Below are 267,491 nucleotides of genomic sequence, written 5' to 3'. Positions count from 1 at the left end.
TAAGAACCCCACTGATGTTCAATGCAAGGGTACCCCAAACCCAGAAGAGAACTTGGAGCACCAGTTCTTAGTGGTGTATATTTTCAATTTGATTTGGTATACTGTGAGAGAAGATATTCAAACCAGGGAGCACTAGGCCAGTTTTTTTCTGATCAATTCATAAAGAATAATTATTAACTTGAAAGAAAAACATGAAAGGGACTATAATACAGTACATTGGCTATGCACACAGTATTATATGAAGTTACCCCTTTGTTCTCAACTACTTATGTTTCCTGAACTCTGAGACGACCCTTGATCCCAAACAACGTCCAATATTATATAAATCGATGAGCTAAATCCAGCAGATAATTAAAAGTGAACAAACCTCCAGATCCGAATCAATTGTGTCCCAGGCAAGGGAAGAGATTGCAGGGACACTGACCCAATTTTTATATTCTTCTCTGGAGGTGCCGGAGGACTGGAGCACAGCTGATGTGGTTCGCTATTTAAGAAGGGTTGTAGCGATAAACCAGGGAACTATACACCAGTGAGTCTCACATCAGTGGCAGGGAAACTGTTGGAGAGAATTCTGAAGGAGAGCATCTATCTTCACTTGGGAGAGGTGAAGCTTTATCAGGTGTAGTCAGTATGTCTTCATCAGAGAGAGGTCATGCCTAACAAATTTGATTGAATGTTTTGAGCAGGTGACCAGCTGTGTAGATGAAGGTAGTGCAGTTGATGTAGTGTATATGGTTTTCTTCAAAGCCTTTAACAAAGACCCACATGGGAAGAAGGCAAAAGCACATGGGGTAATTTGATAAAGTAGATTCAAAATTGGCTCAGTTGTAGGAGACAGAGGGTGGTGACAGAAAGCTGCTTTAGTGATTGGAAGTCAGTGTCCATTGGCATACCACAAGGATCTGTGCTGGGTCCCTTCTTATTCATCATTTATATAAATGACTTAGAAGACTATGTGGAGGGGTAGGATTAGTAAGTTTATGGATATCACAAAGATTGGCCGGGTGGTTAACAGTGAGGCTGAGAGTCTTGGGCTACAAGAAGATATAGATGGGATGATCAAATAGGCAGATAAGTTATAGATGGAATTTAATCCTGAAAAGTGTGAGGTGATACACTTTGGAAGGAGTAATCTGACAAGTATTAAATGAAAGGCATGACACGAGGAAGTTCTGTGGAACAAAGGGACCTGGGCGTGTTTGTCCATCGATCTCTGAAGGTGGAAGGGCATGTTAATAGGGTGGTGAAAAAGGCATAGGGGGCACTTGCCTTTATCAATTGAGGCATGGATTACAAAAGCAGGGAAGTCATATTGGAGTTGCATAGAACTTTGGTGAGACCACAGCTAGAGTACTGTGTGCAGTTCTGGTGGCCACATTATAAAAGAATGTGATTGCATTGGAGAGGGTGCAGAGAAGATTCACTAGTGTGCTGCCTAGGACGGAACACTTTAAGTTATGAAGAAAGGTTGGATAGGCTTAGGTTGTTTTTGTTGGAACCGAGAAGGCTGGGGAGGGATGGGGAGCACCTGATAGAGGCGTACAAGATTATGAGGGGCATGGACAAAGTGGATAAGGAGCAGCTGCTCCCCTTAGTTGAAGGCTCAGTGACCAGGGGACATAGGTTCAAGTTGAGGGCGGAACGTGAGGAAAAACGTTTTTAACCCAGAGGGTGATGACAGTCTGGAGTATGCTGCCGAGGAGCATGTTGTTCAGGCTCCTTGATGCCTCATTCAGGCAAAAGTTGATTTGACTTTTTTTTACCTTGAAAAATTAAATGCTGGCTTTTCTCAACTAAATCCACATTTGCTGAAGAGACTCTTGTCCTGGATTATTGGGTCTTGAAGCTTTCCCATCACTGAAGTTAAACTCATCAACCTCTATTGACTGATTATCCCTACATTTTTTTTCAACAAAGCTGTTGTAATTCTCTAGTGCCCTCTGGCACCTTTGTATCTAAGGAAGATTGGAAGTTTATCGCTAGTACCTCTGAGATTTCCACTCCATACTTCCCTCAGTGGCAAGGGTACACATCCAATTTGATCCTGCGGATTTACTGAATTTAAGTACACCAGCTTTTCTAATACATCCTCTTTATCAATCTTAACACACCCAGTGTTTCAATTACCTTCTCCGTCAATATGATTTCAACAGCATCTTCTCCTTGGGTAAGGACCAGGTTCTTTCAATATCACCGCTCCACACTCTGTCTCTGAGTCTTCACCTTTCTGGTCCCCAATTCACCCACCCAAAAACTTAGTAATTTTTAACTAGTTATTTGTCCATCAAACATTCCCATTCTTTAGCTGCCAGTCTCTGTTCATCCTCTCTGTTTACATCCTGATTATCATTTGAATTACTAAGCTGACATCCAGCTGCATCCTACATTTTACCTGTTTTATCATCCAGGCAGTTCTGCCTTTTCCAGTCCTTCCTTTTTCCACTCGTTCAGATTTTCCGTTACAATCCAGTCTCCTCTGGAAGGGTTGCGGTTTCTGCTGGTGTTTCCCACTCTTCCACCCTGTGCAAGTGCGGATGAGACGGCCTCAAACTTGCCTAGAACTATATTACCTATGCTGCCTGTATCCTCGGGGCATGTGCAGTGAGGAGCGGCAGTATGGAATGGGGAGGGGGAGAGGAGAGCCAGCCCGCGGTGCCTGATGGGAGTTGTCGTTCTGCCGCGCGCAGCGGCAGTTGGCTCCCAGCGTTCGGGAGTTGGAATGTGAGGAAGCGCGAGCCCCGAGCGGCTGAATCGAATTGAAAAGCAGAGATTGACCCTTGGTCGGAACCAGAGCGATGGCGGTGGGAACATTCACCATTGCAGGTGATGTAGGGGAGCTAAATTAGGCTAACAGAAAACACATAATCATGGTTTGAGAACACTAACACAATACTGACTTAAGAGTGAATAATCTTAGACTATAGAAAACGCTGACAGGTTGTCACTTAAAGGCAGCTCTAATTGAATAACAAGTATTTTTCATTTAAAACATGAATTTTGAATTACTAAAATGGATGCAGTTTGCTTTTAGAATACATTTTGTGAAACTTCAGCCAACAACAAGATGCAGCAAGGTTTGATGGGATGAGGTAGTAGACAGAGCCTGCATTCTGTAGGACAGTGGTTTTACTGAATGTGGCCACTTTATCAGCAGTTGTCGGGAACAAAATGGCTACCAATGCCAGTTTGATGACCAGAACTATACAGCTAAAAACTGACAACACAGGTGCAAGGCAGACAAGGATTTTCTCAGCTTCGGACAAGTGTCACGTGGGTTTGAGTCTGTGGGAATCATTCGCTCATTTCACTGTCCAGCATCCTGTGTTGCTGGGCAACTGAGGGAGGTAACATCCAAAATTAAGGGCAAATAAGATTCCATGAAGTCAGGATGTAAATTGTTATTGGCTGGAGTTGGTGACCGGGATGATTATTGACTGATTTGCACTAATGTTTACTAGATAATGCCGACCAGAAAGATAGGAAATATGTTTTGAAAATGTATAATTGGCCCTGTGGAAGCATTGTTTTTCAGAGTGATATTGGGCTGCCCACATTCTCTACCTGGAGTGCTGGGCTTCTTTATATCATTCTCTCATTCGATCGTTTGTTAATAAAGTCACGTCTTAAAATTAGTACACTGTGTCATGAGTCTCTGTATTTAGATTAAGTTTAGCAATACATCGTGTGGACGGAGAAAGAACACTACAACAATGATTTAACAACAATAATGGCTTTAAACTGGCTATTCTGGCTGACAACTAAGCATGCTGGGAATTTTGGTCAATTTATAGATTAAAACCAGATGCAGGTTGTAAAAAGACTCTGGTCTGGGAGCTGTGATCTGAAGCTTCCTGTGTTGGTCGGATCAGGGAAATTGTTCACATTAACCGAGACAACGTGGCTCCAATTTTTATGGCTGCTATGTATGGTAAAATGAGCTAAGCATCATGGCATTGTTCAAAAGTAATTTCACTGGATGTTCAAGCCATGTGATGGGTTTCTGGTGACACAGTTGGCTGGATGACACAGAATCCTCCGGAAACAAGTGGAGAATTGTGGATAAAAGACATATGAGTCCTTTGTTTAGCAGTGATAACTCCAAGAGAACAACCATCGCAACAAAGCTTGTACCCTGAAGGATACTTCAGAAAGAAGGTAGATTCTACATCCGGGATATTTCTTGACCAAGGTTTTCTTAAACTTGGTAATATCTATTTCCAGTTATAGTTAAAATCGATGTTCGGTTAAAGTGCAGTATAAGAGTTAAAGTTCAGTTAAAAATTGATCTTCAGTTAGTGTTAAAGTTCAGTAAAGAGTTAATGAGTTGCAACTGTTTATGTGAGTTGATACTAGAAGTGTTAAATAAAGAAATCATTGAATTACTGTCCTTGTTTGTCTCATTAAACTGGAATGCTTGGAAGGTGTTCAAATTGAAGCTGTATAACAATAGCCTCAAAGAAAACCCTGTCAACAGCACAAGCTTCTCTGTATACAACTGAAGAGGAAAAAATCACACAAGTCACAGCAGTTCCACTGACTCGACAACATAGAAGAGTCGCAGAAGGCGGATAGTGTCATGTCAAAGGCTGCAGAGAGGTTGCTTCTCTCCAAACCTCACCTGACCCGAACATTTCCAGCATTTTCTGAATTTCAACAGATTTCCAGCATTCACAGGATTTTGCCGCATTGGAATCCAAGAGCAGTCTGTGCACTTTAGGGAAGTGTAGACTATGGGCTGATTTGATGGAGCTTTGACAATAACAACAGTTTGTCTTCATGACTTCATGTGGACAAATTATTTCAATTGGAGAGGTTAGAAAAGAGGTCATATTTACAAGTTGTGCAAGGGCAGAACTACAGATTCATCAATCATTAAATGTAACAAGGCAACTCAACAAGGACATTTTATAAAAAATCAAACCACAACAATGGGGTCCATTATTGGAGGAATAAAATTGAAAAGCAGTGAAGTGATGTTGAACTTGTTTAGACCACATTTGGACAGCTGTGCGCAGTTCAGATTAATATATTGAAAAAGGACAGAAAGGAACTGCAGAAGGTGCAAAAAACATTGATAAAGATGATGTTGAGAAATGTAAGATTGTAATGATCAGGAAAGACTGAACAGGCTAACACTCTTTTCCCTAGAAAAGAAAAGGTTGAGGGGGAACATCATTCAAATCTTTGAAATGATCAATTATAAAATAAAGAATTTGAGGGTAAATGGAGAGAAGGTGACCTACTTGTGGGGGAGTCCAAAACTAGGATCCATGAACGTAAGATGATCAATAATAAATCCAATGAAGAATTCGGGAGGAACTTCTTAAGAGAATGATTAGAATATGGAACTTGCTCCAACAGAAAATGGTTGAGGCAAATAGTTTTGATGTATTTGATGGGAAGCCAGGTAAGTAGATGAGAGAGAAAGAAATAGAAGAATCTGGTGACAGGGTGAGAGAAAATAGGGAGAAAGCTCATGTGGAGCATTACCACCGTTAGAAAGAAGATGGGCTGAATGGTATAGCTCAATGCTGATGCGTTGAGGCGACATGGTGGCACAGTGGTTAGCACTGCTGCCTTCCAGCACCAGTGACCGGAGTTTGATTCCCGGCTTGGGTCACTGTCTGTGCAGAGTCTACACGTTCTCCTCGTGTCTGCATAGGTTTCCTCTGTATGCTCCAGTTTCCTCCCACAGTCTGAAAAACATGCTTGTTAGGTCCGTTGGCCCTGTTAAATTCTCCCTCAGTGCACCCGAAGAGGCGCTGGAATGTGGCGACTAAGGGATTTTCACAGTAACTTCTTTGCAGTGTTCATGTAAGTCTACCTGTGACACTAATAAATAAACTTTAACTTGAGATAAAAGGCTGTATTTTTTGCCAACACAGTTTTAGTGCTTTATTTTGTTACCATATTGCCACTGATGGATTAGGCAGCAGCTAAGATGGTGCTGCTCAAATAATCACAGTTGTGTTTTCGGCAGCATTGTTTAATTCCTAATTGAAACATTGTTCAGATTGCCTGTCACTGATTGAGAGGGAGTAATTTTTCCTGTTTGAGGCCACAGTTGGATTCGGGCCTCGGCCAGTGAGCTTGATCTGAGGGGGAGTCAGGTAATTGTTTATCAGAAATGGGATTTTGTGGATGTGAGAGAGATTGTTCAGCACGAGAGATTTATATTGATTAATGTTCCAAACTGTGAAAATGTCTCTTAAAACCCCAAGTTTCTAACCTATGCCTGGTTACAACTTCAATGTCACAAGAATTATGGCAGAATCATTCACATTTCATTGCTACTTCTTTCAGTCTGATATGTTGTACAGCAGCTCTCATTCCACTTAGCTTGTTGGCCTCCAGCAGTTCCAGCATTTACTCAGAATAGTATTAATGCCCTGTAAAATTTTCACTTCTTCCTTCAGATTGTTTACAATCAAAGAGACCCCAGTTGCTGTAATTTAGACTTTCTTTGTTTTGACTGCTAGCAGCAAAAGGGTAATTTCTGGAAACAGAGGATGATTCCTGTGAAATAGAACTTGCCACCTTTTTCAGTGCTGAGTTATTTCTCTTCCCGCACCGACTGGTGCCGAAGGCAGACTTTCCTTTGTTCCCAAAGAAAGGTTTTCCTTGGAATAGGTCACTATTATAGCACAGTGGTTAGCACTGCTGCTTCACAGCTCCAGGATCCCGGGTTCGATTCCCGGCTCGGGTCACTGTGTGGAGTTTGCACATTCTCCTCGTGTCTGCGTGGGTTTCCTCCGGGTGCTCCGGTTTCCTCCCACAGTCCAAAGATGTGCGGGTTAGGTTGATTGGCCAGGTTAAAAATTGCCCCTTAGAGTCCTGAGATGTGTAGATTAGCGGGTAAATATGTGGGGGTAGGGCCTGGGTGGGATTGTGGTCGGTGCAGACTCGATGGGCCGAATGGCCTTCTTCTGCACTGTAGGGCTTCTATGATTTCTATGATTTCTACCCTGTCACCAGAGCTTGAGGGGCACCACTCCACACTAAGCATGGCTGACCAGGAGTCTCTCTCACTCTTACCGCCAGCCATTGGTGTTGGAAGGATTTTCCAGGTTGATACTCGTTTGGCCACATTATGAATGCAACTTCCCTGGCCATCAAGTCCTGGGTGAGACTCGAACACAGACCATCTGGCTCAGAAGCAGGGATGCTATCCACTGCGCTAGAAGACCTCTTCAGTCAGTGCTTCATAGGCTGGACCTATCATTAATGATTTTACAATGTGCGTGAGCTGCCCCTGACTTTCCCGTGTCTCATTTTAAAAGCAGTAATGACACACCGTCAAACCGTTCCAAACAAACTGGAATGAATATATTTATTAAGATGTAAGATTTAAGAGAGAAGAGGAAAACATTACCAGAAACTGATGGTACTAAATAAACATTACAGAGTATTTACAACACAGAATCAGGAAGGTGGTGTATGTGCACGGTGATATCATTGACACGTGCAGAGGGTACTGGCAGGCTGGTGCAGTGGAGTGATGGCATTGGATTTCAGTGCAATCGCAGACCTGTGCTTGTGTGCAGACGGGTATCAGTGACCATCTTGTATCGGCAAGACACAGAAAGAAAATAGGTAAGGAGAAAGTTCATGTGGAGCGTGGGTTTCCTCCGGGTGTTCCGGTTTCCTCCCACAGTTCAAAGATGTGCGGGTTAGGTTGATTGGCCATGCTAAAAATTGCCCTTAGTGTCCTGAGATGCGTAGGTTAGAGGGATTAGTGGGTAAATATGTAGGGATGTGGGGGTAGGGCCTGGGTGAGATTGTGGTCAGTGCAGACTCGATGGGTCGAATGGCCTCTTTCTGTACTGTAGGGTTTCTATGATTCTATGATAAACAAAGTAGAAAGCAGATGGGCCGAATGGTCTGTTTCTGTACTTTTAAAAACTAGAATCAAATCAAGAAAATGCTAAAATATTCAGCAGGTCAGATAATAGCCCACCTCCTCCCTCACCAGTTGACGGCCCTGTGCCACTACCACCCATCCCCGTGCCCCCCCCCCCCCCTCCGCTCCCCCAATCAAATACACCCTCCCTGTCAAGATCCCACAATCATATGTCCCATGTTTTATTTACTCCAAATTGGTCACTTTGGAGTCATTGGCACTACCCGAGCAAGAGGAACTACCCAAGCACAGTTTCTGCCCTTAGCACACAATCACTGAGTGACAATATTAGTCCCCAAGTCACAATGTCACTCCACATGTCCCAGGGTCATTTCCTGAGTATTCGAGATGCTTCACAAGCAACGGTTTATTCTCCTCTCCCAATCTCTGCCCCTTCCTCCCATCTCCCATTTGTCAAACTATTGCTGTCAAACACATCCAAGACGACACATCCCACACTGATGATGTCAGTCTGAATGCCTCTGAGAATGAAGAATGCTATTCCCACACTAGAAATCTCTGTCAAACATTTACCAGGGCAGTTTCTTCAGAGGTGGGATCCTGTAATATCTACACTCATCCAGGAATGAATATTCATTGAGTAATGGATCAAGATTCCTTTGAATTACATCCCATAATATCAGCACGACTGTTCAGGCAGTCTAACTATGTGGGTATCAGGTGTAGAAATGCCCCAAGTGCTATGTGAGAAGATTCAGCTAAGACCTGTTTACTCCGTGATTTGTGCTGAGCTGTTTTAACTGAAGCAAACCCAACCTGGAGAAAAAGCCTGGAAGTTGGGATATCTGTTCCAGGATAGTGGAGTAGCCTGGGAGTCAGGGCGGGTGACCCTTGAATGAGTGAGGAGGTGGGCTGGGTGGCAGGCCTGTATCGGAGAACCAGCACTGTATCGAAGTTTAAAAAAGAGAAACAAAAAACAGCCATCACCCCTCACGTATTCCCCACATCCCATCCATGCCAACCAATGCCCCAGCATGCCTGCCGCATGGCCCCTCATACCCTTTGTTATCCTATGCTCCTCAATCTTGACCCCTCCTTACTTTCCATGCCAATTTATGCAACCAATCACACACTAGTCCATACCAAACTCCCACCCAGTCCATATTATCCTTTATTCCCTGTATGCCAACTTTACTCTAATTCAAACCAACCCATGCTCCTCAGCCTTTGCCCTTACACCACCCATTCCAGCTTAAGAGGTACTCACAATGAGCAGATCTCAGGACCCATGCTGGGGTTAAATAAAATCAAGTTCCAAGTGTCTGTTGCGGACTTCATTTTTTTAAACAGTAAATTCAAATACAAAAAACAAATTAGTACATTTACATTCCTTATAACAAACATCATTCATGTGCATAATCATGCCCAAATAAAACAATCACTTAAATTCATAGTCCCACTTCAAGTCTCCATAACCACTTGGAGCTGTCTCTCAAAATAATATGGCCAGCGTCCTACTGTGATAATGGATGGTTGTGAAATGTGTCATGCAACATTAATCTAGTCAATCCCTGAGGCTTATGTCAACAGACAGAATAAAAGGCAATAATTTTAAAACTCCAGTTTCTTCAAGGAGGTTTAAATGCCTGGATAGCTTGAGAGCTCCCTTTGACAGTTCATTTTGACACTTCTGACAATTGTTTTTGACAGTTCCTTGAGCTCTCAATTCCAATGTGTTGATGCACTTGTCATGCACTTTCATTTCTCCTTTCAGTAATCTCAAAGAGCACGAAGGTGCTCTTTTGTAGCACGAAGGTGTTTTGAGACCATATCCTCTACAAAAGGGTACCCTAACTAAACAAACAAATCCACAAAGTTCAGACCTGCTCCTGCTGGATCCAATTTGCAAATGTCAAGTTTCAGGCACCTCTCAGCCAAACCTCGATGAATGGAGGCAGCTGCTGATTTGTATGGACAGCTGCCTTTGTGAAACAGTCCCTTCGGAAAAATTCCAATCCGGCCCATTCCTCATACCAGAAAAATAGGATGTGCTGTGATTGGCGAGGGCGGTTGGGGGCAGGACTTGCAAATTTGGGTTTCTGTCACTGCCCTCACGGCTCTCAGTCATGGCAAAAATCCAAACAGAAAAATATCCCTCAGTGGGGAATGTGGCGGCAGTGCTGGAGGGAGGGACTCCGATGCATTCTGTGTCTTCCCTGTCCCTATGACATGACCTCTTCTGTGTCAAAGGCATGTCCAACAGCATGTATCTCTTCACTGGGCTGCTGCAGACGCTACAGTCAAAGACAGAATCTGCCTCATTTCATTCAAAATTTCATTGTTTTGTTGCAGAACTTGACAAAGAATCTCATTCTGCTGCTGAAAAATCTCATTGTTTCGTTGTAGAAGCTGCTGAAGAATCTCATTGTTTCTTTGCAAATTCTGGCTAACTTCTGTCTTAAATTCAGTCAAAGTTTGCTGAAGCAAGTTAGAAATGGCCTGATAACTCTCTGTACTTTGAATCTGTCCCTGGTGTAAGCATGCCAGGTGTTTCAGATCATCTTCATTTTCTTCACCAGCTGCATGGGTCTGATGTTGTCCATGTGCTCGTGGAGACAGCGGAGCTTCTGCTCCCAAAGCCGCAGATTCCTCACCTCCAGAAGATTCTGAGTGCCCTCCCTTCACCACAGCAGCCACAATGTCACAGCCCTCCTCCTTCACACAAACCACAACATTTAACTTTAACTCATCAACACCACCCCCCAAATCAGACATCTTACCCTCCTGACTCTCTTCTCCCTCCTCCATAGTAGCTGCCACGGCACATTGCTGTGAGGTGTACACGTCCGTCCCTTCCTCATCAGCCCTTTCAGGAATCTCAGATGCTGCTGTCAACTCTCCTCCATCACCCTCTGATGTGTCGATGGACACCTGTGTAACTGTCAGAGGAAGAAAATCACAATTATTATCTTTTGTCACGTAAATTAACTCTCCTCCTGAAGGTTTAAACACAGCTGCTGACATCACCTTCACTCATCCCCATATCTGATCCACCATTGGTTATTGTGGAGTTGGAGAGGCCAAACAGCTTCCTCATGAACTCCTTCTGTTCCGTCAGCTCCTTGATGTAGGGAACCCGTCCTCCAGTCAACGAGCACTCCTGGGTGTTCTGGGCCAAATTTAGCTAAAGGATGAAATGCAAATTTAAATGAAATGGTCCAGACTTTGCTGTGCTGTCTTCATAGAATCATAGAAACCCTACAGTACAGAAAGAGGCCATTCGGCCCATCGAGTCTGCACCGACCACAATCCCACCCAGGCCCTATCCCCATATCCCTACATATTTTACCCACTAATCCCTCTAACCTACGCATCTCAGGACACTAAGGGGCAATTTAAGCATGGCCAATCAACCTAACCTGCACATCTTTGGAATGTAGGAGGAAACCGGAGCACCCGGAGGAAACCCACGCAGACACGAGGAGAATGTGCAAACTCCACACAGACAGTGACCCGAGCTGGGAATCGAACCCAGGTCCCTGGAGCTGTGAAGCAGCAGTGCTAACCACTGTGCTACCGTGCCACAGATTTTCAGAGTGCTGGAGACAGCTTTCAGCCTGCACCCAGGGAAACTTCGATTAGAGATCAATCTTTTGACAAGTCAGAGCCATCTCCAAGACAACTGCATTTTACAAAACCTCAAAATTATCTAAAGCAACATCTTGTGATCTTTCTGTATTTTCAACTCCAAAACTACAATTTAAAGTTTCAAAATTTAACACATATATTTAATATTCAGATATTGCCCTCTTGTCCATTGTATGGAAAAATGTGCATAAGCAGGAGCTTCTCTACATATTGATGTCTTCTTTTGATGACATTTGGTGATTTGGTCAAAGGTTAAATTGACCTTCTTGAAACGATTTGACTGATGGTGGGAGAGGTTGGAGACAGACACTGCTGAGACAGACAGTGCTTTGGAAGGACATTTCCCCTGTGTGAGCACTGGAATATAAACAACAGACAACTCTCAGTGTAAGGGAAGCAGGTGAGCCGCAGTATGAATGCATTGGTATCTGTGGAGGTAATTGTTTTGTCGCACACCTCACATGTGAATGGTTTCTTACCAGTGTGTGCAGAGGGCTGATTAGTCCGAGAATGATTTGTTACATACCATATATGTGAATGTTTCTCATGTGTGAATGTGTTGCTGTGTGCAGAGGGAAGGTGACTCAGAATAATTTGTTACATACCATACATGTGAATATGTTGGTGTATGCAGAAGCCAATGAGTCTGAGAATAATTGGTCACATACCTTGCATGGGAAGGGTTTCTCTCCTGTGTGAACGCATTGGTGCTGATGAGGGGTCGATGACCACGAGAATGATTTGTCACACACCTCGAACATGAAAGGTTTCTCTCCTGTACGAATGCATTGGTGTCTGCGGAGGTTCGATAACTGTGAGAATGATTTGTCACACTTCTCACACCTGAAGGGCTTCTCCCCTGTGTGAACGCGTTGGTGTCTACGGAGAGTCGATGACCGTGGGAATGATTTGTCACACACCTTGCACCTGAAGGGCTTCTCTCCTGTGTGAGTGCGTTGATGTACATGGAGAGTTGATGACTTTGAGAATGATTGGTCACATACTTTGCACCTGAAGGGCTTCTCTCCTGTATGAACGCGTTGGTGTACACGGAGGGTCGATGATACGGAGAACGATTTGTCACACACCTTGCATGTGAAGGGCTTCTCTCCTGTGTGAATGCGTTGGTGGACACGGAGGGTCGATGATACTGAGAATGATTGGTCACACACCTTGCATGTGAAGGGTTGCTTTACCAAAAGGGACAAATGAAAATTAAAAATGAATCATGGAGAAATGAATCAGACTTCGTAGTGCTGGCTGTGATACATTTACTGAGTGCTGGAGACAGTTTTCAGCCTGACCCAGGGGGACTTCTGATTAGAGATCATATTTATGACAAAATTAGCATTTTACAACCTGTCAGGGTGGCACTGCCGCCTGCCACCTTGGCAGTGGGGACCTGGCAGTGCTACCCTGACAGGTTGGCACTGCCAGAACAGCAGGGGGCAGTGCCAGAGCCCCTGGTCTTACCAATAACTTTAGAACAGAGGAAACCCAAGTATTGAAAAAAAGCAATCAGACTGTGCACCAGGTCTTTCTAGGAAGCACTTCAGAACAAAGAGAGACCCTGCTTTAAAAAAGTTAGGAACAACACCTGGTCATTCCGGGAAGCATTTCAGAACAGAGAGACCCTATTTTTAAAAAATGTGGTCGAAAAGAACACCTGCTCAAACAATGAAGCACTTCAGAGTTAATGGTTCCTGAAGAGCTATAACAACAAAAAAAGCTAATCCCACTCATCAATCAAGAGACTTGTAAAAGGTAATGTTTAAGTGAGTGGGCAAGGGTCTGGCAGATGGAGTAAATGTTGGTAAATGTGAGGTCATCCACTTTGGCAGGAATAACAGCAAAATGGACTATTATTTAAATGGTAAAAAATTGCAGCATGCTGCTGTGCAGGACCTGGGTGTCCTTGTGCATGAATCACAAAAAAGTTGGTTTGCAGGTGTGGCAGGTAATTAAGAAGGCAAATGGAATGTTTTCTTCATTGCTAGAGAGATGGAGTTTAAAAACAGGGAGGTTATGTTGCAGCTGTATAAAGTGCTGGAGAGGCCACACCTGGAGTGCTGTGTACAGTTTTGGTCTCCTTATTTGAGAAAGGATATATTGGCACTGGAGGGGATGCAGAGGAGACTCATTAGGTTGATTTTGGAGTTGAAAGGGTTGGCTTATGAGGTCAGACTGAGTAGACTGGGACTATACTCATTGGGATTTAAAAGAATGAGGGGGATGTTATAGAAACATATAAAATTATGAAGGGAATAGATAAGATAGAAGCAGGGAGGTTGTTTCCACTGACGAGTGAAACTAGAACTAGGTGGCATAGTCCCAAAATAAGGGGGAGCATATTTAGGACTGACTTGAGGAGGAACTTCTTCACCCAAAGGGTTGTGAATCTGTGGAATTCCCTGCCCAGTGAAGCAGTTGAGGCTACTTCGTTGAATGTTTTTAAGGCCAGGATAGATAAATTTTTGAACAGTAAAGGAATTAAGGGTTATGGTGGGTAAGTGGAGCGGAGTCCACCAAAAGATCAGCCATGATCTATTGAATGGTGGAGCAGGCTCGAGGGGCCAGATGGCCTACTCCTGCTCCTAGTTCTTAAATTGAATGTAAACAATGCAATTCAAAGCTTTTTAGATTCTCAGCATACCCAGAGTCTTGAAAAAGTAAAAGGGGAATGAAATTGATTGTGAAAAAAGCACTTCAAAGATTTCCAAAACATCAGAGGGAAGACTTTTACCTTCATCTGACAGATCCTTGAACTTGACATGCTGGGAGAGACAGCAAAGGGATTCAAGGCTACAGAGGGAAGACTTTCACCTTCATCTGACAACCTGGCAGACAGATCAAAGGGTTCCGAAACATCAGCGAAGAATCTTAACTAAAATGTGACATATTAAAAGAGAGCTTAATGAATTTCAAAGCTACAGAGGGAAGACCTGCTACACGACAGGATTAAATAGGGCATCTGGATGCCTTTGGGTTGGCATGGACAAGATAGTTTGAACGGCTCCCTTCTGTGCTACATCCAACCTCCATCCTGGGGATGAACTCTCTCTGACCACCCCTAACCCCCCTCGGCACCCTGAATGTGACTGTAGAAAGGGTACTCACTCCCTTGCACCTCCTTGGAGTTCATGGTGCCTGGCCTCCCGCTTTGCAGGACAAGTAATGAGATTGAAATGGATACTAATGAGTTTTGATCAGATTCTTGCTTTTAGTGATCTCGCCACGGTGAACAGGCCGGGAGACTCACAATGGGTTTGACATCAGGCGAGAACCAGTTTTGGCCCTTTGCCCGATTCAACAGACTATCGGGAATCCCAGCTGGGGCCCCAGAGAATTCCCCCGCTCCCCTCCACCTTGAGGGGTTCTCCTGCTCCCCTGTGTGAAAACATTTGTGTTTGCTGAGGCTTGATGACCGTGTGAATGATTTGTCACCACCTCTGTGAATCATCTAGTGTCTCAGGAGCACCGTGGAATTCACAAACATGACACCTGAATCACTTCCCTTCCATGTGGCTGCCCTTATGGTGACAGTAGTTGTAGCAAATGCAGCTCAGAAGATTTTATGAGCCTGTGGAGCCACCAAACTTGAATAGCCTCTCACCTGTAGGAATGAGTTAGTGGTTCATGAAGCTTGCCGAAGAATTGAAGCTTTCAACGCATGTGGGAGCCCACTCACACTTCCCAGCCTCACCATGACCAATTGCCACAGCTGAAACTTTGGAAAAGGTGGTCCTGATGGAAAGTTCCACAACACTGACCAGGTTCAGATCTGATGATATGTCAAAGCTCCCCTGACCCAACCAATTTCCAGACGGTGGTTTCACCGCCCAACCTTCTTGGTGTTGAGAAATGCTGTGAAGGGATTGAATGTCTTACCACAGTTGCACAGTTGTTCCTTGGGTGATCACAGTAAGAAGTTTAACAACACCAGGTTCCTTACCCCAGTCCAACGCCGGCATCTCCACACCTTGGGTGATGGCCAGGATGTATCTGTAGCATCTATCCTCTCTATATTCTCTGGTGTTGAACGGTGCAATCCTATAAAACAGGAAAAGGAAACATGATTTCCTCCAACTCGCTCTCCTCCTTTGCTGAAGGAACTGATTCCACAGTTAATGACTGTTCCGCAGTGAGTGCCAGTATGCTATTTCCATGTGGGAGATCAGATGCAAGTTGTTTCTTTCTCCTCACTTGACTGTCACCCTCTGTTTCCAGGAGAGACACTGGATAGTGACCAGGAGCAGACAACGTGGCTACTTTCTTTCCTCTTCCCAGAGCCCGATCTTCCCAAGTACTGTAATAAGTCTCACAACATATCATCGATGAGGATGAACACCTCGCCAAGGCCATCCCCACACCCCCACTACTTGCCGTCAAACAACCACCCAACCTCAAACAGACCATTATTCACAGGAAACTACCCAGCCTTCAGAATAGTGACCACGACACCATACAATCCTGCCTCTGCAAGACCTGCCAGATCATCAACATGGATACCACCATCACACGAGGGAACACCACCCACCAGGTACATGGTACATACTCATGCGACTCAGCCAATATTGTCTCCCTCATATGCTGCAGGAAAGGATTTCCCGAGGTGTGGTATGTTGGAAAGACCACACAGACGCTATGACAACGGATGAACAATTGCCAGGCAGGAGTGTTCCCTTCCAGTTGGGGAGCACTTCAGCAGTCAAGGGCATTCAGCCTCCGATCTTCGGGAATGCGTCCTCCAAGGCAGCCCTCAAGACACACGACAACACAGAATCGCTGAGCAGAAACTGATAGCCAAGTTCTGCATCGGCATGGGTTTCCTCCCAGTGCTCCGGTTTCCTCCCAGAGTCCAAAGACGTGCTGGTTTGGTGCATTGGTCATGCTAAGTTCTCCCTCAGTGTACCCGAACAGGTACCGGAGTGTGGCGACTAGGTGATTTTCACAGTAACTTCATTGCAGTGCGAATGTAAGCTTACTTATTACTAATAAATAAACTTTACTTTTTACTTTTACATGCATGAGGACGAGCTCAACTGGGATCTTGGGTTCATGTCACACTACTTGTAACCCCCACCATACTGCCTGTGTTTGCAAAATCCTACTAACTGTCCTTGCTTGAGACAATTCGCACCTCTTTAACCTGTGATTATCCCTCTCTCCACGCACACTGTTCGTACCTGTAAAGATTTGATTATCTGTAAAGAACAAAGAAAATTACTGCACAGGAACAGGCCCTTCGGCCCTCCAAGCCTGCACCGACCATGCTGCCCAACTGAACTAAAACCCCTATCTTTCCATATCCCTCATTCCCATCCTATTCATGTATTTGTCAAGACGCCCCTTAAAAGTCACTATTGTATCTGCTTCCACAACCTCCCCTGGCAGCAAGTTCCAGGCACCCACCACCCTCTGTGTAAAAAAACTTGCCTCGTACATCTCCTTTAAACCTTGCCCCTCACACCTTAAACTTATGCCCCCTAGTAATTGACTCTTCCACCCTGGGAAAAAGCTTCTGAGTATTCACTCTGTCCATGCCCCTCATAATCTTGCAGACTTCTATCATGCTGCCCCTCAAACCTCCGTCATTCCAGTGAGAACAAACCAAGTTTCTCCAACCTCTCCTGGTAGCTAATGCCCTCCATACCAGACAATATCCTGGTAAATCTTTTCTGTGCCCTCTCCAAAGTCTCCACACCCTTCTGGGAGTGTGGCGACCAAAATTGAACACTATATTCCAAGTGCGGCCTAAGGTTTTATAAAGCTGCAACATGACTTGCCAATTTGTAAACTCAATGCCCCGGCCGATGAAGGCAAGCATCCGTAGCCTTCTTGACTACCTTCTCCACCTGCGTTGCCACTTTCAGTGACCTGTGTACTTGTACACCCAGATCCCTTTGCCTATCAATACTCTTAAGGGTTCTGCCATTTACTGTATATTTCCCATCTGCATTAGACCTTCCAAAATGCATTACTCACGTTTGTCTGGATTAAACTCCATCTGCCATCTCTCTGCCCATGTCTCCAACCAATCTATATCCTGCTGTATCCTCTGATGATCCTCATCGCTATCCGCAAATCCACCAACCTTTGTGTCATCCGCAAACTAACTAATCAAGCCAGTTACACTTTCCTCCAAATCATTTATATGTATATTACAAACAGCAAAGGTCCCAGCACTGATCCCTGAGGAAAGCCACTTGTCACAGCCCTCCATTCAGAAACACACCCTTCCACTGCTACCCTCTGTCGTCTATGACTGAGCCAGTTCGGTATCCAAAGATTCGCATTTCAACCATTCTTCACATTCCAATCTGTAATTATCTTGCAATTGTGTCTTTGCCTCTATATGCCGTTTGTGAACCTATGTCCACTCACCTGATGAAGGAAGCTCGTGATTCCAAATAAACCTGTTGGACTTAACCTGGTGTTGTGAGACTTCTTACTGTGCCCATCCCAATCCAAAGCCGGCATCTCCACCTCATGGTTCCCAAGTACCGTGAGGGCAATGGAAAGGACAGTCAGGTAGAGTGTAAAATGGGCTATCAATTTCCATTGAGCTTGAATTGTGCTGGCGAATACCAATTTTGCCCTCAGAGTATTTGTTTAACATATAAAAAAAATCAGGAGAAATGTTCATTCACTGGTGATATTGAATTTTCTCCCCTTGTTTTCCCAAATTATTTGAAGAGAACCCACTTGGCAAAAAGTGCCAGAAGCTAAGGAAAATGCTGCTTCAGTGTAGCTGATTGAAGGGTTCTGGTTTATCCTGGGAAATTAGATACACTGCACTCACTCAGACTGCACCTCCTAAATTCACCTCTCACAGCACTGGGCAAAACTATCAAATCCAAACCCAGGCTTCTGAAAAGGCCAAGGCCTTCAGGTCAAATCTTTAAGAAGACAGTAAAAGATATTTCAATAAATATGTGTCTGCTCCTCCCAGATAATCACACCTCACCTTCTCATATTCATTAATGACCCATCAACAAAACTCAGCCTGTAAATCAGAAGGGAAATGCTTCCAATAAACACACTCAATATCCAACACACAGCTCCAATCAAACAGCTCCGCGCTCTGATTGACGGCTCTGACAGCCAATCAGAGAGAGAGAAAGGGCCAGCCCATTGGATAAATCTCAATTATTCTGCACAGCCAATCATATTGCAGGGGCGGGACTTCACTGAGACCTTCTCCACCCAGGTTTTGCGCAGCCGTTTTCGAGAGACTCATCCGGTCAGAACTACATTACCCATGCTGCCTGTGTCCCCAGGCCTGTGCAGCGAGGAACGGCAGCATGGGATCGGGGGAGAGCCAGCACGCGATGCCTGATGGGAGTTGTAGTTCTGCCGCGCGCAGCAGCGGTTGGCTCCCAGCGTTCGAGAGTTGGGATGTGAGGAAGCGCGAGCCCGAGCGGCTGAATCGAATTGAAAAGCAGAGATTGATCCTTGGTAGGAACCAGAGCGATGGCGGTGGGAAGATTCACCATTGCAGGAGATTCTGTGTATATAACTGAAAGTATACAGTAGAAAGTTGAAAGTGGAGTCACAGATGGACAGAGCGGTGAAGAAGGCATTCGGCATGCTTGGTTTCATTGGTCAGAACATTGAATACAATCATAGAAATCATGAAACCGTACAGTACAGAAAGAGGCCATTCGGCCCATCGAGTCTGCACCGACCACAATCCCACCCAGGCCCTACCCCCATATCCCTACATATTTGCCCACTAATCCCTCTAACCTACACATCTCAGGACACTCAGGGAATTTTTTTTTTAAAGCATTGCTAATCAACCTAACCCGCACATCTTTGGACTGTGGGAGGAAACCCACGCAGACACGAGGAGAATGTGCAAACTCCGCACAGACAGTGACCCGAGCCGGGAATCGAACCCGGGACCCTGGAGCTGTGAAGCAGCGGTGCTAACCACTGTGCTACCGTGCCACCCACAAAGAAGAGTTGGCATGCAAGAGTTGGGATGTCTTGTTGAAGTTGTACAAGACATTGGTAAAGCCACAATTGGAATACTGTATACAGTTCTGGTCACCCTATTATAGAAAGGATATTATTGAACTGGAAAGAGTGCAGAAAAGACTTACTAGGATGCTACCGGGACTTGATGGTTTGAGTTATAAGGAGAAGCTGGATAGACTGGGACTTTTTACTCTGGAACGTAAGAGGCTTAGGGGTGATCTTATGGAGGTCTATAAAATAATGAGGGGCATACCTCAGCTAGATAGTCAATATCTTTTCCCAAAGGTAGGGGAGTCTAAAACTAGAGGGCATAGGTTTAAGGTGAGAGGGGAGAGATACAAAAGGGTCCAGAGGGGCAATTCTTTCACACAGAGGGTGGTGAGTGTCTGGAACAAGTTGCCAGAGTTAGTAGAGGCGGGTACAATTTTGTCTTTTAAAAGCGTTTAGACAGTTACATGGATAAGATGGGTATGGAGGGATACAGGCCAAACGTGGGCAATTGGGACTAGCTAAGGGGTTAAAAAAAAGGTGGCATGGACAAGTTGGGCCAAAGGGCCTGTTTCTATGCTGTAAACCTCTATGAGTCTATAACTAAAGAGGAAAAAGTCACAGCTGTCCCACTGACTGGACAACATGGAAGAGTTGCAGTGTAGTTGGCGATGTCAAAGGCTGCAGAGTGGTTGCTTCTCTCTCCACAGATGTTTTCTGACCTGAGGATTTCCATCATTTTCTGAATTTCTATCAGATTTCCAGCATTCACAGAATTTTTATCCCATTGGATTCCAAGAGCTGGCCATGTGCATTTTAGGGAAGTGTAGACTATGGGCTGATTTGATGAAGGTTTGAAAATAACAAGCTTGTCTTCATGACTTCATGTGGACAAATTATTTCAATTGGAGAGGTTAGGGTGGACAAAATGTCATATTTACAAGTTGTGCAAGGGCAGAACTACAGATTCATCAATCATTAAAAGGAACAAGGCAGCTCAACAAGGACATTTTATTTATTTAAAAATCGGACAGATGGCTATAATAACACTGAGGTCCATTTTTGAAGGAATAGAATTGAAAAGCAGAGAAGTGGTGTTGAACTTGTCTAGAACCTTGTTTAGACCACATGTTGTCAGACCTGCTGAGATTTTCCAGCATTTTCTGGGTTTTTTTCAGATTTCAACATCCACAGTATTTTGCTTTTAGGTTGTTTAGACCGCACTTGGAGAGCTATGCAAATTCAGATCAAATTATTGAAAAAGGACAGAAAGGAACTGGAGAAGGCACAAAAAATCAATAAGGATGATATTGAGAGATTGTAAATATCAGGAAAGACTGAACAGGCTAGCACCCTATTCCCTAGAAAACGGATGGCCGAGTGGTGACATCATGAGAAATCTTTAAGATGATGAATTATTAAATTAAGAATTTGGGGGTAATTAGTAGAAAATGTTCCCACTTTTGTGGGGGGAGTCCAAAACTAGGATCCAAAAATATAAAATGGTCAATCATAAACCCAATAAGGAATTCAGGAGAAACTTCTTTCCCAAGAGAATAGTTAGAATGTGGAACTTGCTCCCGGTTGAGGGAAATAAGTTTTAATGTTTTTGATGGGAAGCCAAGTCAGTAGATGAGGGTGAAATGAATAGAAGGATCTGCTGATAGGTTGAGATAAAATAGGTATGAGAAAAATGAGGAGCATAAGCAACAGTAGAAAGTGGATGGGCCCAATGGACGTTTTGGGATTTTAAAAACTAGAATCAAAACAAAAATTGCTGGAAATACTCAGCAAGGCCCTTTAAGCCGAGACTGCCGCCTTTGTTCAAAGATTGCTCCACCGCTCTTGTGAATTGACCTACCCACCATCCCCTGACCACCACCTACCCACTTCACCACCTCCACTTTCCTTCCCTCACGAGCCCCGCTCTCAGCAGCACCGGTTCCACGGTCAAAATGTCCTTAATTTCATTTCCTCAGAGCTATTCGGTCTGGAGTCAATCTACATGTCACTGTCACTCTGCAAAGATGAAATGTGTCCCTAGCACAGTCATTCCCTAAGTTATTCCCCGAATGCAATCACAGAGCACAAAGACAGCCCCGGGTTATTCCAAGGGAGCAAGTGTCACTTTCTGATTCACTGTCTTCCCAATTCAGAGTCAATCCCAGAGTCCCTCCCCAAGCAACAACTCCATAACCTTTTCAGCTATCTTCAGTGTCCCTCCCTGCCAGGCCCCGTCTCTTACAACTTGCACTCCAGAGCCCGTCCATGCCTGACCTTTTCCCCCTTTTCCTTTGCCACGCATGCCATCACTCCTGTGTCTCTCTTCCCTGTGCGTGTGCTGATCCCACCACTGCACAGGCAGTGTTGGCTAGCACGAGGGGACATAGCTTTAAATTGAGGGGTGAGAGATATAGGATAGATGTTAGAGGTAGGTTCTTTACTCAGAGAGTAGTAAGGGCGTGGAATGCCCTGCCTGCAGCAGTAGTGGACTCGTCAACATTAAGAGCATTCAAATGGTTATTGGATAAACATATGGATGATATTGGAATAGTGTAGATTAGAGGGGCTTTAGATTGGTTCCACTGGTTGGTGCAAAATCGAGGGCCGAAGGGCCTGTACTGCGCTGTAATGTTCTATGTTCTATGTATGGTGGCATAGTGTTTAGTGTTGCTGCCTCACAGTGCCAGGGTCCTGGGTTCGAGTTCCTGGCCTGGGTCACTGTGTGTGCAGAGTCTGTTCTCCCCGTGTCTCCATGGATTTCCTCCAGGTGCTCTGGTTTCCTCCTACAGCCTGAAACACGTGCTGGTTAGGTGCATTGGCCAAGCTAAGTTCTCCCTCTGTATCTGAACAGGTGACAGTGTGTGGCGACTAGGGGATTTTCACAGTAACTTCATTGCTGTGTTAATATAAGCCTACTTGTAACACTAATTTTTGTATGAGGGAGGTCATGCCTCACAAATTTGGTTGAGTTTTTTGAGGAGGTGACAAAAACGATTGACGAGGGAAGGGCCGTGGATGTCGTCTATATGGATTTTAGTAAAGCGTATGACAAGGTCCCTCATGGCAGGCTGGTGCAAAAGGTTAAATCTCACGGGATAAAAGGTGAGCAAGCTAGATGGGTGGAGAACAGGCTTAGCCATAGAAGACAGAGGGTAGCAGTGGAGGGGTCTTTTTCCGGTCTGTGACTAGTGGTGTTCCGCAGGGCTCTGTATTGGGACCTCTGCTGTTTGCGATATATATAAATGATTTGGAGGAAGATGTAGCTGGTGTGATAAGTAAGTTTGCGGTCGACACGAAGATTGCTGGAGCTGCGGACAGTGATGAATATTGTCAGAGAATACAGCAGGATATAGATAGGCTGGAACATTGGGCGGAGAAATGGCAGATGGAATTTAATCCAGATAAATGCAAAGTGATGCATTTCGGTAGATCTAATGTAAGGGGGAGCTATACAATAAATGGCAGAACCATCAGGAGTATAGACACACAGAGGGACCTGGGTGTACAAGTCCACAGATCCTTAAAGGTGGCAGCACAGGTGGAGAGGGTGGTGAAGAAGGCATATGGCATGCTTGCCTTTATTGGACGGGGCATAGAATATAAAAGTTGGCATATGATGTTGCAGCTGTATAGAACGTTGGTTAGGCCACATTTGGAATACTGCATCCAGTTCTGGTCGCCACACTACCAGAAGGACGTGGAGGCTTTGGAGAGAGTACAGAGAAGGTTTACCAGGATGTTGCCTGGTATGGAGGGTCTTAGCTATGAGGAGAGATTGGGTAAACTGGGGTTGTTCTCCCTGGAAAGATGGAGGATGAGGGGCGACCTAATAGAGGTGTATAAAATTATGAAGGGCATAGATAGAGTGAACAGTGGGAAGCTTTTTCCCAGGTCGGAGGTGACGAACACAAGGGGTCACTTGTTCAAGGTGAGGGTGGCAAGGTTCAACACAGATGTCAGGGGGACGTATTTTACACAGAGGGTGGTGGGGGCCTGGAATGCACTCCCAAGCAAGGTGACTGAGGCGGACACACTGGGATCGTTTAAGACTTATCTAGATAACCACATGAACAGACTGGGAATAGAGGGATACAAAAGAATGGTCTAGTGGGCACGTGAGCGGTGCAGGCTTGGCGGGCCGAAGGGCCTGTTCCTGTGCTGTATTGTTCTTTGTTCTTAATAAATACATTTTTAAAACTTTAAGTATATCTTTGCTGCGTTGGAAGCTATGAGTCTTCCTCTTCTGTTCCAATGTCAAATACATCGGAGGCTACACATCCCACACTGACGTTGTCAGTTTGAAAGCCTCCAAGGATGAAGAATGCTATTCCCACACAAGAAATCTATGCCAAATTTGAATTGGTTTTCTGTTTTCTTCAAATAATTTTGGAAAACAAAGGGGGAAATTTCAAAATCTCCATAGAATTAACATTTTGTCAAGTTTTTTTTATACTAAAGGAATTCACTAAGGAGTCGGTCACTTCAGTAAAGATGGAGTGGGAGTTGGAGGAAATCATATTTCCCTTTCCTGTATTTTTTAGAAGGATTGCATCGTACCACACCGAATAATTTAGAGAGGATAGACACTGTGGATAGATCCTGACCATTAATGAAGAAACAACTGTGGGAAGACATCCAGTCACTTCACAGCCTTGCTTAACACAGAAGTTTGGACAGTGAAACCATCTTCTGGAAATCAGTTAGAAGTTTAACAACACCAGGTTAAAGTCCAACAGGTTTATTTGGTAGCAAAAGCCACACAAGCTTTCGGAGCTCTAAGCCCCTTCTTCAGGTGAAGAAGGGGCTTAGAGCTCCGAAAGCTTGTGTGGCTTTTGCTACCAAATAAACCTGTTGGACTTTAACCTGTTGTTAAACTTCTTACTGTGTTTACCCCAGTCCAACGCCGGCATCTCCACATCGAAATCAGTTAGGTCGGGGAAGCTTTGACATATCATCAGATCTGAAATTGGTCAGTGGTGTGGAACCTTCCATCAGACCAATGTTTGGCTGTGGGTGATTGGTCAGGGTGAGGTTGCGAGAAGTGTGAGTAGGATCCAAGTGTGGTGAGAATTTCAATCATTTATTGAGCCTCGTGAAACACTAACACATTCCTAAAGGTGAGAAGCAGTTTATGTGCGAGTTGTGGGAGGAAAGCTCCAAAGCATCTTGAGCTCTATCACGCAAGGTGCATCTGTGGATCAACTACATGGAAGAGAAACCATTGAAGTGTGAGGTGTGTGATCAAGACTTTGCACAGTCATCTATGCCTGTGAATCTCAAGGGTGAGAAACCATTCAGGTGCAAGATCAGTAACAAATCATTCTCTCAATCATCGAACTTCTGTAGACACCACCGCATTTACACAGGAGAAAAAACGTTCACAAATGATGTGTATGACAGATCATTCTCCCAATCATCGAACCTCCGTGCACATCAATGTGTTCATAGAGGGGACAAACACTTCAAGTGCAAAGTGTGCAACAAATCATTCTTCGCTTAATGAATCTCCAGGTACACCAATGTATTCACACAGGAGAGAAGCTGTTGGTGTGTGAGGTTTGTGAAAAAGCCTTCAGACAGTTATCAGGCCTCCTGCAACATCAGACAACCCACACAGCGAAGAAACCCTTCCAAGTGTGAGGTCTGTGATAAATCTTTTTGCGATATCTACAAGGCTGCTGATGTATCAGACATTTCACATAGGAGATGTTGCGGGATTCTCTGGAGGCTAGATATTGCCAAAAACGTCAACAAATACAAAGACTCACAAAAGCCAGTGTCCCGGTTAAAGATGTAACTTTATTAACCAACAATCGACGGAAGAATGAGCATTCGGCAGTCCAATGCCTTACTACAAGAGAAGACCTTAAGCATTCCAACACCACTCTGGGGTTACAGTGCATCAGACAGGTCAATTGTACATTCTTTAAGTTTACATTTCCCACCTTCTGTTAGTTATGAAATAGCCATTTTCAATACAAATCGATCATGATTAATACCTGTCATATACTTTAGCCAATTGCATTTTACCCTTTGACTTCATTGGTCCGTAGAATCTGGATGCTTCCTCCCTCTGTTGCTCAGCAACCCCTGACCTGCTTTATCTGCACAATATGAACTACCCTATTCATGAAGGGGCTGAGAAGACCTTGCTGGTAGTAACTGTTATTGATAAGAACTTACACATTCTGTAGTTTCGTTGTTCTAAAGAGTGTGGTTCATCTCAATATGCCTCTTACCAATTAGGCTTTGCAGCAACCTGCTTTTGGCCAAAGTGTACAGTTTTCATAAACATCCAGCTAAAATGCATTTTTAAAGTTCCAAAACGCATGTTTAAATCAGAAGAACTTGTTCAAATCTCATACTTAGTTAAGTCTCTTACCAAGTTTATATGTGCCTTATGTAGACTGTTCCCCTGTTAGCTTGCAAGTCCAATCTAAGATCATTTCACTTATTGTTAGTATTTTATTAGCAACTTAAATCCCTGGTTACTTAATTTCTCTAATCTACTGGGAATTTCTCTAACAGGAGAGAAACCCTTTAGGTGTGAGCTTTGTGAGATGTCTTTCACCCAATCTTGAGGATTCCTGACACACCAGAGGATTCACACAAAGGAAAAACCCTTCAAGTGTGAGGTGTGCAACAACTCTTCTCACAATTATCAATCCTCAGCACATACCAATGTATTCACACAGCTGAGAACCCATTCAACTATGAGGTCTGCAAGAAATCATTCTCATCGTCATCAACCCTCAGCAAACACCGACATATTTACATGGGAAAAACCATTCACATGTGAGGTGTACAACAAATCCTTTTCACAGTCATCAAACCTCCATGCACACCAAAACATTCACACTGGAGAGAAACCATTTAGGTGCGAGCTGTGTGACAAATTGTTCTTGCACTTAATGAACTTCCGCAGACAGCAACGCATTCACATGGGGGAGAAGCTGTTCATGTGCGAGGTTTGTGATAAAGCCTTCACACAGTTATCGAGCCTCAGGAAACATCAGACAATCTACATGGAAAAAACCCTTCAAGTGTGTTTCCAGTAAAGCTTTCACAACATTAGTGAGGCTCCTACTGCACCAGAGAACTCAGTGGAGTAACTCTTTAAGTGTGTGGTTTGCAGTAAAGCTCTGGTAAGGTCTTCGAACCATAGAACTGTAGTGCTGCAGAAAGAAGCCATTCAGCTCATTGTGTCAGTGCCAGCCAAAAGAAGAAAAAAAATGAACATTTTAATCCCATTTTCCAGCACCGGTGAGCAGCCTTGCAGGTTACAGCACTTCAGATGAAGATCCAAGTACTTTTTAAAATGAGTTGTGTTTCAGCTTCAGCTACCAACTTTTGTCAGGGAATTCCAGACACCTACCACTCTTGGATTGAAAAAGTTTTTCCTCAAATCCTGTCTAATCCTTCGACCAATCATCTTAAATCTGGTAATTGACCCCTTAGCTAGGAAAACAAGTATTTCCTGTCCACCCTTTCTGGACCCTCATACTTTAATACACCTCAATTCAGTCACCCCTTGGCCTCCTCTGTTCTAAGGAAAACAACCCCAGCCTATCCAATCTCTCCGCATAGCTACAATTTTCAAGCTTGGCAACATTCTTGAAAATCTCCTCTGTACTCTCGCCAGGGCAATTATGTCTTTCGAATAATATGGTGACCAGAACCGTACATAAAATTCCAACTATGAAAGAACCAATGTTTTATACAATTTCATCAAAAATGTTCTTGCTTTTGTATTCAATACCCTGTTCACTAAAGGAAACTGTTCCATATGCTTTCATCACCTTGTCCACCTTCAAGGACCTGTGGATATACACTCTGAAGTTTCTTACTTGCTCAACTCCTCTCAATATCTTCCACTATTTGAGTATTCTCTTGCTTTGTTTGCTTTCTCCAAATGTATTACCTCACACTTTTCCAGATTGAATTCCATTTGCCACTTCTCTGCCCACTGAACCAAACCATTGATATTATCCTGGAGTAGACAGCTTTCCACGCACATTCATTGCCTACTTTTAGTAACCTCAAAAGACATCTTTCCAACAAGCTGCTCTGCTGCTACAATGGTGTTTTTGGGGATCATAACCAAAGGGGTTCCTCTCCTTTCTACAACAGCACCCTATTTATCCAAAGAATACATGGAGTTCAAACCAGCTCCTAATTAATTTACTCTGTACATTTGGATTTCAGATACCTCTTGCCCCAAAACCACACATTACGATCTCAGTTGATGTTTTATCTCGACGTGAAGTTTGCTGAAGAACCCTGGTTAAAAAGACTGTAACATTTACTTAATTTTTAATCCAACATGGAGGAACAGAATCGCACGATTGCTGATTAGTTTTAACAAGAAAAACACATTTATTAAACTTGAAAACTGAATTATAATACAATACTCCTTTACTCCTCCTTTAACTTAGCAATCACTCACAGGTTTTACGGTTAATATAGATGACAAAGTACATTTGAAGCTAAAATGGTTTCATTAACATATAAAAGTTAGTGTCTGTGAATTTCTCAGAATCCCCCAGATGATTGTCATCTGAGAGTTTCCAAATTCCACTCCCAAAATACACTTTAAAATCTTCTCTCATAGCAATACTTTCACTTAACGATTTGCATTTTAAATCCAGTTCAGATTTTACAAATGAGACTTTTCCACAAAGCTCCTCCACTTTTAAGAGCGAATCCATTCCAGGATTTTGTTCCAACCCCTTTGTGATTTCTTTGCTTTCAACTGCATTAGACAACTGCGATACAAATTCTGTTATCTAGCCAATACTTCCTTTCCAATCACTTTAAAATTTGTTTCCCAGAGGTGGTAAGACATTCAAAACTTTGCGATTATTTTAGAAACCTTCATCGAGCAGTCTAGTTTCTACTCATTCTCAGTTTTGTGATTTGAAATGAAAAGCACCCCGTTCTGCTCTCCATTCCTTTGTTCCTTTAATTGCAAACCGTGTGGAAGCGTTATTTCATTTTTCTAATTTTCTTAACTAATTGTTCTTTAGATTTCTCGCACTGGCTGTTTTAACCATGATTCCAATGTATGGCTTTTCCTATTGTAAAGCTGAGAGAGATGTGCTCTCTTTAGCTGCCTGTCACCAACTGCCTAACTGCAGCTCAAGTTAAAGAACAAAGAAAGCCCTCCCTTTCACTCTGAAAGAGCTTCTATTTGCTAAGCAATTTCATGCTGTAGCTCTCTAAACACAATAGAATCCCAGCTGGAACTGAAACCAACCCCCCTCCCACCCCCCATATACAAACAACTTTGTCCAGCATGAAATCTAACCATTGGTCCCTTTCCAGGCACATAAACATTACATGAAACCCACCGAGACCTTATTTCTAATGTTTACCCAAACAATAAAAATTCCGTAAAACTATCTTTGGTTTCCTAACACATGAGTGGAGGCAGCTGCTGATTCCTATAGACAGCTGTCTCTGTGAAATATCCAAACCTGGCCTATTCTTGATACCAGGAAAATGGGAGATGCAGTGAAGTGATCAGGGGGTGGGACATCTGGATTTCAACCTTTTCTGCTATTTTTGTCATAATGGAGAGACGATCGTGGCAAAAATCCAGACCAGAAACAGAGAAAAATATCCCTTGTTATAAAACAGGCGAGTGGAGAATGAGGAACCCTAATTGTGTCTCATCGTCCCCATGACGTGACCCCTACAGTGTCAGAGGCATGTCCAGGAGCAGATGTCTGCACTGGGCTGTTGCTGGCCAGAAGGTGCAGACACTACAATCTGAGACAGAATCTGCCTCATTTAATTCAAAGTTTCATTGTTTCTTTGCAGAAACTGACAAATAATCTAATTCTACTGCTGAAGAATCTCATTGTTTCTTTGCAGTTTCTGGCTAACAACCGTCTTGAATTCAGTCAAGGTTTGCTGAAGCAAGTTAGAAGTGGCCTGATAACTCTCCGTACTTTGGACCTCTTCCTGATGTAAGCATCCAAGAGGTTTCAGATCATCTTCATTTTCTTCACCAGCAGAATGGGCCCGATGTTGTACATGTGCTCATGGAGATATCAGACCTTTTGCTCCCAAATCCACAGGTTCCTCATCTCTGGAGGTTTCTGAGTGCCCTCTGTCCACCACAACAGCCAGAGCATCACAGGCCTCCTCCTTCACCATAACAACAATATTTAACTTTAACGCATCAACACTACCCTCCAAATCAGACATCTCACCCTCCTGAAACTCCCCTCCCAACTCCACTGCAGCTGCCACGCCACATTGCTGTGAGGTATTCACCTCAGTCCCTTCCTCATCAGCCCTTTCAGGAATCTCAGATGCTGCTGTCAACTCTCCTCCATCACCATCTGATGTGTCCATGGACACCTGTGTATCTGTCAGAGGAAGAAAATCACAATTATTATCTTTTGTCACGTAAATTAACTCTCCTCCCGATGGTTTAAACACTCAGCTGCTGACATCACCTTCATTCATCCCCATATCCGATCTACCATTGGTTATCTTGGAGAGGCCACACAGCTTCATTGTGAACTTCTCCTGTTCCGTCATCTCCTTGATGTATGGAACCCGTCCTCCAGTCAATGAGCACTCCTGTGTGTCATGGACCAGCTTTACCTAAAGGAAGAAATGAAAATGAAAAATAAATCATGGTCCAGACTTTGCTGTGCTGACTGTGACACATTTTCCGAGTGATAGAGACAGCTTTCAGCTTGCACCCAGGGGGACTTCTGATTAGAGATCAATATTATGACAAAGTCAGAGCCATCTCCAAGACAACTGCATTTTACAACACCTCATAACATTAGTAAACAGAATCTTATGGGCTTTCTATATTTTTCACTCAAAACTATGATTTAGAATTTCAAAAATTAACAAATATACTTAATATTCAGACATTGACTTCTTGTCCATCGTAGGGAAACATGTGCATAAGTAACAACTTCTATACATACTGATGTCTTTGGGTGATAATTGACAGTCTGATCAAAAGGTTAATTAAATTGACCTTCTTGAAATGATTGGACTGATGGTGGGAGAGATTGGAACCTGACACTGCTGAGACATACAGAACTTGTGGAAGGACAGCTCCCAGTGTGAGCACTGGAAGGTAAACAACATAGACAACTCAGTGTAAGGGACGTAGGTGAGCCACAGTGGAATGTGCTGGTGTCTGTGGCGATCAGATGACCGTGAGAAAGATTCGTCGCACACCTTGCACGTGAATGCTTTCTCACCAGTATGTGCAGAGGGCTGATTAGTCCAAGAATGATTTCTTACATACCTTGTTTATGAAAGGTTTATCCCCTGTGTGAACGCATTGGTGTTTACGAAGGGTTGATGACAATGGGAATGATTTGTCACACACCTCGCACGTGAAGGGTTTCTCTCTTGCGTGAATCTTCTGGTGTGATAGAAGATGGGAGGATTGGTAGAAATCTTTCTTACAAACATCACATTTGAAGGGTTTCTCCCCTGTGTGAATGCGTCGGTGCCGATGGAGAGTTGATGACTTTGAGAATGATTTGTCACACACCTCACATGCGAAGGGTTTCTCCCCTGTGTGAACACGTCGGTGATGATGGAGGGTCGATGAGTTCGAGAATGATTTGTCACACATGTTGCACCTGAAGGGTTTCTCCCCTGTGTGAAGATGTTTGTGTTCACTGAGGCTTGATGACCGTGTGAATGATTTGTCACACACCTCACACGTGAAGGGTTTCTCCCCTGTGTGAACACGTTGGTGTCTGTGGAGGTGTGATGACCACGAGAATGATTTGTCACACATTTTGCATTTGAAGGGTTTCTCTTGTGCGTGATTCCTCTGGTGTGACATAAGATTAGAGGATTGGTTGAAATCTTGCTTACAAAAATCACATTTTAAAGGTTTCTCCCCAGTGGGAATGTGTCGTTGCTGATGGGGTGTCGATAACTTCAAGAAAGATTTGTCACACACGTTGCAAGTAAATGGTTTCTCACTTTTGTGGACTTGCTGGTGTCGATGGAGGATCGATGATTGAGAGAAAGACTTCTCACAAATATCACATCTGAATGGTTTCTCCCCTGTGTGAATCAGCTGGTGCCTCAGGAGCTTCGTAGAATTCACAAAGCCTTTATTACAAACACCGCATTTGAATCGTTTCCCTTCCATGCTGTTACCCTTGTTGTAACAGTTGTAACAAATGCACTTTTGAATAACTTAAGAACCTGTGGATTCCCTGACACACACCTCACACCTGAACTGCCTCTCACCTGCAGGAATGAGTCAGTGGTTCATGAGAGTCGATGAATGATTGAAATTCTCACTCACACTTCTTCCCAACTTCACCCTGACTGATTGCCCACAGCTGAACATTCGGAAAGGTTGATTCTGACTAGTTTCAGATCTGATGATATGTCAAAGCTCCCCTGACCTGACTGATTTCCAGATGGCTTCACTGCCCAACCTTCTGATGTCTTCCCATAGTTGTGCAGTTGTTCCTTGGGTGATGGTCAGGATCTATCTGAGGAGTCTATCCTCTCCATATTCTCTGGTGTAGTACGATGCAATCCTTCTATAAAACAGGAAAAAAAACATGATTTCCTGCAATTCACTCTCCTCCATGGCTAAAGGGACTGATGCCTCAGTTACAGACTTTTACACAGTGACTGCCAGTCTAATATTCTCATGTGGGATCAGATGCAAGTTCTTTCTTTTTCCCCACTTGATTGTCACGCACCCTCTATTTCCAGCAGGGACACTGGATAGTGACCATGAGCAGACAATGTGACTACTTTATTTCCTCTGCCCAGTTCCCCATTTTCCCAGGCACCATGAGCACAATGAGTGTAAAATGGCCTATCAATTCACTACAAGCTCAGGTCATGCTGGCAAAGACTAATATTACCCTTAGAGTGTGTGCTCATTTGAAGAAGACCAAGGAGAAAACATTTTTTTTCTTTTCCGACCTCCAACTCTCCGAGCACTCCCCAAGTTGTGGTCGAGCAAAGAAAAATTAAGGAACGGCCCAGAATTTTAGAACTAATGTACACCTTATCAAGGATTAATTCAATAGAAATTTTGGGATTTCTCCCCTTGTTTTTCCAAATTATTTGAAGAAAACACTGGGCAGGAAGTGCGAAGGAAAATACTGCTTCAGTGGAGCTGATCGAGGGTTCTGGTTTATCCTGGGAATTTAGATACACTGCACTCACCAGACACAGCACTGGGTAAACTATCAAATCCAAACCCAGGCTTTTGGGAAAAACCGAGGCCTCCAGGTAAAATTTTTAAATAAGCCATTAAAAGACCTTTCAATAAATGTGTCTCTGCCCCTCCCAGATAATTACACCTCACCTTCTCATATTCAGTAATGACCCAGCAACAAAACTCAGCTTGTCAATCAGAAGGGAAATGCTTCCAATAAACACACTCAATATCCAACACACAGCTCCAATCAAACAGCTCAGCACAAAGCACCGAGTAAACAGGTCTCTCAGCTGGATCTTCTCACACAGCATAAGGGGCATTTCCACACCTGATTTCACACAGGATAGTCAGACTGCCTGAACATTAGTGTGGATATTATGCAGTGTAATTATTATAAATTCTGCTCCTTCACTCACCATCTCCTCACTTGGTTTTCAGTCCCTACAGGAAGTGAAGCAGCTGTGAAAGAGGAAGAGGAGAGAATGGGCAGAGTGGGTGGGCTCTCTGATTGATGTCTCTCACAGCCAATCCAAATATCTGGAGTAACATGAGTTTCCTGAAGTTTGAGAAACTGACCGGTGAAACGGAGGCGACTTTGAGCAACAGATCAGGTGGAGATTTAAACTTCTCATTGTCCCATCTGAATAAAACCTCACTTATTGCAGCTGCTGTCTCAGTTCCCCTGGTAAATGTTTGACAGAGATTTCATCTTCAAACTGACAACATCAGTGTGGGATGTGTAACCTCGGATGTGTTTGGCAGCAGATCAAAAGAGGAAGACCCACAGCATCCAAGCAGTGATGATGTGCAGTGGTGGGATCAGCACATTTACCGGAGGGCCACAGGATAGAGAGGGGGTAGGTGGGGGTGGGGCAATGGTGGGCACAGGAGGTACTAAGTAATTTACTTCGCTTCTCGGCCTTTTATACTTTTCCAATTCAATCAAATCAAATCCAATTCAGAGTCTCAACAAGTTGAGACATTTCCGATCCAGGCTGACAAGACAGGGCGAGCGACCAAACCACCCTGTCCTGGGCCTGATCTACATGAGCCAAGCTGATTGGAGAAGGGGGAGGTTCCTCCTCCAAGACTTGAGCTCATTTTCATCTTAGCCAAAAGGCCGAGATGCCGCTTTAAAAAATTGCTTCATATGAAACATATGAAGCCCCAGCGTAACCTAATGACCTCAACCAAGTGCGGCCGACCATGGGCTGCCGTCCATACACTTGATTTTTGGCTAAGATCTGGTGATGCTGCGCTTGGTTGAGGTTATTGGGTTGCACTTAAGCTTCATTTTCATATGAAGCAATTTTTAAAAGCGGCATCTCGGCCTTTTGACTAAGATGCAAATGAGATCAAGCCTTGGGGGTAGAGACGTCTGCCTACTCCAATCAGCTTGGCTCATGTAGATCAGGCCCAAGACAGGGTAATGGGTCGCATACCCTGTCTTGTCAGCTTGGATCGGAAATGTCTCAACTTGTTGAGACTCTGAATTGGACTTGATTTGATTGAATTGGAAAAGTATATAAAAAACATCTCCTCGTATCTCTATTTCCTCTCTTTTTTATTTTTTATACTCTTACACTACAGGGCGGCACGGTAGCACAGTGGTTAGCACTGCTGCTTCACAGCTCCAGGGTCCCGGGTTCGATTCCTGGCTCGGGTCACTGTCTGTGTGGAGTTTGCACATTCTCCTCGTGTCTGCGTGGGTTTCCTCCAGGTGCTCCGGTTTCCTCCCACAGTCCAAAGATGTGCGGGTTAGGTTGATTGGCCAGGTTAAAAATTGCCCCTTAGAGTCCTGGGATGCGTAGGTTAGAGGGATTAGCGGGTAAATATGTGGGGGTAGGGCCTGGGTGGGATTGTGGTCGGTGCAGACTCGATGGGCCGAATGGCCTCCTTCTGCACTGTAGGGTTTCTATGAATTCTATGAATTCTAAAACCCAGGCTTGATCTCATTTCCATCTTAGCCAAAAGGCCGAGATACCACTTTAAAAAATTGCTTCATATGAAAATGAAGCTTAAATGCAACCCAATGGCCACTACCAAGTGCAGCATCACCAGACCACACTTGATCTTAGCCAAAAGGCCGAGAAGCGATAGCGATCCTCTCTTTTTTTTATACTTTTCCAATTCAATCAAATCAAATCCAATTCAGAGTCTCAACAAGTTGAGACATTTCAGATCCAGGCTGACAAGGCAGGGCGAGCGACCAAACCACCCTGTCCTGGGCCTGATCTACATGAGCCAAGCTGATTGGAGAAGGGGGAGGTTCCTCCTCCAAGACTTGAGCTCATTTTCATCTTAGCCAAAAGGCCGAGATGCCGCTTTAAAAAATTGCTTCATATGAAACATATGAAGCCTCAGCGTAACCTAATGACCTCAACCAAGTGCGGCCGACCATGGGCTGCCGACCATACTACACCCGATCTTAGATCTCTCTTTACTCCTTCCTTACCTCTGTGCACTCTTCCTGTCACCATTCCACTTTCATTCTGTCCCAGCCTCTTATTTCTCTTACTCTTTACAGAGATAGGAAGGGAAGGGGTCACGGAGATATTTGAAAACAGGGTCAAAAACTGCTCTAAAACTAACACATCTTTCCTGAGAAGACTGGATTATTCCACAAGTTGTATTCCTGACAGACTGTTAGAATTGTGCCTCAACAATAGAACTTCCATGAGTGAATGAAAGCAGAATGGTTAATCAGTACGGATTGAAGTCAATCCCTTAAGATGGGCGGCATGGTAGCACAGTGGTTAGCACTGCTGCTTCACAGCTCCAGGGACCTGGGTTCGAATCCCGGCTCGGGTCACTGTCTGTGTGGAGTTTGCACATTCTCCCTGTGTCTGCGTGGGTTTCCTCCCACAGTCCAAAGATGTTCAGGCTAGGTTGATTGGCCATTCTAAATTGCCCTTAGCGTCCCGGGATGCATAGGTTAGAGGGATTAGTGCGTAAATATGTAGGGATATGGGGATAGGGCCTGGGTGGGATTGTGATTGGTGCCGACTCAATGGGCTGAATGGCCTCTTTCTGAACTGTAGGATTCTATGATTTCTATGTCCATTCCAGCTGACACCAGGGACTTTACCACCTTTCACAGTTTCAGAAACCCAGACACAAGATAACACTGATACCTGCAGCTCAAAACTAGTTACCACTTTCAATCTGTTGAACATTAAAGTGATCAGCTCACTTACTCGGCAATGATACAAGAATGAAAAGGTTGCCATACAGTGAATTACTTAACCAGTTGGTGAATTTTATTCAATCGGTGTTGCTTGCTTACTGTCCTGGATGGAAGAGAGAGAAAATCTCCCAAATGCCTCTAAGATGTCACCATGTAATAATACAGAGATGCATTGCTTTACAATACATAATATCCCCCCCCCCTTACTCCAGTAGTATGACAATGAACAAGTATCATTATGTACAGTTTTATAAATATGTCCAATCTGTAGTACACAAGTCTTTTTGGGGAACATCAGTTCTGCTTAGGCAGAATCCATTGTTCAGGAGTCTGAGCTTTCGTGTTCTCGGTAATCTGTTCACCACTTGGCTCAGGCACATCATCTGATATAGGCTGTTCTTCTTCAGCTTCTACAAATGTTGTTGGTTCCACTGGTGTAAAATCCAAATTCAATTCTGTCGTGATCATAAGTTGACAGATTTCCAACCTTGAGTGTCAGATGTTGGCCTTTCAGATACCAACTGCAAATTCCCTTTTTGAAACGAAGATTTGATCTATGCACCTCCCTCCAAACTCTGTGGTCACCGGTCATTTCCCCTAAAGTATTCCCAAATACCTTCTTGTATTTTTCAAAGAGTTTCTGTAAAGTGTTCTTTCCGTCAACCAATTGGTTGACAATTTAGTTTTATTTTGTTTAACCATGCTCATCTGAAAAGTGAAGCAAAAATTTCCTTTCACTGCATATAATGCAATTTTTCAGACTGACCATTTGCTCCATGATATAACCTTCACTGGAGCCACAACTTCTGTGTAAGTTCATTAGTACTCCATGATTCCACATTCTCATTGAATGGTACCCACAATCACAGTTACTTGTTCTTAAGTTGTCATTCTTACTTTAACTTTCCCTCCCCTCTATTTTCTTTTCTCGTCCAATTTGAATTTGTATGATTTATATGGTTGGTTGTTTAATTTTTTTCTCTTGGTTGGATTGTAACTTTAAGATAAAAAGTCTTTCCTTTTTTTGCAAACATCAATCTGCTATAAAACCAGTAGATTTTGGCTTTAATTCTGTTTTTCTCTCCTTTTTTGAGAAGTTGCTTTTCCAAATGCAAGTTTTCTCTGTCTCTCTCATTGAGTTTGAGGATCCGATGCTTCAGCCCACCATATGTGAAGGCACACAACTGTGAAGACTTAGCAGCTTCGGTAAGTAAATGTGTTTTTACACAGCCTAATCCCTTCTTTTCTTACTTTGCTCGTTTTCTAGACTTTGAGACCACCGATTGTGTTAATCGACGAGTATTATTGTTGACACGCTGGCTGAAAACATTTTTTTTCTTTTCCCGCCTCCGAATCTTCGAGCGCTCCCCTAGTCTCAATCAAGTAAAATTAAGGAACAGTCCAGAGTGCTTTTTATCAATTTTATAATTAATGTACACCTTAGCAAAGGCAAAAATCCCATTTCCAATGACCGGATTTACCACCCTTCAATTGGTGGTGGAGTGGTCTCCTGAGAATTAATCCTTGACTTGAGGCTCAGGTCTGAATTGTTACTTCTGACTATTTTTATTGGAAAACCATCTCTGTTGCCAGTTTTTTATTTTACTGTTGTATATTAAAGTGGTCAACTCACTTATGCAGCAAAGATAAAAGAATCAAAAGGTTGCCATATGGTGGTTACTTAACCAGTTGGTAGAGATTTATTAGATAACTGTTGCTTGCTTACTGTCTCGGATGGAAGAAAGTGAAAATTTCCAAAATGCTGCTACGATGTCACCACACTATACAGAGATGTATTGGTTTACAATACACAACACAATGAAATCGAATTTTCAGGTTGCCAGTTTACAGGGGGAAAAACATTCTGTACATAGACTTGGGAATTAACCCTTTAGAAACTGAATCTAATACAACAGCCGAGTCTTAGTTAGCGCTCTTGTTTCTGAGTACTGAGGGAATGCTGCACTGTCAGAGGTACCATCTTTCAGATGAGTTAAGCAAAGGCCTTTCTGCCCTCTCAGGTGAATGTAAAAGATCCCATGACACAATGTTGTAGAAGAGCAGGGGAGTTATCCCTGATGTCCTGCTCAATATGGGTCCTGCAATCAAAATCACCAAAATAGATTATCTGGTCATTATCACATTACTGTTTCTGTGCACAAACTGACGGTCATGTTTCCTAAGTTAAAATAATGACTACATTTCAAAAGTACAAATGTAGGCCCCCACAGACAGAAATGGGGGAATGTACAATAGGAGACAAAGAAATGGCTGAGCAACTGAATACAGACTTTGGTTCTGTCTTCACAAAATAGGACAGTGCAGTTGGGGTGGCACGGTCGCACAGTGGTTAGCACTCCTGCTTCACAGCTCCAGAGACCTGGGTTTGATTCCCGGCTTGGGTCACTGTCTGTGTGGAGTTTGCACATTCTCCTCGTGTCTGCGTGGGTTTCCTCCGGGTGCTCCGGTTTCCTCCCATAGTCCAAAGATGTGCGGGTTAGGTTGATTGGCCATGCTAAAATTGCCCTTAGTGTCCTGAGATACGTAGGTTAGAGGGATTAGTGGGTAAAATATGTAGGGGTATGGGGGTAGGGCCTGGGTGGGATTGTGGTCGGTGCAGACTCGATGGGCCGAATGGCCTCTCTCTGTGCTGTAGGGTTTCTATGATTTCTATGACACAAATCAGATACCAGAAATGTTGGAAAATGCAAGATTTAGTGAGGGGGAGAAACTGAGGGAGATCAATATTGGTAGAGAAATGGTGCTGGGAAAATTGATGGGATTGAAGGCGGATAAATCCCCAGGGCCTGATAATCTACATCACAGGGTACTTAAGGAAGTGGCTCCAGAAATAGTGGATGCATTGGTGGTCATCTTCCAGGATTCTATAGACTCTGGAACAGTGCCTGCAGATTGGAGGGTAGCTAATGTCACTCCAATATTCAAAAAGGGAGGTAGAGAGAAACAGGGAATTTTAGACCAGTAAGCCTAACATTGGTCATGGGGAAAATTCTCGAATCCATTATCAAGGACTTTATAGCGGAGCATTTACAAAGAAGTGGCAGGATTGGACAGAGTCAGCATGAATTTATGAACGGGAAATCATGCTTGACAAATCAGTTGGAATTCTTTGAAGATGTAACGAGTAGAGTTGACAAGGGGAAGCCAGTCGTTGTGGTATATTTGGACTTTCAGAAAGCGTTTGACAAAGTCCTGCATAAGAGATTATTGTGCAAGGTTAAAGCGCATGGGACTGGGGGAAGTGTAGAAAATTGGTTGACAGAGAGGAAACAAAGAGTAGGAATTAATGGGTCCATTTCAAGTTGGCAGGCAGTAACCAGTGGGGTGCCACAGGGATTGGTGCTGGGATCCCAGCTATTCACAATATATATTGACGATTTGGATGAGGGAACAAAATGTAACATCTCAGTTTGCAGATGATACCAAGTTGGGTGGGAAAGTGAACTGTGACGAGGATGCAGAGATCCTTCAGCATAATCTGGACAGGTTGGGTCAGTGGGCAAATTAATGGCAGATGCAGTATAATTTGGATAAAGGTGAGGTCATTCACTTTGGAAGCAAAACAAGGCGGCAGATTACTACCTGAATGGCTGTAAATGGGGAGAGGGGAGTGTGCAATGGGACCTGGGTGTCCTTGTGTACCAGTTGCTGAAGTTAAGCATGCAGGTGCAGCAGGCAGTAAAGAAGGCAAATGGTATGTTGGCCTTCATTGCGAAAAGTTTCAAGTACAGGAGCAGAGATGTGTTGTTGCAATTATACAGGGCCTTGGTGAAGCCACACCTAGAATATTGTGTGCAGTTTTGGTCTCCTTTTCTGGGAAGGATGTTCTTGATCTCTCGAGAGTGCAGCGAAGGTTTACCAGGCTGATTCCAGGGATGGCGGGCCTGATGCATGAGGAGAGACCGACTAGGTTAGGATTGTTTTCGCTGGAGTTCAGACGAATGAAGGGGGATCACACAGATACTTATAAAATTCTAACAGGACTAGACAGGGTAGATGCAGGGTGGATGTTCCCAATGATGGGGATGTCCAGAACCAGGGGTCACAGTCTGAAGATTTGGGGTAGTCCACTTAGGACGGAGAGGAGGAGACATTTCTTCACCCAAAGACTGGCGAGCCTGTGGACTTCATTACCACAGGAAGTAGTTGATGCCAAAATATTGAATGTATTCAAGAGGCGGCTAGATATAGCACTTAGGGCAAATGGGATCAAAGGTTATGGGGAGAAAGCAGGATTAGGCTATTGAGTTCACGATCAGCCATGATTGTGATGAATGGCGGAGCAGGCTCGAAAGGCCAAATGGCCTCCTCCTGCTCCTATCTTCTATGTTTCTATGCTCCTATAATTTAAATGCAAGTCTTTCTTTCTTAGCGAAATGTTCTGCTTCCTGTGAACTAGAAATTATAAATGCATTGATGGAGAAAAGATACAAGCCCACAGTGACATTGACCAATATATTGTGCACAGGAGTCTTACTGTGGGGTCCTGAATGGTTCAGTGAATAGGATCACAACAGACTGACAAAACCTGTAACATAGGTTAAGTTTAAAAACATGAATTTACTGTGAGTTATAAATCTCTGCAGAAGATTTATAAAACAGCAGACAAACAATAACACAATATTCAGCTTACACCAAATTATGAATCAACCAAAATAACAAAGCATCTGAAAATGACTCAGGGTCTTTACTAGAACGGGAAATGAACCTTGGAAGAGTGAAAGGTGAACATATCACACTATTATTACATTGAGGTATGATGGGTTGAGGAGACCCATGTCTATAAGCTGTTAAGAACCCTGCTGGTGTTAAATGCAAAGGAATCCCAAATCCTGAAGGAAAACTTGGAATGCCCATTCTTAAGTGTTTATTTTGCAGCTTGGTATAATGTGAGGGAAGAAATGAAACCTGGTGAGGAAAGGTACAGTCTTGTTGTAAATATTCAAATAACAAAATGTTTATAAAACTGTAAAATACATAAGAAAGGTGACAGTACAAAACAAAATTTGCAATTAACTACAATAAAGGTTACCCAGATACTATACTTGAATTACCCCAATCCAAATGTATCCACTTTCCCAACTCCAAGAATACATCTTCCCCAAAACAACATCCCATAGGTTTTAACACTATGAGCCAAATCCAGAAATAATTACCACAGATCTGAAACTGGTCAGTGGTGTGGAACCTTCCTTCCGAGCCAACCATTTCAAATGTTGGGTGTTGAGCCACTGTAAGACTGGGAAGAAGTTTGAGTGGCTCCAAGCTTGGTGAGAGCTTCAATCATTCATTGAGCCTCACAAACCACTGACCCATTCCTACAGGTGAGAGGCTTTTCAAGTGTGAGGTGTAAAGAGGTTGCTACAGGCTCATACAATTTCCTAACACAGAATGTGCATTTGTTTTACGACTGTTAACAGAAGGGCCGCCTCATGGAAGGGAAATCATTCAAGTGTGAGGTGTGTGATTAAACCCTCACACAGTCATCCAAGCTTGTGAGACATCAATCCGTCCACATTAGAGAGAAGCCATTTAGTGTGAGGTGTGCGACAAATCATTCTTGGCCTCCTCAAACTTGGGCTGACATCAAAATATTCACACGGGGAAAAACCGTACATATGTGAGGTGTGTGACAAAGTTTTCACACAGTTATCAAGCCTTAAGGTCCATCAGCCAGTCCACATGGGAGAAACCCTCCAAGTGTGAATTTTGCGATAAAGCTTTCACGACATCTACGAGGTTCCTGGAACACCAGAGCACTCACACAGGGGAGAAACCATTCAGATGTGAGGTGTTCAGCAAATCATTCTTGCGTTCATCTCACTTTCGCGTACACCAACGCATTCACATGGGAGAGAAACCATTCATGTGTGAAGTGTGCAATAAATCATTCTCACGGTCATCAAACCTCCGTGAACACCAACGCCTTCACACTGGGGAAAAGGCATTCAAGTGTGAGGTGTGTAATAAATACTTCACACAGTTATCAGGCCTGGTGAAGCATCGGCGCATTCACACAGGGGAGAAGAAAACATTCACGTGTGAGGTGTGTAATAAGGAGTTTGAACAAATCTGGGGCACGTTGGATCATCATCGCGTTCACGCAGCGAGGATGCCAAGTGACTGAGTTTCGCACCATCAGGAGCTCTCATGAAACACTGTTACTTCTACATTGAGTTTACATACTAATTTGGAGCAGGAGTAGACCATTCTACCTCTCAAGCCTGCTCCATCATTCGATAAGATGATAGCTCATACCACTGTCGTATCAACTCCACTTTTCTGCCTCCCCTTTTACCCTCGTCAATCAAAATCTATCCAACTCAACCTTGAAAATATTCAATGATCCAACCGCCACTGCTCTCTGTGGAAGAGAATTGCATAGACCATCAACACTCCTAGAGAAAGAAAATATATTTTTAAAACTCTGTCCTCTAGTTCTGGTCTCTCTTGCAAGGGGAAATGTCCTTTCTGCGTCAAACCTGTCAAACCACCTCACAAACTTGTAGACTCCAATGGATACACGGTCAATCTTTTCCTCATAAGATAACCATTGAATCAGGAATCAGTTACATGAACCTTCTCTGAACCACTGTTTAACCCTAATTATGCAAATATCTAACACAATTATAGCCTTTCTTAAATAAAGAGACCAAACACAGTACTCTATAAATAAAAACCGAAAAAGCAGGAAAAACTCAGCAGGTCTGGCAACACCTGTGGAGTGAGAAACAGAGTTAACATTTCGAGTCCATATGCCTCTTTACTGTATTCCAGAGATAGTCTCAGCAATGCCCTATAGAAAATATTCTTTGATATTGCATTTCCCTGCAATAAACGACAATATGCTATTTACCTTCCTAATCAGTTGCTATACCTGCAAACTTACTTTTTGTGCTTCATGTACCAAGACAGTCAGGTCATTCTGTATCTGAGTTTTGTAATGTCTATCTATTTAAATAACATACTGCTTATCTATTCCTCCTGCCAAAATTGGGCATGTCTACATTTTCCAACATTATATTCCACCTGCCAAATGTTTGCTCACTCACTTGATCAATCAGTATTCCTTTGCAGATTCTTTATGTCCTCCTCACAATCTAGGGTTAGCCGGAGAATGTTTCATATTTCATGTTTGTAATTTCTCTCCGAACTTTGTCATCAGCAAAATTGCATCCGTACATTTGGTCCCTTCATTCAATTTATTTATCTAAATTGTAAACAGTTGAGGCCCCAGCACTGATTCTTGTGGGGCTCCATTACTTACAGCTTGCCAACCCCGCTTGAACCTGCTCTGTTTTCTGTTAGCTAAACAATCCTCCATCCGTGTGAATATGTTACCCCCTGCACCTTATTTTGTGTAGTAACTTTTGAGGTGGCACCTTATCTTTGGAAATTGAAATACACCACATATACAGGTTCCCCTTTAACCTTGTTGCTTGTTACTTTGAAATTAGTCAACAATGATTTACCTTTCATATCCATGATGTGGAGATGTCGGCATTGGACTGGGGTAAGCACAGTAAGAAGTCTCACAACAGGTTTATTTGGTACCGCAAGCTTTCGGAGTGTCGCTCCTTCTTCAGGTGAGTGAAGAGTTGTGCTGTTCTTCACTCACCTGAAGAAGGAGCGACACTCTGAAAGCTTGTGCTACCAAATAAACCGGTTGGACTTTAACCTGGTGTTGTGAGACTTCTTACTGTACCTTTCATAGAACTACGTTGACTCTACCTGATTACATTGAGCTAAGTGCCCCAATATAACCCCCTCAATAACAGCTTCCAGCATTGTACCATGGCAGATGTTAGGCTAACTGGCCTAAAGTTTCCTGCTTTCTGTCTCCCTCCTTTCTTCAGTAGAGCAGTCAAATTCAGTATTTTCCAATCTGATTAGATCTTTCCAGAATCTAGGGAATTTTGAAACATTAAAACCATCGACTTTCTCCAGAGCTGCTTCTTTTAAAGCTCAAGGATGAAGTCCATCAGGTCCTAGGGACTTCTCAGGCTTTAGTTCTAACAGTTTTCTTTTTCCCTTTCTCGGGTGTTTGTGATTGTTTTAAGTTCCTCCCTCCCTGTCACCTCTTGATTTTCAGTATTTCACAGATGCAAGTTCTGCATTGGAGTGTCAGCCTCAGACCTCAAGTCTTTGAAGTCAGACTTCAACCCACAACTTTCTGAATCAGAGAGTGCTAATTAAACCAGGGCTGACAATAACTTGTAATATTTCTCTTACATTAGATTCAATTTCTAAGGGGTTAAGTCCCAAGGCTATGCACAGAATGTTTTCCCCCTGTAAAGTGGTAACTAGTTTGAGCTGCAGGTGTCAGTGTTGTCTTTGTGTCTGGATTCCTGAAGCTGTGAAAGATGGTAAAGTCCCTGGTGTCCCTGAGAATGGACATCTTAAGGGATTGTCTTCAATCCATACTGCTGATTAACCGTTCTGCTTTCATTCACTCATGAAAATTCCATTGTTTAGGCACAGTTTACCCAATGCTGTTCCCAATGGAGTGAGGACTGTGAGATTGTGGTGGAATACAATCCGACCGCTGATGGCTCATTGCACCTCATGGATACTCAGTTTTGGGATCTGTCCTTAGTCTCCTTCCCCAGTGATGATTAACATGGTGAAGAATTCATTCATCAGCTGAAAGGAAAGTGACAGTTTACCTTGAACTTGTTTGACGTGAAGCCATGAGACTCCATGGAGTCAGTATTGAGGACTTCCCTACCTCCCAATGGGATGGAACATACCCAGGGAGGGAATGTATCAATCTGGATGTTTCCATTTTGTGACAGGACTTCATACTGAATAGCCTGTTTTACACGCTGCTGGACTGTCTTTCCCATTGGCCTCACTGCCTGAGAAGATGGGGGTCTGGGCAGAGAGACCTAGCCCCTGCATCCATGGTCCTTATACCCACCATGCCAACTCTGCCCTCCACGCACTCCACATGCCTTTTATATCCCCTATGTCAACTTAAGTGTCAACTCAAACCACCTCATCCCCCCCCCCCCCCCCCCCACCCCATTCATGCCCTTCATCACCCATACCAATCCATCCACTATCCACAATGGGCAGACCGCAGGAGATTAAATAAAGTGAAATTCCAAGTGTTTATTGTAGACTTTATTTTTTTAAAATACAACATTCAGTCATAAAAAAATTACATTTAAATTATTTCAATTATATTATCCCTTTTAAAAACATGCATCGAAATTCAAAGTCCCATTTCAAAGTGTCCATAACCGCACTGAGCTTTCAATCAAACCATGTGAAATGGCAGGCACCCTACTGTGATAGTAATGGTTGTGAAACTTGTCTTGCATCTTAATCCAGTCAATCCCTGAGGTTTATGTCAATAGAGTAAAAGGCAATAATTTTCTAACACTGCAGACAAAATGCTATTTTAGCTTGACAGCTCCCTTTCACAGTTCATCTTGACATTTTGACAATTGGTTAAAAGGACATGTTAGTTCTCCCAATGGACAGCTAATCTCCCAGAAAGCTGTGGCAACCATATCCAAAGGGGTACCATTCCACTCCACAAGGCTACCTAACCTTTCCAAATAAATCGATGAGTTCAGACCTCGCTCTTAATGGGTATAATCGATACAGGATGAGTTTAAGATACCTCTCACCCAAAACCACATGAAGAGAGCTGCTGATTTCTATGGACAACTGCCTCTGCGAATAATGCAAATTCTGACACTGCCCCTTCCTGGTCCCAGGAAAACGGGAGATGCTCTAATCAGGGGAGGGTGGTGTGGGATTTACGGATTCAGTCCTTTTTTATCATTGTCTTCACAACGGAGAAGTTCTCTATTGTGCAAAAAATATAGACCGAAGAGACTGAAAAATATCCATCATAAAAATGAGGAGGATAATGAGGTAGCAAGTAGGGTTGGAAGGAGGGACCCTAATTCCATCTTTGTCCACCCCAACCCCATTACGTGACCATTTGTGTACCAGAGGCGTGTTCAGCAACAGATGTCTCTGCACTGGGCTGCTGCTGGCCAGAAGGTGCAGGTACTACAATCTGAGACAGAATCTGCCTCATTTCATTCCAAGTTTCATTGCTTCTCTGCAGAAGTTGAGAAAGAATCAAATTCTGCTGCTGAAGAATCTCATTGATTTTTTGCAGATGCTGGTTTTGAACCTCATTCTGCTGTCTCAGAACCTCATTCTGCTGCTGAAGAATCTCATTGTTCCTTTGCAGATTCTGGCTAACATCCGTCTTAAATTCAGTCAATATTTGCTGAAGCAAGTTAGAAGTGGCCTGAAAACTCTCCGTACTTTGAATCTGTTCCTGATGTAAGCATGCAAGAGGTTTCAGATCATCTTCATTTTCTTCACCAGCAGCATGGGCCTGATGTTGGCCGTGTGTTCGTGGAGCTTCTGCTCCCAAAGCTGCAGGTTCATCACCTCTGGAAGGTTCTGAGCTCCCTCCCTCTACCACAGCAGCCAGAGCATCACAAGGCTCCTCCTTCACACCAACCACAATATTTAACTTGAACTCATCAACACTACCCTCCAAATCAGACATTTTACCCTCCTGACACTCTTCTCCCTTCTCCACTGCAGCTGCCATGCCACATTGCTGTGAGGTATTCACGTCTGTCCCTTCCTCATCAGCCCTTTCAGGAATCTCAGATGCTGCTGTCAACTCTTCTCCATCACCATCTAATGTGTCCATGGACAGCTGTGTATCTGTCAGAGGAAGAAAATCACAATTATTATATTTTGTCATGTAAATTAACTCTCCTCCTGATGGTTTAAACACTCAGCTGCTGACATCACCTTCGCTCATCCCCATATCTGATCCGCCATTGGTAATCTTGGGGTTAGAGAGGCCAAACAGCTTCTTCGTGAACTCCTCCTGTTCCGTTAGCTCCTTGATGTACGGAATCCTCCCTCCAGTTAACGAGCACTCCTGGGTATTATAGGCCAGCTTTACCTAAAGGAAGAAATGAAAATGAAAAAGAAATCATGGTCCAGACTTTGCTGTGCTGTCTTGTGACACGTTTTCCGAGTGCTGGAGACAGCTTTCAGTCTGCACCCAGGGGGACTTCTGATTAGAAATCAATCTTGGGACAAAGTCAGAACCAGGAAGGGACGGCATGGTAGCACAGTGGTTAGCACTGCTGCTTCACAGCTCCAGGGTCCCGGGTTCGATTCCCGGCTCGGGTCACTGTCTGTGTGGAGTTTGCACATTCTCCTCGTGTCTGCGTGGGTTTCCTCCGGGTGCTCCGGTTTCCTCCCACAGTCCAAAGATGTGCGGGTTAGGTTGATTGGCCAGGTTAAAAATTGCCCCTTAGAGTCCTGAGATGCGTAGGTTAGTGGGATTAGCGGGTAAATATGTGGGGGTAGGGCCTGGGTGGGATTGTGGTCGGTGCAGACTCGATGGGCCGAATGGCCTCCTTCTGCACTGTAGGGTTTCTATGATTTCTATGATCTCCAAGACAACTGCATTTTACAACACCTCGTAAAATTAGAATAAAAATATCATCTGATATTTCTACGTTTGTAACTCAAAAAGTAGGATTTAAAATTTCAGAAGTTAATATATATATAGTTAATATTCAGATATTGCTCTCTTGTCCATCGTAAGGAAACTTGTTTAAAAACAGGAGCTTCTATACATATTGATGCCTTTGTGATGTTTGCTGATCTGGTCAAATGTTAAATTGAAACAATTGGACTGATGCTGGGAGAGGTTGGAGACAGACACTGCTGAGCGCTTTGGAAGGACAGCTCCCCTGTGAGCATTGGAGGGTAAACAACACATACAACTCTCAGTGTAAGGGAAGCAGGTGAGCCGCAGTGTGAATGTGCTGGTGTCTGTGGAAGTCCAGACCCAGAGAATGATTTGTCAGACACCTCGCATGTGAATAGTTTCTCACTGACGTGAATGTTTTGGTGGTCGATGACTCATGGAATGATTAACACATACCATACATGTGAATAAGTTGGTGTACATGGAAGCCAATGAATCAGGGAGTAATTTGTCACATACCTTGCAAGGAAAGAGTTTCTCCCCTGTGCGAGTGCGTTGGTGTCTGTGGAGGGTTGATAACTGAGAGAATGATTTGTCACACACCTCGCACGTGAAGGGTTTCTCTCCTGTGTGAATCCTCTGGTGTTTAATGAGGCTCGATGACAATGAGAATGATTTGTCACACACCTTGCATGTGAAGGGTTTCTCCCCTGTGTGAATCCTCTGGTGTGACAGAAGGTGAGAGTTTCGGTTGAAAGTCATTGCACAAACATCACACCTGAAGGGTTTCTCTTTCTCCCCTGTGTGAAGGCGTTTGTGTTCATTTAAGTTTGATGACCGTGAGAATGATTTGTCACACACTTCGCACGTGAAGGGTCTCTCTCCTGTGTGAATCCTCTGGTGTGATAGAAGATGGGAGGATCGATTGAAAGTCATCTCACAGACATTGCACTTGTAGTGTTTCTCTCTTGCCTGTGTGTGAAGGCTTTGGTGTCTGCGGAGATTCGATAACCATGAGAATGATTTGTTACACACCTCACAGCTGAATGGTTTCTCTCTTGTGTGAATGCGGCGGTGTTTACAGAGCGTTGATGACACCGAGAATGATTTGTTACACACCTCACACGTGAAGGGTTTTTCTCCTGTGTGAACACGTTGGTGTTTACAGAGGCTTGATAACAATGAGAATGATTTGTCACACACCTTGCACTTGAAGGGTTTCTCCCCTGTGTGAACATGTTGGTGTGCACGGAGGGTCGATGATGCTGAAAAGGACTTGTTACACACCTCACATTTGAAGGGTTTTTCCCCTGTGTGAATGCGTTGGTGTTTACGGAGGGTCACGGGCTCAGAGAATGATTTGTCACACATCATGCACTTGAAGGGTTTCTCCCCTGTATGAATCTTGTGGTGTAATAGGAAATTGTAATTTCGGTTGAAAGTCATTTTACAAACATCACACCTGAAGGTTTTCTGCCCTGTGTGCATCACTTGATGTCTCAGGAGCTTGGCAGACTTCACAAAACCTTCAACACAAACATTAAACTTGAATAGTTACCCTTCCATGTGGCTACTCTTGTAGTAATAGTAGTTGTAACAGATGCAACTTAGAAGATATTATGAACCTGTGGATCCCCCTTATATACTTCACACTTGAACAGCGTCTCAACTGTAGGAATGAATCTTTGGTTCATGAGACACACTTGAGGCCCAATCACTCTTCTTTCCAGCCTCACCCTGACTGATCACCCACAGCCGAACCTTCAGAAAGGTTGGTTCTGATGGAAGCTTTCACACCACTGATCAGTTTCAGATCTGATGATCCGTCAAAGCTCTCCTAACCTGACTGATTTCCAGATGATGGTTTCATTGCCCAACCTTCTCTGTGTTGAGCAATGCTGTGAAGGGACTGTATGTCCTTCCACAGTTGTGCAGTTGATCCTTGGGTGATGGTCAGGATCTATCTGTGGTGTCTATCCTCTCTGTATTCTCTGGTGTAGTACAGTGCAATCCTTCTGTAAAACAGAAAAAGGAAACATGATTTCCTCCAACTTGCTCTCTTTCTTTGCTGCAGAGGCTGACTCCTCAGTTAGAGACTGTTCCACAGTGAGTGCCAGGCCGTTATTTCCTCACTTGATTGTTACACTTGACTGTTTCCTGCAGGGATGCTGAATAGTGCCAGGAGCAGAAAACATGGGTACTTTCTTTCCTCCACCCAGAATTTCCAGGCACCATGAGGGAAATGGTAAAGACAGTCAGACGGAGTGTAAATTCAATTATCAATTCACTGTGAGCTCATGTTGTGCAGGTGTTTAATATTTAAAAAAACTCAGGAGGAATGTTAATTCATTGGAGATTTTGAAATTTCTCCAAACATTATTTGAAGAAAACCAACTGGGCAGGAACTGCTTGAAGCTAAGGAAAATCAATGCTGCTTCAGTGGAGCTGATTGAAGCGTTCTGGTTTATCCTGGGAAATTAGATACACTACACTCACTCAGACTGCACATCCCAAATTCAGATATCAGACACAACACTGCCAAAATTATAAAATCCAAGCCCAGGCTTTAGGAAAGGCCGAGGCCTTCAGGTAAAATCTTCAAAGAAGACATTAAAAGACATTTCAATCAATGTGTCACTGCCCCTCCCAGATAATCACACCTCACCTTCTCAGATTCAGTAATGATCCAGTTCCTGTTCTGCCCACGTGACAGCCGCTCGGGGCTCGCGCTTCCTCACATTCCAACTCCCGAACGCTGGGCACCAACCGCCGCTGCGCGCGGCAGAACTACAACTCCCATCAGGCACCGCGGGCTGGCTCTCCCCGGATTCCATACTGCCGCTCCTCACTGCGCAGGCCCGGAGACACATGCAGCATGGGTACTGTAGGTCTAACCAACTAAGAATCTTTCATGGGTCGGAGCCCATGTCGGAGCTCTGGCCCCGCCCTCCGTTCGTGGTGATCCCTCGCGCTGCACCTGGTGACTCCGTTCGGACTCTCAGGATTTGTAATTCACTTGATTTCCCCTTTCTGTCTCACTCCGCCGCCCCTTCACCTGCCTCTTCACCCTGCTCCAGGCTCACTCACGCGGATACTAGAGTTTAATGGGCTGGACATCGTGGTTTGTGCTGAATGATGTGGCGATGCCAGTGCACTGTTTGAGAGCACATTTCCACTCCATCTGACGAAGGAGCAGTGCTCCGAAAGCTTATGGTATTTGCTACCAAATAAACCTGCTGGACTTTAACTTGGTGTTGTGAGACTTCTCATTGTGCTGAATGAACATGCACGCAGCTCCAGGCAGGCGATCTGCATATTTAAAGGGCCACTAAGATAAAAACAAAATACTGTGGATGCTGGATCTGAAACAGCAAATGCTGGAAAATCTCAACTGGTTTGACAGCATCTGTGGAAAGAGAAAAGAGCCAACGTTTCAAGTCAGGATGACCTTTTATCAGCTCATCGCAATATGGAAAGAGAAAGCAGTTTGGCAAACCGTACACTTATTCAGTGTGGATGTGGATTTAACTGATTGATTGACCTGGGAGTGTACGTCCTGAGAGTTCAACTCTAACCAAATCGGGGAGAGTCCATGTGGACAGAGTGGGTAAGACGGGAAGAGGTTCAATCATCCCTCTGATCAGGAAAGTTATTGATTCGGTGATACATGGGGAAAGGTTGTCCTGGGCAGGGAAAGGAATTCAATAAATTTTCAAACATGCTGAGACAGCAGTGAGTTCATGCTGAGGAGAAACCCTTCAGCTGCTCCATGTGTGGGAAGGGATTTACACAATCATCTCACCTGTAGAGACACCAGCTCTTCCACACTGGAGAGAGATGAATCAGGTGCTGGACATGTGGCAGAGGATTTACACACAAATTGGACCTGCTGAGATACAGGTTAGTCCACATTGGGAAGAGGTTATTCATCTGTGAGAAGCAGCATAGCTAGTTGGCACACTTATGGAGACATAAATGTGGCATGGTGGTACAATGGTTAGCCTCACAGTGCCAGGGGCGCTGGTTTGATTCCTGGCTTGGGTGACATGTTCATAGAATTTGAAAGGATCAAACAAAGTAATTTTGATAGATAGGGAAGGGCTTTGAAAATAGACCAGGCATATGATGCTCTTTGAGAAGTGGTTATTTTGGAGGAGTTTAAAAATTCACTTCCCTAAGTAGTGAGAACTCGTGGAAGAGCAGAGGGTTAAAACTGTGAGGTTAGCAGCAGAAATGGCAGACGATTATGAATTAGTTCAGAAATAAAAGTTTGGTTTCCATAATCAGTTTCAGTCTGTGAGGGAGAGAAACCAGGGAAAAGAGAAATATTTAGTTGGTAACGGTAAAGCAGATCTTGTGAGAAATAATAAATAGAGTGTACGTCGGGTTAAAAAGGAAACACATGAGGGTAGAAGAGAAGTGAAAAGCCTCAGATGTTTTCACCGCAATAAAGTAAGGACATGCAAAGTCGCAGGGAAGACAAACATGGTAAAACAGGATAAGCTGGTGGGGTTTGTTAAAGTGGCAAAGGAAACTCTAGTTGAAGCTAAAGAGGTGCAAAAGAATATACAGTCTGATTAGGAGTTGATTGATAAGGAAGTGCCAGATCTCTTTAAAGAATTTACTTGTGTGGGTAAAGTTTACTCGTGTGTACCAGGAGTAGTAGGTAAAGAAGTTAAAATTTCAAGAGATACGAGGGGGCAAGTCACTCTTTGGCAGTGAAAGATGATGAGTTATGCGGTTCGGAAGGAGTATTGCCAGAAAATGTGGTAATATGTGGAATTCAGGGTGAGAAGAGTGGTGTCCCATTATATAGGTGAAGTTGCAGAGTCCAGTGAAAAGTGGTGAAGTGGTAGTAGGAGTAATAGAGAAATTATCTTGTCCAGGGATAGAGTTTATCTTGGGTAATGATATAACTGGATCACAAGTGGGAGTGATGTCTACTGTGGTTTGAAAGCCAGTGGAAAATCAAAAACTGGGTTGTTAAAGGGCGCAAATCCTGAGATTTTTCCTGATTGTGTGATGTTGGTGGGATTTTTGAGGTGGCCGATTACCGTCAGAAATCTCAAACAATACAAGACGCACGAAGCCAGTATCTCAGTTTAAAGACACAACCTTTATTTTGACCAGCAGCCACTAGGAGAAATCATCAAAAGGTCAGGGCAGCTCCTGAGATGGAACAGCTAGACCTCTCCAATGAATTCTGATGTATACAATTCAAAACAGATCAATTATAGATTTAGCCAATCGCACCTTACCCTCTGGCATAATGGTATTTCATTAGTCCTTAGAATCCGGACGTTCCCTCCCATTTTGGCTAACTCAACATCCTGTATCCCTTAGTAATCGGATGCTAGCCACAAAGTTGAAAGGGTAAGTTCCCATAAGTTCCTCTAAAGGTCACTGCCAAACCAGATTAACACATGACTCCACATCTGGGCATGCATCCATCTTATATGGACAGTGAATAAATCCTATTCATGAAATTTGATTAAGTGTTCTGAAACTCTACTGATAAAACTTGCATATGCCCAAGGCTTTAATATTCCTTTAGAACATGACTTTGACCTAATGCCCTTTACCATGATGCTTTGAAGCAAACTGCCTTTGGCTAAAGTGAGCAATGATTCTTAAAAATACATTCAAAATATCAGCATATGTGTTTTTAAATCATAAATCTCTTATTGCATTTCATATGTGTGTAAACTGTTTCCTATTAGCTTATAAATATGTTTTAAAGTCATTTAACTCAATGCTGGTAGTTCTGTCAGTGTCTTAATGTCTAAATGTCCAATGGTTTAAAGATCTTTACTAACCTTTTAGGAATATTCCCCTGATATGTGCTAACAAGGTCACAAAGCCACAGGTTAAGACACGAGAAGAAATTAAAGAGTGAGGATAAAGAAGTTGAAGTTCAATGATCAGAAACAATTTTTGATCAGATAGTTGGAAAAAAAGAACAGGTGGAGGATGAAATGGATATTTTCAGTTCAGGAAAGTTGGCAGAATTACAACATAAAGATGCAAAGACAAAACAGTTGTATCAGAAAGCAGACAGAGAAGAAGAATCCGAGTGTATACCTGAATGTTATTACCTTAAAAATGATGTTTTAATGAGGAAATGGAGACCTTTACATACTCAGGTGGATGAAACATGGACAGAAGTTCATCAAGTGTTGCGGGTAGCACATGAGGTACCAGTAGGAGGTCATTTGGGAGTCAGGAAAACTCAAGCTAAAATACAAAAACATTTTTATTGGCCTGGACTGCATAAAAATGTGGTTGAATTTTGCCCATCATGTTTACAATTGTTTACAATTTACATAGAATATTTGGAGTTGGGGACCAAGCGTAGTGTGTCAAAGTTCGCAGATGACACTAAGATGAGTGGTAGATCCAAGTGTGCAGAGGACACTGAACGTTTGTAAAGGAATATAGATAGTTTAAGCGAGTGTACTCCATCTGCCAGACCCTTGCCCAATGTTGGTGAATGTGAGGTCATCCATTGGGTGGCACGCTGCCACACACACATTCACACTCACACACACATACACTCACACACACATACACTCACACACATACACTCACACACATACACACACACTCATACACACACACACATACTCACACACATACACACACACACATACACTCACACACACACACACACACACTCATACACACACACTCACATACACACACTCAATCACACACACTCACTCATATACATGCTCATGCACACTCACACATTCACATACTCAAACACACTCACACACACACACTCACTCTCACACTCTCACACTCTCACACAGACAATCACACAGACTCACTCACACACACATTCACACACACAGTGGTTAGTACTGCTGCCTCACAGTGCAGGGACCCAGGTTCAATTCCAGCCTCGGGTCACTGTGTGGAGTTTGCACTTTCTCCCTGTGTCTGCGTGGGTTTCCTCCGGGTGCTCCGATTTCCTCCCACGGTCCAAAGATGTGCGGCTTAGGTTGATTAGCCATGCTAAATTGACCCTCGTGTTAGGGAGATTAGCAGGGTAAATGTGTGGAGGTATGGAAATAAGCCTGGGTGGGATTGGGGGTCGGTACAGACTCGATGGGCCAAATGGCCTCTTTCTTTACTGTAGAGATTCCATGATTTTGGTAGGAATAACAGCAAATGGACTATTATTTAAATAGTAAAAAATTGCAGCATGTTGCGTTGCAGAGGGACCTGGGTGTCCTTGTGCATGGATCACAAAAAGTTGGTTAGTAGGTGCAGCAGGTAATTAAGAAGGCAAATGGAAATTTGTCCTTCATTGCTAGAGGGATGGAGTTTAAAAACAAGATGTTACGTTGCAGCTATATGAGGTGCTAGTGAGGCCACACCTGGAATACTGTTTACAATTTTGGTCTCCTTACTTGAGAAAGGATATTCTGGCACTGGAGTGGGTGCAGAGGAGATTCAGTAGGTTGATTCTGGAGTTGAGAGGGTTGGCTTATGAAGAAAGACTGAGTAGACTGGGACTATACTCATTGGAATTTAGAAGAATGAGGGGGGTTCTTATAGAAACATATAAAATTATGAAGGGAATAGATAAGATAGAAGCAGGGAGGTTGTTTCCACGGGAAGGTGAAACCAGAACTGGAGACATAGCCTCAAAATAAGGGGGGGCAGATTTAGGACTGAGGTGAGGAAGAACCTCTTCACCCAAAGGGTTGTGAATAAGTGGAATTCCCTTCCCAGTGAAGCAGTTGAGGCTAACTCGTTGAATGTTTTTAAGGCAAAGATAGATTTTTGAACAGTAAAGGAATGAAGGGTTATGGTGATTGGGCGGATAAGTGGAGCTGAGCCCACAAAAAGATCAGCCATGATCTTATTGGATGGTGGAGCAGGTTCGAAGGGCCAAATGGCCGACTCCTGCTCCTAATTCTTAGTTCATATGTCCTTATGTCATACATGTCAGATAATAAGGTGTTAGATTCAAGAATTCACTGACACCACATGGTCTTGGACAAGTTTATTAGGAGTTCATTCAAGATGTCTCTTAAACGCAGATGTACACGAGCTTCTCAGTCTTGCTCACCTTCTCTCTCTCTCTCTCAGTCTTACAGTTACCAATCTCCCTCTCCTTTCTATTGTTCTTACACAGTATTATTATTCATTACTCCAGAGAATGCCCATTTACATTCATTGGTTAATTAAATACATCACATAAGGTGGTCATGCATTGTGCATGAGTTAGTGGTCTTCTGCTGTTAGCTAAATCACACACTGAGTACATGATGAGCAGAGCAGCATATGTAACATTGCAACATGATTCCAGAAGCTTTCCGCAGGGTTCATCCCGTGTGAAATCTGAAGCTTCTGTAGGGTTTATCCCATGTGAAAATGTGAATGAAAATGTACGGTAGAAAATATTATAAAAATGATATATTAAAAAAGTAAAATAAAAGTAAAGTAAAACATTGGCTTCCCACAGTCCCCCCTTTGATTCTTCCTGACACTTTACGGAAGAAGAATTAAGCAAGAGCATATCTTACAAATCATTTCCATCTATCTTTGATGGCCCCAAGACTTGTGGATCAGCCTTCAACAGAAGGAAAGGTCCAATTTAGCTAGCATGCGTATTGAGCCGGATTATATATAAGCACCAACACAGGTGTCCATGTGAGGGAAAACCAATATAATAGGGAGAAGTCTAGTGGTTTCTGAAGCATTGCCAATCATTTGCTTACAACAGCATTTGATACCCAGAAAGACAAGATAGAAAACTAATAAAATTAACACGAAAAACACAATTCCTTGCACCATGGATGTTCCTAGGGAACCCAAACAGCCTGAAGCCCAGCTCCATAGGGTTAGACGATGGAGGTTGTTTGAGTTTCTTGATTTCTTTTTTGATATGATCGGCCAAGTTAGTGATAGTTTCTGAGTTATCAGGTATATGGGTACAACATTCAGAGCCAATTAAAGTCCTCTTTCTCCTTGCAGGAGAAGGGAAAGGGGGCATAGAAGGAGAGTGGTAAATGTGAGGGATAACATAGCCAAGGTAGCATGATCTACACCACTGTGCAGGTAACCATGGATATGCATGGTCACCACAGATCCAATTGGTTCCATTGACAGGGTTTACAAGATCAACTGTGTGCCATTAGGGGCACAAACTATGATTTTAGCACCACAGGTAGTAGAGTTTCCCATCATGGTACCATTATCACACTGGTAGCACCATGGGGCTCTTGATAAACCTTTATTATGAAGCTCACATGAAGGTGGTTCGCAGGATATATTAAAGGAAACTTGATACCGATCTGCGTAGCAAGAGGATGAGCAATTGTTAATGTCATCCAAGAGTGGAAGGGAATGGGTTCCATTCTTGAAACACCACCAAGACATGAGTTCAGAGGCATTGCGTGGGAAGTCTCTTACTGGCACCCCACCTTGTCCATGGAGGGGATCATTTAGAGAGGTTAAGCTTTTTAGCATAGGTATAGGACTTGTAAAGATAAGTATTAACCTGTAATTCCCTAGGGGAGCACTGGACAACCTCGCATGGTGGACTTGCTGGACTCAAAAACAATAAAATTAACAAAGTGAAAATGGGTATAGAAAAACATGATATCGTCAAACATATTGGCTTAACCATTTTGGCAATCAATTGACAGTATCTAGACTTAGTCTTTCTCTGGCGGAGCTCTTTTGATGTGTGATACGTGGATTCAAGTTTTCTTGCCTTTGCCTTTCACTGCTGAATATGTGACAAGCAGAACTTGACAGGGACCTTCCCTCTTGGCACCAAGCGGCTCACGTTGAGGTTTCTTGATGTATATCTACTCACCTGGAAGGATGTTGTGTCCGCCTTCGGGTGGCATCTCCCAAGCAGCAGCAACCTGTTGGGAAACAGAATCTACAGCTTCGGTTAGTGATAGCATCTACATATTGGATGATAACCAAATTAGTCTGCGGCATCTCTTGAAGGTGGTTTCGCAATGCCATATTATAAACTGTGGGGCTGTTGTGGATCCCTGAGAGAGTCTAGTCCATGTGTACTGTTGTTGGTCTATTGTAAAAGCAAACCAAGGTTGAATCTCAGGTGCTAGGGGAAAGGACCAAAAACCATTTGCCATATTGATTACTGAGAATCACTTGTGCTCTGGTGATAGGGCTCTAAAGATGGTAGAAGGATCGGCTACCAAGGGGGTTAGTTTATCTACTTTTTGATTAGCATTTCTATAATCTATTGTCAACCTCCAGGTTCTGTTCACTTTCTTCACTGGGAATACAGGACTGTTGAATACACTATGAGTTTTAATCAGTATTCCTCTCTCCACTAACTAATTCACCGTAGGCAGAATTCCAGCTATAGATGTCTGGTTAATGGGATACTACCTAGTAGAGGGCGGAGGGAATGTTACTAAGTCCATTTGTAACAGCCCATAATCATTTTTGTCTTTAGCCCAAACTGGGTGTTCCTTCAGTTCGTCTTTCTCCAGGAGCCTGATATTCCAGGTGACTTTTCCCTTGGAGAAACACAAAGCTGAATCCACCTGGACGAGCACATCCATTTCCAGAAGTGCCTGTGTGGCTGGTCCCACCCATACAGGCTTTTCAACTTTGTGTGGTCCCAGCTGTAATATAAGAGGAACAGTGAGCTGTTTAAATTGCTCTACTAATTCACCTGGTTTGTCTTTAGCATTCTTTTCAGAACTCCCGTCTGCCTTCCCTTGCTTTGTCCCCATGATCGATATATCTTTGCCCAATGATCCACAATTATGACATCGACCTGGGTGTCTGCACTGTCACTTGTGCAACTCTAACATTTGCAGTCATATCTCATTCTAGCCGACTAATATATGTAACTAGCTGAGTATATGTAGTGTCTTCCTCTTCCCAATCGGGTTTGTTAAGTCACAGCATTTTGGATAATTCCGATTTCAGGCCAGCTACATACGCTGATTTTAACACCATCAACACACTTACATCTGTATTCTTCGCAGTTACTTCCGAATGCATGAATGCCGATCCATGTTGTCCTAAACCTTTCTCCATAATCAGGTATTTCTTCACTCGCTTTCTGCTGACATGATGCTATTTTACTCCAGTCTGTCTTGTTTGGCGTGTATGCCATACACCACAATCTAATCTGATTCCATCCTCCCTCTAGGTTCTGTCTGTCTTGACCTAATCCTCCCTCTACATCAGTCAGTAACATCCTACTTTTTCTGTCTGGGACCATAAAGGATAATATCTACACACCATCCAACGGATGAAGCCCATAAGTTCCTTTCAAGTGTTTCAAAGCATCCCACATTTTTGCTCCACTTTTCTTAGCGTGACGTATATCTTTAGTCCATTTTTCAATCTTTTCTGGGTCTGCGGGTACATGGACTGCCACGTTACCATATCTGTTCTTGGTAGCAGTGACCCCCATCTGCATCTGTTGTTCTTTGAGACTCAATCTTTACCCTCTTATATTTCAAGGGAAAAATGTTCTTAGGTGTTTCCTCCTCTCCTTCATTCTCAGAGTCCTCCGAGGAAGAAGACTCATCCTCCTCATAAACTTTCCTTAGCTGCCTTGCCTGTACCTTGCCCCTACATTCTATTCGTTCCAAAACAGGGTACATTTTGGGAATAGGTATTGATAGAGGTTTACTGTGCTTCAGGATCACAATCTTTCCTACTAGTTTCTGACACTTTCATTTTTCCTCCTTCAGAGAGGTACATACTACAGCTAATTGATCCTGGAGTCTGTTAACCCTTCAGTCCAATTCTGCATGACCTATAGTTTTGTTTCACTGTCTAAGTTGACTCATCATGGCGAGGGACCAGAGAACATTGTCCTTACATAAGAACATAAGGACAGGGCAGCACGGTAGCACAGTGGTTAGCACTGCTGCTTCACAGCTCCAGGGACCTGGGTTCGATTCCCGGCTTGGGTCACTGTCTGTGTGGAGTTTGCACATTCTCCTCGTGTCTGTGTGGGTTTTCTCCGGGTGCTCCGGTTTCCTCCCACAGTCCAAAGATGTGCTGGTTAGGTTGATTAGCCATGCTAAAATTGCCCCTTATGTCCTGAGATGTGTAGGTTAGAGGGATTAGTGGGTAAATATGTAGGTATATGGGGGTAGGGCCTGGGTGAGATTGTGGTCGGTGCAGACTCGATGGGCCAATTGGCCTATTTCTGCACTGTAGGGTTTCTATGATGATCTATGAAGAAATAGGAGCAGGAGTAGGCCATCTAGCCCCTCAAGCCTGCCCCGCCATTCAATAAGATCATGGCTGATCTGAAGTGGATCAGTTCCACTTACCCGCCTGATCCCCATAACCCCTAATTCCCTTACTGATCAGGAATCCATCTATCCGTGATTTAAACATATTCAACGAGGTAGCCTCCACCACTTCAGTGGGCAGAGAATTCCAGAGATTCACCACCCTCTGAGCGAAGAAGTTCCTCCTCAACTCTGTCCTAAACTGACCCCCCCTTTATTTTGAGGCTGTGCCCTCTAGTTCTAGCTTCCTTTCTAAGTGGAAAGAATCTCTCCACCTCTACCCTATCCAGCCCCTTCATTATCTTATAGGCCTCTATAAGATCCCCCCTCAGCCTTCTAAATTCCAACGAGTACAAACCCAGGCAATCCTTGCCAGGCAATCTCTTAGCTTTCTCCCACGCTCACTTAATATCATTCAGGGTCCACTGTCCCTTATTGAACTTCTGTTCAATTTTAGCGAACATTTTTGGTTAATCAAAATGCTGTTCTACAAACTCTTTCAGTTGGTGCATCATTTCTTGCTCCGTTACCTCTGGACGGGCCATGCCACCCTTTTTGGAGGTGGGTAAGTGACTTTTATTATTCTTTCTTGCCATCTTTATCTCCGGGTATTAAAAGGGAGGGGGGGGGGGGTCTCAAGCCGATTGGGGTCAATAACAACCATGGGCTAGCCTTTAGCTGAAAGAGTGCACTCAGTATGGGGCCTCAAGCTGGAATTGCTAGACGAGGTGTTCAGAAAATATAGAATCACACAAATGGCTGACTTAGAGTCGCTTAACAGAGAAAAACCTTTGATAAGAAGGGTTTTTACCTCTCAGTGTCGATGGGTCCATGGGTGCTCCTCAAATCAAGATCCTATCGATGGGTCCATGGGTGCTCCTCAAATCAAGATCCGATCTGTGCTCCTACCTAACTCACCAGAATAAATCTCTATTGACCATAATGAATGTGTCGACTGGATTTCCAGAGGCCATTCCATTGCACAAAATTTCAGCCAAAAGGATTGTAGAGGAGTTTGTTCAATTCTTTATTATATATGGTCTACCCAAACAAGACAATCAGATGAAGGATCAAACTTTACATCAAAGTTATGCAAGGAGGTTATAGATAGTTTAGGAATAAAACAATTTAAATCAACTGCATACCATCCAGAATCGCAGGGAGCGTTAGAGAGGTGGCATCAAACTTTAAAGACAATTTTGAGAGCTTATTGTCAAGATTATCTGGAAGATTGGGATCAAGGAATTTCATTTGTACTTTTTTCAATCAGGGATGCACCTAATGAATCAGAGCCATGATACAGTGATCAATGATCATCCCCACTTCTTACTTTATGATGGAAGGAAGGTCATTGATGAAGCAGCTGAAGATGGTTGGGCCAGGACACTATTCTGAGGAACCCCTGCAGTGATGTCCTGGAGCCGAGACAATTGGCCTCCAACCACCAGAACCACCATCTTCCTTTGTGCAGTTATGAATCTAACTAGTAAAGAGTTTCACGCCTGATTTTCATAAAATCCAACTTTATTCGGGTTCCTTGATGTCAAGTGCAGTCGCTCTCACCTCACATTCAGGTCTTTTGTCCATGTTTGAACCAAGGCTGTAATTAGGTCAGGAGTTGAGTGACCGTGGTGGAGCCAAAACTGAGTGTCAGTGAGAGGTTTAGTACTGAGTATATGCCACTTGATAGCACGATTAATGACCTTTTCCATCACTTTACTGATTATCGAGAATAGACTGATGGGTTGACAATTGACCAGGTTGGATTTGTCCTGCTTCTTGTGTACAGGATACATCTGGAGAATTTTCCATATTGCCGGGTAGATGTCAGTGTTCTAGTTATACTGGAGCAGCTTGGCTAGGTATTCTGGAGTACAAGTCTTTAGTTCTATTGCCGAAATATTATCAGGGCTCATAGCCTTTGCAGTATCAAGTGCCTTCTGCTGCATGGAGTGAATCAAATTGGCTGAAGACTGACATTTGTGATGCTGGGACCTCTGGAGGAGGCCGAGATGGATCATCTCCTCTGTATGTTTGGCTTAAGATTGTTGCGAATGCTTCAACCTTGTCTTTTGCACTGACATGCTGGCTTCCTTCATCATGGAGGGTGGGGATATTTGTGGAACCTCGTCCTCCAGTGAGTTGTTTAATTGTCCACCACCATCCATGGCTGGATGTAATAGACTGCAGAGCTTAGATCTGGTCTGTTGGTTGTGGAATTACGTAGCTCTGACTATTATTTGCTGTTTGGCACACAAGTAGTCCTGTGTTGCAGCCTCACAAGGTTGATACCTCATTTTTGGTATACTTGGTGTTGCTCCTGGCATGCCCTCCTGTGTTCTACATTGAACTAGGGTTATTCCCCTGGCTTGGAGGTAATGACAGTGGGGGATATGCTCGACCTTCAGGTTACAGATTGTGATTGCGTACAATTCTACTGCTGCTGATGGCCCTCCTATCATCCCTTATTAAATCCCTTACTACCGAGGGGTCCCCTCAAGAATTACTCCACTGCCAGACATCAGGGCACACAGATCTTTATTGCAGTCTCCTCACTTCAAATAACAACTGCCCCCTCAGGGTTTCCGGCAAGCTCACTTCACACCCTGAATCAACAACTCATTCCCTTAAAGGGGCTACACCCCAACATGCATAACACCTATCAATGCTTTTTTTGCACCTTCGCCAGTTCCTTTCTGTCCTTTTTCAATATGTTAATCTGAACTACACACAGCTCTCCATGTTTTCTCTAAACAAGATTCTAGACAAGTTCAACATCACTTCTCCCACAGTTCCTCATGGATGTCCAGTTTTGTTGCGAGATCTGTTTGAAGTCTACTCAATTTAGTGATAGTGCCACACAGGCAGAAAATCAAAAAGCAAATGTTGAATTGTTTGATTGCTTCACTCTCCTAACCCCGACCCTGTTGTCTGAATAATGGCCCGTGATCAGAAATAAAACTTACTGCATCGATCACTGATTCATATCCCTGTCTTGTTTCTCTTTAGGATCAGTGTCTGTAAACAAGGAACCCGGTGGAATAAGGCTGGGAATAGATGGGGGAATTCTGGGAAATGGGAAGGGGAGGTTAGTGCAGGGAAACACTGAAGTTCAGAATAACCCATTCAGAAATGGACTGAGATCAAACAGGAGTTCCACAGTGTCAGCACTCTGACCATTCAGAGTTCAAGATATCTCACCAACACCAGGGTGTGGAGAGAAGGAGTTGAGGGTGTGGAAGTGGTTGAAGGTCGCGAGGAAACTGGTTCAGGATCTGGGGAGTTGATTAAGTAGATGAGGGAAGGGATTCAGAGAGATGGTAAGAGGTTCAGAAAGCAGACAAGTGTTCTGAGGCAGAGCAATGATTTCAATGGTTGATGAAGTGGTTTGGAGGCTGAGAAAGTAATTTTAAGGAGTGGTGCAGGGGGTTCAGAGGGTAGGGAAAGGGTTCGGGGGGGTGGGGGGGGGAGTTCAGTAGTAAGGTATAGGTTAGTATATGTGAGGAAAAGTTCTATTGGGTGGATTGTGTTTCAGTTCTTTTTGCGGAAGTGTTTTCATGGATCAGGAAAGGTTCAGAGAGAGCAGACAGAAATTTAATCTGCTGGGGAAGGGGTTTTGTGTCACAGACGGATTAACAGAGTGCCAAGATGTTTAGAAGGTGCAGAGTGAGGGAGAATCAGGGGAGGGGAAGAGTTTCAGGGGGTGGGGAAAGACTCAGTGAATTGGAAAAGTGTCTGTGGCAGGGTTTAAGGGAGGTAAAGAGTTTCAGTGGGTGGAATATGGAATCAGGGAGATGGGGAAGAGTTTCAGTTGAAATCATTCTTCACAGAACCTTGAGACTGAAACTTTTACAAACTGAATTGTAAGTTGACATTGAGGCTACGGAGGGGCTTCTCAATCATGGCTTAGGTAGCACTTTCGTATCTGAGTCAGAAGGTTGTGGGTTCAAGTCTCACTCCAGAGACTTGAGCACTGAGGATGACACTCCAGTACAGCTGAGGGAGTGCTGCATGATCAGAGATACCATCTTTCAGATGAGTTAAAACTTCTCGGATGAATACAAAAGATCCCATGATGCTACGTCACAGCTGAACATGGAGTTCACTGATGTCCTGGTCAACATGGACCTTGCAATTAAGATCACAAAAACATTATCTGCTCATTGTCATTATGCTGTTTGCAAGAGTCTCCTATGTCTAAATCGGCTGCTACATCGCTTACATTACAACAATGACTACACTTAAAAACACTTCATTGTCTGTAAAGTACTTTCAGATGCCTGCATTAATGAAATTGATGCATGATTGAAAGTGTTTGTTTCCTTGGAAAATGATACACTTCCTGTGAACTGGGAATTCTAAACCCATTGATGGAGAAAGTATGCCACAGTGATATTGGCCAATATGCGTATAGGACACTTACTGTAGGCTCCTGAGTGATTCAATGGATAGAAACACACCATGTTGACAACTCAGGTGTGCCAAAAAGTGGTTTATTATGAGCTATAAAATTACACAAAGATTCACAAAAGAGCAAACCAACAACACAATATTCAAAATTACAACAAATGCAAGATTTTTCGCATATCATTAAATTAATCTTTGAAGACTGTAGAAATCATAGAAACCCTACAGTGCAGGAAGAGGCCATTCGGCCCATCGAGTCTGCACCGACCACAATCCCATCCAGGCCCTGCCCCCATATCCCTACATATTTTATCCGCTAATCCCTCGAACTTACACATCTCAGGACACTAAGGGGCAATTTTAGCTTGGCCAATCAACCTAACCCGCACATCTTTGGACTGTGGGAGGAAACCGGAGCACCCGGAGGAAACCCACGCAGACACCAGGAGAATGTGCAAACTCCACACAGACAGTGACCCAAGCCGGGAATCAAACCCAGGTCCCTAGAGCTGTGAAGCAGCAGTGCTAACCACTGTGCTAGCGTGCCATGTAGTGTGAACCTATGGCTATTTGGCTATTTTGAAACACTCGGAATGAGTGCCTTGTTCGAGTCTTTAGGTCGCTTGTCGACATGGTTGACTGCCTCTGGCGAAACCACAGTCAAGGGAGCGCTGATCTATACTGAGGAATGGGTTATTAATGGTCTAATACATAAGGTGTTATACTACTACTGCACTTACATCCAAGGATCTAATTGGACCTAATGAGCCATACGGTAAACCACTTCAGTGCACCAACCCACACATTAGGGGAAAAAGGAATGTTAGGTCAAGGAATAGGCCAAATTAAAATTAGACGAGCCAATCATACATCCAATTGAAAAATTAAGGCAATCAAAAAGCCAAATTGAGCCAATTAAAATGAGTCAACTCTTATCTGAGTTGACATAGCAAATTAAATATGCCAAATCATTAAATAGGTAAATATCGCCAAATCATAAGTACATTAGCATTGCCAGTTAACCTAATGCACATATCTTTTGACCTGTGGGAGGAAACCGGAGTACCCGGAGGAAACCCACGTGGACACGAGGAGAATGTGCAGACTCCGCACAGCTCCAAGCCTGGAAACCGACCCTGGCCTCTGGAGCTGTGAAGTATGGTGCTAACCACCGTGCTTACTGTGCCGCCCATAATCTTGAAAAAGAAACATACAATGGGTTAAGAACACAAAAAAGGGGAGAAAAAGGAAAAAAAAAGAGTCCATCATAAAAGTTCATATGGTTTCTGTGAAGGGCGCCAAGGCTCGGACAGTCAAGCAGCTTTGCGTTGGCTTGCGAGTTGATGACATGGTCTCTCACCTGTGAGAACCATGCAGTGTCGGGTGAACCTATCACACAGTTATTACATTGATTAAGGGTCATCCAGACTCGAAACGTTAGCTCTATTTCTCTCCACAGATGCTGTCAGATCTGCTGAGGGTTTCCAGCATTTTCAGTTTTTGTTTCATTTTCCAGCATACGTAGAAATTTGTTTTTAACTTACTGACAGGCGATGACAAATGGCCGCCGCTTTTCCCACTATCCCCCGCGCCCAGAACCTGCTCTATTTGCCCAGGTGCTGAGAATGCGCATGCCCCGCCGCCCCGCCCCGCCCCGACGGCTCTGATTAGCCTCTGAGTGCCGCTCTCGCTATTGCTGAGGTTGCGCTTGGCCCCGCCCAGCTGCGCATGCTCCGCACGGATATCATCGAAATGAGGGGGCAGGACCGGTTGCCCTCTTTTTAGGGAACTGATTGTATTCCGGCATCATTATCTCACTTTGACTTAAACCAACAATCGTCCCCTCGGCGCTTCGCCGTCCCAGCCAATTAGTTTGTGCGCCTTCCTCACTGACTGCCTCTTGTTTTTAAGGTGTTGATTCGATGTTGAAAGTGAGAATGTTGCCTGGTGTCAGTTTCTCTCCGATTCCTGCTCTTGCGAACAACTTTGGAATATTTTACTGTACTAAGACGCTATGAAGTGTTAGCAACTGTTAGTTATAAGGAGCTCGGATAGAGATCAGCCGTGATCTAATTGAACGGTGGAACAGTCTGGAGGGCATTCGCCTGATCCTATTGTCACACAGGTTCTCACATTAGAGCAAAACGGAATCCAATTAGAATCAGCACCTTTTGGGGAGTGAAAGGTTCACCAAAAGGAGCTAATTTGGAGATGCTCCGATGGGTTTGCCTGGAGCTGGGACCGGACACAAACTCCCTGTCCATTCAAACTCCCTGTCCATTCAAACTCCCTGTCCATTCAAACTCCCTGTCCATTCAAACTCCCTGTCCATTCAAACTCCCTGTCCATTCAAACTGGCCACTGCAGCTGCTTTGTGACATCATTGCTGGCCGCTGTGATTGGTTGCTTTGTGATGTCATCTGGAGACAGGTCTCCACCTCTGGTTATGGCCCATCAGTTTGGGGTCACTCTGGGAGGTTGGGTTTCAGTGCTGGTGAGACGCCAGGTACAGAGGATACTGCCATGTAAGGCATAGCACACATCATTTAAAATATGGATCATATTCAGTATGGACATTGGACAAAGAAACTGTTAAAATATTGGTTTAAAAAGAATGTCACTGCATTCACGAAACTGCCTCTGACCATCAGTTGACACTGCTGCGTGGATTCCAGAGCCCAGTCAGAGAACTGGCTCACTGTCTCACAAAGAGAAAGGATTGTGACTGTCGGTGACAGCAGCCCAAGTGAAACAGCAGATTCTAGAGAAATCTGAGCACAACCACTGTTGGTTTGAGGTTAGTTATTGGCTTCAGTAAAAAAAATTAAACTGTCATTCTGACTACAGTAAGAAGTTTAACAACACCAGGTTAAAGTCCAACATGTTGGACTTTAACCTGGTGTTGTTAAACTTCTTACTGTGTTTACCCCAGTCCAACGCCGGCATCTCCACATTCTGACTACAGCCAGAAAAGAGGTCAGGACATGACAAGAAGGAGCCACACATCCTGCAACTACACCAAGAAAACCATTAAACTGCTGTTCTGACCACAGCCTCTGAAGCCTCAGGACACAACAAGAAGAAACCATTCATTCTGGTGACAAACCAAGGAGCAGACGAATCTCTACCTGAACATCAACCCACACATGAACTGACTGTTCATCGACTGAAGAAATGACCAGAAACCAACTTCATCCCTTCAAGAGGATCCCAACAAACATCTTCTACCCTGGCTATCAAAATCCCTTCACTAATCTTCCACTAAAGAAGATCTGTCATCAGGACTGCAACTTCAATCATCAGATTACATCAGGCAAGTGATTTATGAGCATTTTCAGTTTTATATAAATTGTGTGGAGAACAAAGAACAGAACAGTACAGCACAGGAAACAGGCCCTTCAGCCCTCCAAGCCTATGCCACTCATTGGTCCAACTAGACCATTCGTTTGTATCCCTCCATTCCCAGACTGCTCATGTGACTATCCAGGTAAGTCTTAAAAGATGCCAGCGTGTCTGCCTCCACCACCCTACTTGGCAGCGCATTCCAGGCCCCCACCACTCTCTGTGTAAAAAGCGTCCCTCTGATATCTGAGTTATACCTCGCCCCTCTCACCTTGAGCCTGTGACCCCTCGTGATCGTCACCTCCGACCTGGGAAAAAGCTTCCCACTGTTCACCCTATCTATACCCTTCATAATTTTGCACACCTATTAGGTCTCCCCTCATTCTCCGTCTTTCCAGGGAGAACAAGCCCAGTCTACCCAATCTCTCCTCATAGCTAAGACCCTCCATACTAAGCTGATGCCCGTGGAAGGCACCTGCAAGCCCGCCAACATCTCAGAAACAAGCCGCCGCCGCCTGACACTGTCACCGACAGTAATCTGACCGTTGCTGCCTGCGGAAGGCACCTGCAAGCCCGTCAATCCACTGCAAATCACTCCCGTGCCGCCTGACAATTTCACCGACACTAATCTGAATGTTGATGCCACTAGAAGTGGCCTGCAAGACCGCCCACGGCTGCAAATCACTCCACCTGACCAGTTCACCGACGCTAATCTGAACGTCGGTGCCCGTGGGAAACACCAGCAAACCGGCCAAGCTCGCCAGAGACCAGGACACTTCGGTGAATGATGTGCCACACCGCCAGAGACAAAGTCCAAACTGGTTAATGTTCTCCAAGCTGCTCCAGAGACAAAGTCCAAACTGGTTAATGTTCTCCAAGCTGCTCCAGAGACAAAATCCAAACTGGTTAATGTTCTCCAAGCTCCTCCAGGGACCAAGCCCAAGCGGTTAATGTTCTGCGCTCTCACCCCGAGACCAATCGGAACTCTGCTGCCCATGGAGGAGAACTGCAAGCCCGCCAACCGCTTCAAGTCGAGCCCGCAACGCCTGACAAGTTCACCAACACTAATCTGAAGGCTCCTGCCTGTGGAAGGTTCCAGCAAGCCCGCCAACCACTGCAAGTCCATCCCGTACTGCCTGACACCGTCACTGACACTAATCTGAACGTTGATGCCCGTGCAGGGCACCTGCAAGCCCGCCAACCTTCGCACATCCAACCCCAGGACTAACCCCATCACCCACCCCAAGCATTAGGGTTAGGGCACGCGCAGAAACACACCCTTACTACACACTGCATGCTCACAAGCACTCAACATTGACACTCCATGCCCACACATGCACCCCTCACACTGGCCACACTTTCAGATAGCTCCCTTAGGGTTAGGGCTATGTGCCCGGGTTTTCTGCAACGGAAGCACTGAGCTGTTGGTTTAAAGTTAGGGGCATCTGTTTTTACAGAGGCTGTCCGGGACCTGGGTGCGGTTTGGTTGCTCCCTCCCCGGCCCTCGTATCTACCCGGTTTACCCACTGTACTGCGGTATCGTAGGTGTCCGCAGTGACAATACCTAATTTTAAAACTTCCTGATGTGTCGGGGAAAGCCCGTCTAAAAACATTTGGATGTACGGGGCATCATTAGGGTCGGGGTTTTCCCGCCCGGACGACTCACAATAAGCCTCATGCAGGTGAGCAGCAGAGTTGCTGCTGGATTCTCCCTTTTCCTGCCTACAGGATTGGATTTTTCCCCAGTTGGTGGTAGGGTTTCCCAGAGCTGTACAGACTGCGTGTTTAAAGGCATTATATGCTTCCCTTTGGATCGCCCTGGAGGCTTTGTTAGGGACTCCGTTCGCCCATGCCCCATCCTGGATCATGGAGGTGGCAGGGTTCTCCGGGTCAGTGCTGGTTAGAGTCCTCCATTTATCTGAGGGGCACTTCGCTCTGACTATCTGGTGGATATCACAGGGGTGGAGATCGTGGACATCCCACATCAAGAGCCCTCCAGAACTCTGTATTTTTACTTCGGGTGCGCAGGGTACCTAACTCCTTTAGGATAGTCTGCTTTTCTCAGGGAGTGAATGCTTTACAGCGATCCTGGCCATTAGCTGTCCTCTGTACTGGGGCACATTTCTGTACGCTGCCGGGTTCGTACTCGGGTGGTGCACTAGGAAGTGCGGGGTACACCGAAGACATGGTGGTCTCCGGGGCGCTACTTTTACAGGGTTCGGCTCGTAGCTTTGTGATCCGAGCCTCTAAACTTGCAATACTCTTGTTCTTTTCCTGGTAAACCTGGTTCATGCGTACCGCTGTCACTAACTGTTTAACTAAAATTACTGCAGCCTTTTTAGAAGCGTCCCGCTGGTGGCTATTCCACCATTCCCTTTGTAGGGGGAAGGACGCACAGGGGTCCCCTCCCTCCTTGCACATTTTCCTGATTAGTTTCTGCTGTTGCATCCCAAATGCTCGGCTAAGAGATCCTTCTGGCCCCCATTCTAGGGACAGGCTATCCTCTTGCTCCCTTCCTCCCCCTACGTATGCGCAACCTACTTTGGAATCTCTGTCCTGGGGTAATCTTTCCTCGGGCTCTCCTTCATGGGGCATTCTGTCTCTCTCTCTCTCTCTCTTGTCTTTCTGTACCTTTCGCATTCCCCCTAGCCCGTACCCCGCTCCTATTGTGAGTGCTTCTGGAATCTGTCAACCCTTTCGGTTCCCTAAGTTCCTGGCTCGCAGAGGTGTGCCTAACCTACCTGCTCATCCAATAAGGCCTTTTTCTTTATCCCCCTTATTGGTGCACTGGGTGGTTAGCAGGGACATGAAGGCCTGCCATGACAATGGTCCACCTCTTGTGAACGCTTACAAGTCCCTCTCACAATAGGTAACCGACCAATAGGTAGCCGACAGCAGTGTACCACCGTGTTACAAATTTAAAGTTCTCAATCAGTGAAATTTGTGCAGTAGCCAATCAGTGTAAATGCACTTTTTGTACCCACTCAGTCTACAAGCTGATATCCAGGTTGGAGGAAGTCCCCTCGTGGTCCCAACAGCGCTCGGATCCTTCTGGAATCTGGCGGTCTGAAATTGACTTCTCACCCACTTGATCCTCGTCACCGTGGGTCCAGCGAGTGGTCGCTTCCTCCCGGGTTTCGGCACCAAACTGTAAGGGGAAGTTTCTCGCTTCCTACCAGCATAAAAGACAAGCAGACATGAGTACAGAACAAAAAGGCAACACAAACTTTATTCTCTGTTTAAAATAACAGAAACCACAGGCCTGGGGAGAGACAGCTGCCACTCAACTGCTCTGCCTGGCCATTGTGCGCTTTATAATTTATAGGGTTCTGAACTTCGCGCCAAACATATGGTAATAGGCTCATCATTTACTACCAGTTACATGATCAGTGCCTGCTAATAACACAAAGCAGTGGCACAATAGCGAGATATTAAAACAGCCATTATAGATAGGTGGAGCTGATCCCATTTCCCTGGGCTGATCTCTTTCTGGAGGGTTCCCTTTGTGTTTTGAGCTTCTTGCATAATCTAATCAGTTGAGCTATTGTCTGTGTTTTCCTTGCTTGGAGTCGAAAGTGATTAGGCTGTCTGAAGTGGTTAAGGGGTGCCCATGAGTCATTGCATTGCTGTGAGCTGCTGACAATATTTTAAAATAAATTTGATATACACGCGTAAAAATGTCCATGATATTAAGCATAAAGGTCGCCCCCTTCAGATGCCATCATCTCACGTGAAAACACCAGGTACACAGTACATACTCTTGCGACTCTGCCAACGTTGTCTCCTTGATACGCTGCAGGAAAGGATGTCCCGAGGCATGGTACATTGGGGAAACCATGCAGACGCTACGACAACGGATGAATGAACACCGCTTGACAATCACCAGACAGGAGTGTTCCCTTCCAGTCGGGGAACACTTCAGCAGTCACAGGCATCCAGGCTCTGATCTTCGGGTAAGCATTCTCCAAGGTGGCCTTCACGACACACGACAACGCAGAATCGCTGAGTAGAAACTGATAGCCAAATTCCGCACACGAGGACAGGCTCAACCGGGATCTTGGGTTCGTGTCACACTATCTGTAACCCCCACGGCTTGCCTGGGCTTGCAAAATCTTACCAACTGTCCTGGCCGGAGACAATACACATCTCTTTAACTTGTGCTTAACCCTCTCTCCACTCACATTGTCTGTACTTTTAAGACTTGATTACCTGTAAAGACTCACATTCCAACCATTATCTTATAAATTGAGTTTGCGTCTGTATATGCCCTGTTTGTGAACACAAGTCCTCGCTCACCTGATGAAGCAGCGAGACGCTGAAAGCTTGTGCTGCCAAATAAACCTGTTGGACTTTAACCTGGTGTTGTGAGATTTCTTACTGTGTTTACCCCAGTCCAATGCCGGCATCTCCACATCATACCATTGACACCGCAAACCGCCGGCTCCAAGTGGAGAGGATCTCCAAGAAGATTGCACATATCGACACGGCCATCAAGTTTCTACAAAGATGCAAGAAAGCAGACAAGATACTGAAAGGACTACAGATCACGAGCCCACTCAGGTCAACCTACAACACAGACTACGCTGAGAACTTTGCTGTCGCACCTCTCTCACACTCCTCAACCACCTCCTACACCAACTCTACAGCAAACGCCGCAACCTGGAAACCAAGATAGGACCATATTCTCAGCTTGCGCTCAGTTCGCAGACCAGCTGCAAAACACTTCCAAGCAGACGAGACAACGTCATCTACATGCACACCAAGAACAGGAAAATTGAGAAACTCGGCATCATCACCAGCAGCAACCAAGCCTCCCCCGGTGCCACTGTAGAAAACAGTATCACTGCAGGGAAGTCTATTGTCAACTTGTCGGACTACACACTTCAACCAGATGAAATCGAAGTTCTCAGCCGAGGGCTCAATTTCTGCCCCACCACCAAAATGGACCCCATCAGTCTCGCCGCAGACACAGAGGAATTCATCAGGCGAATGAGGCTGCGGGATTTCTTCCACAAACCCTAAGAGGCCAACAGCAAACACAATGAGACAGCCAATGAACCAGAACAGCCGACAGAGGGATCCGTGTGCAGTAACCGAAGAGGAAAGAGTCGAATTGGACTCCTCTGGAAGGCCGCTGCCCTCGACTCGACATGTATGCCCAAGCCGTCAGGAGGTGCGTCAATGCCAGATTCATCAGCCACACTCACAAGACAGTCCCAAACGTCACAAAGCAAAACGCAATGCCACACCCACTCTCAAGGCCAACCACAACATTATCGTCAAACCAGCAGACAAAGGAGGGCCACTGTCATATTGAACAGAACGGACTACTGCAAAGAAGTGTACTGACAACTGAACAACGAGGAACACTACAGACAGTTACCCGCAGATCCGACCAAAGAACACACCCGTCAACTCAACAGGCTGATCAAGACCTTTGATCTGGACCTTCAGAGCACCCTCTGTGCTCTCATCCCACATACTCCCCACGTTGGAGATCTCTACTGCCTCCCGAAGATACAAAAGGCCAACACACCCGGCCGTCCCATCATATCAGGCAATGGGACTCTGTGTGAGAACCTCTCTGGCTACGTCGAGAGCATCCTGAAACCCATTGTACAAAGAACCCCCAGCTTCTGTTGCGACACTACGGACTTCCTACAGAAACTCAGCACACATGGAGCAGTTGAACCAGGAGCATTCCTCGTCACAATGGATGTCTCGGCACTCTACACCAACATCCCCCATGACGACGGCATTGCTGCAACTGCCTCAGTACTCAACGCTGACAACTGCCAATCTCCAGATGCAATTTTACAACTCATCCTCTTCATTCTGGACGACAACGTCTTCACCTTCAACAACCAGTTCTTCATCCAGATCACAGAATAGCCATTGGGACCAAATTCACACTTCAATATGCCAACATCTTTATGCACAGGTTCGAACAAGACCTCTTCACCACACAGGGCCTTCAACTGACGCTATACACTAGATACATCTATGACATTTTCTTCCTTTGGACTCATGGTGAACAATCACTGAAACAACTATATGATGACATCAACAAGTTCCATCCCACCATCAGACTCACCATGGACTACTCTCCGGAATCGGTTGCATTCTTGGACACACGCATCTCCATCAAGGACGGTCACCTCAGCACTTCACTATACTGCAAGCCCACGGATAACCTCATGATGCTCCATGTCTCCAGCTTCCACCCTAAACACGTTAAAGAAACCATCCCCTACGGACAAGCCCTCCGAATACACAGGATCTGCTCAGATGAGGAGGATCGCAACAGACACCTACAGATGCTGAAAGATGCCCTCATAAGAACAGGATATGGTGCTCGACTCATCGATCGACAGTTCCGACATGCCACAGCGAAAAACCACACCGACCTCCTCAGAAGACAAACACGGGACACGGCAGGCAGAGTACCCTTCGTCGTCCAGTACTTCCCTGGAAAGGAGAAGCTACGACATCTTCTCCGGAGCCTTCAACATGTCATCGATGAAGATGAACATCTCACCAAGGCCATCTCCACACCCCCACTTCTTGCCTTCAAACAACTGCACAACCTCAAACAGACCATTGTCCGCAGCAAAGTACCCAGCCTTCAGGAGAACAGTGACCACAACACCACACAACCCTGCCACAGCAACCTCTGCAAGACGTGCCGGATCATCGACACGGATGCCATCATCTCACGTGACAACACCATCCACCAGGTACACGGTACATACACGACTCGGCCAACGTTGTCTACCTGATACGCTGCAGGAAAGGATGTCCCGAGGCATGGTACATTGGGGAGATCATGTAGGCGCTACGACAATGAATGAATGAACACCGTTCGACAATCACCAGGCAGGATTGTTCCCTTCCAGTCAGGGAACATTTCAGCAGTCACGGGCATTCAGCCTCTGATCTTCGGGTAAGTGTTCTCCAAGGTGGCCTTCAAGACACACGACAACGCAGACTTTCTGAGTAGAAACTGATAGCCAAGTTTCGCACACATGAGGACGGCTTCAACCGAGATCTTGGGTTCATGCCACACTATCTGTAACTCCCGTGGGCTTGAGAAATCTCACTAACTGTCCTGGCTGGAGACAATACACATCTCTTTAACTTGTGCTTGGCCCTCTCTCCACTCACATTGTCTGTACCTTTAAGACTTGATTACCTGTAAAGACTCGCATTCCAACCATTATCTTGTAAATTGAGTTTGTGATTGTATATGCCCTGTTTCTGAACACAAGTCCTCACTCACCTGATGAAGGAGCGAGACTCCGAAAGCTTGTGCTGCCAAATAAATCTGTTGGACTTTAACCTGGTGTTGTGAGATTTCTTACTGTGCATTGCAGTGTAACAGACGACTCAGTCGCTCAATACCCTATCTACCAATTCATCTAAAGGTTTTGAATCCAGGGCGGCAAGGTCGGTTAAACTTTTTATGATGCTGAAAGTTGGGGCCCCACATGCAGTCTGAAGGATGACATTTTGCTGGTCATCCCCTTTTATCCCATTTGTCCAGAAGAAATATTTCATTCTTTTGGCACACTGAGGCCAATTCTTCACACCCGCATCATAAATTTCCAGTTTTCCAAACAGTGGCATTTTCAGTAGCTTTCCGTAATGTCTTACCAGGTTTGTTGAAAGGCAAGGAATTCGGAAACTTTTCTTGTTCCTCATTGCCAACATAATGACACAGAAAGCCGGACTGGGAAGGAACATAGTTCATCGGACATAGGACAGAACACAAAGTAAAACCACGACTCTGGTGTACACACACAAATCTTTGCCTAGGACTACAGTTCAGCAGGTCCAATCTTGGACTGCCTTATAAAAGACGCAGATGATGAGATCTAGCTGGGCAAGCCTGTTTGCCGGGAAAATCATACTCAACGCGCACCACAGGGAGATCAATCAGTGATTTCCCATGGACTTCACGAGGGTTATCACACTGAATACGAGAAGGTGAGGTGTAATTATCTGGGAGGGGCAGAGACACATTCATTGAAATGTCTTTTCATGTCTTCTTTCAAGATTTGCTGTGTCTGATAGATGAATTTGGGATGTGCAGTATGAATGAGTGCAGTGTATCCCAGGATAAACCAGAACCCTTCAATCAGCTACACTGAAACAATATTTTCCTTAGCTTCCAACACTTCCTTCCCAGTGGAGAACAAGGGGAGACGATTCAAAATCACCATTGGATCAACACTTTTTCTGAGTATTTTTTATATTAAACACAAAGTCTCAGGTTAAAATTGGTCCTCACCTAAATGACACAAGCTCATAGTCGATTATGACCCATTTTACACTCTGCCCAACTGTCTTTTCCATAGCCCTCATGGTGCCTGGGGAGATCACCATCTGGGCAAACGAAAGAAAGTAGCCATGCTGTTTGCACCTGGTCACTATTGAGTAACTCTGCTGGAAACAGGAGGTGTGTGACAGTCAAGTGAGGAAAAAGAACTTATATCTCCCCACACAGGGGAATAGCAGACTGGCACTCATTGTGGAACAGTCTCTAATTGAAGAGTCAACTCCTTCTGCAAAGGAGGAGAGGGAGTTGGAGGAAATCATGTTTCCTTTTCCTGCTTTACAGCAGGATTGCACCGTACTACACCAGGGAATACAGAGAGGATAGACACCACAGATAGATCCTGACCATCACCCAAGGAACAACTGCACATCCAGACCCTTCACAGCATTGCTCAACACAGAGAAGGTTGGGCAGTAAAACCATCATCTGGAAATTGGTTGGGTCAGGGGAGCTTGGACTTGTCATCAGATATGAAGCTGGTCAGTGGTGTGGAACCTCCCATCAGAACCAATTTTTCCAAAGGTTTGGCTGTGGGTGATCGGTCAGGGTGAGCCTAGGGAGAAGTGAGTGGGCTCCAAATGTGCTGACAGCTTCAATCATTCATCTCATAAATCTCTATGACACATTCCTGCAGGTGACAGGTTGTTTAAGTGTGAGGAGGACTCCACAGGTTTATATTAATTTCTAACACAAAAGGTGCATCTGTTCTACCATCTGTATCACAAGGACAACCCCATGGCAGAGAAACCATTCAAGTATGAGGTGTGTGACCGAGCTTTCACACACAAATCAGTGCTTGTAAATCACCGGCGCATTCACACTGGGGAGAAGCCGTTCAAGTGTGAGGTATGCAACCAAGCCTTCACAAACTTTTCAATGCTCATGTACCATCGACGCATTCACACAGGGGAGAAACCTTTCACATGTGATGTATGTGACAAATCCTTCATCAAAGCATGGAACCTCCGTAAGCACCAACGTATTCACACAGGAGAAACCGTTCAAATGTGAGATGTGTGACAAATCATTCTCACAGTTACCAAGTCTCCACTTGCATCAACACTGTCACGCAGGGGAGAGGCCATTCACATGGGAGGTATGCAACAGATCATTCTCACGGTCATCGACATTCCTTGACCATCAACGCACTCACACAGGAGAGCAGCCGTTCACCTGTGGGATTTGCAACAAATCATTCTCACGGCCAATGACCCTCCTCGAACACCAATACATTCACACTGGAGAGAAATATGCAACAAATCATTCTCAGACTCATCAACTCTCCTTGTACACCAAAGTATTCACGCAGGGGAGGAGCCATTCACATGTGTAGTATGTGACAAATCATTCTCACGGTCAGCAAAATTCAGGAAACACCAGCGGATTCACACAGGTGAGAAGGCTTTCAGCCATTAGGTTTGTGAGAAAGCTTTCACCCTGTCCTCCGGTTTCCTGATACAGCAATACATTCACACAGGGGCGAAAACGTCACGTGTGAGCTCTCTGTCAAATTATTGTCAAACTTACTGAATCTCTGTGTGCATCAACATATTCACACAGGGGAGGAACTGGTTATGTATGAGGTGTAAGACAAAGCTTTCACAGATTTAAGGAGCCTCCTCCACCATCAGACAATTCACACAGGGGAAAAACCCCTCAAACTTAAGGTTTGTGATAAAACCTATGATGTCTCTGAGATCCCTGAGACACCAGAGGACTTACACAAAGAGAAAACCATTCAGGTATGAAACGTGCAAGATCTCAAGGTCGTTGTACCTCCTACTCCAACAGAGGATCCACGCAGGGGAATAAACCTTAGAAGTATGATGATTGTGATAAAACATCTGTGAAGTCTTTGACCCACCTGAGACACCAGAGGATTCACATAGGGGGGAAAGCTTTCAGGTGCAATGTTTGTGACAAAGATTTCACTCACTTCTGTCAGCCCCTAGAGAAGCAGAGGTTGCACAATGGTGAGAAAACATTCAGGTGTGAGGTGTGTGACAAGGAGTTCACACAGTCAGTGTATCCATCAATGCATTCACACAGGGGATGGACCCGATCAGTGTGAGTTCTATAATAAAGCCTTCACAGAATTGTTGGACCCATGACAACCAGCTGAGGAAGGGTCAACACTGACTCCTCTAATTTACCCCTCCGGGTCTGACCTCGCGTGAATTTAGGAGGATGAAGGAATTTTCTCAATGCCTTTGTTTAACCATTTATGTATTTAAAAACCAAATGGGTTAATTTTTATTGACTTAAAACTCACCCAGACAAATATAGTAATATTTTTAAAAAGGTAAACCCATGCTTCTGGAACTTTTAGGATGCACATTCGCAAACACAATGATTCTAAATTTTGCCAATTATACTGGAGGTCGTTATGTTTCTAGACAAATTAAAAGATGAATACTGATAAGTAAAGATAGAATTCGCAGTTTATGAGCTATTTACTGGTCAAAATTCCAGAAGCTGACTTGAAATCCATGTAACTGCATTTGCTGCAAACAATTTAATTCCTTAATCTGTAATCCATCTTTTCCAGAAATTATGTTTTGTCCTGAAGACCCCTTTGATGGAAACTCACTATCTCTGTGCTGGATTTTTAAGATGTACAGGTTGGGCTTTAGTTTGAAAGAGTGAGATGGCACTTTACTGTTTCATTGACAGTATCTCCAGAATACTAACAGCTGTTGTAAAGTGATTTCAAAATGGTTACTTGTCACATGACTTTCTGTTCAAACAACCATTGGTTAAACTGGAATGCTTGGGAGGTGTTTAAATTAAAGCTGTGTAACAATGTGGATATAATGGAGTGTTTAAACCAGACTGACAGCTACAGAAGCATTATGGGGAATGGAGTGTCAAAGGGCAGACCCTTGGGAATTAGATGTGTGTGTGTATGTTAGTAAAGTGAGCCAGTTCTCAGGAGTGGGTATGGGGTAGAATCAGACCTTGCTTTAGTTGGTGATGTGAATTATAGACAGATCTGCTTTAGGTAATGGGTGTTTGACTAATACCATGGGTAATGTTTGTACTCTCTTATCTGGGAGGACAACTATCCTGAGTATGTTGAGGGAGTGGGTATGAGTCTCTACAGACCTGAGTTCCATCAGCCCATATCTTAATGTAATAACAGTGTGATTTCTTTATCTTACACTCTTCCAAGATTCACTTCATGTTCTGGGAAAGATCTTGAGTAATTTTCAAATGTTTTGTTACTTTGGTTGGTGTTTGGTATGAGCTGAATATTGTGTTGTAGTTTGCCTGCTGTTTTGTCAATCTTCTGTGTCGATTTATAACTCACAATAAACCTAATTTTGAAATTTAACCCAAACTACCTGATTAGTCAGCATGGTGTGCTTGTATTCAATGAAACACTCAGGAACCCTGAGTCTTATACACAATGTTAAGAACTCCACTGACCTTAAATGCGAGGGTATCCCAAAGCCCAAAAGGGAACTTGGAACAAGTGTATGTTTTTTCCTTTTGAAATCCTGAGTAAAGATATTCAAACCAGGCAGCAACAGTCCAATCATTTTGTGATCAATTAATAATGAATATTTATTAACTTAAAAGAAGAACCCATGAGAAGGACAATAATACACCACTACACCGATGGCTATACACACGGTTACCCCTTTGTTCTCAACTACCTATGCTTCTTGAAGTCTTGAAATACCCCCTTGTTCCCAAACAACAACCAATGTTACATAAATTGATGAACTAAATCCAGCAGATAATTACCAGGCACAGGTTATTTGTTCACATTGGGAAAACCGTCTTTAGCTTCAGCAAAGGCATCATCTTCTTGGTTTGAGTTTTGGATTTTAATTGGCTGCCCTCTTTTTTTTGCAATAAATGGTGTTCAGGAGAATGTTCTCTGCAGCTGGGTGTGGCTGTGATAGTTGTTGCTGCTACTCTGTTCTTTTCTCCAGTTCTTGGGCTAATGATATATCATTCTTTCACTTTGATGTTACCCAGCATATAAATTTTAGCATATAAATATTAATTTCCTTATCACTCCAATTTGAAGTTACCTCTTGTGTGTCGATTGTTTTCCTCTAGTCACATAGGTAAACACTTGCTTTTCTCACTGGGTTGTTAATTTGCATATCAAAACCCCTTCAGAAAGCTGCTCTTATCAATTCCCTGTTTCATTTTGTTTTATCTCAATTTCATTTTTTTTAAGCCTAACTTTTCCCAATTCTTATCAATATATTGGTTGGTCAATGTCACTCTGGGATGGTAAACTTTCTCCAGCAATGGGTATAAAATTTCCAGTTCACAGGAAGCATGTTTTCCTAAGAAGGAAAGACTTGCATTTATATATCAACTTTCACAAACTTAGCATCTCAAAGCACTTTACAAAAATGAAACACTTTTTGAAGTGTAGTCATGGTTGCAATGTGGAAAAGCTCCCATAAGCAACAATGTGATAATGAACAGATAATCTATTTTTGTGGTTAATTGCAGGTTCCAAATTGACCAGGACATCAGGGATAACTCCCCTGCTCTTCCACAATGTCGTGTCATGGGATCTTTTCACCTGAGAGAGCAGACAGAGCCTTGTCTGAAAGATGATGCCTCTGACAGTGCAGTGCTCCCTCAGTATTGCAATAGTGTCAGCCTCAGTGCTCAAGTCTCTGGAGCGAGACTTGAACCCACAACTTTCTGACTCAGAGACAAGAGTGCTAACTAAGTCACGGCTGACAATAACGTATAATATTTCTGTTGTATTTGATTTAGTTTCTAAGGGGTTAAGTCCCAAGGCTGTGTACAAAATGCTTTCCTCCTGTAAACTGGTAGTCTGACAGTTTGATTTGGTTTAAAGTGATAACTAGTTTGAGCTGCAGGTGTCAGCATTGTCTTTGCGTCTGTTCCTGAAGCTGTGAAAGATGACAAATTCCCTTATGGAAAAAAGTGTATATGCTCCTGGAGTAAGGAAAAACCCAGACATTCTAAATCCCACTATCTCAAACAGAGCCACACTCCAGAACAACCATCTTCATCTTGAGTTCTATACCCAAAGGCAGGTCTGACCCACATTGCCTGAGCTCCGCCACAGGAGTAGCAAGGAGGCAGATTATAAATTCACCCAGCTGGAATAGGGATTGAACCCTGTGCTCTTGGCACCAATCTGATCCACACCAGCCGTCCAACCCACTGAACCAATAGGTCTCCCAGGGAGTCTGAGTTGCTGTGACAACATCCATTTTTACAGCATGTTGTAGCCTGGAGCTATGGATAACGATGGTAGAGGCTCCAATTTCTTTCTATCACATGCCTGACTAGGAATCTCTCCCACCCTTATCGCCTGCCATTGGTGCATATTGGAAGGATTTACAAGTTAATTTCCAACCTATTTGGAACACACTTTCCTTGGCCATGAAGTCCTGGAGTGGGACATGAACCCAGCACTTCTGGCTTAGCGGCAGGGACACGATCCACTGCACCTCAAAATCTCCAGTGAGTTACTATCTGTGTGAATATCCATGGTATTCCTCATCATATTAGTCTGCAGTGCACCTTGCCACCACTGGATGTGCTGCGTTTGGAGGATTATTCTATATTACAAAGTTGGAAAGGGACATCGGATCACGTGAGGGGGTTAGAGGCAAAGTAAGGGGTCAGGCATGAGGCCAAAAGAGAATTGAGCAGTGTTAGCGCGAGTGGGCGGACACGACCACTTCGGACTCAGAGTCAGGTTCAACAGCGGTACAGCTTTATTAACGTCGATGGAGGTGCAATCAGGACATACAAACAGCACTGTCCCGAAAGCACTCTGAAGGCCTGCCGCAATGGGCTACAGTTATACTCGAACTTTGACACTTTGTATGATTCAAGTGTTAATGTTTTGTTTACAGTATTTGACTCTGACCATTCTGTGATTGATGTGTAAATGGTTTGTTTATGGTGTTCTGATATGGTCATCCTGTTTAATGGGTTTTTAGGTGCGGAGTTGATGTGTTAAGTCTGGTGATTGCCCAGTCTAGGGAGGTGATAATTGCTTGAGATCTCCGGAGTTTCTTATACAATAGGTTTTTAATTGGATATCAGGGAGTCTTCCAGGTCTCAGAGATCTTCTGAAGTGTTTGATAAGGGCTTCCTGATACCCTTGGAGCCAATGTAATTAAATGCTAATGTGAGTTCCTGAGTCCTTTTGTCAGCCTTGTTTCTGCGTTTTAAAAGACCTGCTTGTCTGTTCACACTGGATGCTGCTTTGTCCTGTTTCATTTATTTGATTTTATTCTGAGAAATATTTATCTAAGGAATCACAGAAATTTGTGTCCGCTGACAGTTCCCCCCTGTTGGTCGGGAGTGGACTTGTTCCGCCTCCCTCAGACCGATTTTCTTCCCCTTTTTACAAATTTGCGTCCGGTGCTCCCTGCCTCTGCACGCTGCAGTCATGCAGGTTGGGGGAGCCCCGAGGTTTGTCAAATTAGGTGTACGCGGGAGAAATCCTCCCGATTTGTCAGTCGCCCCACCTCGCCAATCGTTCTGATTAATTTTCTTCGTGCTTTGGTTTTCTTGTGTTGGCGGTATGTATAACACGTCACTATTCCCCAAGATATTGCGAGTATAAGTTGGATAGTGACTAGCACATGTGAGATTATCCGGATCCAGGGGCGAATGTCCACGTTTAGGCCTCAGTCCCATCCCCTCTGTGCCCATGTTTGGCTCTGTAGGGCTGACTCTGTGTCGTGCTCTAGGGTTTTGATGCCTGACTGTAATTGGTGGTACAGCCGAACGGAGTGTCACACTTTGAGGCGGAGCTCCCTCAGCACTTCGGCTAGGTGTGGGATGGGAGCCTGTTCTGGCTCTCGGTAGTATTTGAGGTCATCTCTCTGTGTGGAGTTTGCACATTCTCCTCGTGTCTGCGTGGGTTTTCTCCGGGTGCTCCGGTTTCCTCCCACAGTCCAAAGATGTGCGGGTTAGGTTGATTGGCCAGGTTAAAAATTGCCCCTTAGAGTCCTGGGATGCGTAGGTTAGAGGGATTAGCGGGTAAAGTATGTGGGGGTCGGGCCTGGGTGGGATTGTGGTCGGTGCAGACTCGATGGGCCGAATGGCCTCCTTCTGCACTGTAGGGTTTCTATGGTTTCTATGATTAAGTGTCAGAGTCTGCCTACTTTGAATGTTGGTGATGTGGGCCTGGCCAATGGTGACTGGTCTGCGAGGGGTGAAGCAAAAGTTTGGGCTGGGGATCGGACATGTCAGCCCGTTATATACAAAGGATGTCTTTGTTGTGGCTACGCAGTACCTGCCTCGTCCTCCATATCCTGCCCGGGCAAAGTGTGGATCTGTCGGTATGATTTCTAGAGTACAGCCCTGTGTTTGATTAAACCCACATTCAGCTGCCTCTCCTTGTCCCAGTGGGTGAGGGCAAATGGTTATCTCTCCCCTTTGTCTGCACCCCGAGAGGGAGGCACTGGACATCACGCCATGCCTTGAGATGGCCGTGACTTCGGTTAGGTGGTAGCGGAGGGAGGTAGTGCCCCTGACAACGCCAATGTTCTCGATCTGGAAGATGGGGAATGGTCCCGAGTCTGGTGTAACTATCGGAATCAATAGGACCATCCCTACTCCTGTGCCCTCGCTAACCTCGCAGTCGGGGATTACTGGATACACCCGCGTCATTCCTTTCAGGGTCCGGTTATCCAGCATTCCCTTCTGATCTGCGAGTTGTGCTAGCCGGGCGCTGTCGATCCAGTCGGGCACCTCCCCCCTGTGTACCTGGTCCAAATTATGTCGTAATTGGGCTATCATCCACAGACCATACACATGGCACAGCTGTCCCTGTTGTACCCGGGCCGTGTTCTCTCTCTCTATCTATGAGGTGGTTAATGGTACGGGCGTGCGCTTCCAATATTGTGATCCCATCTAGTTGGATATGGGCCCTCCTCCCCTAAAAGAGCCTGCTCGGCCTGTTGGCGTGGTGACCGCTGCAGGATATCTTTCATCACCCCCTTTAATTGTTCGATCTTATCATTGAGGCTCTGTATGTCAATAGAGTTGACCACTGTGGATCCTGTGTTTATTCCTGTGAAGATGTCGTTGACTATGTCCCTTTTGTTTCTGTGTGCGTGTGTGCGTGCGTGTGGCTCCCATTGCATCTATGGCCCGCTTTATGGTTTCCCTACCCAGCATCTGATACATATTTTGTGTCTGTTCGGAACAGCATCCCGGCACCCGGATTCCTGAGATATCGATCAGAACAGGCACGACCTTGTGCCTTACATTGTCGTACACAATTTCCCCCTCGTTCCACAGCACCAGTCCTTCCTCCAGCCCCTTGCTCTGCAAGGGGCAGGGTAAGATTTCGGGCGCTGTGGTCGTGGGGGCCCGCGTTGTAGGAAGCGTAAAACATACATATAGTGAGACTGCAGGAGCCTCAACTAGTCCATAATATCCACAAATGTTAATGTCCGGTTTACGAATGTCACTTTGTCGTGGGGTCTGTGGATCTTCAGGGAGGGCACAGATGGTGCCGAAGGTGCAGCCAGTGTTGCTCAGAGAGTCCGACCGTTGGATGCGTGCTTGATGCATATCTAGTGTGCAGGTGAGGCAGATCACATCAATGCCTGGATAGACCAGAAGCCACGCGTTGAAATGCGTCCTACTGTCCTCGAGATATGGTGCGGCCAGCACGCACAACACCTCGGGATGTGTTGAACATTATTCCGTGGGATTGTTGATAGGTGGTGTAGCCCCGGAAGGCAACACTCATCAGGAAGGTCGCAGTGAGGATCATCCTCCAAGTGGTCCACATGGTCCTGGAGAGGGGGTTGGGGGAAGGTATATAAAACCTGGTGGCCACCAGACGTTAGATTGATATCAAAAGACTAACTTAATCTATTTATCTATTCATGTTTATATTCCTATATACATATATACATCTGTGCCACGGTTGGCGTACGACTCCTTTGTGCCAAAAATAAAAGTTGTTATTCCGACCTCCGCTGTCTGGACACAGATGGTTAGGGGCCAATACGTGGAGTGGTCGGAGCATCCCTGTCTTTACAGTCAGTCTGTCCTGTCTCTTTCCCGTGGTGGTAGGATTTTAATTGTGACCAATGTTTCCAGCGGCCCTTTCCCTTAACATCGACACAGGCACATGTGTCGCTGGTAAGGATAATCTCGTGGGGTCCTATCCATTTTGGTGCAAACCCGGGTCGGTCTGGGGCAATCCGAATTAAAACTTTATCCCCTACTTGGGGAAGGGTGGTGGTGTGACTGACATTTTGATCTCTAGCCTGGTCTCTAATGGCTTGCTGGTCTCTGGCTGCGTGGTGCAGATCTCGGAGCTGTAAGTCTAGTTGCTGTACATATCTCTTGATTTTGTCCCGAAGGGGTGCCATTTCTTCCCCTCCCACGGCAATGTTTTCTGGGAGTCGCATTGCCCTCCCGGTCATTAGCTCAAACGGGGTGAGCCCTACGGTATGACCTGGGGTGGCCCGTAGGCGCATCAAAATACAAGGAAGGACATCTACCCACCCCTGACCTGTCTCTGCGATGGATTTGGCTATCGCATTTTTGAGAGTGCGGTTCATCCGCTCTACCATTCCAGCACTTTGAGGGTGGTATGGGATGTGGAATCGCTGTCGGATTCCTAGGGCTTTGCAAGCGTGCTTCATCACCTTGCCTGTAAAGTGTGTCTCCTGGTCGGAGTCCAGTTGCAGCGGGACTCCCCACCTTGGTATTATTTCGTATGCCAGGATGTGGGTTATAGTGGTCGCCCCGCAATCCCGAGTTGGAAAGGCTTCTACCCATTGGGGGAACTGGTCTATGAGGACGAGGCAGTACTTCTTCCCGCGGCTGGTGGGTAGGGGGCCGATTAAATCAATTTGGAGGTTTTCCCAAGGTCCCTTTGGTCTGGGTTGGTGCTATTTTAACTTTCAGGGGCCGACCGGGGTTATGCTGAGCGCATATAATACATCTTTGGCAGTGCTTAGCTACATCTCGCCCCATCCCAGGCCACCACCAATCAGCTGATAAGCGGGCCAGGGTCCCATCCCGGCCGGAGTGGTCCGGTTCGTGGTGGAGTCGGAGTAGTTCAACCTGTATGAACGAAGGGGCAACTACCTGGTGCCCTCTGCGCCATACCCCATTCTTATCTAGGGACGCCGCTGCCTGCTCCCACCGTGCCACCTCGTCTGGGTCAGCGCTGCCCTGGAGTTTACAAATGTCCACCTCTTCCATGGGTGGAGTGGTGATGGCGGCTACCTGCGGGAGGGCTTCCCCAGCTGCAGCTTTGGCAGCAGCGTCTGCTAGTTAGTTTCCCTTTTGCTCCGCAGTCCTCGCCTTCCTCGCAGTCCTACCAAAAAAAAAATTAAGACTTACCTGGATAGTCACATGAGCAGCCTGGGAATGGAGGGATACAAACGATTGGTCTAGTTGGACCAAGGAGCGGCACAGGCTTGGAGGGCCGAAGGGCCTGTTTCCTGTGCTGTACTGTTCTTTGTTCTTTGTTCTGGTGGGCTTTTATTTTAATTACGGCTGCTTCCGAGGGTAACCCGGATGCCGTTGCCAAGTCTCGGATTATGTTTTCGTGTTTTACGTGCACCCCCCTGCGGTGATGAATCCGCGCCTTTTCCATGCCATCGAAATGACTGGAGGAACGCGGGGTTCTGCCTATCTGCATCGGGCATTCCCCCATGGGCCATATAGGCATCAAATTTCCGTCGCCCATATTCCTGGGCCCTTTCCTCCTTCCCCTGCGCTACCCCTACTATTGCACCCCAGCTCACGGGGACCTGCCCCATGGTCTGGACGATATCATTTTTAAAGTCTGCCAGAGCCTGATCCTGCTCTCAGTGACTCTCATCCAGGTTTGCACACCAGGACCCATTCTGGTGCTCTGCCTGAAGCCGGGCCCAATAATTCTCGGGCATCTTGGCTCTTACCAGCCCTGCTGTGTCCCGGTTATGTAGGTTATGACACAGTTGCCTTTCCTTAATCTTCTGCCGGAAGATCACATTACTGTGTCTGGGCTGGAGGGTCGGGAGTTTCTCCAATATTTTCATTGTGTCTCCCGGTGAGAGTGACACATAGATCATTTTAATCTGGGTCTGCCGCCCTCACCCATCTCTCCCTTGTCCCCCAGGAAAGCATTCGATCTTTAAGGGAGCTTTCATAGCGTCCTGGGGCGCGGGGGCGGGGGTCGATGGTCAACGGGAGGTTCCCCCCTGTCGGGCACAGTGAGCCCGTTTCATCCATTAAGCATTCCCAATCGGGACACTCCTCACTTGGAAATTCATGTGAGAAGTCGGACAGTGCTGGCAGCACGGGGTTAACAGCCATCACAGCGGCGCGCTTTCGCTGTGCGGACTGTTCTTGCTTGTCCTGAACATATTTATGAACTCGCCCTGCTAGAGTGATGTGGGCTTTTAATATCAGGATCCAAGCCTTATCATCTTTATTCCTCTTTTCTTTCGCCCACCATTCCCGTTGGTTTTCAAGTGGGCCTGCTTTGATCATGCTTTTAATTAGTGTCTTATTTTTGTCTGCTAGATAGCGGGTGAGGGACCCTTCTGGTCCCCATTCGAAGGTGGTATCATTGCTATCCATGTCGGGTCTCTTAACTAGGACCAGTGGTATACTAATCCTGGCTCTGGTGCTTCTCACGGATACTTGTGTGGGTATCTCTGAGGTTACTGGTTTGGTGTTCCCACTGTCAGTGTGTTTAAACTTTCAGCAGCAACACGCAGAGCCCGTCCTGCGTGTAGCGGGGAGATTACCGCGCACAGAGGCAGGTGAGCTCTGACCACGACTACAGGGGCCGGAGCCACCCTTTCCTTGCCAACTCCTATCGCTAAGTCAATCCTCAGAGGCTCGCCGTTTCCCTATCTCCTCGGGATCACCCTGACCTGGGTGCGGACAGGCGTGGAATTGACCGCGGATAGGAGTTCCCCCGGCTTATAGCCGTTCCTTTGCGCTACCAGAGGTCTCCTGCTTGTAGTGGTCGAGGCACTCACAGAGGCTCCAGACTTAGTAGCGCCCGGACATGTAGCAGACTCCTCGCGGATTCTGCCCCCAGTGGCCCAAATCTTTCGCGCCTGCAGAGGTCTTACCCGACTTGCAGCGCCCGGACTTGTACCGAACTCCGAGAGCCGGATCACAGTGGCCCAAACCTAGACGTCCTCCCGGCTTCAACTATTCTCAAACTCTGTCCTGTCAGGTACCTATAGGTCAGTTAGTTTATGGTCGGGTTCACCGTTAGGGGTACACAGAATGTAATGGCAACACAATCAATCACAGTTCGCGACCCCACTCGCCCGCCCAAAAAGAAACTTAAACCCTACTTTACCGCTGTACAGCTATCGAACGGACTCTGTTCACAGGTTCAGATCGCGGCAGCCATGAAACACCGCTCTGACACTGGGAATGCCCGCGGATTTAAATGAGTAAAGATACTCACCCAGTGCCCAGAGACGATGTTCCAGCGACGGTCACGATCCCGGACGAGCCCCCAATTGTTAGCGCGAGTGGGCGAACACGACCACTTCGGACTCAGAGTCAGGTTCAACAGCGGTACAGCTTTATTAACGTCGATGGAGATGCAATGAGGACACACAAACAGCACTGTCCCGAAAGCACTCTGAAGGCCTGCCGCAATGGGCTACAGTTATACTCGAACTTTGACACTTTGTATGATTCAAATGTTAATGTTTTGTTTACAGTATTTGACTCTGACCATTCTGTGGTTGATGTGTAAATGGTTTGTTTATGGTGTTCTGATATGGTCATCCTGTTTAATGGGTTTTTAGGTGCGGAGTTGATGTGTTAAGTCTGGTGATTGCCCAGTCTAGGGAGGTGATAATTGTCTGAGATCTCCGGACTTTCTTATACAATAGGTGTTTAATTGGATATCAGGGAGTCTTCCAGGTCTCAGAGACCTTCTGAAGTGTTTAATAAGGGCTTCCTGATATCCTTGGAGCCAATTTAATTAAATGCTAATGTGAGTTCCTGAGTCCTTTTGTCAGCCTTGTTTCTGCGTTTTGTCTGTTCACACTTTGTGCCTGGATGCTGCTTTGTCCTGTTTCATTTATTTGATTTTATTCTGAGAAATATTTATCTAAGGAATCACAGAAATTTGTGTCCGCTTACAGCAGAGAGAGGGATCACGTCCCAAGTCACAGTCACTCCCCTGGTCACAAAGGCAATCTCCGAGTCAGAGTCAATCTCCGAATCACTGTCACTTCCCAAGAACAGAATCACTGCAGGTCAGCACAGCGTGACACCCTATGTCTTTTGCCTTTCTCCTCTGTGCCCCAGAGGCAGTTATAGCATGTTCACGTCCCTGAAAAACAATATTTGGGTTTTTGGGACGATCTGAAAATTTTAATGTTTTTATTTTGACTCTACTCAGCAAATTTCATTTGTCAAATTTATTTTGCTACATGGAGTGGTTGTGCTGAGTATCATTGATATCTTTAAGGAGAAATTAGATAATCACCTGAGGGAGAAAGGAACAAAAGGATATGCTGATAGGGTGAGATGAAGAGGGGTGAGAGGATGCACTGTAATTATCTGTCTGGAACTTTCCATGGTTGGATTTGAACTCGCAATTTCTGGATTGTTAATCCAACACCATACCTAGAGACATATTTATTGAAATGTCTGTTTGTGCCTCCAAAGGTCTCGCCCTTACCCTTGCAGCCCCTCTGATTTTTGCCAGATTTGATATTACTATTCTTTTCTGATTCTCACCGCAGTGTCAGGCCACAAATGGCCAGACCATTGGCTCTGTCACTGAACTGATTTAATTGTTTTTAAATTACATCTTCCAGTTGATGCGACCCAGTTCAAAAGGTCAGCAATGCATCTCCCAGAAATAACAATGACTTCTTTACTCGACCAGGTTTAATCTGATTTTGAACAAGGCCCTTTTCACTAGGACTAGAGACCTTAGTGTCCTGGTGTTCCTGTCTCATGGGAATTTCTTGCAATATCCACATACTTCAACTGAAAACTACTTGTTTTCTGTTCTTTAACAACATTGGTTGTTGATAAAATAACTTTTTAATTCTGTAACTCAATCAAGTCTTATTCAAAGCTTTGTATTAATCTTCAGAGTGATGCAATAATTCAGGATTCAAAATGGCTGAAGAAGCCAGTAGCGTTAGTCTCAAAATGGCTTTCTTGACCTTGCTTCAAGGCTCTTGGCTTTCTATGATTTACTTTCATGAAGACAAATCCCTTCAGTTAAAATCTAATTCCAAGCACCTCAAACTTCTGAGAGGAAGAGAGCTAGGAGAAAATTACTCCCTCTATCATGTGTCCCTCTCTCCTGTGTCCCTCTTTCCAGTGCACATGCAGACTCCACCATTTCACATCATCACTGCCTTAAATACTGTGGGTCTTCCTCTTCTGATCTGCTGTCAAACACAGCCAAGGCTACACATCCCACACTGATGTTGTCAGTTTGAAAGCCCCCGAGGATGAAGAATGTTATTTCCACACGAGAAATCTCTGTCAAACATTTACCAGGGGAACTGAGACAGCAGCTGCAATATTTATATTTAGATTGAACAATGATAAGTTTGGAAGACAGTGTACCAAGAGAGTTATCCAAACATCCCACTTTTTGTTTGAAATGTACTCGACATAAATAGTCCAGAAAGAAAATGATCACACTTGGAGAAAAAAAACTTTGCTCTTTCTAGTCTGTTTCAATTGTGTCTGTCCCTAGTCACAATGCAGACAAAACCTTTAAACTGTTCATTTTCATAAATGAAGTAACAAGCTTTGTAAACGATTTGGAGCAGTTTGAGAACGATGGTTTGTAGTAACTTGTGCTCAGACTCTCCCATCACTTTCTCTCTCCCATACAGGTACCTGGTTCAAATGCTCACAAGCAAAGACAATATCCAGGCATTATTTCTCAATCTGTGCATAGCATCATTCAGTTTGCATTACTGCTCTGGATACAAATACAACTGGTTGTCTTTGCTGCATGAGAGTTGCTCCAAGTCCTGTTTCACTGGTATCTCACTGCAGGGTGACTTCATCATTGACATGCTCAGCACTGGCGGCATTGTCACTAGTTGTTTGATGTGAGTAAAAGCTACTTCTTGTTCTATGTCCCAACACCACTGAATATGCTTTGCAGTGAGCTTGAGTAGAGATTCACATTGTGTAGACAAATTTGCAAGAACTTGTTTGTTAGTTCTTTTGTAGGCTTTGTGAATTCCAGGAAGTTCAACAACTGTTGTTTGAAAGGTTTGGCAGAACTCACAGCAATATCTCACATCAAAGTAATCAAAAAAGCTTTATTACAAACCTCATATTTTAATGGTTACTGTTGTGTGTGGATTCTCTGATGGAGCAAGAGGTTAGATGAATGTAGGAATATTTGTTGCACATGTCACGCTTCAATGCTTTCTTCCTGGTGTGGTCTGTCTGATAGAACAGGAAATTCAAAACTTCATGAAATCTTTGTGAGACCCCTCACATTTGACCAGTTACTTCCGTGTGAATTCATTGGTGTGCGCAGAGAGTCTGAGGCTGCGAGAATGATTTGTCGCACACCTCACAGATGAACAGTTTCTCCTGTGTGGATCGTTTGATGGATGAGAAGTTTCGATGACCGAGAGAATGATTTGTCACACACTTCACACTTGAATGGTTTCTCCCCTGTGTGAATGTGTTTGTGGTAACGGAAGCTCGATGAATCTGAGAATGATTTGTCACACACCTCACAGGTGAATGGTTTCTCCCCAGTGTGGATCCTCTGATGGATCTTGAGCTTTGATAATCGCGTGAAAGATTTGTTACACACCTCACACTTGAAAGGTCTCTCCCCTGTGTGAATACGATGGTGTGTGCGGAGACTCGATGAAAATGAGAATGATTTGTCACACACATTGCAAGTGAATGGTTTCTCCCCGGTGTGAATGCGTCGATGTCCACGGAGTCTCGATGAATCTAAGAATGATTTGTCGCACACATTGCACATGAATGGTTTCTCCCCTGTGTGGATCCTTTGATGCTCCAAGAGATGTGATGACCGCAGGAAGGCTTTGTCACACACCTCACATTTGAACGGTCTCTCCCCAGTGTGAATACGTTCATGTGTACGGAGATTCGATGAATCAGAGAATGATTTGTCACATACTTTACACATGAATAATTTTGCCCCGCTATGAATGCGTTGGTGTACACGGAGATTTGATGACTGAGTGAATGATTTGGTGCACACCTCACATGTGAATGGCTTCTCTCCTGTGTGAATCGTCTGGTGTCTCAAGAGTCTTGAAGATGTCACAAAAGCTTTGTCACAGGACCCACACTTGAATCGTTTCTCTCCTGTGTGGATGGTCTGATGTAGCTGGAGGTTTCTTAATTGTGTGAAGACTTTATCACATGTCCCACACTTGAATTGTTCCTCATCCATGTGAAAGCCCTTGAATTAACAGCGATTGTTTCAGACAAACCTTGTGTGTTAGATCTTAGGAGCCTGTAGAGCACACTTCACACTTGAACAGATTCTCACCTGAGGAACGAGTCAGTGGTTCATGAGGCTTGATGAATGATTGAAGCTCTTACCACACTTGGAGCCCACACACACTTTTTCCCAGCCTCACCCTGACTGATCACCCACAGCCGAACCTTCAGGAAGTTTGGTTCTGATGAGAGGTTCCACACCATTGACCAGTTTCAGATTTTAAGAATACAACAAAGCTCCCTGACCTGATTGATTTCCAGATGATGGTTTCACTACCAAACCTTCTCTGTGGTTAACAATGCTCTGAAGGGACTGGATGTCTTCCCACAGTTGTGCAGTTGTTTCTTGGATGATTGTCAGGATCTATCTGTGGTGACTATCCTCTCTGTATTCTCTGGTGTAGTAGATGCAATCCTTCTGTAAAGCAGGAAAAGAAAACATTAATTCCTCCAACTCCCTCTCCTCCTTTGCTGAAGGGGTTGACTCCTCAGTTAGAGGCTATTCCACAATGAGTGCCAGCCTGATATTCTACTGTGTGGGGAATCAGAATCATACAGTGCAGAAGAAAGCCATTTGGCCCATCGAGTCTACACTGACCCCATCCCACCCAGGCTCTATCCCCATAACTTTATACACTTATCCCAGCAAGTCCCCCTGACACTAAGGGCAATTTGGCATGGCCAATCCACCTAACATGCACATCTTTGAATTCGGAGCACCTGGAGGAAACCCACGCAGACACGGGGAAAACGTGCAAACACCACACAGACAGTGACCCAAGCCGGGAATCAAACGCAGGTCCCTGGCGCTGTGAAGCAGCAGTGCTAACCATGCTGCCCTTCAGATACAAGACCTTTCTTTTTCTCAATTGAATGTCACAAACTCTCTGTTTCCAGCAGGGACATTGGACTTGGGGCAGACAACATGGCTACTTTATTTCCTCCATCCAGACTCCATCTTCCCAGGCACCATATGGGCAATGAAAAAGACTGTAGGGCAGATTGTAAAACAGGCTATCAATTCAACATGAGATCAAGTCGTGCTGGCAATTTTACCTTAAGAGTATGCTTTTTATATAAAAAATACTCAGGAGAAATGTTAATTTAATTAAAATTTTGAAATTTCGTCCCTTGTTTTCCCAAATTATTTAATAAAACAAAATGGGCAGGAGATGCTCAAACCTGAGGAAAACATTGCTTCAGTGTAGCTGATGAAGGGTTATGTATGGTTTATCCTGGTAAGTATAGACACACTATACTTACTTAAGCTGCACATCCCAAATTCAGCTCTCAGACACAGCACTGGGCAAAACTATCAAATCCAAGCTCAGGCTTTTGGGAAAGGCCGAGGCCTTCAGGTAAAATCTTTAAAGAAGACATTAAAAGACATTTCAATAAATGTGTCCCTGCCCCGCCAGATAATTACACCTCACCTTCTCAGATTCAGCAATGACCCATCAACAAAACTCAGCCTGTAAATCAGAAGGGAAATGCTTCCAATAAACACACTCAATATCCAACACACAGCTCCAATCAAACAGCTCAGAACTATGATTGACGGCTCTCAAAGCCAGAGATCAGCAAACCGGCCCACAACGACCATGTCAATCATCAGCCAATGGGTGGGTGGGGGAAGGGATTTCACTGACTCCCGCACCCGATTTTGAAGACAGACGCGAGCCTTTTGGGAACTACATTATCCATGCTACATGTGGCCCCGGGGCCTGCGCAGTGAGGGGCGGCAGTATCGAATCAGGGGAGTGCCAGCCCGCGGTGCCTGATGGGAGTTGTAGTTCTGCCGCGCGCAGCGGCGGTTGTCTCCCAGCGTTCGGGAGTTGGAATGTGAGGAAGCGCGAGCCCGAGCGGCTGAATCGAATTGAAAAGCAGAGATTGACCCTTGGTAGGAACCAGAGCGATGGCGGTGGGAAGATTCACCATTGAAGGAGATTCTCTGTGTACCGCGCACACCAACGCATTCACACGGGAGAAACCATTCAAGTGTAAGGTGTGTGACAAACCTCCATGAACACCAGCGCTTTCACACAGAGGCGGACGAGGGCAAGTGTGAGGTTTGTGACAAAGTCTTCACAAACCTAAAAACTTCCAGCTACATCCACACAGGAGAGAAGCACTTCAATTTTGTGATAAAGCTTTTACAAGATCTTCCACCCTCCTGATACACCAGAGGATTCAAATGGGGGAGAAACCCTTTAAGTGTCAATTTTGTGAAATGGCTTTCTCCCAAAGCTATCATCTCTTGAGGCACAGGGAAGAAGCCCCTGTGTAAGGTTTATTTAAAGTTTAAGTTTATTTATTAGTGTCACAAGTAGGCTTACATTGACACTGCAATGGAGTTACTGTGAAAAGCCCTGAGTCCCCACACTTCAGTGCCTGTTTGGGTACACTAAGGGAGAATTTAGCGTGGCCAATACACCGAACCAGCATGTCTTTCAGACTGTGGGAGGAAACTGGAGCAGGAATTGAATCTGGGTCCCTAATGCTGTGAGTCAGCAGTGCTAACCACTGTGCCACCGTGCCAAGGTGCATGATGTAGCCTTCACTAAGTCATCAACACTGGTAAAACACAGATGAAGTCACACGGGGAGAAGCCGTTCAAGTGTACGGTATGTGAAAAATCATTCTTATATTATTGCACCTCTGTAGACACCAATGCATTCACACTGGAGAGAAACTATTCACATGCGAGATGTGTGACAAATCATTCTCACAGTCACCATCTCTCTGTGCGCACCAACATATTTACACGAGGGAGAAACCTTTCCCAGGCGAGGTGTGTGACAAACCATACTCAGACCCTCTGGTCAATCAGAGGATCCACACAGGGGAGTGAATCTTTAATTGTGGGCTTAGCGTGGGGAAAGCAGTGCTCTAACTGCAAGAAACTGAATCACTTTGCTTGCATGTACTTCATGGAGTCATGGAGGTTTACAGCATGGAAACAGGCCCTTCGGCCCAACTTGTCCATGTCGCCCTTTTTTTTTAAAACCCCTAAGCTAATCCCAATTGCCTGCATTTGGCCCATATCCCTCTATACCCTTCGTACCCATGTAACTATCTAAATGCTTTTTAAAAGATAAAATTGTACCCGCGTCTACTACTACCTCTGGCAGCTTGTTCCAGACACTCACCACCCTCTGTGTGAAAAAAATTGCCCTTCTGGACACTTTTGTATCTCTCCCCTCTCACCTTAAACCTATGCCCTCCAGTCTTAGACTCCCCCATCTTTGGGAAAAGATATTGACTATCTACCTTGTCTATGCCCCTCATTATTTTATAGACCTCTCTAAGGTCACCTCTCAGCCTCCTATGCTCCAGAGAGAAAAGTCCCAGTCTATTCAGCCTCTCCTTATAACTCAATCCATCAAGTCCCGGTAGCATCCTAGTAAATCTTTTCTGTACTCTTGCTAGTTTAATAATATCCTTTCTATAATAGGGTGACCAGAATTGCACACAGTATTCCAAGTGTGGCCTTACCAATGTCTTGTACAACTTCAACAAGACGTCCCAACTCCTGTATTCAATGTTCTGACCGATGAAACCAAGCATACCGAATGCCTTCTTCACCACTCTGTCTTGCCAATAATATGCTTCTTCCTTGATCTCTACTATCACTAATTTCCCTTGTAAGACATTGTTTGGCCAAAATTCCCTTACCACTCTTGCACTAAACAAGAATTTAAATTTTGGAGTTTACCTATTCATTCTTCAAATGCCTGCCATTGCCTGTCCATTGTCTTTCCTTTCAGTAATGTTTCCAATTCATGCCTCATACCATCATAGTAACATTCATTGAGATTCAGGATCCTGGTCTCAGAATCAACTACATCATTATCAAACTTTGCAAGGAATTCTACTCTATTATGGTCATTCATCCTCAAGGGTTCTCTCACAACTAGAATGTAAATGTTCCCGTGATGCTACGTTGTAAGAGAGCAGGAGAGTTATTGCTGATGTTCTGGTCAATATGGATCCCACAATCAATGTCATGGAAACACTCATAATGCTGTTTCTGGGCGTTGCCTGCCTCCAACGTGCCACTACATTTCCTTCGTTGGGGACGACACATATGCGCATGAGCACACACAAACAATCTGGTGAGGACATTAATCCTAATCCCTTCAATCCATCCTAACAGAGAGAGGGGTAGGGTCAGCCACTGATCCAAATCACTCTTGATATGGTTAATGATACCGGTGTAATTTGCTCCATATCTTCTATCAATTGATGGCCGGACAAGAAGACTGGGATATTCGCTGCCCCTACTAGGACATCTAAAGACACTTAATGTCTGAATATGATTGTGGATGTATCCACTTATTTCCATTACTTCAGTTTTATCAACATTAATTTTGCAACCTGAGTAATAGCCAAATGTATTAATGCTCTCTTTCAGAAAAATATGGATGTTGTAGGATCTGATGAGTACAGCAGGATGACAATTTGTAGTTTTCTTCTCTGGCGATAACACATTTGTTTCTGACCAGTTGTGCTAAGAGTTCTGTACATAGACCAAACAGAAGGGGGAGGACAGAGGGCAATACTGTCTTGTTCCCCTCCTCTAGCAGAGGCCCTTTGATCTGAGTAGAGGTTCTGGATCCATCTCACAAAATTGGGTCCAAACACCTCAGATCAAAGAAGAAATTGTAAATGACATCCTTGGAAAAGCCAGAAAGGATTTTGATCAAAGAAGGAATGAGTTGTTGGCGGCAAGGTGGCACAGTGGTTAGCACTGCTGCCTCACAGCGCCAGGGACCAATGTTTGATTCCTGGTTTGGGTCACTGCCTGTGTGGAGTTTGCATATTCTCCGAGGGTTTCCTTCGGGTTTCCAGTCTCCTCCCTCAGTCCGAAAGACAGGTTAGGTGCATTGGCCATGCTAAAAAATTCTCTCTTAGTGTACTCGAACAGGTGCCGGAATGTGGCGACTGGGGGATTTTCACAGTAACTTCATTGCAGTGTTAATGTAAGCCTTCTTGTGACACTAACAAATAAACTAAACTTTAAACTGAGATATTCTTTGTAGAGTTTAAACATGAGAAAACTACAGACATGGAGACTAGTGAGGTTAAAAATTTGCTCTATAAATATTGTAAGAAGAAAACATCACAAAAAGTAATATTTTACATCTCAATTTGGACATGGAATTCAGCAGGGTGGGTGAAGAAGTTCCTCCTTTAACTCAGTCCTAAATCTGCTCCTCCTTATTTTGAGGCTATGCCCCCTAGTCCTAATTTCACCCGCCAGTGGAAACAACCTCCCTGCTTCTATCTTATCTATTCCCTTCATAATTGTATATCTTACTGTAAGATTCCCCCCTCATTCTTCTAAATTCCAATGAGTGTAGTCACAATCTACTCAATCTGTTCTCATAAGCCAACCCTTTCATCTCTGGAATCAACCTAGTGAATCTCCTCTGCACCTCCTCCACTGCCAGTACATCCTTTCTCAAGTAAGGAGACCAGTACTCCAGATGTGGCCTCACCAGCACCTTATATACACCTGCAAATAACCTCCCTGTTTTTAAACTCCATCCCTCTAGCAATAAAGGACAAAATTCTATTTGCCTTCTTAATTACCTGCTGCGCCTGTAAATCAACTTTTTGTGATTCATGCACAAGGATAACCAGGTCCCTCTTCACGGCAGCATGCTGTAACTTTTTACCATTTAAATAATAGTCCAAAATGGATTACCTCACATTTATCAAGTTTGTACTCCATCTGCCAGACTCTTGCCCACTCACTTAAACTATCTATATCCCTCTGCAGACTTTCAGTGTCCTTTGCACTCTTTGCTCCTCTTAGTGTCATCTGCAAACTTTGACACACTGCACTTGGTCCCCAACTTCAAATCATCGATGTAAATTGTAAACAATTGCAGTCCAAATACTGATCCCTAAGGCACAGCAATAGCCACTGATCGCCAACCAGAAAAACATCCATTTACCCCCGCTCTTTGCTTTTTGTTAGTTAACCAACCCTCTATCCATGCTAATACATTACCCATAACACCATGCACTTTTATCTTAAGCAGCAGCCTTTTGTACGGCACCTCTTTCCAGATTCAAAATATCCCAACAAATTATTACTAACAAGCGCAATAACCCTTTCCTGGATCCACTACAGTTCGCCTGCTGCCGCTACAGGTCCACAGCAAATGCCATCTCCCTGGCCCTACACTCAACCCTGGAACACCTGGATAACAAGGACACTTGTGTCAGACTCCAATTCATTGACTACAGCTCAGCCTTCAACACCATTATCCCTACAAAACCCACCACCAAACTTCGTAGCCTAGGGTTCGGCTCCTCCCTCTGCGATTGGATCCGAGACTTCCTAACTCACAGACCGCAGTCAGTAAGGATAGGCAACGACACCTCCTCCACGATTATCCTCAACACCGGTGCCCCGCAAGGCTGTGTCCTCAGCCCCTTGCTATACTCCTCATAGACTTATGACTGTGTGGCTGATGGCACCAGCATAATGGGTTGGATCTCAAGCAATGATGAAACGGAATACAGGAAAGAGATAGAGAATTTGGTCAAATGCGATTTATTTATATTGCCTTTTGTTGTGACAGTGGATGCAACTCCATTGTATGGGTGCTACTGGCCTTCAGCTCCTTCCAGAGCAACACCCATTTTCATCTATACCTGTAACCTTGTCTTGGCAGTGCCTACAGCAGCTCTACTTTTGCCACTTGCAATCTTCCAGATATGATCTCTTCCAAATGGGGGCATATTGTTGCTGTTCCTTGACTGCCAAGTGACACGAGCTGGGCCTCAATACTGTAGCGGGAGGCCTGACGTCCTACTTGCATTGGTGCCCTCAGTTGAGGAATAATGACTACTATTCTTTGTTCCTCTCCATATCCAAAAAACATTGCTTTCAGTCATCCCTTGTAGCTCTTGAGTCCTATTTTTCTGCACTTTGCAGTAATAAAGCTATTTCAATATCCCTCTTTAAGTCCAGTTCAAGTTCTGCCAATAATTTGTTTTGGATTATTGGGTTGTTTATTCCACACGCCAACCTGTCTCTCAACATTTCATTGAGAGACAACCCAAATTCACAATGTCATTATTTGCAATCTGGCCCAAAATTCTGTAATGGGTCCCTGGGGGTTCTCCCGCTGTGTTAAAGCGATATCTGTGGAGTATTACAGACAGCTTTGGTTCATAGTGGTTTTTAACCAAATCTGCGAGCTCCTTAAAATTCTTCGAATCAGGGGTTCCTGCGTAAGTTAGGCACTTTAATATGTTGCATGACATGGCCCCACATGCTCTGAGCAAGCTTACTTCCTGTCTTTCATCTCTCTCAACATATTTGCCTGGAAGAAGGAGTGCATAGGTTTTATGTTTAGGCACAGTCTTCACCGTTCATGTTAGATGGTTCGAGTTTACCGAAGAAAGGCATTTTTGATTTTTCTCTTAACAGAGAGGAAATGCTGCTCTCTGTTTGATTATAGGTTACTAGGTGTAGGAGAAAACTTGTTCACCTTTGTCACCAATGTAATAACCTCGCCAAGGCCAGTCCTCCGATATAGAACAAAGAAAATTACAGCACAAAAACAGGCCCTTCGACCCTCCAAGCCTGCACCGACCAAGCTGCCCAACTAAACTAAAATCCCCTACTCTTCCAGGGACCATATCCCTCTATTCCCATCCTATTCATGTATTTAAGACACCCCTTAAAAGTCACTACCATATCTGCTTCCAGTACCTCCTCTCATAGCGAGTTCCAGGCACCCACCACCCTCTGAGTAAAAAACTTGCCTTGTACATCTCCTTTAAACCTTGCCCCTCGCACCTTAAACCTATGCCCCCAAGTAATTGACTCTTCCACCCTGGGGAAAAAGCCTCTGACTATCCACTCTATCCATGACCCTCATAATCTTGTAGACTTCTGTCAGGTTGCCCCTCAACCTCTGTCATTCCAGTGAGAACAAACCAAGTTTCTCCAACCTCTCATCATAACTAATGCCCTCCATACCAGGCAACATCCTGGTAAATCTTTTATGTACCCTCTCCAAAGCCTCCACATCCTTGTGGTGGTGTGGTGACCAGAATTGAACACTATATTCCAAGTGCGGCCGAACTAAGGTTCTATAAAGCTGCAACATAACTAGCCAATTTCTAAACTCAACGCCCTGGCTGATGAAGGCAAGGATACCGTATGCCTTCTTGACTACCTGCTCCACCTTTCAGTGACCTGTGCACCTGTACACCCAGATCCCTCTGCCTATCAATACTTTTAAGGGTTCTGCTATATTTCCCATCTGTATTAGATCTTCCAAAATGCATTACCTCACATTTGTCCGGATTAAACTCCATCTGCCATCTCTCTGCCCAAGTGTCCAACCAATCGATATCCTGCTGTATCCTCTGACGGTCCTCATCGCTATCTGCAATTCCACCAACCTTTGTGTCGTCCGCAAACTTACTAATCAAACCAATTTCATTTTCCTCCGAATCACTTATATATATTACAAACAGCAAAGGTCCCAGCACTGATCCCTGAGGAACGCCACTTGTCAGTCCTCCATTCAGAAACGCACCCTTCCACTGCTACCCTCTGTCTTCTATACTGTCTATGTATACTGGTGCTTTATTAAAATAAAGAAAAGGCCACGTCAGCTTACAATAATTCAAACCAGTGCTCTGGACATTAAACTCCTGCCGCTTGTCTCTCATTTGGCAAGCTCCCGCACGCTCAATAGGGAAACTCCTATTCCACGAAGCCGATGGAGAGATCCATTAATGATGCCATGGTAACAATAACCCACTCTTCCCAGGAAAGCTCAGTGTTAGTTTTAGTGAGGGTTTTGAGCTTGTTTTCAAATCCCTTCGTGGCCTCTCCCCTCCCTATCTCTGTAATCTCTTCCACTCCTCAGTACGGCACTGGAATGTCAGCCAGTATTTTGTATGTTCAAGTCCTGGAGTGGGTCCTGAACCCACAACCCTCTGACTCAGGGAACGAGTTGTGGGTTCAAGTCCAACTCTAGATGGATTATTCCATGAATATGGATTAAAGTTGTTGTCAGGGCCACACAAATAATTCCTCAGACTCTGAGCTCCCTGTACAAACTCCAACCATCATTTATTGAAACACAAACATGTTATAAAATGAGTGAAGAAATTATTCTGCAGATGTTTACACACTTCATTGATCATGAAGTCAATAAGATCACAATGAAATAAAACTGTTTGAAAAATATGCAACTATCACAAATACACAGGTTGTTGTCGAGAGTTTACTTGAATTGTTCATGTAGCAGATACATGGGAACACCACCACCTGCAAGTTCCACTTCAAGTCACTCATCAACCTGACGTGGAAATATACAGTCGCTGGATCAAAATCCTGGAATTCCCTCCCTAGTGTCATTGTGGGTCAACCCACAGCACATTGCAGCGATTCAAGAAGGCAGCTCACCACCACCTTCTCAAGGGCAATTAGGGATGGACAATGACTGCTGGCCAGCCAGTGATGCCCATATCCCACGAATGAATTTTTAAAAATCTAAGTATACTGCTACCTTGGATAGTCCTTGAAGGAGGTTCTCCATAACTCTTTGGAAAGTGGCACATGCTGATGAGTCCCTTATGTGTGTTGATCATCACATATTTCTGGCAGGATTCGTACAATTCAAGTGGAAGATAGGCGTGGCTCATGTCCAACTTGGAGAACATCTTACCACCTGTTAACTTAGCGTACAAATCTTCGATTTGGGGCATGGTTTTCCTATTGAGTTTGGACACCTGATGTTAGTTTATAGTCCCCACAAAGACAAACTGATTTGTCAAGCTTAAGAACAGGAAGTAACAGAACAGCCCATTCTGCAAATTGCACAGGTCTGATATCCAAGATTTCAAGGCACCCTAGTTCAATTTTCACCTTCTCCAGCATGGAGTAAGGGACTGGTCTGGTTCTGAGATACCTATCTGAAGCACTGGGGTCAACATAGATCTTGGCCTTCCCAGGTCTTCTTGAAAAATTCCAGGGTATGTAATAACTTAGTACATCCCCCCCTCCCCGCCGCCCCACCCCCCACCTAGCCTGAAGATCAAGCCAGTTCAGCCAGAACTGCAGGAGCCAATCTCTACATAAGGCTTGGGGTCTGTGCACCCAGCCAACAATGAGTGGTAGATGGGCTGGTTGCTGTCCATAAGTTACTGGGGCCATGATAGTGCCTTTTATTTGTAAAGATTCCCCCTTGTAGGTGAAAAGTCTGCCTTTGTATCTTCCAACCTCAGGAGCTGAATGTCTGATTCGAGGTGCTCAGTGGTCTGTTCTTCGATAATGGAGATTGCAGATCCGGAGTCCACCTCCATCTTCAAGGAATGGCAATTGACTAGTAATTTTACCATTATCAGGGAAACTTTAGTTGTAATAATACAATTCATTTGTAGCGTCCCTGTCTCTTGAAGAGGGGATTTTGCACGGTATGTCCAGGTACTGTCCTCAGCTTTCTTTCTCGGCAGCCCACACTTTGCTTGTTCCTGGAACATCTCTGTGACTGTGTCCTTTGACAGTGCTTGCAAAAATCCATCATCTGGCAATTGCACCTTTGTGAAGTATGTTCTCTGATACACTTGGCATCATCATTGCCTTTCCTTGACTGTCTGTTACTGATATTAGGATTCCTATATCGAAAGGGGCCCTTTAACACTTGATTTACACAAGCAGTTTCCATCGAAGACTAATTACATAAGGCCCCCTAATTGAAGGACGTTGCTGCCTGATGCCCCTTGTAGTTCCTGAGCCCTTTTTTTATGCATTCTCCAGTGATAAAGCTGTTTCAATGGCTTTTTCAAGTCCAAATTGTGTTCTGCCAACATCTTCTTTTGGACGGTTAGGTCATTTATGCCAGATACCAATCTGTCTTACAACATTTTATTATTCGCAATTTTCAGCTAATTTCCACAACCTAATAAAGATGTTCCACAGGAGTTCTCCCATTCATGTTGAAACGATATCACTGGAAAATCACAACTGTTTCTGATTGTAGTGTTTTTTTTCTAGGTCTACTGACTCATTAAAGTTTTCTGAGATGAAGGCATCCGGATAGGTCAAATTTCTTACTACACTGAAAGCATGCTCTGAACAGTAGCACTTCTTGTTTCCTTCAATGCTGTTAGCACTGAAGAGGTAACAAATGCGTGCAGTGTATTGGACGCAGTCTTAAGTGTCCCGACAAGACAAACGACAAGACAAGGGCGGCACGGTAGCAGAGTGGTTAGCACTGCTGCTTCACAGCTCCAGTGACCTGGGTTCGATTCCCGGCTTGGGTCACTGTCTGTGTGGAGTTTGCACATTCTCCTCGTGTCTGCGTGGGTTTCCTCCGGGTGCTCCGGTTTCCCCCCACAGTCCAAAGATGTGCAGGTTAGGTTGATTGGCCATGCTAAAATTGTCCCTTAGTGTCCTGAGATGTGTAGGTTAGAGGGATTAGCGGGTAAAATGTGTAGGGATATGGGGGTAGGGCCTGGGTGAGATTGTGGTCGGTGCAGACTTGATGGGCCGAATGGCCTCCTTCTGCACTCTAGAGTTTCTATGATTTCTATGATGAAGAGCTATAATGGCTTTTTCTTACCGGAAAAGATTCTTAATATATGGCAGTTGTCCAAACGAAAGAAGGGGAAAATTTTTCTGCTTGTCTCCAATGTAGTGAGTCAGTCAAATGCCAGTTTCCCATCATTCCCTTTATTATGCACCAAAGGAAAGAGTCATGGCTGCGGCTTAGTCAGATAGTCTCTACCTTGGGATCAACAATAACAGTCCGGATGTAGTAACAGGTTCAAATAGCCCCACTGACCACTTCCCAATGGACGAGTCTCCACTTGCTCAATAAAACAGCTCATATACCACTAAGCCCACTGGGAGACCCATTGGTGATCGGCCTTCATAACAAGAGAAAAATGGAACAGATATCCCTGGAGAGGTGACAGGAGGTGACATCTCGGGGGAGATGATGGGTCAGGACATCCGAAAAGAATAACCGTAAGAGCTGAATGAGTCAGAAATTGGAGCTGAGGGAAGCTGAACCTCCACAGCAAGTAATCCTTGGACAGGATAGGGCTGTAAGATATCAAACTATCTACTCAGCATACTCCGAGTCAACAAGTCAATCTCCCAGGATCACTGGGTCAACTTGTCCTCTTTGGACCTCACTCTCTCCTGTGTCCCTCTCTCAGTGTGTGCTGACCCAACCATTACATACCACCACTGCCTGACATGCCTCCGAAGATGAAGAATGCTATTCCCATACTAGAAATCGCTGTCAAACATTTACCAGGGAAACTGAGATAACAGTTGCAATAAGTAAGGTTTTATTCAGATGGGACAATAATAAGTTTAACTCTCCACCTGATTTGCTGCTCAAAGTCGCCTCCGTTTCACCGGTCAGTTTCCCAAGCTTCGGGAAACTCGTGTTACTCCAGAAATATTAGGATTGGCTGTGAGAGACGTCAATCAGAGAGCCCACCCACTCTGCCCATTCCCTCCTCTTCCTCTTTCACAGCTGCTTCACTTCCTGTAGGGACTGAAAACCAAGTGAGGAGATGGTGAGTGAAGGAGCAGAATTTATAATAATTACATTGCATAATATTCACACTAATGTTCAGGCAGTCTGACTATCCTGTGGGGAATCAGGTGTGGAAATGCCCTTTATGCTGTGTGAGAAGATCCAGCTGAGAGACCTGTTAACGCGGTGCTTTGTGCTGAGCTGTTTGATTGGAGCTGTGTGTTGGAATTTGAGTGTGTTTATTGGAAGCATTTTCCTTCCGATTTACAGGCTGAGTTTTGTTGATGGGTCATTGCTGAATATAAGGTGAGGTGTAATTATCTGGGAGGGACAGAGAAACATTTATTGAAATGTCTTTTAAGATTACACCTGAAGGCCTCGGCCTTTCCTAGAAGTCTGGCCTTGTATTTGATCGTTTTGCCCAGTGCTGTGTCTGGTAGTTGAATTTGGGATGTGCAGTCTGAGTGAGTTCAGTGTGTCTAATTTCCCAGAATAAACACAACCCTTCAATCAGCTACACTGAAGCAATATTTTCCTTCGTATCCAGCGCTTCCTGTTTTTGCCAGCTTGACTCAAGTCCATAGCGAATTGATAGCCAGTTTTACACACCGCCCGACGTTTCCATCGCCCTCATGGTGCCTGGAAAGATGGGGATCTGGGTGGAGGAAAGAAAGTAGCCACATTGTTTGCTCCTGGTCACTATTCAGTGCCCCAGCTGGAAACAGGGATGTGAGTCAAGTGAGGATGAAGACTTGTATCTGATCCCCACATAGGAGAATAGCAGACTGGCACTCACTGTGGAACTGTCTGTAACTGAAGCGTCAGTCCCTTCAGCAAAGGAGCGGAAAGAGTTGGGATGTGAAGGCTGGGTGAGTGCAGTGTATCTAATTTCCCAGGATAAACCAGAACCCTTCAATCAGCTACACTGAAGCAATATTTTCCTTAGCTTTTAGCACTTCCTGCCCGGTGTGTTTTCTTCAAATTATTTTGGAGAACAAGGGAGAAATTTCAAAATCCCGACTGAATTAATATCTCTCCTGAGTGTTTTTCAAATTAAGCATGTACTCTGAGTAAAACTGGAATTTGCCTGCATGACTCAAGCTCAATGAATTGAGCTTCACTTCACCTGATTGTCTTTTCCATTGCCCTCACTGTGCCTGGGAAGATGGAGTCTGGGTGAAGGAAAGAAAGTAGCCACGTTGTCTGCTCCTGATCACTATCCAATGTTGCTACTGAAAATAGTGTGTGTGTCAGTCAAGTGAGGAAAAAAGGAGGACCTGTATCTGATCCACCCCCACACAGGGGAATAGCAGACTGGCACTCACTGTGGAACAGTTTCTAACTGAAGAGTCAGCCCCTTCAGCAAAGGAGCAGAGAGAGTTGGAGGAAATCATGTTTCCTTTTCCTGTTTTACAGAAGGATTGCACCGTGCGACACCAGAAAATACAGATAGACATCGCAGATAGATCCTGACCATCACCCAGTGTGAATTCGTGCATAACTGTGGGAAGACATCCAGTCCCTTCACAGCATTGCTCAACACCGAGAAGGTTTGGCAGTGAAACCATCATCTGGAAATCGGTCGGGTCAGGGAAGTTTTGACATATCATCCGATCTGAAACTGGTCAATTGTATGGAACAATCAGAACCAATCTTTCCGAAGATTCGGCTGTGGGTGATCCGTCAGGTGAGGCTGGGAAGAAGTGAGTGGGCTCCAAGTGTGGTGAGTGCGTCAATCATTCATCAAGCTTCATAAACCACTGACTCATTCTTATAGGTGGGGGGGATCCACAGGCTCAAGATCTAACAGGCTCAAGATCTAACACTCATCATCTGTTCTCCCTCTAGGGACAGAAGGACAGCTACATGGCAGACAAACCATTGAAATGTGAGGTGTGTGATCGAGCTTTCAAATATCCATCGACATTAGACGCTCACCGACGCTGTCACACTGGGGAGAAGCCATTTGAATGTGAGGTGTGTCACAAGGGCTTTACACAATTATCAGTCCTGGTGAATCACCGACGAATTCACACTGGGGAGAAACCATTTGAATGTGAGGTCTGTAACAAGAGTTTTGCACAATTATCTACCCTGGTGAAACACTGGCAAATTCACACTGGGGATATGCCATTCACTTGTGACGTGTGCAACAAATCATTCTCACAGTCATCGAGCCTCCACGCCCACCAACGCATTCACACAGGGGAGAAACCATTCATGTGTGATGTGTGTGAAAAATCATTCTTGTCAGCATCGAGTCTTCGTGTACACCAACGCATTCACACAGGTGAGAAACCATTCACATGTGAAGTGTGTAAAAACTCATTCTCATCATCCTCAGATCTCCGTCGACACCAACGCATTCACACAGGGGAAAAACGCTTCATGTGTGAGGTGTGTAAGAAATCATTCTCAGCATCATCGGATCTCTGTAGACACTTACGTATTCACACAGGTGAGAAACCATTTACCTGTGAGATGTGTATGAAATCATTCACAGCATCATCGGATCTCCGTGTACACCAACGTATTCACACAGGGGAGAAACCATTCACGTGTGAAATCTGTGACAAATCATTCCCATGGTCATGGACCCTGCAGAAACACCAGCGCATTCACACAGGGGAGAAACCATTTGGGTGTGAGGTGTGCAACAAATCATTCTCAGCATCAGCGGATCTCCGCAGACACCTACGAATTCACACAGGGGAGAAACCATTCAGGTGTGAGGTGTGTGACAAATCATTCTCAAGGTCCTCGACCCTAGTGGTCCACCAAAGGAGCCACACAGGGGAGAAACCGTTCACGTGTGAGGTGTGTGACAAATCATTCTCACTATTGGGAAACCTCCGTGCGCATAAACGCACCCACACAGGAGAGAAGCCATTCTCGTGTGATGTGTGTGACAAATCATTCTCGTCGTCATCAGTTTTCCGCAAACACCAATGCATTCACACAGCATAAAGCATGAGGTACGTTACAAATCTTTCTTCACATGCTCAATGATCCAACTCCATCAGATGATCCACACAGTGGAATAACCCTACAAGTGTGAGATTTGTGATTAAGTAGGGGAGAAGCTCTATCGGTGTGAATTCTGAAATAAAGCCTTCACACAGTTCTTGGACCTCCTGAAATATCCGTGAACTGAATGCAGAGGTGAGGTAAGCCTTTGACATCAAGGCAGCATTTGACCAAGTATGCTATCATGGAACCCTGGGAATCAGTGGGAAAACCCTCTACTGGTTGGAGTCATGCCTGACACAAAGGTAGATGGTTGTGGTGATTAGAGGTCAATCAACTCAGCTCCAGGATATCACTGCAGGAGTTCTTCAGAATAGTGTTCTAGGCCCAACCCATCTTCAGCTGCTTCATCAATGACCTTCCTTCTATCATAAGGTCAGAAGTGGGGCATTTGCTGATGACTTCAAAATGCTCAGTGTCATTTGCAACTCTTCAAATACTGTAGCAGTCCACGTACAAATACAACAAGACCTGGACAACATCCAGGTTTGGGGTGGCAAGTAACATTTGTGCCACATAAGTTCCAGGCAGTGACCATCTCCAATCAGATTCAGTAGCATTACCAATGCTGAATCCCCCGCTATCAACATCATGAGGGTTACCATTGACCAGAAACTGAACTGGTCTAGCCATAGAAATAAATTACTATGCACAATGCAATACTGTACGGGTTGCCATTAATATGAGATCCTACAAGTTCCAAAGTTTGTTCCAGAAATTCCACTAATGGAACCGTAGTAATTTCTCGAATATTCTTCTCTGAGGAGGGTTTCAAAACTAGCCATATAACTACTGTGGCTACCAGAGCAGATCAAAGGCTAGGAATCCTACAATGAATGAGTTACATCCTGCCTTTCGAAAACCTGTCTTATCATCTATAAAACAGAAGCCAGGAGTGTAATGGAATACTCTCCACTTGCCTGGATGAGTGCAACTCCAGCAGCTCGAAACCATTCAAGACAAAACAGCCAGCTTGATTGCTACCCTTTCCACAAACATTCAATCTCTCCACCACCAACGAACAATTGCAACATGTATACCATTTACAAAATGCACTGCATGGACTCATCAAGGTTTCCTTCAACAGCACCTTCCAAACCCATTACTATATACAGGGACAAGAGCAGCAGATACCTGGGAAAACCACCATCTGAAGTTCCCCATCAAGCCACTCATCCTGACTTGGAAATATATCGCCATTCCTTCACTTTCGCTGGGTCAAAATTCTGGAAGTGCCTCCCTAATAGCACAGTGGTTGTACCTACAGCATCTAGACTGCAGTGGTTCAAGGCATCTCACCACCATCCTCTGAAGAGCAACTATAAAGGGATAGGAAATACATGATTGTCTAGCCAGTGACACTGACATCCTGTAAAAATAAATTAAATACAGGAACACTCTAATTAAGATCTTACTGATTTGTCAGAATGTGAAGCTCACTGCAAAGGATGTTCAGTGATATTGGGAGGCAGAACAAGTAGATTTCAAAATCAAACAATGAGTGACGACAGCGCCAGTGCTGAGGTGCCGTGATATTAATGATGAAGTCACCTTGCAGTGAGATGCCAGTGAAACGGGTCTTGGAGCAACCCTCATATAGCACAGACAACCAGTTGTGTTTGTGTCCAGTGCATTAACATAAACTGAATGATGCTACGCACAAATTGAGAAAGAATGGCCTGTCTTGTGAGTATTTGGGAGAGCAGAATTGGTCCCATCTCCCCCAGAACTGATCCCAGTGTCCCAGGAAAGCCTCCATCCTGCTCCATCTCCCCAGTCATAGATTCATCTATTTTATACTCCCATTTCTATACTCGTGCCTGGTAGCAGGAGGAATCTGGAGATAGGTCCAATTTTTTGATTTTCTATCTTGTTCCCTAAATTCTGACTGGAGGACCACATCCCCTTCTCTATCCATGTCGTTGGAGCTTATTAGGACCATGACCTCTAGCTGTTCACACTTTAGGGTGCTCTGCAGCTGTTCAGTGACATCCTTCACCCTGGCATCAGGGAGGAAACAAATCATCCTGGATTCGCATCTGCTGTCTCAGAAATGTCAGTCTGTTCCCCTAACTATTGAATCTCCAATCAGTATTACTCATCCAGTCTTCTGTGCCTCCTGTACAGCTGAACCAGCTGTGGTGCGATGGACTTGGGTCTGGCTGCACTTCCCAGATCAAATAACACTTTCATCAGTATTCAGAACTGAATACTGGTTGGATAGTGAGATACACTCAGGGACTCCTGCTCTACCTGCCTTCCTGTCACTAGCCCTGAAAACTTGAGTTCAAATTTTAATGCTGCACCCCTGTGCTGGTAAATTGAGCCACCTCACAGGAGTGGGTATGGGATAGAATCGGACACTGCTTTAGTTGATAATGTGAATTATAAATAGATCCTCTTCAGGTGATGGGTGTTTGACTAGTACCATGGGTAAAGCTTGTACTCTGCTATCTGTGAGGACTAAAATCCTGAGTATGGTGAGGGAGTGGGGGTGAGTCTGTACAGACCTGAGTTCCCTTAGCCCATCATACCTTGATGTAATATTGGTGTGATACGATCACCTTACACACTTCCAAGATTTATTTCATGTTTTGGGAAAGATCTCGAGTCATTTTGGAAAGCTTTGTTATTCTGTTTGATTCAAAGTTTGGTGTAAGCTGTACATGTTATTATTGTTTACCTGATCTTTTGTTAGTTGCTCCACAGATGTTTAGCTCACAAACCCACACAATTAATTTGTTTGTCAGCTGCTTTATCCATCTTATGTATAAATTTCACTTCACCATAAAATCAGCATTTTTAGCTTTATTCCAACCACCTGATTTGTCAGCATGGTGTGTTCCTGTTCACTGAAACACTCAGGAGCCTACAGTAAGAATCCTGTACACAATATATTGGTCAATGTCACTGTGGGCTGGTATACTTCCTCCATCAATGGGTTGGAGGGACCTGGGTGTGCAAGTCCACAGATCTTTGAAGGTGACGTCACAGGTGGAGAAGGTGGTGAAGAAGGCATATGGCATGCTTGCCTTTATAGGACGGGGCATAGAGTATAAAAGTTGGGGTCTGATGTTGCGGTTGTATAGAACGTTGGTTCGGCCGCATTTGGAATACTGCGTCCAGTTCTGGTCGCCACACTACCAGAAGGACGTGGAGGCTTTGGAGAGAGTACAGAGGAGGTTTACCAGGATGTTGCCTGGTATGGAGGGGCTTGGTTATGAGGAGAGATTGGGGAAACTGGGGTTGTTCTCCTTGGAAAGACGGAGGATGAGGGGAGACTTAATAGAGGTGTATAAAATTATGAAAGGCATAGATAGGGTGAACGGTGGGAAGCTTTTCCCCGGGTCGGTGGTGACGTTCACGAGGGGTCATAGGTTCAAGGTGAAGGGGGGGAGGTTTAACACAGATATCAGAAGGACATATTTCACACAGAGGGTCGTGGGGGCCTGGAATGTGTTGCCGGGCAAGGTGGTGGAGGCGGACACACTGGGAACGTTTAAGACTTATCTAGACAGCTATATGAACGGAGTGGGAATGGAGGGATACAAAAGAGTGGTCTAGTTTGGACCAGGGAGCGGCGCGGGCTAATTGTTCCTTGTTTCTCGTGGAAGTGGAAATGACTAGGGTTGGGAAGCATTTTCCGATCAGGGCCATTGTGATCTCCTGGACTCGTTTCGATCGCCTAAGGGGGTCGGAGAGGAATTTCCCAGATTTTTTTTCCCCATATTGGCCCTGGGGTTTTTCACTCTGGGTTTTCGCCTCTCCCTGGAGATCACATGGTCTGGAATGGGGGGGTGGGGGTGAGTTAATAGGTTGTAATGAACAAAGCATCGTAGCTGTGGGGGACAGCTCGGTGGATAGGATATTGGTATGTAGATAGGCTGGAAAATTGGGCGGGGATCCTGGATTCAGGATTCAATCCTGGACCGGGGAGCGGCGCGGGCTTGGAGGGCCGAAGGGCCTGTTCCTGTGCTGTATTGTTCTTTGTTCTTTGTTGTTCTTTGTTTATAATTTCCAGTTCATAGGAAGCATAACATTTCCCTAAGAAAGATCAACTTATACCAAACACTGACAGATACAACAAAACACACTATAGCAAACCAGTTCTTCCAACAAAAACAGATTGATAAGCATGTGTTTTAATGAAGTTCTACAGAACACACTGATATCGCTTTCTGAACCCATGACTCCACGTTTCCAGACATCATGTGCTACCTTATCTGAAATAAGAGCAGACATCAAAACCATTCTCACTTATATTCTCTATGTTCACTACATAACCCACTTAATAAACTTCTTTATTAGTTTTCAGGTTATAATCAACTTGACCATTCTGTCCTTCATTTCAAAAGTAAAGTAACCACAGAAATATCAGCCTTCAAAGAATCTGTTCAAAATATGAGTCGCAGTTAGGGGTCTGATTTAATACCAGTTAAATGAGGCTTCGTGAAACATTCTTTTAGCTTAGCAAGAAGCTATAAGAGTAACTGAAACAAAACTCTAATGAGGGGGATGGTCCCACAAGAAATTGGCACTAGAGGACCAGTCAAGGGACAATGGGAAATTATGTCAATAAGTGACCATCAACCTTGAGAAACCAATTAGAAACTGATCATGCACCACCTCGACAAGTCACACCTTGATCACGCAATCCTTAAGACAATTAAGAATTTGCCTCACCTCAGGCCATTCAGAATGCAATAACATAATTGATGATGCTGTGGGTTGTGGCTTGGAATGAGTGAAAAGCAGCAGCTTTCACTGAGCAAGCTGTCCAACAAGTGCCTATTGTCAACTGGGAAGTAGAGTTTACAGAGAACAGAAACCGAGTGTCAAGCTGTGCCCGAGGCTGAACCAGAAAGCATAGGCTGTAATACGCTGTTCAAGTCCCACCCTTGTTAGGATCCCAGATCAGAATCCCAAGGTATATTATGAAGCCAGACTGGACCCCAATACTTTATCTATTTTGGGATAAACGTGAGGCAAGTACGCTTCACTCCAGGAGTAATTTCGTTAAAAATTAGTAATCTTTTATCAAAACAAGCTTTATTCATAACAGTTTAAGAATAACTCTCACAAATGAATCAGTTTAAATCTTAACCATTGAACAATCTTTGAACATGAAAAGAAGCAACTCTAATTTCTAACTAATGACTATTTCAGTTCTAAATAAACAACTAAATAAGCTTCCTATTGACTTAAAACCCACTTTAAATATAATTAGCAAACACAGGTATACTTGCTATAAATGAGCATAGAAAGTCTTGAAGCTGTCAGACTTTGCAGAGAAAGAGAGAGCAGATTTCTGTCTTTCAACAGCTACAGCCAGCAGCTGAAACAGTTTCTCTGCTATGAACCTAGCTATTAACCATCTCATTGCATGACCCTGCATACCTAAACACACCTCCCATTTCTTTCATCAAAACACAAACCCAGGGGAAATCTCCATTTATAAACAATAGTTTATTAGCCCCTTCCTAAATAAACATTACATGGCTAAAATGAGTATCCTGCTGTCCATCTGAGCTGCATGTTTTCCAGACATACCGGTTCCTTGCAGGAAAAAACCTGAACTTTAAAACATTCTGCAGAAACATAAAATATATCAATAGTACAGTATCATCACACCCTGTATTTGGCAAGTATCAATCTACAACTTTTTAAAGACTTCCTGAGTTACTTCATTAAAATAAGTCCTGTTGCCTAAATTGGTAAATTCTAATTGTATTCATTTGAGATTTTAAGTTCAAATAAAACTTAAACCTCACACCGTGTGGTCTGAATGTCACTTGCCACTTAACAGTCCAGGCTTGAATGTTGCATTTTATTGCTGCACATGCTTTTGTGTCTGAGGAATCTTGAATGGTGCTGAACATTGTGTATCATCAGTGAATGATGATACTTCTGATCTTGTGGGTTCAAAGTCAATGTTAAGGACTCACAGAGTAACTCCCACCTGATTGTATACCACTGTGGCCCACTTCTGGTGTCTCAGTCTTGCTGTTAGGACAGGACGTACCTGGGGTATGTGATAATGGTGATTGGGACATACTCATAGCATCATACCTTAACCAAACTATGTTATCAAAGTACATCAAAACTATTTGCCCCAACCATTCCCTATTGAGTTCCACATTCTAATCAATCTGCTGGGAAGATGTTCCCCTGAATTCCTTGTTGGATTTATTATTCATAGAAGAAATCATAGAAACCCTACAGTGCAGAAAGAGGCCATTTGGCCCATCGAGTCTGCACCGACCACAATCCCACCCAGGCCCTAACCCCATATCCCTACATATTTACCCGCTACTCCCTCTAACCTACGCATCTCAGGACTATTGACCATCTTATATTTCAGGCTCCTTGTTTTGGACTCCCCCACACAAGGGGGAACATTTCTCCATTTACCCCCGAGTTCTTAATTTTATAATTCATCATTTTAAATATTTTTAGGATGCACCGCCGCCCCACCCACCCCCCAAAGAAACAGACCGGCATGGTGGCACAGTGGTTAGCACTGCTGCTTCACAGCTCCAGGGACCTGGGTTCGATTCCCGGCTTGGGTCACTGTCTGTGTGGAGTTTGCACATTCTCCTCGTGTCTGCATGGGTTTCCTCCGGGTGCTCCGGTTTCCTCCCACAGTCCAAAGATGTGCGGGTTAGGTTGATTGGCTATGCTAAAAATTGCCCCTTAGTGTCCTGAGATGCGTAGATTAGAGGGATTAGCTGGTAAAAATGTGGGGATATGGGGGTAGGGCCTGGGTGGGATTGTGGTCGGTGCAGACTCGATGGGCCAAATGGCCTCTTTCTATACTGTAGGGTTTCTATGATTCTATGATTCAATCTTTCTCTTTCTGGGGAAAAGAGTGTTAATCTGTTCAGTCTCTCCTGATAGTTACAATCTCTCCATTCTCAACATCATCCTTATCAATGTTTTTTTGCAGTTTCTCCAGTTCCTCTCTATCCTTTTTCAATATGTTGATCTGAACTGTGTATAGCTCTCCAAGTGTGATCTAAACCAGATAAGTTCAACATCACTTCTCTGCTTTTCAATTTCCTCCAAAAATGGACCCCAGTATTATTATAGTCATATGTCTGATTTTAAAAAAAATAAAATGTCCTTGTTGATTTTAATGATTGATGAATCTGTAGTTCTGAACTTGCATAACTTGTAAATATGACATTTAATTCTCCCTAACCTCTCAAATTGAAATAATTTGTCCACATGAAGACAAACTGTTGTTATTTTCAAAACTCCATCAAATCAACTCAGTCTACACTTCCCAAAAGTGCAATCAGACAGCTCTTGGAATCTCAGGGGCAGCACTGTAGTACTCCGGGTGTTCCAGTTTCCTCTCTCATTCTGAAATTCTGAACTTCATTGCAGTGTTAATGTAAACCTTACTTGTGACTAATAAATAAACTTTAACTTTAATGGGCTTTAATGCTAGAAATCTGACAGAGATTCAGAAAATGCTGGAAATCCTCAGGTCAGGAAACATCTGTGGAGAGAGAAGCAACCCCTCTGCAGCCTTTGACACGGCCAACCACACTATCCTCCCCCTACAACTCTTCTGTGTTCTCCAGTCAGTGGGACTGCTGTGACTTGTGGGACTTTTTCCTCTTCAGTTGTATACACAGAATCTCCTGCAATGGTGAATCTTCCCACCGCCATCGCTCTGGTTCCTACCAAGGGTCAATCTCTGCTTTTCAATTCGATTCAGCCGCTCGGGCTCGCGCTTCCTCACATTCCAACTCCCGAACGCTGGGAGCCAACCGCCGCTGCGCGCGATAGAACTACAACTCCCATCAGGCACCGCAGGCTGCCCCCGCCCCCGATTCCATACTGCCGCCCCTCACTGCAGAGGCTCAGGTCCACATGCCGCATGAGTAATGGAGTTCTGACCGAGTGAGAGTCTGTTTCGAAATCGGCTGCGCAGAACTGGGCAGAGAACGGAGTCAGTGAAACCCCGCCCTCACTGTGCGCTTGATTGGTAATTTGTGAGTGGTCAACTTTCACATTGATTGGCTGTGAGAGCCGTCAATCAGAGCGCTGAGCTGTTTGATTGGAGCTGTGTGTTGGATATTGAGTGTGTTTATTGGAAGCATTTCCCTTCTGATTTACAGGCTGAGTTTTGATGATGGGTCATTGCTGAATATGAGAAGGTGAGGTGGGGAGGGGCAGAGACATATTTATTCAAATATCTTTTAATGTCTGCTTTAAAAAGTGGAGCATGGTAAAGAGGCTGGCGATTCGAAGACAAGGTTACAGGATGTCACAGAGAGATACAAGGACATATTCAAAGGGACACTGAGTGAGATGAAAGGGGTCGAGATAAAGATCCAACTTAAGTCAGAGGCTCGTCGAAGAAGCCTGAAGGCACATCTAGTGCCACACATGATTAGGCCGAAGATAGAGGCCGAATTAGAACATCTGTTCCAGTTTTGAAGACTGATGGCATGGTAAGAATCTGTGGGGATTTCAAAGTAACTGTACTGTGTGCACTTCCTCTGATTGATGCCTTATTGGATTGGAAGGAGGGGAGAAATTTTCGAAGATGGACTTATCTCAAGCCTATCTTCAAATGGAAGTTGCAGAAGAGTCCCAACCACCTCTGACAATCATAACTCATTGGGGGCTTTTCTGTTGTAAGCATCTTCCTTTCAGTGTTACGTCGGCTTCAGCTCTTTCCCAAAAGGCAATGGATCAAATTCTAAGTAGGTTACCTGAAGTCCACTGTTACCTGGACTACGTTTGGTGATGTGCTGCACCAAGGATGACCATTTGAAGAACTTTGGAGAGACCCTTAGAAGGTGGCAGGAACATAACCTGCCAGTAAAGAAAGAGAAATGCAAATTCTTTAAAGATTCGATTGAATTCCTAGGGCACGTCATTGAGAGTGAGGGATTGCACAAGGCACCCAAGAAATCAAGGCCATCATGAAAGCTCCCAGACAGAGAATATATTACAGTTACTATCATTCCTGGGATTGATCAAATATTAAGGCAGGTTTGTGCCAGATTTGGCCACTGTACTGAAACCTTTACACCATCTGCTTGGTAAAGGCTGACTATGGAGATGGACCCAGGGGTTTGAAGAATTTTACTGGGAGCTAAAACATGCCTTATGAAGGTTGGAAGTGTTGGTACACTTTGATCTGAAGTTGCCACTGCAATTAGCCTGCGATGCCTCGCCTATGGTGCTGTATTGTTACACGTATTGTCCAATGGAGAAGAAAGGCCTTTGCATCGAGGTCCTTGACAAAAACAGAAGAAAGATATGGGCAGGTCAAGAAGGAATGTTTAAGAATCATATGTGGGGTGAATAAATTTTCCCATTTTTTATACGTCTGGCACTTTGTGCTGTTAACTGATCACAGGCCCCTGACCACCCTCTTTGGGCCATACACAAGAATACCATCTATGGCAGCAACACACTTACAATGATGGGCACTGTTTTGATCGGTATACCTATGACATTTGGTATAGACATCCTGAACAGCATGATGCACTTTCAAGGCTACCTCTCCCTGGAAGAATGGATGTTCCTAATTGGCATTTGAAAATTATGTGTTTTCATCTGATGATAAAGCACCAGTATCAGCATTCGAAACGCCACAAGAAATGACCCAGTCTTAAGTCAAATAATGGATTTAGACTAAAGAGGAAGACTATTCATAGGAATCAACCTGATTTGAGATGGGAGTTGTCTGTAATGGATGGATGTCATTTGTGGGGTTTGAGAATGGTCATTCCTCCTACGTTATGTAGGAAGATGCTGGATCAAGTGCACCAAGGGCATCTGGGTGTGGTGCAGACGAAAGCAATGGCCAGGAGCTATTTTTGGTGGCCAAGTGTTGACTCTCAGATCGAAGAGAAGGCTTGTGAATCTTGTGCTGTAGTGCAGAAAGCATTGCTTTTGTCACCATTCCACCAATGGGAATGGCCTGAAGCCCCTTGGCAAAGGATCTATGCAGATTTCACAAGTCTGGTGGAAGGAAAGATGCTATTGGTGGTGGTGGTCGATGAATACTTGAAATGGCCAGTGGTAGCAATTATGAAGTCAGTGTCTGCAGAGGCAAATATTAAGCACCTCAATGAGTTGTTTGCTCAGTTTGGAAGCCCTGATCAATTAGTGAGTGATAACGGGCCACAATTTGTAGCGAAGGAATTTGAGGACTATCGACCACCAAAGAGTCCGACAGGTGAGATCGGCTCCACAGCACCCTGCAACAAATGGCCGGGCCGGAAGGTTCGTCTACACCTTAAAACAGGCACTTAAGGTTTCCAAGGAGAGGGATTCCTTGGAAGGTGAGTGAATCGATTCTTAAACACATATCGCAGCACACCCCATGCAACAACCCAATGTTCTCCAGCATTAGAACATAGAACATAGACATAGACATAGAACATTACAGCACAGAACAGGCCCTTCGGCCCACGATGTTGTGCCGACCTTCATCTGAAACCAAGATCAAGCTATCCCACTCCCTACCATCCTGGTGTGCTCCATGTGCCTATCCAATAACTGCTTAAATGTTCCTAAAGTGTCTGACTCCACTATCACTGCAGGCAGTCCATTCCACACCCCAACCACTCTCTGCGTGAAGAACCTACCTCTGATATCCTTCCTATATCTCCCACCATGAACCCTATAGTTATGCCATTATTGATATTTGGCCACAAATTAAGGACCACATTTGACCTGATAGGGCCAAAGGAGATGTGAAAGAACCAAGAAGGGCAGATGGCTCGAAGAGAGAGAAAGTTGAGGAAGTTCATGAAGGGGGAACTGTTGGCGAGGAACTACATGGCGAGGATAAAATGGGTTCCTGCAACAGTGGTGGCCAGTGTCATACACTACAGACTCAGATGGGGCCAGTGTCATACACTGTCAGACCCAGGACAAACAGGTCTGGAGGAGACACACAGGTCTGCTGGTGGCTATTGCACATCAAAGCAGGGAAGTCCTCCATGATCCAGAATTATTGCAAGAGAAGCCCGAGGAACTGACTGAGTCTTGTGTTCCTGAAATTCAGGGAGTCCTGACCAGAGAAGAAATGATGTGGAGATGCCGGCGTTGGACTGGGGTAAACACAGTAAGAAGTTTAACAACACCAGGTTAAAGTCCAACAGGTTTATTTGGTAGCAAATGCCACTAGCTTTCGGAGCGCTGCCCCTTCGTCAGGTGGAGTGGAGAAATGCTCACAAACAGGGCATACAGAGTCACAAACTCAATTTACAGAATAATGATTGGAATGCAGTCTTTACAGATAATCAAGTCTTAAAGGTACAAACAATGTGAATGGAGGGAGCATTAACAGTCCTGTCTGGAGACAATACACATCTCTTTAACCTGTGCTTAATGTTCCCTCCATTCACATTGTTTGTACCTTTAAGACTTGATTATCTGTAAAGACTGCATTCCAATCATTATTCTGTAAATTGAGTTTGTGTCTCTGTATGCCCTGTTTGTGAGCATTTCTCCATTCCACCTGATGAAGGGGCAGTGCTCCGAAAGCTAGTGGCATTTGCTACCAAATAACCCTGTTGGACTTTAACCTGGTGTTGATAAACTTCTTACAGAGAAGAAATGCCAGCAGAAGCTACTGATGACAGTAACAGGTTAGCGAGAAAGATCCACGAGCTTCCAGAAATGGAGAGAAGAACTTCCAAGAAGAGACAGGTGGCAACGAGATGATCATGCAGGAACCGTCGTTCTCCAGATAGACTTTTAATGGACGTTGATGTTGCCATTCACAGTTGATGTTCATGTTTTTGCATATCATTGAATTGTGTATTTAAGTAATTAAAAATGTATATTTGTTATTTGGGGGGGTTTGAAGTAAGAGGGGAGGAGTATTATGCATGTTGTGGCATGCCCCTTTAAGAGAACAGGTCAGGTGACCAAGAACTCAAGTTCCATGCTGGGTAGAACTTGCCTAGCCAGTCTTGAAGGACAAAGCCACAGGTACATGGGAACACCACCACCTGCAAATTCCTCTCCAAGCCACACACCTTCCTGACTTGGAAATATATTGCCATTACTTCGCAGTCGCTGAGGCAAAATCCTGGAATTCCCTCCCAAACGGCATTATCTTGGAATTTCCTCCCAAACGGCATTGTGGGTCAACCCACAGCACGTGGACTGCAGCGATTCAAGAAGTGGTAAGAAGTCTCACAACACCAGGTTAAAGTCCAACAGGTTTATTTCGTAGCAAAAGCCACTAGCTTTTGGAGCACTGCTCCTTCGTCAGGTGAGTGGGATTTCAGTTCACAAACAGGGCATATAAAGGCACAAACTCAATTTACAAAATAATGGTTGGAACGCGAGTCTTTACAGGTAATCAAGTCTTAAAGTTTCAGACAATGTGAGTGGAGAAAGGGTTAAGCATAGGTTAAAGGGATGTGTATTGGATCCTGGCTGGAGACAGTCAGCATGGATGAGAATTTCAACACCAGATGGACTAAAGCAGGGGAAGTGGGTGTGTTGGAAATGGGCGATGTTACAGAGGGGGAAGAGGTGATCTTTGTGATGAAGAGGGTATGGGGTCAGAAGCTCAGCTGGAGGTTGAAGAGGCTGACACTGACCAATTGTTAGAGATGAGAGTGGAGAGCACAATCGAGAGGAACTTAATGAATGTAGGAACTGGAGTCATCTCTCGAGCCTGCAAAACCGTTCAATTAGATCATGGCTGATACGTATCAACACTGTCTACCTGCCTTGGCTCTGTAACCCTTAATCCCCTTTTCTAACAATAAATCTATCAATCTCAGTTTTGAAATTTTCAGTTGACTCTCAACAGATTTTTATGGGGAGAGAGTTCCAGATTTCCGGTCCCCTTTTTTGTGAAGAATTGTTATCTGGACTTAAAGCAGGGAGATCAATCAGGAAGGTAGAGAATAAAGGTAATTTTGGGAACAAGATTGTAGAAGGTGGATATGAGGGATTGGTTAAACCAGATTGACGGCTACGGAAGCAATGTGGTGAATGGAGGGTCAGAGGGCAGAGAGTTGGGAATTAGAAAGAACTGTCCAACTCACCTGGGGGAAGAGTGTCTTCCAGGAGCGGAAACTGGTCCATGGACCCATGTGATCACTGGATCTCTGTAACCATTGGTAGGTTTCTATGTTGGCAATGAGCTCCATCCTGCGTCACTAAAGTTTGGTGTCATTTCTGAACATCAGACTAGGAAGGTAGACTAAAGAACAGAGATTTTAAAGAAACTTCTGTCCATAGTATTCTGAGAGAATTTCCCCTGATTTGAGTGTGTGTTATTAAAGTAAGCTAGCTCTCAAGAGTGGGTATGGAGTAGAATCGGACCCGGCTTTAGTTGGTGATGTGAATTATAGACAGATCCTCTTCAGGTGATAGGTGTTTGACTAATACTTGGGAGGCATAGTGGCACAGGGTTAGTACTGCTGCCTCACAGCGCCAGGGACTCGGGATCAATTCCGACCTTGGGTCACTGCCTGTGTGGAGTTTGCATGTTCTTCCCGTGCTGTGTGGGTTTCCTCTGGGTGCTCTGGTTTAATCCCACAGTCCAAAGATATGCAGGAGAGGTGGATTGGCCGTGTAAAATTACCCCTTAATGTCAGGGGGATGCAGGGTAAATACGTAGGGTTACAGGGATAGGGCCTGGATGGGACTGCTGTCGATTCAGGCTCAATAGGCTGAATGGCCTCCTTCTGCATTGTAGGGATTCTATGACCATGGGTAATGTTTGTACTCTCCTGTTTGGGAAGACTACTATCCTGAGCATGGTGAGGGAGTGGGGATGAATCTCGACAAACCTGAGTTCCCTCAGTCGATGATACCTTGATATAATAATGGTGTGATATGTTCACCTTACACTCTTCCAAGATTCATTACATGTTCTAGGAAAGTTCTTGAATTATTTTCAAATGCTTGGTTATTTCAGCTGATTCCAAGTTTGTTGTAAGATGAATATTGTGTTTGCTGTTTCAGAAATCTTCTGGAAAGATTTGTAACTCTCAATTTTTTAAAAACTTAATCCAAACTACCTGATTTGTCAGCATGGTGTTTTCCTGTTCACTGAAACACTCAGGAGCGTACAGTAAGAGTCCTGTACACAATATATTGGTCAATGTCACTGTGGGCTGGTATACATTCTTCATCAATGGGTTTAGAATTTCTTGCTCACAGGAAGTATAAGTTTTCCCTAAGAAAGAAAGACTTTGATTTATTATCAACTTTAATTAACTCAAGACATCTGAAAGCACTTTACAGGAAATGAAGAGATTGTTGGAAGTATAATCAATGCCGTAATGTACGATTTGAACTCACAACCTTCTTACTCAGAGACAAAGGGTGTTAACTGAGCCACAGCTGACAACTAATGATATTTCTGATGGATTCGATTCCATTTCTAAGGGGATGAGTTCCAAGGTTGTGCACAGAATGCTTTCTCCCTGCAAACTGGCAGCCTGAACGATTGACTTGATTTAAAGTGGTGACCATAGGAATTAGGAACACAAGTAGGCCATTTGGCCGCCCGCACCTGCTCCACCATTCAATAGGATCATGGCTGATCCGACATCCCTCACATCCACTTTCCTGCCCTTTCCCCGTAACCCTTGATACCCTTACTGATCAAAATATTATGTCAGCCTTAAATATACATAAGGACTCTGCCCCCATAGCTCTTTGTGGAAAGGAGTTCCAAAGTTACATGACCCTCTGAGAGAAGAAATTCCTGCCCATCTCTCCTCATCAATTTCTCTTCCTCTTAAATTGGTACCGCTTTATTCTGAGACTATGCCCTCTGACTCTCCCATGAGGGAAACATCCATTTACCCTGCCAAGCCCCTTAAGAATCCTTTTTGTTTCAGTGAGATCACCTCTCGTTGTTCTAAATTCCGATGAGTCCCAACCTGTTTAACCTTTCCTCATAAGACAATCTCTCCATACCGGGGATCATCCTAGTTAACCTTCTCTGAACTGCCTCCAATGAAATAATATCTTCCCTTAAATTAAGGGACTAAAACTGCTCACTGTACTCCAGATGTGGTCTCACCAGTATCTTGTACATTTGCAGCAAGACTTCCCTACTCTTAAACTCGAACCCGTTCAAATATGGGCTAACTTTCCATTCACCTTCCTGATTACCTGCTGTACCTATGTGCTAGCTTTCTGTGTTTCGTGCACAAGTACATCCAAGTCCCTTTGTGTTGCAACTTTCTGCAGTTTTTCTCAATTGAAATAATACTATGTTATTTTGTTCTCCGTCCTAAAATGACCAACTTCTCATTTTCCCCACATTATCTTCCAATTGCCAAAATTTTGCCCACTTAACCTATCAAATATCTCTTTGTAAACTGTTTTTATCCTTCTCAAGAATTGCCTTTCCACCTATTTTTGTGTCGTCTGCAAATTTGGCTACAGTACTTTCGTTTCCGTCCTCCAACTATATATATATATATTATAAACAGTTGCGGTCCCAGCGCTGATCCCTGTGGAACCCCACTGGTTTACAGATCACCAACCTGTTCCAGTTTGAGTTAGAGTGGCAGGTGTCAGTGTCGTCTTTGTGTTCCTGTTTTTTTATTTTGTGAATGATACACACTGAGGAGGTGTTGTTGCTTTTTGATGCTCATGTCTCTCTGAGACATATAGAGAAAAGCTAGTGAGATGTTGAAGAACTGTTTCAGGTACTGAATACATCTGGGCGTGGATCACAGTATTCCCCAGAAAGACAGAGAGAGAGCGAATGGTCTTGTGTATTGCATGCTGAACAATATCACTCTCAAACAAGATCTAAACTGGTACAGCCTGGGAGAGGAGAGACATCCCAAGAGAGGTGAATGGTCCCGCATGTTCCGGGAAAGGGGGACGGACCAGAACCAGATGAGGTGAATGATGAGCCTTTGAAATTGAAGCTAAAGAAGACGAACCTCTACAGGAGCAACCCTTGGATAGGGCAGGGCTGTCAGCTGCTTGTTCTCTTTCACTCGCTGATGTTCTCCTTTCCCCTGCGTATGTGCTGATCTCACCACTGCACATTATTACTGCCTTTGATTTGATTTATTATTGTCACGTGTATTACTTTTCACTGTATATTATTATTTCTTGTGCACTATGCAGACAAAGCATATCGTTAATAGAAAAGGAAAGGAGTGAGTGCAGAATGTAGTGTTACAGTCATAGCTAGGGTGTAGAGAAAGATCAACTTAATGCAAGGTAGGTCCATTCAAAAATCTGATGGCAGCAGGGAAGAAGCTGTGTTGGGTCGGTTGGTACGTGACCTCAGACCTTTGTATCTTTTTCCCGACGGAAGAAGGTGGAAGAGAGTATGTCCAGAGTGCGTGGGGTCCTTAATTATGCTGGCTGCTTTTCTGAGGCTGCAGGAAGTGTAGATTGTGACAATGGGTGAGAGGTTGATTTGTGTGATGGATTGGACTTTGTTCATGACCATTTATAGTTTCTTGTCATTTTGGATAGAGCAGGAGCCATACCAAGCTGTGATACAATCGGAAGGAATGCTTTCTATAGTGCATCTGTAAAAGTTGGTGAGAGTCGTAGCAGACATGCCAAATTTCCTTATTCTGAGAAAATAGAGGCGTTGATGGGCTTTCTTAACGATAATGTCGGCATGGAGAGTCCAGGACAGGTTGTTCGTGATCTGGATACCCAAAAACTTCAATCTCTTGACTATTTCTACTTGGTCCCCATTAAACTGTGGGTCTTCCTTTTCTGATCTGATCTGATCAGATCCAAGACTACACAGCCACACTGATGTTGTCAGTTTGAAAGCCTCCGAGGATGAAGAATGCTGTTCCCACACTAGAAATCTAGTTACCAGGGAAGGAGCAGCTTTTTAGAGATGGCATCCGGTAATATTCACACACGTTCACCCTCGGCACAACATCGTTCTGTGCTGTACTGTTCTATGTTCAGGACTGAATATTCAAAGTGATGGATCAATATTCTTATCAGTTACATCCCATAATATTCACACTAATGTTCAGGCAGTCTGACTATCCTGTGGGAAATTAGGTGTGGAAATGCCCCTTATGCTTTGAGAAAAGATCCAGCTGAGAGACCTGTTTACTCAGGGCTTTGTGCTGAACTGTTTGACTGAAGCAAAACCAAACCGGGGAAAGGGCCTGGAAGTTGGCATTTTCATTCCAGCGTGGTGGAGTACCCTAGGGGTTGTGCTGGGTGACCCTGGAATGAGTGCAGAGGATGGTGTGTGAGGAGACAGGCTGGGTGTAAGGTCTGTGGTGGAGAAATGGCACTGTATTGAAGTTGAAAAAGGAGAGAAACATGAAATAGCTATCACACCTCACACACTCCACATCCCATCCATCTCAAATGATGACCCAAAACTCCTCCCCCCCAGGCCCCTTATCCTCTGTGTCATCCTATACCTTTCCCTGATCATGGCCCCTCCTACTCGCCATGCAAAATTATGTATCTAACTATCTCCATGACTCTTCATATCCTCCATGTCAACCTCTGCCCCCAGCCACTCCACATGGCCGTTTCTTGACTCTACTCTAACTTAATACTAACTCAGACCAACATGTGCCCCCATTCATTGCCCTTACACCACCCATACCAGCTCACCCAGTATCCACATTTGGAATACCATGCTCAGGTTAAATAAAATCAAATTCCAAGTGTCTATTGCATACTTTATTTTTTTAAACGATAGTTGTTCATAAAAACTCAATTACTACATTTACTTTCCATCAATTACCCCTTATTATCCCTTATAAACACTAAATTCAAATACATCCTCCATATTGAAATTCATAGTCCCGCTTCAAAGTGTCCATAACTACTTGGAGCTGTCAATCAAACTGAAATAGTGCATACCTAACTGTGATAATAGATGGTTGTGAAATCTAACCCAGTCAATCTGAGGCTCATGTCCACAGATAGAGTGAAATTTTAACACTCCAAATAGATTCTTCAAACAATTAAACCCAGGATAAAGGCAAAGTACAGTGGATACTGGAATCTGAAACAAAAACAGAAAATGCTGAAAAATCTCAGCAGATCTGACAGCATCTGTGAAGAGAGAATAGAGCCAATGTTTTGAAGGACCATCCTGCCTCACTTTCTACGTACATTCATGCCTACTTTTAACCTGGAAGAACAGCTCCCCCTTTCTCCCGCCCACCCACCTCCAAAAGGCAGCTCACCACCCCTCCCAAGGGCAGTTTGAATCCTAGATTGAGGTTCCCACCTGCCCTCCCCACAAGGGCAGTTCGCACCCCCCCCAACCCCACTCTGGCCCAGGCCAGCACACCTCTCAGATTGTGGCTCCTCTGCCACCAAGGGCACAGGAAGAGAACAGTCCTCTGAGACAGTATCTGTGGAGAGAATAGAGCCTGTGGGGGAGCACTTCAGCGGTCACGGGCATTCGGTCTCTGATCTTCGGGTAAGCGTTCTCCAAGGTGGCCTTCACGACCACACGACAGCGCAGAGTCGCTGAGCAGAAACTGATAGCCAAGTTCCGCACACACATGAGGATGGCCTAAACCGGGATCTTGGGTTCATGTCACACTATCGGTAACCCCCACAGCTTGCCTCCTGGACTTGCAGAATCTCACTGACTGTCCTGCCTGGAGACAATACACATTTCTTTAACCTGTGCCTGATGCTCCCTCCACTCACATTGTCTGCAGCTTTAAGACTTGATTATCTGTCAAGATTCGCATTCTAATCAGTACTCTGTAACTTGATTTTGTGTCTCTGTGTGCCTTGTTTGCGAGCAGATATCCACTCCATCTGACGAAGGAGCAGCGCTCCGAAAGCTAATGGCATTTGCTACCAAATAAACCTGTTGGACTTTAACCTGGTGTTGTTAAAACTCTTACTGTGTTTACCCCAGTCCAATAGCAGCATCTCCACATCATGTTTGACTAATACCATGGGTAATCCTTGTATTCTCCTGTCAGCTATCCTGAATATGGTGAGGGAGAGGGGATGAGTCTGTGCAGACCTGAATGTTCTCAGTCCATCATATCTCAATGTAATAATGCCACATACACACAAAAGAGAAAACGCTGGAAAATCTCAGCAGGTCTGACAGCATCTGTGGAGAGAATAGAGCCAACACTTCGAGTCTGGATGACCCTTTGTCAGAACATTTCAGATTCCAGCATCCGCAGTATTTTGCTTTTATTTTACACTATATGTGTGATATATTCACCTTACACTCTTCCAAGATTCATTTCATATTCAGGGAAGCATCATTTTCAAATGGTTTGTTATTTTGGTTGATTGAGAGTTTGGTGCAAGCTGAATTTTGCGTTGATATTCGTCTGCCGTTTTTCTGTACCAATTTATAACTTAGCATAAATTTACCTTTTCCACTTAACCCAAACCACCTGATTTGTCAACGTGGTGTGTTCTTGTTCACTGAAACATTGACCCTGCAGTAAGACATCTGGAAACAGTTTATTGCTTATAGAACAAAGGAAATAGGAACAGGAAGAGGCCATTTTGTCCCTTGAAACTGCTCGACCATTCAATCATGGCTGATCTGTTACCTCAGCACCATTTTCCCCTACTGTCCCCATATCCCCTGTTGTCATTAATATCTCAAAATCTATCAATCTCTGTCCTAAACGTAGTCAATTACTTAGCCTTCACAGCCCCCTGAGGCAGAAAATTGCAAAGATTCGCCACACTCAGAGAACAAATCCTCCTCATCTCAATCCTAATTGTCCCACCTTATATCTAATTTGTCACTTTGTTCTAGACACCCACTTCATCCCCACCCCACCTGAGGAAAACATCCCTCCAGTACCTATCCTGTTGAGCCCTGTAAGAATTTTGCATGTTTGAATGATCTCACCTCTTTTTCTGCTAAACTGTAGAGAATATCGGCCCGATCCCCATCAATCTTCCTCATAGGACAGATCTGCCTTCACAGGAATCAGTCTCGTGAATCTCTGTGCACTCGCTTTATGGCAAGTATATCCTTCCTTAGGGTAAGGAACCCAAAACTGTCCACTCCGTAATAGGGTTTCACCAATTGCAGCAAGACATATTTACTCCTGTACTCAAATCCTCCTGTGTTAAAGACCATAGAATCCCTACAGCGCATCAAGTCTGCACCGATTTCCGAAAGAGCATTCTATCTGGGCCCACTCCACCGCCCTATCCCTGTAAAGCTGCGCATTTACCATGACTAATCTACTTAACTTGTATATCGTTGGATACAAAGTGTCACATTAGCAATCCATCTAACCCACACACCTTTGGACTGTGGGAGGTTAGGAAACCGGAGCACACGGAGGAAACCCACGCAGACACGGGGAGAACGTGCAAACCACATGGACAGTCACTCAAGGCCAGAATTAAATCTGGGTCCCTGGTGGTGTGAGGCAGCAGTGCTTGCCATTGTGCCACTGTGTTGTCCTAACTTACCATGCACATGAAAATCATTGATGTTAATGAGCTCAATGTCACTGTGGGCTTTAGAATTTCCAGCTCACAGGAAGCATACATTTCTCTAAGAAGAAAGACTTGAATTTATGTATCAACTTTCATGAACACAAGGTATCAATGAAATGTAGTCGGTGTTGTATAGTAAGAAACTTGGTAGCCAATTTATACAGAGTGTAACATCCTATTCGAGATCTTTAATGTTTAAAGGGAAATCTGATCATCCCACGATGAACTAACAGAACCACATCATAAAATGTTATGTTTTTAAACAAAAGCAAACTTTATTGTATCTAAAATAATTAAACAAAGCAAGCACTATGAACTGAATACTGTGATTTATCATTACTTATGCTGTGGACTCAGTTCTACTTTCTACTTCTCCAAAAGAGTTCCCTTATATATTACACAAATCTTGAAGGTTCATTCACTTGTTTAGATTTCTTCCTCTGGCTTCAAACTAGGCAAATCTTCCAGCTACTGTTGCTTAATGAAATCCAAACTGAGCTTCACCTGCCTTCCACATGGTAAATTATAAATTTAGTATTTGCTCTGTTTAAAGTGCAGACCTGATAAACAATCAACTCCCATTGGCTCTTTCAATCCAGAGTATAGGCAGTCGACACCAAAGCCAAACTGCTACTGCCTTCTGTGAGCAAGCATTCAAATGAATTAAACCACATAAACCTTGAACCAACTCTGAATCAATAATCACAAAATAGGTACTGAAAACATTAGTGAGCCCATTGACAGAGTTCGGAAACATTTTGGACCCAAGTCAAGGGAAGTCAGCTGCCCAAAACAACAATGAGGAGGAGTTCACTGTGAACAGTACAATGATTATAAATTCTGAATCACAGAGAAACATGGAGCAAAGATGATACATTTCCTGGAAATAGTGACATTCAGTCAACTGCTGAATAATACAAAGTAGTTTCATAATGTGAAATGTTTCAAACTTCCAGGGCTGAATATGACCTCTGTCTCTGCTTTAACAATTCAGTGATTCTGTGAAATCACCTGGATAACAAGGATCAAACTTCACACCAAGTGGTGGAGCAGTAAACCTTGATACAGTTTACACACACTGGAAAGGTGCAAAAGACACGTCCTATTTCCATTGGCCAGTTAATCTGACTTCAGTGGTGGAAAAATTACAGCATTCCATTCTGAGAGACTGGGTAACTTTCACTTAATGCTTACTCCAATTCAGATTTGTGGGGAGCCGGAGCCTATCCCGACAGATACTGGGCGCTAGGCAGGATAAACCCAGGACAGGATGCCAGGCCATCACAGGGCACACACTCATACTAACACGCGCACATACACACACAGACAAACTGTGGCCAATCCACCTAATCTGCAGGTCTTTGGACTGTGAGAGGAAACTGAAGCACCCGGAGGAAACCCATGCAGTCATGGGAGAATGTGCAAACTCCACAGTCACTTGAGGCCAGAATTAACCACAGGTTTCTGGACATGTGAAACAGCAGTGCTAACCACTGTGCCACCCCACAGGGTAAATTGTCACTTAGAAAGGAATTGATTAATCAGGGATAGTCAGCATGGTTTTGTTAGGGGAAGATGGTGTCTCACTAACTTGATGGAAGTTTTTGCGAAGTAACAAGGAGGATTGATGAGGGTAGTGCAGTGGATGGTGTCTACGTGGATTTCGTTAAGGTATTTGACAAGGTGCCACATGGTAAGCTGGTCAAAAAAGTGAAATGGGATACAGGGGAAGGTAGCAAGTTGGATTGAAAATTGGCCCAGTAACAGGAAACAAAGGTCAATGGATGTTTTGTAATTTAAAGCTGTTTCCAGTGGCATTTCACAGAGCTCACATTGGGGCTGTTTCCTGGATGTATTAATGGTTTAGATTTAAATGCGGTTGATATGATTGGGAAATTTGCAGATGACAAAATTTGGCTGTGTAGTTGGTAGTGGAGAGGATTGCAGAATGATATCAATGGTTTGATTGAGTGGTTGGAAAAATGGGAAGTGCAAATCAATCCGGAAAAGTATGAGGTAATGCATTTGGGGAGGGCAAACAAAGCAAGGGAATGCTCAGTAAACATATTGAGAGGGGTTGAGGACATGAGAGAAGTGTGTGTCCACAGGTCCCTGCAGGTGACTGGACAGGTGAATAAGTTGGTAAAGAAAGGATATGGAATGCTTTCCCTTATTGGATGAAGTATTGAATACAAAAGCAAAGATGTAATGCTGGAATTGTATAAAACGCTAGTTAGGCCACAGCTGGAGTTTTGTGTACTGTTTTGGTCACCACAATACAGGAAGGACATCATTGCTCTGGAGAGTGTGTAGAATAGGCTTCCAAGAATGTTGCTGGGGCTTGAAAATTGCAGCAATAAGGAGAGATTGGATAAACTAGGGCTGCTTTCCTTACAACAGAGGAGGCAAGGGCTAACCTAACTGAGGTGTACAAAATTATGAGGGGCCTAGATAGGGTAGAGGCGGGAACTTGTGTGAAGTTTTTGTTTCAAAACTCAAAGGGTTTCTCCCTTGTGTTAATGGATCAGGAGATACACTGACCGTGGGAAAGCCTCATCGTACACCTCATACCTGAATAGTTTCTCTCCATTTCCCTGTTCCAGCAGGCTCAAAGATATCAGAAAAGCTTTTGGTAAATTTCACATTGGAGAGGAGACTCCCGTGTGGTTCCTCTGATGGACCAGGAGGTTTGATGAATTTGTGAAAGTTTTGCCACATACTTCACACTCAAATGGTTTCTTCCCAGTGTGAGTCCTCTGGTGTCTCAGCAGTTCGAAGGAGTGAATGAAAGCTTTCTCACAAACATCGCACCTGAATGGTTTCTCCCCTGTATGAATCCTCTGGTGTCTCAGGAGGGTCGAAGACCTCACAAAAGCTTTGTTGCAAATCTCACACTTGAACGGTTTCTCTCCTGTGTGGATCCTCTGATGAGCCAAGAGGTTTGATGACTGTCTGAAGGTTCTGTCACACGCCTCACATCTGAACACTTTCTCCCCCGTGTGCAACTTTTGATGTGCACAGAGGTATGATAACTGTGAAAATGATTTGTTGCACACATTGCAAATTAATGGTTTATCTCCTGTGTGAATGCGTTGGTGCTTGTGGAGGGTTGATGACTGTGAGAATGACTTGTCACACACTTCACACCTAAATGGTTTCTCTCCTGTGTGCATGCGATGGTGTACACGGAGGTGTGATGAATTTGAAAATGATTTGTTGCATACCTCGCACATCAACTGTTTCTCCCCTGTGTGAACACGTTGGTGCGTGAGGAGGTTTGGTAACTGCGAGAATGATTTGTCACAAATCTTGCACGTGAATGGTTTCTCCCCTGTGTGAATACGTTGGTGTGTGCGGAGGTGCGATGAATTTGAGAATGATTTGTCACAAACCTCACAGGTGAACGGTTTCTCCCCTGTGTGAATACGTTGGTGTGTGCGAAGATTTGACGAGCATGAGAATGATTTGTCACAAACCTCGCACATGAATGGTTTCTCCCCTGTGTGAATTCGCTGGTGTTCACGAAGATTGGATGAGCATGAGAATGATTTGTTGCACATCTCACATGTGAATGGTTTCTCCCCAGTATGAACACGCCAATGTGTTAGCAGGTCTGATGATTGTGAAAAGTCTTTGTTACACTTCTCGCACTTAAACAGTTTCCCCCCAATGTGGATGCATTGGTGTTTCATACGCATCCATGATTGATCAAAGACTTGATCGCACACTTCACACTTGAAAGGTTTCTTCTCCATGTAGCAGGGCTTGTGTGACACACATCAACAGATGCACCTTGCGTCTTAGATCTTATGAGCCTGTAGAGACCTCTTCACAAACCCCATGCGAAAAGGGCCTCTCACCTGTCGGAATGCGTCAGTGATTTATGAGGCTAGATGACCGATTGAAGCTCTCACCACACTTGGAATCCACTCACACTTCTTCCCAGCCTCACCTTGATTGATCACTCACAGCTGATCCTTCAGAAAGGTTGGTTCTGGCGGAAGGTTCCACACCACTGACCAGTTTCAGATCTGATGATATGTCAAAGCTCCCCTGACCTGACTGATTTCCAGATGACGGTTTCACTGTCCAACCTTCTCTGTGTTGAGCAATGCTGTGAAGGGACTGGATGTCTTTCCACAAATGCGCAGTTTTTCCTTGGGTGATGGTCAGGATCTATCTGCAGTGTCTCTCTGCCCTGTATTCTCTGGTGTAGTACGGTGCAATCCTTCTGTAAAACAGGAAAAGGAAATATGATTTCCTCCAACTCTATCCTTTGCTGAAGGGGTTAATTCCTCTGTTAGAGACTGTTCCACAATTAGTGCGAGGTCTGCTATTCCCGTGTGGGGGATCAGATACAAGTCCCTTTTCCTCATTTGACTGTCACACACCCTCTGTTTCCAGCAGGGACACAGGATAGTAACCAGAGGCAGACACTGCTCTCCCTCAGACTGCACATCCCAAATTCAGCTATCAGACACATCACTGGGCAAAACTATCAAATCCAAGCCCAGGCTTTGGGAAAGGCCAAGACCTTTAGGTAAAATGTTTAAAGAAGGCATTAAAAGACATTTAAATAAACGTGTCTCTGCCCCTCCCGGATAATTACACCTCACCTTCTCATATTCAGTAATGATCCACCAACAAAACTCAGCCTGTAAATCAGAAGGGAAATGCTTCCAATAAATACACTCAATATCCAACACACAGCTCCAATCAAACAGCTCAGCGCAAAGCACCGAGTAAACAGGTCTCTCAGCTGGATCTTCTCACACAGGATAAGGGGCATTTCCACACCTGATTCCCCACAGCATAGTCAGACTGCCTGAACATTAGTGTGGATATTATGCAATGTAATTATTATAAATTCTGCTCCTTCACTCACCATCTCCTCACTTGGTTTTCAGTTCCTACAGGAAGTGAAGCAGCTGTGAAAGAGGAAGAGGAGAGAATGGGCAGAGTGGGTGGGCTCTCTGATTGACGTCTCTCACAGCCAATCCTAATATTTCTGGAGTAACATGAGTTTCCTGAAGTTTGGGAAACTGACCGGTGAAACGGAGGCGACTTTGAGCAGCAGATCAGGTGGAGATTTAAACTTGTCTTTGTCCTATTTGAATAAAACCTCACTTATTGCAGCTGTTGTCTCAGTTCCCCCGGTAAATGTTTGACCGAAATTTCTAGTGTGGAAATACCATTCTTCATTCTCGGAGGCTTTCAAACTGACAACATCAGTGTGGGATGTGTCGCCTCGGATGTGTTTGACAGCAGATCGGAAGAGGAAGACTCACCGCATCCAAGGCAGTGATGACGTCCAGTGGTGGGACCAGCACATGTACAGAAGAGAGGGAATAAAAGAGTGACTTGATCCCTCACTCCTTGGCAGATCTCACTGAGGCCTCTCATTCTTTGCCATATATTCCATTCTATTATTGATCGCTCACTCTGCCTCTCACCTCTTGCCTGCTCCCATGTTTATTTCTAGATTTGGGAGGTAACAACACGTTCAAAGACTTTGGAGAGGAAAGGGTGGTTGGAGTTGGGATGATAATTTGCAAAGACAGAAAGGTCAGGGTTTTTTTTTTAGGAGAGGGGTCATCACAGCAGGTTTAATAGAGAGACAGAGAGAGAGAGACAACATCTGAAGGGAGAGAACCATGAACAATATTGGCCAACATTGGGACCAGGAGGGGAAGTTGGGTGATCAGCAGTTTAGTGAGAATAGGGTCAAGGGAACAGGAGGTGGGTGTCATGACAAGATGAACTCAGAAAGGGCATGAGGGGAGGCAGGAAAGAAACTGGGAAAAGATGTGAGTTCAGGGTTCAGGCAGGGGGCAGCATTGATGGACGTTTGTCCAGGCGGGCTAGTGGAAGGGAGGAAAGTGGCAGAAGCAGCTGATGGGATTGTTTCAACCTTATTTCCCTGAGCAGAGTCAATAACCAGGGAGCAGAAATTTAAAAAGAACTCCCCCCACTACCATGTACACAAAGACCCCACCCCACCAACCTGTTGTAAACCTTGCCAACGTGATGTCACGTCGCTGAGGGAGGTGACCTCAATGTGAGGGAAACATACGGCAGGCGAGCCCCTGAATAAGATTCTAATTTAAATGATGTTCCTGACCTTTCTGAGCAGGAACCTCATTACATCACCAGCAAATGCGGGTGCAAAATCCCGGCTAGCATCTCTTTCTCTTCCTTTTCCCCTGATCTGTTTATCCAGCTTCCCCTGAAATGCATGTTCACCTCAGCCACTCGCCGTGGTGGACAGTTCCACATTCTCAGCACTCTCTGTATAAAGACATTTCTCCAGGCTTACCTCATGGGACTTATTAGTGACTATCCTACATTTAAAGCTGTCTCGTTCTGATCTCCCTGACAAATGGAAACATGTTTTCAGGAGCTAGCATTTCAATAATTTTAGAGACAGCTACCCTCCACCCTTTAATCTCCTATTTTCTCAAGAAAAGAGCCGCCACCCCAGTTCCTTCAGTCTTTCCTGATCGTTATGACCTCTGATGCCAGAACTGAACTTATCTCATTGACTATCTCATTATTTTCATTCTTTTTCACTTACAACCTTGAATCACAACAGACTCCTAAATGAAGTAATTAATTGGGTGTACTTTGGGAAATCTGGAGATGCTGGACGTTTCTGAACAAATGAAAATCATTTGACTTTTCTACGTTGTCTTCCTGACTTGAGTGTCTAAATTGGGGAACTGTGGAATGTCGTAACATCACACTGTCGGGTATGAAGCTATTGTTACAGAGTCCTGTGCTGTCAAGGTACCGATCATGTTTGTCAATGTCACCCTAATTACCCGTATCCACACTTTCCCAGTTTAACTGGATGCTGACAGAATATTTACCGTTGATTTAGTTTTCCACCTGGCAACTGTTCATACGGAAAACAGATATTGTCAGTGAGGATTGTTCTCTCCCACTGTCAGCAATGATAGTGACAACCTGGATCATTTATCACTGGGGACATGAGAGGATAAATGGGCCAATACATTCCATTCCCATCTCCAAAGCGGTTAATGAAATGGAAAAGGCAGTGATTAATTAAAATGACCCTCAGACATTCTCTGTTACCACTCAGATGCTGTATACCAGCTCCTAATCATTGTTCGTAAAAAAGATTTTCCACATGTTCCCAATACGTCTTTCACCAAAATCTGCTCCAATGTAACAACACCGCAAAATCCTCAGTTATTGTGTCTGCTCAACCATCCCTCGAAGATGAGAAGATAGAAGTTCCCATCGATCAGTCTGAAGCTGGAGATGAAGAGGAGCTAAGTTTCCACAACCTGTTGATGGACAGGAACAGTCAGCTGCTTTGGAGGAAAGTGACCCTCGTACAGGTCATTCAGAGTAACCAACAAGACCCTGAAACATCACTGTACTGGAGAACAGGGAATGTGTGAGGCACAGCAGAATGCTCAAGTGGTTAAAGATGTTACCCTAACCACTGGAGGAGTCTCTTGTTTTGTTATGAGTCCTTCTGATGTTGAAAGCCCATTTGTCATGGAGGAAATTAATCTAGATGGCAGTGCTGACGAGACAGGAACATTTACTGGTGAAGTCGACTCCGTGTAAACTGACCAAAATCCAGACAGAATGGAGGAACAAGATTTGCTGATTAGTGACATAAAGGCACACACAATGGACGTCCCAACTAGAGCCCATGAATATTTCATCGATGAAAAAGGGATGGACATCATGGATCTCAAAATCTCCTCAGACACAATGAGCGTGGATTCCATCAGACTTTCATGGATGCCGTACCTGAACAGCAGTAAGAACGAGTACACATTCAGACACTCCCTCAGCTGGGAGACCATTTTCAAGGAAAACCATTCAGCGAATATAGTCTTGGTTAGATGTCGGATCAGCTCACCAGGCGAAAGGAGAACTAGAGAATAGACAAGGCCCTTCAGCTACCATGCACTTCCTCGAACCCTCCGCTGCACAATTCAAAACCTGGAAGGCGGGGATTCAATCCATATTACGCAGGCAGCTGGGAAAAGCACCACGGATTAAACAGACCACTGGCCCAAAATGGAAAGGCTAAAAGCCCAACAGAGGGAAATTAACATGAAATCTCACTTTTAATGTTTCTACTTTAAACAATGTATTGCATTCATATAATTATTGTAAATGTTTCATTATGAAACAAATACTCAGAACACCTTGCACCGCCAAAGAAGTGTAACAGAGAGAATAGTGCCCATTTAATTTATTCTGGGGATCATTACCTGAGAGAAGAATATTGGCCAAGGAAAGATCACAGAAAAATGACTGCAATCTTGGCTGTTCCAGGATTACATTTAATCCTGTTTCTCTGCTCTTGCTATAATAAATCTTGCCCTTTTATCTCTGGGAACTCACCAGAATCCGTGTTGCATTTATACCTGCTATTCCTTGGTTCATCCTGCCTGTAATTTTACATTTACAGCATAGAAACATGCCATTGGACTCAAGTAGTCTGTGCTGGAATCTACACAATAATCTACACAAGCCTCCTCCTTCCCACCTTCGCCGAGCTCCACGTTGTCAACTTTCTCCTCAATTCCTTGCTGGATCTATTAGCAAATGTCTTTATTAGTGTCCACTACTGAACCGTATCATTCTCACCCAACACCAAATAAAAACATCTTCCCTACACACGCTCTCTCAAACTCTTTCAGAAATTTAAACTCTTCAGTCATCATCTGTCAGCCTTTGCTCCTCTGGGGAACTAAACTGCAACTATTCAATCTTTCCAATACCAAAACTATCATAGAAGAAGAGAATGCTTACTGCACAGAAGGACGCCATTCGGCCGATGGTGTCTGCTGGTCACCTGCAAGAATAATCCGCCTTGTGCCACTCCGTTGCTTTCCCCTGTAGCCTCGCACATTCTTCCTCTTCAGATGATCATTCAATTCTCATTTGAAAGCCACAAATGAATCTGTCTCTATTACCCTTTTAGACGCTGTATACCAGTTCCTAACCATTGTCCATGAAAAAGATTTTCCACATGTTCCTGATACGTCTTTCACCAATCACCTTAAATCAGTGTCCTCTGGTTCGCAACTGCTTCACTAACAGGAACAGCTTCTCCCTTTCAGCTCTTTGCTGGTCGTTTCATGGTTTTGAAAACTATCAAATCACCCCTCAACCTTCTTTTCATCAAGGAGAACAGACCCAAATCCTCCAATCTACCGACGTAATTGAACATCTTCATCCCTGGACCCATTAAATGGGTTTCCCATATATTTATTGCACCCTCTCTAATGCCTTTGTATCCTTCCTAAAGGGTGCTGTCCAGGTCAGAATGCAACACTCCAGTTGAGACCAAAATCTCAACTGGAGACCAAAATCAAGTTACCATAACTCGATTGCTTTTGCAGTCTGTGCTCCTATTTATAAAGCTGCAATCACATCTACTTTATCAACAGCATTCTCAACTTACCACCCAAACAGCAAATATTCATGCACCTTTATCCCCAGGTCTCTCTGCTCCTGCATGCCTTTACAAATTATATCATTTATTTTATATAATCTCTCCCTTCCTATTGCAATGAATTATTTCACACTTCTCTGCATTAAACTTTATCTGACCAGTCCACAACTGTCTGTGAATCTTTGATGTTCAACGCTGCCTGCTCACAGCTCACAATGTTTGCATGTATTGTCTAATTGGCAAATTTTGAAAGGGTGCACTGTACGGCAAGACCTATGTCTCTAATATGTATCAAGACGAGCAGGAGTCCAAACACGGACCCTTGTAGAATCTCCCTTTACCCTTCCTCCAGTCCAAATAAAAACATTTCCCACTGCTGTGTTTTCCATCACTCAGTCAATTCCATATCCCTATTGTTATTGTCCCTTTTATTCTATCATCTCAAACTTTTCCCACAAGTTTGCTGTGACCCTTTATTTAACAACTGCCATTTGGAAGGCCATGTTTACATGAACCGTATTACCCTCATCAACCCTTTCTGTTACCCTAATGAAAATCTCAAATAAGTTTGTTAAATACCATTCACCCTTAACAATTACATTTCAGCTTTCCTTAATTAATCCACATGGACTGTTAATTTTGTCTCCAATTGTTTGGAGAATCTTCAACATTGCTGAGGTTAAACTGATTGGATTGCAGTTGACTTATCCTTACACTCTTTTCTGAACAAAAAAAGTGTGTTTACCATTTGCAATTCTCCAGTCCTATGGCACCATCCACATATCTATCTAGGATAGAAAGGTATTGGCCGGTGTCTCCTCAATTTCCACCTAGTATCCATTGATCGGTCTCTCCCAGTCACAAGAACACAGGAAATAAGAGCAGCCATTGACCACATGGCCCATCAAGCCTGCTCCACTATTCAATACAATCATGGCTGATCTTGGATTTCAACTCCACTTTATTGCTCACTCCCTTGATTCCCTGAGACCCCGAAAACTATCTATCACAGCCTGAAATGTATTTAATAATGAAGCACACACAACCCTCTGAGCTAGAAAATTGTGAGTGAAGCAATTTATTTTCATCTCAGTGCTAAATCATCTGTCCCTTATACTGAGCCAGCTTAAACAATCTCTCAAAGTCCACAACATCAAGCCCCTTCAGAATCTTGCATGTTTCAATGTTTCACCTCTCACTCATGCTTCTAAACCTCAGAGAATATTAGCTCAATATTCTTAGACTCGCATCGTCGGACAACTCCCTCATCTCAGGGACCCTTTTTTGGTGATCAGGAGCATAATGAGAAAAAAACCTTTTCCTGCAGCAAGTAGTTAAGGCCTGGAATGCACATTCTGAGAATGTGGTGGATACAGGTTCAAGCGAGGCATTCAAAAGTGAATGGGATTATTATTGGAAAAGCAGCAATGTGCCAAGCTATGGGGAGAAGTAGAACAATGGCATTGATTGAAATGCTCATTTAAAGAGCTGGTGCAGACATGGTGAGCCAAATGGACATCTTCTGTGCTGCAACAACAATGTGATTGTGTGATACATAAGAACATAAGAAATAGGAGCAGGAGTAGGCTATCTAGCCCCTCGAGCCTGCCCCGCCATTCAATAAGATCATGGCTGGTCTGAAGTGAATCAGTTCCACTTACCCGCCTGCTCCCCATAACCCTTAATTCCCTTACCGATCAGAAATCCATCTATCCGTCACTTAAACATGTTCAACGAGGTAGCCTCCACCACTTCAGTGGGCAGAGAATTCCAGAGATTCACCACCCTCTGAGAGAAGAAGTTCCTCCTCAACTCTGTCCTAAACTGACCCCCCTTTATTTTGAGGCTGTGCCCTCTAGTTCTGGTTTCCTTTCAGTACCCCTTTCCCAGAAACCCTCACCTTTCCTCTGCCCCTTCGCCCTGTCCCTCCGCTGCCCCCTTCCCCTCCGCTGCCCGCCCTCCTTCCCCCCCCCCCCGGTCCTCTCCCTCCTTCCCGTGTCCCCATTGCTCTCACCACTTATCCCTCTCCTCCCACCAGCCCCTTCACCCCACCCCATAGAACATAGAACATTACAGTGCAGTACAGGCCCTTCGGCCCTCGATGTTGCGCCGACCAGTGAAACCAATCTAAAGCCCATCTAACCTACACTATTCCAATATCATCCCTCTGTTTATCCAATGACCATTTAAATGCCCTTAATGTTGGCGAGTCCACTACTGCTGCAGGCAGGGCATTCCACGCCCTTACTACTCTCTGAGTAAAGAACCTACCTCTGACATCTGTCCTATATCTATCACCCCTCAATTAAAAGCTATGTCCCCTCATGCTAGCTATCACCATTCGAGGAAAAAGGCTCTCACTATCCACCCTATCTAATCCTCTGATCATCTTGTATGCCTCTATTAAGTCACCTCTTAACCTTCTTCTCTCTAACGAAAACAACCTCAAGTCCCTCAGCCTTTCCTCATAAGATCTTCCCATCATACCAGGCAACATCCTGGTAAATCTCCTCTGCACCCTTTCCAATGCTTCCACATCCTTCCTATAATGCGGCGACCAGAACTGTATGCAAAACTCCAAGTGCGGCCGCACCAGAGTTTTGTACAGCTGCAACATGACATCATGGCTCCGAAACTCAATCCCTCTACCAATAAAAGCTAACACTCTGTACGCTTTCTTAACAACCCTATCAATTTGGGTGCCAACTTTCAGGGATATACGCACATGGACACCGAGATCTCTCTGCTCATCTACACTACCAAGTATCTTACCATTAGCCCAGTACTCTGTAATCCTGTTACTCCTTCCAAAGTGAATCACCTCACACTTTTCCGCATTAAACTCCATTTGCCACCTCTCAGCCCAGCTCTGCAGCTTATCTATCTCCCTCTGTAACCTGCAACAACCTTCTGCACTGTCCACAGCTCCACCGACTTTAGTGTCATCCGCAAATTTACTAACCCATCCTTCTACGCCCTCATCCAGGTCATTTATAAAAATGACAAACAGCAGTGGCCCCAAAACAGATCCTTGCGGTACACCACTAGTAACTGAACTCCAGGATGAACATTTCCCATCAACCACCACCCTCTGTCTTCTTACAGCTAGCCAATTTCTGATCCAAACCGCTAAATCACCCTCAATCCCATGCATCCGTATTTTCTGCAATAGCTTACGGTGGGGAACCTTATCAAACGCCTTACTGAAATCCATATACACCACATCAACTGCTTTACCCTCATCCATTTCTTTGGTCACCTTCTCAAAGAACTCAATAAGATTTGTGAGGCGCGACCTACCCTTCACAAAAACCGTGTTGACTATCCCTAATCAAATTATTCCTTTCTAGATGATTATAAATCCTATCTCTTATAATCCTTTCCAAAACTTTGCCCACAACAGAAGTAAGGCTCACTGGTCTATAATTACCAGGGTTGTCTCTACTCCCCTTCTTGAACAAGGGGACAACATTTGCTATCCTCCAGTCTTCTGGCACTATTCCTGTAGGCAATGATGCCATAAAGATCAAAACCAAAGGCTCTGTAATCTCCTCCCTAGCCTCCCAGAGAATCCTAGGATAAATCCCATCTGGCCCAGGGGACTTATCTATTTTCACATTTTCCAGAATTGCTAACACCTCCTCCTTATGAACCTCAATCCCGTCTAGTCCAATAGCCTGTATCTCAATATTCTCCTCGACAACATTGTCTTTTTCCTGCGTGAATACTGACGAAAAATATTCATTTAGCGCCTCTCCTATCTCTTCACAGTCCACGCACAACGTCCCACTACTGTCCTTGACTGGCCCAAATCTTACGCAATCATTCTTTTATTCCTGATATACCTGAAGAAAGCTTTAGGGTTTTCCTTGATCCTACCTGCCACAGACTACTCATGTCCCCTCCTGGCTCTTCTTAACTCTCTCTTTAGGTCCTTCCTGGCTAACTTGTAACTCTCAAGCGCCCAAACTGAGCCTTCACGTCTCATCTTTACATAAGTCTCCTTCTTCCTCTTCACAAGAGATTCAACTTCTTTAGTAAACCACGGTTCCCTCACTCGACCACTTCCTCCCTGCCTGACAGGTACATACTTATCAAGGAGACGCAGTAGCTGTTCCTTGAACAAGCTCCACATTTCAATTGTGCCCATCCCCTGCAGTTTCCTTCCCCACCTATGCATCCTAAATCTCGCCTAATCGCATCATAATTTCCTTTCCCCCAGCTATAACTCTTGCCCTTCGGTATATACCTATCCCTTTCCATCGCTAAAGTAAACGTAACGGAATTGTGGTCACTGTCACCAAAGTGCTCACCTACCTCCAAATCTAACACCTGGTCTGGTTCATTACCCAGTACCAAATCCCAACACCTTCTCTCTCCTATTCATGTGCTGATCCCACCACTTGCACACCATATTTGCCTTGGATGTTGTGGAACTTCCTCCTCTGATCTGCTGTCTAACACATCCGAGGTTACAATTCCACACTGATGTTGTCAGTTTAAAAGTATCCGAGGGTGAAGAATGTTATTCACACACCAGATATCTCTGTCAAACATTTACCAGGGGAATTGAGACAGCAGCTGCAATAAGTGAGGTATTCAGACAGGCCAATGACAAGTTTAAATCCCCACCTGATCTGCTGCTTAAAGTCGCCTCCGTTTCACCGGTCAGTTTCCCAAGTTTCAGGAAACTCCTGTTACTCCAGAAATATTTGGATTGGCTGTGAGAGACATCAATCAGAGAGCCCACCCACTCTGCCCATTCCCTCCTCTTCCTCTTTCACAGCTGCTTCACTTCCTGTAGGGACTGAAAACCAAGTGAGGAGATGGTGAGTGAAGGAGCAGAATTTATAATAATTACATTGCATAATATCCACACTAATGTTCAGGCAGTCTGACTATCCTGTGAAGAATCAGGTGTGGAAATGCCCTTTATGCTGTGTGAGAAGATCCAGCTGAGAGACCTGTTTACTCGGTGCTTTGTGCTGAGCTGTTTGATTGGAGCTGTGTGTTGGGTATTGAGTGTGTTTATTGGAAGAATTTCCCTTCCGATTTACAGGCTGAGTTTTGTTGATGGGTCGTTACTGAATATGAGAAGGTGAGGTGCAATTATCTGGGAGGGGCAGAGATGCATTTATTAAAATGTCTTCTTCAAAGATTTTACCTGAAGGCCTCGGTCTTTCCCGGAAGCCTGGTCTTGGATTTGATAGTTTTGCCCAGTGCTGTGTCTGATAGCTGAATTTGGGATGTGCAGTCTATCTAATTTCCAAGGATAAACCAGAACCCTGCAATCAGCGACAATGAAACAATATTTTCCTTAACTTTTGAGCGCTTCCTGCCCTATGTGTTTTTTCCAATACTTTTCATAGAATCCCTATTGTACAGAAGGAGGCAGTTTGGCTCATCGAGTCTGTCCTGACCACAATCTCACCCAGGCCCTATTCGGTAACCTGCTTATCCCCCTGACACTAAGGGGCAATCAACCCAACCTGCAAATTTTGGAAAGGGGCAAAATTTCAACATCTCCAAGAAATTAATATCTCTCCTGAGTGTTTCTTAAATTAAGTACATACCCTAAGAGTAAAACTGGACTTTGGCTGCATGACTTAAGCTCAATGAATTGATAGACTGCTTTACACGCCACCCGATTGCCTTTTCCATTGCCCTCACGGTGCCTGGGAAGGTGGGGTCTGGGTGGAGGAAAGAAAGTAGCCACGTGGTATGCTCTTGTCCACTATCCAATGTCGTGACTGGAAATAGAGTGTGTGTGACAGTCAAGTGAGGAAAAAGGGACGATCTGATCCCGCACACAGGGGAATAGCAGACTGACACTCACTATGGAACTGAGGAGTCAGCCCCTTCAGTCAAGGAGGAGAGGGAGTTGGAGGAAATCATGTTTCGTTTTCCTGTTTTACAGAAGGATTGCACCTTACTACATCAGAGAATACAGAGGGGATAAACATCACAGATAGATCCTGACCATCATCCAAGGAACAACCGCATAACTGTGGGAAGATATCTAGTCCTTTCATAGCATTGCTCAACAGAGAGAAGATCGGGCAGTGAAACCATCATCTGGAAATCGGTTGGGTCATGGGAGCTTTGATATATCATCAGATCTGAAACTTATCAGTGGTGTGGAACATTCCATCAGAACCAACCATTCCATAGGTTCGGTTGTGGGCAGTCAGTCAGGGTGAGGCTGGGAAGAAGTGTGAGTGGGTTCCAAGTGTGGTGAGAGTTTCAATCATTCACCAAGCCTCATGAATCATTGACAGCTTTCTACAGGTGAGAGGCTGGTCGTGTGTGAGGAGGGCTACACAGGCTCATAGGATCTCCAGATACACAAGAGGCAACTTTAGGATTCACTGACAGGTCAAGGGCAGCCACATGGAAGATCAACAATTCAAGTGTGAAGCTTTTGTGACATTTCCCAGCCTCCTCTTGCACCAGAGGATTCACACCGGAGTGAAATTGCTTAGATGTGAGGTGTGTGAAGCGACCTTCACCGATTCTTCCAATCTCCAGAGACACCAGCGCATTCACACAGGAGAGAAGCCATTTACGTGTGAGGTGTGCAACAAATCATTTGCGCAGTCAGCGAACCTCCGTGTACACCAACGTATTCACACTGGGGAGAAACCATTTAAGTGTGAGGTCTGCAACAAATCATTCTCTGACTCCTCGAACCTCCGCACACACCAACGCATTCACACCGGGGAGAAACCATTCAAGTGTGAGGTGTGTAACAAATCCTTCTCAGAGTCATCGAAGCTCCTGCTCCATCAGACAGTCCACACAGGGGAGAAACCGTTCACGTGTGTGGTGTGTAACAAATCATTCTCACGGTCTCAGAACCTCCGTGTGCACCAACGTATTCACACTGGGGAGAAACCATTCAAGTGTGAGGTGTGTGATAAATCATTCTCACAGTTAACAAACCTCCGTGCACACCAAAGCATTCACACTGGGGAGAGACCATTCAAGTGTGAGATGTGTGACAAAGCCTTCACTCAATTATCAAAGCTCCTGATCCACCAGGGTATCCACACAGGGGAGAAACCATTCACCTGTGAGGTGTGTAACAAATCATTCTTGCAGTCATCGAGACTCCGTGTCCACCAACGCATTCACACAGGGGAGAAACCATTCAAATGTGAGGTGTGCAACAAATCATTCTCTGATTCGTCGGTGCTCTGTGGACACCAACGCATTCACACAGGGGAGAAACCATTCATGTGTGAGGTGTGTGACAAATCATTCTCACGGTCAACAGAGCTCCGTGTCCACCATCGCATTCACACCGGGGAGAAACCATTCACATGTGAAGTGTGTGACAAATCATTCACACGGTCATCAGAGCTCTGCAGACACCGACGCATTCACACTGGAGAAAAACCATTCGTGTGCAAGTTGTGTGACAAATCTTTTTCAAATTCCTCACATCTCCGCACACACCAACGTATGCACACAGGGGAGAAACCATTCAAATGTGATGTGTGCGACAAATCATTCTCAAATTCATCGCATCTATGCACACACCAACGCATTCACACAGGGGAGAAACCATTCACATGCGAGGTGTGTGACAAATCATTCTCACGTTCATCAGAGCTCTGCCGACACCAACGCATTCACACAGGGGAGAAACCATTTATGTGCGAGATGTGCTACAAATCGTTCTCAAATTCAACGCACCTCCGCACACACCAACGTATTCACACAGGAGAAAAGCCATTCATGTGCGAGGTGTGTGACAAATCATTCTCGGATTCATCACATCTTCGAACACACCAGCGTATTCACACAGGGGAGAAACCATTCGTATGTGAAGTGTGTGACAAATCATTCTCACGGCCAGCAAGCCTCCGCATACACCATCGCAGTCACACAGGAGAAAAACCATTCACATGTGTGGTGTGTGAGAAATCATTCTCACAATCTCGAACCCTCCGTGTACACCAACGCATTCACACAGGAGAGAAACCATTCACGTGCGACGTGTGTAACAAATCATTCTTACAGCCTCGAACCCTCCGTGCACATCAGCGCATTCACATGGAGGTCACCATTCAAGTGTGAGGTCCCTGACAAAGCTCCACAAAGTTTTCAAAGCTCCTGGTCCAGCAGACTGACCCTTGAAGTGTGAGGTGTCCAACAACTCGTTCTTACAGTCATGATGTGGGTGGCGCTGGCTCAGCCAGCATTTATCACCCATCCCGAATTGCTCGAGGGGGCACTTAAGAGTCAACCACATTGAGTCTTGTGCAGTCCATCCCAGGTGAGAATGGCAGATTTCCATCCCTAAAGGACATTAGTGAACCTGATGGGTTTTTATGACAATTGACAATGGTTTCATAGCCATCATTAGAATCGTTAATACCAGATATTTGGTGAATTGAAATTTCACCATCTACCATGGTGGGATACGAACCCGGCTGCCTCGAGAATTATCCCAGGTCTCTGGATTACTAGTCTGTTGACTATACCACTATGCCACCTCCTCCATTTAGACCCCACCCCCATCAGAACATCTGCACAAGGCAGTAATCATTCAACTGAGGTTTGCATTGAAGCTTTTTTTGATGTCTGGGATGTGAGATCGCGGTGTGAGTTCAGTTGGACAGCCTTCGCACAATTGTTAGAACTCCTGGAACATCAGTGAATCCACACAGGCATGACCGAACCAAATTATTAACCACTTTGTTGTCAGAGGGTGAATCTTTGCACAAGGTTACTGTAAAGGATGTTCAGTGGTATTGGGACACAGAACAAGAAGCAACTTTCACTCATCAAACAATGAGTGACGACAACGCCAGTGCTGAGGTACGATGATGTCAATGATAAAAGTCACCCTGCAGTGAGATGCCAGTGAAACAGGACTTGGAGCAATCCTCATGCAGCCAGGACAACCAGCTGTGTTTGTATCCAGAGCATTAACACAAACTGAACGATGCTATACACAGATTGAGAAAAAGTGCAAGGATATTGTCTTTACTTGTGAGCATTTCAACCTGTACCTGTTTGGGAGAGAGAAAGTGATGGTAGAGTCGGACCACAAATCACCTCAAAGGCATCTTTCTCAAACCACTTCTATCTGCTCCAAGTTGTTTACAAAGGATGTTACTTAATTTGTAGAAATATTATTTGGGAGTGAAGAACTGAACACTTTAAAGATTATATGTGTAGTGTGTGCGCAGGGACAGACAAAATTGGAACACACTAAAAAGAACAAATAGTTTTTTTTGTCTGTGTGATAATTTTCTTTATGGACTATTTATGTGGAGTAACTTGTAAACAAAAAGGGGCTGTTTTCTAAATCCCTTTATACTCAGTGGATCCCATAATAATGTGACCTCTGATGCCATCATATGTAAATAAAGGTTTTTAAGCAAAGTAATAATTTTACACACCGCATGAAACATTGCTTAAAATTTAAATTGTTCCAAATATTTCTGGAGTATGTAATGAGAAGGGGGTTATTTGGATAAATAACTTTGTAGACTGTCATATTGATGTGACCTAATGTTATCATATGTAAATAAAGGTTTGAGGCAGGAACCATTTTACACACCATGCGAAACATTGTTTAAAATTCTGGAAAGTGGGATTACTGTCGATTTAGCGTAGTTTGTTGCTGCAGACTCAATCGGCTGAAGGGCCTCTTGTACTGCATGGCTCTATGACTCAAATTGCTCCAAATATTCTTGGAGTAACACAAGTTTCCTGAAGCTTGGGAAACTTACCAGTGAAATAAGATGACTTTGAGCAGCAGATGAGGTGGGGATTTAAACTTGTTATTGTCCCATCTGAATAAAACCTCACTTATTGCAGCTGCTGTCTCAGTTCCCCTGGTAAATGTTTGACAGATTTCTAGTGTGGGAATAGCATTCTTCATCCTCGTAGCTTTCAAACTGACCACATCAGTGTGGGATGTATAGCCTCGGATATGTTTGACAGCAGCTCAGAAGAAACCCACTGCATCTAAGGTAGCAATGATGTGTGATGGTGGGATCAGCACATGCACGAGAGAGAGGGACACAGGAGAGAGGATACAGGGAAAAGACAGAATAATTTTCCCCTGGCTGTCCTCCTGTCTCTCAACAGTTGAGAGGGTAGTTCGAATTAGATTTTAACTAAAGAAGTCATTTTTACCAAAAAAAAGCCATTAAAACCATTAATGGTTTATTAATAACACAAAGTCAAAGAAGCCATTTTGAAATTAACAATACTGGCTCCTTCAACTATTTTGTACCTGCGTTATTGTAACGTTGTACTCCAATTAATTCAAAGCCTATAATAGGCTTTAGACCATAAGATCATAAGCTGCTGGGGCAGAAGTAGGCATTCGGCCCATCGTGTTTGCCCCGCCATTTAATGAAATCATGACTGATCTGATACGATTATCCATAATCCACTTTCACACCTTATGACCACAACCTTGATTCCCTTACTGAATAAAAATCTGTCTGTCTCCATGTTGAAAATGCTCAATGACTCATCCTCTACAGCCCCATGAGGTAAAGAATTCCACAAACTCACTACCCTTAGAAGGTACTTTGAGATTATGCCCTCTGGTCCTAGACTGTCCCACAGGGGGACCAACCTTTGAGCATCTACCCTGTCAAGCCCCCTGAGAATTCTAAATGTCTCGATAAGGTCACCTCTCATTCTTCTAAACTCCAATGAGTACAGGCCCAACCTATACACATAAAAAATCATTAGGGCGGCACGGTAGCACAGTGCTGCTTCACAGCACCAGAGACCTGGGTTTGATTCCCGGCTTGGGTCACTGTCTGTGTGGAGTTTGCACATTCTCCTCGTGTCTGTGTGGGTTTCCTCCCACAGTCCAAAGATGTGCGGGTTAGGTTGATTAGCCATGCTAAAATTGCCCCTTAGTGTCCTAAGATGCGTAGGTTAGAGGGATTAGCGGGTAAAATATGTAGGGATATGGGAGTAGGGCCTGGGTGGGATTGTGGTCGGTGCAGACTCGATGGGCCAAATGGCCTCTTTCTGCACTGTAGGGTTTCTATGATTCTTTCTATGATAACAATCTGGGATCTACCGAGTGAACTTCTCTGGACTATCTCCAATGCCAATATAAGTTTCCTTAGATAAAAGTATGACAGTTTGGTCTAACAAGTGCCTTGCATAGTGTTAGCAAGAATTCCCTATGTTTATACTCCATTCCCTTTAAATTAAAAATAATTTTTGATAAGTTTTTGCTTTCTGCATATAATAAACAACAGGAATGATTCATTGATTTTGAGGAATGTTAGTTTTAAACTCTCAATTTTGCAAATGTGAGCAGTTTTCAGTAACAGTGTGAGGACGTTGCAAGAAAATGCCATAAGACAGGAACATCAAGACACTGAGGTCTCTAGTCCTAATGAAAAGAGCTTTGTTCAAAATCAGATTAAACCTGGTCGAGTAAAGAAGCCATTGTTATTTCTGGGAGATACATTGCTGTCCTTTTGAACTGGGTCTCATCAACTGGAAGATGAAATTAAAAAGGATTCAAATCAGTTCAATGACAGTCAGGACCAATGGCCAATTGTGGCCTGACACTGGGGTCAGAATAGAACAGAAATATAACATCTACAATTGAGGGGATTGCAAGGGAAAGGCCAAAGATTTAAGAAAGCACAAACAGATGTTTCAATAAATGAAGGGGTAACCAAGAAGACGGATGAGGGCAGTGCAGTTGATGTTGTCTAAATGGACTTTAGCAAGGTCTTTGACAAGGTACCGCATGGTAGGTTGTTGCATAAGGTTAAATCTCACAGGATCCAGGGTGAGGTAGCTAAATGGATACAAAATTGGCTTGATAACAGAAGACAGAGGGTGGTTGTAAAAGGTTGTTTTTCAAACTGGAGACCTGTGACCAGCAGTGTGACTCAGGGATCGGTGCTGGGTCCACTGTTATTTGTCATTTATATTAATGATTTGGATGAGAATATAGGAGGCATGGTTAGTAAGTTTGCAGATGACACCAAGATTGGTGGCATAGTGGACAGTGAAGAAGGTTATCTTGGATTGCAATGGGATAATGATCAATTGGTCCAGTGGGCTGACGAATGGCATTTTGGTAGATTGAACAGGGCAAGACGTACTCAGTTAATGGTAGGGTGTTGGGGAGAGTTACAGAACAAAGAGATCTAGGGGTACAGGTTCGTAGCTCCTTAAAAGTTGAGTCACAAGTGGACAGAGTGGTGAAGAAGTCATTCAGCATGCTTGGTTTCATTGGTCAGAACATTGAATACAGGAGTTGGGACATCTTGTTGAAGTTGTAGAAGACATTGGTACGGCCACACTTGGAATACTGTGTACAGTTCTGGTCATCCTATAATAGAAAGGATATTATTCAACTAGAAAGTGCAGAAGAGATTTATTAGGATGCTACCGGGACTTGATGGTTTGAGTTATAAGGAGAGACTGGGACTTTTTTCTCTGGAACGTAGGGGGCTGAGGGGTGATCTTATAGAGGGGCATAGATCAGCTCGACAGTCAATATCTTTTTCCAAAAGGAGGGGAGTCTAAAACTGGAGGGCATAGATTTAAGGCGAGAGGGGAGAGATACAAAAGGGTCCAGAGGGGCAATTTTTTCACACAGAGGGTGGTGAGTATCTGGCACAAGCTGCCAGAGGTCGTATTAGAGGCGGGTACAATTTTGTCTTTTAAAAAGCGTTTAGACAGTTACATGGGTAAGATGGGTATAGCAGGATATGGGCCAAATGTGGGCAATTGGGACTAGCTTAGAGGTTTAAAAAAAAAAGACGGCATGGACAAGTTGGGCTGAAGGGCCTGTTTCCATGCTGTAAACCTCGATGATTCTATGACTTTAAATGTGTCTCCAGGTATTACAGCTGAATTTGTTGTGGTTCAGGTCAGAAATCCAAAGTGTTTTACGAAGCCCGCTTGAACCACAAGTTTTGAATTTGGCTAGGATAAGCATGAGATGCTTCACTTCAGGTATACTTCAAGCGACCCACTGGGGAGCTTTTATCAAACAAAGTTTATTGAAGAATATAGTTCTCATTATGTATAGTAAGAACATTAGCAACAACTTTTAACAATTACAAACAAACAAAACAACCACAATAATGTATAACTCTTAATGAATGTCTCTAATGTGATCCAATTAAAACCAAAACCCATAGACAACAAAAAACCCTTTTCACAGGTTTAATGCAGCACAGACTAATGCTCACTAATACTGGAATCCACTTCCCTGGGTTGAATGCTGGTTTCAAATGATCTTGTAAACTCAGAGCAGCTTGTAGTCTTCAGCTCCCCAAAACATTGATTATTTATTGCAGGATGGCAATATGCTGTGCTTTCTGCTAACTAGTAAAACTTTCGCAATAAAAACAGAGAGAGAGAGACTTCTTTCAGCTATGCTTCGAACACTGCAGCCAAAACAAACTAAAAACAACCCTCGTCACCCGCGCTACATGGTATTTTACTCTTCTCACCAATGACATCACCTAAGGCGGTGAGCATAATTTAAAAAAAACTTTCTGAAATGAACACTAACATCACAAATTGCTATTGTGCTGGATTAACAATTCAGAGATTGAGTGTTCAAATCCAACCCACAGAAAGTTATATACAAAGAATTACAGCGAGGAAACAGGCCATTCATCTGAATCGGTCTATGTCGCTGTTTATGTTTCACATGAGCCTTCTCTCACCCCTCTTCATCTCACCCGATCAGCATATCCTTCAGTTCCTTTCTCCCTCAGGTGTGGTTTCCGCCTTAGGCCTTCCATTCCACGTAGTGAACTGAAGTAAAAATCAATGTAATTTCTGGAATAGAATCTTAAATAAACACTTTCAGATTGTTCTAAATACCAAATATTGCCCCTCAGGGAAGAGAACCTGCTACAACTGCCTGAGGGGCAAGGGGAGAGGGACACAGCATAGGGGGCACAGGAGAGATCAGGTCTGGGGGAAGATAGGACCTGTGCAGGCTAGGCAAGGACACCTAAACATAACTGGGACCAATTTCCTCACAGGGCGATTTGCTGGTACTATTGGAGAGGGTTTAAACTCATTGGGATGTGGGAAGCAGGAGGACAGACGAGAGAGAAACACCAAGATATACATTATTGGGAGGGACAGATAGCACTAGAGTAGGAAATAGTGAAGATGGAGTTCAGAGCAAATAATCAAAGTCTAAATTATGGTCACAGTGCATGTTTGTGAATGCAGTGTGGCAGTGGCCTAATGTTATTGTCACTGGACTAGTAATCCACAGACCCAGAGTTGGGGACCTAGGTTGGACTTGCACCATAGCAGATGGTGAAAATAGAATTCAATAAAAATCTGGAATTAAAAATCTAATGATGACTATGAAACCAATGTCGATTGTCATGAAAACCCATCTCGTTCATTAATGTCCTTTAGGGAAGGAAATCTGTCATCCTTACCTGGTCTGGCCTACATGTCACAGACTCTTAACTGCCTTCTGAAATGGCCCAGCAAACCACTCAATTCAAGGACAATTAAGGATGTGTGATAAATGCTGGTGCAGCCAACAAATAATAAGCAAAAATATTGGTGAATTGCCAGCGGAGTTCCCCATGGAGAAATATAATGTTGTGGCTGAAGGAGGCTGGGGCCAGATATTAAACATTCCTGCATATAAGGTGTTCAGGAAAGATAGTGAAGGAAAGGAGGCAGGATTGATGAAGGAGAATATTGCAGAATTGGAGAGAGAGGATGTCCCAGAGGGGTCAAGGACAGAATCTAATTGGCTTGAGGTCAGGAACAATAAAGGTGCAATTCCATTGCACAGTGTAATCTATAGGCCACCAACTAGTGGGAAAGATGTAGAGGAACAAAACTGCAAAAAAAATGTTAGAGAGGTGCAAGAACTATAGAGCAGTTATAATAGGAGATTTTAATTATCTGAATATAGGTTGGGATAGTAATGGTGTAAAGGGCAGAGAGGGCTTGAGGAGAATTTTCCATGGTAATATGATTCCACTCCAATGAGAAAGGAGGTATTGTTGGACCTGGTTCTTCAGAATTAGGGGTCCAAATGGATCAGTTATCAGCAGGAGAACATTTAGGGAACAGTGATCATTGTATTGCAAGGTTTAATTTGACTATGTAACAATCCAGAGTAAGAATAATTAACTGGGGAAAGCCAACTTCAATGGGGTAAGAATGATCTGAGCCAAATAAATTGGAGTCAAAGGTGGCTGTGAAACAGTAACAGAACAAGGTGCTGCCTTTAAAGAGGAGATAGATCAGGCAGAGTCAAGGTATAATCCCACAAAGGGCAAAGACACCCAGAGCTCCCTGGATGACAAAAGAGATAGAGGTTAAGATGAAGGAGAAAAAGTGCATTTATGACCAATGTCAGGTGGAGAATACACAGAAAACCTGGCTGATTATCAAAGGTTCAGAGGTGAATTGGAAAAGCAAATAAGAGGAGAGAGTATGAGAAGATTCTGGGAGGTTACATAAAAGGGAAGCTAAAAGTCTTCAATAGGAAAATAAATAATGAAAGGGTAGTAAAAGTGGGAGTGGGACCAATTAGGGATCAAACAGGGATTTCTGCCTGGAGAAAGGGGGCTTGGCTGAGGTATTAAATAAGTATTTCACATCTCTCTTTACAAAGGAAGAAGGTGTTGCTCAGGTAATGATGAAAGAGGAGTTTGTTCAGTCCTTGTAATGGATGCATCTTGGGTGTTAAAAGATTTCTAGAATTCCCTCCGTAAACATCTGCATCTTTATCCATCTCCTCTCTTTTAGCACACTCCTTAAATCCCACATCTTTAATCATGTTTTTAACCATCCCCTACTAATATCTCTTTCTTTGTCTCAATGTTAATTAGATTACATCTCTATGAAACACTTTGGGATGTTTGACTATATTGAAGCGTGATATAAATACAAGCTGTTGTCCTCTCACATTCCCTCCAGTCCTCAAGGTACTGACCTGGAGAACAGACTGTGGTCATTGATTGGCCTCTAGTGCTCTGTTTGAGTGGCCATTGAGCATGTGTAGACCCAGACAGGGAATGTTGTGAGACAATGGAGACTGTCACAGCCGAGACACATCCTGCCCTCCCCCTGACTTCCCAGCTGGCTCAATGATGAGGAACTGGATTCCTGGCTGATTCTCCCCTCCATAGACCCAGGATGCTGAGGCTAATTGAAGTCCCTCCATTACTACCCCAGGAATGGCTCCTCCCCCGGGTGCTTTGCTGGTAGATCAGAAGCTGAAGCTTTTCTAACCACTGAGTATCTGATTGTCTTAGTCAGAGTGAGAGTCAGTGAGTGACTTGTACCTGACGCTGCACTGAAAGGATGCTGAGTTTATACAGGAGCTTTTACGCACATTGATGTCTTCTTTTGGTGATTATTGGAGATCTGGTCAAATGTTATATTATCATTTTTGAAACAATTGGACTGATAGTGGGAGAGGTTGGAGACAGACACTGCTGAGCCAGACAGTGCTTTAGAAGGACAGCTCCCCTGTGTGAGTATTGGAGGGTAAACACCACAGACAACTCTCAGAGTAAGGGAAACAGATGAGCCGGCTCCAAGCCCATGTGGAGATATTGGGTTTTGGAAAGAGGGACACAGAGAGGGAGTAATTTTCTCCTCGGTCTCAACCACTGCCTGTGTAGTTTTGGGGTGGCTAGAAGTCGATTTTAATAAAGGAGTCAGATTAATTGAGTTAATAACACAAGGTTAAGGAAGCCATTTATGACGGTGGCTTCTTCAGCCATGTTGTACCTTTCATTACTGTATCACTGAATTAAGATTAATTCAAAGCCTTGATTGAATCATGTAATTAATAAGTTAGAGGGAAACATGAATTAGTAGCAGGGTAGGCCATTTGGCCCTTTGAGACTGCTCGGACTTTTGATCAGCTCTCCTGTTTGCCTCCCATAACACTGGACGAGGTATTTTATCAAAAAAGATCTAACTAAGCCCTAAATAAATTCAATGACCCAGTCATTGCTTTCTGGGGATAAGAATTCTATAATAATCAGACTAACAATCCGCTGAGGAAAAGATATCTCTTCATCCCTGTCTTAAAGGGAGCCTCTCATTCTAAACCTGTGTCTCCTCGTTCTAGAATCTTCCACAGGAGGAAGCATCATCACATTGTCCGCCCTGTCAAGTTCCCTCAGGATCTTGTTTGTTTCAATAAGGTCACCTCTCATTCATCTAAATTCCAATGGGTCAAACCTGTTCAACCTTTTCTGAAATGCTTCTAACACAATTATATCCTTTCTTAAATAGGGAGATGAAAACTATACTCAGTATTCCAGATGTGGTCTCAGCAATGCCTTGTACAGCTGCAGTAAAACTTCCCCCTTTTACATTCCATTCCCTTTGGAATAAACACCAACATTCAGTTTGTCTTCCAAATCCCTTGCTGTAGCTGCAGATTAATGATTTGTGATTTATGTAGTAGGACACCCAAATCCTTCTGTACCACTGAGTTCTTCAATCTCTCTCCATTTCAATAGTATGCTGTTTTGTGTTTCTTCCTGTCAAACTTTGCAAGTTCATATTTTCCTATATTATACTCCATCTGCAAATGTTTACCCACTCTCTTTATCTATATCACTTTGCAGACTCTTGAACTTCTCTTTAGAACTTACTTTCCAACCTATGAAAGTCATGTCCAAACTCTGTGGCCTGGGCCTCAGCACCTCCATCTGCGACTGGATCCTGAACTTCCTAACTTACAGACCACAATCAGTGAGGATAGGCAACAACACCTCCTCCACAATCATCCTCAACACCAGTACCCCACAAGGCTGTGTTCTCAGCCCCCTACTATACTCCTTATACAGCTATGACTGTGTGGCCAAATTCCCCTCCAATTCGATTTTCAAGTTTGCTGACGACACCACGGTAATGGGTCGGATTTCAAACAATGATGAGACAGAGTACAGGAATGAGATAGAGAATCTGGTGAACTGGTGCAGCAACAATAATCTCTCCCTCAATGTCAACAAAACAAAGGAGATTGTCATCGACTTCGGAAGCGTAAAGGAGAACATGCTCCTGTCTACATCAATGAGGAAGAAGTAGAAAGGGTCGAGAGCTTCAAGGTGTCCAGATCACCAACAACCTGTCCTGGTCCCCCCCATGCCGATACCATAGTTAAGAAAGCCCACCAACGCCTCTACTTTCTCAGAAGACTAAGGAAATTTGGCATGTCAGCTACGACTCTCACCAACTTTTACAGATGCACTATAGAAAGCATTCTTTCTGGTTGTACCACAGCTTGGTATGGCTCCTGCTCTGCCCAAGACCACCAGGAACTACAAAAGGTCGTGAATGTAGCCCAATCCATCACGCAAACCAGCCTCCCATCCATTGACTCTGTCTACACTTCCCGCTGCCTCGGCAAAGCAGCCGGTATAATTAAGGAGCCCACACACCCCGGACATTCTCTCTTTCACCTTCTTCCTTCGGGAAAAAGATACAAAACTCTGAGGTCACGTACCAACCAACTCAAGAACTGCTGCTGTCAGACTTTTGAATGGACTTACCTTGCATTAAGTTGATCCTTTTCTACACTCTAGCTGTGACTGTAACACTACATTCTGCACTGTCTCATTTCCTTCTCTATGAACGGTATGTTTTGTCTGTATAGCGTACAAGAAACAATACTTTTCACTGTTTGTGACAAGAATAAATCAAATCAAACATATCTTGGTGTCATTAATAAAATTAGCTACTAAACCATGAATTAGCTAGCACAATGACTTGGGGTGCTTGGTGTGTAACCTGTACTTGGAGAGTGAATCTGTAACTGGAGAGAGTCTGTGACTCAGAGATTGACTCTCACTGGGAGAGTGACCACCTACTTTTTGCCAGATCTCTCTGCCAGCCTCCTGCCCAAAGCCTGATGCCACACACCCCTTGCCTCTTCCCTGATCCTGTGTCCTTTCCAAGATTTGGGAGGTGACAACACATTCAAGGACTTTGGAGGCTTTTGCTACCAAATAAACCTGTTGGACTTTAACCTGGTGTTGTTAAACTTCTTACTGAGTGGGATAAACCCAGGTCACTCACACAGCCGGACCTTAATTCATTGGATGTTGTGTTTGGGAGCAGGATTCTGGTAAATAGGTGGAGGGAATCCCTGAAACAGAGCACATCTAGTGGTTGAAGAGTACACTGCAGACCAGTATCACTGAGGAATACCAGGGATTTCCAGACAGTCGATGGTTGTTCTGGAGGTTGGCTCTGTTTAAGTCAGTGGGATTTAGGATGTTTGGGTTTTTTGCTCAATGTGGGGATCCTCTATCATTACCGAGTCTGTCGGTTGTTCCTCACTCCCAGAGCTGACCCACTTTTCTCCATTAGTTTCAATTTTCCTGACATCAGGGACTTTGCCACCTCTCAAGCTTCAGGAATCCAGACACAAGGACAACATTGACACCTGCAGCTCGAACTAGTTACCACTTTAAATCAAATTAAACTTTCAAGCTGCTAGTTTACAGCCTTGAGACTTAACCCCTCAAATGAATTTAATGCAACAGAAATATTATAAGATGTCGGTTTGGAGTCATAAAATTGTGGGTTCAAGTCTCACTCCAGAGTGTTGAGGACAGAGGCTGACACGTTGTTGTGGAACAGATGATGTATAAACATGCTTCCTGTGAACTGCAAATTATAAACCCATTGATGGAGAAAGTATATTAGCTCACAGTGACATTGACCAATATATTGTGTACAGGACTCTTACTATAGGCTCCTGAGTATTTCAGTGACTAAGAACACACCATAATGACAAATCAGGTAGTTTGGGTAAGCCAAAAAAATGAATTTATCATGAGTTCCAACTCTACACAGAAGATTGATTAAAAGCAACAAACAACAATCCAATATTCAGCTTTTACACAAAACTTGAATTGACCAAAATAACAAAGCATCTGAAAATGACTCAAGATCTTTCCCAGAACATGAAATGAATCTTGGAAGAGTGTAAGGTGAACATATCACACCGTTATTACATCGAGATATGATAGGCTGAGAGAACTCAGGTCTGTAGAAACTTAGGGCAGAATTTTCCCGTACGTCCGCTACGGGAACTATAGTGGGCAGGACATGGAAAGGTTCGTTGACCTCGGGTGGGATTTTCCAGCTTTGGGGAGAGCATGGCTGGAAAATCCCGTCCTTACGCTCACCATACTCAGGATAGTAGTCCTCCCAGACAGGAGTGCAAACATTACCCATGGTATCAGTTAAACACCTATCACCTGAAGTGGATCTGTCTGACATCAACAATGAAATAGAAATCATAGAAACCATACAGTGCAGAAGGAGGCCATTCGGCCCATCGAGTCTGCACCGACCACAATCCCACCCAGGCCCTACCCCCACATATTTACCCGCTAATCCACACATCCCAGGACTCTAAGGAGCAATTTTTAACCTGGCCAATCAACCTAACCCGCACATCTTTGGACAAATCAGGAAAGCAGGATCTGATTCTACCCCATACCCACTCCTGAGAGCTGGCTCACTTTACCAGTAAGAAGTCTCACAATACCAGGTTAAAGTCCAACAGGTTTATTTGGTAGCAAAAGCCACTAGCTTTCGGAGCGCTGTTCCTTCGTCAGGTAAGTGGGAGTTCTGTTCACAAACAGGGCATATAAAGACACAAACTCAATTTACAAAATAATGGTTGGAATGCGAATCTTTACAGGTAATCAAGTCTTAAAGGTACAGACAATATGAGCGGAGAGAGCATTAAGCACAGGTTAAAGAGATGTGTATTGTCTCCAGACAGGACAGTTAGTGAGATTTTGCAAGCCCAGGCAAGTCGTGGGAGTTACAGATAGTGTGACATGAACCCAAGATCCCGGTTGAGGCCGTCCTCATGTGTGCGGAACTTGGCTATCAGTCTCTGCTCAGCGACTCTGCGTTGTCGTGTGTCGTGAAGGCTGCCTTGGAGAACGCTTACCTGAAGATCAGAGGCCGAACGCCCGTGACCGCTGAAGTGTTCCCCAACAGGAAGAGAACACTCTTGCCAACCGGGATCTTGGGTTCATGTCACACTATCTGTAAGCCCCGCAACTTGCCTGGGCTTGCAAAATCTCACTAACTGTCCTGTCTGGAGACAATACACATCTCTTTAACCTGTGCTTAATGCTCTCTCCGCTCATATTGTCTGTACCTTTAAAACCTGATTACCTGTAAAGATTCGCATTCCAACCATTATTTTGTAAATTGAGTTTGTGTCTTTATATGCCCTGTTTGTGAACAGAACTCCCATTTACCTGACGAAGGAGCAGCGCTCCGAAAGCTAGTGGCTTTTGCTACCAAATAAACCTGTTGGACTTTAACCTGGTGTTGTGAGACTTCTTACTGTGTTTACCCCAGTCCAACGCTGGCATCTCCACATCATCACTTTACCAGCACAGGGGCATGGCATTAGAGTTTGAGCTCAGTTTTTCAGGGCTGATGTCAGGAATAGTCGGGAAGGCAGGTAGAGCAGGAGTTCATGAGTCTATCCAACAATAATTCAGTTCTGAATACTAATGAAAGTAATATTTGATCTGGGAGTACAGCCAGAGCCAATTCCATGGCACCACAGCTGTTCAGGGGGCACAGAAAGATGGGAAGAATAATGGTGATTGAAGATTCGATAATTAGGGGAACAGACAGACACTTCTGCGGCCGCAGACATGAATCCAGGATGATTTGTTGTCATAGGAATGACTGCAGAGCACCCTGAGGCATGAACAGCCGAGGGTCCGAATAAGCACCAATGACATAGGTAGAAAGAGAGATGTGGTCCTCCAGTCAGAATTTAGGGAGCTGGGTAGAAAATCTAAAAAGAGAACCTGTCTCCAAATTCCTCCTGGTACCAGGTGCCATTGAGTATCGAAATAGGAGGATAAAGCAGATCAATGTGTGGCTGGAGGGATGGAGAAGGATAGTAGGATTTAAATTCCTAGGAAATTGGGATCAGTTCTGGGAAGATGGGATCTGTACAGGCCGGGTGGGTTACACCTATACAGAGCTGGGACCAATTTCTCTCTCCCAAACAGGCACTGATTGAAATGCTCACAAGCAAAGACAATATCCAGACACTCTTTTTCAATCTGTGCAAAGCATTATTCAGTTTGTGTTAATGCTCTGGATACAAACACAGCTGGTTGTCTTTGCTGCATGAGGATTGTTCCAAGTCCTGTTTCACTGGCATCCCACTGCAGGGTGGCTTCATTATTGACATCATAGTACCTCAGCACTGGCGTTGTCATCACTAGTTGTTTGATGTGAGTGAAAGCTGCTTCTTGTTCTGTGCCCCAATACCACTGAACATCCTTTGCAGTCAGATTGTGTGGGGATAATAATTTAGTTAAGTTTAGAACCCATGTGGGTTCATTGATGTTCCAGGATGAGCAGCAGCTGTGTGAAGACTTTCTAACAGAACTGAAACCGATACGGCTTCTCCAATGTTGATGGGCCAAGAGATATTCTGTGTGAAAACCTTGTCACACTCCTCACACCTGAATGGTTACTCTTCTGTGTGAATCCTCTGGTGTCCTAGGAAGGTCGAAGATGTCACAAAAACTTTAACACAAACTTCACACTTGAAGTGTTACTCTCCTGTGTGGCTCTTCTGATGGAACAGGAGGTTTGATGACCTCGAGAATGATTTTTTACACACATCACATGTGAATGGTTTCTCCTTATTGTGAATGTGTCGGTGTACACAGAGGCTTGCTGTGTCAGAGAATGATTTGTCACACACATCGCATCTGAATGGTTTCTCTCCTGTGTGTATGCGTTGATGCCTGCGGAGGTTCCCTGACTGTGAAAATGATCTGTCACAGACCTCACACATAAATGGTTTCTCCCCCGTGTGAATGCGTTGGTGTATGCATAGATCTGATGACGACGAGAATGATTTGTCACACACAACACACATGAATGGTTTCTCCCCGGTGTGAATGCGTTGGTGTACACGGAGATCTGATGACAATGAGAATGATTTGTCGCACACCACACACTTGAATGGTTTCTCCCCTGTGTGAATACGTTGATGTCTGCGGAGTGTCGATGAATCCGAGAATGATTTCATGCACGCCTCGCATGTGAATGGTTTCTCCCCTGTGTGAATGCGTTGGTGTATGAGGAAATCGGAGGAAGACAAAAAGGATTTGTCACACAGCTCACACTTAAATGGTTTCTCCCCTGTATGAATGCGTTGGTGTCTGTAGAGAGTCGACGTCCGTGAGAATGATTTGTCACACACCTTGCATGTGAATGGTTTTTCCCCTGAGTGTATGGTCCGGTGATTTACCAGGCCTGATAACTGTGCAAAGCCCTTGTTACACACCTCACATTTGAATGTCTTCTCCCCCGTGTGAATGCGTCGATGATTTACAAGCGTTGATGATGTTCTGAAGGCTCGGTCACACACCTCACATTTGAACGGTTTGTTTTCCATGTCACTGATCTTGTGTTAAACGTTGTACAGCAAGTGCACTTGATGCATTCGGAGATCTTATGAGGCTGTGGAGTCCTCCTCACACTTGAACAGACCCTCACCTATAGGAGTGAATCAGTGGTTCATGAAGTTCGATGAATGATTGAAGCTCTCACCACACTTTGAGTCTACTCACACTTCCCAGCCTCACCCTGACTGATCGGTCAAGCCAAACTTTCAGAAAGGTTGGCTTTGATGGAAGGTTCCACACCACTGACCAGTTACAGATCTGATAATATGTCAAAGCTGCCCTGACCCGACCGATTTCCAGATGATGGTTTCACTGCACAACCTTCTTTGAGCGATGCTGTGAAGGATGGATGTCCTTACATGGTCATGCAGTTGTTCCTTGGGTGACGGTCAGGATCTATCTGCAGTGTCTATCCTCTCTGTATTCTCTGGTGTAGTACAGTGCAATCCTTCTGTAAAAAAGGAAAAGGAAACATGATTTCCTCCAACTCCCTTTCCTCCTTTGTTGAAGGGGCTGACTCCTCAGTTAGAGGCAGTTCCACAGTGAGTGCCAGTCTGCTATTCCTCTGAGTGGGGATCAAATTAAATTCCTTTCTTGTTCCTCACTCGACTGTCACACACTCGCTGTTTCCAGCGGGGACACTGAAATAGTGACCAGGAGCAGACAATGTGGCTACTTTCCTTCCTCTGCCCAGGTCGCATCTTCCCAGGCACCAAGAGAGCGATGGAAAAGGCAGTCAGATGGAGTGTAAAACAAGCTATTATTCACCATGCACTCGAGCCATGATGGCAAAAACCAGTTTTGCCCTTCGAGTATGTGTTTAATATAAAAAATACTGGAGGAATGTTAATTCAATGAAGATGTTGAAATTTTGCCCTGTTCTTTCCAAAATTATTGAAAAAGCACACAGGGCAGGAAGCGCTCAGAGGTTAAGGAAATGATTGTTTCAGTGTAGCTGATCGAAGGGTTCTGGTTTATCCTGGGAAATTAGATACACTGCACTCACTCAGGCTGCACATCCCAAATTCAGCTCTCAGACACAGCACTGGGCAAAACTATCAGATCAAAGCCCAGGCTTCTGGGAAAGGCCGAGGCCTTCAGGAAGAATCTTGAAAGAAGGTATTAAACAATATTACATGAAATTTGTTTCCCAGTATTGAAATGAAATTGCTATAGTGCTGGATTAACAATCCAAAGATTGAGAGTTCAAATCCACCCACAGAAAGTTACATACATAGAATTACAGTGCAGAAACAGCCCATTCAGCCTAATTGGTCTATGTCGGCCTTTATGCTTCATATGAGCCTCCTCTCACCCTATCAGCATATCCCTCTGTTCCTTTCTCCCTCAGGTGCTTATCTAGTTTCCCCTTAAAGGCATCTACGTTATTCACCTCAACCACTCCATGTTGTGAAATTGAATTTAATAAATTTTAGAATTGAATCAAAATATAAACATAGAAATTTTCAAATTGTCCTTAAAAACATAAATATTGTCCTTCAGCGGAGGGAACCTGCTATGACTACCTGGTCTGCTCCACATGTGACTCCAGTCCCACACAACATGGTTGATTCTGAACTGCCCTTTGAAGTGACCCAGCAAACAATGATAAACAATCATTACAAAGTTCAATAATCAGAGGAAAATCAGAGAGATCTGGACAATCTGTATCGTGTTTGAATAAGATTAAGGTGATCTCAACCCAGTGAAATCTGTAAAGTCTCTCCGACCAAGATCTGAGGACTAGTCCCCATGTGAGGAGAGCTGCCTCATGGACTGATCAAGTTACAGTGATACTCACTGAATCGTATCAATCTGGAAACATCCCAGACTCCTCCCTCAGCATCCCTGAGAATATCCCATCCCACTGGCAGGTAAGGAAGTCCTCATGATTGACTCCATGGAGTCGCATGGTTCCCGGTCAAACAAGTTCATGGAAAGCCACCACTCCTCTTCCCAGCTGATGAGTGAATACTTCACCATATTAATCATCACGGGGAAAGCAGACTAAAGGTAGATCCCAAAATTGGGTATTCATGAGGTGCAGTGAGCCGTCGGCAGCAGCAGGATGGCATTCACCACAATCTCACAGTTCGGCACAGCCCTCATTCCATGATTACCATCAAACCAGTTGATGGAGATGCTGGGATCAACGAATGACAGGGCACATTGTTGAGAGTTGTGGATAAGCAGTTCAATAACAGGAGAAGGTGGCATCAACACCTCCATTTGCAACCATGTTGGTCCCCAGAATCCAAGTCTCAGGAGTCCAGGGCTAGGTGGGTTTTGGAGGTCACAGAATGGGGAGGAGAGGGGAGTCACGGTAGGGGGTGGTTTGGGGACTGTTGGTGGAAAGGCTTGGATATGTAGGGCAGCAAGGTAGGGGTGTCTCCATCAGCTGCCCCATTTTAACATCAGGCACCCTCGCCACTCCCACGCACTACAAAGTCCGGCCCCACCAGGTGCGCTGGCGCAAGGAGGAGAAAGGTTCAGACCCTACAATAGACAGGAAACAGCCAGAGCACAACACTCACAACTGACTATTCACAGTCCACAGGGACAATAACCAGCTCCCACCACACACACACAACTCAACAATAGAAAATCAGTAAGAATCCTCAGACACTCTGCACTTCCCACATAATTACACCTCACCTACTCATATTCAGCAATGATCCATCAACAAAACTCAGCCTGTAAATCAGAAGGGAAATGCTTCCAATAAACAGACTCAATATCCAACACACAGCTCCAATCAAACAGCTCAGCACAAAGCACCGAGTAAACAGGTCTCCCAGCTGGATCTTCTCACACAACATAAGGGGCATTTCCACACCTGATTCCCCACAGGATAGTCTGACTGCCTGAACATTAGTGTGGATATTATGCAATGTAATTATTATAAATTCTGCTCCTTCACTCACCATCTCCTCACTTGGTTTTCAGTCCCCACAGGAAGTGAAGCAGCTGTGAAAGAGGAAGAGGAGGGAATGGGCAGAGTGGGTGGGCTCTCTGATTGACGTCTCTCACAGCCAATCTTAATATTTCTGGAGTGACATGAGTTTCCTGAAGTTTAGGAAACTGACCGGTGAAACGGAGGCAACTTTGAGCAGCAGATCAGGTGGGGATTTAAACTTGTCTTTGTCCCATCTGAATAAAACCTCACTTATTGCAGCTGCTGTCTCAGTTCCCCTGGTAAATGTTGACAGAGATTTGTAGTGTGGGAATTGCATTCCTCATCCTCGGAGGCTTTCAAACTGACTGCATCAGTGTGGGATGTGTAGCATCGGATGTGTTTGACAGCAGATCAGAAGAGGAAGACCCACAGCATCCAAGGCAGTGATCATATGGAGTGGTCTTAACCACACATGCGCAGGAGAAAGAAAGGGACGCAGACAGAGAAAGGATATGAAATTGGGGAAGAGATTGAGCCGGTGTTTGGGGAGTTACGCTGAATATTGTGGAGTGATTTTGAGTGCGATTCCATGCTCTGGGATTGACTGGGTGCTCGGGGAGTAACACTGTGACTTAGGGAGTAACTGTAACTTGCAAAGTGACTCTAGGGGAACCAACTCTGAGGAAATAGAACAAGGGTTGAGCATGGGAGTTGGAAATGTTGTGGCGAGTGTGCGGCAATCAGAATGGGGAGATGAGGGGCAGGGAGCTGAGAGAGATGGTGGGTGGGGTACAATACTGGTGAGAGTGAGAGTTCTTTCCTGACAAAATGAAGAGGCCCCTAACATCCAACCTGGTTTCTAATGAAATGTCACCTCGAGCTGAAAGGTTAACTCTGTTTCTCTCCACAGATGCTGACTGACCTGCTGAGCATTTCCAGCAATTTTTTTTATATTTCAGTATTTAAAGCACAGAAACAAACTATTCGGCCTATTTACTTTCTACCAGTGCTTATTCTGCATGAGTTTTCTCCCGACCTGTTTTACCTCACTCTATCAGCAGATTCTTCTGTTCCTTTCTCCCTCATCTACTTACTGGCTTCTCATCAAATACAACAAAACTATCTGCCTCAACCATTCAACAATACTTTTCACTGTATATCGATACATGTGACAATAATAAATCAAATCAAATCAAATCCCCATGGGAGCCAGTTCCACATTTTAATTGTTCTCCTGAATTCCTCATTGGGTTTATTATTCACCATCTTATATTTCTGGGCCCTAATTTTGGACTCTCTCAAACAAGTGAGAACATCTCCTCTCCATTTGTCTCCAAATTTTAAGTTCTAATGCTGTCTATGAAATATTCCATACAGACATTTCGACCAGTTTATGACTCAAAACCACATTTACCACAGTGCTCTTACTTTATGAGTCAAACAATGAGTCAAACAAAGGACTGTGGTTCAAACTTAGTTTTAGTAAAACACTTGCAAGTTAAAGAAACAACTCTTGTACAATAAATTAACTTTTCCCCAAACTAGGCTGACTGTCTGAAAATTACATATTATACCTACTCTGGTGAAATTGACTGAATTATTGGATTCAATTCAAAGAGTACATGTCAATGGATGAACTCAGAGTCTTCTTGGTATGAAGGTGGATCTCGCACGTCCGTTTCTGTTGCCGCAGGTCATTGCAGGCCAGTCGAGTCTTCACTGGGGATCATCTCCAGATGTCTGCTATTATCCCCCTCTCCGAGCCCTTCTGGAATGTCCTCTGGCTTTCAGCCAATGGGGTCACAGGGTGGGGGGTTGGCATCCAATGAGGTTAAGCCAGGTCATCCTGTGAGTCAATTTCTTTTGTGTTCTGGGTGCACATGTCTACTTTTGAGATATGGTTCCATGGAGTCGTGTTGAAACTGGGGAATACACAAACATAATGTATTTTTCTTTAATTCTCACTGAGTACCTCTTGATGGTTTTGGGTTATAATGACTGACCCATTGTTAAGGTCAAGCACCTCTGCTCATTATGCAAGACAGGACTGGGCTGGTCCCAGTTGGCTTTTGACCTGTAGTAATCTTGTCTGCATCCCATCAGGCCTTGCTTGCAGAAGCTGCTGAGCTGTGTTTAATTTAGAATGTCCAATCTTATGTTGGACCTAGTTGCTTCGGCCGTTTTAATCATTTTAAGGATTTCTATTATGTTACCATGCCACCCCGACCCCCCCCCCCCCCCCCCCCCACCCCACCACCTTCCTCTTTTCCACGCGAAAGAGTGCTAGCCTCTTCAGTGTTTCTTGGTAGTTACAACCTCTCAATTCTCAATATCATCCTTATGAATGTCTTTTTGAACCTTCTCCAGTTGCTCTCTGTCCTTTATCGCCATGTTGCTCTCCAAGTGGGCTCTGAATAAGGTTCTAGACAAGTTCAAAATTTCTCTGCTTTTCAATTTCATTCCTCCATAAATAGACCCCAGTGTTATTATTTGATTTTTTTTTACAGAAGGTCCTTGTTGAGCTGCCTTGTTACTTTTAATGACTGATGAATCTGTAGTTCTGCCCTTGCACAACTTATAAATATGACCTTTGGTCCTCCCGAACCTCTCCAACTGAAATAATTTGTCCACATGAAGTCAAGAAGACAAACTGCAGTTATCGTCAAAGCTCCATCAAAATAGCCCATAGTCTACACTTTCCTGAAGTGCACACAGCCAGCTCTTGGAATCCAATGGGACAAAATCCTGTGAATGCTGGGAATCTGATAGAGATTCAGAAAATGCTGAAAATCTTCAGGTCAGGAAACATCTGTGGAGAGAGAAGCAACCCCTCTGCAGCCTTTGACACGGCCAACCCCACTATCCTCCTGCTGCAACTCTTCTGTGTTCTCCAGTCAATGGGACTGCTGTGACTTGTGTGACTTTTTCCTCTCCAGTTGTGTACAGAGAATCTCCTGCAATGGTGAATCTTCCCACCGCCATCGCTCTGGTTCCTATCAAGGATCAATCTCTGCTTTTCAATTTGATTCAGCCGCTCGGGCTCATGCTTCCTCACATTGCAACTCCCAAACACTGGCCACCAAACAGTCTGTCAGGAATAAAACTCAAGGAATAATCCACTCTTCCCTGAAAAGCTCAGTGTTAGTTTTGGTGAGGCTTTTGAGCATGTTTTCAAAACCCTCTATAGTCTCTCCCCTCCCTATCTCTGTAATCTCTTCCACCCCTCAGTACTGCACTGGAGAGTCAGTGAGGATTTTTGTGCTCAAGTCCCGAGGTGGGACTTGTACCCACAAGCTTCTGACTCAGAAAACATGGTTGCGGGTTCAAGTCCAACTCCAGAGGGATTATTGCATGAACATGGATTAAAGTTGTTGTCAGGGCCACACAAATAATTCATCAGACTCTGGGCTCCCTGTAGAAACCCCACCCACCATTTGTTGAAACGCAAACGTTGTAAAATGTGTGAAGAAATTATCCTGTATTATCCGGCTCAATCTCTTCCCCAATTTCATATCCTTTCTACTGTCTGCGTCCCTTTCTTTCTCCTGCGCATGTGTGGTTCAGACCAGTCCATATAATCACTGCCTTGGGTGCTGTGGGTCTTCCTCTTCTGATCTGCTGTCAAACACATCCGATGCTACTTAACCCACATTGATGCAGTCAGTTTGAAACTTTACACACTGCATTGATTATCAAGCCAATCAGATCACAATGTTTTAAATAATTAAATAATTTTATTTTAAAATAAAATTGCTTCAATCGGTCACATACAGTTTTTAAAAGCAAATTACTGTGGATGCTGGAATCTGAAACCAAAAGAGAAAATGCTGGAAAATCTTAGCAGGTCTGGCAGCATCTGTAAGGAGAGAAAAGAGCTGATGTTTTGAGTCCAGATGACCCAAGCATTTTTAAAAGTTTGCTTTGGTGAACCTCCTTGACAAATATGCACAAGCACAAATGCACGGGTTGTCATAAAGTCAAAGAGGTTTACAGCATGGAAACAGGCCCTTCGGCCCAACTTGTCCATGCCGCCCTTTTCTTTAAAAGCCCTAAGCTAGTCCCAATTGCCTGCATTTGGCCCATATCCCTCTGTACCCATCTTACCCATGTAATTTTTAAAAGACAAAATTGTACCTGCCTCTCTTCTACCTCTGGCAACTTGTTCCAGGCACTCACCACCCTCTGTGAAAAAATTGCTCCTCTGGACACTTTTGTCTCTCTCCCCTCTCACCTTAAACCTATGCCCTCTAGTTTTAGACTCCCCTACCTTTGGGAAAAGATATTGACTATCTAGCTGATCTATGTCCCTTATTATTTTATAGCCCTCTATAAGATCACCTCTCAGCCTCCTAAGCTCCAGAGAAAAACGTTCCAGTCTATCCAGCCTCTCCTTATAACTCAAACCATCAAGTCCCGGTAGCATCGTAATAAATCTCTTCTGCACTCTTTCTAGTTTAATAATATCCTTTCTATAATAGGATGACCAGAACTGTACACAGTGGAATACCAATGTTTTGTACAACTTCAACAAGATGTCCCAACTCCTGTATTCAATGTTCTGTCCAATGAAACCAAGCATGCTGAATGCTTTCTTCACAACTTTGTCCACCTGTGATTCCACTTTCAAGGAGCTATGAACTTGTACCCCTAGATTTCTTTGTTCTGTAACTCTCCCCAATGCCCTACCATTAACTGAGTAAGTCCTGCCCTGGTTCAACCTACCAAAATGCATCACCTCACACTTATCTAAATTAAACTCCATCTGCCATTTGTCAGCCCACTGGACCAATTAATCGAGATCCCATTGCAATCCGAGATAACCTTCTTGACTATCCACTATGCCACCAATCTTGGTGTCATCTGCAAACTTACTAACTATGCCTCCTATATTCTCATCGAAATCATTAATATAAATTACAAATAACAGTGGACCCAGCAATGATCCCTGAGGCACACTGCTGGTCACAGGTCTCTAGTTTGCAAAACAACTCTCTACAACCACCCTCTGGCTTCTGCCATCAAGCCAATTTTGTATCCATTTAGCTACCTCGCCCTGGATCCTGTGATAGTTAACCTCATGCAACAACCTACCATGTGGTACCTTGTTAAAGGCCTTGCTAAAATCCATGTAGACAACATCAACTGCATTGCCCTCATCTACCTTCTTGGTTACCCCTTCAAAAAACTCAATCAACTTTGTGAGACATGATTTTCCACTCACAAAGCCATGTTGATTGTCCCTAATCAGTCCTTGCGTCTCTAAATGCTTGTAGATCCTGTCTCGCAAAATACCTTCCAACAACTTACCCACTACAGATGTGAGGCTCACTGGCCTGTTTTTCCCAGGCTTTTCCCTACAGTCCTTTTTAAACAAAAGCACAACATTTGCCACCCTCCAATCTTCAGGCACCTCACCTATGATTATCGATGATCCAAATATCTCTGCTAGGGGACCCGCAATTTCCTCCCTAGCCTCCCACAATGTCCTAGGATACACTTCATCAGGTCCCAGGGATTTATCTACCTTGATGCGCTTGAAGTCTTCCAGCATCTCCTTCTCTGTAATATCTACACTCCTCAAGACATCACTATTTATTTCCCCAAGTTCCCTAACATCCATGCTTTTCTCAATAGTAAATACTGATGAGAAATATTCATTTAGGATCTCACCCATCTCTTGTGGATCCACACATAGATGACTTTGTTGATCCTTAAGAGGACCTACTCTCTCCCTAGTTACTCCTTTGGCCTTTATGTACTTGTAGAAGCTCTTTGGATTCTGCTTTCCCTTATCCTGCCAAAACAATCTTGTGTCCCCTTTTTGCCTTGCTGATTTCTCTCTTAACGCTACACTGCTGCTTCACAGCTCCAGGGTCCTGGGTTCGATTCCCGGCTCGGGTCACTGTCTGTGTGGAGTTTGCACATTCTCCTCGTGTCTGCGTGGGTTTCCTCCGGGTCTTAACGCTACACTGCTGCTTCACAGCGTCTGCGTGGGTTTCCTCCGGGTCTTAACGCTACACTGCTGCTTCACAGCTCCAGGGTCCTGGGTTCGATTCCCGGCTCGGGTCACTGTCTGTGTGGAGTTTGCACATTCTCCTCGTGTCTGCGTGGGTTTCCTCCGGGTGCTCCGGTTTCCTCCCACAGTCCAAAGATGTGCGGGTTAGGTTGATTGGCCATGCTAAAATTGCCCCTTAGTGTCCGGAGATGCGTAGGGTAGAGGGATTAGCGGGTAATATGTGTAGGGATATGGGAGTAGGGCCTGGGTGGGATTGTGGTCGGTGCAGACTTGATGGGCCGAATGGCCTGTTTCTGCACTGTAGGGTTTCTATGATTTCTATGATTTCTATGACTCTTCAAGTGATTCACTTGATTCCAGCTGCCTATGCATGTCATGTGCCTCCTTCTTCTTCTTGACCAGGGCCTCAATATCCCGAGTCATCCTGGGTTCCCTACTTCTGTAAGAAGTTTAACAACACCAGGTTAAAGTCCAACAGGTTTATTTGGTAGCAAAAGCCACACAAGCTTTCGAGGCTCTGAGCCCCTTCTTCAGGTGAGTGGGAATTCTGTTCACAAACAGAACTTATAAGACACAGACTCAATTTACATGAATAATGGTTGGAATGCGAATACTTACAACTAATCCAGTCTTTAAGAAACAAAACAATGGGAGTGGAGAGAGCATCAAGACAGGCTAAAAAGATGTGTATTGTCTCCAGACAAGACAGCCAGTGAAACTCTGCAGGTCCACGCAACTGTGGGAGTTACAAATAGTGTGACATAAATTCTGATTCTAGGATCGCATGATAAAGACTCAGGAGGAAAAAAGCAGAAATATTTATGTGAAATAGTGTGACATAAACCCAATATCCCGGTTGAGGCCGTCCTTGTGTGTGCGGAACCTGGCTATCAGTTTCTGCTCCGCGACTCTGCGCTGTCGTGTGTCGCGAAGGCCGCCTTGGAGAACGCTTACCCGAATATCAGAGGCCGAATGCCCGTGACCGCTGAAGTGCTCCCCAACAGGAAGAGAACAGTCTTGCCTGGTGATTGTCGAGCGGTGTTCATTCATCCGTTCATTCATCGCGGAGCAGAAACTGATAGCCAGGTTCCGCACACACAAGGACGGCCTCAACCGGGATATTGGGTTTATGTCACACTATTTCACATAAATATTTCTGCTTTTTTCCTCCTGAGTCTTTATCATGCGATCCTAGAATCAGAATTTATGTCACACTATTTGTAACTCCCACAGTTGCGTGGACCTGCAGAGTTTCACTGGCTGTCTTGTCTGGAGACAATACACATCTTTTTAGCCTGTCTTGATGCTCTCTCCACTCCCATTGTTTTGTTTCTTAAAGACTGGATTAGTTGTAAGTATTCGCATTCCAACCATTATTCATGTAAATTGAGTCTGTGTCTTATAAGTTCTGTTTGTGAACAGAATTCCCACTCACCTGAAGAAGGGGCTCAGAGCCTCGAAAGCTTGTGTGGCTTTTGCTACCAAATAAACCTGTTGGACTTTAACCTGGTGTTGTTAAACTTCTTACTGTGTTTACCCCAGTCCAACGCCGGCATCTCCACATCATGACTTCCCTACTTCTGCCAGCCTTGCCCTTCAGTCTAAGAGGAATGTACTTACCCTGAACCCTGGTTAACACACTTTTGAAAGCCTCCCACTTACCAGATGTCCCTTTGCCTTCCCACAGACTCCCCCAATTAAATTTTGAAAGTTCCTGCCTAATACCATCAAAATTGGCCTTGTCCCAATTTAGAATTTTAATTTTTGGGCCAGACATATCATTCTCCATAGCTATCTTAAAACTAATAGAATTATGGCCACTGGTCCCAAAGTGATCCCTCACTAATATTTCTGTCATCTGCCCTTCCTTATTTCCCAAGAGGAGGTCAAGTTTTGCCCCCGCTCTAGTCGAGCCATCCACATACTGAATGAGAAATTCCTCCTGAATACACGCAACAAATTTCTCTCCATCCAACCCTCTACTACTATGGCTGTCCCAGTCCATGTTGGGAAAGTTAAAATCCCCTACTATTACCACTTTATTTTTCTTGGAGCTATCTGTAATCTCCTTACATATTTGCTCCTCAATTTCCCACTATTTGGGAGCCTATAGTACAATCCTATCAAAGTGATTTCCCCCTTCTTATTTCTCAGTTCTACCTCAGTGGCCGAATCCTCGGATATATGCCCTCTCAGTACTGTGTGATGTTTTCCCTGATCAAAAGTGCAATTCCCCCTCCTCTCTTACCTCCTGTTCTATCTTTCCTATAGCATCTGTACCCTGAAACATTGAGCTGCCAGTCCTGTCCCTCCCTTAGCCATGTTTCAGTAATTGCTATAATATCCCAGTCCCACGTACCCATCCATGCCCTGAGTTCATCTGCCTTGCCCGTCAGGCCTCTTGAAATAAATGCAATTTAATCTGGACTTCCCTTGCTCTCTGCTCTGCTTTTGCCTGATCTGTCTAGTACTAAGATTACTGACACTGCTTTTACTACTTAATGTGTTCTCTTTAACTTCTGTGCTGTCCTCAACCTTTTCTTCTGTCTCCCTACTGCTTTGAGGCTCACTCCCCTGCCAAACTAGTTTAAACCCTCCCGAACTAGGTTAAACCCTCCCGAACTAGTTTAAACCTCCCATTGTGATCGAGTGTTTACACTAGTTTGTGTCGATTATGTAAGTGTAATCCGGCTGAAATTGACCGTATCAGGAATTTTAAATGTAATTAGATATAAAGTGCAAATTGAACTTTTGTGACCATTAACACCAATTTATTAAACATCACGCAGGAAGCTGATATTAACCAGAGAATTAACCACGGGTGCAGGAATAATGAGTGAGAATAGTGAGTTTCTGCGGATTGCGTCTGTTTGAGGTGGCTCTTCAAATTACACTGGGGGGGGGAGGGAGGGGAGGGAGGGGAGGCATCCTCCCATGCCGCTGTGCTGCTTTTCAACGCAGTGGGCTGGGAGACTCTAGCTGTTTCACGGGCTTCCCACCAGGCACCTGGGCCTGAGCACATCTCCCAGCGCCAGATTTCTGGCGCTGTCAGCTCCACACCAGAGATCGGTGCGGAGCTGCATAATTTATGGTACTGTGAGGTTAAGTATAATTTAAATGTCATTAGCGGTCCTGGGACTAAAATCTCTGGGCCCGCTACCCTCCCCATACAGCGGCGTTTACAGTAGCTCCCACTTGCAGGGAGCTGGCGGCCCGACTCCGCTGGAGGCAATTGAGGGCTCCCAGAGGGTCGGGCGCTAGAGGGGGTGCCCCTGGGCATTGGCACCTTGGCAGGACCTGCCCGGGCCTCCTGGCACTGCCCAAGGGACAAAGTGCCAATGCCCAGGGGGCACCTTAACACTGTCCACCGGGCATAGGGCAGTGCTAAGGGGCAGGGCCTAATGGGGGCAGGGCCTCTGAGCAGGGACTGGTGGGGGTGGAAGGTCCTTTTGCTACTCTGCAATTGGGCTGAGTGACAGAGGGCAGGAGGCCAGCAATCAGGTCTGGCCATCGGGGTGGGGATTCAGCCTGTTGGGGGTGTTGATACTGCCTGGTGGTGGGGGGAGTTCCAGACAGCCGGTGGGGTGGCGGGGAGATTGGGAGGGTTGATTGGGAGATTGGAGCTGTGGAGTGATGGAGGTGGGTTGGGGGTGAGGGGGGGGGGGGGGGGTGGCGAAGCTGGCTTGGGCATGCTTGGGGGCCAGTGATTGGGCCATGGGAGGGGGGTTGGACGGTAAGGCCTATCCCCATGAAAGAGGCCGGCAGCATAACGTTGAGCCGGTCACTGTGCATGTGCTGATTGTCAGCTCCGAGATCAGCGCACGCGCAATGGGCCTGTCTGCCAGACTCCCGATTGCTGGCCAGCTCGATCTCTGACCAGCCCTGCGACCTCCACAATACCGGCTCTCACCATTGCCCGCCCCCCTCCCATTCCCCAATCACTAGGTCAACCTCCCCTCTCTGCATCTCTCTCAGATAGAGAATCTGGTGAACTGGTGCGGCAACAATAATCTCTCCCTCAATGTCAACAAAACAAAGGAGATTGTCATCAACTTCAGGAAGCGTAAAGGAGAACATGCCCCTCTCTGCACCAACAGGGACGAAGTAGAAAGGGTCGCGAATTTCAAGTTTTCAGGTGTTCAGATCACCAACAACCTGTCCTGGTCTCCCCATGCCGACACTATAGTTAAGAGAGCTCATCAACGCCTCTACTTTCTCAGAAGACTAAGGAAATTTGGCATGTCAGCTATGACTCTCACCAACTTTCACAGATGCATAGAAAGCATTCTTTCTGGTTGTATCACAGCTTGGTATGGCTCCTGCTCTACCCAAGACCGCAAGGATCTACAAAAGGTCGTGAATGTAGCCCAATCCATCACGCAAACCAGCCTCTCATCCATTGACTCTGTCTACACTTCCTGCTGCCTCGGCAAAGCAGCCAGAATAATTAAGGAGCCCACGCACCCTGGACATTCTCTCTTCCACCTTCTTCCTTCAGGAAAAAGATACAAAAGTCTAAGGTCACGTACCAACTGACTCAAGAACAGCTTCTTCCCTGCTGCTGTCAGACTTTTGAATGGACTTACCTTGCATTAAGTTGATCTTTTTCTACATCCTAGCTATGACTGTAGCACTGCATTCTGCACTCTCTCGTTTCCTTCTCTATGAATAGTATATTCTGTCTGTATAGCGCAAGAAACAGTACTTTTCACTGTATGATAGTACATGTGACAATAATAAGTCAAATCAAATCAAATCCTGTGTCCCTCCTGTGAATGGACTGATCCCACCACTGCACATCATCACTGCCTTGGATGCTGTGGGTCTTCCCCTTCTGATCTGCTGTCAAACACATCCGAGGCTGCACATCCCACACTGATGCTGTCAGTGAGAAAGTCTACGAAGATGAAGAATGCTATTCCCACGTTAGAAATCTCTGTCAAACATTTACCAGGGGGGAACTGAGACAGCAGCTGCAATAAGTGAGGTTTTATTCAGATGGGACCATGACAAGTTTAAATCCCCACCTGATCTGCTGCCCAAAGTCGCCTCCGTTTCACCAGTCATTTCCCAAGCTTCAGGAAACTCATGTTACTCCAGAAATATTTGGATTGGCTGTGAGAGACGTCAATCAGAGAGCCCACCCACTCTGCCCATTCCCTCCTCTTCCTCTTTCACAGCTGCTTCACTTCCTGTAGGGACTGAAAACCAAGTGAGGAGATGGTGAGTGAAGGAGCAGAATTTATGATAATTACATTGCATAATATCCACACTAATGTTCAGGCAGTCTGACTATCCTGTGGGGAATCAGGTGTGGAAATGCCCCTTATGCTGTGTGAGAAGATCCAGCTGAGGGACCTGTTTACTCGGTGCTTTGTGCTGTTTGATTGGAGCTGTGTGTTGGATATTGAGTGTCTTTATTGGAAGCATTTCCCTTCTGATTTACAGGCTGAGTTTTGTTGATGGGTCATTACTGAATATGAAAAGATGAGGTGTAATTATTTGGGAGGGGCAGAGAGATATTTATTGAAATGTGTTTTAATGCCTTGAAAGATTTTACTTGTAGATCTCGGCCTTTCCCAAAAGCCTGGTCTTGGATTTGATAGTTTTGCCCAATGCTGTGTCTGATAGATTACATAATCCCAAATTCAGCTGAGTGAGTGCAGTGTATCTAATTTCCCAGGATAAACCAGAACCCTTCAATCAGCTACACTGAAGCAATATTTTCCTTGGCTTCAAACTCTTCCTACCCATTATGTTTCAAATAATTTTGGAAAACAAGGGGAGAAATTTCAAAATCTCCACTAAATTAACATTTCTCCTGAGTGTTTTTTATATTAAACACAGACACTAAGGGTAGAACTCACTTTGCCATCATGACTGGAGCTCATCGTGAATTGATGGCCTGTTTTACACTCCACCTGACTATCTTTTCCATTGCCCTCACTGGGCAAAATGGGTTGGAGCAGAGGAAAGAAACTAGCTATGTTGTCTGCTCCTGGTCACAATCCAATATCCTGCTGGAAATAGAGGATGTGTGTCAGTCATGTGAGGAAAACAAAAAGCCTTGTATTTGATCCCCACACAGGGAATAGCAGACTGGCACTCACTGGAGAACAGGAATCAGCCCCTTCATCAAAGGTGAGGGAATTGGAGGAAATCATGTTTCCTTTTCCTGTTTTACAGAAGGATTGCATTGTACTCCACCAGAGAATACTGCGAGGTTAGACACCGCAGATAGCTCTTGACCATCACCCAAGGAACAACTGCACAACTGTGGGAAGACATCCAGTCCCTTCACAGCACTGCTCAACACAGAAGGTTGGGCAGTGAAACCAGCATTTGGAAATCAGTCGAGTCAGGAAAGCTCTGACGTATCATCAGATCTAAAACTGGTCAGTGGTGTGGAACCTTGCATCAGAACCAACCTTTCCGAAGGTTTGGCTGTGGGTGATCAGTCGGGATGAGGCTGGGAAGAAGTGTGAGTGAGCTCCAAGTGTGGTGAGATCTTCAATCATTCATCCAACCTCATGAACCACTGACTCTTTCCACCCAGTGAAAGGCTGTTCAAGTGTGAAGTGTGTGTCAGGGACTCCACAGGTTCTAAGATCTTCTGAGGTGCATTTGTTGCAACTACTGTTAGCACAAGGGCAGCCACATGGAAGGGAAACGATTCAGGTGTGATGTTTGTGATAAAGGTTTTGTGAAGTCTACAATGCTCCTAAGGCATCAGCTGATTCACACAGGAGAGAAACCATTGAGGCGTGATGTGTGTGATAAATCAGTTCCGCAGTTATCAAATCTCCACCGACACAAACGCCTTCACACAGGGGAAAAACCTTTCCCATGCAAGGTTTGTGACAAATTATTTTTGGACTCATTGGCTTCTTGTGTCATATTAATACGTATGGTATGTGACAAATTACTCCCTGAGTTACCTTCCCTCTGCGTACATTCACACAGTAGACAAACCATTCACATGTATGGTATGTAACAAATCATTCTCTGACAAATCAGCCCACTGCACACATTGGTGAGAAACTATTTATATGTGACAAATCATTCTCACAGTCATCAGAACTCCACAGACACCAGTGCATTCACCCTGTGACTCACCTGCTTCCCTTACACTGAGTTGTCTGTGTTGTTAACCCTGCAGTTCTCACACACGGGAGCTGCCTTTCCAGAGCCTGTCTCAGTAGTGTCTGCAACCTCTCCCACCATCAGTCCACTTGTTGCAGCAAGGTCAGTTTAACCTTTGATCAGGTCACCAAACATCACTGATAGAAGACATCAATATGTATAGAAAGACCATAAGAAACAGGAACAGGAGTAGACCATTCACTCCTGTCCTTTGAGCCTGATCCGCCATTCAATAGGATCATGGCTGATCTGACATTCCTCACGTCCACTTTCCTGCCCTTTCCCGTAACCCTTGATTCCCTTACTGATCAAAAATTTATCTGGGCCTTAAATATGCACAATGACACTGTCCCACATCTCTCTCTATAGAAAGGAGTTCCAAAGATTCACAACCCTCTGAGAGAAGACATCCCTCCTCATCTAAATTGGTGCCCTTTATTCTGAGAATATGCCTTCTAGTCACATGAGGGGAAACATCCTCTCAGCAGTTACCCTGCCAAGCCCCTTAAGAATCTTATTTGTTTCAATGAGATCACCTCTCATTCTTCTAAATTTCAATTAGTAAATTCCCAACCTGTTTAACCCTTCCTCATAAGACAATCCCTCCATACCAGGAATCATCCTAGTGAACCTTCACTGAATTGCCTGCAATGAAATAATATATTTCCTTATATAAGGGGACCAAAACTGCTCACAGTACTCCAGATGTGGTCTCATCAGTAACTTGTTGCAGCAAGACTTCTCTACTCTTATACTCCAACCCTCTTGAAATAAGGGCCAACATTCCATTAGCCTTCCTAATTATCCGCTGTACCCATGTGCTAGCTCTCTGTGTTTTGTGCAAAAGTACCCCCAAGTCCCTTTGTGTTGCAGCTTTCTGGCAGTTTTTTCCATTTAGAAAAATACTATTTTCTTTTCTTCTCCCTTCTAAAATGAACAACTCAATTTCCCACATTCTACCTAATTTGCCAACTTTTTGCCCACTTAACCTATCAGTATTTCTTTGTAAACCATTTCTATCCGTCTTGCAACTTGCCTTTCCACCTATTTTTGTGTTGTTTGCAAATTTGGCTTCACTTCCTCCTTCCAATAATAAATATATATTGTAAACAATGTGGTTCCAGCATTGATCCCTGTGAAACCCCACTGGTTACAGGTCGCCAACCTGAAAAAGAATCCTTTATCCCCACTCGCAGTTTCCTGCCTATTAGCCAATTCTCTATTTGAGCCAATATACTACCTCCAACACCATCAGCTCTTATCTTATCACTTAACCTTTTGTGAGATATCTTGTCGAATGCCTTCTGGAAGTCCAAATACAACACATCTACTGGTTCCCCTCTATCCATTCTGGTTGAGACTTCCTCGAAAAACTCCAATAAATCATTCAGACACCATTTTTCATGAAGCCATGTTGACTCTGCTTGATTAGATTATGATTTTCCAAATGTGCTGTTACTACTTCCTTAATAATTGATTCTAACATTTTTACAGTAATAGATGTTCGGCCAATTGGCTTTTTGCTTCCCTCCCTTTTTGAATAGGAGTACCACATTGGCAGTGTTCCAATCCTCCAGTACTTCTCCAGAATCCAGTGATTTTTAGAAAATTACAACCAATGCACCCACTTTCTCTGTACTTCTTTTAGGATCCTAGGGTACGAGCCAGCATTGGGGCCAAGGGACTTTCTTGCTTTTAGCCCTAATAGTTCATCTAATAGCTAAGTAAAGTCAACATAGTCCCATATGACCATAGGCTGCTCTACCCTTTGAGGGGGAGAGCTGACTGGTGGTGATTTAACCTGAGGATCAGCACATCTCAGGCAAGGGGCAAGGTTGAGAGGGTGGGGCCTTCATGAACAACCTCAGCCAGTATGGGAAGAAAGTATCTTCCACCCTAAAAACTGATGTAGAATATCTGTTCAATTCCTCTGCCATTTCCTCATTCACCATAACTATCTCTCCAGATTAATTTTCTAAGGGGTCTATATTCACTATCCTATCTCTTCCTTTTTATGTATTTAAATAAGCTCTTATTGTCAGTTTTTATATACCTCGCTGGTTTGCCCTCACAGTTTTATTTGCTCTCTCTTTATTTTTTTTAGTCCTCCTTTGCTGGATTCTGAATTTACCCCAGTCTTCGGAGCTTCACTGACTTTTGCTCCCTTATATGCTTTTTCTTACAACTTAATACTTTCTTGGTTAGCGATGGTTGGTTTATCCCTCTCTTAGAATCTTTCTTCCTTACTGGGATATATTTGTGCTGAGAATCATGAATTAATTACCTCCTTAAATGTCTGCTAGTGCTTGTTTACTGTCTTTTCCTGCTAATCTAGCTGCCCAGACCACTCATTTTCCTTTATTTAAGCTAAACACAGTTGTTTCTCACTCTCAAGCTGAATATTAAATTATTTCGTGTTGTGATCACTATTTCCAAGGGGATGCTTTACTCTGAGGTCACTTATTAAACCTGCCTCATTACCTATTACCAGATTCAAAGTAGCCTGTCCCATGGTTGGCTCAATGGCATATTATGCTCCAGGAAACTAGCTCTAATGTGCTCTATAAATTTCCAACTTGATTAACCCAATCAACATGAAAGTTAAGGCTACCCATAATTATTGCTCTATTCTTTTTACATGCTCCTATTGTTTGCTGATTTATACCCTTTCCTACAGTGTGGCTACTGTTTAGGCGTCTATACATGAACCCTACCAATGACTTCTTTCCCCTGCTGTCCAAATCGACTCTACATCATCTGAGCCTAAATCATCTCTCAGAACTGACCTTATTTCATCTCTTATTAACAGTGTTACCCCACCATCTTTTCCTTCCTGTTTTTCTGAAAGGTCAAATATCCTTGGATATTAACTTCACTGTTTTGATTTCCTTTTAACCCTGTCTCCGTAATGCTATGAGATCATAGAACATAGAACATTACAGTGCAGTACAGGCCCTTCGGCCTCAATGTTGCGCCGACATGTGAAACCAATCTAAAGTCCATCTAACCTACACTATTCCAATATCATCCATATGTTTATCCAATGACCCTTTAAATGCCCTTAATGTTGACGAGTCCACTACTGTTGCAGGCAGAGCATTCCACGCCCTTAGTACTCTCTGAGTAAAGAACCTACCTCTGACATCTGTCCTATATCTATCACCCCTCAATTTAAAGCTATGTCCCCTCGTGCTAGCCATCACCATCCGAGGAAAAAGGCTCTCACTGTCCACCCTATCTAATCCTCTGATCACCTTGTATGCCTCTATTAAGTCACCTCTTAACCTTCTTCTCTCTAACGAAAACAGCCTCACGTCACTCAGCCTTTCCTCATAAGACTTTCCCACCATACCAGGCAACATCCTGGTAAATCTCCTCTGCACCCTTTCCAGTGCTTCCACATCCTTCCTATAATGCGGCGACCAGAACTGTACGCAATAATCCAAGTGCGGCCGCACCAGAGTTTTGTACAGCTGTCACATGACATCATGGCTCCGAAACTCAATCCCTCTACCAATAAAAGCTAACACAATGTACGCCTTCTTAACAACCCTATCAACCTGGGTGCCAACTTTCAGGGATCTATGCACATGGACACCGAGATCTCTCTGCTCATCCACACTACCAAGTATCTTACCATTAGCCCAGTACTCTGTATTCTTGTTACTCCTTCCAAGTGAATCACCTCACACTTTTCCGCATTAAACTCCATTTGCCACCTCTCAGCCCAGCTCTGCAGCTTATCTATGTCCCTCTGTAACCTGCAACATCCTTCCGCACTGTCCACAACTCCACCAACTTTAGTGTCATCCGCAAATTTACTAACCCAGCCTTCTACGCATCCAGGTCATTTATAAAAATGACAAACAGCAGTGGCCCCAAAACAGATCCTTGCGGGTACACCACTAGTAACTGAACTCCAGGATGAACATTTCCCATCAACCACCACCCAATGTCTTCTTACAGCTAGCCAATTTCTGATCCAAACCGCAAAATCACCCACAATCCCATGCCTCCGTATTTTCTGCAATAGCTACCATGGGGAACCTTATCAAACGCTTTACTGAAATCCATATACACCACATCAACTGCTTTACCCTCATCCACCTCTTTGGTCACCTTCTCAAAGAACTCAATAAGGTTTGTGAGGCACAACCTACCTTTCACAAAACCGTATTGACTATCCCTAATCAAATTGTTCCTTTCTAGATGATTATAAATCCTATCTCTTATAATCCTTTCCAAAACTTTGCCCACAACAGAAGTAAGGCTCACTGGTCTATAATTACCAGGGGGGTTGTCTCTACTCCCCTTCTTGAACAAGGGGACAACATTTGCTATCCTCCAGTCTTCTGGCACTATTCCTGTAGGCAATGACGACATAAAGATCAAAGCCAAAGGCACTGCAATCTCCTCCCTAGCTTCCCAGAGAATCCTAGGATAAATTCCATCTGGCCCAGGGGACTTTATCGATTTTCACACTTTCCAGAATTGCTAACACCTCCTCCTTATGAACCTCAATTCTGTCTAGTCTAATAGCCTGTATCTCAGTATTCTCTTTGACAACATTGTCTTTTTCCTGTGTGAATACTGACGAAAAATATTCATTTAGCGCCTCTCCTATCTCTTCGGACTCCACGCACAACTTCCCACTACTGTCCTTGACTGGTGAATAGTCTTGTATAATAATAATAATAATCTTGTCATAAACTAATTTCTGATGAGAGTTACAGAATGATGGGGAAAGATCACAGACAGTGCTTCTTAAAGGGACTTTGTGCTGGTTGGAGTCATACCTGACACATAGGAAGATGGTTGTGGTTATGGGGCTCAGTCATCTCAGCTCCAAGACATCACTGCAGGAGTTCCTCAGGGTCGTGTCTCAGGCCCAACTATGATGTTTGCATACCACTTCTCTGATCATGGCTGAAATTTTCCAGCAGTTTGCGCCTGCGGGATTCTCTGGTCCTGTTGTAGTGAACAGAGATTTGGTTGATCACTAAATTCTCTGTCCTTGCTTGCAACGGAGGCGGGGCATGAACAGCCGGAAAATTCTGGCCCATGTCCATTTACCGCAATTTGTGCCATCAGCTCATCTACCTTATTCCGAATGCCTTGTGCATTAAGATGCAAAGCCTTTAAGCTTGCCTTTTTGCCATTTTTAATAATCCTAAATTTTCTTTCTACTGTGGCCCTGCACAAGTTTTCCTGTAATGGACAAGAAGCAATATCTGAATATTGAGTACGTATATGTGTGTGTATGTTAATTTCTGACATTTTAAATCATAGTTTTTGAGCTGAAAATACAGAAAGACCACGGGATTTTTAAAATTAATTTTGTGAGGTGTTGTAAAATGCAGTTGTCTTGGAGATGGCTCTGACTTTGTCATAAGATTGATCTCTAATCAGAAGTCCCTCTGGGTGCAGGCTGAAAGCTGTCTCCAGGACTCAGAAAATGTGTCACAAGGCAGCACAGCAAAGTCTGAACCATGATTCATTTTTCATTTTCATTTCTTCATTTAGGTAAAGCTGGCCCATAACTCACAGGAGAGCTCATTGACTGGAGGGCAGGTTTCTTACATCAAGGAGCTGGAAGAGTTTACGAAGAAGCTGTTTGGCCTCTCCAACCCCACAGTAACCAATGGCGGATCAGATATGGGGATGAGTGAAGGTGATGTCAGCAGCTGAGTGTTTAAACCATCAGGAGGAGAGTTAATTTATTTGACACAAGATAATTGTGATTTTCTTCCTCTGACAGATACACAGGTGTCCATGGTCACATCAGATGGTGATGGAGGAGAGTTGGCAATAGTGTCTGAGATTCCTGAAAGGACCGATGAGGAAGGGACAGAGGTGAATACTTCACAGCAATGGGGCATGGCAGCTGCAGTGGAGGAGGTAGAGGAGTGTCAGGAGGGTAAGGTGTCTGAATTGGAGGCTAGTGTTGATGAGTTAAAGTTAAATGTTGTGGTTTGTGTGAAGGAGGAGGCCTGTGATGCTCTTGCTTCTGTGGTAGAGGGAGGGAGTTCAGAACCTTCTGGAGGTGAGGAACCTACAGCTTTGGGAGCAGAAGCTCCGCCGTCTCCACAAGCATACGGACAACATCAGGACCATACAGCTGGCGAAGAAAATAAAGATGATCTGAAACCTTTTGCACGCTTGCATCATGAACAGGTTCAAAGTACGGAGAGTTATCAGGCCACATCTAACTTGCTTCAGCAAACTTTGATTGAATTTAAGAAGGACGTTAGCAAGAATCTACAAAGAAATAATGAAATTCTTCAGCATCATCTACAACGAAACAACGAGATTCTTCAGCAACACCTACAAATAAACAATGAGATTCTTCAGCAGCAGAATGATGTTCTTTGTCAGCTTTTCCAAAGAAGCAATGAAGCTTTGAATGAAATGAGGCAGATTCTGTCACAGATTGTAGCGCCTTCTGGCCAGCAGCAACCCAGTGCCGAGACATCTGTTGCTGGACATGCCTCTGACCCTGCAGAGGTCACATCACGGGAATGGGGTAGACACTGAATTAGGATTCCTCCCTCCACGACTGCCACCTCTACCTCATTCTCCACCCTCCTGTTTCATCATGATGGATATTTATTTCTCTTTTCAGTCTGGACTTTTTGGCACGATAGAGAGACTCTCCATTGTGAGGAAAATGGCGGCAAAGGGCCAAATCTGGAAGACCAGCCTCCAGATCACAGCACCTTCCATTTGCCTACAATCAAGAATGGGCTGGGTTGGGTTTGCACATTTCACAGAGGCAGCTGTCCATAGGAATCAGCAGCTGCCTCCACGTATGTGTGTGTGCGTGTGCGCGCGTCGCTAGGAAACCAAAGGTAGTTTTAAAGGATGTATATTTGTATAAGTAAACATGAAAAAAAGGTCAATTTTAGATGAGTTTAATCAGATGTTTCTGTGCCTAGAAAGGGACTTATAGTTAGATTTCATGCTGGACAAGGGTGTTTTTACATGTGGGATTGGTATCAATTCCTTCTGGGGTTGTATTGTATTTAAAGTGGAGTTTGGAAACTCGATGACAATCATCTGGGGATATTCTGAAGAGAAATCCACGACACTAACTTTGTATGTTAATGAAACTATTGTAGTTTCAAATGTACTTTTAGTATCCATATTAATCTTAAAGACTGGGTGTGATTGCTAAGCTGAAGGAGGAGTAGAGGAGTAATTATATTATGATATTATGATCCATTTTTGATGTTTAATGTTTTTTCTTGTGTTGAAAGTAATTTATGGACCTGCGACTCTGTTCCTCCACGTTTGATTAAAATAAAGTAAAAGTTATGGTCTTTTGAACCAGGATTCCATTCTGGGATCTTCATGTCCAGTTGTGAAATTGTAACATTTGGTTTTGGGGTGAAGGGTGACTGAAACCCAAAATGTGCAGATTTGACTCATTAGACTTGCTGAGATTTTCCAACATTTTCTGTTTTTGTCTCAGATTCCAGCATCTGCAGTATTTTGCTTTATATTTAACTCATTAGGAGTTGGTCTGAACTCCATGGATTCATTTAGCTAGATTGGGTGCCCTTGTCAAGAGGCCTTTGGTTGTGGTCCCAGACACCTTTGTGGTAGCTAAACTGCTCATTGGAAAAATAAGATGACCTTTGGGATTAATAAAAGTAGGCAATGAATGTGCATGCAAAGTGCACAAACCCTTTTGAACTGAGAGCTCTGTGAAACTCAAAAACAATTGTCAAAAGATCAACATGAACTGTCAAAGGATCTGTCAAGCTCAAAAGGCATTTAAGACCCCTGCCTTAAATTGTTGTATTTGAAGTGTTAAAATTATTATCTTCACACTGTCTGTCAATATAAACCTCAGGGATTGACTTGATTAGTTCTGCATGACTGATTTCACAACCTTCCATTATCACAGTTGGGTGCCTGCAATTTCAGTTTGATTTACAACTCCAAGTGGTTATGGCCACTTTAAAGTGGGATCATGAATTTAATTGTTTTTATAAGGGATTATGCAATTGAATGAAAACTTTGTTTTTATGTGGGATAATGTAATTGAAGGAATGTAAATGTTATAATTGGGTTGTCACAATTTTTAAAAAATGAATAAATGTTCAGAAGAATAAATTCTGCAACAGACATTTGGAATTTCATTTTATTAAACTTCAGCATTGGTCCTGAGATCTACCCATTGTGGATAATGGGAGAGTTGGCATTGGTGGTCTCAAGGCAATGGGTTGGTTTGAGTTGCCACTAAATGACATGGGGACGAAAAAAGGCCAACTGGACTGGGTGCTGTCTGGGGGTCAGATGTTAGCATGCAGGGTAGGAGGGGCCATGGGCAGAAGGCACAGGATGACCCCGAGTGTATGAAGGGCCACGCGGATGGTGGCTGGGGAATAATTTGACATGGAAGGGATGTGGGGAGTGTGTGAGGGGTGACGGCTGTTTTATGTTTTTCTGTTTTTAAACTTCAATACATACCAGTTCCCTGAGACAGGCCTTCAACACAGACCACCCCTTCATCCAGTGTCCTCCACATACATTCCAGAGTCTTGGGGCCTGACTCCCAGGTTATTACATCACCCGGGAACAAATATCCTCATATCCAAATCCTTTCTTCTGGGTGGGTTTGCTCCAGTCAAACAGCTCAGCACAGAGCACCAAGTAAACAGCTGACTCTTCACACACAGCATAAGGGGCATTCTTGAATGAATGTGGATATTACAGGATGCCATCGCTTTAAAAAAAAGACTTCTTCTCTGGTAAATGTTTGACAGAGATTTCTAGTGTGAGAACAACATTCTTCATCCTCAAAGGCTTTCAAACTGATAACATCAGTGTGGGATGTGTAGTCTCAGATGTGTTTGACAGCAGATCGGAAGAGGAAGACCCACAGCACCCAAGACATAGATGATGTGTAATGGTGGAATGAGCACCTACACAGGACAGGGAAATGCAAAAGAGAGGGTGACAGGAGGGAGAAGCAGAGAAGAGATTGGGAAAGGAGAATGAACTGCTGCTTGGGAAGTGACATCATTACTCAGGGAGTGACTGTGGAACATGTGGAGTAACACTGATTCGGGAGTAATACTGACTCGGGAGTAACACTGACTCGGGAGTAGCACTGACTCGGGAGTAGCACTGACTCGGGAGTAACACTGACTCGGGAGTAACACTGACTCGGGAGTAGCACTGACTCGGGAGTAGCACTGACTTGGGGGGTGACTCTCTACCAGGGCAGAAACTGTGCTTGGAGAGTTCCACTTGCTTTGGAAATGACAGTGACTCAGAGATTGCTCCAAAGTGACCAACTCTGAGGAACTAAAACAAGGCACATCTGATCATGGGATTTCAACAGATGGTTTGTTGATGGGGGGTGGGGGGGGGGGGGGAGTGGTGAATGGGTGATGCGATGGGAAAATGAAGTAGTGGCAGTGGGCTGTCAATTGGTGAAGGAGGAGGTGCGCTATTACTTGACCTGCTGAATATTTCCAGCAATCTTTGCTTCAATTCTAGTTTTTAAAGGACAGAAGTTGGCCATTTGGCCCATCTGCTTTCTACTTTGCTTATACTCCACATGAGCTTCCTCCCTACCCATTTTCTCTGTATCTCTTGCCAATACAAGATGGTCACTGATACCCATCTGCAGACAGGCACAGATCTGCAATGTCACTGCACTGCGCCCAGCTTGCCGGTACCCTCTACCCATGTGTCAATGATATCACCGTGCACATACACTACCTTCCTGATTCTGTGTTGTAAATACTCTGTAATGTTTGTTTAGCATCATTAGTTGCTGGCAGTGTTTTTCTGTTTCTGTCTAAAATCTTACATATTAATAAACATATTCATTTTAGTTTGTTCGTAGTGGTTTGACGGTGTGATGTATACTGCTTTTAAAATGAGGTGGGGGGCAGTGAGAGGCAGCTCACGTACGTGGTCCCTGGTACGTTGTAGTCACTAATGATTGGTGCTTCATAGGATGGACCAATGAGGTGATCATGTGATACAGTGGGTAATGTCCCTGCCTCTGAACCAGAAGCTCTGGGTTCGAGTTCCACCTCGGACTTGCTGTCCAAGAAAGTGTATTCATAATGCGGCTGAACAGGTTAACTATCAACCTGGAAAATTCTTTCAACGTGTCAATAGCAGGTTGTAAAAGTGCCATGCTTAGTGTGGAGTGGCACCCCTCAAGCTATAAGCCTCTATTGACAGAGTTGTGACCTATTCCATGGAAAACGCTTGTTTTGGGAACAGATGAAAGTCTGCCTTTGGCACCATTAAGTGCAGGAAGAGAAATAACTAAGCACTTATCGAGCTGGAGCACCATTTCACAGGAGACATCCTCTGCTTCTAGAAACTGCCCTTTTGCTGCCAGCAGTCAAACAAAATGCCAAAAAGAAAGTCTGAATTACAGCATCTGGGGTCAATTTGATTATAAACAATCTGAAGTAAGAAGTGAAATTTTTACAGGTCATTAATACTCTTTTGAGTACTAGATGCTGGAACTGCTGGAGGTCGACAGGCTGAGTGGAATGAAAGCTGTTGTACAAATCAGACTGAAAGAAGCAGCAATGAAAGGTCAGTATGTCAGTGATTCTGCCACAATTCTTGTCATATTGAAGTTGTCGTCAGGGCACAGGTTAGAAACTTGCAGTTTTAAGAGTCATTTTCAGAGTTTGGAACATGAATCAATATAAATCTCTTGTGTTGAACAATCTCTCCCTCATTCACAAAAATCACATCTCTGATATACAAATGCTTGACTCCCTCCAAGGCCAAACTCACGGCCCGAGTCTGACTGTGGCCTCAAACGGAAAACTGACTCCCTCTCCATCAGTGACAGGAGCTTTGGACAATCTACATCAACTGGAAGTTAAACAATGCTGTCTAAAACACAGCTGTGGTTATCTGAGAAGCACCATCTTTGTTCCTGGCTGTTGTCCAATCTGTCATTGGCAATGTGGTAACGAAGGAAAACACTAAAACTGTGTTGGCAACAAATGCAGCTTTTTAGCGTAGTGAGATGCAGTCTACACTAAAGCAAAACCAGAACAAAACTGTTACTACTTTTGTGAGCAAGCACCCACACAAATTAAAGAAACTTCGACCCAACTCTTTGAATTATGAATTGTGAATGAGGCCCTAAATGACCATGAGGTAATTGACAGAATTCAGAAACATTTTGAACCTTTGTCAAGTGAAATCATCTGAAAATCGGTCAGATCAGGGGAGCGTTGACATCGTCAGATCTGAAACTGATCAGTGGTGTGGAAGCTTCCATCAGAACCAACCTTTCTGAAGGTTCAGCTGTGGATGATCAGTCAGAGTGAGGCTGGGAAGAAGTGTGAGTGGGCTCCATTCATCATGAACCTGTGACTCTTTTTGACAGGAGAGAGGCAAAGCTTTTTGTCTTGCCCTCATCAGGACAATTCACAAAAATACAAATGGTGAAGAAAACAACCATTTATACTGCATGAGAAGAGAGTGCTGATTGGTAGAAAAGTTGAAACGGAGAATGCACCAGTAACAGTTGATTGTTGAGCTTTGTTTAATATCCAAACTGGTAAAGGTATTGCCCTGAGGAACGAACGAGGGAATGTCTCTGCCTAAGCTTTTGTCAAGTTGTAAAAGCCTCATTATGTGTACATGCTCCCTTTGTCTTTGTGTCTCTGTATGCCCTGTTTGAGAGCAGATATCCACTCCATCTGACGAAGGAGCAGCGCTCCGAAAGCTAATGGCATTTGCTACCAAATAAACCTGTTGGACTTTAACCTGGTGTTGTTAAAACTCTTACTTTGTCTACAAAGGACAGGGTCCTGTGTGTGAATGTATGTTGCTTCCTAGCTTCTATTAACACTCAATTCAAGAGAATGTGTGTCAGGATTTCCAAGCTCAGGACAAGAGGGAAATGCCGCAATAGTTTCCACAGCATGATTTTCCTCCCTTCTTGAAGATAGTTACAACTGTCACATTCCTGAAATTGGGCTGGCGGGGGGAGGAGGGGGCGGAGCTGGGGGCGGGGGGGGGGGAGAGGGGGTGCTCTTTTCTCTGAAATACAAAGGATAACTTCATGAAATTAGCGGGTAAATATGTGGGGGTAGGGCCTGGGTGGGATTGTGGTCGGTGCAGACTCGATGGGCCGAATGGCCTTCTTCTGCACTGTAGGGTTTCTATGATTTCTATGAAATTTTGGTGTGAGAAGTCCATCAGTTAAAATACCGTCGGAGCCGCAGGCTTTGTTTTTTTTCATGTTTGATTGTTTGTTGCAGCTCTCCTATCAATGGAGACTCACCCATGGATTCTACCACAGGCAATGGGTGATAGACTGTGGGTTTAAGGTTGAGGAAATGTTGTTTACAGCATTAACAGCTGTCATTGTCATTCTTAAGAGAAACACTATCCTGTCTATAAAGGGCATTTTGTCCATTCAACCTTTGTCTATAGATGCCGTGGTGATTTCAAAGAAGATTTACATGTCATGATGATCAGCAGATTGTTGGCTTTCTCGGAATTTCTCTTCCCACCACATATCCTTTATCTTCTAGGTATTTCTTTGAGTGTCAGTCTTGAGCTGTTGAAGTTCTGCTTTCTTGAATTGTAACCTTGGGTTGACCAGGCAATAAAGGCAGATCGTTTTTGTTTCAGGTCACATATCTGAGCATCATATTCGTTGAGCTGGTCCTGGTGTTAATGATGATAGTCATGATGTGGAGATGCCGGCTGATGATGATGATGATTAATGATGATGCTCAAACCCAGCAGACTTTATTTTGATCTCATTGTCTGGGAATTGAGTTGGATGTGTGAATATTTCCCAGATTGGTCATGAGCTGCTCCTGGAATTTTTCTCTTCAGTCGGTTTGAAACATTGATCTTCTCCCTCTTGGACTTTTGGGTCTTGTGATACCTTGGTGCTGGGTGGATGTTCACCGCCGATCCAACAAGTCAATAATCTGTCCAGCAGCCATCAGTCCCCCACACGGATCGAGTGATACAGACATCACTCAGAACTTTGACTTGGATTTAGACCTTCCAGAGGAACCTTCAACATGGTATTTGTTGTCAGACAAATCCAAGAAAAATGTTGAGAATAACACCAAGAACTCTTCATTACATTCATTGACGTGACCAAAGCATTTGACTCAGTAAATCGTGAGGCTCTGTGGGTTGTGCTCCACCAATCTGGATGTCCAAGAACCGTCCATCACAATTCTGCAATTGCTTCATGATGATGTGACTGTAACTGTCTTGAGTGGGAGATCTGAAACAGAAACCTTCAAATTTCAGACTGATGTCAAACAAGGCTGTGTGATAGCCACTATTCTATTTGCAATCTACCCGACAGTGACTATTCACCTCAACAAAGATCAACTGCTTCTCTTTTCTCCCTGGTGGTATTAGTCTATGGAATTCTCATAACCAGAAAGCAATGACTGGGTTATTGAATTTTTTTAAGGCTGCGTTAGATAGATTTTTGATAAAGAATGGATTCAAGGGTTATGGGAGACAGACAGGAGAGCCATGATCTTATCGAAAGACAGAGCAGGTTCAAAGGGCCAGATGGCCTACTCCTATTTTCCTTAACTTATTAATTACATAATTCAATCAAAACTTCTTCAAGGCCTCGAATTAATCTTAATACAATGATATAATAATGAAGGATACAACATTCCTGAAGAGGGCACTATCAAAAATGGGTTCCTTGGCCTTGTGTTATTAACTCAATCAAGACTCTTATAGAATTCATAGTATCCCAACAGTGCAGAAGGAGACCATTCGGCACACCAAGCCTGCACTGACAACAGTCCCACCCAGGCCATATCCCTATAACTCCATGTATTTACCCTGCTAGTCCCCCTGATACTCAGGGGCAATTTAGCCTAGCCAATCAACCTAACCTGCACATCTTTGGACTGTAGGAGGAAACCCACGCAGACATGGGGAGAACGTGCAAACTCCACACAGACAGTTATCCAAAGCCAGAATTGAACCTGGGTCCCTGGCACTGTGAGGCAGCAGTGCTAACCACTGTGCCACTGTCCTGCCGTTGATTTATTTTAATTAATCTGCTGATTTAAAAAAAAAAATTCTAACCATCTCAGAACTACCGACAGAGACAGAGGAGCAGAGCTAGGAGAAAATTACTCCATCTCTCCTGTACATGTGCTGATTCCACCACTCCATGTGATCACTGCCTTGGATGCTGTGGGTCTTCCTCTTCTGATCTGGTGTCAAATACATCCGAGGCTACACATCCCACACTGGTGTTGTCAGTTTGAAAGTCTCTGAGGATGAAGAATGCTATTCCCACACTGGAAATCTCTGTCAAACATTTACCAGGGAAACTGAGACAGCAGCTGCAATAAATGAGGTTTTATTCAGATGGGACAATGACAAGTTTAAATCCTCTGATCCGCTGCTCAAAGTCGCCTCCGTTTCAACAGTCAGTTTCCCAAGCTTCAGGAAACTCATTCTACTGTGCCACCAAGCCTCACCGTAATTGTGTAAGACTTGTTAAACACCTAACACTTGAATGGCTTCTCCCATGTGTATGTATCAGTGCTTCATGAGTGTCACTCAGCACGTGAAGTCTTTGTCAGACACCTCACACTGAAACATCTTTTCCTCCATGTGGATGTCTCAGTGTTTCATGAGTGTTGCTGTCAGACTCGGTCACACACCTCACTTGAGACCCTGCTGTGTGAATGTGATGGTTACTCAACATACCCCAAACTGTTCAAAATCCTTATTACACACCTCATTGCGAGTGTTTTCTTCTCTCCTGTGTGAATGCATTGGTGACTCACCAGGCCTGGCAATTGTGCAAAGCCCTTATTACACACCTCACAGTTGAACAATCTCTCCCCAGTGTGAATGCGTTGGTGTGTGTGGAGGGTCAATGAATGTGAAAATGATTTATTATACACTTCACACGTGAAAGGTGTGTCCCCAGTGTGTTTGCGACGGTATCTGCGTAGGGTCAATGAACATGAGAACATTTTGTTGCACGTTCACAAGTGAACGTTTTTCCCCAGTGTGGAAGTAACGGTGTGATGCGAGAGCCGATGACTGGGCAAAGGCTCGATTGTACAATTCACACAGAATGGTTTCTCCCCAGTGTGAATGTTCTGATATTTCAGAAGACTCCTAGATATTGCAAAACCTTTATTGCAAACCACCCACTTGACAGGATTATCCCGTGTGGATTGTCTGATGGACCAGGAGGTTTGAAAATTATGTGAAGGCTTTGTCACACTGGCCTGACTGGTTTTTCCTCTGTGTGAATGCATTGCTGTACATGGAGGGTGGATGATGAGATGAATGATTTTTCACACACAATGCACACAAATGATTTATTCGCTGTGTGAACATGTTGGAGCCTCAGGAATTGAGTTGAGCACGAGTTGAGGCCACACACCTCACAGTTGTATATCTTCTCTTGTTTAGCTCTCGTGTTACAGGTGATTCAGCAGGTGCACTCTGTGGAACCCTGCTCACACACTGCACACCTGGACAACCTTTGACCTGTAGGAATGAGTCCGTGGTTAATGATGAACGATTGAAGTTCTCGACACATTTGGAGCACACTCGCATTACTTCCCAGATCACACACAGCTGAACCTTCTGAAAGGTTGGTTCTGATGGAAGGTTCCACACCACTGACCAGTTTCAGATCTGATGATATGTCCAGGCTCCCCTGACCCAACCAGTTTCCAGATGTTTCACTGCCCAACTTTCTCTGTGTTGAGCAATGCTGTGAAGAGACTGGATCTCTTCCCACAGTTGTGCAGTTATTCCTTGGTTTGATTTATTATTGTCACATGTATTAACATACAGTGAAAAGTATTGGTCTTTCGCGCTATACTGACAGAGCATACTGTTCATAGAGAAGGAAATGAGAGAGAGTGCAGTTACAGTTACAGTTATAGCAAGGGTGTAGAGAAAGATCAACTTAATGCAAGGTAGGTCCATTCAAAAGTCTTATGGCAGCAGGGAAGAAGCTATTCTTGAGTTGGTTGGTATGTGAGCTCAGACTTTTGTATCATTTTCCCCCGACGGAAGAAGGTGGAAGAGAGAATGTCTGGAGAGAATTATACTGGCTGCTTTGCCGAGGCAGCGGGAAGTGTAGACAGAGTCAATGGATGGGAGGCTGGTTTGCATGATAGATTGGGCTACCATTCAACAGGTGTATACTCCTTATACACCTATGACTGTGTGGCCAAATTCCCCTCTAATTCGATTTTCAAATTTGCTGACGACATCACCGTAGCGGGACCGATCTCACACAATGACGAGACAGAGTACAGGAATGAGATAGTGAATCTGGTGAACTGATGCGGCGACAATAATCTCTCCTTCAATGTCAACAAAACGAAGGAGATTGTCATCGACTTCAGGAAGCATAGAGGAGAACATGCCCAGGTCTACATTAATGGAGACAAAGCAGAAAGGGTTAAGAGCTTCAAGTTTTTAGGCATCCAGATCACCAAAAACCTGTCCTGGTCCCCCCCCCATACCTACACTATAGTTAAGAAAGCCCACCAACGCTTCTACTTTCTCAGAAGACGAAGGAAATTTGGCATGTCAGCTATGACTCTCACCTACATTTACAGATGCACTATAGAAAGCATTCTTTCTGGTTGTATTACAGCTTGGCATGGCTCCTGCTCTGCCCAAGACCGCAAAAAACTACAAAACGTCGTGAAAGTAGCCCAATCCATCACGCAAACCAGCCTCCCATCCATTGACTCTGTCTACACTTCCTGCTGCCTTGGCAAAGCAGCCAGCATAATTAAGGACCCCATGCACCCCGGACATTCTCTCTTCCACCTTCTTCCATCGGGAAAATGAACCAACTGGCTCAAGAACAGCTTCTTCCCTGCTGCCGTCAGACTTTTGAATAGACCCACTTTGCATTAAGTTCATCTTTCACTACATCATAGCTATGACTGTAACACTACATTCTGCACTCTCTCCTTTCCTTCTCTATGAATGGTATGCTTTGTCCGTATAGCGCGCAAGAAACAATACTTTTCACTGTATACTAATACATGTGACAATAATCAAATCAAATCACGACCTTTTGTAGTTTCTTGCGGTCTTGGGCAGAGCAGGAGCAATGCCAAGCTGTGATACAACCAGACAAGGTCCAGAGGGGCAATATTTTTTACACAGAGGGTGGTGAGTGTGTGGAACAAGCTGTCAGAGGTAGTAGTAGAGGCGGGTACAATTTTGTCTTTTAAAAAGCATTTAGACAGTTACGTGGGTCAGATGGGTATAGAGGGATATGGGCCAAACGCGGACAATTGGGGCTAGCTTAGTGGTTTAAAAAAAGGGCAGCATGGACAAGTTGGGCCGAAGGGCCTGCTTTCATGCCGTAAACCTCTATGACTCTAAACATCGTGGAAGACATGCCCCTGTCTACATCAACAGGGATGAAGTGGAAATGGTCAAGAGCTTCAGGTTTCTAGATGTTTAGATCACTAACAATCTGTCCTGGTCCCTCTATGCCAATGCCATAGTTAGGAAAGCCCATCAATGCCTCTACTTTCTCAGGAGGCTAAGGAAATTTGGCTTGTCCACTACGACTCTCACCAATGTTTAAAGATGCACCATAGAAAGCATCCTTTCTGGATGTATCACAGCTTACTTAGTATGGCTCTTGCTCTGACTAAGACCGCAAGAAACTACAAAGGGTTGTGAATGTAGCCCAGGCCACCATGCAAACCTGCCTCCCATCCATTGACTCCGTCTACACTTCCCACTGCCTCGGAAAAGCAGCCAGCATAATCAAGGACCCCACGCATCCCAGACATACTCTTCTTCCATTGGGAAAAAGATACAAAAGTCTGAGACCAAGTACCAACCAACTGAAGAACAGCTTCTTCCCTGCTGCCATCAGACTATTGAATGGATCTAAACCCCAGCTATGATTGTAACACTACATTCTGCACTCTCTTTTCCTTCTCCCTTGTGAACAGCATGCCTTGTCTGTATAACGCTCAAGAAACAATACTTTTCACTGTATACTATTACTTGACAATAATAAATCAAATGTTCTCTTTTATGAAGTGACTCACTTTGCTGCAGCTTTGAGGAAGGGTCATACTGACTCGAAACATTGCCTCTATTGTTTCTCCACAGATGCTGTCAGACCAGCATTTTCTATTTTTGTATAAGGTTCCCTTTGACTATTGGCCCTCGGGGTGAGGAGATGAGGCAGTGCCTGCCCTGCTGGGTATTTCTAGCCATGATGTGGAGGTGCCAGCGTTGGACTGGGGTGAACACAGTAAGAAGTCTCACAACACCAGGTTAAAGTCCAACAGGTTTATTTGGTAGCAAATACCATAAGCTTTCGGAGCGCTGCTCCTTCGTCAGATGGAGTGGAAATGTGCTCTCAAACAGTGCACAAAATCAAGTTACAGAACACTGATTAGAATGTGAATCCCTACAGCCAGCCAGGTCTTAAAGGTACAGACAATGTGGGTGGAGGGAGCATTAAACACAGGTTAAAGAGATGTGTATTGTCTCCAGACAGAACAGCTAGTGAGATTCTGCAAGTCCAAGCCCTGGACTTCTCCAAGCTCTGGCTGGTTGTAGGGATTCGCATTCTAATCAGTGTTCTGTAACTTGATTTTGTGCACTGTTTAAGAGCACATTTCCACTCCATCTGACGAAGGAGCAGCGCTCCGAAAGCTTATGGTATTTGCTACCAAATAAACCTGTTGGACTTTAACCGGGTATTTCTAGCACAGAAACAGACCATTCGGCCCATCTGCTTCATACTGGTGCTCATTATCCATGAACCTTCTCCCGAAATATTCTATCTCCCTTGTGTTTCTTGTCAATCCAAGGTGGTCATTGATACCCGTCTGCATTCAGATTAGACAACGCTTGTCGTCCAGTCAGTCGGACAGCTCTGACTTGTGTGACTTTTTCCTCTTCAGTTGTACACAGAGAATCTCCTGCAATGGTGAATCTTCCCACCGCCATCGCTCTGGTTCCTACCAAGGGTCAATCTCTGCTTTTCAATTCGATTCAGCCGCTCGGGCTCGCGCTTCCTCACATTCCAACTCCCGAACGCTGGGAGCCAACCGCCGCTGCGCGCGGCAGAACTACAACTCCCATCAGGCACCGCGGGCTGGCTCTCTCTCCCTGATTCTATACTGCCGCTTCTCACTGGGTCACATGCAGCATGGGTAATGTAGTTCCGATGTGGAGATGCCGGCGTTGGACTGGGGTAAACACAGTAAGAAGTTTAACAACACCAGGTTAAAGTCCAACAGGTTTATTTGGTAGCAAAAGCCACCATGTTCCTACATGCAGCATGGGTAATGTAGTTCTTACCCGGTGAAAGTCTCGAAAAAGGTTGAGCATGAAGTCCCGACCCCTCATATATGATTGGCTGCGCACGTATAATTAGACTGCCAATAACGGCGGAGCTCCTGTTCTTCTCTGTGTTTGGCTGTGAGATCCGTCAATCAGAGCGCGGAGCTGTTTGATTGGAGCTGTGTGTTGGATATTGAGTGTGTTTATTGGAAGCATTTCCCTTCTGATTTACAGGCTGAGTTTTGTTGATGGGTCATTGCTGAATATGAGAAGGTGAGATGTAATTATCTGGGAGGGACAGAGACACATTTATTGAAATATCTTTTAATGACTTCTTTAAAGATTTTACCTGAAGGCCTCGGCCTTTCCCAAAAGCCTGGGCTTGGATTTGATATTTTTGCCCAGTGCTGTGAGAGGTGAATTTAGGATGTGCAGTTTGAGTGAGTGCAGTGTATCTAATTTCCCAGGATAAACCAGAACCTTTCAATCAACTACACTGAAGCATTATTTTCCTTAGCTTCTCGTCGTTTTTGCCCAGTGTGTTTTCTGCAGATAATTTGGGAAAACAAGAGGAGAGATTTCAAAATTTCAATTGAATTAACATTTCTCCTGAATGTTTTTATAAAAGGATGAAACTGGTTTTCACCAGCACGATTCTAGCTCACAGTGAATTGATAACCCGGTTTACACTCAACCAGACTGTTTTTTCCATTGTCTTCACGGTGCCTGGGAAGATGGAGGTCTGGGCAGAGGAATGAAAGTAGCCACGTTGTCTGCTCCTGGTTGCTATCCAGTGTTCTTGCTGGAAACACAGGGTGTGTGACAGTCAAGTGAGGAAAAAGACAGGACTTGCATCTGATTCACCACGCAAAGGAAGCACAGACTGGCACTTTTTGTGGAACAGTCTCTAACTGAGGAGTCAGCCCCTACATAAAGGAGGAGAGGGAGTTGGAGGAAATCATGTTTCCTTTTCCTGTTTTGCAGAAGCGTTGCACTGTACAACACCAGAGAATTCAGAGAGGATAGACACTGTGGATAAATCCTGGTCATCACTCAAGGAACAGCTGCACAACTGTGGGAAGACATTCAGTTCATTCACACAGGTCACACAGAGAAGGTTGGGCTGTGAAACGTTCAGTCAGGGTGACGCTGGAAAAAAGTGTGAGTGGGCTTCAAGTTTGTTAAGAGTTTGAATTATTCATTGAGCCTGATGAACCACTGACTCATTCCTACAGGTTAGCAACTGTTTGATATGTGAGGAGGGATCCACAGGCTTTTAAGTTCTCCCAACAGAAAGGTGCATCTATTGAACAGCCACATGGAGGAGAAACGATTTAAGTGCAAGCTGTGTGAGAAATCATTTTCTCGGTCATCGACGCTCCTTGAACACCAACGCATTCACACTGGGGAGAAACCATTCAAGTGTGAAGTTTGTGACCGTGTTTTTGCACAGTCATCGATTCTAATGAAGCACCATAGGATACACACTGGTGAGAAACCTTTCAAATGTGAGTTGTGCGGCAAATCATTCTCGCAATCATCGAATCTCCACACACACCAACGCAGTCATACAGGGGAGAAACCATTTACGTGCGAGGTGTGTGACAAATCATTCTCTCAGTTAACCACCCTACATGTACATTATCGTAGTCACACAGGGGAGAAACCATTCACTTGCAAGGAGTGTGGCAAGTCATTCTCACGTGTATCAACTCTTCTTATACACCAACGCATTCACACTGGGGAGAAGCCATTCTCCTGTGATGTGTGTAATTTTGCATTTCTGGAGTCAAAGTCCCTTCGTGTGCATCAACGCATTCACACAGGGGAGAAACCATTCAGATGTGAGGTCTGCAATACATCGTTTTCACACTCATCCACCCTCTGCGCACACCGACGCATTCATACTGGGGAGAAACCATTCATGTGCGAGATCTGTGCTAAATCATTTCCACAATTATCTTATCTTCGCGTACACCAACGTGTGCACAAAGGAGAGAAACTGTTTAAATGTGAGGTGTGTGACAAAGCCTTCACGCGGTCATCAAACCTCTTGGCCCATCACAGGATTCACACAGGGGAGAAACCCTTCAAGTGTGAGATTTGTAATAAAGCTTTTGTGAGGTCTTCAAGCCTCCTCATGCACCAGAGTATTCACACAGGGGAGAAGCCGTTCAAGTGTGCGGTTTGTGAAATGACCTTCACCGAGTCCTCGGGACTCCTGAGGCACCAGAGGATTCACACAGGGCAGAAACCCTTTAAGTGTAAGATGTGCAATCGAGCCTTCACACAGTCTTCGAATCTCCAGAGACATCAACGCATTCACGCTGGGGAGAAGCCGTTTCTGTGCAAGGTGTGAGATGTATATATTTCGGAAGGTCATTGGATTTCCTGTTTCATCAGAGGATCCACACATGAGTAACCCTTCAAGTGTGAGGTTTGCGATTAAGTTTTCATAATAGCTTCACCGTCCTGTGAGGTCACATGACTCACATTGGAAAGGCGTGATACTTGTGACAAGGCTTTCCTTGAAGCACCAATGGAGCCAGACTGGAGAGAAACTGTTCAGGTGTGAGTTGTATGACAAGTAGAGTCAATGTATCTCTAGGTCCATCAACACAAACACACACAAGAGAGAAACCCTATTGGTGTAAGTTCTGTAATAAAGACTTCACACAGTTGTCTGACCTGAAACATCAGTGAACCCACATGGGAGACAAACCCTTTCAGTGTGACCTGTGCCAGGATTGTTTCACCTACTCCTCCTCTCTCACCAAACAATGACATCGCCACATGGACTTGGAACCGGCTCACCTGTTTCCCTTACACTGAGAGTTATCTGTGTTGTTCACCCGCCAGTGCTCACACAGGGGAGCTTCCAAACCACTCTGTCTCTAACCTCTCCCACCACCAGTCCAGTTGTTTTAAAAAGGCAATTTAACCTTTGACCAAATCGCTAAACATGATCAAAAGAAGACATCAATTATGTATAGAAGCTCCTGTATAAAGTCAGCATCCTTTCAGTACAGCATCAGGTACAAGCCACTCTCTCACTCTGACCAAGAAGGCAATCAGATACTCAGTGGTTAGAAAGGCTTCAGCTTCTCATCTACAGCGCAAGCAGTTGGGGGAGGAGCCATTCCTGGGATAGTGATGGAGGGACTTCAGTTAGCCTCAGCATCTCTGGTCTATGGAGGGGGAGAATCAGCCAGGAATCCCGTTCCTCATCAGTGAGCCCAGCTGGGAAGTCAGGGGGAGGGCAGGATGTGTCTCGGCTGTGACAGTCTCCATTGTCTCACAACATTCACTGTCTGGGTCTACACATGCTGAATGGCCACTTGAACAGAGCATGAGAGATTAATCAATGTCCACAATCTGTACTCCAGGTTAATACCTTGAGGATTGGAGGGAATGTACTTATCGAGCGTTTTAATATAGTCAAACATATCAAAGTGTTTCATAGAGACGTAATCAGAGAAAAGGTAACATTGAGACAATGAAAATATGAGGAGGGGTGATCAAAAATATGGTCAACGAGGTGGGAATTAAGGAGGGTCTGGAAGAAGGGGAGAGAGAAAACATGCAGAGAGGATTAAGGAGGGAATTTTTGAACATAGAGCCTGGATGGCTGAAGATGTAGTCGTCAATGGTGAGGCGAAGAAAGTGGGGATGTACTAAAGGCCAGAATAAGAGGAGCACAGAAATCTCGGAGGGAGATGAGGCCAGAGGTAACAGGGAATGAGACCCTGGAGCAATTTGTATTTGAGCATGAGAATTTTAAATTGGAGGCACTGGGGTACTGAGAACCAGTAAGTACAGGGGTGATAGGTGTGTGAGTTAGGATAGAGATCACAGAGTTTTAGCTGACCAGAGTTTCTGGTGGGTGGAAGATGGGAAGCTGGACAGGAGAGCATTGGAATGATGTAGTTTAGTGTAGTCTAGAAGCAGCAACGGCATGGATGAGGATTTCAACAGCTGATGCACTAATATGGCGTGGGTGGGGTGTTGGAAATGGGTAATGTTACAGAGGGGGAAGTAGGGAATCTTGTGATGGAATTGTTTTCCTCTATCTACTCTGTCAACTTGCTTAATCATCTTAAACACATCAATTAGGTAATCTCTTAATTTTCCACATTCAGGAGAATGCAAGCTTAGTCTTTTCTCATAATTTAACCCTTTTAGTCCCAGGAACATTCAGGTGAATCTTCACTGCATTCCTTCCAAGATCAATATATCCTTCTGCAGGTGCGGTGCCCAGAACTGAACACATTCTCCAGATAGGTCTAAACAGAGCTGTATACAGCTGGAACATAACTTCTACAAAGACACAGTTGATTTGGGGGAAGAGAAGTTGTGGACCTGTGGGAGCTGAGAAGCAGGGAGATCGACCAGGAAGGGAGTAAAGGTAATTTTTGGAACAAGGGTGTAGAAAGTGGATATGAGGGAGCGGTTAAACCAGATTGACGGCGACAGAAGCATTGTGGTGAATGAAGGGTCAAAGGGCAGAGAGTTGGGAATTAGAAAGTGTTGTCCAACTCACCTGGGGGAAGAGTGTCTTCCAAGAACAGAAACTGATTGGTCCATGGACCCATGTGACCACCAGTTCTCTGTAACCATTGGTGGGTTTGTATGATGGCAATGAGCTCCATCTTGCGTCACTAAAGTTCAGTATCATTTCTGACCATTGGAATTGGGAGCCAGACTAAAGCACAAGGATTTTAAAGAAATTTCTGTCTGTAGTAGTGACAGTTTCTCCTGATGTGATTGTGTGTGTGTTAGTAAAGTGAGCCAGCTGTCAGGAGTGGGTTTGGAGTAGAATCAGACCCTGCTATAGTTGGTGATGTGAATTATAGACAGATCCTCTTCAGATGACGGGTGGTTGATTAATACCATGGGTATTAGTACCACGGGAAGCAGATTTAGGACTGAGTTGAGGAGGAACTTCTTCACACAAAGGGTTGTGAATCTGTGGAATTCCCTGCCCAGTGAAGCAGTTGAGGCTACCTCACTGAATGTTTTTAAGGCAAGGATAGATACATTTTTGAACAGTAAAGGAATTAAGGGTTATGGTCAGCGGGCGGGTAAGTGGAGCTGAGTCCACAAAAAGATCAGCCATGATCTTATTGAATGGCGGAGCAGGCTCGAGGGGCCAGATGGCCTACTCCTGCTCCTAGTTCTTATGTTCTTATGTAATGTTTGTACTCTCCTGTCTGGAAGGACTACTATCCTGAGTATAGTGAGGGAGTGCGGGTGAGTCTCTACGGACCTGAGTTTCCTCAGCTAATCATGTCTTTGAAAGTGTTAATAATCATACAAGTTTAAAAATCACATAAGCTGCTATGAAAGAAACCACGGGTCTCTGTTGAGGCTGATCCAAATAAGCATCAAAGCCCAGTTACAAGGGAGGAGAATATAGATTTTGTGGGAAGCCATTGACATGTTCCCATGTTTGCTGATATTATTCACGGTTCTTTCTCTTCAGATGTTGTCTCTCCTTTAAATTTATTATCAACCCTCTCCTCAAAAAGAACAACCCTTGACCCCTGTGTCCTTGCAAACTGTTATCCAATCACTAATCTCCCCTTTCCACTCCAAAGTTTTTGAACATGTTGTGACCTCCAAAACCCTGGAAAGGGACGTGGGGGCACACAACAGGTAAGGAACAGAGTGAGGGGTCAGAAACAGGTTGTGATTAATATAATTAATGGAGTATAAATCCCAGTGCACCTCTTTTACCAGGGGAAACTGAGACAGCAGCTGCAATATGCAAGGTTTTATTCAGATAAGACAATTTTCATGGTTAAATTAATTAGATCATGGCTGATCCGTATCTTAACTCTATCTACCTGCCTTGGCTCTGTGACCCTAAATTCCCTTGTCTAACAATAAACCTATCAATCTCAGTTTTGAAATTTTCAATTGACCCCCAGCCTCAACAGGTTTTTGTAGGGAGACAGTTCCAGATTTCCAGTCCCAATTTTGTGAAGAAGAGTTTGCTGACATCATCCCTGAACAGCCTAGCTCTAATATTAATGTTCTGTCCCCTTGTTCTATTACTCCCACCAGAGTAATAGTTTCTCTCTAATTACTCAATCAATTTGTTTAATCATCTTAAAGGAGATAGTCATCAACTTCAGGCAGCATAATGGAGGACATGCTCCTGTCTACATCAATGGCGACGAAGTAGAAATGGTCGAGAGTTTCACGTTTTTAGGTGTCCAGATCACTAACAAACAACCTGAACTGGTCCCTCCACGTAGACTCTGGAGTTAAGAAAGCCCACCAAGCCTCTACTTTCTCAAAAGACTAAGGAAATTTGGCATGTCAGCTACGACTCTCTCCAACCTTTGCAGATACAAGCATAGAAAGCATTCTTTCTGGTTGCATCACAGCTTGGTATGGCTCCTGCTCTGTCCAAGACTGCAAGAAACTACAAAGGGTCGTGAACGAAGCCCAGTCCATCACTCAAACCAGCCTCCCACCCATTGACACAGTCTACACTTCCCGCTTCCTCGGAAAAGCAGCCAGAATAATTAAGGACCACATGCAACCCGGACATACTCTCTTCCACCTTCTTTCGTTGGGATAAAGATACAAAAATCTGAGGACACGTGCCAACCGACTAAAGAACAGCTTCTTCCCTGCTGCCATCAGACCTTTTTGAATGGACTTACCTCGCATTAAGTTGATATTACATTCTGCACTCTCTTTTTTCCTTCTCCATGTATGGTATGCTTTGTCTGTATAGGAGCAAGAAACGATACTTTTCACTGTATAATAATACATGTGACAATAATAAATCAAATCAAATAAACATCTCAATTAAATCACCCCTTAATTTTCTATATAAGGGGATGCAAGCTTACTCAACCTGTCCTCATAATTTAACCCTTTTAGCTCCAGGAACAGTCTGGTGAATCTACGCTGCACTCCCAAGGCCAATACATCCTCCCTGAGGTGTGGTGCCCAGAACTGAACACAGGTCTCCAGATAGGGCCTAAACAGAGCTCTGTACAGCTGCAACGTAACTTCCACAAGGACGCAGTTGGTTTAGGTGGGGGGGGGGGGGAGAAGTTGTGGGCTATCTTTTCCCGTAAGGATGGTCCTGGAGTAATGAATGATTTTCTTACAGAGGAAAGCAGGACCATAAGTACTTGATGTGGATCTGGCAATGAATGGCTGAACCAGTTGTGTACCAAATACAAATCTTCATTCCTTGGACTGGAGAAGCAGGGAGATTGACAGGGAAGGAATAAAGTAAATGTAATTTTGGAACAAGGGTGTAGAAAGTGGATGTGAAGGAGTGATTAAACCTAACAGCTATAGAAGAATTGTGGAGAATGGAGGGTCAAAGGGCAGAGAGTTGGGGACAAGGACATTGAAAACCTGGTCAAGTGGTGCAAAACCTGCCAAGTAAACCAGAAGATCCTACCAGCAGCCTTGTTACATCCCTTGGAATGGCAGGGGAGAACCTGGGTGTGAGTAAATGCAGACTTCGCAGGGCCATTTAAGGGCTCTAAGTTCTTAATTCTTATTGATTCCCATTCAAAGTGGATCGACGTGCATAGAATGGCCTCCGCTACCTTTTATAACACCATGGAAAACCTTTGGCAATTTTTTTGCATGCATGGTGTACTTGAGGTTTTCATAACAGAAAATGGAACCCCATTTACCAGTGGGGAGTTTCAGAATATAAATGGAGTGAGGCACATCCACACATCACAGTATCACCCCTCTTCAAATGGTCTGGCTCAGCGAGCAGTCCAAGTATTCAAAAACAACCTGAAAAAACAAATGGCAGGTTCTTTGAAAAGAAGCTTGCACTTTTCCTTTTCAATTATAGGACAACATTACACATGCCAACGGGAATAGCCCTGGTGGCGCTAATGATGGACCGACAACTTTGGACCAGACTTAGCCTGACTTTTCCAAATTTGGGTGGCACAATTGAAGAAAAACAAGAAGCCCAGAAGAGAAGCCACGATGGACATAAGGCTGACAGGACCTTCAAACCAGGAGACACTGTCCACTTATGGAACTTTGGAGAAGGTTCCCCATGGATCCGAGGAGTTGTATTGATAACCCCAAAGAGTTCATGGGAATCACTAATTGACCTCCTTGTGGGGCTCTTTGAATGTGAGTTGAATACTGTCTGCCCAGGTGGAACTCTTTATCAGGTGAACCCTTTACCAGGCAGTCACTGGGAAGGGTCTGGAGTACTGGACTTCTGTACGTATGCCCTGGAGTAGTGGCTTCATTTTGTGTTTAACAATAAATACTGTTCCTATCCAGTTGGGCTTCCCGGGTTATTATAGGTACAAACCAGAGTGATGGCAGTGGGAAGGTTCACCATTGCAGGAGATTCTCTGTATACAACTGAAGAGGAAAAAGTCCCACAAGTCACAGCAGTCCCACTGACTGGAGAACACAGAAGAGTTGCAGGAGGATAGTGTGGTTGGCCGTGTCAAAGGCTGCAGTGAGGTTGCTTCTCTCTCCACAGATGTTTCCTGACCTGAGGATTTCCAGCATTTTCTGAATCTCTGTCAGATTTCCAAAATTCCCAGGATTTTGTCCCATTGGATTCCAAGAGCTGTCTGTGTGCACTTTAGGGAAGTGTAAACCATGGGCTGATTTGATGGAGCTTTGAAAATAACAAGTTTGACTTCATGTGGACAAATTATTTCGATTGGAGAGGTTAGGGAGAATTAAATGTCATATTTACCAGTTGTGCAAGGGCAGAACCACAGATTCAATCGATCAATAAAAGTAGCAAGATCAACAAGGACATTTTATTAAAAATCAAATAATAACACTGGGCTCCATTTTTGGAGGAATGGAAATGAAAAGTAGAGAAGTGAGGTTGAACTTGTCTAGAACCTTGTTTAGACCAGACTTGGAGAGCTGTGCACAGTTCAGATCAACATATTGAAAAAGAGAAAGGAACTGGAGAAGATGCAAAAAAATTGAGAATTTAGAGATTGTACCCATTAGGAAAGATGGACAGGCTAGCACTCGTTTCCTTAGAAAAGTGAAGGCTGAAGGGGACATCATAGGAATGTTTAAAATTATGAATTATTAAATTAAGAAGTTGTGGGTAATTGGGAGATGTTCCCACGTGGGGGAATCCAAAGCCAGGGACCAGAAATAGAAGATGGTCAATAAAAAATCCATTGAGGAATTCAGGAGAAACTTCTTTTCCATGAGAATGATCAGAATGTGGAACTTGCTGCCACAGGGAATGGTTGAAGCAAATAATTTTAATGTACTTTTTGGGAAGCCAGGTAAGTAGATGAGGGCGAACAGAATAGAAGGATCTGCTGATAGGGTGAGATCAAATATGGGGAGAGAAAGTTCTTGTGGAGCATAAGCACAGGTAGAAAGCAGATGGGCTGAATGCTCTGTTTCTGTGCGAATGGGGTGAGATAAGTCTGTATTTGTTGCCAACACAGTTTTAGAATATTACTGTTACCACATTGTCACTGATGGATTAGGCAGCATCCAAGAAGGAAGATTATGCTGCTCAAATAATCACAGCTGTGTTTGAGTTTAATTCACAATTGAAGCAGGTTGTCCAGAGCGCCTCTCACTGATGGAGAGAGTGTCAGTTTTCCAGGTTGGGGCCATAGTCGGATTCGGGCCTTGGGCAGTGAGTTGGTCTGAAAGGGAGTCAGGTATTTGTTTATCAGAGATGGGATTTTGTGGATGTGAGAGAGAGCTTGTTCAGCACAAGTGATTCATATTGATTCACGTTTGAACTGTGAAAGTGCCTCTTAAAATTCCAAATTTCTTACCTGTGCCCTGGCAACAATTTCAATGAGTCATAGAGATTTACAGCATGGAAACAGGCCCTTCGGCCCAACTTGTCCAAGCCGCCTTTTTTTTAAAAAACCCTAACCTAATCCCAATTGCCTGCATTCGGCCCATATCCCTCTATACCCATTTTACCCATGTAACTGTCTAAATGCTTTTTAAAAGATAAAATTGTACCCGCCTCTACCACCTCTGGCAGCTTGTTCCAGACACTCACCACACTCTGTGAAAAAATTGCTCCTCTGGACACTTTTGTATCTCTCCCCTCTCACCTTAAACCTATGCCCTCTAGTTTTAGACTCCCTGGTCTTTGGGAAAATATATTGACTAGCTGATCTGTGCCCCTCATTATTTTATAGACCTCTAAAAGGTCATCCCCCAGCCTTCCACGCTCCAGAGAAAGAAGTCCCAGTCTATCCAGCCTCTCCTTATAACTCAAACCATCAAGTCCTGGTAGCATCGTAGTAAAACTTTTCTGCACTCTTTCTAGTTTAATAATATCCTTTCTATAATAGGGTGACCAGAACTGTACACAGTATTCCAAGTATGGCCTTACCAATGTCTTGTACAACTTCAACAAGATGTTCCAACTCCTGTATTTAATGTTCTGATCAATGAAACCAAGCATGCTGAATGTCTTCTTCACCCTCTGTCCACCTGTGACTCCACTTTCAAAGAGCTATGAACATGTATCCCTAGATCTCTTTGTTCTGTAACTCTTCCCAACGCCCCACCATTAACTAAGTAAGTCCTGCCCTGGTTCAACCTACCAAAATGCATCACCTTGCACTTATCTAAATTAAACTCCACCTGCCATTCGTCAGTCCACTGGCCTAATTGATGAAGATCCCATTGCAATCGGAGATAACTTTCTTCACTGTCCACTATGCCACCAATCTTACTAACCATGCCTCCAATATTCTCATCCAAATCATTAATATAAATGACAAATAATAGTGGACCCAGCACTGATCCCTGAGGCACACCGCTGATCTCAGGCCTCCAGTTTGAAAAACAACCCTCTACAACCACCTTCTGGTTTCTGTCATCAAGCCAATTTTGTATTCATTTACCCACCTTGGCCTGGATCCCATGAGATTCAACCTTATGCAACAACCTACCATGCGGTACCTTGTCAAAGGCCTTGCTAAAATCCAGGTAGACAACATCAACTGCACTGCCCTCATCTACCTTCTTGGTTACCCCTTCAAAAAACTCAATCAAATTTGTGAGACATGATTTTCCACTCACAAAGCTATGCTGACTGTCCTTAATCAGTCCTTGCGTCTCTAAATGCCTGTAGATCCTGTCTCTCAAAATACCTTCCAACAACTTACTCACCACAGATGTGAGGCTCACTGGCTTGTAGTTCCCAGGCTTTTCTTTGTAGCCCTTTTTAAACATTTGCCACCCTCCAATCTTCAGGCACCTCACCCGATGATTCACATATCTGTTAGGGGACCCGTAATTTCCTCCCTAGCCTCCCACAATGTCCTGGGATACACTTCATCAAGTCCTGAGGATTTATCTACTTTGATGCGCTTTAAGAATTCCAGCATATCCTTTTCTGTAATATGTACTCTCCTCAAGGCATCACTATTTATTTCCCCAAGATCCCTAACATCCATGCTTTTCTCAACAGTAAATACTGATGAGAAATATTCATTTAGGATCTCACCCATCTCTTGTGGATCCGCACATAGATGACGTTGTTGATTCTTCAGAGGCCCTACTCTCCCTTGTTACTCTTTTGCCCGTTTGTATTTGTAGCTCTTTGGATTCTCCTTTGCCTTATTTGCCAAAACAATCTCGTGTCTCCTTTTTGCCCTCCTGATTTCTCTCTTAACTCTACTCCTACACCCCCTATACTCAAGGTATTCCCATGATCCCAGCTGCCTATGCAGGGCCTCAATATCCTGAGTCATCCAGGGTTCCCGACTTCTGCCAGCCTTGCCCTTCAGTCTGAGAGGAATGTGCTTACCCTGAACCCTGGTTAACACACTTTTGAAACCTTCCCACTTACCAGACATCCCTTTGCCTTCCCACAGACTCCCCCAATTAACTTTTGAAAGTTCCTGCCTGACACCATCAAAATTGGCCTTGCCCCAATTTAGAATTTTAACTTTTGGGACAGACCTATCATTCTCAGGGTGTGACAATGTGATAAGAATTGTGGCAGAATCATTCACATATTGACCTTTCATTGCTGCTTTTTTTCAGTCTGATGTGTTGTACAGCAGCTCTCATTCCACTCCGTGTGTTGACCTCCAGCAGTTCCAGCATCGATTACTCAGAATAGTATTAATGCCCTGTAAATTTTTCACTTCTTCCTTGAGAATGTTTACAATCGATATTTACCAGGTGCTGTAATTCAGACTTTCTTTTTGGCATTTTGTTTTGACAGCGAGCAGCAGAGGGGCAGTTTCTAGAAATGGAACTTGCCACCTCTATAAGTGCTTAGTTATTTCACTTCCCACACCTAGTGGCCTGAAGGCAGGTTTTCCTCTGTTCCCAAAGCAAGGTTTTTCCAGGAATAGGTCATTATCCTTCACCAGAGACTTATAGCTTGAATGACGCCACACCACACTGAGCAAGACTGACCAGGAGTCTCTCCCGCTCTTATCACCAGCCATTGGTGTGTTGGAAACATTTTCTAGGTTTATATACAACATGTTTGGCCATGTTATGAATGTACATTCCATGGCCATCAAGTCTGGGGTGGGACTCGAACCAGAGCTTCTAGCTCACTGCACCACAAAGACCTCTTCAATTGGAGCTTCGTTGGATGGACTTATCATTAATGACTTTACAATGCTCCAGAGACCGCATACGTGAGCTGCCTCTCACTTTCCCCGTTTCATTTTAAAAGCAGGAAATGTCACACCCTCAAACCATTACGAACAAATTAAAATATTTATTAATATGTAAGATTTTATACAGAAGCAGTAAACCACTGCCAGAAACTAATTGTACTAAATAAACATTAGAGTATTTACAACACAGAATCAGGAAGCTGGTGTACGTGCACGGTGAGATCATTGACACGTGTGCAGAGGGTACCAGCAGGCTGGACACGGCGGAGAGACGTTATTGGATTTCTGCACAATCGCAGACTCATGCATATGTGCAGATGAGTTTCGGTGATCATCTTGTATTGGCAAAAGATATACTGAGGGAATATAGGTAGGGAAAAAGCTCATGTGATGCATAAGTATAAAGCAGATGGGCCGAATGGCCTGTTTCTGTGCTTTCAAAACTAGGATCAGAACCAAAATGCTGGAAATACTCAACAATACAGTTCATAGCCCGCCTCCTCCCTCACAGCCCCTTGCCGCTAACCACCACCCCACCCAAGATCCCATGATCAAATGTCCCTTGTTTTATTTACACAAAGTTGGTCACTTTGGAATCAATCTCTGAGTCACTGTCACTTCCCAAGGAAGAAGAACTCTTGAAGCGCAGTTTCTGTCCTGGGCACAGAATAACTCCCTGCGTCACAGCGTTACTCCCCAAGTCATTGTGTTACTCCACAATTCCCAGAGCCATGGCCTGAGTAACAGTATCACTCCCCAAGTCACAGTGTTACTCCGAATCACAGCATAACTCCACATATTAGAGTCACTCCCTGAGTAACAGAGGTACTTCCCAACGCTGGTTCATTCTGCTCTACCAATCTCCTCACTGCTCCTCCTTCCCTCACCCTCTTGTGTTCACCTTTCTCCTGTGCACGTACTGATCCCACCACAACACGTCATCGCTCCCTTGGATGCTGTGGGTCTTCCTGTTCTGATCTGCTGTCAAACACATCCAAGGCTACACATCTCATACTGATGTTTTCAATTTGAAAGCCTCTTAAGGGTAAAGAGTGTTCTTCCCACACAAATCTCTGTCAAACATTTGTCTGGGAAGGAGAAGTTTTTTTAAAAAAGAGATCGCATGGTGTAAGAACATAAGAACTAGGAGCAGGAGTAGGCCATCTGGCCCTTGCGCCTGCTCTGCCATTCGATAAGATCATGGCTGATCTTTTTGGGGACTCAGCTCCACTTACCCGCCTGCTCACCATAACCCTTAATTTATCTATCCTTGCCTTAAAAACATTCAATGAGGTAGCCTCAACTGCTTCACTGGGCAGAGAATTCCACAGATTCACAACCCTTTGTGTGAAGAAGTTCCTCTTCAACTCAGTCCTAAATCTGCTTCCCCTTATTTTTTGAGGCTATGCCCCCTAGTTCGAGTTTCACCCGCCAGTGGAAACAACTTCCCTGCTTCTATCTTATCTATTCCCTTCATAATATTATACGTTTCTATAAGATCTCCCCTCATTCTTCTGAATTCCAATGAGTATAGCCCCAGTCTACTCAGTCCCTCCTCATAAGCCAACCCTCCCAACTCCGGAATCAACCTAGTGAATCTCCTCTGCACCCCCTCCAGTGCCAGTATATCCTTTCTCAAGTAAGAAGACCAAAATTGTACACAGTACTCCAGGTGTGGCCTCACCAGCACCTTATACAGCTGCAACATAACCTCGCTGTTTTTAAACTCCATCCCTCTAGCAATGAAGGACAAAATTCCATTTGCCTTCTTAATTACCTGCTGCACCTGCAAACCAACTCCTTGAGATTCCTGCACAAGGACACCCAGGTCCCTCTGCACAGCAGCATGCTGCAATTTTTTACTATTTAAATAATAGTCCATTTTGCTGTTATTCCTACCAAAATGGATGACCTCACATTTACCAACATTGTACTCCATCTGCCAGACCCTCGCCCACTCACTTAGACTATCTATGTCCCTTTGCAGATTTTCAGCGTCCTCTGCACACTTTGCTCTGCCACTCATCTCAGTGTCATCTGTAATGTCCACACTCGTTCAGGAATGAATATTCAAGAAGTGATGGATCACAATTCATATGGATTACTTTCCATAATATTCATGTTCATGTTCAGGTAATCTGACTATGCTATGGGGAATCAGGTGTGGAAATGCCCCTTGAAGGAGGGTTTACCCAGAGAAAATGTATTGCTAAAAACTTTAGCTTAAATACAAAGACTCAACCCAGTGTCTTGCCAAAGACGTCTCTTTATTTCACCAATGATCAGTGGGAGACCAGTATTGTTCAGTCCAAGATCCCTCAGAGAAGGTCCTGAGCTTTCCAACACTATTCTAAATTACATAGCTGAGTTAGATCATTTATACATTTCTTAATCACTTTTCCCGCCTTTCCGGCAAATGGAACCAATTATTAATATAAATCAATGAACCTTAGCCAATTGCACTCTATTTTCTGACATCATGGGATCTTATTAATCTATCTCATCAACTCCCATTTGTGTTCATGGCCAGACCAGACAATGGAATTCTCATATCTGAAAGAAGCTGTTTTTATCTCGTGTGGCTTGAATGCCCTATTCATAAAGTAACCACATTGTTCGCATGAAGAAACATTAAGAACTATACTGTTTGAAACTTCTGCTGCTATAATTATATATGCCAATTCTGCTAATCCATTGTTCTTGTGACACCCGTCACCGATTGGCCGAAATCCAGCAAACATTCGAAGGAGGAAGGAGAATGATAAAAACAGCCATTTTCAACTCCAGTGAAGACTCCACCAAACCTACTCTGATTTGGGTTGATGCAAAAGGTGTGAGATCCACCTTCATGCTAAGAGGAACCCGAGTTCATCTGTCACCGTGAGCTCAGTGAATTGAATCCAACAGCCCAATGGATTTCACCAGATCGGGTAATCTCTATTTCTCAGGCAATTAGCCGAGTTTGGGGAAAGTTAACTTAATCTATTGTATAAGAATTGTTTCTTTAATCCATGAGTGTTTTCATAAAGCTAAGTTTGAACAACAGTTCTTTGTCTCATAAAGTAAAGGCACTTGAGATAAATGTAATAAACTGGTCGAAGTCTCTGTATAAAATATTTCATAGACAACAGCATAGTCCTCTATAAAAACAATGAAATTCATAGTCCCCGTTCCAAGTGTCAATAATCACTTGGAGTTATAAATCAAACTGTGAAATTGAAGGCACCTGACTGTGATAATGGATGGTTGTAAAATATGTCATGCAGAACCAATTCAGTCAAACCCGGAGGCTTACGTCAATAGACAGAGTGAAAGGCAATCACTTTAACATTCCAAACAGTTTCTCCCAAGAATTAAAGGCAGGAGTTTTCAATGCTTTTTGAGCTTGTCAGACCTGTCTGAAAGTTCATCTTGACACTTTTGGCAACTGTTTTTGAGTTTAATTGAGCTCTCAGTTCCAATGGGTTTATGCACCTTCCACACACACACATTCATGGCCTACCGTTAGTAATCCCAAAAGGGCATCTTTTCCCAATGAGCAGCTTAGCTGCCACAAAACGTGTCTGGGTCCATAACCAAAGGGGTACCTTTCATCTCTGCAGAGGCACCCCATCTATCCATGGAGTTCAGACCAGCTCCTAATGAGTCAAGTCTGCACAAGTTGGGTTCAGACACCTCTCACCCTAAAACCACATGTTACAATCCCAGTTGATGTTATAACTGGATGTGAAGATCCCAGAATGGAACCCTGGCACAAAAGATCATAACTTTTACTTTTTTAAAAATCAAACATGGAGGAACAGAGACACACATCCGCAAATTAGTTTTAACAGGAAAAAAATGTATTAAACATCAAAAATTGATTACTCCTCCTTTAACTTAGCAATCAAACACAGGTGTTATTAATATAGATGTCAAAGTACGTTTAAATCTACAGTAGTCTTATTAATATATACAAAGTTAGTGTCTGTGGATTACTCCTCAGAATCCCCTCAGATGATTGTCATATGAGAGTTTCCACTCCCAAAATACACTTTAAAATCTTCTCTCGTAGTAATCCTTTCACCAAGCAATTTGCATTTCAGAATCCAGTCCAGATTTTACAAATTATAATTTTACAAATTACACTTTTCACAAAGCTTCCACTTTTAGCAGTGAGTCCATTCCAGGATTTTGTACCAGCCGCTTAAGAATTTCTTTGCCTCGACAGTTACACAAATTCTGATAGCCAACCAATGTTTCCTGCCCAATTACTCCAACAATCATTTCCCAGATGGTAACTAACACATTCCAAACTTTAGGATTACTTTAGAAACCTTTCTCCAGTATTGTCTCCAACCACTTCTCAGTTTTGTGTCTTGAAATGAACAGTACCCTGTTCAGTGCTCTGTTTCTCTTTGCTCCTTTAATTTCCAACTCTGTGGAAACTTGTCTTAATTTCTCTACTTTTAGCGAGTTGCTCTTTAGATTTCTGGCACTGGCTGTCTTAACTGGTACCCCATTGCATGATGGTTTTTCTTATAGCAAAGCTGAGAGAGATGGTTTTTTTCTCTCTCTCTCTAGCTGCCTGTCACCAACTAACTCAGGCAAGAAGTTAAAACTAAAGAACAAAGAAAACCCTCCCTTTCTGTCTCTGCAAGGGCCTCTATTTGCTAAGCATCTATATTTATTCCTCACACTGTTTAGAGAGCTACACAGTAGAATCCAAGCTGGAACTGAAACCAACCCCCACACATACAAACACATTTGGCCAGCATGAAATCTATCTATAGGTCTCTTTCCGGAGACAGAAACATTAAATTAAAACCAGCTAAAACTAGACCTTATTTATAATATTTACCCATACAAATATAAAATCCCTTAAAACTATTTTTGGTTTCCTAACACACACGAGTGGAGACAGAAGGTGATTGCTGTGGACAGATGGCTCTGTGTAATGTGTAAACTCCAACCTGGTCCATTCTTGATCCCAGAAAAGGGAAGGTGCTGTGATCGGGAGGCAGGTCTTCCGGGTTCGACCCTTTTCTGCCATTTTCCTTATGATGGAAGAGCTCTCTGTTGCGGCTAAAATCCAGACCGAAAAGAGAGAAAAATATCCTTCATGATAAAACAGGAGGATGGAGAATGAGTTAGAGGTGGCAGTGCTGGAGGGAGGGATCCTAATTCGTTCTGTGTCACCCCAGCCCCATGACGTGACCTCTCCTGTGTCAGAGGCATATCCAGCAACAGGTGTCTATCCACTGGGCTGCTGCTGGCCAGAAGGTGTAGTTGCTACAATGTGGGATAGAATCTGCCTCATTTCATTCAAACTTTCATTGCTTCTTTGCAGAAGCTGACAAAGAAATTCATTCTGCTGCTGAAGAATCTCATTGTTTCTTTGTAGGTGCTGCTGAAGAATCTCATTGTTTCTTTGTAGATGCTGCTGAAGAATTTCATTGTTCCTTTGTAGATTCTGGCTAATATCCATCTTAAATTTGATCAAAGTTTGCTGAAGCAAGTTAGAAGTGGCCTGATAACTCTCCATACTTTGAATCTGTTCCTGATGTAAGCATGCAAGAGGTTTCAGATCATCTTCATTTTCTTCACCAACTGCATGGGTCTGATGTTGTCCGTGTGCTCCTGGGGAGAGCGGAGCTTCTGCTCCCAAAGCTGCAGGTTCCTCATCTCCAGGAGGTTCCAAGTGCCCTCCCTCCACAGCAGCCAGAGCATCACAGGCCTCTTCCTTCACACAAACCACAACATTTAACTTTAACTCATCAACACTACCTTCCAATTCAGACACCTTACCCTCCTGACACTCCTCTCCCTCCTCCACCGCAGCTGCCATACCACATTGCTGTGAGGTATTCACTTCCGCCCCTTCCTCACCAGCCCTTTCAGGAATCTCGGATGCTGCTGCTAACTCTCCTTCATCACCAACTGATGTGACCATGGACACCTGTGTGTCTGTTAGGAGGAAGAAAAATCACAATTATCATCTTTTGTCACATAAATTAACTCTCCTCCTGATAGTTTAAACATTTGACTACTGACATCACCTTCGTTCATCCCCATAACTGATCTATCATTCGTTATCGTGGGGTTGGAGAGACGAAACAGCTTCCTTGTAAACTCCTCCTGTTCCGGCAGCTCCTTGGTGTACGGAACCTGCCCTCCAGTCAACGAGCACTCCTGGGTCAGCTTTATCTAAAGGAAAAAAATGAAAATGGAAAAGAAATTATGGTCCAAACTTTGCTGTGCTGTCTTGTAACACAGCTTTCAGCTCGCACCCGGGGAATTTCTGATTAGAAGTCAGAGCAATCCCCAAGACAACTGTATTTTACAACACCTCAAAATTTAGTTTTTAAAATCTTGCAGTCTTTCTCTATTTTCAACTCAAAAACTACTATTTAGAATTTCAAAAGTGAACATATAAATATAGTTAATATTCAGATATTGCCCACTTGTCCATCACAGGAAAACTTGTGCATAAGCAGTAGCTTTTATAGATATTGACGTTTTCTTTTGGTGACGTTTGGTGACCTGGTCAAAGGATAAATTGACCTTGTTGAAATAATTGATCCGATGGTGGGAAAGGTTGGAGACAGACACTGCTGAGTCAGACAGTGCTTTGGAAGGACAGCTCCCCTGTGTAAGCACTGGAGGGTAAACAACACAAATAACTCTCAGCGTAAGGGAAGTAGGTGAGCCGCAGTGTGAATGTGCTGGTGTCTGTGGTGGTCTGATGACCATGAGAATGATTTGTCACACACCTTTCATTTGAATGGCTTTTCACAATGTGTGCAGAGGGCTGATTAGTCCGAGAATGATTTGTTATATAGTATACATGTGAATGGTTTCTCTCATGTGTGAATGCATTGCGGAGGCAAGGTGAGTCGGGATGATTTGTTACATATTATTCATGTGAAAGTGTCAGTGTACACAAGAAGTAAATGAGTCCAGGAATAATTTGTCACATACCTTGCATAGGAAGGGCTTCTCTCCTGTATGAATCCTCTGGTGTGATAGAAGACGGGAAGAGTGGTTGAAAGCTTTTTTACAAAAATCACATTTGAAGGGTTTCTCCCCTGAGTGAACCCGTTGGTGCTGACGGAGGTTCGATGACTGTGTGAATGCTTTGTCACACACCTCACAGGTGAAGGGTTTTTCACCTCTGTGTATCCTCTGGTGTGATAAAAGACTGTTCTTCTGGTTGAAAGTCAACCAACAAACATCACATTTGAAGGGTTTCTCCCCTGTGTGAAGACGTTTGTGTTCACGGAGGCTATATGGCCTTGTGAATGATTTGTTGCACACTTCACACGTGAAAGGTTTCTCACCTGTGTGAATCCTCTGATGTGATAGAAGATGGGAAGATCGGTTGAAAGCTTTCTTACAAACATCACACCTGAATGGTTTCTCCCCCGTGTGAATCACCTGATGCAACAGGAGTCTTGTAGAAGTTACAAAACATTTTTCACAAATCTCACACTTGAATCGTTTCCCTTCCATGTGGCTGCCCTTGTGCTAACAGTGATTTGTAACAGATGTACCCAGTGTGTTTAGAGGTTTTGCGTGCCTGTATAGCCCTCCTCAAACATCTCACACTTCTTCTCAACCTCACCCTGACTGATTACCTACAGCTGAATCTTTGGAAAGGTTGGTTCTGATGGAAGGTTTCACACCTCTCACCACTTTCAGATCTGATGATATGTCAAAGCTCCCCTGACCTGACCGATTTCCAGATGATGGTTTCACTGCCCAACCTTCTCTGTGTTGACCAATGTTCTGAAGGAACTGAATGTTTTCCTACAGTTGTGCTGTTGTTTCTCGGGTGATGGTCAGGAACTATCGGCAGTGTCTATCCTCTCTGTACTTTCTGGTGGAATACGATGTAATTCTTCTGTAAGAAAAAAGAAACAAAAGAAACATGACTTCCTCCAACTTCCTCTCCTCCTTTGCTGAAGGACCTGACTGCTCAGTTAGAGACTGTTCCATAATGAGTTCCAGTCTGTTATCCCTCTGTGTTGGAATCAGATACAAGTCCTTTCTCTTTCCTCAGTTGACTGTCACACACCCTCTGTTTCCAGCAGGGTCACTGGATAGTGACCAGGAGCAGACAACGTTCTTTTCTCTACTTCCCATGCACTGTGAGGGCAATGGAAGAAACAGTCTGGCGAAGGCTAAAATTAGTTATTAGTTCACTATGAGCTCATGTTGTACTGGTGAAGACCAGTTTCATCCCTAAATTATGTGTCAAATAGAAATTTTAATTCAATGAAGATTTTGAAATTGCTCATCTTCCCAAAATATTTCAAGAAAACACACTGGATGGGGAATGCTAGAAGCTAAGGCAAATATTACTTCAGCGTAGCTGATTGAAGTGTTTTGGTTTATCCTGGGAAGTTAGGTACACTGCTCTCACTCAAGACTGAACATCCCAAATTCAATTATCAGGCACAGCACGGGACAAAACTATCAAATCCAAACCCAGGCTTTTGGGAAAGTCCGAGGCCTTCAGGTAAAATCTTTAAAGAAAACGTTAAAAGACATTGCAATAAATGTGTCTCTGCCCCTCCCAGATAATTACACCTCACCTTCTCATATTCAGCAATGACCCATCAACAAAACTCAGCCTGTAAATCAGAAGGGAAATGCTTCCAATAAACACACTCAATATCCAACACACTGCTCCAATCAAACAGCTCAGCGCTCTGATTGACGGATCTCACATCCAATCAGGGAGAGAATTAATATTAAACCCGCCCATTACGAACACGCCTATGCTAGTCACATCCGGGGGGCGGGGCCCATATTTACAAGTTGTGCAAGGGCAGAGCTACAGATTCATCCATCATTAAAAATAGCAAGGCAGCTCAACAGGGACATTTTATTTAAAAATCAAACAATAACTCTCAGAGGCTTTTTCCCAGGGTGGAAATGGCTGCTACGAGAGGACACAGGTTTAAGGTGTTGGGGTGTAGGTACAGGGGAAATGTTAGGGGGAAGTTTTTCACACAGAGGGTGGTGGGCGAGTGGAATCGGCTGCCGTCAGTGGTGGTGGAGGCAAACTCAATTGGGTCTTTTAAGAGACTCCTGGATGAGTACATGGGACTTAATAGGATGGAGGGTTATAGATAGGCCTAAAAGGTAGGGATATGTTCGGCACAACTTGTGGGGCCAAAGGGCCTGTTTTGTGCTGCAGTTTTCTATGTTTCTAACACGGGGGTCCATTTTTGGAGGAATAGCATGAAAAGCAGAGAAGTGATGTTGAACTTGTTTAGACAACACTTGGCGAGCTGTGCACAGTTCCTATCAACATATTGAAAAAGGACAGAAAGGAACTAGAGAAGGTGCTAAAAACATTGATAAGGATGATAATTAGAAGTGAGAGATGATAACTATAAAGAAAGAACAGGCTAGCGTTTTTTTCCTATAGAGGGAGTGCAACGAAGATTTACCAGGCTGATTCCTGGGATAGCGGATCTGTCACATAAGAGACCACATCGGTTAGGATTATATTAATTGGAGTTTAGAAGAGTGAGAGGGGATCGCGCAGAAACTTAATAAATTCTAATAGGATTAGACAGGGTAGATTCAGAAAGAATGTTCCTGATCGTGGGCGAGTCTAGAACTAGCGGTCATTGTTTGAGGATAAGGGGTAAACATTTTAGGACTGAGGTGAGGAGACATTTCTTCACCCAGAAGGTGGTGAAGCTGTGGAATTCACTCCCGCAGAAAGTAGTTGAGGCTAAAACATTGTGATTTTAATTAAAAATTAGATATCACTCTTGGGGCTAAAGTGATCAAGGGATATGGGGGGGGGGGGGGCGGTGGAGGCGGGATAAGGATATTGAATTTGATGATCAGCCACAATCAAATGGCAGAGCAGGCTTCAAGGACCCAATGGCCTATTCCTGTTTCTATTTTCGAACAGAGAAGGCTGAGGAAGGATATCACAAATCTTTAAATGATGAATTATTAAATGGAGAATTTAGGGGTAAACTGAGAAGATTGAGTTTTCTTTAAATTCATTTTTACAGGATGTGTGTGTCTGGATGGGCCAACGTTTAATATCTGTCCCTAACTGCCTTCCATTTCAGAGGCTATTTGAGAGTCAACCATTTTGCTGTAGAGCTGGAATGATATTTAGGCCAGGCCAGGCAAGGACAGCAGATTTCCTACCCTAAAGGCCATTAGTGAACCAGATGGGTTTTCATAACAGTCAACAATGGTTTCAATGTCATCATTAGACTTTAATTCCAGATTTTAAAAAATTGAATTAAAATTTCATAGAATCCTATTGAATCCCAACAGTGCAGAAAGAGACCATTCAGCAGATCGAGTCTACACTGACTCTTACCCCATAACTCTCTGTATTTACCCTGCTAATCGCCGTAACCTACATAACCTGGGACACTAAGGGGAAATTCAGCATTGGCCAATCAACCTAATCTGCATGTTTGGACTTGGGAGGAAACTGGAGCACCCGAGGAAACCCACACAGACACCGGGAGAATGTACCAACTCCACACAGCCACCCAAGGCCAGATTTGAATCCAGGTCCCTGGCACTGTGAGGCAACAGTGCTGAACTCTGTGCCACCCTTTGCTGTAGTGGGACTTGAACCCTGGTTACCAGATCTTGCCCCAAGTCACAGGATTACTGATCCCATGACAATACTACTGTGCCACTAATTCCCATTGACAGTCCAAAAGTAGGGGCCAGAAATATAAGATGGTCATTAATTAACCCAATGAAATTTCTTTCCCAATGAATGATTCGAATGTGGAACTTGCTCCCACAGCAAATGGTTGAGGCAGATAGTTTTGATGTATTTGATGGGAAGCCAGATAAGTAGATGGGGAAGAAAAGAATAGAAAGATCTGCTGATGGTGAAATAAAATAGATAAGGCCAAAGCTCATGTGGAGAATAAGTACTTGTAGGAAGCAGATGGGCCGAATGGTCTGTTTCTGTGCTTTAATAAGTAGAATCAAAACAAAAAATGTTGGAAATACTCAGCAGATCAATCTGGAGAGAAAGAATGTTAATCGCTGGAATTTTACCACCCCACCCACAACCGGAATCAGAGCGGGTGAGAGGCAGACAATGGGAAGGTCCGTTGACCTCGGGTGGAATTTTATGGTTTCAGGATGAGCGAGGCTGTAAAATCAGTGTTTCAGCTTAAGGTGACTTTCATCAGAAACAAAACTGGATGTTGGGGATGTTCATTTTATCTGGAAAGAACACTCACTCACCAGCACTGTGGCCCTTCCCCAACCCCTCCATTCTGACTGCCTGTAGACAGGGTTTATTTTCTGAGACTAAGCATTGCCAAAACGTAGCTAATACAAAGACTCTCAACACAGCAATATCCCGGTGAAAGACATTCTTTATTGACCAACGTAAACTGGGAAGAGATAGCATTGGGCAGTCCAACACGTCCCTTGAATTACATTATGTTCGTCACCATTTCCAAATTCACTTTTCCCACCTCCTGGTTATTCCCTATCAGGTATGAATCAATCATCTTCGGTACAATTGTTGGTTCAATCATTGTTAATAAATATCATATACTTTAGTCAACTGCATCCTGCCCTCTGATATCATGGGAATTCATTGGTCTGTAAAATTTGGAACTCCGACCCTCTTTGTCTCCTAGCAACTTCTATAATGCTAATCATAGAATTCAAAGGTAACCACCCACGCCCCACTCCCCCACCCCGTCTCTTAACTTCTATTATATCATAGATTATATTATAGAATCCTACAGTGCAGAAGGAGGCCATTTGGCCCATCGAGTCTGCACCGACAATAATCTCACCTCAGGTCCTATCCCCACAACCCCACACGTTTACCCCACTAATCCCTCTAACCTACACATCCCAGGACACTAAGGGGCAATTTAGCATGGCTAATCCACCTAATTTATGCAAATCATAGTCAAAAGTTCCTGTTCCCACTGATCTGGTGAGCGATCTTTATCCAGTAAAAATGAATAATCTTATTCATTTTCGAGTCTGGGAATCTGTACTTTCTCTGACCTATACTGATAAAGTTGTACTCGGTGACTGCATTGTTCAAAAAAATGTGATTCTTAGCTAGCTCCCATCCCATTATGCCTCGGGGCAGTCTGCATTTTGGCCAAAGAGTACATCCGAAATACCTTTTTAAATCCAAAATATATGTTTACATCTTTTAACTGGTTATGTGTTTATACAGTAAGAAGTTTAACAACACCAGGTTAAAGTCCAACAGGTTTATTTGGTAGCAAAAGCCACACAAGCTTTCGGAGCTCTAAGCCCCTTCTTCAGGTGAGTGGGAATTCTGTTCACAAACAGAGCTTATAAAGACACAGACTCTATTTACATGTATAATGGTTGGAATGCGAATACTTACAACTAATCAAGTCTTTAAGAAACAAAACAATGTGAGTGGAGAGAGCATCAAGACAGGCTAAAAAGATGTGTATTGTCTCCAGACAAGACAGCCAGTGAAACTCTGCAGGTCCTGTCACACTATTTGTAACTCCCACAGTTGCGTGGACCTGCAGAGTTTCACTGGCTGTCTTGTCTGGAGACAATACACATCTTTTTAGCCTGTCTTGATGCTCTCTCCACTCACATTGTTTTGTTTCTTAAAGACTTGATTAGTTGTAAGTATTCGCATTCCAACCATTATTCATGTAAATTGAGTCTGTGTCTTTATAAGCTCTGTTTGTGAACAGAATTCCCACTCACCTGAAGAAGGGGCTTAGAGCTCCGAAAGCTTGTGTGGCTTTTGCTACCAAATAAACCTGTTGGACTTTAACCTGGTGTTGTTAAACTTCTTACTGTGTTTACCCCAGTCCAACGCCGGCATCTCCACATTATGTGTTTATATGTAGACAGTACCTTCTGCAATATATTTAAGGCAGTCTGTGATTCTTATCCCAAAGTTAATCTACTTAGTTCTAGTAGTTTTTATTAGTGTTTTAAATCCCAGAATATTTTGAAATTCTTTAACACTGTCGCACACTCACTCCAATATATCCAGGTCTCTTGTTCTATTTCCTCAGAGTTTCCCTCGAGACAATTTCCAAGTCACAGTGTTACTCTCCGAGCACACAGTTAAATCCAGAGCATGGAATCACACTCAATATACAACGTCACTCCCCAAGCACTGACTCAATCTCATCTCTTTTTTCCTCTGTCAGTACCCTACTCTTCTGTGCGTGTGTGGCTCGCACCGCTCCATGTGACCACACCCTTGGATGCTGTTGGTCTTCCTCTTCTGATCAAACACATCCGAGGCTATACATCCCACACTGACGTTGTCAGTTTGGAAGCCTCCGAGGATGAAGAATGCTATTCCCACACGAGAAATCTCTGTCAAATATTTACCAGGGGAATAAAAGCAAGTTACTGCGGATGCTGGAATCTGAAACCAAAAGAGAAAATGCTGTAAAATCTCAACAGGTCTGGTAGCATCAGAGCAGCTCTTTTCTCTCCTTATAGATGCTGCCAGATCTGCTGAAAATTTCCAGCCTTTTTTTGATTTACCAGGGGAATGAGCCAACAACTGCAATAAGTAAGGTTTTATTCAGTTGGGGCAATGACAAGTTTAAATCCCCCCCCGATCTGCTGCTCAAAGTCGCCTCCGTTTCACCGGTCAGTTTCCCAAGCTTCAGGAAACTCATGTTACTCCAGAAATATTTGGATTGGCTGTGAGAGACATCAATCAGAGAGCCCACCCACTCTGCCCATTCCCTCCTCTTCCTCTTTCACAGCTGCTTCACTTCCTGTAGGGACTGAAAACCAAGTGAGGAGATGGTGAGTGAAGGAGCAGAATTTATAATAATTCCTGTGGGGAATCAGGTGTGGAAATGCCCCTTATGCTGTGTGAGAAGATCCAGCTGAGAGACCTGTTTACTCGGTGCTTTGTGCTGAGCTGTTTGATTGGAGCTGTGTGTTGGATATTGAGTGTGTTTATTGCAAGCATTTCCCTTCTGATTTACAGGCTGAGTTTTGTTGATGGGTCATTGCTGAATGAGAATGTGGGTCTGGGTGAGGGGCGGGGTAGCTTGTTGCTCATCATCAGGGCTGCGCCCATTGGCCGAGCTAACTGTCAAGCAGGATGGTCTTGGCAACAGCCAACCGGGTGCAGAGTATGTCCTGATTGACAGGCTACTTGACCAATGGTTGATTCTCTGCAGACCAGCATACAATGATTGGCTGAGTGGGTGGTGTCAGATTGGCTAATTGCTTTTGTCTTGCTGAGCTTCTGATTGGCAGATGTTGCTGCTGCCCAGAGCTGATTGGAGACAAAGTCAGTGAGCGAGTCCTCCGTGTGTCCCTTTCCCCACCCAGTCATCCTCCGTCTGGGAGAGAGTTCCCCAGTGTGTCTGTTTGGTTCACCCTGACAAAAGCCCCCCCACCTCCGGGGAAGTGCATGTGCACTTCATATTTTAACATTGTAATTTTTTTTGTTCACTATATTGTTGAAAACCAGATCCCAGGCAGCTGAGCTGGTGAAAAAGGTTATTTTTACTCCAATGGAAAGGGGAGGTGTTTGGAAGTGTTCAGTATGTCTGGTGGTTTGTATGCACAGAGGCAGAGATCAGTGAGTCTTTGTCAGAATGAGTGCAGATCATGGACCTGAAGCATTGACTCTGCTTCTCTCTCCACAGACGTTGCCCGGCTGCTGAGTATTTCCAGCATTATCTGTTTATATTCCAGATTGATGTGGAGATGCCGGTGTTGGACTGGGGTGAACACAGTAAGAGTTTTAACAACACCAGGTTAAAGTCCAACAGGTTTATTTGGTAGCATATGCCATTAGCTTTCGGAGCGCTGCTCCTTCGTCAGATAGAGTGGAAATGTCCAGCAGCTAATGGTATTTGCTACCAAATAAACCTGTTGGACTTTAACCTGGTGTTGTTAAAACTCTTACTATATTTCAGATTTCCAGCATTTTGCAGTACTTTATTCTCCTATTATATATCCCATGTTGGGCATTTAAATGATAGATAGTTACAATTTGAAATTAGAGAATATTTATCACTCAGTGCAAAGTGTAATTTTTCTGTCATTTAAACCTCACTTGTGTGGACATAAATAGCTCATTATTACAGGTGAATTGTTAACACTACTTGGTGGGAAGGTTTTGTAATGTTTAAACTTGGAAGTGAAACCAGGAATTTGTCACTGTTAGTTTCAATATTGAACCTGGACATGGGATTGTTGTTTGAGGCACTTGAGGTTTAAGTCTTTTAGATGTTGCGGTCTGGATAGGGCCAGGTTTAAAGAGCTGATTTCTTAATTCAAATAAAGTCATAGAGGTTTTACGGCATGGAAACAGGCCCTTTGGTTCAACTTGTCCATGCTGCCCAGTTTTTACCACTAAACTAGTCCCAATGGACTAATTGTTTGGCCCATATTCCTCTTTACCCATCTTACCCTTATAATTGTCTAAATGTTTTTTAAAAGACAAAATTGTACCCTTCTCTACTACTACCTCTGGCAGCTTGTTCCAGACACTTACCACCCTCTGAGTGAAAAAATTGCCCTTCTTGACCCGTTTGTATCTCTCCCCTCTCACCTTAAACATATGGCCTCTAGTTTTAGACTCCTCTACCTTTGGAAAAAAAGATGTTGACTATCTACCTAATCTATGCCTCTCTATTTTATAGACCTCTCTAAGATCACCCCTGAGCCTCCTATGCTCCAGGAGAAAAATGTCCCAGTCTATCCAGCCTCTCCTAAATCAAATCATCAAGTCCCGGTAGCATCCTAGTAAATCTTTTCTGCACTCTTTCTAGTTTAATAATATCCTTTCTATAATAGGGTGACCAGAATTGTACACAGTATTCCAAGTGTGGCCTTATCAATGTCTTGTACAACTTCAACAATGTCCCAACTTCTGTATTCAATGTTCTGACCAATGAAACCAAGCATGCCAAATGCCTTCTTCACTACCCTGTTCACCTGTGACTTTCAAGGAGTGATGAACTTGTATTCTTTGTTCTATAGCTTTCCCCAACGCCCTACCATTAACTGACTAGGTCCTGCCTGATTTCGATCTACCAAAATGCACCAACTTACATCTATCTAAATTAAACTCTATCTGCCATTCATTGGCCCACTGGCCCAATAGATCAAGATCCTGTTGCAATCCTAGATAACCTTCTTCACTGTTCACCATGCCAGCAATCTTGGTGTCATCTGCAAACTTACTAACCATACCCCATAAATTCTCATCCAAATCATTAATGTAAACAACAAATAACAGTGGACCCAACACTGATCCCTGAGGCACACCGCTGGTCACAGGCTTTCAGTTGAAAAACAATCCTGTACAACCATCTTCTGCCATCAAGCCAATTTTGTATCCAATTGGCTACCTCATCCTGGATTCTGAGAGATTTAACCTTATAGAACAACTACCATGCCAAGTTGTGTGGAATTGTCTGACAAGTCGTGGTTATAAAGTGTATAATGTAAAACCTGAACTTCCAATGGACTTTATAAATAGATGTACAAAGTACAAGAGGTTTTTCTAAAGCTATTTCAACCAGTTTGACCGCACTGACTATGGTTCACAATTTTGGTTGCCTGAAGGATGTGAGGAATGCACGAAGCATTCGGAACAAGGTAAATGAGTTGATGGTGCAAATCAGCACGAGTGGGTACGATCTAGTGGCCATTACAGAAACGTGGCTGAAAGGTGACCAGGACCGGGAGATGAATATCCAGGGGTATCAGGCGTTTAGGAAGAATAGACAGGAAGGAAAAGGTGGTGGGGTCGTGCTATTAATAAGAGATAATATCAGGGTAGTACTGAGGGATGACATAGGCTCTGAGGAACAAAACGTGGAATCATTATGGGTAGAGATGAGGAATAGTAGAGGGAGAAAGACACTAGTAGGTGTGGTATATAGGCCCCCAAATAATAATGTTGAGGTAGGGAGGGCTATAAACAAGCAGATAAGGGATGCGTGTAAAAACGGAACGGCAATAATCATGGGGGACTTCAACATGCACATTGACTGGCAGACTCAAGTCGGTAAGGGTGGAATGGAGGAAGAGTTCTTAGAATGCTGTCGGGATAGTTTCCTTGAACAGCATGTTACGGAACCGACGAGGGAACGAGCTATTTTGGATCTGGTATTGTGTAACGAGGTAGGTAGAATTAAGGATCTTATTGTGAAGGACCCTCTTGGGTCTAGTGACCACAATATGGTCGAATTTCTGATTCAGATGGAAGAGGAGAAAGTTTGGTCCCAAACCAGTGTCCTCTGTTTGAACAGAGGGAAATATGATAGGATGAGGGATGAATTGGCTAAGGTAGACTGGGAGAGCAGGCTGGCAGGTAGGATAGCTGAGGAACAGTGGAGGATTTTTAAGGAGATCCTTTTCAGTTCTCAGCAAAAATATATTCCAGCAAAAAACAAGGATTGTAAGAAAAGGGAGAACCAGCCGTGGATAACGAAGGAAATAAAGGAGAGTATTAAAATAAAAACAGCTGCGTACAGAGTGGCCAAAAATAGTGGAGAAACAAGTGATTGGGAAAAATTTAAGAAACAACAAAGAGAGACTAAGAAAGCGATAAAGAAAGGAAGGATAGACTATGAAGCTAGGCTAGCAATTAATATAAAAAATGATAGTAAAAGTTTTTATAAATATATAAAAAGGAATAGAGTGGCTAGAGTGAATGTTGGACCCTTGGAGGATGAGAGGGGGGAGTTAATAGTGGGAAATGAGGATATGGCTGAGTCTTTAAATAAGTTTTTTGTGTCGGTCTTCACGGTGGAGGACACAAATAGTTTGCCAAATATTAACGATAGAGGGTTGGCAGCAGGAGAAATACTTAATACAATTAATGTTACCAGAGAGGCAGTGCTGGGTAGACTAATGGGACTGAAGGTGGATAAGTCCCCGGGTCCGGATGGAATGCATCCCAGGGTATTGAAAGAAATGTCAGAGGTAATAGTGGATGCGTTAGTGATTATTTATCAAAACTCGTTGCATTCTGGGGTAGTGCCGGTTGATTGGAAAACGGCTAATGTTACGCCGCTGTTTAAAAAAGGAAGGAGACAAAAGGCGGGTAACTATAGGCCGGTCAGCTTAACGTCTGTAGTAGGGAAAATGCTGGAATCCATTATTAAAGAGGAGATAGCAGGGCATCTGGATAGAAATGGTTCGATCAATCAGACGCAGCATGGATTCATGAGGGGAAAGTCGTGCTTGACGAACATGTTGGATTTTTATGAAGATGTGACTAGGGCGGTTGATGGAGGAGAACCGGTGGATGCGGTGTTTTTGGATTTCCAAAAGGCGTTTGATAAGGTGCCCCATAAAAGGCTACTGAAGAAGGTTAGGGCACACGGAGTTGGGGGTAGTGTGTTAAAGTGGATTGGGGACTGGCTATCCGACAGGAAGCAAAGAGTCGGAATAAATGGGTGTTTTTCCGGTTGGAGGAAGGTAACTAGTGGCGTGCCACAGGGATCGGTACTCGGGCCGCAACTGTTTACCATTTATATAGATGATCTGGAGGAGGGGACGGAGTGTAGGGTAACGAAGTTTGCAGACGACACAAAGATAAGTGGAAAAGTGAATCGTGTGGAGGACGGAGAAGATCTGCAGAGAGATTTGGACAGGCTGAGTGAGTGGGCGAGGATATGGCAAATGGAGTATAACGTTGATAAATGCGAGGTTATACACTTTGGAGGAAATAATAACAAATGGGATTACTATCTCAATGGAAACAAATTAAAACATGCTACCGTGCAAAGGGACCTGGGGGTCCTTGTGCATGAGACGCAAAAGCCCAGTCTGCAGGTACAACAGGTGATCAAGAAGGCAAATGGGATGTTGGCCTATATTGCGAGGGGGATAGAATATAAAAGCAGGGATGTCTTGATGCACCTGTACAGGGCATTGGTGAGGCCGCAGCTGGAATACTGTGTGCAGTATTGGTCCCCTTATATGAGGAAGGATATATTGGCATTGGAGGGAGTGCAGAGAAGGTTCACCAGGTTGATACCGGAGATGAGGGGTTTGGATTATGAGGAGAGGCTGAGGAGATTGGGTTTGTACTCGTTGGAGTTTAGAAGGATGAGGGGGGATCTTATGGAGACTTATAAGATAATGCGGGGGCTGGATAGGGTGGAGGCGGAGAGATTCTTTCCACTTAGTAAGGAAGTAAAAACTAGAGGACACAGCCTCAAAATAAAGGGGGGTCGGTTTAAGACAGAGTTGAGGAGGAACTTCTTCTCCCAGAGGGTGGTGAATCTCTGGAATTCTCTGCCCACTGAGGTGGTGGAGGCTACCTCGCTGAATATGTTTAAAGCGCGGATGGATGGATTCCTGATCGGTAAGGGAATTAAGGGTTATGGGGATCAGGCGGGTAAGTGGTACTGATCCACGTCAGATCAGCCATGATCTTATTGAATGGCGGGGCAGGCTCGAGGGGCTAGATGGCCTACTCCTGCTCCTATTTCTTATGTTCTTATTAGGAGCAGGTTTAAAGGGGGTAGAGATAAGGGACCTGGGCACAGCTGAAAAACTAGGGCCCATGTTTTCTCTCCATTGCACTGGGTTTACCTCCATCGCATGGCCTGCAGTGAATCAAGAAAGTAACTCCCCACCATCTTCTTGAGGATAATTAGGGATGAGCAGATAATATTGGCCTAGCCAGCGGCACCCAATTCCTTTGAAAGTATAAAAAAACTGAGCAGTGAGCCCCTTCAGCAAAGTTGAGGGAGTGGAGGAAAAAAGGGGAGGCACAGTGGTTAGCACTGCTGCCTCACAGCGCTAGGGACTGGGGCTCGATTTCAATTCTGGGTGACTGTGTGGAGTTTGCACATTCACTCCATGTCTGAGTGTAATTGGGTATTTGCTACCAAATAAACCTGTTGGACTTTAACCTGGTGTTGTGAGACTTCTTACTGTGTAATTCCTCCCACAGTACAAAGGTGTGCAAGTTAGATGGATTGGCCATGCTAAATTGCCCCTTTAGTGCTCAAAGATATGTAGTTTAGGGGGACTTAGCCATGGTAAATGTGCAAGGTTACGGGGACAGGGCGTGGAGGTGGGCATGGTTAAGATGCTCTTTTGGCACGTTTGTGCAGACTCAAATGGACCAAATGGCCTCTTTCTGCACTGTAGGCATTCCATGCTTCTATGTAGATCATGTTTCTTTTTCCTGTTTTACAGAAGGATTGCACTGTACTACACCAGAGAATACAGAGAGGCTAGACAACGCAGATAGATCTTGACCATCACCCAAGGAACAGCTACACAACTATAGGAAGACATCTAGTCCCTTCACAGCATTGCTGAACACAGAGGAGTTTGGACAGTGAAACTGTGATCTGGAAATCGGTCAAGTCAGGGGAGCTTTGACATATCATCAAATCTGAAACTGATCAGTGGTGTGGAACCTTCCATCAGAACAAACCGTTTTGAAGGTTCGGCTGTGGGTGATCAGTCAGGGTGAGGCTGGGAAGAAGTGTGAGTGGTCTCCAAGTGTGGTGAGAGCTTCAATCATTCATCGAGACTCATGAACCACTGACTCATTCCTACAGGTGAGACACTGTTCAAGTGTGAGGTGTATGATGAGGGCTCCACAGGCTCATAAGATCTAAGACACAAGGTTGCACTATAGAGACCATTGTTAACACAAGGACAGCTTCATGGAAGAGAAACCATTGAAATGTGATGTTTGTGACCGAGCCTTCACTTACCCATCGACGTTCATGAATCACCGACGCATTCACACCGGGGAGAAACCTTTCATTTGTGTGGTGTGTAACAAGGGCTTTGCACAGTTATCAGGCCTGGTGAATCACCGGCTCATTCACACAGGAGAAAAACCATTCAAATGTGAAGTGTGCCACAAATCGTTCTCGCAGTCATCGACCCTCCTCATGCACCAACACATTCACACAGGCGAGAAGCCATTCACATGTGAGGTGTGTATCAAATCATTTTCACGATCATTTCATCTCCGTGTACACCAACGCATTCATAGAGGGGACAAACCATTCACGTGCGATGTGTGCGATAAACGATTCTCTGACTCATCAAATCTCCGCAGACATCAACTCATTCACACTGGGGGAAAACCATTCACATGTGAGGTGTGTGACAAATCATTCTCATTGTCATCGGATCTCCGCAGACACCAACTCATTCACACCGGGGAGAAACCGTTCACCTGCGAGTTGTGCAAGAAATCATTCTCGCGATCATGGAACCTCCAGGTCCATCAGAGGAATCACACCAGGAAATAACCCTTCGAGGTTAAAGTTTGTGAAGAAGCTTTCATGACTTTGTCCCTCCTGCGACACCAGAGGACTCGCACATCGGGAAATTTTTCAGATGTGATGTTTGTAATCAGGCTTTCACCCACTGCTCTGATCTACTGAAGCACCAGTGGATCCTCACAGATATCATTTAAGTGTGAGGTGTGTGGCAAGGCTTCCACAGTGTGAGTGTATCTCCTGGTCCATCAACACACTCACACAGTGAAGTTATCCTCTCAGTCTAAGTTCTGTAATAAAGCCTTTACACAGTTGTTGGAAAACCCGGAACATCAGTGAACCACAGGGAGCTACCTAACCAAGTTTTAATCATCTGTCATCAGAATGTGAACCTCAACTGCAAAGGATGTTCACAGAATAAGAAGCAGCTTTCACTCACGTCAAACAGCTAGAGACAACAACACCAGTGCTAAGATACTGAGATGGGAACATATAAGTTCTTGAGGGGTATTGACAGGGTGGATGTGGAGAGGATGTTTCCTTGTGGGAAAATCTAGAACTAGGGACCACTGTTTAAAAATAAAGAAACACTCATATTTAAGACAGAAATGAGTTTTTTTTAAACTTGGATTAGTGAGTCTTTGGAACTCTCTTCCTCAAAAAGCAGTGGAAGTAGAGTCTCTGATTATTTTTAAGACTGAGGTAGATTGATTATTGATAAGGGGATGAAAGGTTATTGGGGGCAGGCAGCAATGTGGGTTTGAAGTTACAATCAGATCAGTCATGATCTTATTGAATGGCAGGAACAGGCTCAAGGGGCTGAGTGGCCTACTCCTCTTAATTTGAATGTGTGTTTGAATGTTCATAATACTGTGCATTTTACAAGGAGTATTTTGATATTTTAGATTTGGTTTAATTTAGTTGTGCACAGCCTAACACTGGAACTCAGATTCCTTTTTTCAAACTGTTTGAATTCGATGGGGATGTAACTATCAAACAATGACCCAGATACCACATCAGTAAATAGTATCAAAGTTTATTGATTATGCACAAATTTTAGAAACTTATCAGCTAACTAATAGAGGCAGAATATAGGGAAAGTATCAACGAGACTACAAACTCCACACTCTACTATCAGTGCACAAGAGATGGACAACAAAACCCTGACAGAGAATCTATCACTGTCTCCGAGAAACTCCACGCCTTCTTCGGAAAGCAACTGACAGAGAATACGTCACTGCCTCAGAGCAACACCACACTTTCCTGGGCTATTGAGTGACAGAGAATTAATCCCAGGACTAATCACATTTAGTAGTCTGAACCTTGTTGGAAATGACCTTTGCGCTGATAGAAAGACACTGAACTCCCCCGGAAGATCTAAACCTGTTCCACCACACTTGATGGGACTGAAAGATGGTTCCTGCAACCCCCTTTTTTATACTCAATAGATGTTGTAAGCTCACCTGAACCAAGTTTTTGGAAATGGCTAATTGTCAATAATGTGATGAGTTAACTCCATTGGTTCCAGCTAATTAAACTTAGAACAATGCTTTCCTTTAAGCTGTGTCTCTTATCTTGAATGTCTTTACAGGAGCCCCATTTATTAAGAAAAACTCGAACGATCAAAGACAGTGTGTGTTCCTGATAGGGAGGGAGGCGAAGACTTATACCATTTCTCTCCTAGTTGTTACAGCACTTCAATTCTCATTCCCGAAGCCTGTATCTCTAAGGCACAAGTCAGGAGTGAGATGGAATACTCTCCACTTACCTGAGGATACTCAAGAGGGCGGCACGGTAGCACAGTGGTTAGCACTGCTGCTTCACAGCTCCAGGGACCTGGGTTCGATTCCTGGCTTGGGTCACTGTCTGTGTGGAGTTTGCACATTCTCCTCGTGTCTGCGTGGGTTTCCTCCGGGTGCTCCGGTTTCCTCCCACAGTCCAGAGATGTGCGGGTTAGGTTGATTGGCCATGCTAAAATTGCCCCTTAGTGTCCTGAGATGCGTAGGTTAGAGGGATTAGTGGGTAAAATATGTAGGGATATGGGGGTAGGGCCTGGGTGGGATTGTGGTCGGTGCAGACTCGATGGGCCGAATGGCCTCTTTCTGTACTGTAGGGTTTCTATTCTATGATTCAGGATTAACATCATCCAGGACAAAACAACCTGCTTAATTGGCACCCCTTCCACAAACATTCACTGCCTCCACCACTGATGCACAGTGACAGCTGTGTGCCCCATCTGCCAGATACACTGCAGGAACTCACCAAGACTCCTTAGGCAGCACCTTCCAAACACATAACCACTACCATCTAGAAGGACAATTGCAGCAGATACTTGGGAACATGACTATCTGGAAGTTCCCCTCCAAGTAACTCACCATCCTAACTTGGAAATATATCATTGTTCCTTCACTGTCACTGGGTTAAAACCCTGGAACTCCCTCTTTAACAGCAGTGTAGGTGTACTTACACCACATGTCCGCAGTGGTTCACAAAGGCTCACCGCCACTTTCTCAAAGGCAATTATGGATAGACAATATATGTTGGCCTAACCAGTGATGGCCACATCCCATAAATAAAAAACATAAGAAAAGCTAATGGAGAAATGCAGAAATAACATAAATTCACTGCTAAATACCTACTGCTAATCAATGACTGATTATTAATTACTTATCCTTCAATTATCAGAGTAATTGAGGTAATTCCTTCTAATGTGATCAAACTGTTGCTGCTCAGTGACTGCTTCATAAAACTGTTTTGTGTTAGTTTGTTGTAAACATTTAACATCAACATGGCTTCATTCCTGCTCACATGATATTAATATATAATGGCCACGTTAAACAAACACACTAAAACTATTAAAATAAAATCTAAAATCTGGGCCAGCTTACAAACTTCCCAAAAAAGATTTCTCTGAAATATGTTTTGGTTTTGAAGCTGTTTACTGTCTCTTCCAGGAACTGTTAGGGTGACGGACCAGAACCTCAAGGTACATTATGAAGCTGGACTACACCCCAACATTTTTTCTACTTTGACATAAATGTGAGGATAGGATGCTTTGCTCCAGGTGTGACAAATTAGCGTTCTTTATAAAAATCAAAACAAGCTTTATTCACAACATAACTCAAACAAAATGAAGTAGCTTAACTTTTAACAGTTGAACAATAATTAAAACGAAAGGAAACAATATTAATTTCAGTTCCAATAAAGCAATGTTTCACTTATAGACTTAAACATACTTTTAATATAGTTAGCAATTACAGATATACTTGCTCTGATTTGGATAACAGTCATGAAAGTTCCAGAGAAGCTTTTTGGAGAGAGATGGAGCATCTTGTAGGCTTCTATTTTTCAACAGCCCCCTCCAGCAATTCACTTTAAAAACTGAAAATGAAAGATAGACTTGTAGAAGGAAGACAGGTTTATCTTTCATTTTCAGTTTTTAAAGTGAATTGCAGGAGGGGGCTGTTGAAAAATAGAAGCCTACAAGATGCTCCCTCTCTCTCTGAAAAGCTCCTCTGGTTTCACTGGTGGCTTCTTACCCTCTAGCCCATGGTGTTAGAGGCTTTTCAGTGGTCGCTTGTTCCCCTTAACAGGAAGAGGTGATGGCTGCAACCAGTCGAGCCCCAAACCAGGGGGTAAATAACACCATTAGGGTAGCAATGAAAAACAATGAAAGAGGTGCACCCTTTGACGGTGCCTCATTTGTTCAGAGGATTCTTTTGGATTCCTGCAGATTTGAAACTGCAGATGTCTACAGTCTGCAGATCTTCCCCAGTGCTGGATATTTTGATGTGACTTTCAAGAATGTTGCTTCCTGAATCAAATTCCTGAAAGTGTTCGAGGAGAAGAGAGACCTGAATAACCACAAGCTGGTTATATCACAGCTTGATATGGCTCCTGCTCTGTCCAAGAAGAAAATACAAAGGGTCGTGAACGAAGCCCAGTCCATCACTCAAACCAGCCTCCCAACCATTGACTCCATCTACACTTCCAGCTGCTTTGGAAAATTAGCCAGCATAATTAAAGACTCCCTGACAGAATTACTCTCTTCCGCTTTCTTTCATCGGGAAAAAGATACAAAAGTCTGAGGACACGTACCAGCCGACTCATGAACAGCTTTTCCCTGCTGCCATTAGACTTTTAAATGGATCTACTTCGCATTAAGCCGACCTTTCTCTACATGCTAGCTATGACTGTAACACTGTACTAACAATTCTGCACTGTTTCCTTTCCTTCTCTATGTCCGGTATGCTTTGCCTGTTTAGCAGGCAAGAAACAATACATTTCACTGTATACTAAGTTATATGACAATAATAAATCAAATCAAATGAAATCAAATCAAAGGAAAGAGTTGGCCCAAGTAAACTGGGCACAAATAATTGAGGGCAGGACAGTTGAGGAACAATAGTGGATGTTCAGGGAGATATTGAATACTTCTCAATTAAAGTATATTCCTGAGAGGAAGAGGAATTGTAAAAGGAAGAAAACATTCCAGGCTAGACAAAGAGGAAATAAAGGCAAAAACTCGGGCATACCAAATTGCAAAAGTTATGGCGAGCAGGAGGATTGGGAGTACTTTAAGGTTCAGCAAAAAGCGACTAAAAATAGAATCAAAAGAGCTAAGGTGAACTACATAAGGAAAATAGCAGTCAACATAAACACAGATGCCAAAGGTAACAAAGATACAAGCGCATCAAGGTAGATAAATTTGTAGGACCTGATGAGGTATATCCCAGGACGTTGTGGGAGGCTAGGGAGGAAATTGCGGGTCCCCTAGCCGAGATATTTGAATCATCGATAGTCATGGGTGAGGTGCCTGAAGATTGGAGAGTGGCAAATGTTGTGCCTTTGTTTAAAAAGGGCTGCAGGGAAAAGCCTAGGAACGACAGGCCAGTGAGCCTCACAACTGTGGTGGGTAAATTGTTGGAAGGTATTTTGAGAGACAGGATCTACAGGCATTTAGAGATGCAAGGACTGATTAGGGACAGTCAGCATGGTTTTGTGAGTGGAAAATCATGTCTCACAAATTTGATTGAGTTTTTTGAAGGGGTAACCAAGAAGGTAGGTGAGGGCAGTGCAGCTGATGTTGTCTGCATGGACTTTAGCAAGGCCTTTGACAAGGTACCACATGGTAGGTTGTTGCATAAAGTTAAATCTCACGGGATCCAGTGTGAGGTATCTAAATGGATACAAAATTGGCTTCATGACAGAAGCCAGAGGGTGGTTGTAGAGAGTTGTTTTTCAAACTGGAGGCCTGTGACCAGCGGTGTGCCTCAGGGATCAGTGCTGGGCCCACTGTTATTTGTCATTGATATTAATGATTTGGATGAGAATATAGGGGGCATGTCTAGTAAGTTTGCAGATGACACCAAGATTGGTGGCATGGTGGACAGTGAGGAAGGTTATCTCCAATTGCAGCGGGATCTTGATCAATTGGGTCAGTGGGCTGACGAATGGCAGATGGAGTTTAATTTAGACAAATGCAAGGTAATGCATTTTGGTAGATTGAACCAGGGCAGGACTTACTCAGTTAATGGTAGGGCATTGGGGAGAGTTACAGAACAAAGTGATCATAGCTCCTTGAAAGTGGAGTCACAGGTGGACAGAGTGGTGAAGAAGGCATTCGGCATGCTTGGTTTCATCGGTCAGAACATTGAATACAGGAGTTGGGACATCTTGTTAAAGTTGTACAAGACATTGGTAAGGCCACACTTGGAATATTGTGTGCAATTCTGGTCACCCTATTATAAAAAGGATATTATTAAACTAGAAAGAGTGCAAAAAAGATTTACTAGGATGCTACCGGGACTTGATGGATTGAGTTACAAGGAGAGGCTGAATAGACTGGACTTTTTTCTTTGGAGTGTAGGAGGCTGGGGGGGGTGACCGTATAGAGGTCTATAAAATAATGAGGGGCATAGACAAGGTAGATAGTCAATATCTTTTCCCAAAGGTAGGGGAGTCTAAAACTAGAGGGCATAGGTTTAAGGTGAGAGGGGAGAGATACAAAAGTGTCCAGAGGGGCAATGTTTTCACACCGAGGGTGGTGAGTGTCTGGAACAAGCTGCCAGAGGTAGTAGTAGAGGCGGGTACAATTTTATCTTTTAAAAAGTATTTAGATAGTTACATGGGTACGATGGGTATAGAGGGGTATGGGCCAAATGCGGGCAATTGGGATTAGCTTAGGGTTTTTTTTTTAAAAAAGGGCGGCATGGACAAGTCGGGCCGAAGGGCCTGTTTCCATGCTGTAAACCTCTTTGACTCTATGACACTATGAGATAAAGAGGAAGAGAATAGCTAAAGTAAATGTTGGCCCTTTGGAGGACGATGCTGGTGAGGTATTAATAGGAAACACAGAGATGGTGGAGGCGCTGAACCAATATTTTGCCTCTGTCTTCATGGTGGGGAATAATGAAAGTTTTCCAAAAACTGTTATTAATGCAGAGGAACTTGGTGCAATACCCTCTCACTAGGGAGAGGGTATTGAATAAACTAATGAGATTGAAGGCAGATAAGTCTCTGGAACCTGATGGCCTGCACCCTTGGGTATTAAAGGAGGTGGCAGCAGAGATAGTAGATGCACTGGTTGTGATATTTCAAAATTCCTTGGATTCTGGATTGGAAACATGCTAATGTGACACCCATTTTCAAAAAGGGGAAGAGGCAAAAAGTAGAAAACTATAGGCCAGTTAGCCTGACCTCTGTGGTGGGGAAGTCGCTAGAATCAATCATTCGTGGGGAGATGACTGAGCATTTGGAAAGGCAATTTCAATCCACCATTGTCAGCATTATTTTATGAAAGGAAAGTCATGCTTGACAAACTTGCTTGAGTTCTTTGAGGACATAACCGGCAAGGGGGATAGTGGCGAGTCTATGGATGTGGTATATCCAGAAGTCCAGAGGGCGTTTGTCAAGGTGCCGCATAAAAGACTGATCCAGAAGGTGAGATCACAGGGGATTGAGGGTAAAGTACTGGATTGGATTGCGGATTGGCTGACTGACAGAAAGCAGAGGGTTAGGATAAATTACTCCTTTTCTGGCTGGTAAAGTGTAGCTAGTGGGGGTGCCACAGGGGTCAGTCCTCAGATCTCAACTGTTTATAATCTATATAAATGACCTGCAAGCAGTGACAGAGTGTAACATAACAAAAATTGAGGATGATGCTAAAATAGGCAGTGAAGAGGATACAAAGATTTTACAGACTGATATAGATAGGGTAGGAGAATGGGCCAAAATTTGGCAGATGGAGTTTAATGTGGATAAGTGTGACGTTATCCATTTTGGCAGAAAAAAGAAAAAGGCAAATTATTTCCTAAATGGAAAACAGATTCAAAATGCGTTCAGGCAGAGGGATCTGGATATCTATGTTCATGAATCACAGAAAGTCGGTATGCAGGTGCAGCATGTTATAAAAAAGGCAAATGGGATGTTGGCATTTATTGCAAAAGGACTGGAGTATAAAAATAGAGAACTGTTGCAATTGTAATTGGAGTTGGTGAGATCACATCTGGAGTTTTGTGTCCAGTTTTGGTCTTCTTATTTGAGGAAGGATGTGGTAGCATTGGAGGCAGTTCAAGGGAGGTTCACAAGATTGATCCTGGGGATAAAGGCATTGATGTATGAGTAGAGATTAAACAGTTTGGACTTATACTTGCTGGAGTTTAGAAGGATGAGAGGGGATCTGATCGAGGTATATAAAATTTAAAACGCGATTGATAAAGTAGATATAGACCAAATGTTTCCTCTTATGGAGCAAGCTGGAACAAGAAGCCACAGGTATAGGTTACGAGGTGGTAGATTTAAAACTGAGATGAGGAGGAACTACTTCTCGCAGAGGGTGGTGAAATTGTGGAACTCACTGCCTCATAGCATGGTGGAATCTGAATCGTTGAATGGTTTCACGAGGGAGATAGGCATATTTTGAATTAAAGGGAAAGAGGGATATGAGGAACAGGTAAGGAGGTGGATTTGAGACCAGGGAGAGATCAGCCATGGTCTGATTGAATGGCGGGATAAGCTCGAAGGGCTGAATTTGCCTACTTCTGCTCCTAATTCCTATGTTCCTATGTCTCTCCCTTTGATTCACTCTCCAGGGGCATTGCTGCTCCTGATCTCCTGGAGCTAGGATGTGCTGGACTCTTTACCTTGGGGTTGAGGTGTGCTTATTATCTTGTTGGTTCTGATGTTCTGGAGCCGGAGGGGGATTAGCAGCTGGTGAGGAGAAGGAAGAATGGAGAAAAGACAATGTAACCCTCCAAGTAAGCAGCAAGAGACCACTCTCATCTGACTTAGATGACAGAATTGGTTGCATTTCAGATGAGGAGGAAAGTGGACGTCTAAAGAAGAGACAAAACTCCAGGGACTTGGAGCAGCAGACCCCTGAGCTCCAGAACAATGGAACCAATGAGATGGCCATAGCACCCCAAACCTAAGGTGAAGAGTCCAGCACATCCCAGCTCTGGGAAATCTGAAGCAGCAAAGCCCCTGGAGGGGGACCATCGGGAGAGCTGGTTCCCACAGAGGGACTGATACCACCTGGATGGAGCAATCCCAATGGGGGAATTCAAGACAATTTGTTCAGCCCATCCAAAGTGAAACCATTTGCGGATGCTATGGGCATGCAGGAGCTGACCAAAGGACTGGAACTGTCAAAGACAACAGGTCTGGTAAGTGACAAAACATGTTAAAATGGGGATAAGATTAATGTGTGTAGTGTTAAATCCACTGGGCGATGTGTGGCTACCATGGATTACCTTGCCAATGTCAAAGCTGATCTGCTGTTTCTGCAGGAGTGTGCAATACCGCACCTCAGCTCCTACAGGCAATGATTACATTGTTAGCCCCAGAGATGATCAATCTGGTCAGGAGGAAATGACTCACGTTCCTCAGGCTTGGGTATTCTGCTGCAAGGGGGCGATTTCACCATGTCCGAAGTGAAGGAGGTGGTGGTGGTGGTGGGGGGGGGGGGGGGGGGGGGTGCACCTCCTCGTTGCAGACATACTGGACAAGAATGCTTCACATTAATTAAAGTATGTGCCCTGTCCCAGAGTGGCGAGCAGCTTGCAGTCCTTCAGCAGTTTCCACTGCTGCAGGCAACTTCCAGGCCAGTCATTCTGGGCGGTATCTTCAGCTGCATCATTGATACGGCTGGATGATCAAGCAGGGCTGACAGCAGACTGGGTGCAGCATCCAGACTCCTGATGGAAACTGTAAAGGTTGCAAAGCTGCACGACATCTTCAGCAACCCTGCTGATGGAGCACAGTATAGATATACATGGTCACGGTCAGATAGGTCTTCCCACTCCAGGATAGACTTCCTGTTTGTGTCCCGAGCTTTCATGGTCAGATCCACAGACGTCAGGCCGGTGTTCTTCACTGACCAGTGCCTCCTACTTGTCAAATGCCACCTACAGGAGGACCAGAGTTTTGGCAGGGGAAGGTGGAAGCTGAATGTAAAGCTATTGACCCCAGAGAGCGTCGAGGAACTCAAGAGGGATTACACAGTTTGAAGAACTGTGAAACCCCTCTTTGAGTCTCCATCGCTCTGGTGGAAGGCACCAAAAGAAAACATCAAGAGGTTTTTGATCCTCAAAGGTGTTCAGGAGGGGAGAGAAAGAGATGGAGAGAAATGTCCTGACTCCAGAAAAGCATGCAGAATCTGCTCCGGCTGCAGTTGATTGGGGTCAATGTCAAGGAGGTTCTCCAGGAGGTGAAGGGCCAACGAGCTTCATTCTTTGCCTCGGAAGCTTCCAAGATAATTTTCCGGTCCAGAGTCTGCTCCGTGGAGCAGGATGAGATGTCCTGTCATTTCTTCTTCCAAAGGATGCACAGAGAGACCTCTGTGATCAGCAGCCTGAAGGAAGAAGATGGCTCAGTAAAGTCATCGTGTTTTAACATTTTGAGGATTAGCAAATCCTTTTATACCGGACTGTATAACCTGAAGCCCACAGACAACACGGCCTTCCAGTCCTTCCTGCCAACTACCTGGAGCGTGGAGAGTTGTGGGAGCTATGGTTACCATTAATCAGTGAATGTCAGTAAGTGTTTTATTGCAAGCTGATTTTATTGCATTATTTGGAAGATCAAATACTGAACTTTGTTTCTCTCTCTTTCTGCTGCAGCTGCCTGACCTGTTTTCGTATGCGGGATACTTGACTGCAAAATTTCTGGTAGTGGGGGGCTGCGTTTTCTCTTTCCCCTGACTCGTAGTTTCAAGTACTGAATGGGTAGAAGGTTTTATTTTGTTAGATAATAACTTTCTTTCAAAAGTTGTCAGCGATTATGCTGGAAAAAACAAGAAGGCAGATTACTATCTGAATGGCTGTAAATTGGGGGAGGGGAGTGTGCAGTGGGACATGGGTGTCCTTGTGCACCAGTCAGTGAACGTAAGCATGCAGGTGCAGCAGGTGGTAAAGAAGGCAAATGGTATGTTGGCCTTCATTGCGAGAGGTTTTGAGTACAGGAGCAGGGATTTGTTGCAATTATACAGGGTCTTAATGAGGCCGAGACCGAGAGTATTGTGTGCAGTTTTGGGCTCCTTTTCTGAGGAAGGACGTTCTTGCTTTCGAGGGAGTGCAGGGAAGGTTTATCAGGCTGACTCTGGGGATGGCGGGACTGATGTATGAGGAGAGATTGACTAGATTAGGATTGTTTTTGTTGGAGTTCAGACGAATGAGGTGGGATGTCATAGAGACTCATAAAATTCTAACAGGACGAGACAGGATAGATGCAGGGAGGATGTTCCCGATGGTGGGGGAGTCCAGAACCAGGGGTTACAGTCTAAGGATTTACGGTACACCATCTAGGACAGAGGTGAGGAAACATTTCTTCACCCAAAGAGTGGTGAGCCTGTGGAATTCATTACCACAGGAAGTAGTTGATGCCAAAACATTGGATGTGTTCAAGAGGCAGTTGGATATAGCACTTGGGGTGAATGGAATCAAAGGTTATGGGGAAAAAGCAGGATTAGGCTATTGAGTTGGGTGATCAGACATGGTCGTAATGAATGGCAGAGCAGGCTTGAGGGGCCAAATGGCCTCCTCCTGCTCCTATCTTCTATGTTTCTATGAATAAGTAATGCTCCATCCCACAACTTTACTAAATCTTCATATCTGGTCCACTGCAACTACAATACTACCAAAGCTGCATCACAACTCTCCATCCACTTTGTAGAGTGCAGAAACACAAGCTCAGTCACACTGGCGGAAGGAAAAACATCTCGAAATATGAGGGTGACATTAATATAGAAAATGTTGCAAATACTCAGCAGGTCAGGCAACATCTGTGAGAAGGGAAAAACAACAAATAAGTGCAGAAAGCTTTGTATCTCTACAGCCTCAAGGAACATTCAGGCCTGTACTGCAATACTTGGGGGGAAATGACCTGGCTGGAGTGGCAGCAAATTCTCAACAGATGACGTTATGACTTTCAAAATGGAGTGTGCTTTGTTATTTGTCATTAATTGATGCTGTGTGAGTCTACCCTCCCTTTTATTGAATCCCTGATAATTTCCCATCTTTCTCTATACCCTAGCTATGACTGTAACACTACATTCTGCACTCTCTCCTTTCCTTCTCTATGAATGGTATGCTTTGTCTGTATAGTGTGCCTGAAACAATACTTTTCACTGTCTACTAATATATGTAATAATAAATCAAAAATCAAAATCGCTTGTGTACTGGTGCCTATCGGCCAAAGAAGGGGGCATTGTATCACTTTAATCACAAAATAAAGAAACAGGTTTGAGGGAAAGACGTTTTGATCCTTTTTTAATTAATTCACCCAGAATAATGAATCAAAGAATCATAGAGTCACTACAGTGCAGGAGGAGGCCATTTAGCCCATCGAGCCTGCACTGACAACAATCCCACCCAGGCCCTATTGCTGTAATTCCATGCATTTACCTCTCTAATCCCCCTAACACTAAGAGGCAATTCAGTATGGCCAATCAACCTAAGCAGCACATCTTATCTGAATGGGGACAGACTTCGGGGTGCTCTGGTGCAGAGGGATCTGGGTGTCTTCATTCATGAGTCACAGAAAACTAGCATGCAGGTACAGCAGATAATAAAGAAAGCAAATGGAATGTTGGCATTTATAGATAAAGGAATAGAATATAAAGGGAAGGGAGTATTGTTGCAACTATACAAGGCATTGGTGAGACCGCATCTGGAGTATTGTGCACAGTTTTGGTCCCCTTATTTGAGAAAAGATGTAGTTGCATTGGAGGCAGTTCAGAGGCGGTTCACTTGATTGATTCCAGAGATGAGGGGTTTGTTGTATGAAGAGAGATTGAACTGTTTAGGCCGATACTCTCTGGAATTTAGAAGAAAGAGGTGAGACCAAATTGAGGTACATAAGATGATAAAAGGTATGAATAAAGTAGGCATGGAGTGGATGCTTCTGCTGGTGGGGCATTCTAGGATAAGGGGTAGCAAATCTTAAACAGAGTTGAGGAGAAACTACTTCTCCCAAAGGGTGGTGAATCTGTGGAATTTGCTACCCCAAAGTGCTGTGGATGCTGGGACAGTGAGTAAAGTTAAGGAGGAGTTAGACAGATTTTTAATTGGTAATGGGTTGAAGCGTTATGGGGAGAAGGCAGGAAACTGAGGATGAGGAGCATATCAGCCATGATTGAATGGTGGAATGCACTCAATGGGCCGAATGGGCTAATTCTGTTCCTATATCTTATGAACTTATGAACTTATCTTTGGATTCCATTGCAGCAGATAGTTGTTTCTGAAATGACTTTATGTGCTAAGCACCTAATGGCCATTTTCTAAGTTATCTCATTGTGGCTTAATGGCTGATAGAGTTAACCAGAATGCATCGCGCAGGTGAATCTGGTCCATCGTCATCAGCCCCCCACCCCGGGCCCATAAGAACAGAGCATGCGCACCACCTGCTGCTCCAGAAACCTGGGCGGGACCAAGTGCAGCCTCAATAACAGTGAGTGCGGCTTTCAAAGACTGAATCAGAGCCTAAAAGCAAAATACTGCGGATGCTGAAATCTGAAACAAAAAACAGAAAATGCTGGAAAATCTCAGCAGGTCTGACAGCATCTGTGGGGAGAGAATAGAGCCAACGTTTCGAGTCCAGATGACTCTTGGTCAGGGCTCTCCTCACAGATGCTGTCAGACCTACTGAGATTTTCCAGTATTTTCTACTTTTGATACTGAATCAGAGCCGCATGGGGAACATGCCCACTCTCAGCATCTGGGGAGAATGATAGAGTGGTTTCTGGGGCGCAGGGGATTGCAGGAACCCCAGCTGCCATTAGTCAGTGACTGCCAGTAAATGTTTTATTGCAGGCTGAGGGAAGGTCGGACACCTTCAATGTTAACTTTGCTTTTCTCTCTCTCTCCACAGATGCACAAAATTACAGAATTGAGATGGTGCAGAAGGAGGCCATTGTGTCTGCACCGGCTCTCCAAATGAGCATTTTGGCTGAGTGTTTTTCTCCAGCCCTTTCCCCATATCCGTACATACACATTGTCTCTATTCAAGCCTGACCTGCTTTTGTATTTCTCACTGGTGTGTTGATCTCAGAACCTAGTCTAGAAATACAGATGGACCAATTTAGCATTTGCTTTCGTAACAAATATGTCTGCAGAAGCTTTTAATCTATTTAACGCATGCTGCTTGTTATGATTTATTTGGTGATGTAGGCATCACCAGTAAAACCAGCAAATACCACCAATTCCTAGTTTTCATTTGATGGTCGGCCTTCTTCTTGGAACTGCTGCAGTCCGGATAGTGATGCGAATCTCATAATACTTTTGCGAAAGGAGTTAAAGGATTTTAACCCAGTGATGATGTAGGAAGGATGATATTTATCCAAGCCTCCTTACAAGATGATATTTATCCAAGTCAGGGCAGCACGGTGACACAGTGGTTCGCACTGCTGCCTCACAGTGCCGGGGACCTGGGTTCGATACCCGGCTTGAATCATTGTCTGTGCGGAGTCTGTATGTTCTCCATGTCTGCATGGGTTTCCTCCAGGTGCTCCAGTTTCCTCCCACAGTCCACAAGACGTGCTGGTTAGGTGCATTGGCTATGCTAAATTCTGCCTCAGTGCAGGCAAACAGGCGTCGGAGTGTGGCTACTCGGGGATTTTCACAGTAACTTCATTGCAATGTTAATGTAAACCTATTTGTGACACTAATAAATAAACTTAAACTTATGTGTGACATGGAGGGGAACTTGGAGGTATTGGTTTTTCTAACTGGTGCATGCCAATCACAAAACATAAGCAGGTTGGTAAACCAAACAATTAGGATTTTCAGCCTTTATTGCAAGGGGAGGGTATAAACAAGTATAAAACAGAGAAATCTTGCTACAAGTGTACGGGGATTGGTGAAATAGCACCTTGAGCTGTCTGTCCAGTTTTGGTCTCCTTACTTAAGGAGGAATATTCTGGCATTGGAGGCATGTCAGAGAAGATTCACTAAGTTAGTCTTATGCTGACATGGCTGTCTTAACAGGGAAAATTGAGTAGACTAGGCCTATACCCTTTGTAGTTTAGAAGAGTGAGAGGTGATCTTACTGAAACATACAAGATTCAGATGTGGCTTGACAGGGTAGAAACTGAGAAGTTGTTTCCACTACCTGATTATCAGGTGTCAAGGGTGTGTTTAACACAGTGGGGGTGTGTTTCACATGGGGAGCTTTTACTTCGGGTGGTTATTTCAGACGGGGCAGTTTCACAATGAGGGCTGTTGATGCAGGGTTGGTGTTTCAATCGGGGCTTTTCACACACGGTGAGTTTCAAAGTGAGGAGTGAGCTTCACATGGGTTTTTTTCACACGGATGATGTTTACAATGGGAAGTTGTGAATGAGTCGGTCTGGAGACCTGATTATTCAGCAATTACTGAGTTAGATTTTAACCATTTCAAAATTCAACAGACGTTTACATCTGCTGAATGTGCAGTGAACAAATATTGCCAATGAAATGGCCACAGGGAGTGGGTAGCAGAGAACCAAAGAATGGTTACAGCACAGAGTGAGGCCATTCGGCCATTGTACCCTTGCCCTGCTGTCTGAAAGAAGAATGGAACAATAAAGAAGCAGAGGTTGTGTCTGGATGATGTGTGAATGGCAGATTGATGAAGAATGTCAAAATCAGGACACAACATTGGCTCAGAGACAGGAATCCGGGGGTAATTTTGCAACTGGAAAGCTGTTTCCAGTGGGGTTCCACAGGGCTCAGTATTGGGTTCTGTGCCTTTTGTGGTATATATTAATGATTTGGAGGAATGACAAAAAACTTTGCAGATGACAGAAAAATTGGCCGTGTGGTTGATAGTAAGGAGGATAGTTGTAGACTGAGGGAGGGGACCAATAGACTGGTCAAGTGGGCTGAAAATGGCAAATGGAATTCAACCCAGAATTCAGTGTGAGGTGATGCTTGTGGAGAGGTCAAACAAGGCAAAGGAATGCACAGTCAATGGGAGAATATCGGAACTGTATAAAACATTAGTTAAGCCATATCCTGAGTGCTGTGTGCATTTCTGGTCATCTCATTACCGAAAAGATGTCATATACTGGAGAGGGGATAAAGGAGATTTACAAGAATGTTGCCAGGAGTGGAAAATTGCAGCAATGAAGTAAGATTGTACAGGCTTTGGTGTTCTCCTTGGAACAGAGAGTGAGGGGAGATTTGATTGAGATTTACAAAATTGTGAGGGGCCTGGATAGAATGGATGGAAAAGGCCTGTTCACTTTAGCAGAGAGATCAGTCACTAGGGGGCATTGATTTAAAGTGTTTGGTGGAAAGATTAGAAGGGAAGTGAAGGGAAATGTTATCACCCAGAGGATAACAGAAGTTGGAACTCATTGCCTGAAGGGCAGTAGATGTAGAAACCCTCAACTCATATAAAAGATGTCTGGATTTGCACCTCTAATGCTGCAACATGGAGGACTACAGAGCAAATGCTGGAAAGTAGCATTAGGTGGCTCAGTTTGTAGCTGCAGCAGACTCAATGGGTCAAATGGCCTCTTTCTGTGCTGCAACTTTCTATAATTGTGTTTTGCTCTCCTGTGCCCGGTTCCAACATGGCTAAGAATGGAGGTGTTGATGGAGCTGCCTTCTCTTGTTACTGGACTGATTCTCAACCAAGAATCTCAATTGAGATTTGTGGGACTGTTTAACTCTGTCTTTTCCATTGCCCTCACAGTATCTTTGAAGGTGGGGGTTCGGTAGAGAAAAAAAAGTAGTCACATTGTCTGCTCATGTTCACTATCCAGTGTTCCTGCTGGAAACAGAGGGTGTGTGACAAACAAGTGAGGAAAGAGTAAGCACTTGCATCTTTTGCCCCACACAGGGGAATAGCAGACTGGCACCAACTGTGGAACAGTCTGTAATTGAGGAGTCAGCTCCTTCAGGGCAACATGGTGACACAGCGGTTAGCATTGCTGCCTCACAGCGCCAGGGACCTGCGTTTAATTCTGGCCTTGGGTGACTGTACAAACATTCTCCCCGTATCTGCATGGATCTTTTCCAGGTACTCCAGTTACCTCCAATACTTCAATGAGTATGGTTTAGTGGGCAGCACGGTGGCACAATGGTTAGCACTGCTGCCTCACAGCACCAGAGACCTGGGTTTGATTCCTGGTTTGGGCCACTCTCTGTGTGGAGTTTGCACATTCTCCCAGTGTCTGCGTGGGTTTCCTCTGGGTACTCCAGTTTCCTCTGAAAGACATGCTGGTTAGGTGCATTGACCCGAACAGGCGCTGGAGTGTGGCGACGAGGAGAATTTCACAGTAACTTCATTGCATTGTTAATGTAAGTCTTACTTGTGACTAATAAATATACTTTAACGTTAATGTCAGGGGGACTAGCAGAGTAAATATGTGGGGATAGGGTCTCGGTGGGATTGATATCGGTGCAGACTCAATGGGCTGAGTGACCTTCTGCACTGTCGGGATTCTATTTGATGATTCAGCAAAGGAGGAAAGAGAGTTGTTTTGATGTTTACTGAGCTTTAGTGAGGTTTTACTATGACCATATTTTCTGGTCTTACTGTGTCTTAAACAGTTTATTAGGAATTATTTGCAAAGATCTCAGGGCAAACGCCTGATCTTCAGGACACAGACTATTCTGCACCGAGCTCTCCTGGAGCTTCTTGGTAATCTGATGATTAATGTCATAATTACACCATTAATATCATCATGGTCTCATTAGCATTCCCATTAACCCATTACTCTAATCCAGTGGTTCCCAAAGGGTGCGGCGCGCCACGCTGGTGTGGCGAGAGAGGACGGCAAGTGTCTGGCATGTGGGAGTCTTTTAAGGAACTATTGATAAGGCTGCAGGATAGGCATGTGCCTGTAAAAAGGAAAGATAGGAAAGGTAGGATTCGAGAGCCGTGGATAACTAGGGAAATTGAGGATCTGATTAAAATGAAAAGGGAGGCGTACGTTAAGTCCAGGCAACTGAAAACAGATGGAGCTCTGGAGGAATACAGAGAGAGTAGGAAAGAACTCAAACGGGGAGTTAGAAGGTCAAAAAGAGGTCACGAGATGTTCTTGGCAGGCAGGATTAAGGAGAATCCTAAGGCATTTTATTCATATGTTAGGAACAAAAGAGTTGTCAGGGAGAAAATCGGACCTCTCAGGGACAAAGGAGGAGAATTATGCTTAGAACCCAAGGGAATAGGGGAGATCCTAAATGAATACTTTGCATCGGTATTCACGAAGGAGAGGGGCGTGTTAACCGGGAGTGTCTCGGAGGGAGGTGTTGACCCGTTAGAGAAAATCTCCATTACAAGAGAGGAAGTGTTAGGTTTTTTAGGGAACATTAAAACTGACAAAGCCCCAGGGCCTGATGGCATCTATCCTCGACTGCTCAGGGAGACGAGAGATGAAATTGCTGGGCCTCTGACGGAAATCTTTGTCGCTTCTTTGGACACGGGTGAGGTCCCTGAGGATTGGAGGATAGCGAATGCGGTCCTGTTGTTTAAGAAGGGTAGCAGGGATAACCCAGGAAATTATAGGCCGGTGAGCTTGACGTCCGTGGTAGGGAAGTTGTTGGAGAGGATTCTTAGAGACAGGATGTATGTGCATTTAGAACGGAACAATCTCATTAGTGACAGACAGCATGGTTTTGTAAGAGGGAGATCGTGCCGTACAAATTTGGTGGAGTTTTTTGAGGAAGTGACAAAAACGGTTGATGAAGGGCCGTGGATGTCGTCTATATGGATTTCAGTAAGGCATTTGACAAAGTCCCACATGGCAGGTTGGTTAAGAAGGTTAAGGCTCATGGGATACAAGGGGAAGTGGCTAGATGGGTGGAGAACTGGCTTGGCCATAGGAGACAGAGGGTAGTGGTCGAAGGGTCTTTTTCCGGCTGGAGGTCTGTGACCAGTGGTGTTCCGCAGGGCTCTGTACTGGGTCCTCTGCTATTTGTGATATATATAAATGATTTGGAAGAAGGTGTAACTGGTGTAATCAGCAAGTTTGCGGATGACACGAAGATGGCTGGAATTGCGGATAGCGAAGAGCATTGTCGGGCAATACAGCAGGATATAGATAGGCTGGAAAATTGGGCGGAGAGGTGGCATATGGAGTTTAATCCGGAAAATGCGAAGTGATGCATTTTGGAAGAAATAATGTAGGGAGGAGTTATACAATAAATGGCAGAGTCATCAGGAGTATAGAAACACAGAGGGACCTAGGTGTGCAAGTCCACAAATCCTTGAAGGTGGCAACACAGGTGGAGAAGGTGGTGAAGAAGGCATATGGTATGCTTGCCTTTATAGGACGGGGTATAGAGTATAAAAGCTGGAGTCTGATGATGCAGCTGTATAGAACGCTGGTTAGGCCACATTTGGAGTACTGCGTCCAGTTCTGGTCGCCGCACTACCAGAAGGACGTGGAGGCATTGGAGAGAGTGCAGAGAAGGTTTACCAGGATGTTGCCTGGTATGGAGGGTCTTAGCTATGAGGAGAGATTGGGTAGACTGGGGTTGTTCTCCTTGGAAAGACGGAGAATGAGGGGAGATCTAATAGAGGTATACAAGATTATGAAGGGTATAGATAGGGTGAACAGTGGGAAGCTTTTTCCCAGGTCGGAGGTGACGATCACGAGGGGTCACGGGCTCAAGCTGAGAGGGGCGAAGTATAACTCAGACATCAGAGGGACGTTTTTTACACAGAGGGTGGTGGGGGCCTGGAATGCGCTGCCAAGTAGGGTGGTGGAGGCAGGCACGCTGACATCGCTTAAGACTTACCTGGATGGTCACATGAGCAGCCTGGGAATGGAGGGATACAAACGATTGGTCTAGTTGGACCAAGGAGCGGCACAGGCTTGGAGGGCCGAAGGGCCTGTTTCCTGTGCTGTACTGTTCTTTGTTCTTTGTTCTTTGTGTGGCGGGAAGATTCAAGGACAACCAAAGAAACATTTAAAAATGGTTTAAACAAGCATTGTTTTATACTTTCTGGATGTCCCATGACCATATTATAAAGTAGTTGTGTTCTATATTATGAATCAAGCACTGCTAGGAGTTGTTTTTTTTTGTTTTTGAATGTATTTCTTATCAATAAAAAATTTGGTGTGGCGCGAGCAAATTTTTATTCCGAAAGTGCGGCCCCGTGAAAAAAGTTTGGGAACCACTGCTCTAATCTCTCCACAAGTATCATCTCAAATGTTTCATTCTTTTATTAAATGATTGACATTACATTTTCCGGGCTCTGTAACCACCCCCTCCCCCTACCCTGTATTTCTGACCAACTCCACCCTTTACCCCCACCACCACCACCCCCCCGGGTCACTGTCCCCGAGTCTTCAATCTCCAGTAATGCTCTTGCTCTCTTGCCACTGGACATTGTGTTCACTTGTCTTTTTCCTGGGACACGAGCACATTGGTGGAGTGGGACAGCAGCTTCTGACCAATGCTGCGATCTGGCCTGTGATCTTTACCATGACTTGACTGTAAGGATTGGGAAAGCCATTAAATGAAAGACTGATCCAGAAGATAAAACCTCGGGACATGGACAATCACACTCTCTCTCCAACAGGAAGAGATTAAACTAAGATTCAGCCTGGGATGTTCTGCTTCCTCTTTGCAAACTGGGGAAAGTCCGGAGAAGATGAAGCATTTGCAGCTTTGATGAAGAATTTCCTGGGTCCAGTATTCATTGCTGCATGGGCGATGAAAGAAGTATTCAATCCCTGAGATTGGAATCAATCTGGAAGATGTGAAGATGAATGACGGACATGCAGAATATGACGAAAAGAGAATTTCTCTGTGATTCTCAGGTGCTACTTGCACCTTCTGTAGGCAGTGGTATCATTCCCATGCTTGTTTCAGTGTGAGGCTGCTCCACTGTAGTCAATGGGATGATGGTGTCAGCATAAGAAGGTAGGACTACACCATCCCCAACAATGGATAAAACCTCCAGACCTGGATCCAGATGAAATTCCTCATCTGGGACTCTCCAGCTGGAGAAACTCGATAGTTTTGGCCTCTGCTTCTGAACTGAAGGATGACTTGAGTGTCAGCAGGACTTGCTGATGGGATTCCAGTTTGGGCTGCAGCTTACTTTTGTACAAACTAGCAAGCTCTGTATTTTGTCCAGTAGTTTTATCCAACTTAGAATCAAACATCTCCTTCTCCCTGGATATCTCACTGTGGTCAGCCAGCGATATACAAAGAATCTCAATCGTGGGTTCAGTGGGGGAAGTCGACAAATTCAGATCTTTAGTAACTTCTTCAGCAATTTGAGTAAACTCCTCAGGACCAGAGAGATTTCATCTGCATTGACAGTGGAGACAAGGATCCAGGAGCTCCTCTTCCAACGGATCACTTGTTTCTGGAACATCATCCTTCACATAAACTCTGTCAGGAAAGAGCCAGTCAAGGTCTCGAAGCTCCTCTGGCGGATGGTCAGCGGATGTTTCTGTGTCTTCATTATCTGTGCCTTCCAGCCCGTCTGAGAAAAGAAGCGAGAGATCTGCATTCTCCTCCTCTGGTCCAGTGGTTACCGACTTGTCCAATCTTCTTGCATGGAGCCAGGCTTCAGTTATTTTCTCATTCAAGAGGCCGATGAGCAGATATTGGAAAGAAAAAGATTGGCACAACATTAAACATGAGTTTCAAAAATAAAGATCAGATATGAAAAGAAACATCTTGCTCAATAAAAAACAAACAATCTTGAAGCAATAAATTGCTAATGTTAAAACATGAGTAATAATAATATTGACCATTCGGGGGAGAGTGTGTCTGTCCGGCTCACTCCCAGTAGCAGCGGTTGTGATGTGTGTTGGTGTGTGGCGATGAGGGTGGATGAGAACACTCAGATTGAGAGTTATCCAAAACTTTCGCAATCACTCAGTCACAAACACCTCCAACATGCAAACACACACGAATAATATCACCCATCTCTCATTCACACACATACAAATAGATACACATACAAACATATTTCTCTCACTCACACACATCTCTTTCTCTTTCACTTGCACACACACACTTGCCTTATACCACAAACGCCACACACATGCAATTCTTGTTTCTCACCGTCACATGTGCACACAGACAGAATTCTTTTTTTATATTACACAAAGATTCACACATTGATTCTGCTCTTCATAGACGGTGGAATTCTGCTGCCCCGCCCATGATGGATTCAAAACCGGGTAGGGGCGAACAACGGAAATGTCCATTGGCCCTGGGTGGGAATTTCCAGTCTCGCTCGAGCAAGGCTGTAAAATCCTGCCTCTCTCACACACAGGAACATACTCTCTCCACTCTTCCTGCCTCTCTCACACACAGAAACATACTCTCTCCACTCTTCCTGCCTCTCTCACACAGGCATTCCTCTTTCTCTCTTTGACCACACACAAACTCTGTCTTCTCTCTCTCACACACAAACTCTTGTTTCTTCATATCAAGCATACACATTTTTCTCTCTATCTCTCACACACATAGATGCACACTCTTGTTTCTCACTCTCATGCAGACATGCCTCTCTCTCACAGATATGTACTTGTCTGTCACATATACGCACACAGACACCAAACATTCACACTCTCTCACATACATCCGCTCTATCTCACATATACACGCACACACACACACCTCTTTCCCTCTCACGTCGACACTCTCTCCTCTCTCTTTCACATACACACATAGCTCTCTCCCACTCTTTCACACACACCCATATTCACCGGATAACTCCCCCTCTCTCACTCACATCGCCCTGTCTCATACACAGACATGCACTCAGCTCTCTATCACACACTTACACACGTGCAACTCTTGTTTCTCTCATGCACACATGCTCACACAGACTCCATTCTCTCAGGCACAGGTTGTCTTCTCTCTCTCACACACAGACACACCTATTTCTATTTTATGCACATACAAAATTCTTGTTTCTCACACACAGGGACACACACACTGACAGGGACGCTCACACACTGTCTCTACTCTTTCTGTCCCACACACAGAAACATGCACGCTCCATTTTGTTTCATAGACAAACACACACAGTCATCTTTCTCTCTTTCACACAAACACACTCTCCTATCACACATACATGCACTCACCTCTCTATCTCTCTCAAACACAGGTCTTATCTCACTCTCTCTTCCATACTCGCACACGCAAATAGACGTGCACACAAGCATGCCCCTCAATGCCCCTGGAGAGGGACCATCGGGAGAGGTGGTTCCCACAGAGGAACTGACACCACCTGGATGGAGCAATCCCAATGGGGGGATTCAAGACAGTTTCCTCAGCCCATCCAAAGTGAAACCATTTGCGGATGCTATGGGCATGCAGGAGCTCACCAAAGGACTGGAACTGTCAAAGGCAACAGGTCTGGTAAGCGACAAAACATGTTTCCATTAATGTGTGTAGTGTTATATCCACTATGCGATGTGTGGCTACCATCGATTACCTTGCCAATGTCAAAGCTGACCTGCTGTTTCTACAGGAGTGTGCAATACCGCACCTCAGCTCCTACAGGCAATGGTCACGTTGTAAGCCCCGGAGACCATCAATCTGGTCGGGGAAATGACTCATGTTCCTCAGGCTTGGGTATTCTGCTGCAAGGGGGGGAGGCGGGGGGGTGATTTCCTATATCTCTGAAGTGAAGGAGGTGGTAGGCGGGTGCCTCCTCATTGCAGACATACTGGACAAGAATGCTCCACATGAATTAAAGTATGTGCCCTGTCCCAGACGAGCAAGGAGCTTGCAGTCCTTCAGCAGTTTCCACTGCTGCAGGCAACTTCCAGGCCAGTCCTTCTGGCCAGTGACTTCAGCTGCATCATTGATACGGCTGGATGATCAAGCAGGGCTGACAGCAGACTGGGTGCAGCATCCAGACTCCTGATGGAAACTGTAAAGGATGCAAAGCTGCACGACATCTTCAGCAACCCTGCTGATGGAGCACAGTATAGATATACATGGTCACGGTCAGATAGGTCTTCCCACTCCAGGATAGACTTCCTGTTTGTGTCCCGAGCTTTCATGGTCAGATCCACCGATGTCAGACCGGTCTTCTTCACTGACCAATGCCTCCTACTATTTTCTCCCTCTCACAAATGAGTAGAAGCATATGCTTGCTATTTTCCACTCTCTCAAGCAGTCACTCAGATCTTTCGCTCCCACAAACAAATGAACTTGCCTCACATATATGCATGCACACACAACAAGCAGTCACACTCTCTGACACACACACTCCACTCTTTCTCACAGACATGCACACACACATACACGCACACCTCAGTCGCTGTCACACATACACTCTCTCCTGCCTCTCATACACACCCATATAGACAGGATCTCTCTCTCACACAGGCCTCTTCCTCTGCCACAGATACATGCACTCACCTCTCCATCTCTCATTCAAACAAGTTTCATTTAACAATTCATGTTTACCCACGGACACCACTCTCTCTTTCACACACACACAAACTGACTCAACAAACACACAGATTCAATTCTCACACAACACACACAGACAACACACACACACAAGACATACACAAACAACCACACAAACAAACAACCACACACATACAAACAAACAACACACACACACACACAAACAACACTCACTCAACACACACACACACAAACACTCATACATACACACACAACACTCACTCAACAGACACACACAACACACAATCAACACACAGACACAAACAACACTCACAACACACACACAAACAACACTCACTCTACACACACACACATAGAGTATAAAAGCTGGAGTCTGATGATGCAGCTGTATAGAACGCTGGTTAGGCCACATTTGGAGTACTGCGTCCAGTTCTGGTCGCCGCACTACCAGAAGGACGTGGAGGCATTGGAGAGAGTGCAGAGAAGGTTTACCAGGATGTTGCCTGGTATGGAGGGTCTTAGCTATGAGGAGAGATTGGGTAGACTGGGGTTGTTCTCCTTGGAAAGACGGAGAATGAGGGGAGATCTAATAGAGGTATACAAGATTATGAAGGGTATAGATAGGGTGAACAGTGGGAAGCTTTTTCCCAGGTCGGAGGTGACGATCACGAGGGGTCACGGGCTCAAGCTGAGAGGGGCGAAGTATAACTCAGACATCAGAGGGACGTTTTTTACACAGAGGGTGGTGGGGGCCTGGAATGCGCTGCCAAGTAGGGTGTTGGAGGCAGGCACGCTGACATCGTTTAAGACTTACCTGGATAGTCACATGAGCAGCCTGGGAATGGAGGGATACAAACGATTGGTCTAGTTGGACCAAGGAGCGGCACAGGCTTGGAGGGCCGAAGGGCCTGTTTCCTGTGCTGTACTGTTCTTTGTTCTTTGTTTGTTCTTTGTTCAACACACACACAAACACACACAAACAATACTCACTCAATACACACACACACACAACACACTCACTCAACACACACACAAGCAACACACTCACACACAAACAACACTCACTCAACACAAATGCACACACACACAAACAACACTCACTCAACACACACACAAACAAGACTCACTCAACACGCATACAAACATCACTCACTCAACACACAGACACAAAAAACACTCACTCAACACACACACAAACACACACAGAAACAATACTCACTCAATACACACACACACACACACACAAAACACTCACTCAACACACACACAAGCAACACACACACACAAACAACACTCACTCAACACACATGCACGCACACACAAACAACACTCACTCAACACACACACACAAACAACACTCACTCTACACACACAAACACACACAACACACACAAACAACACACGTACGGACAGAAACAACACACACAACACTCACTCCACACATACAACATTCACTCAACACATACACACAAACAGCACTCACGCAAACAACACTCACGCAAACAACATTCACGCAACACACACACAAACAATACTCACTCAATACACATAGACACACACACAAAAGACTCACTCAACACACACACAAGCAACACACACACACACAAACAACACTCACTCAACACACACACAAAAAACACTCCCTCAACAGACACACAAACAACATTCACTCAATACACACACAAAACACTCACTCAACACACACACACACAAATCTCACTCAACACACAGACACACACAAAAATCTCACTCGACACACACACACACAAATCTCACTCGACACACACACGCACACACAAATCTCACTCGAAACACACACACACACAAATCTCACTCGACACACATACACACAAATCTCACTCGACACACACACACACAGACAAATCTCACTCTACACACACATATCTCACTCGACACAAACAATCCTCACTCGACACACACAATTCTCACTTGACACACACAATTCTCACTCGACACACACAATTCTCACTCGACACACACAATTCTCACTCAACACACACACAAGTCTCACTCGCCACACACACAAATCTCACTTGCCACACACACAAATCTCACTCGACACACACACAAATCACACTCGACACACACACACACAAATCACACTCGACACACACACACACAAATCTCACTCGACACACACACACACAAATCTCAATCGACACACACACACACAAATCTCACTCGACACACACAAATCTCACTCGAAACACACAAATCTCACTCGACACACACCAATCTCACTCGACACACACAATTCTCATTCGACACATACAATTCTCACTTGACACACACAATTCTCACTCGACACACACAATTCTCACTCGACACACACACACACACACAAATCTCACTCGCCACACACACAATCTCACTCGACACACACACACAATCTCACTCAACACACACACACACACAAATCTCACTCAACACACACACACACAAATCTCACTCAACACACACACACACAAATCTCACTCAACACACACACAAATCTCACTCGACACACACACACAAATCTCACTCAACACACACACACACACAAATCTCACTCAACACACACACACACAAATCTCACTCAACACACACACAAAACTCACTCGACACACACACACAAATCTCACTCAATGCCCACACACACACAAATCTCACTCGACACACACACACACACACAAATCTCACTCGACACACACACACGCAAATCTCACTCGACACATACACACAAATCTCACTCGACACACACACACACACACACAAATCTCATTCGACACACACAAATCTCACTGGACACACACACAAACACAAATCTCACTCGACACGCACACACACACACACACACACACACAAACACACACACACACAAATCTCACTCGACACACACAAATCTTACTGGACACACACACACAAATCTCACTCGACACACACAAATCTCACTCGACACACACACAAATCTCACTGGACACACACACACACACACACAAATCTCACTCAACACACACAAATCTCACTGGACACACACACACACACACACACACACAAATCTCACTCAACACACACAAATCTCACTGGACATACACACACAAATCTCACTCGACACACACAAATCGCACTCCACACACACACAAATCTCATTCGACACACAAATCTCACTCGACACACACAAATCTCACTCGACACACACAAATCTCACTCAACACACACACACACACAAATCTCACTCGACACACACACACACATACACACACAAATCTCATTCGACACACACAAATCTCACTCGACACACACACACACACACAAATCTCACTCGACACACACACAAACACACAAATCTCACTTGACAAACACACAAAAATCTCACTCGACACACACACACAAATCTCACTCGACACGCACAAATCTCACTCGACACACACACACAAATCTCACTCGACACACACACACACAAATCTCAATCGACACACACACACACAAATCTCACTCGACACACACAAATCTCACTCGAAACACACAAATCTCACTCGACACACACCAATCTCACTCGACACACACAATTCTCATTCGACACATACAATTCTCACTTGACACACACAATTCTCACTCGACACACACAATTCTCACTCGACACACACACACACACACAAATCTCACTCGCCACACACACAATCTCACTCGACACACACACACAATCTCACTCAACACACACACACACACAAATCTCACTCAACACACACACACACAAATCTCACTCAACACACACACACACAAATCTCACTAAACACACACACAAATCTCACTCGACACACACACACAAATCTCACTCAACACACACACACAAATCTCACTCAACACACACACACACAAATCTCACTCAACACACACACAAAACTCACTCGACACACACACACAAATCTCACTCAACGCCCACACACACACACACAAATCTCACTCGACACACACACACACACAAATCTCACTCGACACACACACACGCAAATCTCACTCGACACATACACACAAATCTCACTCCACACACACACACACACACACAAATCTCATTCGACACACACACACACACAAACACAAATCTCACTCGACACGCACACACACACACACACACACACACACACAAACACACACACACACACACACAAATCTCACTCAACACACACACACACAAATCTCACTCAACACACACACAAAACTCACTCGACACACACACACAAATCTCACTCAATGCCCACACACACACAAATCTCACTCGACACACACACACACACACAAATCTCACTCGACACACACACACGCAAATCTCACTCGACACATACACACAAATCTCACTCGACACACACACACACACACACAAATCTCATTCGACACACACAAATCTCACTGGACACACACACAAACACAAATCTCACTCGACACGCACACACACACACACACACACACACACACAAACACACACACACACACACACACAAATCTCACTCGACACACACAAATCTTACTGGACACACACACACAAATCTCACTCGACACACACAAATCTCACTCGACACACACACAAATCTCACTGGACACACACACACACACACACACAAATCTCACTCAACACACACAAATCTCACTGGACACACACACACACACACACACACACAAATCTCACTCAACACACACAAATCTCACTGGACATACACACACAAATCTCACTCGACACACACAAATCGCACTCCACACACACACAAATCTCATTCGACACACAAATCTCACTCGACACACACAAATCTCACTCGACACACACAAATCTCACTCAACACACACACACACACAAATCTCACTCGACACACACACACACATACACACACAAATCTCATTCGACACACACAAATCTCACTCGACACACACACACACACACAAATCTCACTCGACACACACACAAACACACAAATCTCACTTGACAAACACACAAAAATCTCACTCGACACACACACACAAATCTCACTCGACACGCACAAATCTCACTCGACACACACACACAAATCTCACTCGACACACACACACACAAATCTCAATCGACACACACACACACAAATCTCACTCGACACACACAAATCTCACTCGAAACACACAAATCTCACTCGACACACACCAATCTCACTCGACACACACAATTCTCATTCGACACATACAATTCTCACTTGACACACACAATTCTCACTCGACACACACAATTCTCACTCGACACACACACACACACACAAATCTCACTCGCCACACACACAATCTCACTCGACACACACACACACAATCTCACTCAACACACACACACACACAAATCTCACTCAACACACACACACACAAATCTCACTCAACACACACACACACAAATCTCACTAAACACACACACAAATCTCACTCGACACACACACACAAATCTCACTCAACACACACACACACACAAATCTCACTCAACACACACACACACAAATCTCACTCAACACACACACAAAACTCACTCGACACACACACACAAATCTCACTCAACGCCCACACACACACACACACAAATCTCACTCGACACACACACACACACAAATCTCACTCGACACACACACACGCAAATCTCACTCGACACATACACACAAATCTCACTCGACACACACACACACACACACAAATCTCATTCGACACACACAAATCTCACTCAACACACACACACACACAAATCTCACTCGACACACACATACACACACAAATCTCATTCGACACACACAAATCTCACTCGACACACACACACACACACAAATCTCACTCGACACACACACAAACACACAAATCTCACTTGACAAACACACAAAAATCTCACTCGACACACACACACAAATCTCACTCGACACGCACAAATCTCACTCGACACACACACACACAAATCTCACTCGACACACACACACAAATCTCACTCGACACACTCGAATCTCACTCGACACATACACACACAAATCTCACTCAACACACACACGCACACACACGAATCTCACTCGACACACACACGCACACACACAAATCTCACTCGACACATACGAATCTCACTCCACACACACACAAATCTCACTCGACACACACACACACACAAATCTCACTCGACACACACACAGACAAATCTCACTCAACAGACACACACACAAATCTCACTCAACACACACAAATCTCACTTGACACACACACACACACAAATCTCACTCGGCACACACACACACAAATCTCACTCGACACACACACACAAATCTCACTCGACACACACACAAATCTCACTCGACACAGACACACACAAATCTCACTCGACACACACACACACAAATCTCACTCGACACACACACACACACACACATAAATCTCACTCGACACACACAAATCTCACTCGACACACAAAATCTCACTCGCCACACACAAATCTCACCGGCCACACACAATTCTCACTCGCCACACACAATTCTCACTCGCCACACACAAATCTCACTCGCCACACACAAATCTCACTCGCCACACACAAATCTCACTCGCCACACACACACACACACACAAATCTCACATCACACACAAATCTCACAACACACACAAATCTCATAACACACACAAATCTCACAACACACACAAATCTCACAACACACTGCAAAAATCTCACTCAACACACACACACAAAAATATCATTCAACACACACATACAAATCTCACTCGACACACACACACACACACAAATCTCACTCGACTCACACACACACAAATCTCACTCAACACACGCACACACACAAGTCTCACTCAACACACACACACACAAATCTCACTCGACACACACACGCAAATCTCACTCAACACACACACACACAAATCTCACTCGACACACACAAATCTCACTCGACACACACAAATCTCACTCGACACACACAAATCTCACTCGACACACACACACACACATACACAAATCTCACTCGACACGCACAAATCTCACTCGACACACACACAAATCTCACTCAACACACACACACAAATCTCACTCAACACACACACACACACACACACAAATCTCACTCAACACATGCACACACACACAAGTCTCACTCAACACACACACACTCAAATCTCAATCGACACACACACACACACACACAAATCTCACTCGACACACACAAATCTCACTCGACACACACAAATCTCACTCGACACACAGAATTCTCATTCGACACACATAATTCGCACTCGACACACACAATTCTCACTCGACACATATAATTCTCACTTGACACACACAAATCTCACTCGACACACACACACAAATCTCACTCAACACACACAAATCTAACGCGACACACACAAATCTCACTCAACATACACACACACACAAATCACACTCGACACACACAAATCTCACTCGACACACACACAGACTCAAATCTCACTCGACACACACACAAATCTCACTCGACACACACACACACAACACACTCACTCAACACACACACAAGCAACACACTCACACACAAACAACACTCACTCAACACAAATGCACACACACACAAACAACACTCACTCAACACACACACAAGCAACACTCCCTCAACAGACACACAAACAACACTCACTCAACACACACACAAACAAGACTCACTGAACACGCATACAAACATCACTCACTCAACACACACACACACAAAACACTCACTCAACACACACACAAGTAACACACACACACAAACAACACTCACTCAACACACATGCACGCACACACAAACAACACTCACTCGACACACACAAACACACACAACACACACAAACAACACACGTACGGACAGAAACAACACACACAACACTCACTCCACACATACAACATTCACTCAACACATACACACAAACAATATTCACGCAAACAACACTCACGCAAACAACGTTCACTCAACACACACACAAAACACTCACTCAACACACAGACAAGCAACACAGACACACACAAAAACACTCCCTCAACAGACACACAAACAACATTCACTCAATACACACACGCAAAACACTCACTCAACACACACACAAAAATCTCACTTGACAAACACACACACACACAAATCTCACTCGACACACACACACACAAATCTCACTAGACACACACACACACAAATCTCACTCGACACACAAACACACAAATCTCAATCGACACACACACACACAAATCTCACTCGACGCACACAATCCTCACTCGACACACAATTCTCACCCGACACACACAATTCTCACTCGATACACACAATTCTCACTCGACACACACAATTCTCACTCGACACACACAAATCTCACTCGCCACACACACAAATCTCACTCGACACACACACAATCTCACTCGACACACACAGAATCTCACTCGACACACACACACACACACAAATCTCACTCAACACACACACACACACAAATCTCACTGGACACACACACACAAATCCCACTCGACACACACACACAAATCTCACTCGCCACACACACAATCTCACTCGACATACAAACACACAAATCTCACTCGACACACACACACACAAATCTCACTCGGCACACACACACACAAATCTCAATCGACACACACACACACAAATCTCACTCGACACACACAAATCTCACTCGACACACACAAATCTCACTCGACACACACAAATCTCACTCGACACACACAAATCTCACTCGACACACACAATTCTCATTCAACACACATAATTCTCACTCGACACACACAATTCTCACTCGACACATACAATTCTCACTCGACACACACAATTCTCACTCGACACACACAATTCTCACTCAACACACACAATTCTCACTCGACACACACACACAAATCTCACTCGCCACACACACACACAAATCTCACTCAACACACGCACACAAATCTCACTCGCCACACACACACTCTCACTCGACATACACACACACAAATCTCACTCGACACACACACACACAAATCTCACTCGACACACACACACACAAATCTCAATCGACACACACACACACAAATCTCACTCGACACACGCAAATCACACTCGACACACACAAATCTCACTTGACACACACAAATCTCACTCGACACACACAATTCTCATTCAACACACATAATTCTCACTCGACACACACAATTCTCAATCGACACATACAATTCTCAGTCGACACACACAATTCTCACTCGACACACACAATTCTCACTCAACACACACAATTCTCACTCGACACACACACACAAATCTCACTCGCCACACACACACACAAATCTCACTCAACACACGCACACAAATCTCACTCGCCACACACACAAATCTCACTTGCCACACACACAAATCTCACTCGACACACACACAAATCACACTCGACACACACACACACAAATCACACTCGACACACACACACACAAATCTCACTCGACACACACACACACAAATCTCAATCGACACACACACACACAAATCTCACTCGACACACACAAATCTCACTCGAAACACACAAATCTCACTCGACACACACCAATCTCACTCGACACACACAATTCTCATTCGACACATACAATTCTCACTTGACACACACAATTCTCACTCGACACACACAATTCTCACTCGACACACACACACACACACAAATCTCACTCGCCACACACACAATCTCACTCGACACACACACACAATCTCACTCAACACACACACACACACAAATCTCACTCAACACACACACACACAAATCTCACTCAACACACACACACACAAATCTCACTCAACACACACACAAATCTCACTCGACACACACACACAAATCTCACTCAACACACACACACACACAAATCTCACTCAACACACACACACACAAATCTCACTCAACACACACACACACAAATCTCACTCAACACACACACAAATCTCACTCGACACACACACACAAATCTCACTCAACACACACACACACACAAATCTCACTCAACACACACACACACAAATCTCACTCAACACACACACAAATCTCACTCGACACACACACACAAATCTCACTCAACGCCCACACACACACAAATCTCACTCGACACACACACACACACACAAATCTCACTCGACACACACACACGCAAATCTCACTCGACACATACACACAAATCTCACTCGACACACACACACACACACACAAATCTCATTCGACACACACAAATCTCACTGGACACACACACACACACAAACACAAATCTCACTCGACACGCACACACACACACACACACACACACACACACACACACACACAAACACACACACACACACACACACAAATCTCACTCGACACACACAAATCTCACTCGACACACACACAAATCTCACTGGACACACACACACACACACACACACACACACAAATCTCACTCAACACACACAAATCTCACTGGACACACACACACACACACACACAAATCTCACTCGACACACACAAATCTCACTGGACATACACACACAAATCTCACTCGACACACACAAATCGCACTCCACACACACACAAATCTCATTCGACACACAAATCACACTCGACACACACAAATCTCACTCGACACACACAAATCTCACTCAACACACACACACACACAAATCTCACTCGACACACACACACACATACACACACAAATCTCATTCGACACACACAAATCTCACTCGACACACACACACACACACAAATCCCACTCGACACACACACAAACACACAAATCTCACTTGACAAACACACGCACACACACAAATCTCACTCGACACATACGAATCTCACTCCACACACACACAAATCTCACTCGACACACACACACACACAAATCTCACTCGACACACACACAGACAAATCTCACTCAACAGACACACACACAAATCTCACTCAACACACACAAATCTCACTTGACACACACACACACACAAATCTCACTCGGCACACACACACACAAATCTCACTCGACACACACACACAAATCTCACTCGACACACACACAAATCTCACTCGACACAGACACACACAAATCTCACTCGACACACACACACACAAATCTCACTCGACACACACACACACACACACATAAATCTCACTCGACACACACAAATCTCACTCGACACACAAAATTCTCACTCGCCACACACAAATCTCACCGGCCACACACAATTCTCACTTGCCACACACAATTCTCACTCGCCACACACAAATCTCACTCGCCACACACAAATCTCACTCGCCACACACAAATCTCACTCGCCACACACACACACACACACAAATCTCACAACACACACAAATCTCACAACACACACAAATCTCATAACACACACAAATCTCACAACACACACAAATCTCACAACACACTGCAAAAATCTCACTCAACACACACACACAAAAATATCATTCAACACACACATACAAATCTCACTCGACACACACACACACACACAAATCTCACTCGACTCACACACACACAAATCTCACTCAACACACGCACACACACAAGTCTCACTCAACACACACACACACAAATCTCACTCGACACACACACGCAAATCTCACTCAACACACACACACACAAATCTCACTCGACACACACAAATCTCACTCGACACACACAAATCTCACTCGACACACACAAATCTCACTCGACACACACACACACACATACACAAATCTCACTCGACACGCACAAATCTCACTCGACACACACACAAATCTCACTCAACACACACACACAAATCTCACTCAACACACACACACACACACAAATCTCACTCAACACATGCACACACACACAAGTCTCACTCAACACACACACACTCAAATCTCAATCGACACACACACACACACACACAAATCTCACTCGACACACACAAATCTCACTCGACACACACAAATCTCACTCGACACACAGAATTCTCATTCGACACACATAATTCTCACTCGACACACACAATTCTCACTCGACACATACAATTCTCACTTGACACACACAAATCTCACTCGACACACACACACAAATCTCACTCAACACACACAAATCTAACGCGACACACACAAATCTCACTCAACATACACACACACACAAATCACACTCGACACACACAAATCTCACTCGACACACACACAGACTCAAATCTCACTCGACACACACACAAATCTCACTCGACACACACACACACAACACACTCACTCAACACACACACAAGCAACACACTCACACACAAACAACACTCACTCAACACTAATGCACACACACACAAACAACACTCACTCAACACACACACAAGCAACACTCCCTCAACAGACACACAAACAACACTCACTCAACACACACACAAACAAGACTCACTGAACACGCATACAAACATCACTCACTCAACACACACACACACAAAACACTCACTCAACACACACACAAGTAACACACACACACAAACAACACTCACTCAACACACATGCACGCACACACAAACAACACTCACTCGACACACACAAACACACACAACACACACAAACAACACACGTACGGACAGAAACAACACACACAACACTCACTCCACACATACAACATTCACTCAACACATACACACAAACAATATTCACGCAAACAACACTCACGCAAACAACGTTCACTCAACACACACACAAAACACTCACTCAACACACAGACAAGCAACACAGACACACACAAAAACACTCCCTCAACAGACACACAAACAACATTCACTCAATACACACACGCAAAACACTCACTCAACACACACACAAAAATCTCACTTGACAAACACACACACACACAAATCTCACTCGACACACACACACACAAATCTCACTAGACACACACACACACAAATCTCACTCGACACACAAACACACAAATCTCAATCGACACACACACACACAAATCTCACTCGACGCACACAATCCTCACTCGACACACAATTCTCACCCGACACACACAATTCTCACTCGATACACACAATTCTCACTCGACACACACAATTCTCACTCGACACACACAAATCTCACTCGCCACACACACAAATCTCACTCGACACACACAGAATCTCACTCGACACACACACACACACACAAATCTCACTCAACACACACACACACACAAATCTCACTGGACACACACACACAAATCCCACTCGACACACACACACAAATCTCACTCGCCACACACACAATCTCACTCGACATACAAACACACAAATCTCACTCGACACACACACACACAAATCTCACTCGGCACACACACACACA

At 44.2% G+C, this 267,491-nt stretch overlaps 8 protein-coding genes across 17 annotated transcripts; 3 read left to right on the top strand and 5 right to left on the bottom strand.

Moving 5' to 3' along the window:
• Nucleotides 1-25,269: 25,269 nt before the first annotated feature.
• LOC144497077 (uncharacterized) lies at nt 25,270-217,710 on the bottom strand. 2 transcript variants are annotated; one of them, XR_013498504.1, is made up of 5 exons: nt 217,663-217,710; nt 216,047-216,968; nt 215,125-215,272; nt 213,803-215,032; nt 25,270-28,728 (listed from the first exon to the last, which is right to left on the bottom strand). XR_013498504.1 is itself a non-coding variant. In XM_078217823.1 (3 exons), exons 1-3 carry the CDS (start codon nt 216,575-216,577, stop codon nt 214,320-214,322), a joined length of 1,392 nt encoding a protein of 463 aa, XP_078073949.1. In that variant the 5' UTR covers nt 216,578-216,987; the 3' UTR covers nt 210,893-214,319. The 2 variants fall into 2 exon arrangements, 1 of the variants encoding a protein (XP_078073949.1); XM_078217823.1 differs by lacking the exons at nt 25,270-28,728; nt 217,663-217,710 and having other exon boundaries at nt 210,893-215,032; nt 216,047-216,987.
• LOC144497079 (uncharacterized) lies at nt 27,844-33,124 on the bottom strand. The gene is made up of 4 exons (XM_078217826.1): nt 33,089-33,124; nt 30,768-32,037; nt 29,950-30,100; nt 27,844-29,859 (listed from the first exon to the last, which is right to left on the bottom strand). Exons 2-4 carry the CDS (start codon nt 31,632-31,634, stop codon nt 29,528-29,530), a joined length of 1,350 nt encoding a protein of 449 aa, XP_078073952.1. The 5' UTR covers nt 31,635-32,037; nt 33,089-33,124; the 3' UTR covers nt 27,844-29,527.
• LOC144497068 (uncharacterized) lies at nt 44,987-50,179 on the bottom strand. Its single transcript, XM_078217804.1, has 4 exons — nt 50,040-50,179; nt 47,894-49,389; nt 46,678-46,834; nt 44,987-46,587 (listed from the first exon to the last, which is right to left on the bottom strand). The coding sequence occupies exons 2-4, from the start codon at nt 48,860-48,862 to the stop codon at nt 45,827-45,829; spliced, it is 1,887 nt and encodes a 628-aa protein (XP_078073930.1). The 5' UTR covers nt 48,863-49,389; nt 50,040-50,179; the 3' UTR covers nt 44,987-45,826.
• On the bottom strand, nt 90,235-133,075 carry LOC144497102 (uncharacterized). The gene is made up of 3 exons (XM_078217881.1): nt 133,058-133,075; nt 130,830-132,403; nt 90,235-91,964 (listed from the first exon to the last, which is right to left on the bottom strand). The coding sequence occupies exons 2-3, from the start codon at nt 131,925-131,927 to the stop codon at nt 91,260-91,262; spliced, it is 1,803 nt and encodes a 600-aa protein (XP_078074007.1). The 5' UTR covers nt 131,928-132,403; nt 133,058-133,075; the 3' UTR covers nt 90,235-91,259.
• LOC144497071 (uncharacterized) lies at nt 104,714-147,195 on the top strand. 4 transcript variants are annotated; one of them, XM_078217814.1, is made up of 4 exons: nt 104,719-104,749; nt 106,126-106,432; nt 106,558-107,603; nt 144,103-147,195. In XM_078217814.1, exons 2-4 carry the CDS (start codon nt 106,343-106,345, stop codon nt 145,700-145,702), a joined length of 2,736 nt encoding a protein of 911 aa, XP_078073940.1. In that variant the 5' UTR covers nt 104,719-104,749; nt 106,126-106,342; the 3' UTR covers nt 145,703-147,195. The 4 variants fall into 4 exon arrangements, with proteins under 4 accessions (XP_078073938.1, XP_078073940.1, XP_078073939.1 ...); XM_078217812.1 differs by lacking the exon at nt 144,103-147,195 and having other exon boundaries at nt 104,714-104,749; nt 106,126-106,396; nt 106,558-110,781; XM_078217813.1 differs by lacking the exons at nt 104,719-104,749; nt 144,103-147,195 and having other exon boundaries at nt 106,336-106,412; nt 106,558-110,781.
• On the bottom strand, nt 158,901-164,033 carry LOC144497093 (uncharacterized). Of its 2 annotated transcripts, none has more exons than XM_078217865.1 (2): nt 164,007-164,033; nt 158,901-161,533 (listed from the first exon to the last, which is right to left on the bottom strand). In XM_078217865.1, exon 2 carries the CDS (start codon nt 161,070-161,072, stop codon nt 160,221-160,223), a length of 852 nt encoding a protein of 283 aa, XP_078073991.1. In that variant the 5' UTR covers nt 161,073-161,533; nt 164,007-164,033; the 3' UTR covers nt 158,901-160,220. The 2 variants fall into 2 exon arrangements, with proteins under 2 accessions (XP_078073991.1, XP_078073992.1); XM_078217866.1 differs by lacking the exon at nt 164,007-164,033 and adding an exon at nt 163,738-163,836.
• LOC144497080 (uncharacterized) lies at nt 175,182-199,210 on the top strand. Of its 5 annotated transcripts, XM_078217827.1 has the most exons (6): nt 176,186-176,901; nt 176,948-176,980; nt 177,033-177,088; nt 183,378-183,383; nt 197,778-198,816; nt 199,119-199,210. In XM_078217827.1, the coding sequence occupies exons 1-6, from the start codon at nt 176,653-176,655 to the stop codon at nt 199,164-199,166; spliced, it is 1,431 nt and encodes a 476-aa protein (XP_078073953.1). In that variant the 5' UTR covers nt 176,186-176,652; the 3' UTR covers nt 199,167-199,210. The 5 variants fall into 5 exon arrangements, with proteins under 5 accessions (XP_078073958.1, XP_078073953.1, XP_078073954.1 ...); XM_078217828.1 differs by having other exon boundaries at nt 197,778-199,174; XM_078217832.1 differs by lacking the exons at nt 176,948-176,980; nt 177,033-177,088; nt 197,778-198,816; nt 199,119-199,210 and adding exons at nt 175,182-175,217; nt 182,661-182,808 and having other exon boundaries at nt 176,181-176,847; nt 182,896-186,266.
• Nucleotides 217,711-222,841: 5,131 nt separating the features above from the next.
• LOC144497099 (uncharacterized) lies at nt 222,842-232,049 on the top strand. The gene is made up of 2 exons (XM_078217878.1): nt 222,842-222,877; nt 229,262-232,049. The coding sequence occupies exon 2, from the start codon at nt 229,741-229,743 to the stop codon at nt 230,338-230,340; it is 600 nt and encodes a 199-aa protein (XP_078074004.1). The 5' UTR covers nt 222,842-222,877; nt 229,262-229,740; the 3' UTR covers nt 230,341-232,049.
• The last annotated feature ends 35,442 nt before the right edge of the window (nt 232,050-267,491 follow it).

Source organism: Mustelus asterias, chromosome 8, assembly GCF_964213995.1.
Source record: "Mustelus asterias chromosome 8, sMusAst1.hap1.1, whole genome shotgun sequence".
NCBI classification, from domain to species: domain Eukaryota; kingdom Metazoa; phylum Chordata; class Chondrichthyes; order Carcharhiniformes; family Triakidae; genus Mustelus; species Mustelus asterias.
This window is presented reverse-complemented; position numbering and strand designations above follow the sequence as displayed.

Bases quoted from the DNA above. Each gene is read 5' to 3' on its own strand.
- LOC144497079 (XM_078217826.1), bottom strand. From the start codon at position 31,634: ATGGAAGGGAAACGATTCAAATGCGGTGTTTGTAATAAAGGCTTTGTG. The intron at 30,101-30,767 runs GTATGTAAGAAA...TTCTTCCTTTAG, and splicing joins ATAAACCTTTCATAAACAAG to GTAAAGCTGGTCCATGACAC. The intron at 29,860-29,949 runs GTGATGTCAGCA...TTCCTCTGACAG, and splicing joins GGATATGGGGATGAATGAAG to ATACACAGGTGTCCATGGAC.
- LOC144497068 (XM_078217804.1), bottom strand. From the start codon at position 48,862: ATGCACACAGGGCAGAAAACCTTCAGGTGTGATGTTTGTAAAATGACT. The intron at 46,835-47,893 runs GTATGTGACAAA...TTCTTCCTTTAG, and splicing joins AGAAACTCTTTCCTTGCAAG to GTAAAGCTGGCCTATAATAC. The intron at 46,588-46,677 runs GTGATGTCAGCA...TTCCTCTGACAG, and splicing joins AGATATGGGGATGAGCGAAG to ATACACAGCTGTCCATGGAC.
- LOC144497071 (XM_078217814.1), top strand. From the start codon at position 106,343: ATGGAACAATCAGAACCAATCTTTCCGAAGATTCGGCTGTGGGTGATC. The intron at 106,433-106,557 runs GTGAGTGCGTCA...TTCTCCCTCTAG, and splicing joins GTGAGTGGGCTCCAAGTGTG to GGACAGAAGGACAGCTACAT. The intron at 107,604-144,102 runs GTGTGATGTGTG...GAAATTGCTTAG, and splicing joins ACAGGAGAGAAGCCATTCTC to ATGTGAGGTGTGTGAAGCGA.
- LOC144497102 (XM_078217881.1), bottom strand. From the start codon at position 131,927: ATGGAGAAGAAACCTTTCAAGTGTGAAGTGTGCGATCAAGTCTTTGAT. The intron at 91,965-130,829 runs GTCTCCTCTCCA...TTGAGACACCAG, and splicing joins ATCAGAGGAACCACACGGGA to ACGATTCACACAGGAGAGAA.
- LOC144497093 (XM_078217865.1), bottom strand. From the start codon at position 161,072: ATGGAAAACAAACCGTTCAAATGTGAGGTGTGTGACCGAGCCTTCAGA.
- LOC144497080 (XM_078217827.1), top strand. From the start codon at position 176,653: ATGGAAGGGAAACGATTCAGGTGTGATGTTTGTGATAAAGGTTTTGTG. The intron at 176,902-176,947 runs ATGGTATGTGAC...CCCTCTGCGTAC, and splicing joins CTTGTGTCATATTAATACGT to ATTCACACAGTAGACAAACC. The intron at 198,817-199,118 runs GTGTGAGATGTA...TATTGGTGTAAG, and splicing joins AGAAGCCGTTTCTGTGCAAG to TTCTGTAATAAAGACTTCAC.
- LOC144497077 (XM_078217823.1), bottom strand. From the start codon at position 216,577: ATGGAAGGGAAACGATTCAAGTGTGAGATTTGTGAAAAATGTTTTGTA. The intron at 215,273-216,046 runs GTATGTGACAAA...TTTTTCCTTTAG, and splicing joins AGAAGCCCTTCCTATGCAAG to ATAAAGCTGACCCAGGAGTG. The intron at 215,033-215,124 runs GTGATGTCAGTA...TCCTCCTAACAG, and splicing joins AGTTATGGGGATGAACGAAG to ACACACAGGTGTCCATGGTC.
- LOC144497099 (XM_078217878.1), top strand. From the start codon at position 229,741: ATGGAAGAGAAACCATTGAAATGTGATGTTTGTGACCGAGCCTTCACT.